Source organism: Triturus cristatus, chromosome 7, assembly GCF_964204655.1.
Source record: "Triturus cristatus chromosome 7, aTriCri1.1, whole genome shotgun sequence".
Classification (NCBI taxonomy): Eukaryota; Metazoa; Chordata; class Amphibia; order Caudata; family Salamandridae; genus Triturus; species Triturus cristatus.
Genome location: NC_140590.1, coordinates 803,753,591 through 804,041,948, shown reverse-complemented (window position 1 = coordinate 804,041,948; position 288,358 = coordinate 803,753,591).

The window sequence follows — 288,358 nt, the reverse complement described above, 5'->3', positions numbered from 1 at the left end:
GTGGGGTGGTTGCATAACACAAGATTACTCTAAGGCACTGCACAATCACAAGTCCAAATACTCACTGCTGAACACCAGTGAAATTAGGTTACTAGATGAGGGGGGTGAAACCCTTCTCAAGCAACAACCACAATTCTTCACAGGGTGAAGTCATAAGCAAACCCTAAATTAAGTTGTTCTCAACCCTCAGGTAGCTTGGCACAGAGCATTCAGGCTTAGCTCTGAGGTATCATGTAAAGTATTTGTGCAACACTTTAAACAGTAACACAGTGAAAACACCACACAATGAGAAGTCCAGGTTCAAGGATGCATCGCTCATTCGGTACAATTAGTCAGTTTCCAGAGCTTGGAGGCTGTGATGCGAAGTCCGGAGTCATCGAAGAACAGTCACTCAAAGGTTCTGATGCGGCAGCAGGCTGTGATGCAATGTGTGTCTTTACAGCAGGTGTGATCCACGCAGCAGCAGCGGTGCATCGGTTCTGTTCAGGGTTGCACCACGCAGCAGAGGAGATGTGTTAGTTCCACTGGATCCACAGAGGCTGGCAGAGCAACGTAGGCTCACTTTCAAGGGTCCAGGATGGGGTGGAACCACATGGCAGGGTAGACTCACATATGTTGAAGTCCACGGTGCAGGAGAAAGGTCGTGGGAGCCTTCTGTGCCTGGGACTCCAGAAAGAAGGCCAGCCAACTAGTCCTTGGAGTCACTCTGAAGTTCTAGGTTCAAGATATGCAGGTCTAGTTCTTTTCACCCAGGCAAAGGGGCAGCTGGTCAGCACAGCAAGGCAGCAGCACATCAAAGCAGTAGTTCAGCAGACCGACAGTCTGGCAGAGGGGTAGTCCTTCAGCAGCTCAGCAGTCCTTCGCCCTGACAGAGTATCCACTGCTACAGAAGTATACTTAAGTATACTGAAGTAGTGGTTTCTGAGGCCAGCTGTGCCTTTGAAGTGTAATAGAAGCTTCTAGAGGTTTCTCTTTGAAGTCCCCAGGCATCCTGCCTTTCCTGCCCTGGCTTCAGACTGACTACAGAGGGTATGCAGTCCTTTGTGTGAAGGCAGGACGCAGTCTATTCAAGTGTAAGTAGGACTGGGTCCAGCTATGCCCTTCCATCCTGCCAATGATGGCCCATCCAGGAACACCTAAGCTCTCTACTGTGTGTGGTTGTCTAGGAGGAATACACAAAGCCCAACTGTCAGCTATACCCAGTCATGTGACCAGAGAGGTTTTTCGCCACGTCCTAGTCATCCACCACTGCTATGGCGGATGACTAGGACGTGGCAAGAAACCTTGAACATACGATCTGGCAAGTCGTTTCCCCTGATGAAGGGCTACATCAGCCCGAAATGCATTGGGATTATTCTAAACATGAGAAATGTTTAAGGAATGAAGTCATGGACTAATTTGAATATGGATTGTTAGAATTTCAGTATGGATCAGTCAAACAAGAAGAAATTCATGAATCAATAATAGTTAATCATATCATAATCAACTGAAGTTGGATTAATTTTTTTTTAATTTGGGATTCAACAGACCAACTATTCTGGAGGAAACTTTGCAGTGCACTCGGGGAACGCTTCACTGTTCAAGGCAAGGAAATACCATCTTTCGAAAAATGGCATTTTAAGAATTGTTTTTTGAACTCCAACTTCAACATAAGTTAGGATTTTAAATTAGGATTCCATAGACATTAAACATGAACTGGTTACCCTTTTACACACTGACCTTTGGGTTGTCCAGCGTCTACCCTAGCACTTACTTATATTTATTAAACAGGAAGGATTGGCCTTGGCAAAGAGTTTACTTTGACAGGTCGATATGGCAGTTTAAAACTGTACACATAGAGGCTGCAATGTCAGCCGTGAGACATGTTTAAAGTGCTACTTAAGTGGGTGGCAAAATGAGTGCTGCAGGCCCACTAGTAGCATTCACTTTACAGTCCCTGGGTACATGTAGTACCACTTTAATAGGGACTTACACGTAACTAAATATGCCAATTGATATAAGTCAATTCTCCCATGTTTAGAAAAGAGAGCACATGCACCTTAGCACTAGTTAGCAGTGGTTAAGTGCATATAGTCCTAAGGCCAGCAAAAACAAATTCAGCAAAAAGTGGAGGGTAAAGGCAAAAGGTTTGAGGGTACCCCTGTAGAGAGGGCCAAGTCCAACAGAAGGGTAAGTGAGAACAGTATAATATTAATTCAGATTTTTTGAAGATTGGACCCAGACAAGCATTACTTACTTTTAACAATCTCATTTAACAGTATTGAATGTAAACCATCAAACATTATAGCACAGTATTTCTTGTTCAGGTCAACTGTTTTATTTTACATAAGGGTGCTCACCATATTGCAGTTTGAAGACCACTGATACAAGAGGCACCAGCAATGACAGGGGCTTCACTGCTGTGCCTCTGGCAGTCTCTAGATGCGGCCCCTAGCAATCACTAGACCATGGCCCCCGGAAGGTGCCAGACTGCGGTCCTTAACAGCCACTAAACTGCAATCTTTGGCAGGCCCTAGACTGCCAGCAGCAGATGAACACTGCAGGAGATTACATGCTTCATTCCCTGGCATCACTGCTGGTTAGCGTCTCTTCTTCTGCTGATAATGAGTGGTGTCTGCGTCTGGCAGACTGTTGTGTCTGAAATCAAAAGGCTTTTCATAAGACACAAATGAATGTGTAAGTGACGATTAATGAGCATCGCCCCGGACACCAGCCACCTGAAATCTGTGGTAATTTGAGCATAAGCTGTTTTCCGTTCTCGCCTTATTAGACCTGCCTCCTCCCTTAAATTAACGCAGGTCCTGATTGTTCAGAAACGATGAGATGGAAAAATTGGCACGTTCTGTTGCTGTTCTACCCAGCCCCCTCTTGGGAGAGTCAGTTGTTGGGCAATTTTAGCTGTACAGCCTAGAATTATGTACAACCTGTATAAAAGCACGAGAGAGCGGGCACATAACATACACAGACAAAGGTGCACCGAGAGCACAAGTAACCATATGTATCAAGGTGTGGATAGGAATGCACATGTGCAGGGACGTATCTTCAGGTGGAGTGTGTGGGGTGTGACACGCCCAAAATAAGTGCATTGTTGTCTTGATAGTTGGGTGTGTGGACCCTGAGTCTGTTCTGCTATCTCAGAGTCAGTTTTTCTCCTTCTGAGCCAAGAATGGAAGATAAAACGGTGACCTTTGATGTAAATGGGGGAGAGAAAGAGGGCGTGAGAGATTGGGAGACAGATACCTATCTGGTGACTGAATTTGAAAAGGTAAAACCAGACAACCTGGAATAAATACCAGATTCTCTACTTTTCCAAATTGTGTGATTCTAGCCACATATTTTATTTCACAGAGCCTTCTTTTTCTTTATTATCACACATGAGCACACTTTTGAATATTTGACTTCAGAATGTGCGCTACACAAGCACCTCTTATATTTGTTTTAGCAGACTGAAATGTTGAGCCATCTAAAAGAATCCAGGTCATGTTTCGGGTTTACATGACTACTGTTTTGCCTCTTAGTTCACTAACGGTATTGTCGATGGAAGTCAAAACATGAATCTTTCTTAGTCACTTTTAATAAATGTCTATCTATACCATGACATAATCTGATGTACTAATGTGAAATGTTCATGCATGTTAAAGAAGCACAATTTTTTTCACTTTGAGGCAATTGCAGCATATTTTTTATGTTTGTTTCATGGTATACATGGCAATCTTTTTTTATGGCTTGGCTCATACACAGACTCTTGGAGACAAGCCAGACCCCTGGGCCCGTTCACTTTATAATTTGCTTGTGTTCCCCCCTCTATTTGCAACTCAGGCTTAGTACATGGGTTCGTCAGTGACTTGAAAAATGATTTCTAAATGGCAAGGACTAGAAACATGGATTCCTGCCCACAAGAACTGATTTGACAATTTTACCATCAAGGTTTCTTTTTTCAGAGATGAAAAAGGGTACATGCAGTAAAAATATTTTTTAAAATAAGTGGTCACAGGGCATGGACCCCAGGCCGTTGTGTTGTTCTTGGCCAGTCATGAGTTCCAAGGGAGAACTACCTGGCCCAGAAGGAAAGGGACAAGGCCATGTATTCAGTGGGAGAGTTTGGGGTTGGACAGCCCGCAATGTATTCTTTGTTTGCTATTTGGTAGTTCGGTCTGGAATCCCTGAGTCTGGTATACTCTGTGCTAGTTTTTTTTGTCATTCTCATTTCACTACGAGGTTTTAACTTGTTCATTTTTGAATTGGGATCTTAAATATATGTAGTGATCGGTTTACCCAAAATACAGTAACCCAACCCCCATAAAAGTACTCCTTGAATGGGTGCAAATTTACTACTTTTGGAATTCTATGTCAGGACCCGGAGGTGAGGATTATGCTATCTTTTCTTCATTTTATTGCTCAGCAGCCATGTCAGATTTAACATTCACACCAGAACAAACTTAATTTCCCATACACTCTTGGGAAACAATTAAGTCACTACAGTTAACAGTCCACATCCAACCAGGTATCAGCATAGGGTACAATATTCCCAGTCCTCTGTCAATAGCTCTCTTTCTTCGCTTCTCGCAGCTGTGCAAGTTGACTACAGGGATTTGTTCCTTTTTCTTTCCTCTCAGGTTTACTAGTGTGTGTGGTTGGTCGTGTTGTGAAAAACTCTTGTTTTTTCTCCAAAGTGAGGTGCACACACCTCCTTTTCAATGGCAGCGGGAACGCTTCAATGCTCCTTTCGGGGCTGCTCCTGTGTGCGAGTGTCAGTCCTCTTCGGAGGGTCCAGGGCCTTCAGGTCCAGGGCCTCAGCACGTGGCGGTCCTCCGACCATGGGGGGACGTGCGTTTTATATGCATCTCTAGCATAGATGCTCTATCTGATTCTGTTGCATGCGGTCGGAAAGTGCACCAGTGTGAGAAGGGAATACACAACCATGGAGCACCTCTTCCCGTAACGTGTGAATCAATTTCAGCCCACCGGCCTGGAGCCATAACACTCCATCGTAAGACCTTGGCAGGAGCAAAGGCTCTGCTTACCTGGCTGCATCTTGAGAGCCCAATCAGTGCATTAAGGGCGATTTAATGTGCCAACTCCCTCCCCGCTATGGTGAGCTTGGGGAAGCATAAAGTGAGCCCATTAATTTGTTCTGGGAGGCTGAAGCCTCACCTTGACAGTTCACTCCCCAGGGGAACTTACAGTGCTGTGGGGAGTATTACATGGAGGAGGAGGGTGTAGAGTACTTCCCGGTCACTGTTGAATTCTGTGATATGGTGGACGCCTCTATTGTTAAAGCAGTGTCTGATGCAGTGGCTCCTCTAGAGAAGAGACTAATGGAACTAATGATGCCTACAACCCCTTGCACCGAGGGAGGGCTCCCCCTGGCTGCTGGCCACAGGACCTCTAGAGATGACCCCTCTCCTGCCACTGACATCACTCGCAAGAGTCCCCACGATGCAGGGGTGGGTTTGGATGCTTTTGCCAGATTGAAGAAGGCCTTTCTGGAAGCGAACGTCCCTGTCCTACAGAATTCCCCAGCCCATTGAGCCTTCGCAACCTAGTGGGTCCGGTCCCAGGCCATCCACTCCCCCGCCTCAGGATGAGTCCCCTACGACTTCGGAGGGCAATTCGGACCACAACCGGTCTTGGAGGCCTTCCAACCCCCCTCCTGAACCGTTGCCTCCTATTGGGGTACCTTCAGATTCCCAGTTGGACCTTTTAGACACCAAAGATCTTATGAACCCCTGCTCCTCGGAGTGGACTCCCTGTGGGAAAGTGACCAAGTACGTTGCCAGTAGGCTGAGGAAACCACTGGACCAAAGGTGCGAAACTGCCTTTGGGCAGAATGCCCCCGCCCAGTGTTGGAGGGAAGGTGGCCTTCATGCCAGATATTGACACGCGGACATTCCTAGCCAAATAAATGAAGTGCTGAAAAAAAGGCATAAAAGACTCATGGCGGTCAAGTCAGGATAAACTCCTAGATGTCACTGGCCCGCTGGTATAAATCTTTGATATGTTTGAGGACGCTTAGACCTCCGGAGCCCTACTTCCCCCAGATGTGCTCTCTATCAGGGCCCAGTGGGCCATCATATTCCTGGGTAATGCTAACTGCGCCATTTCGACTGAGAGGCGCAGGTCCCTTCTAATCAAGATGAATATGTGATGTTACAAAGTCACATATTACATAGCGGTAGGTAACAACGCGGTCATTAAAACGACCGCATTGTTACCACACGTGCCTTTTAAATGCAAGTTATTTCTACGACTTGCACTAGATGGCTCAGTGGACTGAGGAATAGTATAAATTACTATTCCTACTCCAGTTAGCGCAACAGCAGGGAATGTGTTGGATTTTAAATCCAACACATTCCCTGTTGTTGCACGCCACCTAGCACAAGTCGTAGAAACAACTTGCGTTGTAAAGGCACCCGTGGTAACAACGTGGTCGTTGTAGCGACCACATTGTTACCGACCTGCAGGGTAAGAACAGCGCTTTAAACGCTGTGTCCCCATCAAGATAGATCCCTAGCTGGGGGTGCCGGCCACTTCATAAGCGAGACAGGTAGCGCAGGAAGGTCTCTTTGGGAAACCGTTTGTTAAAGAACTTAGTACATTTGTTTCTACCTTTAAGTCGTTGAACAAAGCCCAGTCAGTGGTTCCGCACATTTACAATCTGTGCCTTTTCTCTGGAGCTGGCCATGGTAGGGGCGCTTGGCTGGTCGTTCCCAGTAGTCGTCTGGAAGAGGACTGCCTTCCCAGCGTGGACAGTGGAAAGATGCCTCCTGCTTCGGTGGGTTTTACCCCACCAAAGGACATTCCTGTTTCAGAGGCCAGCGTAATGGACCCCGCGGTGGGGGCGTTGCATCCAATTCTCACTGTGAGTCTTTCTTTCACTTCTTGTTCCCGGTTGGGGTGTCATCTGGCACTTTTTGGCAGAAAACTGGTGCGCACTCACATCGGATGCCTGTGTACTCCAAACCATTCAGGGGTTCCACATAGAGTTCCATGGCTCCCCCTTCCAACCGACCCCTCCCCACCCCATTCCCTTCTCTGGGCAGGAGGCATTCTTGATCCAGCGGGAGATTCAGGAGTTTTTGGAAAAAGAGGCTGTGTATCCTACTCAACCCCACCCCCCCGCAGGGTTTCTGAGCAATCTAGTCCTGGTCCAGAAATAGGATGGTGGTCAGTGACCGTTGATCAATCTCTAGGAGTTCAACAAGTGGTTGGTTTACCGCCACTTCAAGATGGAGGGTATTCACCTCCTTCACGACCTCTTCTGTCCCGACGATTGGATGGTCCAGCTGGACCTAAAAGATGTGTATCTCACTGTACCAATTTCATCCAATTCCAATGGCAGGGCCACACTTTTGAGTTCACCTCTACCATTTGGCCTGTCGTGAGCTCCTTGGTGTTTCACCAAGGTTCTGAAACCGGTGATAGAACGTCTCAGAGCATCAAGGATTCGTATTATAGTCTACCTATACAACATGTTTTTGATGGACCAGTGCCCAGGAGCACTATCGCACCATCGCACCACCTTCAGCTGGCGGTCCATCTCTAGGAGCCCCTGGGTTTTGTAATCAACCAGGCGAAGTCCAGTTTAAGCCCTGCACACACAACGACCTTCTTGGGGTTTGTGATCGATTCGAAAACAGCCACAATGAGCCTTCCATTGAGGAAGACAGCCAAGATCCAACATGAGGTGCAGAAAACGCTGGCAAGGGGAAGGAACTCTCACCATCAGATTGCGAGAGTGGTAGGCCTGCTGTCCTCTTCAATCCAGGCCAATTTTCCAGGTCCTCTTCACATCCGAGCTGTACAACGTCTGAAGGCATCGCATCTTTGGCACGGCCTCACATACTCACAATGTGTCCCCCTCTTGGACGAGGCCAGGGAGGAGCTCCAGTGTTGGCTCTCTCACATGGAGGTATGAAACGTGCATGCCATTTGGATCCCTTTCCAGATTTGGTGATCGAATCCAATGCCAGTGGCTCGGGCTGGGGGTCTCATTGTGGTCAGTTCACCACAGGCAGTGTGTGGTCACCACTAGGCCTGGGCTAAAAATCCGTTCCGCTCGCGGAAATTGCGATAATTTGACATTTTTGCGTTCCACGTAGAGCGCGAAAATGTCAAAATTTCCGCAATCTGCATTTTACCGGAAATGTTTTGCTTGCTCGAGCTGTAAAATAATACATTCTTGTGCGATCGCCTTACCTGAATCCCCGCGTTCGCCGACAAGTTTTCCCGATCCGGTCGCGTTCTCCACGAGATGTTGGATTGTTGGTAGCCATTTGCGCTATCTCGTGACAGTTCGCGCCCGCAGTAACGTCATTCGTCGCGCGATCACGTCTTTCTTCTCGCGATCATGCACTGCGAGACAAGTGAAAACAAGATGGCCGCGCCCGCGAGCAACCGCATGAGTAAGTTGGCAAGCCGCGACCACGCATAAAATACCGCGAACGGGAGGGAAAAAAACTTCCGCATCTTCGCAATATTTTCGCGTTGGCGGAGATTTTTTAAATTTTCGCGATAATTTGCGAAAGTGAATTTCGGAAATTTCGCCCACCCCTAGTTACCACCAAGCAGTCCCTACACATCAACGGCCTGGAATTGATGGCAGAATCCTTTGTGGTCAAGTGCTGAAACATGGACAGCGTCTAGTCCTACGTACTGCTGAAGATGGACAACATGGTGGCGGTCCCCTATATCAACCACTTGGGGGTACTAGCACCAAAGCCCTCTCAGACCTGGCCAAGAACTTTTGGGAGTACTGTCTCCACCACAATGTTTTGGGAATGGCAGGGCATCTTCACGGATTGGTCAATCAAGGGGCATATTTGCAATCCTGCCACCTATGAGATGCAAGCCTCTGGGAGTAATGCCCAGTGATCTTTCAGAGCCTATCCTCCCTTTGGGGACCTTTCACGGTTGACCTCTTTGCATCCCGCCTGGACCATCAGCTTCCCCATACTTCAGTTGGAGGGCAGTTGCGACCGATGTGTTTTTGCAGGAATGGGCCCGGGAACAGTGTTATGCCTTTCGTCCATTTGTGATGATCATGCGCCTCATTGTTCAAGTGAGCAGGCAGAAGGCGGCTGTGTTTTTGATCACCCCGATATGGAAGTCGCAGGCATGGTTTCCAGTTCTGATGGAACTTTCTTGGACTTCTCCAGCCCGTCTACCCCAGTTTCCACATCTTCTGAGTGATCTAGCAGGGAACCTTCATCACCTGGTGACGAACAGCCATCTCCAGTTAATGGCTTGGAGGATTACAGGACATGATGGCAAGTGCCGGGCCTATCAAGACATGCTGCAGCCCTCCTCTCCTGAGCCTGGGCTGATAGCACCTTCAGAGATATCGCTCAGCCTGGTCTCTGTGGGTTGGTTGGTGTCTACAACGGAGTCTGGATCCTATGGGGACGATGTTGTGCACATCTTGAACTTCCTAGCTGCCCTAGTGGCTGAAAGATTGGTGTGCAGATTGGTCAATACTTTTAGATCCGCTGTCTCTGCGGGCCATGGGACGATAGGGGGTTCCCTAATCGGGGAACATCCTCTGGTCAGAAAGTTGCTACGGGGTGCCAGGTTGTCCTTACCCCCGGAACCCAAGAACTCTGCCAAGAGGGACATGAACAAGGTTCTCTGCCTCTTATCGGCATGGCCGAGCAACCGATACCTGTCCCGGAAACAGTTATCAGCTAAACTGGCTCTTCTGTTGCGCTTGATCTCATGCAGGAGGGTAACGGATGTCAGAGCCCTGGATATAACGGGGAGGTCTTTTACTCCAGAGTGGATCACCTTCCATGTTTTCAGACAAACTAAAACTCAGTCCCGAGTGATTTCGTATCCGCCCTTTCCAGAGGCCCCCAAGCTTTGCTTGGTGTGGTGTATCAAGACATTTGAATCGATGACGGCAGAGTTACGCCCTCATGGGGAGAATCAACTTTTGATTGCATTGAAGAAACCCTTTCGAGCAGTCTCCTCGTCAACCATAGCGAGATGAGTGAAATGAATTATGCAGGAGGCAGTAGTCGACACCTAAGTTTTCGGTGCACACTCTAAGCGGGATGCTATGGCCTCCAAAGCTTTTTCATTAGGAGCCCGTTTGGAGGACATCATGAATGCAGCAGACTGGTCCTCACATTCGACCTTTAAGAGGTTTTATTTCAAACCAGTCTCCTCCACTGCGGCTCTGCTGGTGGATAAGCTTTGAACTAGCATAATCCTCGCCTCCAGGTCCCGACATAAAATGAAAAATGTCCTAGCTAACGTTCAGGAAAGTTTCTATTCTATTAAGGACTCGGAAGCGAGGATTAACCCACACTCTCAAGAGTGATAACCCACCCGGTTTGTGGCACAGGCGTATGTGAGTAAGTAAAGCGTTTCCTGTGTTGTTTGCATTAGGGGTTATTTTCATGCATGACCATGACTTGTGCTGCGCATCTTTCCTCCCGTCACGAAAAGGAAGGTTTTTAACGTCTTGCTTTGCACTCTCTCTTTATATTATAGGATCAGACTCTTTGAAACAGGAGTGAACAACTTCCACAGGCAGCATGATCGCAGGAAGAAAGAGGGCTATTGACAGAGGACTGGGAGGATTGTACCCTGCTGATACCTGATTGGATGTGGACTGTTAACCGTTGAGACTTCATTTTTTCCCAAGAGTTTATGGGAAATGATGTTTGCTCTGGTGTTAATATTGAATCTGACATGGCTGCTGAGCAATAAAATGAAGAAAAGGTAGCATAATCCTCACCTCTAAGTCCTTAACAGAATTGAAACTTTCCTTCACGTTAGCTAGGAAATCTTTCATTCACTAACATTGTCAAGTGGTAGGCTTTGAATACTGACCCCGTCTCAAGTTTCCAGGCGTAATAATGGCAATCAAATACCTAATAGGTGATGGGATGAATGTTGGCAAACAGTACAATCAGTTTAATTGATCATGCTAGCATTCCAACTCATCTGATTTTTCCCACTGTACCACTCTAGACAGAGGTCCACCTAATACAAATAAGTACTGTCTCTGCTACTCATGGAAACAGACCACCCTAAAAGAAGGAGTAGCCAGACAAACAAAATACCCCCCGCCCCCCATTTAAGCAATATGGCACTAAATGACCAAGCAAAATTTGCATCCGAACCATTCCTGTCAGGTCAAATAAAGTATTTTTACAGCATGATTTTAATGGAATTTAACCAAAATGTACACATTTATCAGTAGTCACTTCTTTCTTTCATCTAGTCTTCAATAACTCTTTATGCCTTTCCATTCTCATTTCATTGTTTATTTCTATTTTTCTTTCCTTCTCTGCATTATTATTTTATTGCATCCTCATGTCCTTCATCCTCCCCTTATTTTCACCCTTGTTTCTTTTATATTACTGTCTCAAATTTCTTCTTTCCATTATTTCATTGTATTTACTTTCTTTGATTGCCTCCTTCCATTTTTCTTTTCTTGTTCCTTCCTTCTCTTCTTCTTGCTGTCTATCTTTCCATAATTCATTTATTTATTCATTTACTTTCTTTACTTATTTTTCTTCCTTTCCATCTTTCTTTCCTCATTTCCATTTTCTGCACCTTCTTTCCATCCTACTTCTTTTTTTCTTTTCTTCTTTCTTTCATTATTTGCATTCTACTTTCCTTACTTCGAGATACATCACTCCATTTGCCTGTAACTTATTTTTCATTTGCCACTTTAATAATTTCTCTTTCTGTCTGTTGCCATTTATGCCTTCTTTGTCACCCTTTGACTTCCAACCCATATCTATGTTATAGTAATTTATTCTTGCAGTGCTTATTTGTTTTTACTTTGATTATTTTTTTTTACTTTTGTCATCCAATGACCTGTGAGCCACAGAGCAAAGTTAGGAAGACCATAAAACAAGATAATCTGTTCCATTAGCATCCATACCCAAGCTGGTATAACCTGTGCTTCACTACCCCTTGATCTCAAACCTTAGTAATCTCACCCCTCCACCCTGCGGCCCACTGCTGCTTTAGTTAGGAAATTTGACATTCACACCCCATGTATGTATAAAGGTATGCATACTTTTTTGTGTCTACTTCTATCAAACTAATTAGGATCTGTCACACATGAAAAGGACTTTCCCTCTTTCGAAAGACCAGCTTCTATGCACAGGTAGCAGTGTGGAAATTTAGATTGCAAACTGAACATTATCTGCGCCATCTTGCCTCTCCCCAGCGCCACGCACAGCGAATGCACGGCCGCCATTTTAGGCACCCCACTCTCTCCCCGCTCATTCTCGATCACCAGCGCTTCCCCCTGGCGCTGCGAACATCCCCCCGCGTGCCGGCCACCCCCGCTCTCTCATACACGGGTCATAAACCCTCTCCTTCAGCGCGACCCTGCTACGGAACCACATCCGACCGACATCCCATACATGGTCATGCCGCACCTTTGATAACCCCCTTCCTCTGCGCCCCATTGTCCGAACTGGTCCCAGGCCATCACCTAGCCCTGCGGATGCAGTTTATTGCCCCTACTGTAAGGGAAACACCCCACATCAAAGGGATTACAGTGGATCAAAGCCCCTACCCCCTGAGACCCGGCCGGCCGCACACACCCCCGGGAATTGGCGGAATTCCCTGCTGCGCGATAGCCATCTCCCACTGCGGGTAGGGTGGGAACCTCTACTGTAACTATGTGTGGGATCGGATCTGAGCCGGGGCTTCAGGGGATGTTCTTTCATGCATCAAGAGAATCTCAAGAATGTACTATGTGTAATAAAGCAATAAACCGGTGTATAAGAGACCAGGTCTCAGAGATGCGGTTAGAGCACCTCGTGACGATACCTTGCTGTCTGATCTGATGTGTTCTGCTCCGACGGAATAAAACTTTGTTTCCTGCCTTCCAGTCTCCGGCGCCTGCCTCTTTCATTGGTAAAATTATCGAGTGGTATGAGAGGCGATTACCGCCGGGCAAATACTTGAAAGGTTATCGACTGAAACTGCCGCTACCATTTAACAATTGGCGTCCCAAACGTGGGGCCCATCAGTGACACGTGGATCCAGTGGGAGAGGTCCCGACGACAGAGTGAACGAATGCAACGATCGGGAGAGCTCCTGCCCAATAGACCCTCGTCTGGCAGCCGATCATCCGAACTTCACTAGTTCCGAGCAGACCTCTCTCGAGTGATCTACGGTCCTGACTGGGAACCATCAGGAGTGCCGCGGCAATAACGGAGAGTAGAGGACGATCGGGCGCTGGAGGCGGAAGACGAGAAACTGTCCACGCGGTCCGGGTAAGGTCGTGATACACGACAAATGGCGAAATAATTGATTGATTGTCCGAAACTTTTTGAATACTAGTATTGCTCATTGATTGTGCTCATTGATTGTTCTCTTTGAGATATTCGCTGTCTACAAACGGGGAGGAGTAGAAATACTCTCTCTCTCTCCCTTTGCAGATAGTGAAGGGTAGGTAACGCAGACTTTTGTCCCCGTTGAAACCCGTCATGCCTATCTTTATCTCCCATTGATTGATTGATTGATTGATTGTCCGAACACTAGTTGTTCGATATTGGTTCTTTGGAGGTATTCTCTGCTTACAAATAACGAAGAATAGAGATATTCTGTCTAGTCTTTGCAAGCAGTGAAAAGATAGGTAGTGCTGACTTTTGTCCCCGTTGAAACCCGTCATGCCTATCTTCTCCCCACTGATTGGTAGTTGGTTCTGCCCGGACCGCTTATTAGAGGTGAACCATCCGGCTCCACTGGAGGGCACCCCTAATAAGGACATGTTCACTAAATATGGACTAGTCGCCGTAGCTTATACCAAGCTATGGCATAAATATACAAAGAAGGACCCCGAGAGTCAGTGGCCACTGATGGGATCCTTCGACGACCATAAGATAGAAGTGCTAGAAATAGCCCTGCGTAGCAATATGACCACGCCTACTATGCTTGACAGTATTGGCATGTGGCGCAAAGAAGCAACGCAACGGAAAAAGAGGGAAGAAGTAAAATCAGAAAAGGAATTACGAAAGGCAGCTCACCTTGCCGCTAGAAAGTTAGAAGAAGAAATAAAGGAGAGAAGGGAAACTAAACTAAGACAGGAGCCCGAAACATCAGGACAGTACGCTGTTAGGACCCCTTCTTTGCTCTACCCTGAGTTGTCCTCCAAGCAGCGAACGAATGACGAATTACTGTTAGGTCCCCCGATCATTTACATGCCCCCTCCATATGCACCCTCCCAGTCAGTAGTGCAACACCCACAACCCCCGAACACGAGCGAAAGCAGTACAGGGGCCTCGGTCCTCACGGCCTCCGCGCCGGCCGAGCCTCCTGCGCTGAACACAACGTCGGCTATAACGTTAGACGACCTAGAGATGAGAAAGAAAGAGTCCACCAGAATGAATCGATTAACGAAGGATGAACGAGCAGGAATTGATAAGATAGTAGGGACACTGGTGGAGCGAAAGGAAAGTGAGGAGTATATAACAGACGTGTACAACTCGTATGCCGACAGCCGCAGACGACACTTTGTCGTACGGCTCTGTTATCACGCCCTGAATGCATATGAGGATAGATACCACGATAAAGGTCCCGAAGGCTTAGCGGCCCTATATAGGAAGGTAGACATCGGAGAAGAAAGAGAGGGCGACGTGACGAACCTCTTTACTCGTACACTCGAGGTCTACCGACACCTTAGAGAACATAGGCAGACCACCAAAGCAGAAACCCCCATAGCGACTAAGCCCCAGGAAGGAAGGGCTGAGGCCATGATGCCCATCAAAGAAGCTGCCCCCTACTGGGTCCCCCCACGAGGTCAGGGAACGCATGACGACATCAACCACCAAGATGCGAAGGGGAGGGTTGTATATAACTGGGTCTACCAGCCGTGGGACCGGCAAGATATTTTGACCTTTAGAAAAACTCTACCCGACTTGAGAAAGAACCCGACTGCCTTCTACACTGAACTGGGTACAGCCTTAGTTTCTACGATTATGACTTTAGCAGATATCGACTTGTTCTTTGGGCTATGTCTGCCGGCTGATGTGTGGAAACAAATCCGGAAAGTTGACCACGCTGAGCCGTTCGGATATACCTGGGTACAACTCGATACCATAGATAAGCAGCGAGAACCAGGACAGAAACCCCCAAAAGCCATATTAGAGCTCCCAGACAAGATTGTACTAAAACTGAAGACTCTAATCCCAGAAAGAAAGGTAGACTGGTCGATAGTAACGGCTTGCCGCCAGAAACCCCAGGAGGATGTGTCTGAATACTTCTCCCGATTCGAGACTGTGTTTTCCGATTACAGTGGCCAAGACATGACCACCGCAACCGGACATCACCTCTTTGTCCAGAATTATGTGAAGGGTCTGTCACAAGAAATTTCCCAGAAACTACAGACCAGCGAGAGTAGTTGGGCAGCCTCCAAACCCGCAGCAATTCTCCAGATGGCCCAATACTACGAAAATCAGAAAAACGAGAACGATAGGGCATCAGAGAAGAAGAAAAAGGAACTGAAGGAGAGGGTAATGATAGCACAGTTGCAAGGGGTGACCATAGGAAGGGAACCCCCGAAAGAGAATTACCACCCAACCGCCCCTAGAAAGCTACCCCCTAGAGACCATACACCTGCACCCTACAACGGACGGAGAGACTTAGATGGGAACCAATGTGCGTTCTGTAGAGGGTTCGGACACTGGAAATCCCAGTGCCCGGCCCTTCTGGAACTAAACAAAAATAGGGATCCCAGAGACACAGCATATGACCCCAGAAACAGAGGACAGGGACGAGGGCACACGAACGACGCAACCAACGTCAGGCCAGGCAAACCAAACACCTTTGACCGCCCCCGACAAAACCAGTGTCAGCAGTCCGACTATGAAAGCACCCATGACTTCGCATAGGACCGCCAGGGGCAAGGGAGGGATCCAGTCGAACTCCGTGTTGACCAGCAAGGCCCTTACGTCACTGCTAAGGTCTTGGGCACAAAATCTCCATTCCTGGTAGACACTGGGGCGACACGTAGTACGTTATCCAAACGACTGATCCCTAGGGCACCCTTGTCTGGCTCACATGTAACCTCAATAGGCTTCGATGGAACGCCCTCCACTAACCCCTTATCAGCACCAATCTCCTTTGACTTAGAAGATAACACCACTGACACGACCTTTCTGCTCTCCTCCAACACCCCCGATGCTATTATGGGACTTGATTTGCTAAAACATTTTCGAGCTACCATCAGATGCTCCCCAGACGGAGTTCGAGTCATCCTACACGATAACCCAGATCTGTCCAGACCCTGTCACACACGGCGTATGCTCTCTATAACCGATGCTGACATGTCCCTACTCGACACATTACCTTCACATCTATGGGCTAAAACCGACTCAGATGTAGGGCGCATGGTGATTGACCCAGTACATATAACCGTCCGACCAGACGCAGTACTCCCAAAGCTTCCACAGTATCGGATATCACCCGAAGGCGAGAAGGCATTGGTGGAAATCATCGAGTCCCTAGTCGAGGCAGGAGTGGTAGAAGAAGTAGTCAGTAATGTTTGCAACAGCCCTATCCTACCCATTGTAAAGAAGCAAGGCGAGGGAGATGAGAAAGCCTACCGTTTCATTGTTGATTTACGAGAGGTTAACAAAGTAGTCGTACCCCAGTACCCCGTGGTCTCAGACATCACCACCATCCTCACCCTGATTCCATCCACTGCCACCAGCTTTACTGTTATTGATCTCAAAAACGCCTTCTTCTCCATCCCCATCCACCCAGACAGCCGTTACCTCTTCGGCTTCACCCTAAAAGCTCGTTCATACAGATTCTGTAGGGCACCCCAAGGCTACACTGAGAGTCCCAGCATTTATAGCCAAGCCCTCAAGAGACAGCTAGATGCAGTCCAACTACCCGATGGAGTGGTGTTGATACAGTACGTCGATGACATTCTTTTGGCGGCCGACACCACTTCACTTGCCATCACAGCCACCATTCACCTCCTCCGCTTCCTTGCGGAGAATGGTCACAAGGTCTCCAGAAAGAAATTGCAATTCTGCCAGCCCCAAGTAACGTATCTAGGCCACCTACTATCCAGGGACGGGAGGAAACTTACCCCTGACCGAATTCAGACCATTCTAGAAACCCCTGTTCCCAAAACTCAGAAGCAAGTGCGGTCCCTAGTGGGCCTCACCTCCTTTTGTCGACAGTGGTTGCCAAATTTCAGTCTTATCGTAAAACCTCTGCTTTCCCTGCTGGCTAAAGATACCCCCTTCCCCCTCCCCTGGACATCCGAATGTCAATCCTCCTTCAAAGAATTACGAGACGCCCTCTGCTCGGCCCCAGTCCTAGGAACCCCAGACTACACTAAACCTTTCTCCCTCTACACCCACGAAAGGGAGGGATGTGCGTTGTCTGTCCTAACCCAGTCCATAGGCCCTAAGCAACGCCCTTGTGCCTACTTCTCTGCCACTCTTGACCCCGTAGCCAGAGCTTTGCCCGCCTGCCTTCGAGCAGTAGCCGCTGCTGCTGTCTCTATCCGGCAAAGTGAGGGGATCGTGCTCTCGAACCCCCTCACAGTATTGGTACCCCATGCTGTTGATACCCTCCTGAACCAAACCAAGACTCAACACCTGACTAGCGCACGACTGACTAGTTATGAACTGACTCTGCTTGCACCCCACATCACATTGAAACGATGCACCACTCTGAATCCAGCTACTCTACTACCTCTCCCTGACGCTGACCCCAATGCATCCCCTATACATGATTGCGTGACCCTCACCGACGAACAAACCAAGAGTAGGGTTGACCTCCGGGATACAGCCTTCCCGGACCCTGACGGAGAACTGTGGGTGGATGGCTCATGCATCAAGCTCCCCGATGGCACCACCTCAGCTGCCTATGCAGTCACCACAGCTCCAAAAAGTTGTTGAAATAGCCCGCATCACACAGCGATCCGCACAGGCGGCGGAACTAATTGCCCTCACACGAGCCTGCATCCTGGCAGCAGGGACAACCGCAAACATTTACACAGACAGTCAGTACGCCTTTGGGGTAGTTCACCACTTTGGGCTCTTATGGAAAGAGAGGGGATTCTTGACTTCTCATGGCACACCCATCCTGCATGGAGATCTAGTCTCTGCCCTGACCGAAGCAGTCCTCCTCCCCACACAGTTAGCTGTGATCAAATGCCAGGCACACAAGAAGGTGACAGACATTATAGGACAGGGAAATGCACTAGCTGACATTACTGCCCGAACCACAGCCGAGAATAGGTCCACGACCCGCATGTACGTGACCAGGTCACAAACTGAGAAATGGAAGGATGCTAGGGAAACGATTAGGGATATCCAACTAGCCAGCACACCACACAAATTAATTGAATGGGCCCGGGTGGGATTGAAGGACGATGACGGTTGTTGGCGAACTAAAGACTCGAACAAATGGTTGCTACCCGACTCATACTTGATCCCCATGCTGACCATGGCACACTCCCCCGCACACATAGGGTCTGCCCCCATGATCAAACTCATCTCCAAAGTCTGGCACAACGACAGAATACCAGACTCAGCCAAACGTCTGGTCCAACAATGCCTAGTATGCCTCCAACACAACCCTGGGAAAGGAACTGCTGTACCCCGGGGACAAATCCATTCCGCAACGGAGTACCGACGGAGAGAGCGGGGCTCCCCTTCCTGAGTTTGTGACCAGGTTGAGGTGGGCTCACTTGTCCAACTACACGGACAAGTTCCAGTGATACCGATGCTGATCACTGTTCTTTACTAAGTATACACTTTATATTATTTCTCACTCATTGCAGCAGCGTTGTTATTGGTCCTGAAGAAAGCCAATACCTACTTATCAGAGGTTCAATGGCTGAAACATGTCGACCCTTCCATTCTAGCAGTTTAATTCTATACTGCTGAAACACTGCGTTTTAGACCTGTCAGGACAGATGAGCCAATAAAGTTTTCTTTTCATCTGCACTAGGCAGTTTTAGATTCACTTTTTCTCCACTTTTGATTTTTCGCGCTGCACCCCCACATCACCATTCTTTACATTTGGGATTTTAGCATCCTTTGTGAGGCTTATAAATCAAAACATCCCAGAGCTCCTTCCTCTTAGAGAGGAGGTTGTAGCCCTCAGTGGGACTAGGATTTCCCGCTGGGAGGAGAAAGCCCAAATGATGAAGCATGTCACCTTTGGTGAGTGAGGGCATTCGTCCTAAAAGGGATTCCTTCCCCTATTAGACCTTTATCGAAGAGACACTTCTTTTGCTCTTCATCTTCCTTCTTGCATCTTTTCTTTTCCTGGACTGCCATTTTTTTAGAAAAAATGCATTAGACCCAAGAAATTTATTGTGTTGAACAGGGTTTGGGGTCCCCAATCACCCCTTTGAAGTCCTACAAATGGACTATGTCCAGCTAGAAAGGTGCCAAGGTTTAAAGTATGTACTTGTCGTTGTGTGTGCCTTCAGCAAGTGGGTGGAAGCCTACCCAACCCATGACAACACCGCTATGACTACCGCAAAAGTACTACTGAAGGAATTCTTCCCCCGATACGGCCTTTGTCGAATTTTGTGGAGCGACAACGGCCCCCACTTCGTAGCCGAAGTTATCCAACTCATCTTAAAGGGGTTGGGTGTAAAACAGAAATTCCATGCGGTCTTCCATTCCCAATCTGCAGGCCTGGTTGAGCGACACAATGCCACATTGAAGCTTAAGATAGCAAAAATAGTCGCCACCACAGGACTAAGATGGCCAGACGCTCTCCCACTAGCATTGCTATCAATGCGTTCCACCCCCACCAAACACCACTTAACCCCCTACGAGGTCGTCTTTGGGCGGCCCATGAACCTTTGGACTGCACCAAAACCAACATCCATCCACGACGTCCCGGACGTCCTCATGTCTGACTATTTGTATAACCTAACTAAGACGTTGTCTGTTATCCATCAGCAGGTGCTGCACGCCATTCCCGATGTTTCCAGGGGCCCGGGACACGACATCCAACCCGGTGACTTCGTCTTAGTGCGTAACTTCCAGCGCACCAAGAGTCTGGAGCCCTGGTGGACGGGCCCCCTGCAAGTCCTGATCACCACCCGAACAGCTCTTCGAGTGGAGGGGAAACGCAATTGGCTGCATGCACACCACTGCAAGAAGGTATCACCGACCCTGACAACCACGGACAACATCACCGCCCAAGAGGAACTTCTGGACAAAGACCGACCATCCCTGAGCCGCTGCCCGGATACAGAGACACTTGAATTGATTGAATATCCCGATCCCACTGTGCCATCCAAAGAAGGGTATAACTTGCGACGAAAGGAGAGAACTTCGGCTAAGCAGACCACAGGCTGAGTGGAAATCTCAGAGCGGTAGCCTAGTCACCTCAAAGGCCACCAGGAGAGAAACTAAAACAAAGTCTGTGGTTCTGCCCGCTACCGAGTCTCTTGAAGGTGATGGAAGCGCCCGACATGAAGATGATGGAAGCAACCGGACGTCCGAAGATCCACTACAAAAACCCAAAGACTGACCGAATGCACAGCTTTAAGACAATAGCACTTTTCATTACCCTTCTCTTTTGCCTTCTCCTCGTGGTCACCTTCTGGATCATGGAGGAGAGCACACCCGCTCATAAGACATTGCTGACCACCGTTCAACCTACCACCACGAAAGAACACCATCTGATCTCACTTTCACCCCAACTCCGAGAAAGGCGTAAGGAGTTCTGGAATAACTCTTTTGTGCAGTTGCTCCACCAACACAATCTTGCCACCAACGCCACTAACTGCTGGAACTGTGGATTGCTACCACATGCCACTGGGCACTCAATCCCTTTCATCCCTTCACCTTTTTCTGTCCATGGTTCCTGCCTCGCCTGGCTGATCCTCCTGCAGGAGAGCTACAAGGACAATGCCACTTCCGGCAGAACCATGTCACACTTCTACCATGGGTTCTGGCTGAACAAAACTGGTAGAACTTCCGCCCTCTTCTGCCCTCTGAGATCGAACACTTCCTTTCACATGGACATCCCCGCCAAAGAACGAGTTGAAATGCAAGTGTTCAACAATCCAGCCAGACCCACCTTCTCTTACCTCCGAAAGCGGACGGCCGCCACCCTAACAGTGGCCCTGTCCGTCATCAACATCACTGGATCTGTATGCCTCGAAGGCCTGGGGGCACAGCTGGTGGGCCACAGCTCCTGCCTCATCACCCGAACATTGGACTCAGTTGACCCACCCTCCTTTGTTGCCTCCCCGAATATGTACTTCGTCTGTGGTACTAAGGCCTACACCTGGCTCCCGAAAGGTTGGGGAGGCACCTGCTACATCGCCTTCGTCCTTCCCCCGACATATGTGGCTCCAGCAAACCATCACCGACAGAAACGTGCCAAAGACATTGTACAAGCCGACTCCGCCGGAGCACAGTTCATGGACGCAGTAAAAGGTCTTGTTCCGCTCTGGGGTCCGATGGCAAACAGCCGTGCCATCCGCCACTTAACCCAGGCAGTCGAAACAGCAATGAACATTACAGCTGGCGCCCTCGCCAACAACACCGCTGAGCTTCAGGCCGTCCGCCTGGTGGCTCTTCAGAACCGCCTTGTTCTAGATGTGGTTCTGGCTGATCGTGGAGGAGCATGCCGCATCATTGGGTCCAGCTGTTGTACCTACGTACCGGATAACTCACCCTCAGTCTACAAAGCAATTGAACACCTCCACAGACTGTCCACAGAGGTCCATCAAGAGCAAGAAGAATGGTCACTGGGGAGTTGGTTTTGGGACACTATTAAAGGTTGGGGATGGAGGCTGTTTTCATTTATCCTCATACCAATCGTGATACTATGTGGATGTTGCTTGGGGATTCAGTGTCTGCCACCTTTATGTTCGCTTTTTATGAACTGCATCTGCCCTAAGACTTTGGACTTTGAAACAGAGCGAATGAAAGCTCTGAATGAGGTGGAGGTACGGGGTATTATGGGGATAGATCCAAACTAGGCAAGCTGTCGAGATATGTTAAAAGGGAGGACTGTGGAAATTTAGCTTGCAAACTGAACATTATCTGCGCCATCTTGCCTCTCCCCAGCGCCACGCACAGCGAATGCACGGCCGCCATTTTAGGCACCCCATTCTCTCCCCGCTCATTCTCGATCACCAGCGCTTCCCCCTGGCGCTGCGAACATCCCCCCGCGCGCCGGCCACCCCCGCTCTCTCATACACGGGTCATAAACCCTCTCCTTCAGCGCGACCCTGCTACGGAACCACATCCGACCGACATCCCATACATGGTCATGCCGCACCTTTGATAACCCCCTTCCTCTGCGCCCCATTGTCCGAACTGGTCCCAGGCCATCACCTAGCCCTGCGGATGCAGTTTATTGCCCCTACTGTAAGGGAAACACCCCACATCAAAGGGATTACAGTGGATCAAAGCCCCTACCCCCTGAGACCCGGCCGGCCGCGCACACCCCCGGGAATTGGCGGAATTCCCTGCTGCGCGATAGCCATCTCCCACTGCGGGTAGGGTGGGAACCTCTACTGTAACTATGTGTGGGATCGGATCTGAGCCGGGGCTTCAGGGGATGTTCTTTCATGGATCAAGAGAATCTCAAGAATGTACTATGTGTAATAAAGCAATAAACCGGTGTATAAGAGACCAGGTCTCAGAGATGCGGTTAGAGCACCTCGTGACGATACCTTGCTGTCTGATCTGATGTGTTCTGCTCCGACGGAATAAAACTTTGTTTCCTGCCTTCCAGTCTCCGGCGCCTGCCTCTTTCATTGGTAAAATTATCGAGTGGTATGAGAGGCGATTACCGCCGGGCAAATACTTGAAAGGTTATCGACTGAAACTGCCGCTACCATTTAACAGCAGACCTTGTCCACCAATACCTACACGAGACATTGGCGCAAGGCTCACTCTTTTGCTCACAGTGTCCATTGTCATGTGAGACAGTCCCTCGACCCTCGGACATGATGGCTAACATTAAAGACACATTCTTAAGTTGCCCATATTGTCAATTACATCTACTTTTAAGTTGTAATTGTACAGCTCTAAAACGTGGTTGCTACGAAGTTAGATGCACCAAACAGGAAGACGTCTAGCGAGGTCACACTAGGGACAGTAGGGTGAGGACACTGTGGAGAATAAAGCCTATTATGTTGTTATGGAATGTCATGTGTATTTGCAGAGTGCACTATCACCATGGAGGCATCCTGGCGCTGAGAAGGTGTGTTTACCCAATAAAACCTGCTGAGACAATTCCATCAGTTAAGACAGGTTTGTGCTTTGAACTTCAAGGCTGGGCTGGAGAGTTTACGGAAAGACGGGAATAGTATGTTTTATACTATCAAAGTTACATTATTTAGGGCCTCATTTATGGGTTGGTGGAGCGAGAAGCCGGCACCCTGAATGACCTTGAATCCCACTCGGGCCAAATCTATCATTCCATCACGTTATAGAGGCGAGGAACAACCTGGTTTCTATGGACGAGCCCGAGCTACCTTTGCTAATAAAACTTTAGCTTGTTAGTCATCAGCTGGATAATGAACTCTGGAAGACTCTAATAAGATGGCCCTTCACTATATAATGTTAACTTTGTGTGCTAATATAAGCAATAATTAATCCTGTATTAGCAGGTGCTTGCTCTGACTGCTCTGCAGAAAGGAGCAAATGAATTAATCAGCAAACCTATGCTAACCCACCCAAATATACATCTTCACATTTCAAATTTCACTTTACTTACTAACAGTGTGTGGGCCAGAATACAAAAATATCAAGGGACTAGGCTGCTAAATACTGGAGTACTTTAGAAGAGCTTTGGTGTGCCCTAGAGCTGAAACAGAAAGGAAGCTTGAAGGTCAGAATTGAGGTTTTCTGGCTGGTCGTAGCAGATTACTGGAAGATGAAGGATGTGAGAGTTTAGGGCGTTGGAAGAACAGAGAATGTGTTTGATTGGGACACAGATGGGATTGGGGTTCGAGGTATAAGTCTGTTTAAGAAAATGTCTCTAATGTTTTTACTGATCTCTCATATTTTCTAGACAGCTGACAGAAATTGATGTTCACAGGTACTTCTAGAAGTGAAATCCAGTTTCATTCTATCAGTGTGCATGTTGAAGTAAGTTGGATTTATTACTTATTTCAATATTTCTTTTGTCTTTAACTTATACCAATTATTCTGTTATCTAAAACAATTTCATTGACTGCAAAGTTTTATTCATTAATTATCTCCATTTCAAGCTATTTGATAATTATGTAACCAATTTTCCTATGTCAAGTCATTGGGTGATTGCATAACGTATTGGTTCCGTATATCTGGTGGGGATTGAGGGGCATAAAGATGTTTGCAGCTTTCATTTGGAATAGGTCAGAGAACAACTCTTCTTAGTCTTCTTTGAGATATTGTCTCAAGACCACGTATCTTGAAGTAATAATATCCTCACCAATTGAAGATAAGTTACTATTGGGAATGCGTAAACAGACCATCTTACTGAAACATGACACTGAGATGATAATACCGAATGACACATCTAGAAGAAATCTGAATATTATAGTGTGTTAGTTTTCAAGAAAATGTGATAGAGATGAGAAGAAGATTATAAAAATCTCCTTGAATGGACTTGGCCATTATCACTTATTTTATTAACTGAAAAGCGATATCATTGACTGTGAATTTTTATTCATAGATTGTCTGCATTTCAAGCCAATTGATAATTATGTATCAGATTATTTCAATTCCATTCACTGATTACATAACCTACTGAGTCGTGGTGGTTAAATGGGCAGCCCCTGTGCCTTATAAAGTTTAATCCCCACCAGGCACAGAAATGGGCATATTAGGCCTGTCAAGAGATCTACTTACACATTAAGCCCTTTCACTTAAAAATATGTGTTTAGAAAGCAAGAGTTGAGAAAGGATTGCAAAAATGATATTATGGTGAGTCGCTGACAATGGAAATCTCTCTGGTAGCTGTATGAGTTTTTCATAACTCCAAGCATAACTCCAAGGGGTTTTTTACCTTGGAAAGTACTGTATGGAAGGGGGGTCATTTTATGTATTAGGATGTCCTCTGTCCTATAACTCATGCACTCACAAATGCAGTTTAGTCCATACCTTTACATTAACATTCTTTGTTGATTCAGCAACATTTTATACAGACTTTGTTTTCAGATTCACCATCAAAGGAATTAACAGAGGTGGAGCAGAGGGTGCATGAGTTTGGAGTCACAATCTTCAACGGTGAAACATTAAAATTGAATGCACTCACCTAGAAATTGGAAGATGTGAGCAAGTAGCCAGTGTAATGATAATTACTAAAATAGAAAATGGGGCATCAAAATGTAGGATCATTGTTTTTAAGACACATGGAAAGAAGAATGCTAATTAGCTGGTGTCAATCATATTAAGCAAACTTTCCAAGTCACATACAGCTCGCTGTCATTGCAAGTAAAATATTTGAGGATATGAATCCTGCCCCACAGATTTCCAATATGTTCTCACTGAAGCTAAATCAATCTATCAGATGGTGTAAATTGCTCATAAAATCTTACACTGGAGTATCCCTTTCTACCTGACCAAAAAGTGGAACATTTCTTAAGGGCAATCTCTGTGTAGCCCTGAATCCCATTTCTAGGAACCCTCCACAATACAAGAGATTTCACAATGTTTCAAAAAGTATTTAGCTAAAATATGATAACTAGCCATAGAGTATATGAAGAAAGCAAATTATTTTAAAGAACATTCAATAGCAAATAGAAAGGCAATGCAGTGATCTAAGTAAATTCTACATATTGATTTTAGAAGGGGCTCCAATGTTAGGTGGGCTTCTTGGTTCTGGGTTAATTCCAGTTTGTAAAAGAGAGACTTTTTTATGCCTAGATATACTGAATTACAGTAATCAATTCGTAATCCAACCATGGCCATGACAACCTGCTTCCAATAGCTGACTGGTAAAAGATTTTGTACTATACCTAATAATGAAGTGGATAGGTGCTTGAAGAGACCACAGATAACACTTGAGATGACATTTGAAAGTTTTCATCGGTTTCCACTGCTAGGCTTTGAACCACTTTCTGTGGATTGGCACAGCTGTCTAAAATAGATTTCCAAGGTTAATCATTCCATAGGCGGTGGGAAGTGTTTTATCTTGATTTAGATAAGAGCATCACTCTTCAAAGACTCAAGCTGAAATAGTATATGTGAATCTTCATAGAATGTGCATAGACTGATTGAAAGAGTCTGAGTTTTACCAGTGACCGAATGCAGACTTTAAAGAAATAAGGCAACACAGCGGATTCTTGTGGAACTTCACATTGAAGGGATAAGGAATTTGACCAATATTTGCCAAGTTTAACCTTCTGAGGATGGTTCTGAAGAAAAGAGGAAAAATAATTATGAGCAGTATTTTTTTATGGCCTTTGAAGATAATCGATTTATCATAAGTTTGTGGACAACAGTGTCAGATGCAGCTAATATCTCTAACATAATCAAGCAAAAAACTCGAGCTCTATCAATTGCTGGACAAAGATCGTCATGGGTGCTAAAATGGCTAACTTACTTCCTTTTCCTGGCCTGAATCACGTTTGAGCATCATTAAGGATCTGTTTTTCTTTTATCGAAGTACACAGTGCCCAAATGTCCTGAAAACTAGTCAAAACAAACTGGCTGCACTATGCGTCCAGAGCTTTTGTGACCAGTATAGAATTTTCTAAACTGACATATGTACTGATATGTCAATTTGTAAAATTCCAGTTTGGAGTTGGTCATGGTCCGGCTTACCTCATGAACTGTAATGAACTAGGTTGCAAATTGCAACTCACTTTGATGGTGGTCTACTAGGATCAACAGGCCACCATGTCTGTGATTGCCTTTAAATAGAGTAAACTTTTTTAATGCAACCTGTTGGCTGCGTTTAAAAAGAAGAAGTTTTATTTTTTGGACAAGTTTGTTTGAGATTTGACTGATGTCCTCTTGACCATTTCTTAATGTCCAACAAACCTTTTTTTAAGTTCATAAAGTGAAAGGGCTTCATAGGCGACTTCCTGCTTCTAGTAAATGGGTTACCACCCAGCTCGGGAATCAATAATATTTCAATATTTTGCAACCTGATTTCAGTTGCAAAACATTAATACATCTCATACAAATTGGTATTTGGAAGGCATGCCTACAAAATATCTCTTCTAAATGCTGAATTGTTATTGGATTACAATCTCATTTTAGAAGTCATCAAAAGTATAGCAACTCCTAGAATGGGTAGATAAATTAGATAAAGCATTTTGTGGTTGCAAACTCCGAATTGTTTACAACCACAAAAATGATTTGGACATCTGGTTCATAGTGATGTAGAATTCCAGAATCTTTGCAACTGCAGGAAGTAGAGTAATGGGGTGATGGTTGGCTGTATTCCCATTGCCGAGTCAACTTTTTTAAAATAGAGGTTGTTTTATCAACCGAATAAAGATATTCTGACTGACTGATTGAAATAGAGAAATAATAGTCCTAGTTTTTAATTCGGCATCAATCATGAAATAATTAAATGTCCTGGTTTTTATTTTCAGGATCAATCATGCAAGAATTGGCAAATTTACTATTTGTTGTACATCTGGTGCCAATCTATGCTCCCTCTAATTATTTTTCCATGTGTGCATCAAAAATATGCTTGTGACTGCACTTTCTTGGACTGTGTGAATGGAGAAGTAAGGGAGGATTGGCTAATTAAGGCAAGAGGCTTTAATGGTTGAACCATGATTATTCTGAAAAACAGCAAGGGCCATATTATCAAGAACGGCGATAACATTATCGCTGCTTTAGCGGCAGGAAACTGCCGCTAAAGCGGCGATAAGGGGCTTGATAATATGCCCTAGAGAATTGCAATAGAAGCCCAGGTTCTGGTGTGAAGGACATCAAACCTGGGCTTCAACTGGAATTCTCTAAGGCATATTATCAAGCCCCTTATTGCCGATTTAACGGCAGTTCCCTGCTGCTAAATCGGCTATAATGTTATCGCCGTTCTTGATAATATGGCCCCTAGTGAGAAAAAGTATATCTTCTGCTGCTTGTAATATGGATCTACTTCAACAATTGGGTCTCCAAATTTGCACCACTGGTGTCCCAGCACATGCGACAAAGAACTGTTTTGTCAATTGGAAAAACAAAAACCTTTCATTTGAAGGAAAGCAGGAACTACCAGAGAAGCATAATTGCTTGCACTTGGTTTAAAATGTTGTGACGTATTTGTGGAGTCCAGGTCCCGCTCACAATTTGAAGTTACTTTAAGGTTAAAACAGCAGGACAGGCAATTCTATCCACTTGGGACAATGGTATAAAGGATTTCTTTGGCCGCCGCACTTCTGGGATGTTCACCTGAGTTTTAGAGTCTGATCTAAAATGTTGCAGCAACTTTTTAGCACACCTGGCTTTAGACAGAGTGAAAAATTCCTGGATAGCCAGTTAAAAATGTATGATACCATCACCTAAGAACGTCAGGATCCTTTTCCAGACTCTACATATCTCAGAGCTAGAAAAAGAGAGGCCTGAGATGAAAGTTGTTCTGCTTCATTCATCAATTCTGCGCACCTCCGCACCAAAGACTGGTTTCCAGTTGTCCAGACTTGGCCTTAGAATCTCACCATAACAGCAAACAAAGATGTTACAAGTAATTTGTTATAAAAATGCATCCACAACTGGCAGTCCTGCCTCCCTCCTAGAACTCTTAAATGCTTCTGTGAGATGAGAAAAGGTTCTCTACCTATATGTATATTAGAAGCAAGAGGACTCATGTCCATCATCCATCTACACAAAAAAGTGACATCACTGTATTTCCCATTACTGGTTTCCTGCCAAAATTATCTTTAAAAGAAGAAGCTAAGCAAGAAGACGCTTTTCTATTATTCATCTACACAGGAAGTGACATCACTGGATTTCACATTATCCATCTGCCCAGGAAATGGCATCACTCCTGCCCAGGACTTACTTAAAGGGGCTGCAGCATGGACAGTGTGCCCCTGGAGTGCAGCTAGTGTGCCAAAGGAAAGCCCATTTGCACCTAGACCATGTCCAGTGCCAGGAACCCTAGTCCTCCCACCTCCTGCCACTACCCTCCTATTTCCCTCCGTGCCCTCAACCACGCATCACACACTGCTGCCATGCCACACTACACAACACTAACAGAGCATTCTCCCATGCTTCCTGCAAGTTTTCATAAACTTACACACACTGTAGCAGCATAGTCACCACCTAAAACCTCCCTCTTTCACACTCACATAGTTCAGCAACCACCCACACAAACCTCCACATTTGTATGCCTGCTCCTCAGTCTGCTAGATGACAATGCCCCAGACCCACTTTTCCTCATGGAAACCTGGCTGTATTGACACCTGACATCACCATATCCATCCCCCCGGCTACAAGATCTCCAGGCAAGACAGACTTCACAAGGTATCATCCGCAAGAATTCAATCAGCTGCAGCACAGACCCATTATCCTCCAACATGGAACACCTATTGGTCAAGTATCACATCACAGCCATCTTCACCCTAAGCAGGAGTCTCATCTACAGATCACTGGAACTGCACATCGACTTCACCAGCAACATCACAGAATTTGTTGTCCCACTCACATGCAACACTATCAATTACATCCTTCTTGGAGACCTGAACTTCCATCTGTAAGACCACACTGACTCCAACTCAAAAGCATTGGTTGAGGACATTGGAAGCCTGGGCCTCCCCTAAAGTGTAAAGGGACCCACCCATATCACCACACACCTCCTGGACCCTAATTTTATCACCTTTGACAACATCATAGTCTACAAGCTCACACCAGTGTCCTTGACTTACTACAACCTAGTCAAGTTCAGCATCCCTGTTCAGGTCCAAAGCTAAACACGGCAACTGCCTCCCCAAAGCTGTCAAGAATTTCAACATTTGGATCACCTCCTGCACCAATTCCCTGGTCGCCCTCAAACACAGTAGTACAACAAGATCTAGACCCCAGGCCAGTTAGTACACGGAGAAACTCAGACTGATGAAATGTCACTACAACCAAATGGAGGGCAAATGGAGAAGGAGTCATGACAATACAGAAGGAAGAGCAAGTTTAAATCCATCCTGAGGCGCAGCCACCACATACCCAGACCAGCAAAAAAGCCACTCTGTCAGACTACAACGATACTAGCCCTAACCAGCAAAGAAATCTTCGCCATTGTGCAGGATTTTACCTTACCAGTGGCTATCTTCAACTTGATCACCCTCTTGCAGGACCACTGGAACAATATCTTTAAATTCTTCAGCAACAAAATCACTGCAATTTACAGCAACTTCAACCTGCAACTGGGCCCCACAGACCTCACCAAATACTTCCTGATCTTAGCCATAGAAACAATGCTAACCACATGGCCCATGATCAGCCCCAGACGAAACCACCACCACCCCACCTACTACAGAAGACTGAAACCCATCAGCGCCATGCTCACACCCATTCTGAATGCTTCCATTTCTTCAACAGCCTTCCCATATGCTTGAAATGTGCAACTGTCTATCCTTCTATTGCTGAAGAAACGTTGCCAACTTCAGGCCGATTTCACTGCAAACACTCACAGACAAGGTCTTAGACAAAATCATCAACAGAGACCTCACCAAATACCTCAATGCCACCAACTACTCAACACCACTCAGTCTGGTTACAGATCCAACTACAGCACGGAAACTACCCTCATTGCTACCATGTATGACATCCACATGACTCTGGACAGAAAAAACACAGCGGCACTCATCCTCCTGGACCTCTCTGCAGCATTTGACATAGGCTTCCACCCCACCCTTATCCAATGCCTGAATGACATTGGAATCCAAGGACATGCACTCTGATGGATCGGCTCCTTCCACAATGGAAGGACTCATTTAGCCGGCTTGGCACTGTACAACTTGGATGCACATGACTTCATCTGCAACGTTTCACAAGGATCCTCTTTGAGCCCAACCCTCCTCAACACATACATGATCCCTTTAGCCTGTATCATCCACTCTCATGACATCAACGTCCTCTCCTTCTCAGCTTATGACACTCAACTCATTCTCTCCCTCACGGACAAGGGGCCCAGAACCCGGATCCAGTTCAATACCGGTAGAACTGAAATCACCCACTGTACGAAGAACAACTGCCTAAAGTTGAACACATACACAGCCAAAATTATGATCTTTGGGAAGAACAGCTCCCAGTGGGACTCCACCTAGTGGCTAATAGAGCTACAACCAACTCCCACCCCCAAAACTGACAGCAAACATTTCTGGGTCATCATTGACAGCAAAGCAAACTCGACATGACTGCCCAAGTCAATGTTGTCACCTCCTCAAGATTCTTTACTTTGAAGATGCTGGGGGAGAATTCCAAATGGCTAAAATCAGCACCAAGAAAAACGCACACCCTTGTCACAGGTTAACTGGACTACGTGAACACCCTCTATTCCGTATCAATATGACATTGATCAGAGGCTGCAGACCACTCATGACTGTACAGCCAAAACCACTCTCTCCTCCCCATACACAAAGGAGCACAATTCAAACTCCTCACCCACACTTTCAAGGAACTACATGCCTCTGGCCAAGCACACCTCAACATTCACATCTGCTTTCCCAAACATTCCAGACACTTGCGCTCATTCAGACTTCTACTTGCACACATTCTATACATGCAGTCAAGCCTTCTCCTAAATCACTCTTAAAGCATGGGATGGCCTGTCACTACACTGAGGAGCCTCCTCCTCACTTCTTCAATTCTGCAAGAAGATGAAGAACTTCATTTTTGAGGAGCCCCATAATACCTTAAGCTTGGCTAGAAACTCACCTGCTCAGCACCAGGATACCATCCAAGGTGATAGTGTGCTTTACAAATCTGCATAACATAACAACAACAATATATAATGTGTTTATATGGATATGTCTATACCTATATATGTATAGATGGATAGATAATGATATTTAAAAAAACATAGAGACAAAAGAGGTGGGGCCTTTCACAGGTACAGGTTAGCACTCTGTTACACTAACATATTCATTTCTCAGCTACATTGTGTTCCTATTCTCTTATTTCCAGGATGGTGGGGAATGGAAATAAAAGCATTAACAAAAGGTCAAATTGTCCTTGCTACTTAACCGGTGAGTTCCACCCACGAAAGCAGTCCCAACTTTGAACCAAATCCTGATCCAGCCCATGATCCACGTGATTGAAGGTGAACGCTCAACAGTGCTGATGGCCCCCCACAGCCTGGACTGTTCAGACGGCCTGGAAGATAGCCAATCGCCAAACTCACCAAGTCACCCTCCCTTGGACTATCAGTCAGCCCAAAAGGTCCAGGCCCTTTCCCGAGTTTACATTACTAGAGATATTATTCCACCAGTTGTACAGCCACTTCAGTCCTCATGCCAGTTTTCCCCTCCAGCACTTAAACTGGCAACAGTCACACCTCCACATGTGTCCACTGGACAGGGATACACCATTTGGCTTGTGCATACTCACACTGGGCAGTGCCTGTGTGGCTATTCACAGCAATCTGTTGATGGCTGTTTGTCACAAATATGTCTTGCCAGCCCCACGAGGTGATGTTGTGTCAATGTAGCAATTGTTGCTGCACAGTTTTTGAAAACCCTGATTAAGAGGTGTCACTTCTTGGTCTGTATCAATCACATTGACTCAGGTATGGGGGGGTTGTGCGGGAGAGGCCTACATGGGCACCCCTGATTTCTCCCTGCCAGGTCTGACCTGTGTGTGAGAATTGGCTGTACAAAGAATCACCGTGCAGTGCCCCTGTGATGGTGGCCAGTGCTTAATGTTCGTGCTTTGCAGCCTGTGTCATTTTAAAAAAAACATGATTACTGCTCATACATTTTTGGCACATGTGTGTGGTTCAGATGCAACGCAGTTTGGTCTTTGTGTGCTGACATCTGTGTGGACATTCTGGCTTGCCATGAGGGTGTCTCCACAGTACAGTTATGTTTTTTTACAACACAATTGCAGGCCCATTAGCTTATGCATTGTCCTGGGTTTGGACATGTGTGCCACTCTACATGATAGGCAGTGGGTCATATGTGTAGCCAACTGTGTCATCAGGTAACGGATGGCCATGTGACAACTGACATAATTCAAGTTGTTAGTCAAAAATGTTTGTACCTTGGCACTCACAGCACTTGTTGACGGTTCTTCATGTTTTAAATGTGGTAATTTGATGATTTGTGTTAAGAACACTAATGTGCCTGCATGAAAGATGTCTCCCAAGGAAGTGCACACCAAACGACATTTCCACTTTCATGGAACACGTTGGCACCTTTTCAAAGAAGCCACTGTTAGAATTAAATGGTGTTGCAGATTCTCCGTATACATGTTCCCACAGTGGTCTTGATTTTGTGAAACTCCTTTGTTGTTGGTGATACAAACTAACGTGTGTCAAGACATCAAGACCTCCGTGGGCCCATGTATATGTACTTTCTGCAACACCATTTATTTCTAACAGTGTCTTCTTTGAAAAAGGTGCCAGCTTCTTCAATGACAGTGTAAATGTAGTTTTGTGTGCACTTCCTTGGGAGACATCTTTCATGCAGGCACATGAGTGTTCTTTTAACGAAATGGCGAATTGCCAACATTCAATACATGTCGATTGTGTAAAGTATTGTGAGTCCCAAGGTAACAACATTTTTTCATTTTGTGTTCCAAAGTACTTACAGGTCTCTGAGTGTGGTGACACCTTGAGTAGTGAGGTGTGTTAGTTTACCTTGGGTGCACCGCTACTGTTTCTTTCAGGGTAAACAAGAGGTGGCATGACTTCATTGTATTGCTGTGCTCACCTCTTCACAGACACTAGCTTCTCAGTGTATTTCTCATTCAGGTTGAGGCCTGGTGTGTTCTTTTTTTCCTTGTGTCCAAGTGGCATAGTGGGTCTACCAACTGGGTAGTACAGGGCTTACATATGTGCGGAGTAATCTAGCTGTTACTCATGATGCATTGCCTGATATTCACTGTGATCTATTGTTTTTGTGCTCATGTGTCAGATGTATACAGGTGAATGAAGCATTTCTGTTTCTTCTCCTTGCCCACAGCATCATCATCCGAAACAGAAGGAGACATCTGCACGGACCTGGAGGAGGGACCCAGCGACAGTGCCACCATTGCTGGTGAGTCCGAGGGAGCCAGTGGCACGGAGGGCGAGGGGAGTCAGTCCGAGGACCTGTCTGGAGGCGATACCACCTACGACGCCGACAGGTCCGACGTGGACTTCCTCGAGGAGCCGGAGGCTGCTACACCACATGTCAGCATCCCCACATCTGTCCCCACCTCCTCCGTTACCATCTCCACCCTCCCAGCTGCTCCTGTCCCTTCTGTCTGTGCAGAGGCCCACCATGTCTCCTTCGGCCCAGGCACCGCACCCCCTGCCCCTGTCACCCCTGCTGCCCTCAGTGAAGAGTCTGTGTACATACTGCGGCAGTTGCAGGTTGGGCAGGCATCGGTGCTGAATGTCCTCCATGGCCACACTAAACTTCTCACACAGATGGTGTCGTTCATGGAGGGCATATCAGCAACGATGTGTTACTAACGCAAGATTTTGCGGTCCATGGACTCTTCCCTGACGGCAGCAGTTACTCTCCTGCAGTGCTCTGTCCCAACCCTACACCGGACCCATCCACACTTCCCTCTCCCATACCTGTCCAACGCACACCCAGATAGTCACGATCAGGCACCCCACCAGACACAGGCAGCACACCCCCAAGTAAGGCAAAGCGCACACCTCCTGGCACATACACTCAAGGGGATGTAGGCACACCCACAGGGTCTGGGGACAGACAACATACACACAGCCACAGTCGCAGTCCGCAGTCCTGACAACCCTGTCCCTCCAAAACCACTCCCCTTGGCTCCCCTGCCAAACGCTCACCCAAGCAGCTCTTTCTGGGTGGGCTGGACCTCGCCCCGCTGAGCCACCACCCCACAAGCGGGTGAGGAAGTCCCCGGCCATGGGAGTTGAGTCCCCCACCACGTCAACCCCCTCCCCAGGAGTGCTGCACCCCATCCCTCGCCCACCACACCCTCCCTTGACCCTAGGAAATCCTCAGGTGCAGGGGTTCGGATGGACGTACTAGCAGCGGTGTGCAGCGCCGAGCTCGCCACCACCTTCGGCGCTGCCCCACCCCCTGTGGTGGAGACGTCCATACCTGCACCCACCACACCTACCCTTCCCCCTCCTGTCCCTGCAGTGCCTGGTACTGCCACAGATGATGCCCCACCCCCGTCCGACGAACCTGGAGGTTCATTTGTGCAGGCAAGCTAGGGGTAGACGTGGGCCCCTACGTCCCCCCGTGGACTTTACGTATGGACTGGCCATTGGCCTCTGTAAATAGTCTATTTTTTTTTATTTTTTTGTGTGCTGAATAAAGCCTTTATTTTTACTTTCAACACTATTGCATTTCAGGTACTTGATGTTGGTGATGAGGCTCCTGGAGTTGGTGTTCTGGTAATGTGTTAGGGTTCTGAGAAATGTTTTTGTATGATGGTCATGAGGTGGACCATGGTATCTGTGTGCCATCACAATGTCTCTGCAAAGAATCATTGGTAGCGTGTGTTCATTTTGTTTTGAGACATTGTCCCAAGGAGTGTTCCTTCCTCTGTGGCACCTGACATCTTCCCTGCAAACAGTTGCACAATTGTTGTGCTGACCTGTGTCAACATTTTCTTTGTTGGTGACGGATCCCTTCAACAATGGCCATCCCTGCTCACCGATGTCTCCTGCTGAATCGTCTGTGCCATCCTTGCTAGTCACTGTACTTGTGTTTTGAGTATGTCGGAATGCCTTCAGGGACAAATTCACCCTTTTCAGCACTAAGCATGTGTGTAATCACAGCCTAACACACAAATGGTACTTGTCATGCAGGGTATTTGGGCACCTGACTCACAATTGTGGGCATTGTATCTAGGGGAATTCCACCCTATTCCTTCCATGAGACACAACATCTTGGTGGCTGGACCAGCACCTGGACATTCCTATCAGTCCTGGGATGTGCGTGACAGTGTGTGTTCCCTTTGGCTATCTTAGTTTTGTAGGCAGTTACATGACTATACAGTCTTGTGGCATGATATCAGGGTGTGTATTGTGCTGCATCCGCCATGGGTGGGTATGCATGTGTTATTTGTCCTCACACCCACATGTGGTGTGTCATGCAGTGGGTGAAAGACATCCATCCTCCTGGGAGTGGGACACTGCTGTCAGTGATGTGTTGTTATAGCACTGTCATCATAGTCCAAAGTTAGGGATGTGTACATACCACCATGTAGGTGTGGTCATCTGATAATGATGTACATCCCCCATATCTCTTTCCACTGCTGGGAGTCCTCTGCACCCACCCCCATGTCTCTGTCCACTGCTGGGAGTCCTCTGCACCCACCCCCATATGTCTGGACACTGCTGGTATTCATCTGCACCCAACCCTATATGTTTGTCCACTGCTGGTATTCATCTACAGCCACCCCTATATGGATGACCACTGCTGGAGGTCCTCTACAGCCACCCCCATATGTCTGGACACTGCTGGTATTCATCTGCACACACCCCTCATATTGAAGGCCACTGCTGGTAGTCCTCTGCACCCACACCCATATCTCTGTCCACTGCTGGGAGTCCTCTGCACCCACCCCCATGTCTCTGTCCACTGCTGGGAGTCCTCTGCACCCACCCCTCATATTGCAGGCCACTGCTGGTTGTCATATGCACCCACCCCCATGTCTCTGTCCACTGCTAGGAGTCCTTTGCACCCACCCCAGGTCTCTGTCTACTGCTGGGAGTCCTCTGCACCCACCCCCATGTCTCTGTCCACTGCCGGTAGTCCTCTGCGCCCACACCCATGTTTCTGTCCACTGCTGGGAGTCCTCTGCACCCACCCCCATGTTTCTGTCCACTGCTGGGAGTCCTCTGCACCCACCCCTCATATTGCAGGCCACTGCTGGTAGTCATATGCACCCACCCCCATGTCTCTGTCCACTGCTGGGAGTCCTCTGCACCCACCCCCATGTCTCTGTCCTCTGATGGTAGTCCTCTGCACCCACCCCCATGTCTCTGTACACTGCTGGGAGTCCTCTGCACCCACCCCCATGTCTCTGTACACTGCTGGGAGTCCTCTGCACCCACCCTTCATATTGCAGGCCACTGCTGGTAGTCATATGCACCCACCCCATGCCTCTGTCCACTGCTGGGAGTCCTCTGCACCCACCCCCATATGTCTGGACACTGCTGGTATTCATCTGCACCCACCCCTATATGTTTGTCCACTGCAGGTATTCATCTGCAACCACCCCCATATGGCTGACCACTGCTGGGAGACATCTACAGCCACCCTTACATGTCTGGACACTGCTGGTATTGATCTGCAGCCACCCACATATGGCTGGCCACTGTTGGGAATCCTCTGCACCCACCCACCCACCCCCTTGGAGAAGTACACTGCTGGCCTGGGACTAGACACACACAAATATGACGGTAACATGCAGGGCCAGTCCGTAACACAACATTCGTGGCGTGTGTACGCCTCGTATCCCAAATGTACTGGTGCCCTACGGGTACGTGTGAAATGCACCATACCCACGCATTCATTGCATGCGTACAGTCCGTATCACTGTTCTACTGGTGCCGTAGGGGTATGTGTGAAACGCACCGTACCGTATCACTGTTCTACTGGTGCCCTATGGGTACGTGTGAAATGCACCGTACCCACGCATTCATTGCGTGCGTACAGTTTGTATCACTGTTCTACTGGTGCCGTAGGGGTACGTGTGAAACGCACCGTACGAAGGCATTCATTGCGTGTGTACGGTCCGTATCACTATTGTACTGGTGCCGTAGGGGTACGTGTGAAATGCACCGTACCCACGCATTCATTGCATGTGTACGGTCCGTATCACTGTTCTACTGGTGCCGTAGGGGTACATGTGAAACGCACCGTACCCACGCATTCATTGCGTGTGTACGGTCCGTATCACCATTCAACTGGTGCCATAGGGGTACGTGTGCAACGCACCGTACACGTCCACTTCCGTAGTTGCGGTACGCAGGGGTTGCTGGACACACCCCCCTAAGTGACCAGACCCTGGTGGTAATGTATGAGCTCCATATTATAGGTTTGGATTTGGGTATGGGGTATGTTCCCTGCCCCTCACCCCCACCCTGGCCCCTGGGTGTTGTTTTCACCTTCTGCGGCGTGTGCGTCGGATCCGGTAAACCAGGTCATAGGCTAGGAGGACCGGAATGACACGTACGATGGGGTTCATGGCGTGTACGTCGCGTACTGGGGCTCTGTTGCGTAGCTGTTCGCCTAGGACTCTGCTTTTCCGGCTGTGTTTGGCTCCCGTAAGAAAAGAGCCGTAAGGAGTGACGTAGGGACGAATCGTACTTGCTGGGCCGGAAACCGCTGCTTGAATACGTCCGGACGTCGCGTACAAGCTGTTCCGGATCAGAATAGTTTTTTTTTTTACCCATACGGTCTTTTGTACGAAACGTACCGAAATAGGCTTTCTGTACCAATCGTACTTCCTAGGTTGTACGGAAAGTTTACCGGGTACGAGTCGTACAGAGAATATGATCCGTACAACAGCCTTTTTGCAGGTTTGGAATCGGCCCCCAAATGTTTTAAAGAGCGTCATTTAGAGTGTGTGCAAGTTAAGAAGAATAGCTGATTGAATTATTTTTTCTGTTCTTTTATATTACAGTGACAACTTTCTCTTACAACAATGCATTTTATATATTTGACACTTACGCAAGGTGCAGAGACACTTGACTTTGTTGAAAATATTTTTGACACAGATTTCTTTTTTTAAACAATCATATTGATTGTTTTTTATTTGCCTGCTGTTATGTGATGTGTAACATTGAAATCACTATCTATAGTGAAATTCAGTATATTCTAAGAACAGCAAAAAAGGCAAATTAAATAATTTATATAATGCTAAAATTATGTTGTGTTCTTAAAATTATAACAATATATATTATAACTGTATTTTTTGTTCTCTTTTAGAGACCCTAATTCTAAAATTCGAACGTTTTTAAAATTTAAAATATAAAAAACAACTGCAAAATTTTACTAAATTTTGATATCTACTACTGTAAAGGTAAGATTAAGTAATCCAAACACTATCCATCCACTACTACATTCACCTGTTCATTATCCATACACACCTTTAACCACATACTCAGTGCTCATGAATGTCTTAAATACCTCAGGTACTAACCATACAGTCCACCAATCACTCTGTTACTCATAATGCAGTTTTTCAGTCATCTATTAGTAGCATGTACTAATTCAATACCTCTGTCAATACCCAAGCAGTTATGAATTTTCTCAGGCAGTCTCTTTGCAATAGTCTAATTATTAAACCAGTGCCATGTCCTTATCTAATAGCTGTGCCAAAACACAAGCACTTATAAACTCACCCTGCTGTCAACTACCAGCACTCTAAGTATTCAGTCACTATCCATGCACTTGTACAATGACTTAGGCATTATGACACGCAGTGCTACACTCAAATGTGCACAATCTATGCAGTCCCCTAACCCCCTGCAGACTACTGATTAATTCCTGCAAAATCCCAGGTAGTTGCTATGCAGTGCCCCAATCACACTGGCACTCTCTGTCCACTCCTGCAATCATCCTGACAGAACCATGTTCTTATCTAATCACTGTGACAAAACACAAGCACTTATGAACTCACCCTGCACTCTGTTTGCAGCACTGTAAGCATTCCAATTACTAGTCTTGTACTTATAGAATTGCCTAGCCACTAACACAAATACACCTACAGTATTCTGTGCACCATGCATGCAGTCCTCTAACCAGCTACATACTATTGGTACACTCCTGTAAATACCCAGGTAGTAATCATGCAGCCTAGGAATCCTTCTGTCAGTACCATGCACTTCTCCAATCACTTATCCACCACTATTTACTTATCCTGTCACTCCACCAATTTCTAAGCATTTATAATTTCACCAGGCATTCTGTTTGCAGCACTGTAATCATTATAGTTACTAGTCATGTACTTATGCAATGGACTAGTCACTAACACAAGTACACCTACAATATTCTGTGCAGTATGCATACAGATCTCTAACCAGAAACATACTATTGGTACACTCCTGTAAATACCCTGTTAGTAAACATGCAACCTAGGAATTCTCCTGTCAGTCCCATGCACTTCTCCAATCACCCATCCAGCACTATCTACTTATCCAATCACTCCGCCAATACCAAAACACTTATAAATTGAACATGCACTCTGTTTGCAGCACTGTAGTTATTGCAGTTACTAGTCATGTTCTTATAGGATGGCCTAGCCACTAACACAAGTACACGTACAATATTCTGTGCAGTCTGCATACAGAGCTCTAACCAGATACATACTATTGGTACACTCCTGAAAATACCCAGGTAGTACCCATGAAGCCTAGAAATCCTCCTGTCAGTCCCATGCACTTCTCCAATCACTAATCCACCACTATCTACGTATTCTATCACTCCGCCAATACCTAAGCACTTATAAATTCAACATGCACTCTGTTTGCAGCACTGTGAGCATTCCAATTACTAGTCATGTACTTATCTAATGGCCTAGCCACTAATACAAGTACACCTACAATATTCTGTGCACAATGCATATAGACCTCTAACCAGGTACATACTATTGATACACTTTTGTAAGTATCCAGTTAGTACTCATGCAGTCTAGAAATCCTCTTGTCTGTCCCATGTACTTCTCCTATCACCAAATCCAGCACTATCTACTTATCCTATTACTCCACCAATACCTTAGCACTCATAGACTCTACCTGCTCTGAACTTGCAGCACTCTAAGTATCCACTCACTATCTATGTACTTGAACAGTGACTCAAGCATTAACACATGCAGTACTACATCCAAAGGTCCACAATCTATGCAGTCGCCTAACCCCCTCCACACTATTGATTTACTTCTGCAATTACCCACATACTAGCCATGCAGTTTAAAAATCGCACTGTCACTCTCCGTCCATTTCTTCAATCATCCTGAAAGAACCATGTCCTTATCTAATTACTGTGCCAAAACAGAAACACTTATAAACTCACCATCCTCTCAACTTGCAGCACTGTAAGTATCCAGTCTCTATCCATGTATTTGTACAATCGCTCAAACACTAAGACATGCAGTGCTACAATCAAATGTGCACCATGTATGCAGTCCCCTAAGCACCTCCAATCTAATATCCTCCTCATACGTTAGAAATACTCTTGGACAATCATGCAGGCGCTAGTGATGCACTCATATAATCACCATTCACTACTAATGCATTCTTTAAGTCAATCATGCTCCACAGATATACTCAAGCAAACTTTCAAACATTTCCATGCAATTATTTTTCTTTTTTTAACCAGATAAGGTAGTTCTGAGAAGAGATTTTTTTTCTTTTTTCTTTTTTGTTGTTGTGTTTTTTGAACAATTTTGAGGGTTTTTTTGGCGTTTTTTAAAAAACTGAACAAAAAAAGGAACGAAGTAAACAGTCAACTTTTGGAATTAATTACCATTCCAACAAAAAAAAAAAAATAATAATGGTGGTTTCTCTGGGCAGCACAAACAGCATCCACCGACTGCTCTCCATAACAGATGATCTTCTTGCACTTAATGCAGTGCTGCTCCAGGAAAGCGAATTCAGGCCTAATGTTCAAAGGAGGCATAGATGACAACGCTCCTGAGGTGCTTGCAACACCTGCTGCTGGATTTATTGCTGCTCATCTTAGTTTTTCCCGAGCAAGATTGCAGGGATGGATAGTGCGCAGATGATTGTACATGCTAGCTGTGCCACATGAATATTTCTTATCGCTGCCTCTTGACAGCACCTCATCACACAGCTTGCACGTCACTTTTCTTGCGTTTACTTACTTCTCCCCAGCAGGAAAAGTAAAAAACTTCCATTCAACTGACTCCGGTCTCTTCTTTGGTGGTGCTTCCTCCAACACTTCTTCATCTGAAGAAAGGTGAACTTCCTGCTGCTGAGATGCCATTGCAACTGTTCAGTTTTTAACCAACACCAAAAAAAATCAAATAAGTTCTGGCAGAAGAAGAGATGTTTCTCTTAAGCTGCTCCAACAAGAATGATTAAAATGGGTGGGGTCCTTCAACTGTTACAGTGGGAAATATTAGGAACCAATCAAATCTCTTTTTTTAAGGTCACATGGGAGTCGCGCACCCTGTGCGCACGGAGAACAAACCCGACGCGACTCAGCGAAAATATATTTAAGAATAATATACGTTTATTACAAGTAGAAATATACTAGTTTTATGAATAATTTAGGTAAACTCTTGCCCTGATATGTACATTAAAATTACAGACATATAGTTTTACAATATAATTTTTTTTACAGGAGTCGCACACCCAGCGCGTCCCAGCACGTATATGATGTCACACTGGTCCCGCATCGCACAGACGTCGCGTACCGTAATGCGCACATTACGCGAATACGCAGGAGTCGCGCACCTATCACATACCTATTGCGCACATCACGTGATGTTATACGTATATAACGTAACACGAAGCTGCGCACCCGCGCAGACAGTACACGGATCCTTCAAAACTTTTCCAATATGGCGGCTGGAATACGCGCATCCGCCGAGTTTGGTGTGCGTTGGGTGCGCGACGCCAAAACAATTTTGAAAAAAAACCCTATATTTTAAAAGACAAAGCACATTACATAATTATATTAAAATAAAAAATAAAACATTTTTTTTATTGCCATTTTCAGAAAAGTATATAATATTGTTTAAGAAATATTAAATTTCAAAATTAGTAATTAAAAAACTCAAGAAATTCAGTAAAAAAAACATACGTATAAGGACCATTATACTTCAAAATTTGCATTTAAAAACCTTTGAAATTCACTGAAAAAACCATAGGTTTCAGAGACGCTATAGTTAGGAATTAGCATTTAAAAAAACCTTTGAAGTTCACTGAAAAAAACATAGGTTTTAGGTCCGTTATAGTTAGAAATTAGCATTTAAAAAACGTTAGAAATTTACTGAAAAAAACATAGGTTTTCAGAGATGTTATAGTTAGGAATTAGCATTTAAAAAACCTTTGAAATTCACTGGAAAAAACCATAGGTTTCAGGCCCGTTATAGTTAGAAATTAGCATTTAAAAAACCTTACAAATTCACAGAAAAAACCATAGGTTTCAGGGACGCTATAGTTAGTTGGACATTTCACTCGTACAAAACCATAGAAATTCCCCCGTTATAGTTAGTTGAACTAACTATGACTCGCGCCCCCGCCATGCACTGCTGATGATGTCACATATTACATAATTCATGACATGGTCAGTAACATCACTGATGACATCTCAAATGACATCACAATTGTGAGCTCAGACATGCAGCAAAGATCTATTGGCAACAGGCCCCTGTAATAATTCTGTGTTTGGAAAACTACTGGAAGATATCTGCTGTCATGATGCTATTTAGACTGCCAAACTGCTGCCATGTGAAGGCTAGTAAGAAATGTTGCCCGTACTGAATTTTTTTGATGAGGAAGCAACTTTCAAAATGCCTTTGCCAAACCTAGCAGTGCTTAAGACCTTGTGTATCCCAAATGGTTTATGCCCTACACTGCAGAAAAGATGCACATCTGCATAATTACAGCAAAATGTGCCTGGTTTTTGGTGAAACTGAATGGCAGAGATGATGCGCAGGAGGAGCTGAGGGTATGGATCTGATTAGGCCGCTGCATGTCAATCACTCCACATCAGTGTGCTACCTGCACTGCGTTAAGTGGTTTGGATTCTGCCAGGTCCAAGGCAATAATTAAAAACTACCTTTGAAAATGATCTTTATTGGTTCATAAAATCATGTCCTTCACAGGCAAAGACAATGCTTGAATTCCTAACCACCATAGAAATGCTTGAGGTAATCCATAACAGAAATGCTCTTTCTGTTTATTTTTGATTTTTACTTCATCTTTCATTCCATGTGTTGTGTTTCAACAGATTTGTATGCAGCATATGACTCTTTTATATGAACTAAGTCACTCTAGACGTCTGGATGAGTTCTGGTAGTGGAAGATGTCCGTGACAGGGCTCGAATGCGAGCTCTGGAGATGAGTCTGAAGGCAGTGAGGATTCCTCATAGTGTTGCTGATCATAAAGGTGTTCAGACTTCATGCACATTAAATCCTTGACCTCTCTCAAGAGCGCACAGAGTGATGGCCATATCTGTGCCAATTCTTATTGTGATTTTATGCCAAAGTGTGAGAAGGAAGTACGCTGCTGTTCAAATAGTGACAGAGTAAAAGGGATGAAAGACAATTAAAATGCAGTGCTAAAAGCTGTGTTCTGGTTTATTTCTCTAGGTTGGTGAAGTGAAGAGATGAATAGAAGTATGTGCTGAAGACGAGAGTGACAAAGCAGGTGTGAAGAGAAAAATTATGATGTGTGGGATATGCAGATGGAGGATTTCAGAAGCATGCAGGAAGAAAAAGCAGTAAGTGTTTAAAATAGTTTGAGACAAAAAAAGAAAATGGCATGACGCAGAACAGGAACAGAACAGAAGTGATTGAGACACCTCCGCTTCCACAGAGCTTAAGAGTGTTTAGTCAGTATCACATTTTCGGGACTGACATTTTTAAAATGTTAATTATTTTTAAATGAATCATCATGCTGATAAGGTCAATTGGCAAAAGCCAAAAGGTCAGGCTTAGCTTTTAGGCATATGTCCATTGTTGTGTCATATCCCTTGATGCAACAACATAAATCTCACCAAGCGATACCAAAATCCAAGTCATGTGGCATGCTTTGTAAAGCACAGGAATTTAGCATTCATGTTTTAAGCTACACCCTTAAATACATAAGCCACGCTTCTTGGAAATAATTCCTAGATATACTTCTTTGCCATTGCCCCTTTTAGAGACCCCTCCACCTTTTTCAATCAGTTTGAAGCAAGAGCTACCTGCGATAATGACCCAAGTGATCTAATCGGTTAAAAGCATTAAAGGTTCATGCCCTTTCTTAGGACTTGGGTGTGATGCTCAGACACTTGGCACACAGTGCTTCAGCAAAGTGAAGCCATCAGCTAAATTATGTGTTCCCCTCTGCAATACCGTGTTTCCTCTACCTGAATCCCTCTGTGCATATGAGAAGTATCAGACAAAGGATCAGCATGCCAAATTAGGACTTCAAAGCCCCCAGTACTGCACCACTTGCTCCCTTTAGGCTCTGCTTGGAATAGCATTCATAAGTCTCTGTAGTGTGACACTGGGTCAAAGGGCCAGTTTTAGTGGTGGTTCCATATTTGCTTTGAGAATCGCAGCACAAACAGGTAATTTTACTAATAGTTTATTAGCATCCCAATGAATTAGCTCTTATGGCACTTTATGTCGCGTCATTCTGAAGCACTGTAAATAATGAATGTTTTGATCAATATGGGCACAAATGTTAACACAATTGCCAGAGCCACAGTTGCATGTGTGACCCTAGAACTGGAGCATACTTGCCAACAACATGGTATTCATCATTTTGAGATGGATCATTGGTATTCTTTCTATTATGAGTTTCTCTTACAGCCAACAGTGGCCAATTCACAGTGTTAAATCAAAGACATCATGGGGCAGATTTATGTTGCACTTGCGCCACTTTTGCGCCGCCGTTGCGTCACTTTTGTGACGCAGCAGCGGCGCAAATCCTGCGCCATGGTGCGGGGTATTTACAACGTGACGCATCTGGGAGATGCGTCACGTTGTAAAGCCCTGCGCCACATGTAGGCGTTCCAGGGTAGGTGGGGGCGTTCCGACGCAGGAACGCCTCCTAAAAGTGGCTGAGTGAAATCTACAAGATTTCACTCAGTCACTTTTAGGCCCATGCTGCGTCAAAACCCTGCGCCTGCTTGAAGCAGGCGTAAGGATTGACACAGCATTGTAAAGATAGGGCCCCCCAGATCATTGCTGGAGCTGCGTCGCGCTTGCGACGCAACTCCAGCAATGAGCCACTTTTCGGCACAGATGCGTCACGCATCTGTGCCGTTTTTGCCCCATGGTGCGCCGCATTATAAATGCGGCGCATCCATGGTGGCGCAGCTGTGGCGCATAATAACTGGCGCATCCCTGCTGATATGCAGGGATGCGCCAGTCGTCATAAATCTGCCCCCATGTGTGTAATTGTTGAAACTTCTGTTACTGGGCTATGATTCCTAAGTGCACATTAGAATCAGTGTGTAGTGTTAGGATTCTCAATAAAATTCAGTAATGGTGCTTCCGCACCCCAGATATTTATTGTGCTTTGTTGCTGAGCAGGTAGGTGTATATTCCCTTTAAAGTCAAGAGACCATTTTGATCGCTTAACATGTGCACAAGTGGAGAAGCTCCAAATGAAGTAAAATCTGTTCATTTTCACACATTCATCCACATATACATCCATATGGGCAGACAGGCACACTCACTTAAAAGACCCATTTATATGCATACACATCCATCTATACACATAATTGCACTTCTGATTGTGTGCAGTACCTATTCTCTGAAGGGATGGAAGCTGGTATTGAAGCTGCCCCACTCATGTTTTGGAAGCATTAATCAAACCCATTGTTATGTACCTGTCTGCTGGAGTGATGATAGTGCATCTAGCTGCAGGTTTTAACTATGACTCAAGGTATGCTATCCCCATCTTCTCTGTAGGCCCACAGGAAGGGCACCCACCTTCCTCAAAGCAAAATACTGGATATTTCTGTGTATTTTGAGGTTGTAGAAGGGCCAGGAGATGGTATTTAATTAGCAGATTGTGTAAAACCCTCTGTACTCTTTTTATTTAGCATTGCAAATCTGCCTCTTTTTTCCTTTAAAAATATTTAGGAATAGTCTGGAAAGCTCTAAAATACTTTTAATGTGTTTTTATGCTTTTGTTGCTGCTTTATGTTTATATTTAGAAGGTGCAATATACTGGATTGTGAACATTTTCATCATTGATTTTCTTCTTTGGAATGAACATACTGGTGAGATCAATGGTCACAGATTCAATCCTCTAAAAGTAGGTTAATGTATAGATCTCAAGATGTCCGACGGGAGAGGAGCTCACTAGGAGAGCTCCCCTAGCTGTGGGATCTATCTGCCAAATATCCCTACTTTTAGCTCTATTAGACCCCCCCATTCGTAACCAAACTAAGAAATGCATCTCAAGAGTAACAGGAACATTATCTTGATCCAAACCCGGACTTACCGAAGCAAACTGGGCAGACTGCGGAGACCTGGGCTCATGAGACGTCCCCTTCTGACGAGACGAAGAGACAACTGTGCCCATGGTCATTGTCGTCGTGGATGATGGACACGGACGGTCCCCACAGGATTGCACTTGCGGGGCATGGCTGGCGGAGAGTGATCCACCATCGGAAGATAACTCCTCAGTTAGGCTGGAGCCTTTTGTTGAACCGGAGCGCTCCTGAGTACTGTCCTTGGAGTACTGGTCACGTCTTCCGACCGAACAAGGGAGCTTTTTGCTGAATCGGAGTGCTCCTGAGTGCGGGACACCTCCCACCTCACTGTCGACCGGTCGACGCTGTCCTTGGACCGCTGGACACGTCTTCCGACCGAACGAGGGAGCTCTTGAACACCCATTGGCCGTGGGACTCTCGAGCTGCTTGAAGACTACAGGCTCTGGAGCTTCCATGAGGAGCTGCCCTGGGAGCACTCGCGAGGTCGAGACACTGCCTGGAGGGAGCAGAGGAGTTCTGAAACAGCGCAGTGATCATCGCTGACTGTGGAGCTGCGTAAGGCGTGCAGGCTCCAGAGCAGACTACTTGGAGACACAGGAGACTTTTGCCAGCAAGAAGGAGCACAGCCAGCGCGATTGACGCTGCGGTCCTATTCTCACCATGGCTGCATTAAGGTAACGGGGCAGCACCCGATCCCCCCCTTCTCCCGCCCCGGTTTCTTTGCAGCGCAGCGGTGCTTTCAGGACGACCCATCCCGCTCTCCCCTCGAGACAGCCTCCGGTCCTCCCCTGGTATCGAAGGTGGATGCTGGTTCAGGGTGGGGGATGAGGTCAGTGGGCCTTCTGTGGGACATGACACATCACCAAATGGCTTTGACTCTGGGGATCACGCCCGGGACATGGGCTTCAAGACAGGAAAATATAAAAGTTTGCCTCTTCAAATATTAGATATTAAAATGGCCGCAACTGGTTTACTGTTCATCTGAAATAGAAAGAAGACTTCATTGCACCCTACACAGAGGTCTCAAAATGGCCGCAGCAAATTAACATAAAAAAAGGACCGTCATTCTGAGACTCTTTAACTAAAATAGAAAAAGGACTACACTCTGAGACTCTTTAACTAAAATAGAAAAAGGACTACATTACTAGCTCTACGCTAGACAGTTAACTATTTAGCCATCCTGGACTTTACAAATTAACATAGAAACAGGACTGCCATTCTGAGACTATTTAACCTGAAATAGAAAAAGGACTACATCACTAGCTCTACGCTAGCCAGTGAACATTATAGCCATCCTGGACTATTTTACATCTATTCTACATCTATGAAAACCCTATTACCTTCTCCTCGCCTAGAGCAGCTTCTCTCTCAACCTCGATACCCTCCCCCATAAGGGCAGCATCCCGCACTACCCTGTCTCCCTTCCCCCTTTAAAGGTCAGCTTTTCGCTTAACCCTGTTTAACTGTCCCCTTAAGGGCAACATCTTGCTTAGACTTCTGCCCATAGTTCTAACCCCGCTAATCTAGTGACACCTACACTATGGAGCTCACAGGGAAATGCACCTACTCCATCACATACCCTCCTAACCTCACTAAAAAAGCAGTCAAAGGCTACAAACACAACTTATTAAAATCTCATCCGGAAACCCCTATCTCTGACCCTTACTTCTCAATGAACAAGGGGCTCATTAAGAACGACATCATATTCTACACTACAAGAAGAGCTCAATGGAGAAAAGCCTTTCTCGGTCTCTTTAAGGTCTCTAACTTGAAGAAAACAGCGCACGGTTTCACCTTATCTATCCTCCCCTCCTTATTCTTCAATGCTGCTGCCACTGTCACTATCTATCATAATGGTATCATCCTAATACAATCCACGAACCACAACCTCAATTTGATCGATCATATTTTTCCGCTCATTAAGGATAGTCACTCTTACACACCCCTCCTCCCCTTCCACTCACTCTGACATCTTCAATTCCCATCCCACTCTCGAAGTAAGTCAGAACTCCCAGATGACCCCATCCACCACAATATTATCTCTAGACCTCAACGACAACCCACCCAACAACACTTTCCACCTTACAACCACCTCACTCCATAACATCGCCAATTTACTCACCATCCCCCCACACCTTGCACTTTCTCCCCCTCCCTCCCCCCTCGCTGTTACTCCCAGCACCTCCCTTCAGCGCAACAGCCCCACCTATACCCCCTCGGATCCTAGCAATGACACCCCACAAACCACTCACCCTGCTCTCCATATCTCACCCTCCCCCCTCACTTCTACTCCCAGCGCCTCCCGTCAGCTTTTCAGCCCCACTTTCACCCCCTCGGATCCCAGCATTGACTCCCCGCACACCCCCCAAACCACTACCCTGCTCTCCATATCTCACCCTCCCCTGCTCCACTTCTTACAGCCCCTCCCACGGACCCATCAACCCCACACTTACCCCCACGGCTCTTGAGACAGCCATATCTAAAGAAACTACTTCACCATCCTCTCCCTCTGTCCACCCATCCAATAACGAAATGATCTCGCCTGACACCAGACTTGACCTGATATTATCAGCCCTTCAACAAGTGAAATCGGACATCCGAACCCTTCAAGACCTTATCTGACAACAAACCAAGTCCACTTGTGCTAAACAAGAATACAGTCCGTCCCTACACCCCAAGATCTATAGTTGCATCCAACATCTTCGTGCAAACTCCCAAGCCCATGGGTCTCCACATTGGAGCACAGTCCCACACCCTAATGCCACATCCCGCCCTGTCAGGGGGTTAAACCTTCTATCTGACTTAGATCTAGGGGCCCTCCTCCGATCTTATGAGCTACCCTACCCTCCACATAACGCAGGACTTCCAGTTAGCCCTCAATCAGACTCCCAAATTCATTCTATTCCGATCAACACACACAGAGCCTCCAGACTCAATTCCAGAGGCATTGTTGAAAATAACTAGGCCTGGGCGAAAATTTCGTTCCGTTCGCGGAAATTGCGATAATTTGACATTTTCGCGTTCCGTGGATGGCGCGAAAATGTCAAAATTTCCGGTTTCCGCAGCTTGGCGATAATTTGTTTCTTGCTCGCGCTGTAAAATAATACATTCTCGCGCGCGCGAGATCGCCTTACCTGAATCCCTGCATTCGCCGACAAGTTTTCTTGATCCGGTCGTGTTCTCCATGAGATGTTGTATTGTTTTTAGCCATTTGCGCTGTCTCGCAACAGGTCGCGCCCGCAGTGACGTCATGCGTCGCGCGATCATGTCTTTCTTCTCGCGATCATACACCGCGAGACAACTCAAAGCAAGATGGCCGCGCCCGCAAGCAACCACATGGGTAAGTTGGCGACCCGCAACCATGCAGAAAATCTCGCGAACATGCCTGAAAAAAACTTCCGCTTTTTCGCGATATTTCCGCTTGTTTGCGATAATTTTAAAAATTTTCACGATAATTTGCGAAAGTTAATTTCGCAAATCCCGCCCACCCCTAAAAATAACCTCACTAGAATCCCCATCACAGCCGAACCCACCACAGTAATCACCCAGCCACGTCTAAGCTGTATCCTCCTAAACTGCAGGTCCGCCTCCAGACATGCAGCTGATATAGCTGACCTACTCATCACGAACGAACCTGACATTATGATCCTGACAGAAACATGGCTAAATGAAACATCTACTCCCATCATGGACATCTTGTTACCCCCTAACTATGACATCACCAGACTTGACAGAACCGACAGGCCAGGCGGTGGGATAGCTTGCATACACAAGATCAGCCTAACAGTGACCAACTCCAATGCCACCGCTATATCATCTTGCGAATACCTATGCTTAAACATCGCCAACAACAACAAACAAATATGCTCTTTACACCCCTTCTACCATCCTCCGGGAGATAACCTCACTTTCATAGAACACTTCATGGACATATTAGCATCAAATGACAACCAACATATTAAGCACATTTTCTTGGGGACTTCAACCTTCAGTGGGACGACCAGAACGACCCTTGGGTTAACAGCCTCAAAGCCTTCCTCACAGACCTCAATCTCAACCAAATAGGCAATAGCCCTACACACGACAAGGGTGCACCTCTCGACCTAATGATCTCCAAAGCGGACTCCATACAGCTTGACACGATACTCCCATGCAACTGGCCTGACCATCACATCATTACTGTCCAAGTCCTGGAAACCATTAAACGACTCCCTACACAACCCCTGAGAACTAAGATCTGGAAGAGAAACCTGTAAAAGGCTGGATCTGACCTTTCATCCTTAGATAACTCAAACCCTCTTCGTGCCCTGGAAGACATGACCGATGTACAGGGGCTGACAAATCACTACTTTCACTCCATGAACAACCTGCTAGACAAAATGGCCCCACTGCAACTGAAAAGAACATCTTCAAAAGATTCTTAACCATGGTATGATGGGAGGCTAAATGATGATAGACGCTCGCTTAGAGTAATTGAACGACGCTGGAGAGACACACACTCAACTTTCCTCCTCAAAATTCTAAGAACATCCAGAAACGCCTATTTTAGAAAGATCAGAAAATCCAAAACAGATTTCTTCAGGTCTCAACTAGACCTAGCCAAGAACCGCCCCAAAAAGCTATTCGACCTTATCAAAGCCTACCTAATGCCCTCAACGCCAGCCCGCTCTCTCTACCCATCTGTGATGAATTTGCTTCCTTCTTCGCCACTAAGACAGAATTCATTAAATCTGATCTACTCAAGGACCTAATGTTCATCTCAGACTTGAAAAAGAGCCAATCACTGCCACTGGCTGGTGCCCTAGCTAATGTCCTCCCCTTATTTAAACTAAAAAACAATGCAACTTGGTCCCACTTTGACACTTACTGTGAAGACTCCATATTAAAAACGCTAAACACGTTGGAGCCCTCCAATAACTTCACTGACCCGCTCCCTGCAAACTACCTAAAAGACTTCATTCCTCTCTTACTACCCAGCTGGACCAAGATCCTTAACACTTCCCTCCTTCAAGGTTCCATTCCAGACATCCTAAAAACTGGGCAGGTCTCACCTATCCGAAAGAAAACCACTGCGGACCCCTCGGCCCCTCGGACCCTAATAACTATCGTCCGATATCTAATATCCCTATGTTAGCCAAACTCCTGGAAAAATGCGTTAACATACAGCTGAACAGTCACATTGATCGATTCAACTTGTCGAACCAATTTCAATCAGGCTTCAGAGCAGGTCACAGCACCGAATCAGCTATGACACATGTATTAGACGACGCTCTCAAAATCCTAGACCAAAATGAAGCCTGTCTACTAATCCCACTCGACCTGTCATCAGCGTTTGATACCGTCAAACACGACAACCTGCTTGATCTCATGAAACACAGAATGGGAATATCTGGAAATGTATTTAACTGGTTCGCCTCTTTCCTCCAAAATAGATCCCAAAGATTCAAGGTCAACCAATCCTGTCCAACCCCATGCCTGTCACATTAGGAGTCCCACAAGGCTCCTCCCTCTCACCCACCTTGTTCAACCTTTTCATGGAACCTCTTACTGATCTTCTCACCCTCACCAAGATACACTTCCACATGTATGCAGACGGCACCCAAATATACATCAAGATACTTTTACTGGAGGACATCAAATCGCTCAACACCACACTACAAAAAACCCAAATGTGGTTGATTGAAAACCATCTGAAACTTAACTCCCTCAAAACGGAATTCCTTTTAATCGCTCCCCCGAACAAACCTCACACTATCCTGGACTGGATGAAGCACCTAACAGCTCTCAATGGACAACCGCTCATATTCGACTCAGTGAAATCTCTAGGTGTAACGCTAGACAGTAACTTAAAGATGCAGAAAGCGCCTCAACTAAAGGAGCCAACTTCCACCTAAAGACCCTGCGAAAACTGAAACCCTTTCTGCCCGCACACAATTTCAAACAAACAGTTCAAGCCCTAGTAATACCCCACGTGGAAAATGGAGCAGTAACCCTATGCGGCCTCCCAAGATCATCAACAGCCCCGCTAAGAGACACGACCAACTCAGCTGCGAGACTCATCACAGGTTCTAAGAGAAATGCTCACATTTCCCCAGACCTGAGAGCCCTCAACTGGCTACCGTTTGAAGCAAGAATTCATCTAAAAATCGCTTGTATGACGCACAAGGCCCTCTACCACAACGCCCCACAATACCTAGCTCAGAAACTGGTGCTCTCTGCGGGCAGCAGAACCTCCAGGAGTGCCAAGACTCTTCTCCTACAACCTCAACGATTTGCCAAGAAAAAAACTTGTAACTGGTCCTTCTCTGGTATGGCTCCGAGGATATGGAACGCTTTGCCCAGTGAAACAAGAATGAACCCTTCCATGCCTCCTTCAAAAGAGAAGTGAAAGCTATCCTAATGGCTACATTCACGTGAACTCTATGTCTATTCACTGTATTTTTTTTATTGGTTGTTTCTTTGTATACTATTTCTTGCCTTCTTATGACCTGTAAAGCACTCTGATACTCGCAAGAGTCTTGTTCGCGCTATATAAAACCTTCAATAGCTCTATCAGAGCATTTTATGTAATGTTAGGTCTCACATTTGAGATTTAATTAAGATCTTTTGTTACAGATATCCTGTGCACCAATTCCCCCCACTTGCTCCTTTCCTTTTTATTCTATCTAAAGACCCCTCATCATCTGCCCCGCATAGGTTGGTGGTGGGGGTATTGGCCTGGATTTGGTGTCTCTTATGCTCTTCCTGCCACAGCCTGGTTCGACCTACAATTTCTATTGTTGTCTCCCTTCAAGTGATTGTATTTGGTGTCCTGTCACATGCCAATGTGTGAGGCGACAACTCTTGGGTAAATCAATGTACCAAAAAGTCATTCAGATAGTTAAGCATTTGCTACATCAGTAGTGAACCTAGCTCAAGCCACAGATATACATCATCTTACAACTACAGTACACATTGGACACAGTTCCTGTCGCCATGATGTACACAATAATGATCAAAGCCAGGTAGTTGTCCAAGTGTTTGCTCCCTCGGTGGCATATCCTTTCAAGTTATACTAACTAATGATATTAGATCATTAAACTACACACTCCTTGTGAAAGAATTAGATTAAACCTACCAAATCCACAAATATAGAGTGGTATCAAAGCCACATAATTATGATGTATTTCAAACCTTAACAATCATTTGAATCTAAAAAATGGACAACTTTATATCACAGTAGAGCAAAATAATTGCAGTGTCCTTCATGACACAATTCCATGCCTATAACCTTCATATCTTTAAATTTGTTTTACCATTTCTATATTTTTTATTAGAAGGAAGAAAGACCTTGGTGTTTAGATCACCATAGTGTAAATGGTCACGTAGTTTCAAACTTTCCTTGCCTGGAGATTTAAGTGCCTTATATTATTAAACATTGCCAGGTATTCAACAGCATTTTTATATTTTGCAGCTTTCATATAGCCTGCTCTCCTGATTCTACTCATCTTCCAAGTGAGATCTGCTGCGGTGCCTGGGCTACTAAAGCCTACGTCTCTCTTCCCACCCTAAACCTGGCCTGTTTATCTTAGGTCAGGGCTTATGCTAGCCTGCTCTCCTTGGCCTCTCTACCTTACATTGCTGTGTGGAGGACTTGGACTAGAGCAACACAGCTGATACTCTCACTGATGTCCTACATGCTGACTGGCCTTACCTTTCCAAATAACTGAAAGCTAATACTTCTAACCCTGTCCAGTACCACCATCCACTGGTCCGAGCCCACCCTATAATTTTTGGCTTGGTACACCTAATTAGTTGTAGGTAGATCTCATACTTCCGTAACATTATTGACCGACCTATGCCCCTGGGCTGCTCTGCAAAAAGTAGCAAATGAGAATATTTTGAACCTCAGGTTTGTAATCAATTTTTTTTTGTCAGTATTTTTTTAATTGATAATCAGGAACACGACCATGATTCAAAATATAGAAAAGAAAATATTTGCAAGGAAGCAAAACGGTCCATTACATTAAATACATTTGCCCCCAGGTATAAGGAAAGATGGTACCTAGACCTACAAAATCAATTCACAAAGAGAGGGAAAAGAAACAAGTATTGCAAAAAAAAAAGAAATATGTATATATATATATATATATATATATATATATATATATATATATATATATATATTACCTACTTGCAGTCGCCAGTAGGTAGTTATAGTTAGGACCCTGTTTCCATAGGAAAACCGCAACATTCTATTTTGAATAACTTTGACGCCGGTCGACGAATCCTCGCCAAATTTTCAAAATAGGTGGGGCGCTGCGCTCCGCTCCTACCCTGAAAGTCTCGGGGGGATTCGTCAAGCGGGGGCTGAGATAAAAGGGGGGTCCCAAAACACGTTTTTCCCATGCATTTTTCCATAGGACCTTTAGACACAGCTACAGCCCGAACGGCTGAACAGAGTTAAATGAAATTTGGCAGAGAGGTAGTCCTCAGGTCAAGGAAGTGCCTTTTGTAGGTTTGGTGTAAATCTGTTCAGTAGATTCTGAGAAAATAGCCTTTAAATCAATATATATATCTGAGCCAGCTTACGGTACGCTTAGGGTGCGCTTACCGTACGCGTACGATGACGTGCGCGAGCGCGTTTCTGATTGGCCGTTAGATCTTAGTAAACATTCGAATCGGTCGAAACCAGGAAGCGGCGGCCGCCATTTTCTCTCTCGCACTCTGACAGGGGATTGAAAAACAAAGGGCAAAAACATGTAAAGGGGCTGTTTAGACAGCTCCCAAGCACCTAGCCATGTTGAGGGAGTCCCCATCGATCCCCCAAGGCAAAAAAGGCAATTTTAATTTTTTCGAAAATTTCGCCGATTACGCTTACCGTACGCGTACGGTAAAAAATATTTAAAAAAATAAAAAAGTATCCACACTCTCCCCACCCCATGTGCAAATGGTGCCCGAAGGGCACCATTTGTGCATGGAATATTACAGCCAAGAAAAACTAATATATTATCTGTCACAACGATGCTCATCATATGTCCTCCATGTGCGCATGGTGCGCCAAGCGCATCGTGCGTTCATGGCCCATCCAGCGTAACGTGGGCACGCGGTGCGCGAAGCGCACCGCGTGCTCACTGTGCGCGCACGGTGCGCGAAGCGCACCGTGCGCGCACGGAACGAACTGCGTTAAGTGGGCGCGCACGCCACGAATGGCGTAAAGTAACTTAGCATTTAAAAAAACGTACAAATTCACTGAAAAAACCATAGGTTTCACACACGTTATAGTTAGGAATTAGCATTTAAAAAACCTTGCAAATTCACTGAAAAAACCATAGGTTTCACACATGTTATAGTTAGCTGGACATTTTACTGATAAAAAACCAATGAAATTCCACGTTATAGTTAGTGCAGGCAACTATAACTCACGCAACCGCAATCCTCTGCTGATGACATATGTGTCTTTATGAAAAAAAAATATTTGTAATATATGTATAGCTAAACTTTAATGGAAGAAGACATGGGCAAATAAGTGTCTAAATACAGTATTAGCATCAGCAGAGGATTGCGGTTGCGTGAGTTATAGTTGCCTGCACTAACTATAACGTGGAATTTCATTGGTCTTTTTATCAGTAAAATGTCCAGCTAACTATAACATGTGTGAAACCTATGGTTTTTTCAGTGAATTTGCAAGGTTTTTTAAATGCTAATTCCTAACTATAACGTGTGTGAAACCTATGGTTTTTTCAGTGAATATATATATATATATATATATGTATATATATACACACACACACACATATATTTATACATTCACACACACACGTGTGTGTGTGTGTATATATATATATATATATATATATATATATATATATATATATATATCTCAAAACAATGATGGCGCGGCACTCCTCTTGGCAACAATGTTGTTTTATTTCAAGTCGTAATCCTTCCTATGCGTTTCGAACCGTAGTTCCTGGTCACGGTAGATTATTATATATATATTCACTGAAAAAAACATAGGTTTCAGGCACATTGTAGTTAGAAATTCGCATTTAAAAAAACCTTAGAAATTCACTGAACAAACCATAGGTTTCAGGGACGTTATAGTTAGTTGGACATTTCTCTCGTACAAAACCATAGAAATGTGCCCCCGTTATAGTTAGATCACCTAACTATAACACGCGCCCCCACAATGCACTGCTGATGATGTCACATATTACATCATTCATGACATGGTCAGTGACATCACTGATGACATCTCAAATGACATCACTGATCACATCATCCAGTGACTGTGTTTTTCTTTAAAGTTTAAATATGTATTATATATATGCCAAGGTGTATTGAAGCATGAGTGGGTGGATAAGTGTCTGAATGGCGAATTTAGTAGGTCCGTGAGTGATTAAACGTGTCTTACTGAATGCATGGGTTAGTGAGTAAACTGTGTGAATGTCTGTATCAGTCAGTCTGTTGTTGTATAAGCTGCTGCATGGGTTGGTCAGTAGCTACATGAGTGTCTACATGGGTGATCGATTGGTTGCCTGAGTATTTGTATGGATGCCTGGGTGGGTGTGTGGGTGGGTGGAAGGTGTGTGACTCCGTGCATAGATGTTTGAGTGTTTGATTCAATGTGTGTATGGGTTCAAGAGTGCATGTGAAAACAGCCCTATGGGTGGGTGAGTGTGTGTATACGTGTGTTGATGATTGAATGGATGTCTCAATGGTACATGTCCAAGTAAATACATATGTAAAAGGCAGTGTATGTGAGAGTTGAAGTATATAAATAACTATAGATGAGAGTCAGTGATTGTGAGAGTGGCTGTATGGATTAGTGTGTACTTGTATCAGTGATTGTAGAGAAGAGAGTAAGTATGCATTAATTTCTGTTTGAATAAGTGATGGGGTGTGTGTATAACTGTATAGCTCAGTAAATGGAAGTGTGATTAATTCTTTGCATGACTGACTAGGTGTGTGAGTACCGCTGGATGAGTGGTGGTGTGTGAGTGTCTGTATAGGTGCATGAGTGCTTATGATAGTGTTGTATTGATGAGTGACTGCATGTATGCGTGATTGTATGGGTGAATGAGTGGATATGTGTGTAGATCTAGAAATCAGTGAGTGCATATGTAGTAATTGGTATTGGTGTGTTGATGGTTTCGAAAATGGTAGTCTGTATTTTACAGTGGGTGTATCAAAGGTTATATTAGAATGTGAGGAGGTGGATCAGATTTTCACATGGATGATGTCATCAGTGATGTCATCAGTGATGTCATTTGAGATGTTATTAGTGATGTCATCAGTGATGTCACTGACCATGTCATGAATGATGTAATATGTGACGTCAGCAGCAGTGCATTGTAGGGGCGCGAGTTATAGTTAGGTGAACTAACTATAACGGGGGAATTTTTATGGTTTTGTACAAGAGAAATGTCCAACTAACTATAACGTCCCTGAAACCTATGATTTTTTCAGTGAATTTCCAAGGTTTTTTATGCTAATTTCAAATTATAATGTTCATTAAACCTATGTTTTTTTCAGTCATTTTAACTCTTTTTTTTGGTGATATTTTGTAACTTTAATATCCTAAAAATAGTTTTTGTAATTTTTTTGTTTGTAATTAAAATAGTATAATGTCTTCTGTTTCCTTAAATATATATTACCTACTGGCAGTCGCCAGTCGGTAGTTTTAGTTAGGACCTATTTTCCATAGGAAATCCGCAACATTCTATTTGGAATAACGTTGGCGCCGATTGACGAATATTCGCGAAATTTTCCAAACTTTTGGCCAGCTCCGGTCCGCTCCTATTCTGAAAATTTCACGATGATTCGTCAAGCGGGGGCTGAGAAATAAGGGGGGTCCCAAAACACGTTTTCCCCATGCATTTTCCCATAGGACCTGTTGACGCAGCTACAGCCCGAACTGCTGAACGGAATTACACCAAATTTGGCAAAGAGGTAGTCCTCAGTTCAGACTTGTGCCTTTTGCTTAAATGGTGTCAATCTGTTCAGTAGTTCCTGAGAAAATTAGAGTTAAAAAGATAGATATATCTGGGCAGAGCCTAACCACACATCTCATCGTGAGATCTGACTGGCTGTCAGTACTTCATCCAAGAAGTGTTGGCAGCCATCTTAGGACCAATATACATGATAACACCTCATTAAAAAGCATTGCAGTTAACAGAAGGTTTTAAGACTTTAGTTACATTATAAATCATTTGTTGATAGTACCATACTCATTTTAGGAATTGTGGTGTGTTCTAAGGGGATTTTACCATGTGAAAAAGCCTTCTGCTGTGATATCATGAATCATGTTTGAGAGAAAACTATTTTCTCATGCTTTTCCCACAGAGGTTTGGAAGGTGATCTATAAGCTAAAATGAGAGCATATTTTTTGTAAATTCACATTATCTTTCTCAGTCATATGAGAATGAAGTTTGACATTCTCAGTAGAACATGTACATCCAACAAGAGCAGAGACTGTCAGTTGATTCGTTTGTGTTCTACTGCAGCTTCCCAGAGTGTTCTAAAGAACAACTAGAGCGCTAACAGTCCTACTTATGACAAACGTATTGCACACCTGAAGCCATCTTGATTGGAATAAAGTGGTAACTCATAAAACATTTAATTAAAAAAGGAACAAAATGAGGGGGTTCATTTTGCCATAGAAAGTATGATTAATGCTGCAGAAAGAAAAATTAGGGCACATTTTGAGTGACTTCTCAAATCCTCTTCTGTTTCATTAAAAAATTCTGACATGCAGACTGAAACATGCACTTTCAATACCAGCAGCAGTCTTCCCTGGTGAGCAGTAGCTTTACTACAGTGATCTAATGAGCAACTAGAGTGCTAACATTCAGAATTTATGGCAAGTGTGTGACACATCTGAATGCCTTCTTGATGGAATCAAAGTAAAAAACTGAAAGTATTTCCAACTGAGGAGACTGTAGTAAATGAGTAAATTAGGAAACTTCATAACAAATAAGTCTCCCAAAATGACCACCAGAGACAAAAGAGCCCAAATGTAGCCCAAATATCACCCAGATGTAGCCCAAGTATAGCCCAATGACAGAATGTCCCAGAGTGTTCTAACGAACAACTAGAGCGCTAACAGTCTCACTTATGACAAAAGTATGGCACACCTGAAGCCATCTTGATTGGAATAAAGTGGTAACACCTAAAAAATTTAATTTACAAAGGAACAAAATGAGGGGGTTCATTTTGCCATAGAAATTATGATTAGTGCTGCAGAAAGAAAAATTAGGGCACATTTTGACTTCTCAAATCCTCTTCTCTTTCATAAACAGATTCTGACATGCAGAGTGAAACATGGACTTTGAATACCAGCTGCAGACTTCCCTGGTGAGCAGTAGCTTTACTACAGTGATCTAATGAGCAACTAGAGTGCTAACATTCAGAATTTATGGCAAGTGTGTGACACATCTGAATGCCTTCTTGATGGAACCAAAGTAAAAAACTGAAAGTATTTCATACTGAGGAGACTGCAGTAAATGAGGAAATTAGGAAACTTCATAACAAATAAATCTCCCAAGATGGCCACCAGAGACAAAAGAGCCCAAATGTAGCCCAAATATCACCAAGATGTAGCCCAAGTATAGCCCAATGACAGAATGTCCCAGAGTGTTCTATCGAACAACTAGAGCGCTAACAGTCTTACTTATGACAAAGGTATTGCACACCTGAAGCCATCTTGATTGGTATAAAGTGGTAACACTTAAACATTTTAATTTACAAAGGAACACAATGAGGGGGTTCATTTTGCCATAGAAATTATGATTAGTGCTGCAGAATGAAAAAATAGGGCACATTTTGACTTCTCAAATCCTCTTCTATTTCATAAAAAAATTCTGACATGCAAACTGAAACATGCACTTTGAATACCAGCAGCAGACTTCCCTGGTGAGCAGTAGCTTTACTACAGTGATCTAATGAGCAACTAGAGTGCTAACATTCAGAATTTATGGCAAATGTGTGACACATCTGAATACCTTCTTGATGGAACCAAAATAAAAAACTGAACGTATTTCCTACTGAGGAGACTGCAGTAAATGAGGAAATTAGGAAACTTCATAACAAATAAGTCTCCCAAAATGGCCACCAGAGACAAAAGAGCCCCAATTTAGCCCAAATATCACCCAGATGTAGCCCAAGTATAGCCGAATGCCAGAATGTCCCAGAGTGTTCTTAAGAACAACTAGAGCGCTTACTGTCTTACTTATGACAAAAGTATGGCACACCTGAAGCCATCTTGATTGGAATAAACTGGTAACACTTAAAACATTTAATTTAAAAAGGAACACAATGAGGGGGTCCTTTTTTCCATAGAAGTTGTGATTAGTGCTGAAGAAAGAAAAATTAGGGCACATTTTGAGTGACTTCTCAAATCCTCTTCTATTTCATTAAAAAATTCTGATATGTAGACTGAAACATGCACTTTTAATACCAGCAGCAGACTTCCACGGTGAGCAGTAGCTTTACTACAGTGATCTAATGAGCAACTAGAGTGCTAACATTCAGAATTTATGGCAAATGTGTGACATATCTGAATACCTTCTTGATGGAATCAAAGTAAAAAACTGAAAGCATTTCCTAATGAGGAGACTGCAGTAAATGAGGAAATTAGGAAACTTCATAACAAATAAATCTCCCAAGATGGGCACCAGAGACAAAAGAGCCCAAATGCAGCACAAATATCACCCAGATGTAGCCCGCATGCAGCCCAATGACAGAAGTGTGCAAAACACTTATTTTTTGTGTATTTGCAGTTTTATATAGTGCAGACTTGTCAGGCTTTACATGAGCATTGGTTACATCACACAAGATCAAATTCATTTTGGTTGTAGACATGGGCAGATTAAGTGATTTGACCAGAATCACAGAATGTTCAGCTGAAGCAGAAACTCCAACCTGTTTCACTAGTTGTAAAGTGTGCAGCTCTGGAAGTAACACCACATCCTCTCCCCTAGGTGCAACATTTAATCAAGTGGTCAACTGGATAAAAAAACATAAAGATTACAAATAATTTAAAAGTTCTTTGTCGCTATTTGAAAACTCAGAAAATATGTCCTCATTTTAGTTTTTTAGAGCACTAACCATAATTTTGATGCAAATAAGTCCCTCTCATATATGTAATTTCTAAAGGAAATGCTCTAGGTATTACAGTTTTGATTACATCAAGATGACGTCAGGCGTTCCACACTTTTGTAATAAATATAGAATGTTAGCAATCTAGTTGTTCATTGGGATACTGTTGAGAGGCAGAGGCCAGGGGCACGGACTCTGAAAATTTAAGGCAGGTAGGAGAGTGCAGAGGCAACAATTTGACCACACTGGGCAGGCAGAAAGGGCAGTGGCAGCACAACAGATTATGGAGGGCAGTGGAAAGGGGGGCAGGGACAACAAACCAACAATACAGGACTGGCAAGAGAGGCTGTGGCAATATAATAGACCATTGTGGGCAGAAGTCAGAGGCAGTGGTAGTACAACCATACATGCCAACAGACCCGTTTCAGCCAGGAAACGTCCAATGTTTTTAAGCTCAAATGGACTTTATTTGATCTGTCTCCTGTCTACAATCCTCTTTTTCAATGTAACTCAAAGGGGAAAATCAATACCCCAGTTTTTTTTCAAAATCTCCCTCTTACCAAGTTCAAAATGTTCGCAAGTATGGCACATTGGATCATGGTAGGCAGGAGGAATTGGGGTAGGGACATGGACTCGGATAACAGAGGACAGGAGGGACATTGAGAGGTGCACCAAACTGACCCTACAGGGCAGGCATCAGGGTTTGCAGCAGCACAATACACCACACAGGGCATGCGGGACGGGAGAGCAGCACAACAATCCATAGAAAGCAATAGGGAGGGGACAGGTCCATGCACATGGACAACAGAGAACAAAGGGGAAAGAGGCAATGGTAGCTAGCTGACCATAATGGACAGACAGGAGAGAAAGCTGCAGCATAACAGACCATAAAGGGCAGGAGGGACAGATCAGGGGCATTACAATGGAACAGACAAGCCAGGAGGGAGGGAATAGGGGTCTGCACATGGAAACAGAGGGCTGGGGGCAAGGGGGCAGGGCAGGAGCAGCAAGATGACCATGGAGGTCAGGCAGGATGGGCACTAGAAACAAGACACACCATTGAGAGCAACAATGAGACTATGATGGCATACACACAGACCATGGAGGGAAGGTTAGAGGGGGTCAGGGGAAGCTAGCTGACCACACAGGGAAGGTGGGAGGGGCCATGGCAGCACAGAAGACCATGCATGGCAAGCGGGAGGGTTAGTGGCAGCACAATGGCTATGATGGGCAAGAAGGAGGGTGCATGGGCATGCACAAAGGACCATGGAGGATAGAAGGGAGGGTCAGGACCTGGGCACATACAAGAGAGTTCAGGGGAAGGGGCCTCACAACAGACCACGCGGGGCAGGCAGGAGGAGCAGTTGCAGCACAACAGACCAGGGAGGGCAGAAGGGTGTGGCAGTAAAATGGACCATGGAGGACAGGAGGAAGGGGATAGGGGCATGGCATGTGGACAGGCAGGGTGGAGGTGGCAGGGACAGGTTACAGTCATCTGACAATGCTAGGCAGGTGGGAGGGGAGTGGCAGCTCAACAGAACACTCAGAGTAGATAGGAGTGGCAGGTCCATGGAACATGGTGGGCAAAAAGGATGGAGCAGGGGTATGCACAAAGACATCGGAGGGCAGGGAGGAGGAGAATAGGGGCAGCAAGCTAAGCACAGAGGCTAAGCAGGAGGTCAATGATGGGCCATAGACTTGGGCAATGGAGGGCAGGAGGAGTGGACTGGTACATCATGCTAAATGGAGGGCAGTGGCAGCACATCAGACCATGCATGGCAGGAGGGAGGAGGCTAGTCCATGGATTCAGACAACAGAGGTTAGGGGGGAGGAGAATAGGGGCAGCAAGCTAAGCACAGAGGCTAAGCAGGAGGTCAATGATGGGCCATAGAATTGGGCAATGGAGGGCAGGAGAAGTGGACTGATACATCATGCTAAATGGAGGGCAGTGGCAGCACATCAGACCATGCATGGCAGGAGGGAGGAGGCTAGTCCATGGATTCAGACAACAGAGGATAGGGAGGAGGTGGATGGGGCAGCAAGCTAACTGTTCAGAGAAGGTGGGTGTTAGGACCTTTATTGTTTTTAAAATCTGTGTCTGTGCGAACTACTTAAAATATGAACAAGTATGCAGCATATTTTCACTTTTATTCAGGAAGAAGAGGACGTTTGTGACTGTGACTCCGGGCTCACTTGGCAGAAACACCCCCTGATGCTCCACCCCCCATCACAAAATGTAATGCCCATGAAAAGGGTAGGTGGACGCAGTGTTATATAGAACATATTCCTGAGAGCACGATTGAAAATGAAATCTAGATATAGTATATGGTATAAACTATGCACCAAAAAGTGTGATATAAGATGAACCGGGGCGTGAAATATAATATGCAATACATTGTGCGCAATGACAGATTCATTGGAGAGCGCGAGATAGCACAGGCACTAGCGCGTGCTATGCGATATGCGCCTTGGAGTGTAATATGCACACGGCAGTGTTGTGTAACCTAACTAGTCTCTAAAGTTGTAATATAAAATATGTGCTGGGGAGTGTAACGTTGCATATGCACTGTGACAAAGATATGGATCCCAGATTGTAATATGTATGGCATAGCGCTGTGCTTTATAACATAGGCATCGAGGAGGGCACGTTAGATGGGGCAATATTACCCGTGTGAAGGCAAGTGTGGCATGACATATTCAAGGGGTGGTGTTACAGTGCACATGGGCTAGAGAGTGTCATAGCATACACACTAGCTGGTGGAATACAACACACAGGTGTGTTGCACTCGGCGGGCACTGGTGGGTGTTACACAGCATTGGGCTCAGCCAGGAGCACGCTGTGACTCTCAAGTGAGGTTCGTCTCCTTTCCAGAGAGTAAAATAAAAAGTATTATACATCCGGCGGTGGATGTGTGTTTTATTAACCGTGAGGGGGGTTTCTCGCATAGTTTGGTCGAATCCCCTTTGAATGGCTTGGTGTGCGTGTGTATTAAATGTGCCCGTCAACAGCTACCCATGTTTGTATAAATTAACGACAAGGGTGTCTACTTGGAGAGTACCCACCGGCGGGGGCGCGGTAGGGCGTCAGACACGTCAGAGCTTCACTAGCAGTGTAAATACATTCCACGTGGATTCATTGTTTGCATAGTCGCCTTTTAATGAATATCACGCACATCGTCATGGTGATAGGTACATACGGTTTGTCCAGCATGTCCTCGTGTTTCTATGAATGTATATATTTTTTAAATAATAAAAAACAAAGACCGGCCCCGGGGCATGGGGTCCCCGGGGCAATAAGTGGCCTGAGGAGGGGGGCAACGCAGCCCCCCTCCTAAAGAATAAAAAACAAAAAAAAAATGCCATGACCCGGGGGTTGGGGTCCCCATGGCCGATTAAGCCCTTGGAAGGGCCAAATTTATTTTTTTCAACAAAAAAATATGAAGGTCCCCCGGGCCAAAAAATTAGAAAAAGAAGGGGTCCACACAGCCCTCCTTCTTAAAAAACATAAAATAAATAAAAGACCGGCATCGCGCCGGAGGCCACGCCCCCTTCTTGCGGCACTCTGCAAACGCGCACCCTGGCCAGCTGTAAGTTGGGGAATTAATTCCCCTTCAATACCGAGGGTCCCTGAGGGCCAACAAGCCCAACAGGTATCTCAAGTATGCGCCAGGGAGCTGCGTTGCAGACAGGTGTTCTGAGGCCACGCCCCTTTTTACACCTCTATGCAACGCAGCTCTGTGGCGCTTACTGGAGGTACCTAGTGGGCTAGTTGGACCCTAGGGACCCTCAGGATTCAAATGAACTTAATCTCCCAACTAAAAACGGCCACAGGGCGTGTTTACACAGTGGTGAAGGGAGGGGACGGGGCCTGAGTTAACGTGTGCAAACAAGCCCTGTGGCGCGTTTTAAGTTGGGGAAATAATTTCCCTTCAATCCTGAGGCACCCTGGGGGCCAACTAGCCCACCAGGTGCTTCCAGTAAGCACCACTGCGCTGCGTTGCAGAGAGGTGGTCTAGGCCGTGCCCCTTTTTACATCTCTCTGCAACGCAGCTCTGTGGCACTTACTGGAGGTACCTAGTGGTCTAGTTGGACCCTAAGGACCCTCATGATTCAAGGGGACTTAATCACCCAACTTAAAACGGCCACAGGGTGTGTTTACACAGTGGGGATGGGAGGGGACGGGGCCTGAGGTGACGTGTGCAAACACGCCCTGTGGCGCATTTTAAGAGGTAGTTTTAATTAGGGGTGGGCGGACTTTGCAAAATCCACTTTCGCAAATTATCGCGAAAATGTTAAAAATTATCGCAAACACGCGGAAATATCGTGAAGATGCGGAAGTTTTTTTCCCGCATGTTCGCGAGATTTTCTGCATGGTTGCGGCTCGCCAACTTACCCATGTGGTTGCTCGCGGGCGCGGCCATCTTGTTTTTAGTTGTCTCGCGGTGCATGATCGCGAGAAGAAAGACGTGATCGCGCGACGCATGACGTCACTGCGGGCGCAAACTGTCGCGAGACAGCGCAAATGGCTAAAAACAATACAACATCTCATGGAGAACGCGACCGGATCTAGAAAACTTGTCGGCGAACGCAGGGATTCAGGCAAGGCGATCGCGCGCGCGCGAGAATGTAATATTTTACAGCACGAGCAAGAAACAAATTATCGCCAAGCTGCGGAATGCGGAAATTTTGACATTTTCGCGCTTTCCGCGGAACGCAAAAATGTCAAATTATCGCAATTTCCGCGAACGGAACAAAATTTTAGCCCAGGCCTAGTTTTAATCCCCTGCCCTATTATAAACTAGGGGCTTACAGAGGAGGTCATGCTAATCATAGGGGAACCCCAACGCATAGTGTTCTCTAGTGTATGTAGGTGTTTTCTCTGTATTCTGAGTGTCTTAACATAGCACTGGCTCTAGGACTGGTTAGTCAGACTCAGTTACCACCTGTGTCCGTCTGAAAAAGTTGAGGGTACAGGATGATTTTGCAACAAGGCTTCTTTCTGCTCTTCTGTTTGTTCTTTCTGCACGTTATCCTTCTTCCTGCACTTTTCTTCGTCTTTGAGAACTTCTGTTGCTTCTTTCTGCATTTCATTTTTTTCTTTCTGTGCGTTTTTTCTTCTTTCTTCACATGTCCTATCTCTGTAGGCATAGCTAGAAATTAGCATTGAAAAAACCATAGAAATTCACTGAAAAAACAATAGGTTTCAGGGGCGTTATAGTTAGCTGGACTTTTCACTCGTACAAAACCATTGAAATTCCCCCGTTATAGTTAGTTCAGCTAACTATAACTCGTGCGCCCGCAATGCACTGCTGATGACGTCACATATTACATCACTCATGACAGGAGATTTATTAAGTAGCACCAGCCAGAAAAATCACCCTAGGGTGATTTTTCTGGCTGGTGCTATTTAATAAATCTCCTGCGATTGATTAACTTTGAAGCGGTTGTTTAATCCTGGAGGGAGTGCATTTGTACTTTAAGTGCATGGTGAAACGTATATAAATGTTGGGCAACCTCGGACCCAAAGCTGCACTGACGCGCAATGTGTCCCGGCAATTTTGAGGAAGTGCAAAGTTTTTATATATATATATATTTTTTCTTATTTATTTTTTGAGAAAAACAGTGGAGTCGTGCACCCATCGTGTACCTATCTCGGTGGGTGTGCGGATTCTAACCGCCATATTGGTAAAGTCATGAAGGATGCACGTTTCCGCCAGCCCACTCCGCTTACGCTTACAGGGAGGGAACTACAACGCTACATGTCCCAGGTCTTCCCTGTAGTGATCTGCTGATCACAGGTCTGGTTGTCAGCATGCCACAGCCACTCCCTCATGGCTGCTTTACACCCACACCTTACCCATGCAGCACAAGCTTCACAGGACATGTGACCCTGCCATTAAAAAGGCCCGGGCGCTCGTGCTCGATGCCATTTCCATCCTCTCTATCTGGGTGTTTCCGTGTGCTTATTATGTTGGTGGCAGCGAGGCACTTAAACCAACACGGGCCTCCCGCAACATCGCAATGAGTTGAGGTGCACAGGGATGGTGGCAGCCGAAGCACTTTGCCGGACACTGGACTCCTGCCACGTGACGATGACTTGAGGTGCACAGAGTAGGTGGCAGCTGAGGCATTTTGGCCGACACGGGCCTCCCGCCACGTGGCGATGACTTGAGCTGCACTGAGTTAGTGCCACCAGAGCTGAGCAGGTGTGCAGCCTGCGATGATGCATGGCCTCGATACGCTATCCTGGCAATCAAGACCCGATTTGAATTGTGAGCTCGGCTGGACCGCGTGAACGCCAAAGGCAGCTGGCTGTACAGACATGACTCCTCGGCGCAGTGCAGCAGGATGCGCTGGGGGCCTGTGCTGTAGAATCCAGCAACAGCTGAGGAGGTTACCAGGGCTGGGATGCTTGCGAAAGATGTAAGAATCATGCACACTGCCTGAGAAGTTTGCAAAGACATTAGTGTACAGGCCCCGGTGGTCTAGTTTTGCCTGCACATTGTTGGAATGAGTGTGGTTTTTGTTGCGGTGATTGGGTGCAGTGTCGGCAGGGGGCACAAATAGTACATGTGTGCAGTCGGTTGCCCCAACACATGCAGGAAGGCTGCTATGGTGTGGTTCCCTTGCTTATGAAATAAATGAAATAAAATTTATATTGCGCAACTAAAACCCGAAGGCATCAAGGCGCCTACAAAACAAATCAAAATCAGAAGGAAGAACACAACTACAGGTATGACCTCGCAAAAAGATGGGTTTTCAAAGCATTTTTAAATAGCTGTAGAGTGGGAAGGGACCTAAGTTCCAGTGGGAGATCATTCCACCACTTAGGTGCCAGAATGGAGAAGGCTTTGCCCCCCCATTTAGTTTTCCGGATACGGGGGACTAATAAGAGAAGTCTGTTGGAGGAGCGCAAGTTCCTGGAGGGGCTATAGAGAGATAAAATAGATCCAACTCCGGAGGAGCTACCATTAGCTAAAGCCCTATAGGTCATGCACATGGTCTTAAACAGTATCCGGTCCTCTATAGGAAGCCAGTGTAACAGTTTTCTGGCAGAGGTAGCCGAGGCACGCCTGTGCAAATCCAGGACAAACCTAGCTGCTGCGTTCTGGGCCATTTGCAGGCGCTGCAGCAGACTTCTATTCAGTCCCGCATATAGCGCATTGCAATAGTCCAGCCGGGAGCCAATGAGAGCAACAGCAACTTGTTTCCTTGCCTGCTGCGAGAGATAGTGCCTAATTTTCCTCAGTATGTGTATAATGCCCCAACAGGTAGAGACAGTTCTAATAACTTGTTGACACATGTTGAGGGTGGAGTCGATCAAAACTCCTAGGTTCTTGGCCGACGAGGCGGGAACAGGACACGCTCCCAATGAGTCCGGCCACCAATCGGATGACCATACCTCTTCCTTTCCTCCAAACACCATCACCTACGTCTTCTCCCCATTCAGTTTCAATGAATTGTGAATCATCCATTGGCCGACTGCCTCCATACAAGATCTAAAATTGGAGGCAGTCGAACTAACTGACTGGGAGAGAGAGACGAGGATCTGTGTGTCATCTGCATAGGAAACTACCTCCATCCCAAAAGATCTAATTAGTCTGGCAAGGGGGGTCACGTATATGTTAAAAAGGGTCGGACTTAATGCCGACCCCTGAGGGACCCCACATTGCACAGACATGGATGGAGATAGGAACTCCCCCAACTTCACTCTTTGCTCTCTTTGGTCGAGGAAAGAGGTCAATTGACACAGGGCTGCTCCCTCAACCCCAATCTCCCTCAGACGAGATGATAAAACTGAGGGAGAGAGGGTATCAAAGGCTGCCGTGAGGTCCAGCAGGATCAGGAGGGCGGTCTGACCCCCGTACACACGTGTGCGGATATTATCCAGCACTATGGTGAGGGCCGACTCGGTGCTATGTTCCCTCCTGAAACCATGCTGGGAATAATCAAGGCAGCCTGAACTTTCTACAAAAGCTGCAAGATGTTTATTCAGATGAGTTTCTAACATCTTCGCAGGGGCAGGGAGCAGTGAAATGGGGCGAAAGTTCTTTGGGACCCCAGGATCAAGAGATGGTTTCTTGAGTAAAGGCTTCACTACCGCCCTTTTCCATTGAGGGGGGAAAATACCATCCCGCATGTCCCTATTCATGATGTCAACGAGAGGGGGCAAGAGGGTTTCCATGCATTGCTTAAGGATCTTAAGAGGACAGGTATCCAGTGGTGAGCCTGACTTGGTATTATTCAGGAGGACCTCTAAATCCTGCAAGGAAAGGGGAGGGAAGGACTCCAAACGTCCCAGAGAGGAATTCTCAGTAAAAGCAATGGGAACAGGAGCCACATCCCCAAGTACAAGGGGCTCAGTTGTTAAAGTCCTCTGCAGCTCTAAAGCGGAATAAATGTCAGAGATCTTCGCTTGGTCTCCAGTTGTTTCTGCGCAGTTTAGATGAAGTGAACATGCATGTATATCAAGCTGAATTGAACCCTGATGCTTACAGGTGTGATAAATCTTGCATAATGAGACCGTAACAGAAGTTTGTGTGGTTGTAACGTTCCTTTTCTTTCCTATGAAGGTTATGACCACACAAACTTCTGTTACAGTCTTTTTGTGCAGGATTGATCATATCTGTAAGCATTCCAGTTTGTCCAAGTGCAATACATTGTACCATATTAAATTTGTGACCATACTAACGCTTGACCACTTCTTCATTTATCCAACAGGTTTCTGAATACAGACTTTTGGGATTTACAGGACGATCTACAGATATTTCGATCCACAAGTTGATGTTCCCCGTTGGCAATATCACTCGTTGTTTGATGTTTTTGTGTTGTTAATTTATGCTTTTCTAATAAAGTACTGTTTTTCCACTACTGTGACTACTAGACTTCATGACCTGGCGCACCCCCATTTCAGTGACTACAATCTTGGATCTGGAGCACAGAGGCGTCAAGCAACGGCTGAGGTTGGGGTTGGTTGTGCAGGAATACTACGAATTGGGACGAGCGGGTGGTGCGGATGCAGGGGCCCTAAGTTGCTTTTGTAGACATGCATCCAAGACGTGTCAGGAAGTTTAATACGGCTGGCTGTGAGACTCCTCCGACTCTCGCAGTTGTTAATTGGAAGATACCAGAGGCCAACAGGTGCAGCACAGCCAGCAGCTTTGTCTGCGTAACGATGTTGATTGTCCGCTGTGTTCGTAATGTCATCCTGTGGGCATTGTGGCAGTGTGCATCAACTTGAGAATGGGGCTATAATTAACCCTGGGCGTAGTTCGCGTAGTCGCGCTTCGCGAAGCTTCGCGAAGATGTCATTGCACTACGCGACCTTCGCGAAGCTTCGCGAGCTTGCGTAGTTGCTTGTGGCAACCTGTTCGCGATGGCTTTTTCTTGTTCGCGAGCGCGGTAAGCATGTTCGGGGAACTGTTTGCATGCTCGGGGGATATATCTCGTGATCTTACCCATGCGGTCGCCAATGGGCGCGGCCATCTTGTTTTTCTATAGTCCCGCCCGCTCGCGATGCCTTATTTCCTGTTCCGGGTCGCGGATAGCGTGTTCGCGATGTGCATTGACGTGTTCGGGAGCGCATTTTACTTGTTCGCGATAAATTGTACATGTTCGCGAGAAATATCGCGCGAACTTACCCACGCGGTCGCGAATGGGCGCGGCCATCTTGTTTTTCACTCTATGCCATGTTTCTGGGCCTACTTTTGTATCCTCCCTTTATCACAGCAATCCTTTGTCTTTAAAGCCTTTTTCCTGACTTTTTTTAGTTATTATCTATCTCTCTGTTTGCCTCAGTTTATATTTTGCATTTTATTTCTACTTTTACTGTGTTTTTGTTACTTTTATAAAGTTCTTTCTATCTTCTTCCCCCTAACTTTTTTTCCCCTTCGGACTTTTCTTTTCCGCCTCCCACCCACCCCAGAACCATGGCCAAGGGCACACCAAGTCCCAAGGGCAAGGGACCTGCAGGCGCAGAGAAGCGCCGCCTGCCTTGCGGCAGAATGCGTTCTGCAGGGGTGCAGGTCCGGCAACTGTTTGGGGAGGAGGAGGTGGCGGCTCTTGTTTTTTTCATCCAGCGCCTCCTCCCCTTGACCTTGGCAGCAGGCGGCAGGCCCGGCTCCGGGTACGCTACCCAGGAGCGGCACCGTCGGTGGGCGAAGGTGCGCCGGGCCGTGTTCCGGTGCACTGGGATCCGGCGCACCCACAACCAGCTAGCTCACCGGTGGTCCGACATCCTGGACCGGGAGCAGGACCTGTTGGACCTGCTAGGTGTCGAGGTCATCGGGCTTGGTGAGTAACTGATTGTGTATATTAAATTAGATGAACAACAAGATTACTGCTGCGTGCCAAGCGTTGCTGGTATTACATTCCAAAAAGCAAAATGTTCTTTGATTTAAGGACCCAGGTGCACGGTGGTACTCTTACTTGTTTGCAACGTAGTTTGCGCTAGCTTGTGCTGATGCTGATTATGTAAGAGTTTACTTTACAGAACTGAAGTTAGGTAATGCGATTTGCTAGAGAGACTCTAGTCCTTCCATTGTCCTACTGTGAAATAGTGGTGGATGGATATTGGATACTAGGTTTAGTTTGTTAGTAGTAGTTACTAATTGTTTTATGCGGTCTGCGTGACGCATCCTCTGACACTGAGTGCTGCTTACCCCAGTCCTCCGTCGAACCTTTTGTACTTTGTTTAGTGAGTGGTAGGCTTAGCATGGTCAGTCAGTAGCAGAACTAGATCAGCATTATGCAACCAACCCACAATTTGTTGTATGTATGCACTAATGTATGCAACTATGCATGTGTCCTCCATCTCATCATCTATGCATTTGATGGCTGAAAAAAATTGAAGTGCAGACTTAGTGAACAATTGGCCCGTCTGGAATAGGTGGTGTAGGTCAGGTGGTACTTACTAGGCTTTGTTAGTATTTGGAATCAGAATGATCAAGGAAGACTGGAGTGTTCATAAATAAGTAGACGATCCGTAAATGCACTAGGAAGCAGCCAGTAGTCGATCCATCTGATTAGATAGGTCAATTTTATTGCACTTGTTGTTTCCTAAAATGTTCTTTGACTTATTGTTTTTCCAAATGATTTATTATTTTTCTCACAGCACTCCTTAATGTTGGTCTCTTTCTTTATTATATTTTACATGATCATCAGCACCACCCAGGGGCAAGAAGAAGGGGTCGGAGTCGGCGGGGGAACCCCAGGACCTCTCCTCTACTGAGGCTCCTGCAGCTGGCCCCAGTAAGTCCTCCATTGGTTAGATTGACATTTATATTTCCCTAAATGTTATGTTACTGCATCTTTTTTTTCCCAAACTCTAAATTATGGTTCCACTTTCTGAATCTCTTTTTTACAAAAGCTTACTTCTTTGACCTTGACTATCTGTTTACTAATTCTGTTTATCCCTGCCTCGAAGTTGCTTCTAACTCCCTCTGCTATGACTCTCTGTGCTACTAATACTACTACTACTATTACTATTATTACTCTGTGTGTAGCGAAGCTTGCACAGTTGCCCACTCTTTAATAGAATGTTTTCTTTGCAACAATAAAACTCTGATTGACCAATAGCTCTAGCCACTGGGTCCTGTCCTTTGGGTTGTCCTCTTCAAGTCTTCTCAATGTTGAGGCTTTGACAATTACCACAAACAAAATGCCCAACCAGATATTTGACTAGTATTTTTGATCAGATAGTACATGATACTACTATTGTCTAGGATTCTGCAGAGCCACATACAGAACTATGCACAACAAAATAGGATGGTGCTGATGGGAGGTTGGATCTTACTGATCACACCTCAGTCCGAAGAACCCAGGATCCCCTAACAGACTAGCTATAGTGTCTCACATTAGGGTCCCACTCCCGACCCCCCCACGAAGACGATACACAATGTTGATGATGACGGAGACAGAGACAATCCAGAACATAATAACAAACACCATTTTGCTCACACACTTGTGTAAGTCCACTCCACCACACCAAATACCACAGAGTCTATGTGTAAGTTCAAAAGGTTTATTTGAAACAAGTATCAAACTCTGTACATCGTTAATATGAAATTTAATTTACGACAGCCATAGTCAATAAGCCAGCAAAAAGCCTAACATTAAAACAGTAAACATTTACAAGTGCATGATTGACAACAAGAACAAGAGCCAAGATCTTTATAATTCTGGAAGATCCCTCACCGTAGAACGTAGAAATACTGGTTACATCATCTTGCATCCACTATGCTCTGTAAATCTCTGGTTTGTAGAAGGGAATCTTCCGCCTATGATATATGAGAAAAACGCTGCGAGTTAGCCGTTAGATAGTATACTGGTGAATGATGCTAGCATTTTGCAGTCATGCCAAAAAGTGTAACATGTATGTGTGATGGCTAAGCAATATAAACTAAACAAAGTCAATATGTTGGTTTTTTTTCGACCTCTTCACTTGTACGCAACAGTCAAGCGGCCTTAAAGGCATCTACTGCACATGTCAATACGCTGGCAGGTATAATATGCACCAAAAGAGTAGTAGTCGACATGATGAATCTAAAAGGGTTACTCATGGCTCAGGCTAACTTTCAAAAGAGTAGAGTAGGACTAGATGACCCTAGGAAGTGGAACCATATCCTACTAGTGTCTGTCTACTGACTGTACTTACTGTCTAGTGCTGATGTATGTTGCATCGCATTAACTTTTTGTTCAATGTTCCAAGTGAACACTTAAAATAGGGGGAGGTTTACAGGCATCTAAAAAATTTGATGCTTTTTTCTAGGCACACTACCATCCACCAGTGCCGTCGGGGCCAGCGATGCGGCCATTCCGGAGGGGGCAGGCGAACTGGCGGCACCTGCAGGAGACACAGGGCCCAGTGGGGATCCAGCAGCAGTGGCCGGCGGCGGTAAGTTATATTCATTACTTCTTGACATTACAGCTAGATGGAACTGTGTTCACTATTTCACTGTACTGTGCGACATTATACAACGGTTGAAGAAGACACCCTTTACGTAGCATTACCAGCGTGAGTAGAGTAACCAATGGCCTCTTCTATTTGACTCCAAAATCAGCTGTGAATGTTTTATGGAGAAGACAAACTCAGATCAGATGACCTTCATGGATGTGTTGAACATAGAGGGAAAGCACTAAGGGTGGAAGGACGGGCGAGATAAACAATATGACTGACCGGCAGAGAAGGAAATGTTGTTGAAAGCATGTATAGGAGTCTGATAGTAATAAGATCAGATGCATGGGTTGTTGAAGGATGGGTGGAAGGTGAAAGAATGCCTGCCTGGGTGGGCGACACAGTATGGGTGGATAGTACTAGATAGCAAGAGTCAGCGGTGTTTTTGGTTCAAACTCAAAGCCAAGGCAAGGAAGGAAGGAGCAGAAGCATGGGTGTTTGTTGGTGAAACCAACTAAGGTTTGTTAAGAGATATATACAAAAGGATAGACGTTTACTTTAATGGATGTATGCCTGGATGTACTATCACCAAGAGACAGTATAGGTGGAAAGTGTCACTGGAGATTCTTACTTTGAAGAAAATGTAACAGAAACTGCGCGACAGTAGCAAAGCCTAGAGGAATCAAGGTAGTATTATGAGCATACAGTACACTTGCAGTAGTTTGCAAGCACGTCATATATTATCAAGCGGAAACCCCTTCCTCCCACTCTGGGGACCACTCCCTACCTATTATTATTAATGTATTTTCGATTGGGGCAGCCAGCCTGCAAAGGGTGGCCTATCTGTTGTTTAATGTTTATGTATATTGGTTACACAAGCAATGAAAGCAAAGTACCCTCTGCAGTAGCGGTTGGTGGTGGGATTGTTGGCGGGCGGCGACATGGGGAGGGGACGGGTGGGTGGCACTGGCGAGTAAACTGTGTATTACTGTTACGGCCAAATACAGGTAATCAACATAAAAATAAATAAAACTATTTTCAAGGTGCGCACTGCACCGCCGAATGCGATGCAGTGTGTGCTACTGTGTGCAGCAATGTTTTTTTTTTAATGTATTCTTTAATTACCTGTGAATGTCCTTAATCCATCGTTTACTATCCCCACCCTGCACCTTCCCACGTCACCGACCGGCAGCACTCCCACCACCGACCGCTACCGACCTGATGTCGTATATCGTATTAGCACTAGCAGCATCTATAATATGAATATAAGCAATGATCGTTGGATCCGATAAATAAATAATCAGCCTTTTTGTAGTACCCATGGCAGGGTGTAAGTGAAATTGTGCATGCCATTTGCCCTCATGTAACAGAGTATGACCAGTGCCAACGGCCGTAAGGCGTCAGACAAAAAGATGAGCTTCCCCACCTGCAGACAGTAGTAGTAAATAAAAGTAACGTGAGTCTGCATCATCATGTGGCTCATATCTGTTTCTCTTGGGTGCAAGCTTAGCTGATGGACCTGGCATGCCGCCTACAACAAGGTTATGTAATTGGGCTAAACTACAGATAAGAACAGCACGACTGGTGTACCGCAGTACATACATAGTACGATTATATTTATAAATAATGTCTGAAACGGTCACAAATGTTAGAGTCCAAGGAAGTAGGATTAGAGATACTTACCCCAGCACCAAATCCCAAATGTTATGAACTGTGCTTGCTAGTGATACTGTGACACTATGTGTTGAATGATTTTAGTGTTCCTGTTTTGCTAAGAGTATTGGCTCCAACATGTTCTTTTTCTTTTTTGATATAGATGATACTCCTTCCAATAAACCATCAAGGAAGGAGTTGGCCGCTAGGGCCCGGCGCCGGAAACTGGAGGCCATCTGCGAGCATTATCGCCGGCTGGTGGCTCAGGAGGAGGAGGAGGAGGAGGCGGCTGAAGCTGCAGCCTCCTCCAATGCCCCGGGCCCCAGTCAGGCCCGGCCTCCACTTTCACGGCGCCGTGGTCCGGCATTCGCCCGCCGCCGCGCCTCGATTTCCAGCACTGCTGCCCCCCACCCTGGAAGCAACTTTAGGGCATTTCGCCGCCAGCTGCTCCGCCGGATGGCCCGCTGGGAGGAGAACATGGAGGAGCGGGTCAAGATCCTGGTGGACAAACACCTTAAGGCCCGCCGACAATAGAGGACCTCGTCGTTTGCCCCTTTTTTAATTCCTTTTGTTGGTGGGTGGGTTTGTGGGCGTTGGGGATTTCAACGGACATTGGGACTTTGGACTTTCGTTTCGTTGGGGTTAGGGAGGGGGGTGGGTTAGGTCAGAGCGGGATAGTTTATTTTTGTTAGGGGATATTAAAAATATACTTACTATTTATTTATATGATGTTAATGTTTTTTGTGGTGGGTTACAGTTTTCCGAATTCAATGTAAGTTACATGGTTGTTTACTTTGTTTCCGTGCTGCTGCATGCCCACAGCCAGTGTTTGATTTAAAAGATCTGCCGATTTTGTAACACACAAACCGATAGATGCAGTACCCCTCACTGAGTTATTTTTAATTGTCATAGTACTGTCAGTCTCTCCTCCTAGTCCATACCTCCCACCAAACTTATCTTACCTGTGATTGATGATGAAGTTCGGCACACTGATGGCTGCATGGTTGGTTTCCCAAATTGACGGAGTAGATGCCATTATAGTGGTGGTAGTAGTAGACACTGGCAATAGCGTTTGAAAAAAGAAAGAGAAAGTCACTTGACTGAGACTCAGGGAGGAGGAGTGGAACAGAACACAAAGTAAACTACAGCATGGGTGGTCAAGCAGAAGAAGATCCTTGCCCTGCCTTAGTTGAAATTCAATTAGTGTTGCTTTCACCACATCTGCCCCAGCAAGCGTGTGATCAATTGGTGTACATAGTCATCACATCACACCTCAATATAAATCACACAGCCCGGGGGAAGAGGGTTAGGGATTGATGATTGGATGGGAAGTGGGGTTTTGGGAAAGGTTTGAGAAAGAAAAACAGACAATATGCATGGACACAACAAAAGTAAAACACAATCTTGTAAGACGACCATGATCCATTATCAAAGAAATCAAAGTATGAAGTGAGAGAAAGCAAATGCATGCATGCTGAGGAGGATAACTTGATGGTTAATGAGATAATGAGTTGTACTATAACTACTATGACCCAATGAGACAGTACAGTCAGGGACGAAATTGAAATTTGCCTTGCCTGTCTGACGCCCTCAGAGCTCAGACCGAACCCAATTACATGCTCTACTGGGCTTACTTTCATTTTTCAAGCTAGCTAAGGAAACTAAAAAAAAGTTGGATCAATTAACAAACAAACCACAACACACAGTCGTAATGATTAAAGAGAAAAAAGCAAGCAAATAAATGTAAAGACGAATGATGATACTAAAGTTACTGTATTATCCTGGTCCAAATGAGGAGTTGCATCATTCTCGTCATTCTTCTTGGTCCTCCCTTCCATGGACACTCCGCACATCAATCTTGGGTATCACTGCCTGCCTGATGCGTATTGGTAAGGTACGTGTGAGTCGTTTCTCCCACTGTAGCACAGGGTAAAGGGCCGGCCGGCCTGTAAGTGTAGATGGAAAAACAAACGGGGTATTGAAAAATTACAGCCTTTACAACAATAAACTCAATTACAGTGGAGTGCAAGACAACACTCTGGAGAGAACACTTTCAGACTGAGGCAGCTTGGATAGGCTACATAGTGTGTCTACTCTACAGCAAGCATTAAGGTACAACAACAACGGGACAGGATTCAGGAGCCAGCACAGCCACAGAACAGGAGAACCGCGGCACAGGCCAGGCACCCTACCCCTTACTTACATTTTGACCGAGCCAGAGAAATGTCAAATGCACTGCAGCAACCTAGAATTTTCCCAATGAAGTGACTAAATCAATGCGCCACTGTCCGTCATACCACTACACTCTACTCCAGTCCACACCACTACACGGACATCTAGCCTAGGTCTGCTGTGGTTCTTGTTCAAACTTTTTACCTTTTATGTCAGCCCATGAAACGCCGTTATTCCATAAATTTTCTCCAATCCAACTGACTGTGTGCAAAGATAGTATGCTCAGCATCCTCAATGATGGTGACCGTGTGGTACGTATTCTCCAACACCAACTCAGTCTGTAGTGACTGATTAAGTTTATAATATATTCCATATTACCAAATTGCAATGGATATTGGCCGGCACCTGCAGTGGTAGGAGTACAATGTGGTCATTATTAAACAACAAGGAAACATTAACTGTCACCACACCTGAGTCACTTGTACTTTGTCGATAAACTAGTATAGTTCTACTTCATGGCATGCACAATTCTTCGTAGTCAGCCAGCATCCAATGCAATGCATGCCACCATCATTCACAATAATCACTCATTACCTGTCTTGGTGTTCTCTTTGGCTGTCTGATCTGATGCCTGCCTAGCCTTCTGCCAGTCAGTGATGAGTTTCTTTCGGATTGGAAACAAAATGGAATATAGGTGGAGTCACGTTTCACTTCTTATGGAGGGACTGTTAGAGGCAACATGTATTGTACTATTCTCCATCTCCATCCAATGTCTGACTTGCTTGAAATGTACTTAGGGAGAGTAAGGAACATGGAGCAGGACCCTGAGAAGTGGAGTGGACAGTTATGCACAGACGTGCAACTCCAATAGGGAAATAAAAAAAGGAGACTGTTGATGGCTTTGTTGTGAATGTAGATTTTGAACCAGAAAAACAGATACACACAGTCACACACAAATAAAGGAAGGGAGAACAATTTGAAAGCCTAGTTGTCAGGGAAGAGGAGCTCGTCCTCAAACTCTGGTGGTTCGGACAGCAGTACGTCTAACAATCCACTACTTATGTCATCAAAGTCACTCTCCTCTTCCTCCTGTGATTCACGTATTTTGTACTCCAGTGGTATAAAGTGTTGATTCATTTTGATCATGGTTAACCTCTCAACACTTTTGGGCGAGAGACTGGTCCTTTTGACAGTAACAATGGCACCAGCAGCACTGAAAACATGCTCTGAAGAGACACTTGCAACAGGGCAAGCCACATACTTTATCGCCAGCCTGCTGAGCACTGGCCATTGGCTTCTTTTCCCATACCAATACACCAATGGGCTTTGCTCCATGTAGACCTCTGTTGTGTCATCTAGATAGGCCTGAACCATCCGCTCAATGTTCAGGGGTGCTCCGATTTCCTGGGCCTCTTTTGCCTTTGCATCAGTCATTGATGTGCAATACCCTTTCCGTAGAAACCAATCACCTGCCGTTTTTGTACATGTGCCTGATGATCCTGTTGGTGCTGTTGATGTTATTGCTGCTGGCAGTGTTGACTGCTGGGAGGCAAACGCACTGCTCTTGGCTTCTGAAGTAGAACTTCGTTCTGGGTGCCCTGCAGTACTTTTTCTGCCCTGGAGGGGCGGGCCTTTAATGAAGATCCTTTCGTTTTCAAACTCAGTGGCTTCCTCAGCTATCAAAGTTTTGTACTGGGCAACATTCACTTCTGAAAAAGGAATGACTTCATTACTGCGCAGCAATAACTTGTAACGTGGATCCAAAATTGAGGCAGTAATGTAATGTGGATCTGACAGAATGTTATTTTGAATCCTTGTATTGTGAGATAAGCGATCGGATAAGGTGTCTGCCAAAGAATGTGCTTCTACTTTGTCATCCACATCTGCGTACATTTCTGCCACCTCCTTCAGCTGTTGCTCTAGCATGTACAACAATGGGATAGCTTGGCCCATAGTACAGTCCTCCCGGCTCACTTCACGGGTGAAGACCTCAAAAGGAAGTAGCATCTCTGTCAGGCTTTTGACAAGGTCCCATTGGGTCATCTCAACTCTCATGCCTTTCACTGTAGGATCCCCTGACCTTTTCATGACATAAGCATTAAGTGGTATGTACTGCTCAAACAGACGCTCAAGCATGTAATACGTTGAGTTCCAACGTGTTGGCACCTCTTTGATGAGTGCTTTGACTGGCATTTTATGCTCACGTTGAATCACCCTCAGCTCCTTCCGGGCTTTAAAAGAATGGTTGAAATGTGTGCATATTCTTCTGCAGGTGGTCAGTAAGCTGCTGACTTTGCTTTCATTTTTCAGAAAGTCTTGCACAACAATGTTAATGCAGTGTGCCAAACATGGCACCCTGAAATACCCACCATCTTTCATGGCCCGAACTACATTACTGCCATTGTCCGTGGCAACAAAACCAATGGTAAGACCTCTTGGTCGCAGCCACTCAAACACCTTGCTGTTAAACTCATCCAAAATGTTAGCAGCAGTATGAGATTTCTCCATTGCAAACATGGCTACAGTTGCATGTTTGCGAGTGTCTTTAAAAATCTCAGCGGTGTCAACAACGCCGTCAGATATCTTATCTTTAACACCCGAAAAAGAGACCCAGTGTGCAGTGATGCACATGTAATCAGTGGCTTGGCAACTGGTCCACATGTCTGTTGTCAGGTGTATACTCTGAACAGCACTCTGTTTTAAGGCTTTTCCAAGCAATTCCAGCACGTCGTGATGTAGTGCTGGAACAGCAACTCTTGCAAAATAGTAGCGGCTGGGAACTTTCCATTTTGGGCAGATGGTGGTCACAAACTCAAGAAAACCCACCCCTTCAACAAAAGAAAAAGGGAGAAGGTCCAGTGCTAACATTTTTGCCAGCTTAGCATTGTACAAACGTGCTATTGGGTGATTGCGTTCGTACTGCCCCTCCGGCCTACTAAACATGCTAAGAATGGTAGGCTGCATGGTATTCCTTCCTGTGGTTGACGTCGCACTTTTTGGCCCAGCAGTACTCCTTGGTGTCTCAGGCTGGCTCTTACTCTTGTGCCAATGAGATGTGGCTGAGGATGTGGGCGTTACCACTGCAGTGCTGGGGACAGGGCTACTTTGTGTACCACTAGCACAGAGAATGTCTCCCTCTTCTTCCTGTTCCACCGTGAGCGGACTTTCTACTCGTTTATGCCCAACAGCAATGGTTCCAGTTTTGATGAGCCTAAGGTGCTCCTCCCACTGGATTGCGTGGTGTTTTTTCAGATGGGTCATTTGGCCTCCGGTACCATAGTTTGTACCAAGCTTTCCACGGCTAACAGAGGAATGACAAACGGAGCATACAGCAATGTTCTCCTCCTTTGGGCTAACCGTAAAGTAGTCCCACACTGGGGAGCTTAACTTTTGTCTCCTGCTGGAGGTGCCACTCCCACTTCCAATGCTGGATGAACTGGAGGGTGTGTGTTGAATTTGACTCTGTGCAGGACCACTACCTACTTCTGCTGAGGTGGTGCTTGTTGTGCTGGTTGTAGGACGCTGCCGGCCCTTTGCTAATGTAAATATGGAAGCTGGAGGTCGTGTTGGTGTTACCTGTGTTGGAGGTATGCGTGCTACATCCCTCGCATCCATTTTGGATAATGTAAAAATGTTGCTCTCCATCTCCTCAGGCCCGGGAGTGATGTTTGTGATGACTGGCTCATCATCATCATCATCATCAACCTGCTCTTCTACATCAACATCCATAAGTGTAAGGCTTTCTGGAACCTTCCTTTTGCCATGCCTGCTCTTGTGATGTGTTTCCCTCTCAGACTCAGTTTGTGGCTTCCAAGTGACATCTAGATCATCAGAAGGGGGGCTTGGTGAAGAACTTGATGTACTAACCCTCCTTTTCCTTGCTGGGGATTTAAAAGCCAATGCAACTTCTAAAGGAGTGGCTTCCTCTTCTTCCTCTGCATGAGGCTCAATTTCCTGAACTGCCCCTACTTCAGGAGGAACAGCTACTATTGCGGGCGGTAGCTGCGGCTGTTGACCACTTATCTGCTGTGTTGATGATGTTCCCTCCTGCGTTGATTGTGTACTACTTTGAGATAGCGATAAGTTTAGTTCAGGCTCAGCATCACTGCTTTCTACCATAAGGCTGGCTACCTCTTCCACACTCATCTGCTTGGGCATGGGTTGGTGGGTTGGGCCCACTGATGTGGAGGTGCTGCCCCCAGCTTGCCCCCCCGACACCGCTGCTGCAGGCCTCATTTTTGGTGAACCAAAAAAGGTTTTGGGAGGCACACCAGACTTAAGTGACACTTCCTTCTTCTTCTGTTCCTTCTTCTCCATGGCAACTTTCTTGGTACCGGAGGACCTGCTACCTGCTTTCTTTGGGGGCATCTTCAACAGATGTCAAAACAGCACTCAGTTGCATAAGTTGCAGAGATGCCTGGTCAGGTCACTGACACGTCACGTTGTGTACACTACAGCAGCAGGACGTCGGTCTGGCACCACAACAGTGGATGATGATGACACACCTCTGTCTTTTGTGCACCTAAAAGCAAAAAAGCCAGAAGAACATCAGTCAAAAGATCCATAATATAATATATAACTTATTAGTGTCTCGTGGGTGGTCATCACAATTATTAAATTTCATGAAGTCAGTGAACAACATCAACAGTATAGCCAGCCATTAAGAGACTGACAAGGCCAGGGATCCTGTTGTATTTGTACTGTGTAGTGTACACTTAGGAAGAAGAATAGCAAGGAAAAAAAAAACGCTGTGATGATTGCTGAGTTGTACCCCTGGGCCTACTGTACGACTAGGCCACAAGTTTGGACGCCTATGGCAAAGGCCCAATGCATGCCTTCCTAAAATAGCCGCCACACACATGCCCAGCCCACCCACCACAATAACACACAAAAAGTGATTGGAAAGGACAGGAAGAGGAAGTTGTAGTGTCTGTGGAACTTAATCCCTCTCATAAAAATGTTTTCCAGACAAATAACAGCTTCTCCCTGCTCCAAACCTACAGCTCAATGACAGCCTGAGGAGTTTTTTGTGCAGAAATGCACAAAAAAGCGTTTTCGAGAAGGGTCTATGTTGCTCGCGAAATATTGTTTGCCAGATTGCAAAAGCTGCGTGTTCGGGATCGCAAACTGTACAAAAAGGCTTTCTCGCGTGCGCGAACACGCATATTGCGAGCGCAAAAAAGACGAAAACTGTAAGTCCGCGTTGTCGCGCTGTGCAGAGTTACCGAAAGTTCGCGAGCTGAATCCCTTGCCTTACATGCAGGCCAAAATAGCCCAATTTGTTTAGAACACACCCAAAAAATGCTATTGCACCCCAAACACACCTTTTGCAATAAAATCCAAAGCCATCCATGGAGTAAAGGAAAATCACCAGACAACACCAACTGTACATGTAAAATTACGCACCACAGCTTGGAGGCTGACTACCTCTGGGCCTAGTGGAAGACTACTAGGCCACAAGCTTGGAACCGGATGGCAAAAGCAAGCACACTGCTTGGATGGCTTCACAAAATGGCCGCCACACACCCACAACAACCACAAGAAATGGGAGACAGTCAATGGACGCCTATGGCAAAGGCACAATGCATGCCTTCCTAAAATGGCCGTTCACGAGCTGAATCCCTTGCCTTACATGCAGGCCAAAATAGCCCAATTTGTTTAGCACACACCCAAAAAATGCTATTGCACCCCAAACACACCTTTTGCAACAAAATCCAAAGCCATCCATGGAGTAAAGGAAAATCACCAGACAACACCACTGTACATTTAAATCACGCACCACAGGTTGGAGGCTGACTACCTCTGGGCCTAGTGGAAGACTACTAGGCCACAAGCTTGGAACCGGATGGCAAAAGCAAGCACACTGCTTGGATGGCTTCACAAAATGGCCGCCACACACCCACAACAACCACAAGAAATGGGAGACAGTCAATGGACGCCTATGGCAAAGGCACAATGCATGCCTTCCTAAAATGGCCGCCACACACATGCTCAGCCCCCCCACCACAATAACACACAAAAAGTGATTGGAAAGGACAGGAAGAGGAAGTTGTAGTGTCTGTGGAACTTAATCCCTCTCATAAAAATGTTTTCCAGACAAATAACAGCTTCTCCCTGCTCCAAACCTACAGCTCAATGACAGCCTGAGGAGTTTTTTGTGCAGAAATGCACAAAAAAGCGTTTTCGAGAAGGGTCTATGTTGCTCGCGAGATATTGTTTGCCAGATTGCAAAAGCTGCGTGTTCGGGATCGCGAACTGTACAAAAAGGCTTTCTCGCGTGCGCGAACACGCATATTGCGAGCGCAAAAATGACGAAAACTGTAAGTCCGCGTTGTCGCGCTGTGCAGAGTTACCGAAAGTTCGCGAGCTGAATCCCTTGCCTTACATGCAGGCCAAAATAGCCCAATTTGTTTAGAACACACCCAAAAAATGCTATTGCACCCCAAACACACCTTTTGCAATAAAATCCAAAGCCATCCATGGAGTAAAGGAAAATCACCAGACAACACCAACTGTACATTTAAAATCACGCACCACAGCTTGGAGGCTGACTACCTCTGGGCCTAGTGGAAGACTACTAGGCCACAAGCACACACATCCAACAAAGGTAAATCACACACACACACCAACAGTGAAATACACCACAGCCACGTTTAGCATTTCAATCCTATGCCATCCATGCCCTACATGATGTAGAAATTCTACAGACACCACAAAACATGGACCCATGGGTACCCTACTGGCTGAAATTGCAGAGAAAAACAACTAGGCCCATATTGAAAGTAGTACAGGCCACCCACCACAACAATAATTTTTAAAAACAATAAAAATCCCAGAAAAATGTAGGTACAAACAAGCCCCAATGAAACAAACACACCAATTCTCCAACTTACTTGTCATAAATTAAATCTCAAATCAAAAATTCCTCAAATAAATCCAAAAAAATGGTATGATGCAGCAGACAGACACAAAAAGTGATCCTTCCAGCTCCAAATCCAAATGAAAGTGAACAACACATGCACAAAGCACGTGGGAGGAGCCTGCTGGACAGGAACAGGAAGTTGTAGTGTCAGGGGCACTTCCTTCCTCTTGAAAAAAAAGAGTTAAAAAAATTAAAGGACTCTTTCTTACACAAAGACTACAGCAAGATCACAATCTGAGGAGTTTTCTGAGCAAAATGATCATTTTAGAGAAGGTTTTATGAAGCTCGCGAGATATTCTTTGCCAGATTGCAGTTTTTCCATGTTCGGGATCGCGATCTTACCAAAACAGCCGCCGGAAGTCAGCTCGCGCGCACCAATGACGTGTTCGGGGTCGCACACTCTCGCGGGCTTGGGCAGCCATAGTACAAATCTCGTGGCGCTCGCAAACAGACAGAAAAGCAAGTTGGCGATCGCAGAATCAAGGTAAGACGTTACCGCGCGCGCGAGAATGAATATTGAGCGCGCGAGGAAGCAAATTTACTACGCTACGCGCTACATTGCAACTTCGCGCTCTACGCGAAGCGCGAAGTTACCAAAACTTCGCAAGCTCCGCGAACGGAGCGTAGTTTAACGCCCAGGCTTAGCTATAATTCTTTCGCCACTTTTGCTGCGCTAAACTGCCAATAACTCGGTGATAAGTCCCAACTGTTGGGTTATAGGGTGACTCTAAAACAAACCCTAGTGTTTTTTAGGATTTTGTTGTAGCTACATGCGAATAACAAGAAAAAAGATGAAAAAACAAGAAAAGTGGGCAGGGGATCCCACAAAAAGCCCCAGGGCAAAAAATTATTACAATTTTTTTTAAAAAAAGCAGCAGGGTGCACAAATCTGGACGAAAAAATAAAAAAAATGATGGGGTGTATTCTCAAGAACTTATCGCTGAGTTATCGGCACTTTACCGCAGCAAAAGAATTATCATCCGATTCTCAACCTGGTGAAAACTGCAGATATCGCCAGTTTTCCAGCAATAGCTTCCTCAAAAAAACATCGCCACCAAAGAGAGCGACAACTTACGCTAATGATATGCAGAATAGGTGTTCCCATGCCAAAAAACCCATGAAAACACCACTTCCTGATATTTTCAACAACTAGCGAAATCTGCGATGCGATCCAAACACAGGCGATAAGCCACGTTAGCAGTAGGAATTTACCATCTGCCTTTTACTGGTGTAAAGCAGGATGACTACCTACAGTATGAAAGGGAGCCCAGCACAGAACCACATCTGAAGACCAACACATGTCATAGAGCAACTGACCATGCAGCTCAAGAAGGCCACAACACCCACCGCCACCACCGCCAGGACCTCCCTTCTCGGACCACCCCCCCTACTATCACCGGGGCAGCGCAGAACAGAACAGCAGACCTTCCCAAAATGGCATGGCCCCTCAGCCACACAATAGCTGAATGTTGGGAGATGTGGGAACCAAGTGTGTGTGAAGGAGGCAAGTAACCCATCATTAACAATGCACACAATGCCAAGTAATGTGCTATACAGACCTCACTATGCAGAGCACAGATCTCTCCATGTGTACATATACTGCTGGTGCTTGTACTGTTGTGGACAGTGGACGCAACCATGTTACCTCAGGCAGTGGGGAAGATCTCGGTCATGTAGCTGTGTCGTCCCCCCCGTAAGCTGAACCAGAACCGGAGTTGGCTGGTCCAACGTACGCCACTCCAGCATACGAGTGTGAATAAATAGGCCGGGGCTCTGGGTGTGGTTCACTTCTGGGAATGCCAACGCGTCTGCCAGAGCGGTGGCCCTCACCCTGCCACGAGGCCACTTCCGTGACTGCTGACCTCCTTGACACAGGCCCCCTGCAAACCCAGCGGCACAGCACCACAGAGTTATGTTTGTACAGACTACTGCCTTCCATGTACAATGCGGACAGCAGGGCTCACAATTCAGATCGAGTCGCGATTGCAGATGGCGCAGTCCAGTAGGCAAGAGACATTGCTCCCAGTGCGACCCGCCTGGACCATGCATCATCGCAGGCTGCGCACAAGCTGAGTGCTTCAGGTACCACTAACTCTGTGTAGCTCAAGTCAACGCCACGTGGTTGTGGGCCCTTGCTGACCACTGCCTCCAGCCTACACTGAGGTCAGCAGGGCTCACAATTTAAATTCAGTCTTCATTCATTAATTTCAGAGTCCAATAGGCAACTAACCATAACATCCCTGAAACCTATCAAGTTTAAATGGCCGCACACTGCTCGTCACACCAGCAAGTTGCCCCAAGGAACTGTGGACGATGTAGTAGCGACGGCGAGTACGCCTATGCTACGAAGTGTATGAATAAGTATGTGTCGCATTAGCCATCCCTGGACACGTGTTTCGAGGTAGTTGCCTCTCGTCAGCAGGGAGCAGGTAAGTGTAGAGGGGTGCCGCGTGGACTGCCAGTAATTAAAAACAGGTAAAGTACCTTTCACGGCGCGCAGGTGCTGGTCAAAGACTCGTCAGTCCGCTGGCTCAGGAGAGCCCTAATGTATCAAGTTTAAATGGCCGCACACTGCTCGTCACACCAGCAAGTTGCCCAAAGGAACTGTGGACGATGTAGTAGCGACGGCGAGTACGCCTATGCTACGAAGTGTATGAATAAGTATGTGTCGCATTAGCCATCCCTGGACACGTGTTTCGAGGTAGTTGCCTCTCGTCAGCAGGGAGCAGGTAAGTGTAGAGGGGTGCCGCGTGGACTGCCAGTAAATAAAAACAGGTAAAGTACCTTTCACGGCATGCAGGTGCTGGTCAAAGACTCGTCAGTCCGCTGGCTCAGGAGAGCCGTAATGTATCAAGTTTAAATGGCCGCACACTGCTCGTCACACCAGCAAGTTGCCCCAAGGAACTGTGGACGATCTAGTAGCGACGGCGAGTACGCCTATGCTACGAAGTGTATGAATAAGTATGTGTCGCATTAGCCATCCCTGGACACGTGTTTCGAGGTAGTTGCCTCTCGTCAGCAGGGAGCAGGTAAGTGTAGAGGGGTGCCGCGAGGACTGCCAGTAATTAAAAACAGGTAAAGTACCTTTCACGGCGCGCAGGTGCTGGTCAAAGACTCGTCAGTCCGCTGGCTCAGGAGAGCCGTAATGTATCAAGTTTAAATGGCCGCACACTGCTCGTCACAACAGCAAGTTGCCCCAAGGAACTGTGGACGATGTAGTAGCGACGGCGAGTACGCCTATGCTACGAAGTGTATGAATAAGTATGTGTCGCATTAGCCATCCCTGGACACGTGTTTCGAGGTAGTGGCCTCTCGTCAGCAGGGAGCAGGTAAGTGTAGAGGGGTGCCGCGTGGACTGCCAGTAATTAAAAACAGGTAAAGTACCTTTCACGGTGCGCAGGTGCTGGTCAAAGACTCGTCAGTCCGCTGGCTCAGGAGAGCCGTAATGTATCAAGTTTAAATGGCCGCACACTGCTCGTCACACCAGCAAGTTGCCCCAAGGAACTGTGGACGATGTAGTAGCGACGGCGAGTACGCCTATGCTACGAAGTGTATGAATAAGTATGTGTCGCAGTAGCCATCCCTGGACACGTGTTTCGAGGTAGTTGCCTCTCGTCAGCAGGGAGCAGGTAAGTGGAGAGGGGTGCCGCGTGGACTGCCAGTAATTAAAAACAGGTAAAGTACCTTTCACGGCGCGCAGGTGCTGGTCAAAGACTCGTCAGTCCGCTGGCTCAGGAGAGCCGTAATGTATCAAGTTTAAATAGCCGCACACTGCTCGTCACACCAGCAAGTTGCCCCAAGGAACTGTGGACGATGTAGTAGCGACGGCGAGTATGCCTATGCTACGAAGTGTATGAATAAGTATGTGTCGCATTAGCCATCCCTGGACGCGTGTTTCGAGGTAGTTGCCTCTCGTCAGCAGGGAGCAGGTAAGTGTAGAGGGGTGCCGCGTGGACTGCCAGTAATTAAAAACAGGTAAAGTACCTTTCACGGCGCGCAGGTGCTGGTCAAAGACTCGTCAGTCCGCTGGCTCAGGAGAGCCGTAATGTATCAAGTTTAAATGGCCGCACACTGCTCGTCACACCAGCAAGTTGCCCCAAGGAACTGTGGACGATGTAGTAGCGACGGCGAGTACGCCTATGCTACGAAGTGTATGAATAAGTATGTGTCGCATTAGCCATCCCTGGACACGTGTTTCGAGGTAGTTGCCTCTCGTCAGCAGGGAGCAGGTAAGTGTAGAGGGGTGCCGTGTGGACTGCCAGTAATTAAAAACAGGTAAAGTACCTTTCACGGCGCGCAGGTGCTGGTCATTTATACCTAATCCCTGAAACCTACATATTTCGACAATGTATTCCATACATATTTAATCTTTTGTTCCATACGCCTACACTGCGGTCAGCAGAGCTCAAAACTCGAATTCAATCTTTATTTATTAATTGCAGAGCCCAGTAGGCAACAGACATTGCATCCACTGCAGCCTGCCCGCACAACGCATAATTGCTGGCTGGGCACACGCTGAGTGCTTCATGTGCCACTAACTCTGTGCAGCTCAAGCCAATGCCACGTGTCTGTAGGCCCTTGCTGACCGCTGCCTCCTGCCTACATTGCAGTTAGCAGAACTCACAATTCAGATCGAGTCGCGATTGCAGATGACGCAGTCCAGTAGGCAACAGACATTGCTTCCAGTACGGCCTGCCCGTACCACGCATCATCGCTGGCTGCGCACACGCTGAATGCTTCTGATGCCACTAACTCAGTGCACCACAAGTCACAACCACGTGGCCTTATTGACACAGAATTCATTAGGCAACAGATATTGCTCCCAGTGCAGCCCCACCGAACTACATATCATCGCTGGTTGCACACACACTGAGCACCACTGTTGCCACTAACTCAGTGAATCACAAGTCAACACCATGTAGTTTTAGGCCCATGCTGACCACTGCCTCCGGCCTACACTGCTGTCAGCAGGTCTCACACATATCCAATCCAATGCTGTCCTGCAAGGACATGCCATAATCGGTGTCTGTGCGCACACTGAGCTCTTCAGGTACCACTAACTCTGTGCATCACAACTCATGGACCCTTTATGATTGACTTTAGTGCTGTAGACACGGACGCAACAATGTCACCTCATGCAGCAGAAATATCCCAAAGGAACATTAACAATTTCTTCACATCAGCATGCTCATCTCTGGTGCCCCTACCTCAGTGCACCACAAGTCATGGACCCTTTACGATATAATCTTTTTGTGTGTGATTTAAGATCTGGTACCCCTACCTTAGTGCACCACAAGTCATGGACCCTTTATGATTGAATCTCTGTGTGTAATCCGATTATCACTGTTGTAGTTGTTGCCAGCACCAACCATTCCCTGAGGGCTGGCTTACATTCACCCCACACGCATCCAACCCAGACGTCACTGGACATGTGACCCTGGTGTGGTAAATAATTTAATTACCGGGACTTAATTTGATACAGAACATAATAAAAATATCTCAATAAATAAGAGGCAGAATCCGTGGTATTAGAGGTTCGGAATGGGCTTTATTCCAATAAAACGATTCGGAATCGTGGCCTCCAGGTTCCATCACCACGGAGGCTCAGGAAGTGAAGTACATACATTATTGATAATTAATAACTTTTATACAATAGGCATTACAGCGAAGCAAATGCAAGAGGCGTAACAATTGATAGCAAAGATAACATTTCACATGCGTAGCTGAAGGAGGCGTAATTGGGAGTAACAAGGAAACGTCATTGGTTGTGATGTTACATATGGGTGGACCTATGAAATAATTTCGCAATGTCAGCAGAAATACTTTGCAGAGATGCGCGCGCAGCAGCATGACGTGTGATTGACGTGCAGCTAGGGGGTGAAGGGGACTTGACATTTAGCTCTACATGTGGCGACAGATGTCTGGAGGGTCAAGTCAACCTAATCCCAAATCATATCTAACATCCTATGTTTAAAGAACTATGTTATCCAAAAGAGAGGCCTTCTTGGAGTAGACTCTTATTCTATACTGACTATACTGACTGTTAGTGCGTGTACAAGCGTCTAAGTGTCTACACTAGATGCGAGGGCAGGAATCTTCCATAGTAACAGGGCTATGAATTACTTGCATAAAGAAGACTTTGCTCGGTAGCTGGCAGAATGTTTACTTAAGCTACTAGACAGGAATGCATTGGGCAGGGAGCGGAGCAGATAATTTCCGAAGGTGAAATACAGTTCTTGGCAGGCAGCAAGCTGATGTCAGGCATCGTGAGCCGCGCAGAGGATGAGACAAAGTTCATGGTCACAGATGCAGGCTCGGACTGGAGCTTTAGAGGTAGAAAGCAGGAAAAGCTTGATGACAGAATCAGGGCCTACTCGTCTGAACTGCAAAATGGCATAAGTGAACCATATAAAGGCGGTGGCCTTTCGTACTTAGGAATGGAATATCCGGCTCATTCATGGCGGATCTAAAAGAGGACATGTTAACGGTGGACGCACATGTATTTGCGTCTTCATAACTGGAACTGGAGGGAACATACATGTACTTGTAACATGCACATAGAACCGTTGGGGTCCAAGATAGGGGACATAATTGACCAGAAAAAATCCATATTTCCACATTCCCTCCTTGTCCCCTACTTGCCCGTCAAGAGATATCAATCTTCATTAATCCATTGATCTGTTCATATAGCATCATTTGTTCTTCTTTCTTCTTCCGGGATCTTGAATGAAAATCTTGATGTGGAATGCACGATGTGGCACACAGACCACAAATCGCTGGTCCACATTGCAGGCATAAGCAGCAACTGAATAGTATGAGAAGGCCAATACCTAGGAAGGATAGAACTCTCCATCCCCAGGCTGATAACACGCTCCAAAACCAACCGGACCAAGTCCAGGTGCCTGGATTCTGGTGTATCTGGCTTACAATCTTATGAAGGTGGGTTATGGCTTTATATACAGATGGCGAATTTTCTGGTATGAATACGCAGCAGCTTGATCCGATGACCCTACAAGCTCCGCCCCTATCGGCCAGGATGAGGTCAAGGACAAGACGATTTTGAAGCACAACAATCCGCATAGCAGACTGCTCTTCTGTTAAATTGCCTAAGGCGGAAATAGTTTCGTTCACTACTGCTTCAAGGGTTCTAGTCAATCTACGTATCAGCTTACTATTAGTAACGGTACCTATATAGGGAAAGAGACCTTTATTGAAATCTGTGTATTTTTCCCATGCTGTTTCAGTGTAGTCGACTATTGGGAGATCTCTCCTTTCTCTATTGTGTACTAAATGAGTATTTCTGTGATAATCAGGAGGAGCTAGAAAAACAGGTGGCAAAAGGAATCCGATGTAGCAGGTACCATCCCAATCTAGAGGCAAACGTACATATGCCGTCTGACCACATATAAAATAGGAATGGCGGGAAGCTCTAAATGTCGACTTGCCTTGATCACTAAATTCTATTACAGTGGTGCATCTACTATTGCCCATATGTATGGAACCATTCTTTCTTACACATAATTCACCTTTTACTGGAAATACTGCCATGGCGGGCAAAATTGGAGTAGCTTCGGATTCGATGTTTAGGATCATAAGATTAAGCGTAAAGTTACCTAATCCATATACTTCATTTTCTAGATCAGTTCCTGTTCTTTTGGGAAGTCCCTCCTTGTTGGGGTGGCAGACTTTAAGTAAAACTAAGTTCAGATTTCCCCATACCCAGTTGTCTTGATAAACTGCAGAATTTGAATCTAAGGAATTAATTAAACTAAACCATGCTCCACAGGAGCCGTTGTGTGTGAACGGGTATGGAAAAAGGGGTAGAATTCCTTTATAGTTCTGATAGGGAGGGAGTCGGCCACATATCCAACAATTTGTAGCATTGCTAACCTGATGGGAATGATGTAACATACTAATAAAAGTGTTATTGCGCAGCGCAAATCTGTATGACAATTCATGCGGAGGTAATTCACTAAAAGAATGTTCACCAGTAATATTATAAACATGTCTAGAAATAGGATAATATATATGCAAAAATATACTTGCAATAATTATTAAAAGACTTAAGAAAAACAAAATTAATAACGTCACTGTGCAATGACTACGCAGTGATTTACAGTATGCATGTTGTTTCAACATTTTTCGGGTTTTTCCTCTATTCAGATCTAAGGGATACATGTCGGAGACAAATTCAACCGCTTCACCTTGGAGAGGACTTAAACAATCAAATTTCCTGACTGATTAGATCTGAGTTTTAGTTTATAATGTTCGTGACTACCTGAGTCAACCAAAGGAAGTTTTGAGTCAATGGGTGAAGACACACGAGGTGTAGTTTTTATATCTGATGGTAGTCCATAAAATTTCTTGATATGACTTGAATGTACCCAGCCTTTTCTGCCTTCGATCTTCACGGCTGTCCTTGTGGTGAGCAAGACCAATTGAGGCGACTTCCACCTAGGATCCAGCTGAGTCTTTCGATCAAAGTTCCTCACTAAAACGAGATCCCCCGGAATTACGTCATGGGGTTTCACCTCAGTGTTGTCAGGAAAAGCTGCAGCTCCCTGTGAACGACAAGATTGTAGTGCAGACATCAAGGAAGCCAAATAATCTGTCAGCATATTACAGTCAATATCAGTTATTTTACGAGGTATAGGCGTCCCCCACATATTAGGTGGTCTGCCAAAGATCACCTCATACGGGGATAGCCCTGTTCGAGAGTGTGCTACCATTCTTATGTAAAAGAGTGCAACTGGTAATGCTACTACCCAGTCGACACCTTTTTCCCTGCATATTTTGGACAATCTGATTTTCAAAGTTTGATTATGTCGTTCCACGAGACCTGCTGCCTCGGGGTGTCGGACACAATGGAACTTCCACTGATAGCCTAACAAAAGTGAAACGTGTTTCATTAGTTCGGATGAGAACGGCTGGCCGTTATCTGAGTAGACAACACGTGGTAAACCGTACCGTGGGAAGAATTCTCGAACTAGCTGCTTGGCAGTGGTCGGGGCAGTGTAATCTGATACTGGGTACGCTTCGGTCCAACGGGAAAGAGCACAGACAACTACGAGAACATATTTGAATCCTCGACATCGTTCCATCTGGATATAATCCATCTGGAGGATTTCAAAAGGGTGATCAGGAGGCTGAAATCCACCCTGCTCTACGGGGATGCTTTTTCCTGGGTTAAACTGACAACAGATCATACAGGTACGAACTTTTTGTTTCGCTGCTGCTCGTAAATGCTTGTTGAACCAAATATGTTGAATGCTGTCTAGCATAGCTTTCTCTCCTAGATGCGCTGGACTATGGACAGTGTTAATAATGACTTGGACCATTGAATCAGGAAGGAACCATACAGATTTTTCCTTCTTCATCCATCCTTGATCCGTTTGGATCCCTCCTAATTCAGTCCATTTCCTTATTTCGTCTGGAGTAGCATGTGTCTGTATGTCAATTACATCAAGAGTGGGATCCTTAACCATCATGCAATGTGTTGGTGTCTGGACTATTGTCTTTGTCATATCGGATGTTTGAGTTTGAGCAGTCTGTTTAGCTGTTCTGTCAGCTAGATCATTGCCTTGAGAAATGATATCAGTAATTTTCGTATGAGCTTTACATTTCATAATCGATATTGCAATGGGTAGATGTATTGCATCTAATAAGGCATGAATGAGGGGTCCGTGCTGAATGTGGGCACCGTGAGAAGTTAAATAACCTCTCTCTCGCCACAGCACGCCGAAGTCATGTACAACTCCGAATGCATAACGTGAATCAGTGTATATGTTGACTTTTTTATTTGTGGCTTGAATACAGGCCTGTGTCAGAGCGACGAGCTCTGCTGCTTGAGCGGACAAGGTATTTATACACTTGGTTTCAATAATTTCAGTGTCTGTTGTGACTGCGTAAGCGGCCACTAACTCTCCTGTACCTGTTCTCATACATGAACCATCTACATACAACGTCAGGTCTGGATCTGACAATGGGACATCTGTCAAGTCTTGTCTGGGTTTCGTCGTTATTGTAATAACATCAATACAATCATGAGCTAGTGGGTCTGTTCCATTTACAGGTAAAAGTGTGGCAGGATTCAATGTGTTACAACGTCTGATTTCTATATGTGGCTGAAACAATGTTAATTCGTAACCTGTAAGTCGCGCTATAGTCAAGTGTTGTGTTTGCGTTCGATTCACAAGAACCTCTACTGCATGTGGTACTTGTACTGTCAATGGATGTCCTAACACTATGGCATCGCTTTGTCTGATTGCTAAAGCTGTCGCTGCCACTGATTTCAGGCACGCAGGCAGAGCCTGAGCTACGGGATCTAATGTACTAGAAAAATAAGCACACGGTTTGTGTGATCCTGCTTGTTCCTGTGTGAGTACTGACAAGGCAGTACCTTCTCGTTCTGTAACAAAGAGTGTAAAATGTTTTCTGTAACATGGTGTTGCTAAAACAGGTGCTTGGCATAGAGCTTTCTTTAAGCTTTCAAAAGCTAGTGTGTGTTCCTGAGTCCAAGGGAGGACAGTCGATGTGGCTGCCTCCTGTGTTGTTAATTGAATGAGTGGTTTTGCTAGAAATGCATACTGAGGGATCCACTGCCTACAATATGAAGTGAGGCCTATGAAAGCCCGCACCTCCTTTTGTGTCTTGGGTATTGGCATATTTGCAATTAGCTGGATACGATCTGGTGTAAGCTGCCTTCCCTCCTTGGACAGCGAGTGACCAAGGTAAATAACTCGCTGGACACAGAATTGCAGCTTAGAAGGGGACACCTTGTGCCCCTTTTCGGCTAGAAATTGTAAAACCGTCAGTGATGCTTTTTCACATTCAGGTTCGCTTCGGGCGGTGATCAGCAGATCATCGACATATTGAAGCAGAGCAGTGTTGACTGGCATGTGTATACTGTCAAGTTCTCGTTTCAGTGCTTGGCTATAGATGCTGGGGCTTTCTGTAAATCCTTGAGGTGCGCGTGTGAATTTAAAGCTACGTCCATTTAAACTAAATCCGAACAAGTATTGGCTTTCCGGATCTATTGGGACGCTGAAAAAGGCATTCTTGAGATCAATTACAGTAAAGAACGTTGCTTCGGAATCAATAGCTGTCAGTAATGAAGAGATGTCTGGAACTACGGGGTATTGTGGTACAATACATTTATTTAATTCGCGCAGATCAATAACCAATCGATATACTGGGGGAGCCTTTGGATCAGTTCGTTTAAGAATCGGAATTATCGGTGAATTACATACATTGGAGTCGGTCTCCACAACCACTCCTTGGCCGATAAGTTCGTCAATGATTTGCAGTAAAGCCATTACAGCATCTGGGGGTAACTTGTATTGTCGCATTCGTGGTAGTACCACTCCTGCCTTTAGTGTGACTCGATATGGTGTAATGTTCATGCAACCAACATCTGTAGGGCCTTGTGCCCATAAATGTGTGGGTAAAGTCTGCAGTCGGGAATCCATGTCTCGAGACACATAATGACCTTTGAAATCACGTAAAAACAATCTTACTCCTTCCGGAGAACAACATATTATAGCTCCTAGAGCTTTCAGTGTTTTTATACCTAACAAGTTTTCTGGACATGATTTAGTAAGCAATAAATCTGTAGTTCTGGTCAAGGGTCCTATCGTAAGTGGAAGAGGCTGTGATACTTCATTAACAATAGGTTTTCCTGAAAAACCAAGGGAAATATTCTGGGAGCCTGAGAGGGGTGCCCCTGGAACTTCACTACGTTTTATAGTTGTTCGACTTGCCCCTGTATCTAGTAAAAATTTTCTATCTTGGCCTAATAATTCACTATGTACATAAGGTCCTTCTTGGTCTACAGGGACCTCGATAAGGGGTAAGTCAACTTCCCTCTCTAGGCTGGTTCATGCATATCGTTGATAATCAGGATAGTCATACTGTGCGGTCTGGTACAGCTGCCGTGTCGTGGTTTGTGTGGCAGCAGCAGGCAACGCTGGTGCGGCTGGCACAAACTGTATAGACTGTTGTGGAGCTGGCATGGCCTGTGCATGCTGCGGTGCTCCTTGTTCATTCTGATCCTGTCTAAGTGGCCGTGGTCTTTCTTTTGTAATACCTGTGGCGATATTACGCTTCAGGACTGGGCAATCGTGTATGTAATGTCCTGGCTGTTTACAATAGTTGCATGTCCCTTTTACAGGTCCTGCTGAATCACCGGACTGTGTCGTACCCTTTTTATGACCTTCAGCTGGAACTGTCTGGGAGACTAGCATTTTCATTTTCGTGTCTTTCATGCGTCTTTGTTCATGTTCTTGTTCTTCTCTAATTCTATTGTAATGGTACTGTAACATTTGTAACATTTGTGATGGGGTATTACCTTGCCAGGTACTCTCGAATTTTAATACTCTATTCTTCACTTGGGGCAAGGAATTTTCAACTAATTTTGTCACAAACAGATGTGGGTATGACTCGCTACTTGCTTTTATACCACTATTTATACCAAAACATTTTTCGAATCGGGCATAGAAATCACTAGTGTCTTCATCTTGCTTTTGTTTACAGGCTGAGATTGCACCCCAGTCTTCCTTTTTCGTGGTTAATAAACGTGGCAGTACCTGTACTAGTAAACCTGGCAGTGCTTTAGTTTTGTCCCCAAGCCCCGAACCTGGACCTCGGGCCCTTTCTTCATTTTCTAATGCTGTCCAATCTATCTTTTGGTCTCCTACCTCCCACTCTTTTTCCTTGAGTTTTTCATAAATGCCAGCAGGCATTAATACCTTTAATATTGTCATAATGTCGGGATAGGTATACTCTCCCATGAGTAACATGTCTTTAATTTCTCGGTGGAAACCCGCTGGGTCTTTGTCATGACTGGGTACCACTTTCTTCATTTCTAACAATTCTATTTTCGATATGGGCGTATATACATATATACGTTTAAACTGATTGTCCTCGCCCTTTATTGGGTGTACTTCTCGTAAGGGATTCTGTCTGTCCATGTAATACATCGGTCTTTCCTTGATGGGCAATGAAACATGTTCTGGACATACAAAAAGAATGTACTGTTTTCTGGATTCTAGTATTTCCTTAATTAACTTAGTACCTGAACCTTTCCATCTATTCGTGAGTAATTCAGTCAATATATCAGGTAAGGGACCAGGATCTAAATGTTGGCCTTTATATAGTATAAGGAGTTGTTGAATCATATAAATCCCAGCTAAACGCTGTTCATCTGGGGTGAGGTTCAAAAATGTGTGTGCTACTGTATCATCATCATATTTTCCGGGACTGTCAATCCAATGAACGGCTGACCTGGCTAATTCTTGTTCATTCATAGAATCAAGAAAATGATAACCCCTTCGTTCTCGCAGTAATTTGTCAGCGGCTTGGAACGAATGCTCGGGGGACCTCATATTTATTATAGGTGCTTGGAAATTCCTGTTATTATCTGGACATATCGGACGTATTGGGTCAGTAAAGTATCTAGTATTATTACAAGATCTTCCTCTACCTACATAGGCTATGGTTTCTGACTGTCCTGTGGACAGTCCTGATCCTTCCTCCTCCTCGTTTTGTTCAAACTGGTCTACCGCTAATCTCTCTTCGTGTAGGCGTTCTATTTCTTTACGGATCTTTCTGCACATGGCTATTATACATTTTTGCCTGTCATGTCTCCCTTCTGATATATTCTGGCTCCATCTGGTAAGAGTTTCCATTGTTTCCGGGTCTACCCCCGGTCGGTCTTGATTTCTGATCACACAATTTATGAGGAAACGTAACAGTTCCCCCTGTATCTCCACTTTCTGGTATTCCATAGCTCTGTTAATACTTTCAGAATCTCGCCCTGTTTGGACAAAATGATATATATTATCTAGATGCACAGTCATTCCTGGTAACTTCCCTAAATACACCGCGGCTCGTCTGATACGTAATGATGCCAGGATCATTTCGTCCTCTTTGCCGGGCACAGGGTCATATCTACAATCTATAAGAAGTTCCTTAAGCGTGCGGGAATTTATGAGTTTGGGGGTACGTGGATGTGCTGACTCTTGAAAGGTAAGTTTATTTATTCTGGGTGGCGTAGAAAAAATATTGGTAGCACCTCCAGTAGCCCCGTCTGGAGTATCGGGCGTGAAAGGATTCGTAGAACGCGATACAGCAACTATAGGTGTGGACACAGCTATAGAAGTAGCTGTAGGAGCAGATGTGGAAACGGACGTGCTTGCCGGAACTTGTGTCAGGATTTGATGCTGTAAGGATATAGATACAGGATCTTGGCGTTGAACCTCCCCGGCCGACGGTCTGTGTGGGGCGGGGTTAGCATACTCGGGAGCTGCGTCATCTAAATATGAGGAAAGAAAAACATCTTCTGCGGTTCTAGGATGCCCCTTAGGACGTACTTTTATTGGAAATAATGGGGGTGGCAAGTCTTTTGGTATCCCCGCAGTAGCCTTAGGTAATCCTTCGGCCAGAAGGGGATACATACCCTTCATAAGGGCATGTCTTTGTCTGTCTACTTGTTCTGATTTCACTCGTGTACCTTCTTCAATTAATAGATTTTCTTGAACTTTATTTGAATTCTCTTTACTCTTCTCTTCCTGTCTACGTGCTTTTTCTGTACGTCTATACGATTCTTTACGCCATAATTCAATGGCGTCTTTCTGTGATTGTCTAGCTTTCTTTTTCCATAATTCTTCCTCTACTTTCACGATGCACTCTGCATCCCAGGTCCCAGCTGCGGGCCACCTCTGACTTTCTGGTAATTCCTTAGTGTAGTCTACCCATAGATCAAGAAATAATATAGCGTCTAGGCCGTGTTTATGATACATGAAGTACCCTGGAGTGTCCCTAGGAGGAATAGGAACAGCTTCTTCGAGTACCCCTTTTCTAGTTGTGATCTGTCTTAGTTTCGAAAAGAGCGGCATATTGAGAACTGGTCTGATACTTGGTCTTGAGCAAACTTAATACAATAAAACACAATAATGAACAGTCATTCATACCGCAATATGCAGGACATATCAATACATTTAACATTTAACATTTAAATGAGCAACGATGATGATGACGATGATCTAAGAAAACTTAATCACTAAACATAATACTCGGCATTTAACTGAATTATTCTGAATTTATATACTTGATATACTAGATATACTGCTAAACAGTACAGATACACTGCTAAAACAGTGCAGACCGGATTTGTGTACCCAAACCCGTCTGGACCGGCACAACTTATGTGCACGCCAGAACGCCTCCCCAGTAATGGTACTCACCGGGTAGCTCGGAACGGAAGGCCTCGGAACGGAACTGAACTGAACTGGACCGGACTGGACTCGACTCGACAACTTCGGACACTTCAGGACATCGGAAACCTGGTGGGCCTCTGTATACCTCGGATCTTGCTCTCTCAGCTAGGCTCTGGTCGGGATACTTCGCACTTCTCACCGCCTCGTCTGGGTGTTGATCGCAGCCTCAGTCGCCCCCGCTTGACCGGAGGGAGATACAGGAAATCCTGCTGGTACGCGTTGTTGTCCGTCCAGCTGTGGCAGGAGACCGGGCCTGCAACGCACCACCGGCGCGTGAGATGAGAAAGTGTCCCTGTTCGGGCGCCATTTATGTGGTAAATAATTTAATTACCGGGACTTAATTTGATACAGAACATAATAAAAATAGCTCAATAAATAAGAGGCAGAATCCGTGGTATTAGAGGTTCGGAATGGGCTTTATTCCAATAAAACGATTCGGAATCGTGGCCTCCAGGTTCCATCACCACGGAGGCTCAGGAAGTGAAGTACATACAATATTGATAATTAATAACTTTTATACAATAGGCATTACAGCGAAGCAAATGCAAGAGGCGTAACAATAGATAGCAAAGATAACATTTCACATGCGTAGCTGAAGGAGGCGTAATTGGGAGTAACAAGGAAACGTCATTGGTTGTGATGTTACATATGGGTGGACCTATGAAATAATTTCGCAATGTCAGCAGAAATACTTTGCAGAGATGCGCGCGCAGCAGCATGACGTGTGATTGACGTGCAGCTAGGGGGTGAAGGGGACTTGACATTTAGCTCTACATGTGGCGACAGATGTCTGGAGGGTCAAGTCAACCTAATCCCAAATCATATCTAACATCCTATGTTTAAAGAACTATGTTATCCAAAAGAGAGGCCTTCTTGGAGTAGAATCTTATTCTATACTGACTATACTGACTGTTAGTGCGTGTACAAGCGTCTAAGTGTCTACACTAGATGCGAGGGCAGGAATCTTCCATAGTAACAGGGCTATGAATTACTTGCATAAAGACAGAGAAGCCGGGCCTTTGCTCGGTAGCTGGCAGAATGTTTACTTAAGCTACTAGACAGGAATGCATTGGGCAGGGAGCGGAGCAGATAATTTCCGAAGGTGAAATACAGTTCTTGGCAGGCAGCAAGCTGATGTCAGGCATCGTGAGCCGCGTAGAGGATGAGACAAAGTTCATGGTCACAGATGCAGGCTCGGACTGGAGCTTTAGAGGTAGAAAGCAGGAAAAGCTTGATGACAGAATCAGGGCCTACTCGTCTGAACTGCAAAATGGCATAAGTGAACCATATAAAGGCGGTGGCCTTTCGTACTTAGGAATGGAATATCCGGCTCATTCATGGCGGATCTAAAAGAGGACATGTTAACGGTGGACGCACATGTATTTGCGTCTTCATAACTGGAACTGGAGGGAACATACATGTACTTGTAACATGCACATAGAACCGTTGGGGTCCAAGATAGGGGACATAATTGACCAGAAAAAATCCATATTTCCACACTGGTAAGAAAAAGGGGCCGAGCGCACGTGCCCGTAGCCAGTTCCACTATCTATCTAACTGTATCCAAATGTTCATTATGTATGCATGGTGGCCTTGGTCCCTACCACATTACATTGTGCTGTTGACTGCGCCCGCAACCATGTTACCTCTGGCAGTGGGGAAGACCTCGGTTATGTAACTTTGTCTGGGTCATTCTATGAGTACATGGGTAGAGACTGAATGATTAGAGTACTTCAAGGAGAGTGTATAGTGAATTTATAAGTGCTTGGGGATTGGTGGAGTGATTAGATGAGTACATATGTTGGTGGAGTCTAACCCCCGAGCACGAGCTTGGCTCTAATTGGCTGCCAACCAGTATCAACCCCGGCGGAGCGTAAGGATTGCAAATCAAGCCTAGGGAAAGGCACAGATATTCCCAGCCCCACAGCTCGATCATTGATATACAGTGGATAGAATCTACGGAATTCTGTAAGCGTAAGCGGAGTGGGCTGCGCCGGCGAACGCCAGTCAGGGGCGCAACTAGAGCCTAATTTCTGGGGAGGCTGATAAAAATTTCGGGGGGAGCGCTAATTCTTCCAGTCATAGGCAGAGTGGAGAGGCAGGGGCTCTAAGAAGACGTGAAATCACAACAAAGCCTCATATACAGGAAAATGGTCTTTTAAAGACCTCAGAATTACTCGGGTGCCGCGCAGAGAGCTGCGCACCCAGCGCGTTCAGACTAGTGGGTCACACTTAGAGCCGCGCACCTAGCGCTTGCACACTAGGAGGCCGTGCTGAGCGCCACCTTAGGATCGCCACTCTTCTAAAAAACAAACAGTCCACTTCCATTAATTTATATTCACCCCGAGGACCCCATCCCCCGCAGCATGGCCAATTATTGAATGTTTTTATTAATCATTAGGAAGGGGGGCCACGTGGTCCCCCTTCCCTTGTCCACTTCAGACCCGGGGACCCCATCCCCCAGAGCCTGGCGTCTTCGTTGGGGATCGTGGTGAGAGCCCCAATGCCCCCACGCTCCCGCCGGCTCCCTACCTCCTGCGGGAACCGGCATTGCTCACGAGCCCCCCGCATATTTAATTAAAGCCCCAGGGGATGGTGATCCCGGGACTTGGGGGGGCCTCGGAGGCCCCACAACAATTATAAAACAAGCCCCAAGGAGGTGGTGTCCCCGGGGCTGCGGAAGGACTGTGTGCCCTCCCACCACCTAATTTACATAGCCCTGGGGAGGTGGCGCTCCCCGGGGCAGCGGAGGCCCCGCAATATAATTTTCGGATTGCCCCCGGAACCTGGCCCACCTGGGGGCTCGCTTAAATGAAGTAGGGGAACCCCCCGCTTCATTTTTGGAAAAATGTTTTGTCCGGATTCAGATTTTTTAAAAGTTTGAGTTCACTACACCTTATAAAGTACACAGTACAAAGAGCTATGTGTGCAATGTCCCGCATAAATCAAATTATTATTGGAAAACAAATTGCACACTGTAGCCATAATACACAGAGACTGTCGAGGTGCATTCTGGGGACTGTAGTAATTAAGAGACTACATGGAGATTGAATAGTCTCAATTAAGCCTAAAAAAGGAAGGAAGTTACACCCCAGTCACATGATTAACTCACGTGTGATTAAGGCTGAAGGGAACCCGAATCGCGTCAGGACTGTTGGTATTTTAAATCAAGCTGACCTCGTTTTTATGCAGGAATAAAGCACATTCATGTTTGAGGTCAGGTGTGCGGCATGCCTTCTTTGACAAGTTTGCAAAGGAGGGTGTGTTGGATATATACGTATACATATATATATTTATATATGTATATATATATATATATATATATATATATCACACACCTTCCTGTACCTCCGAACGGCGAACAAGAAATGCAACGTCCCACACGAAAGCTCGTCAATCACAGGTGATTTATTTTCTCATAACATCGCCTCTCGCTCCTCACGACGCGTTTCGGGCATCCAGTGCCCTTGATCACATAATGAAATGGCGGTACAATTCAGGTATATATACTCTTTCTTTTTTTCTTTCTTAGTGTTTTTTTACGTTTGCACCATGTGATAATAGAAAGTGACAACATACTATACATATAGTCTTTTTTTCTTTTCTCTTTTCTGGCTTTTTTAACTTCTCACTCGTTTTCAAATCACTGGTGTAAATACCAATGCGTTATCTTATTGCATGACAATATTTAGCGTCACAGATATTAAATGTTTCCAAACAAAACTTATTCAACAACAAAAGTAAATAAATATGCAACGAGTAATTTAAATAACTTTGAATGTGCAAAGTATGCATGTGCAATATTGCGCTGTAAACAACTAATAATGATGCATTTACATTTTGATAATTGCCATGATATGTCTAAATACAAATATATATGCAATTTATAAACATTATTAATAATGTATAAAATAATGTCACATTATATGTGTGCAAAATACGCAAGTGCAAACTGAGCTATCATTAGTGCAAGTTCTTTTAGGATGTGCAAATCACCACATGAATGTGGATCCGCTTGTGCAAAATAATGCTGTTGTAAGTGAAGCTAACTGTCAATATTAAAAACATGAGTTAAATATTAAGAAGTGTCCTTAGATGTTTATAAAAGCCTAGATGTATATAAAAAATTGTTGTTCCTAGTGAATTAAAGTGTCAAGTGCAAATGTGGTTAAACCAAGAAAAACTCTATTGTCAATCAGAATTATTGATTGGGAACAAAATCAATATTCAACAAATATTGTTCAGAAGCAAATGGCACAGATTCAGAATGAGGAAATACAAGTAATGACAGCCAATATAAATATAAATATAAATATGAATATAAAAGAACCTTAATAAGTTATGATCATATTTCCAATTGCAGCTACATAAAATATTATGAGATACAACAGGGTTTGCAAGGGTCTAATGATATCATGCATAGTTTAAAACTGAGCCCAGTTAAAAACTATAAAAAGGTATGCATGTCCTCTGTATTATTAAGACCATTCGGAAATTTACTATCAAGTTCTAAAATATATTTTGTTTCTCGCTGCCTTAGTATTTTTTCTCGATTTCCTCCTCTGCGTGAGGCTAACACTGAGTCAATCACAAAGTAAGAAAGGCAATTAATATCTTTATTGTGTACTTCTTTGAAGTGACGAGCGACCGGATATGCCGGATCGCTGTTGATGATAGCACGAAGATGTTGTAGGATTCTCACATGCACCTGGAGCTTGGTACTTCCCACATACCGAAGCCCACAGGTGCATGTGAGTACATAAATCGCGAAATCAGTACGGCAGTTGTAATTGCCGTTGATTTGTGCCTCATTTTCTCTAAATGGAGAATGGTATTTGGTAGTGTTTACACCAAATTTACATGCACGACAACTTGTGCATTTAAAAAAACCTTTTCTGGGTTTTAGCCATGATGTGGACTGTGCAAGTTCGGGACAGTTTTTAGAAAGTCTGCCTGCTGTTGACTGGTTTTTTCTAAAAGTGATGGTCGGTTTATCTGGCAGTGTGTTTTTGAGGACATTATCGGTAAGAACAATGGGCCAATTTTTATTTACAATGGCTCTAATTTTTCTTTCCTGCCTACTGAATGTCGTAATAAGTCTTGGTGATTCTTCCGATAAACTGTTCTGTCCTTCATTATCTGCGGCATTCGGTAAGAGAGATGCCCTAGATTTCTTACTGGCTTTTTCAACTGCTTCCGTTAGTATTTTGCTGGAATAACCCCTTTTCCCCAATCTAATTAGGGCTTCTCTTTGGCATTTTTCAAAGTCCTCTGAACTGCTGCAAATACGTTTGAGTCTTAAAATTTCCCCATAAGGAATGCTAGTGATTAAATGTTTTGGGTGTGCACTGGTCGCGTGTAATGTGGCGTTTCCTGCTGTAGGCTTTCTAAACGCAGTGGTGACTAATTCACTATTCTTAATTTGAATGGAGACATCTAAAAATTCAATTTTGATGGGACTTGTGCATGATGTAAAATGTAAATTAAAACAATTCATATTGATGGCACTAATAAAATCCTCTGCACTCTTGCAATCTCCATTCCAAATCATAAAAATATCATCTATATACCGCAACCAATGCATAATTCTTGTATTGAACAATTCCTTATGTTCTATTCTGAGGACCTGCTCCTCCCAATAGCCCACGTGCAAACACGCGTAGCTAGGGGAGAAGCAGGCCCCCATCGCGACACCTTGTATTTGCCTGTAAATATCTTTTCCAAACATAAAGTAGTTGTTGTTCAAACACCAAGTAATCAAAGAAGACAACATTTTGTTATGCATCACATATTCACACGGCCTAGAGTTTAAAAAATGTTCAATAGCCTTTATCCCACTTGAATGTTGAATACTGGTATAAAGTGATTCTATATCAAGAGTTACTAGAATCCAATCATTGTTCCATGAAACATCCTTTAACTTATTTATGAAGTCTCCTGTGTCTTTGACAAAGGAAGGCAATGTCTTCACTATGTCTTGTAGATAGAAATCGATATATCGTCCCACTTGTTCGGTCATGCTTTTAATTGCTGAAATGATGGGACGACCGGGAACTGGAACCTTGCCCTTATGTATCTTTGGCAATAAGTAAAGAAAAGGAAGAACCGGATGTTCATTGAACATGAATTGGTATTCATCTGGGGAAATGAGTCCCTCATATTTCCATTTTTTCAACTCTTTTTTTAATGATTCTTTGGCTCTGTTATAGGCTAGTGTTGTGGATTTTTCATAGCAACTTGTGTCGTTTAATTGTCGCATAGCTTCCTGTGTGTATTGTGATCTGGGCCATAGGACAATGTTGCCACCTTTATCCGATTTTTTCACAATCACTTCATTGTCATCTCTAAGTTTTTTTATTAAGTTGTGATAATGTCTTTGATTCAAATTCGGTCTGCTTTTTTTATAATTCACTTGGCGCTGAAGTTTCTTTATATCGTCTGTGACTCGTTCATGGAAGATATCCACAGCGTCCTTTGGCATGATTGGCAAAAATGTAGATTTCGCTTTATAGGGGCTTTCCCCTGCACCCTTTTGAAGCAAATTGATAGTGCTTAATTTTTGTTGTGTTGGCAGTGATGGTTCATCGATCTCATTGTTTTCCAACTCATGCATTGTCAATAATGTTTGCACATCTGAGGCTTGTAATCCAGCCTGACTGGTCATGTCATAAGTATTCTTTTTCTTTTCAAGTCCTGTTTTGATCATGAAGAATTTTTTCAATTTTAATTTTCGTATAAAGCAAAAAATATCTACTCTTGTTGTAGCATAATTAAAGTTGCTTTGGGGGCAATAATTGAGTCAAAGGGCTAGAAGTTGTTCCTCCGCCTTAGATAATGTTGTGGACGATAGGTTTATAATGGTTTTTTCGTCAGGTTCTACATTTTGCGCCAATACTTGCGCTGATTTCCTCTCCGCTTCACGTTTCCGCCTGCGGCGCCTCGTTCTTCTGATTGTGTTGCGTCTTTTCTTATGTTGTTCCTTTCGTTTCGCGGTCTCAGAGTTTGTCTCCGTGCATCCGCTAAAAAATCAACCTCCTCGCCCAGGGTGAGAATTGCATCTTTTGTTGTTCTTTCAACATCTCTGCCTTCAATACTCGAATCGCTTGTGAGAGATGCCGTATCAGTTTCAATAGTATTATTCTCAATATTGCCTGTTTGACCAAGACGTATGGCATTGGGTTTATTGGTGTTATTTGCCTTTAATTTTCTTGCATTGTCATATTTACGAGCAAATGTGTAGATTTGACCCAACTCATAGTCCGTTTGATCCCGGGCAAACTTATGGGCTTTTCTTGCTTTAATTTTTTCTTCATGTTTTTTTAAACGTTCATCGATTTCTTTTCGTTTTGTTGCGATGAAATCTTTTTTGTTTTCCATTTTTTCTAGATCTTTATTGATTGTCCCTATTTCCATTATTAATGTTTGGCGGTCGATTTCTGCATATTTAATTAATATGCGTACCAAATTCATGGATGCTGTCAGATTACTTTCACCCCATTCTCTGAGCATCTCTGGGTTAGGGTTGTCAAAACTTGGAGCCAAAAGAATTCTTAAACCACAAGGTATTCTATTTGCTTCCATATACTTTGTTAGGGATTTGTGCTCCCACCACTTCGTAACTTAATTTCTCATCTTTTTCTCCAGATTTTTCAACAAGAAGTTAACGTCATTTTCTGTATTGCCATTTAATTCATTGCTAATCGTAGTGTTTGGATTGACTCTTGGTAGATTAGCAAACAGTATATCTGCCGCTGCTTCGCGTTCTTTTACCGCGTCATCTGACATATTTTAAGGATTCTAATTAGGCGATGTGAAGACAACCAATGGTGTTGTTTTTCAAACGAAAACCGTCCTGTGTGAGCTAACGTAATTCCCCAACCTACACAAATGCCGTATTACTCACCAATGTGCGCAGTCTACCTTCGCGAGTCCTCCGACTGCAAACTCGGGTGTCTGCTGCTTGGTGTACGTATTTCCCGGCTGTAATGGCTGGATTTTCTGTTTAGATGGGATCAGCCCCCAGGGGCCCCTGTGACCCAGCCAAAACGTACTCACCTTCCGTCCTCAGGACTCCTCTATATCCAGGCACCTGGTACCTACCTGAGGATAGGGAACTCGCAATATACAAGCTCATATTATTAAGAACACCACTAAATCTATAGGGATACTAAGAATACTCACTGATTACTAGGGATATCCATACCCTACACCACACTTATTCACATCAGTTGGTCTCGCGGCCACCCTGACCCAGACCGTTCTACCCTAGGGCAGATCTGACACACAATCTGGTGCGTCTACACACGGGCCTGCAGAACCCAATGCTCCCTTTTCCAAACCGTTCGCGATCCTGCGAAACTTACACACTAGTTCCACTACCTAGTGCTCTCATTTACTCAAGCCACAATCTTGTGGGTATCCACACTGGTTCGACCCCCCAGTGCTCTCATTAACGCCGCATATCAACGACGACCACATTCCTATGAACACCTATACATATATATATATATATATTGGGATATTATCTCAGCTGTCTACTCGGGATGAAACTACAATAATAACTTTGAATGTGGGTCCAGATTATTGTGTATTACCTGCTCTTGGCATCAAAGGTCCACTCACTCCCTATTTATGTGATCACCACTTACCTGATTGGGATCACTCATCCATTCACGCGCCTAGTGCTCACCTAGGAGCTTCATTTACCTTCAGTGAACAAGAATAGGGGCTACACACCAGTTTGTTATAAACTGGGGGTCATTTATTACAGTAATATAAACATTAATACAAATCTAACAAAGGCTATAGGTAGAACACACTACTTAAAAAAAAGAAGGATTACACATAACAGGAACACTCCGCTGAAAGGGAAAAGATTAAGTGTAGCTAATGTGATGAAAACAATATCACCTGATTAGTGTGAAGTCTTGTTCTAGCTGTCATCTGGGTTCCTCTCTCGTCTGTGCCTTGGCTCATCTCATGCTCTCTCTCTCTCCTGCACTCTTGGATACACCTCTGCGCTGATCGCTCTGTCTCTGGACTCCTCTCCCCCACACGAACTGTCTCTCCACCTTGCGTCTTCACTCTTAATGGTTCCTGCCGCTCTGATCACCGTTCATTCTACTATCTTATTCGCTTTGTCTCTGCGCCAATGTCCAATTCCATCTGCTCCCATAGGTTAATCCACAAGCTCTCCTCTATCTCTTCTAAAAGGCATTACTTCAGACTCCAGCTATTCACACCTCCTCCTGATAAGCAACTGCTTCTGACTGCTTCCTTCAGTTCCAGCTCACTATTCAACTCAGCTCTTCTCCAGATTGAACCCTCTCTCTCTCTCTCTCTGCCAACTCCACTCCACTGCTCTCCTCTCTGCTGGACTCTCTCCTCGACTGCCCTCTGACTGACTGACTGACTCCGCCTCTGCACTTCACAAATATAGAATGCTGTTTCCTCATGGAAAGTTCCAGCCAGCAGCTTCTTCCCACCAATCCCATGCACCAGGCTCCTTGCGCTAGACGCTCCCACAGTGACCAGTCTGCTTGTTTCGTCTAGAGACCTGAGCCCGGGAACAATTCCTGATTAGATTCAGCTCTGGCCGGTTCTCTCCGGTCCGCTTAGGGCGAACAACAGTTATAACTATAAACATTGCTTTTGCCCTAAAAAGCCTCTCTGCTTCCATCAAGATGGAGTCTCTCTAGCTTTAGGCCTGAAAGGGGTGAAATGCTCCTTAGCTCTGTCAGAATACCTACATGAACCATACCAATATGTCTAATATGTCAAAGCCAAATAGGCAATAGACAGGTTAAAGTCAAGAATAAAGGCATATTAAGCAGCTATCCTCTTCTAGGTCTGGAAAAAGGGCTTAAAAGGGCCAACACAGGCTAAGAATGCCTATACTAGATGCGAGCAAGAATAATGATCTATTATCACTGCTAAATAAAGCCAAAAACCCTGCCATAACACCGGCTTGTAGGGGGTATGCAGCCAAAATTCCTTTTTCGGATCCTTACAACAGTTCGATTGAGGGCTGCCACCAGCTTCTGGAGAGGGGACCGTTGCAGCGGAAGCAACCGGACTTCCGTGAATCAATATCACACACCTTCCTGTACCTCCGAACGGCGAACAAGAAATGCAACGTCCCACACGAAAGCTCGTCAATCACAGGTGATTTATTTTCTCATAACATCGCCTCTCGCTCCTCACGACGCGTTTCGGGCATCCAGTGCCCTTGATCACATAATGAAATGGCGGTACAATTCAGGTATATATACTCTTTCTTTTTTTCTTTCTTAGTGTTTTTTTACGTTTGCACCATGTGTATACACCATGTGTATATATATATATTCACTGAAAAAACCATAGGTTTCACACACGTTATAGTTAGGAATTGGCATTTAAAAAACCTTGCAAATTCACTGAAAAAACCATAGGTTTCACACATGTTATAGTTAGCGCAAATTTTACTGATAAAAAACCAATGAAATTCCCCCGTTATAGTTAGTGCAGGCAACTATAAATCACGCGACCGCAATCCTCTGCTGATGCTAATACTGTATTTAGACACTTATTTGCCCATGTCTTCTTCCATACATTTTTAGCTATACATATATTACAAATATTTTTTTTTCATAAAGACACATATGTCATCAGCAGAAGATTGCGGTCGCGTGAGTTATAGTTGCCTGCACTAACTATAACGGGGGAATTTCATTGGTTTTTTATCAGTAAAATTTCCGCTAACTATAACATGTGTGAAACCTATGGTTTTTTCAGTGAATTTGCAAGGTTTTTTAAATGCTAATTCCTAACTATAACGTGTGTGAAACCTATGGTTTTTTCAGTGAATTTGTACGGCTTTTTAAATGCTAAGTTACTTTACGCCATTCGTGGCGTGCGCGCCCACTTAACGCAGTTCGTTCCGTGCGCGCACGGTGCGCTTCGCGCACCGTGCGCGCACAGTGAGCACGGGGTGCGCTTCGCGCACCGCGCGCCCACTTTACGCAGTTAGTGCCGTGCACGCACGGTGGGCACGCGGTGCGCTACGCGCACCACGTGCCCACGTTACGCTAGATGGGCCATGTACGCACGATGCGCTTCGCGCACCGTGCGCACATGGAGGACACATGATGCACTTCATTTTGAAAGGTAATATTTTAATTTTTCGTATATGTTATAAGCCATGCACAAATGGTGCCCTTCGGGCACCATTTGCACACGGGGTGGAGAGAGTGTGGATAATTTCTTTTTTTATTATTTTTTTAAAAAATATTTTAGTTTAACTCATCTTTAATAAGCCATGCACAATTGGTGCACCTTCAGGCACAATTTGCATACGGGGTGGGGAGAGTGTGCATACTTTTTTTTTTTTATAATTTTTTACCGTACGCGTACGGTAAGCGTAATCGGCGAAATTAGCGAAAAAATAAAAATTCCGTTTTTGGCCTTGGGGGATCTTTGGGGACTCCCTCAACATTGCTATGTGTGTGGGAGCTGTCTAAACAGCCCCTTTACATGTTTTTGTGCTTTATATTTTAAACATCACTCTCAGTGCGAGAGAGAAAATGGCGGCCGCCGCTTCCTGGTTTCGGCCGATTCGAATGTTTACTAAGATCTAAGAGCCAATCAGAATCGCGCTCGCGCACGCCACCGTACGCGTACGGTAAGCGTACCGTAAGCGCACCGTAAGCTGGCTCAGATATATATATTGATTTAAAGGCTATTTTCTCAGAATCTACTGAACAGATTTACACCAAACCTACAAAAGGCACTTCCTTGACCTGAGGACTACCTCTCTGCCAAATTTCTAGTAATTCTGTTCAGCCGTTCGGGCTGTAGCCCTGTCTAAAGGTCCTATGGAAAAATGCATGGGAAAAACGCGTTTTGGGACCCCCTTTTATCTCAGCCCCCACTTGACGAATCCCCCCGAGACTTTCAGGGTAGGAGCGGAGCGTAGCGCCCCACCTATTTTGAAAAAATTCGCGAGGATTCGTCGACCGGCGCCAAAGTTATTCAAAATAGAATGTTGCGGATTTCCTATGGAAACGTGGTCCTAACTATAACTACCTACTGGCGACCGCCAGTAGGTAATATATATATATATATATATATATATATATGAGTAGATCCGAAAGCTTGCTGCGAACGCCACTCCACACCGTCACAGCATAAACGGACACGGACCAAAGTTAAGTGCTGGTTATTTTATTGTGTGCCTTTCTGCCGCCATAACGTTTCGGCTCCTCCGAGCCTTGATCACATGACAACATGAACCAATAACGAGTTGACTTATAAAGTGACTGTGCAAACATTCGATTCATCACGTGACTGTTAACAGATGGATATAGACAACAGACTTGACTGATATAACTGTGCAAAACAACGCAATTTAAAAGTAGTAGACGCACGGTAATTAGAATTATAAATAATTTTAAAAACCTGTAATGGTGAATACATTTGATAAATAAATTATTTAAAATCAATGTAAATACAAATAGCAAACAGTTATACCAAGAATAAAAAAATAAATAAATATTCTTTCATTTGTGCAAAATATCGCTGTTGTATATTCTTGGCGCAACCACCTGAGTATATCTTAAAGGCATAATAGTTTCCACATGCCTCTACCCATCAACGTGTAACAGTTATTCAACAGTTATATTGTAAGGATACATTGCTGAGACAAAAGGACATCTAGAGGCTTATGAGATATGGTATTTCATGAGTCTGCAATAATACAAAGTCTAATGACAGTGTCCAATCGAGAAAATGCATCTGATGTGTGATAAAAAGATATCCCTTCTTATGAGTAAATTATAAGGGAACATATTAGCAGAAAACCACACAATGACCTTACATCATCAAATTCAAATCTAAGTTGACATTCGCGGGATGAATCCCTAATGGTAACGCAATAAGCTGGTCTGCTTACAAAATCATATATATACAGTCACGTTGATAATTAGTGCAAGTGTGCAAAATGTGATGTGCAAATATAAAAACTGCATCTGTGAAATGTAAAACAATAAGAATGTATGGAAATGTGTTAAAATAACGAAGTTAATTCTAATGTCACATATTTGGGGGAATATTCTACTCGAAATACTGATTAGATTGAGTAAAAGGACATTGCCCTGTACATCTGGTGACTAAAGAGAAGTTGAATGTAGACATGATGTAAAAACATGTAAAAAATACGTTAAAAATGCGTGTAAAATACGTAAAAACCATGTGAGGGACATACGGAGATCAATATTTCCACTCAAATAACTCTGCCTAGTTGAGGACAGTAGGCAGATCTCCCTAGAAGTTATTGCTGTGTCCAGTAGTTCTCGAAGTTAGAGAAAACTGAGAGATGTTATCTTAGGGAAAAATACTGTATGGTGAGAGCCCTCACCAATACATAAAGTGATATTGTGGGTGAATACAAGAGAAATTTATGTAAAAGGGTGCCTTATGTTCAACGGGTGCTAGTGTGACTAAGTTTTTACACATAGGTAAGTTCGAATGGCACCCTGTATGAGGACTGGCAGCAATATCAGGGGTACACAAAGCTGTGTAAATCAGAGAGAATCAAGTTATCTTTATCTAGATTTATAGTTGTTAAAAGATGCATATAATAATAAATACATAAATATATATGCGATTTTGAAGGACCGTAAGATAACTATGGGTCCTGTCTAAAGGAGTGTAGACGTGTAGTGAAGGTACAGCTGCCTGCCTAATGTTAGATAGTATTTAAGGCAGGCTAGTGTAAAGATCCTCTGTGATATTTAATCCCCCAGGATGTTTTGAATCAAGTCGTAAAATGTATATATATATATATGTACATATTTATTATCTACTGGCGGTCGCCAGTAGATAGTTATAGTTAGGACCGTGTTTCCATAGGAAATCTGAAAATTCTATTTTGAATAACTTTGGCGCCGGTTGACGAATCCTCTCGAAATTTTCAAAACTAATGGGGCGCTCTGTTCAGCTCCTACCCTAAAAGTCTCGGGGTGATTCATCAAGCGGGGGCCGAGAAAAAAGGGGGGTCCCAAAACACGTTTTCCCCATGCATTTTTCCATAGCACCTTTAGTCGAAGGTACAGCCCGAACGGCTGAACAGAATTACTTGAAATTTGGAAGAGAGGTAGTCCTCAGGGAAGTGCCTTTTGCAGGTCTGGTGTCAATCTGTTCAGTAGTTCCTGAGAAAATAGCATTTAAAAGCATATAAATATCTATAAGCGCGCACAGTGCGCGCACCGTGCGCGCACCCTAACGTGCGCGAGCATAATTCTGATTGGTGGTTACATGTTAGTCAACGTTCAAATCGGTCGAAATCAGGAAGTGACGGCCGCCATTTTGTTTGTTTTCAGTGTGAGAGTGAAAAAGGAAGGTGGCGAACATGAAAAGGGGGCAGGGTAGAGAGTTCCTGACCCCCTAGCCTTTGTCAGGGGGTCCCTGAAGGACCCCGAAGGCAGAATTTTTTAAAAAAAATTTTTATTAAAAAAAATCACGGGGGTGCGCGCACCGTGCGCGCACGTTGAAAAATAAATAAATAAATAAATACATTTTTAATACGTAGTTTATTGTAAAATACATATATAAAAAAAATAATAATACATAAATAAATTAGCATTTAAAAAAACGTACAAATTCACTGAAAAAACCATAGGTTTCACACACGATATAATTAGGAATTAGCATTTAAAAAACCTTGTAAATTCACTTAAGAAACCATAGGTTTCACACATGTTATAGTTAGGTGGATATTTCACTCTTAAAAAAACCAATGAAATTCCCCTGTTATAGTTAGTTCAGATAACTATAACTCGCGCAACCGCCACTCTATCACAAGGATGATGTCATCAGTGATGTCATGAGTGATGCCACTGACCATGTCATGAGTGATGTAATATGTGACGTCATGAGCAGTGGATTGCGGGCGCGCGAGTTATAGTTATCTGAACTAACTATAACGGGGGAATTTCATTGGTTTTTTACGAGTGAAATATCCACCTAACTATAACGTGTGTGAAACCTATGGTTTTTTCAGTGAATATATATATATAACTTCTTGACAAATGTAAGTTTTAATACCCTGAGTAGGGCTCCGGATGTGTCCCTGGCCATGTTAAGCCACAACAGTAGTGCCGCAACGGTGAGGAATCGTTCCCACCTCGGCTTCTCATATGGTTAGAGACGGTGCACTCCAGCGCGGCAGGGCTGCCGCGAAGTAAATTATTCTCCAAAATGCCCAAGCATGCCTGGAAGCACTCAGCTGCTGTTGTGAAAACCGGAGGTTTTATTTTCAGTTCATGGCGGCCAGCAGTTTCATTCCGGCATTATAGTCTCTATGCCGACGCGTTTCGAGAATTTGCATCTCTTCTTCATGGGCAAATGTATTGAAGTTATGACGGAAAGTCCAGCATGCCTTAAATTAGTATCCCGCCCTTAGTGGGTGTGGCTGGTGCCCAGGAGCATGCTGGAACTCGTAGTTCAGACCCTAAGTGGGCTCCGATAACTTCTTGACAAATGTAAGTTTTAATACCCTGAGTAGGGCTCCGGATGTGTCCCTGGCCATGTTAAGCCACAACAGTAGTGCCGCAACGGTGAGGAATCGTTCCCACCTCGGCTTCTCATATGGTTAGAGACGGTGCACTCCAGCGCGGCAGGGCTGCCGCGAAGTAAATTATTCTCCAAAATGCCCAAGCATGCCTGGAAGCACTCAGCTGCTGTTGTGAAAACCGGAGGTTTTATTTTCAGTTCATGGCGGCCAGCAGTTTCATTCCGGCATTATAGTCTCTATGCCGACGCGTTTCGAGAATTTGCATCTCTTCTTCATGGGCAAATGTATTGAAGTTATGACGGAAAGTCCAGCATGCCTTAAATTAGTATCCCGCCCTTAGTGGGTGCGGCTGGTGCCCAGGAGCATGCTGGAACTCGTAGTTCAGACCCTAAGTGGGCTCCGATAACTTCTTGACAAATGTAAGTTTTAATACCCTGAGTAGGGCTCCGGATGTGTCCCTGGCCATGTTAAGCCACAACAGTAGTGCCGCAACGGTGAGGAATCGTTCCCACCTCGGCTTCTCATATGGTTAGAGACGGTGCACTCCAGCGCGGCAGGGCTGCCGCGAAAAAAATTATTCTCCAAAATGCCCAAGCATGCCTGGAAGCACTCAGCTGCTGTTGTGAAAACCGGAGGTTTTATTTTCAGTTCATGGCGGCCAGCAGTTTCATTCCGACATTATAGTCTCTATGCCGACGCGTTTCGAGAATTTGCATCTCTTCTTCATGGGCAAATGTATTGAAGTTATGACGGAAAGTCCAGCATGCCTTAAATTAGTATCCCGCCCTTAGTGGGTGTGGCTGGTGCCCAGGAGCATGCTGGAACTCGTAGTTCAGACCCTAAGTGGGCTCCGATAACTTCTTGACAAATGTAAGTTTTAATACCCTGAGTAGGGCTCCGGATGTGTCCCTGGCCATGTTAAGCCACAACAGTAGTGCCGCAACGGTGAGGAATCGTTCCCACCTCGGCTTCTCATATGGTTAGAGACGGTGCACTCCAGCGCGGCAGGGCTGCCGCGAATTAAGTTATTCTCCAAAATGCCCAAGCATGCCTGGAAGCACTCAGCTGCTGTTGTGAAAACCGGAGGTTTTATTTTCAGTTCATGGCGGCCAGCAGTTTCATTCCGGCATTATAGTCTCTATGCCGACGCGTTTCGAGAATTTGCATCTCTTCTTCATGGGCAAATGTATTGAAGTTATGACGGAAAGTCCAGCATGCCTTAAATTAGTATCCCGCCCTTAGTGGGTGTGGCTGGTGCCCAGGAGCATGCTGGAACTCGTAGTTCAGACCCTAAGTGGGCTCCGATAACTTCTTGACAAATGTAAGTTTTAATACCCTGAGTAGGGCTCCGGATGTGTCCCTGGCCATGTTAAGCCACAACAGTAGTGCCGCAACGGTGAGGAATCGTTCCCACCTCGGCTTCTCATATGGTTAGAGACGGTGCACTCCAGCGCGGCAGGGCTGCCGCGAAGTAAATTATTCTCCAAAATGCCCAAGCATGCCTGGAAGCACTCAGCTGCTGTTGTGAAAACCGGAGGTTTTATTTTCAGTTCATGGCGGCCAGCAGTTTCATTCCGGCATTATAGTCTCTATGCCGACGCGTTTCGAGAATTTGCATCTCTTCTTCATGGGCAAATGTATTGAAGTTATGACGGAAAGTCCATCATGCCTTAAACTAGTATCCCGCCCTTAGTGGGTGTGGCTGGTGCCCAGGAGCATGCTGGAACTCGTAGTTCAGACCCTAAGTGGGCTCCGATAACTTCTTGACAAATGTAAGTTTTAATACCCTGAGTAGGGCTCCGGATGTGTCTCTGGCCATGTTAAGCCACAACAGTAGTGCCGCAACGGTGAGGAATCGTTCCCACCTCGGCTTCTCATATGGTTAGAGACGGTGCACTCCAGCGCGGCAGGGCTGCCGCGAAGTAAATTATTCTCCAAAATGCCCAAGCATGCCTGGAAGCACTCAGCTGCTGTTGTGAAAACCGGAGGTTTTATTTTTAGTTCATGGCGGCCAGCAGTTTAATTCCGGCATTATAGTCTCTATGCCGACGCGTTTCGAGAATTTGCATCTCTTCTTCATGGGCAAATGTATTGAAGTTATGACGGAAAGTCCAGCATGCCTTAAATTAGTATCCCGCCCTTAGTGGGTGTGGCTGGTGCCCAGGAGCATGCTGGAACTCGTAGTTCAGACCCTAAGTGGGCTCCGATAACTTCTTGACAAATGTAAGTTTTAATACCCTGAGTAGGGCTCCGGATGTGTCCCTGGCCATGTTAAGCCACAACAGTAGTGCCGCAACGGTGAGGAATCGTTCCCACCTCAGCTTCTCATATGGTTAGAGACGGTGCACTCCAGCGCGGCAGGGCTGCCGCGAAGTAAATTATTCTCCAAAATGCCCAAGCATGCCTGGAAGCACTCAGCTGCTGTTGTGAAAACCGGAGGTTTTATTTTCAGTTCATGGCGGCCAGCAGTTTCATTCCGGCATTATAGTCTCTATGCCGACGCGTTTCGAGAATTTGCATCTCTTCTTCATGGGCAAATGTATTGAAGTTATGACGGAAAGTCCAGTATGCCTTAAATTAGTATCCCGCCCTTAGTGGGTGTGGCTGGTGCCCAGGAGCATGCTGGAACTCGTAGTGTCTCTATGAGTAACTACATATGTTTTAAACTAGTATATGTGACTATTGGTGTATATAAGTGAGTATATGTGAGAGTGAGAGATTGAAAGAGTTCCTGTATGAATAAGTATGTGTTTCTATAAGTGATTGTTAAAAAGACTAAGTATGTGTAAGTTTCTGTAGAAGTAAGTGTGGTGGTGTGTCTATAACTGTATATGCAGGTAAACAGATGTTTGATTCTTTATTAGCATGAGTGACTATGTGTGTGAGTAACTTTATGGATGAGTGGCGTTGTGTAACAGGATGTATAGGTGTATGAGTACATATGATGAGTGAGTACATGTATGAGTGACTGTATAGGACTGTTGGTGAATGAGTGGATGTGGATGTGGATCTTACAATTACTGAATAGGTTGTTGTAACTGGTATTCGTATTAGGCCTGGGCGAAAATGTCATTCCGTTCGCGGAAATTGCGATAATTTGACATTTTTGCGTTCCGCGGAGAGCGCGAAAATGTCAAAAATTCCGGTTTCCGCAGCTTGGCGATAATTTCCTTCTTGCTCGCGCTGTAAAATAATATATTCTCACGCGTGCGCGATCGACTTACCTGAATCCCTGCGTTCGCCGACAAGTTTTCTTGATCCGGTCGCGTTCTCCATGAGATGTTGTATTGTTTTTAGCCATTTGCACTGTCTCGTGACAGTTCGCGCCCGCAGAAAATTTTAATTTCTATTTTTGAATGTGTGTATCAAAGGTTATATTAGGGGGAGAGGAGGTCTGCCACTCTATCACAAGGATGGTGTCATCAGTGATGTCATGAGTGATGTCATGAGTGATGTCACTGACCATGTCATGAGTGATGTAATATGTGACGTCATCAGCAGTGCATTGTGGGAACGCCAGTTATAGTTAGCTGAACTAACTATAACGGGGGAATTTCTATGGTTTTGTACGAGTGAAAAGTCCAGCTAACTATAACGTCCCTGAAACCTATGGTTTTTTCAGTGAATTTCTAAGGTTTTTTAAATCCTAATTCCTAGCTATAACGTGCCTGAAACCTGTGTTTTTTTCAGTGAATTTCAAAGGTTTTTTAAATGCTAATTTCTAGCTATGCCTACAGAGATAGGACATGTGAAGAAAGAAGGAAAAACGCACAGAAAGAAAAAAAAGAGATGCAGAAAGAAGCAACAGAAGTCCTCAAAGACGAAGAAAAGTGCAGGAAGAAGTATAACGTGCCGAAAGAACAAACAGAAGAGCAGAAACAAGCCTTGTTGCAAAATCAACCTGTACCCTCAACTTTTTCAGACGGATACTGGTGGTAACTGAGTCTGACTAACCAGTCCTAGAGCCGGTGCTATGTTAAAAGACACTCAGAATACAGTGAAAACACCTACATACACTATGGCACACTATGTTTTGGGGTCCCCCTGTGATTAGCATTACCTCCTCTGTAAGCCCCTAGTATATAATATTGCAGGGGAATAAAACAACCTCTTAAAACGCACCACAGGGCGTGTTTGAACACGTCACCTCATGCCCCGTCCCCTCCCTTCCCCACTGTGTAAACACGCCCTGTAGCCGTTTTAAGTTGGGAGATTAAGTCCCCTTGAATCCTGAGGGTCCCTAGGGTCCAACTAGACCACTAGGTACCTCCAGTAAGCGCCACAGAGCTGCGTTGCAGAGAGGTGTAAAAAGTGGCACGGCCTGCACCACCTCTCTGTAACGCAGAGCAGTGGTGCTTACTGGAAGCACCTGGTGGGCTAGTTGGACCCCAGGGTCCCTCAGGATTGAAAGGGAATTATTTCCCCAACTTAAAAACGCGCCACAGGGCCTGTGGGCGTTCTTAGTTGAGAGATTAAGTCCCCTTGAATCCTAAGGGTCCCTAGGGTCAAACTAGCCCACTAGGTACCTCCAGTAAGCGCCACAGAGCTGCGTTGCATGGAGGTGTAAAAAGGGGCCCGCCTTTGTTTTTTATTTTTAAAAAAATATATATATTTATAGAAACACCTAGGACATGCTGGACAAACCGTATGTACCTATCACCATGACGATTTGCGTGATATTCATTAAAAGGTGACTATGCATACACCTCCTGCCTGCCCCGCGCGGTCTGTTGTGAGGCCCCTTCCCCTGAACTCTCTTGTCTGTGCCCAGGTCCTGACCCTCCCTTCTATCCTCCATGGTCCTTTGTGCATGCCCCTGCACCCTCCTTCTTGCCCATCATAGCCATTGTGCTGCCACTAACCCTCCCCCTTGCCATGCATGGTCTTCTGTGCTGCCATGGCCCCTCCCACCTTCCCTGTGTGGTCAGGTAGCTGCTCCTGACCCCCTCCCACCTTCCCTCCATGGTCTGTGTGTATGCCATCATAGTCTCACTGTTGCTCTCCATGGTGTGTCTTGTTTCTAGTGCCCATCCTGCCTGACCTCCATGGTCATCTTGCTGCTCCTGCCCTATCCCCTTGCCCCCAGCCCTCTGTTTCCATGTGCAGACCCCTATTCCCTCCCTCCTGGCTTGTCGGTTCCATTGTAATGCCCCTGATCCGTCCCTCCTGCCCTTTATGGTCTGTTATGCTGCAGCTTTCTCTCCTGTCTGTCCATTATGGTCAGCTAGCTACCATTGCCTCTTTCCCCTCTGTTGTCTGTTGTCCATGTGCATGGTCCTGTCCCCTCCCTATTGCTTTCTATGGATTGTTGTGCTGCACTCCCGTCCCGCACGCCCTGTGTGGTGTATTGTGCTGCTGCAAACCCTGATGCCTGCCCTGTAGGGTCAGTTTGGTGCACCTCTCAATGTCCCTCCTGTCCTCTGTTATCCGAGTCCATGTCCCTACCCCAATTCCTCCTGCCTACCATGATCCAATGTACCATACTTGCGAACATTTTTAACTTGGTGAGAGAGGGAGATTTTGAAATAAAACTGGGGTATTGATTTTCCCCTTTGAGTTACATTGAAAAAGAGAAGATTGTAGACAGGAAACAGATCAAGTAAAGCCCATTTGAGCTTAAAAACATTGGACGTTTCCTGGCTGAAACGGGTCTGTTGGCATGTATGGTTGTATAACCACTGCCTCTTCCTTCTGCCCACAATGGTCTATTATATTGCCACAGCCTCTCTTGCCAGTCCTGTATTGTTGGTTTGTTGCCCCTGCCCCCCTTTCCACTGCCCTCTATAGTCTGTTGTGCTGCCACTGCCCTTCCTGCCTGCCTAGTGTGGTCAAATTGTTGCCTCTGCACTCTCCTACCTGCCTTCAATTTTCAGAGTCCGTGCCCCTGGCCTCTGCCTCTCAACAGTATCCCAATGAACAACTAGATTGCTAACATTCTATATTTATTACAAAAGTGTGGAATGCCTGACGTCATCTTGATGTAATCAAAACTGTAATGCCTAGAGCATTTCCTTTAGAAATTACATATATGAGAGGGTCTTCTTTGCATCAAAATTATGGTTAGTGCTCTAAAAAACTAAAATGAGGACATATTTTCTGAGTTTTCAAATAGCGACAAAGAACTTTTAAATTATTTGTAATCTTAGTTTTTTTATCCAGTTGACCACTTGATTAAATGTTGCATCCAAGGGGAGAGGGTGTGGTGTTACTTCCAGAGCTGCAGACTTTGCAACTGGGGAACCAGGTTGGAGTTTCTGCTTCAGCTCAACATTCTGTGATTCTGGTCAAATCACTTAATCTCCCCATGTCTACAACCAAAATGAATTTGATCTTGTGTGATGTAACCAATGTTCATGTAAAGCACTCCAATACCTGACAAGTCTGCACTATATAAAACTGCAAATACACAAAAAATAAGTGTTTTGCACACTTCTGTCATTGGGCTACATTTGGGCTACATCTGGGTGATATTTGGGCTACGTTTGGGCTCTTTTGTCTCTGGTGGCCATTTTAGGAGATTTATTTGTTATGAAGTTTCCTAATTTCCTCATTTACTGCAGTCTCCTCAGTAGGAAATGCTTTCAGTTTTTTACTTTGATTCCATCAAGAAGGTATTCAGATATGTCACACATTTGCCATAAATTCTGAATGTTAGCACTCTAGTTGCTCATTAGATCACTGTAGTAAAGCTACTGCTCACCACGGAAGTCTGCTGCTAGTATTAGAAGTGCATGTTTCAGTCTGCATATCAGAATTTTTTAATGAAATAGAATAGGATTTGAGAAGTCACTCAAAATGTGCCCTAATTTTTCTTTCTTCAGCACTAATCATAATTAGGCCTGGGCGAAGCACTACGCTACGCTCGCGTAGTTTGCGAAGTTCGCGCTACTTCGCGCTACGCGAACTGCACGTAGCACAGTGCGAACACGCGTAGCGTAGTGTTGCGTAGTGCTGCGGTCATTTTTTGCTTGCTCGCGGTCCTCAACGTCAAGTTGGCGACCGCGAGCAAGCAAAATGACATCCTGGCGAGACTTTTTCCTTGTTCGCGATCGCGAGCATGGAAAATAAACCTCCCGGCGAGATTCCCAACGCGAGAAGGTCAGGTTTCTCATTGCGAGGGGTCGCGTATGCTCGCGACCGCTCGCGATGAGAAACTACCAGTTCGCGTTGAGAAAGCTGCAGCTCGAGTAAAAATCTACTCGAGCAGCAGAAAACTACAGCTCGCACTGTGCAAGATGCCATTTTCAATGATTGCACAGTGCCGGTTGCTTGTCCGCACTGTGCAATCATTGAAAACAACATCTTGCACAGTGCGAACATGTTACTTCGCAGTTCGCGAAGTGCTACGCGTAGCTCGCGTAGTGCGAACTTCACTTTGCGTAGCTTCGCGAAGTGCTACTTCGCGAACTACGCCCACCCTTAATCATAATTTCTATGGCAAAATGAACCCCCTCATTGTGTTCCTTTTTAAATTAAATGTTTTAAGTGTTACCAGTTTATTCCAAACAAGATGGCTTCAGGTGTGCCATACTTTTGTCATAAGTAAGACAGTAAGCGCTCTAGTTGTTCTTAAGAACACTCTGGGACATTCTGTCATTGGGCTATACTTGGGCTACATCTGGGTGATATGTGGGCTACATTTGGGCTCTTTTGTCTCTGGTGGCCATCTTGGGAGATTTATTTGTTATGAAGTTTCCTAATTTCCTCATTTACTGCAGTCTCCTCAGTAGGAAATACTTTCAGTTTTTTACTTTGATTCCATCAAGAAGGCATTCAGATGTGTCACACATTTTCCATAAATTCTGAAAGTTAGCACTCTAGTTGCTCATTAAATCACTGTAGTAAAGCTACTGCTCACCAGGCAAGTCTGCTGCTGGTATTCAAAGTGCATGTTTCAGTCTGCATGTCAGAATGTTTTTATGAAATAAAAGAGGATTTCAGAAGTCAAAATGTGCCCTAGTTTTTCTTTCTGGAGCACTAATCATAATTTATATGGCAAAATGAACCCCCTCATTTTGTTCCTTTGTAAATTAAATGTTTTAAGTGTTACCACTTTATTCCAATCAAGATGGCTTCAAGTGTGCCATACTTTTGTCATAAGTAAGACTGTTAGCGCTCTAGTTGTTCTTTAGAGCACTCTGGGAAGCTGCAGTAGAACACAAAGGAATCAACTGACAGTCTCTGCCCTTGTTGGATGTACATGTTTTACTGAGAATGTCAGACTTCATTCTTACATGACTGAGAAAGATAATGTGAATTTACAGAAAATATGCTCTCAGTTTAGCTTATAGATCACCTTCCAAACCTCTGTGGGAAAAGTATGAGAAAATAGTTTTCTCTCAAACATGGTTTGTGATATCACAGCAGAAGGCTTTTTCACATGGTAAAATCACCTTAGAACACACCACAATTCCTAAAATGAGTATGGTACCATCAACAAATGATTTATAATGTAATTAAAGTCTTAAAACCTTCTATTAACTGCAATGCTTTTTAATGAGGTGCTATCATGTATATTGGTCCCAAGATGGCTGCCAACACTTCTTGGATGAAGTACTGACAGCCAATCAGATCTCACGATGAGATGTGTGGCTAGGCTCCACCCAGATATGTATGTGATTTTACTTTTGATTTTCTCAGGAAATACTGAACAGATTGACACCATATATGCAAAAGGCACATGCCTGACCTGAGGACTACCTCTTTGCCAAATTTCAAGTAATTCTGTTCAGCCGTTCGGGCTGTACCTTGGACTAAAGGTCCCTATGGAAAATTGCATGGGGAAAATGCGTTTTGGGACCCCCCTTTTTTCTCAGCCCCCGCTTGACGAATACCCCCGAGACTTTCAGGGTAGGAGCGGAGCGGAGCGCCCCACCGATTTTGAAAATTTTGCGAGGATTCGTCAACCGGCGCCAAAGTTATTCCAAATAGAATGTTGCGGATTTCCTATGGAAACACGGTCCTAACTATAACTATCTACTGGCGACCGCCAGTAGATAATATATATATATATATATATATATATATATATATATATTTTTTTTTTTTTATCTACTGGTGGCTACCAGTAGATAGTTATAGTTAGAACCTAGTTTCTATAGGAAAAGCATTTTTTGATTTGCTTATAACTTTGAGGTCGTTTGACGAATCTTTACGACATTTTCCAAAAAGTTCCTCTTTTTAGGTCAGCTCCTATCCTGAAAGTTTGGGGGTGATTCGCAAATGAGGGCTGAGAAAAAAGGGGGGTCCCAAAACCTGTTTTCTCCATGCAATATCCATAGGAATCTTTAGACAAGGCTACAGGTCAAACTGCTGAACGGAATTACGCCAAATTTGGTAGGGAGAAAGGTCTTGGTCCAGAAAGCACGCTTTTGTTTAAATGGTTTGAATGTTGCGTAGGCCGTGGAAATTACATCCTCAGAACAACGGTACGCGGTATTGTGGCAAGGTTGCGTAGGCTCTGGAAATCCCATTGGGAAAACAATGCGCTGTATTACGGCAAGCAGTGTGTAGGGTGCACACACAGGTAGTGTGAATGTGCGGTATTGTGGCACTGTTCAGTAGGCTGTGTAACCGTGCACACACAGGTAGTGTGAATGTGTGGTATGTAGGCTGTGTAAATCATATCGGGAAAATAACAATGCGCCGTATTGCAGCTTTCCTTTAATATAATGTGCAGTAATGTTTACTTATAATGCGGTGTTCACTTTTATCATGGACAGTGTCACTTTCTTAGATGAAATTTAATTTTAAGTGGGAGGGCGTTTTGTGTTCCTGTGCCTGGAACAAAATTAATGTTTAATTGGCTGAGGTGTTCCAACAATGAGCTCAACGTTCATTGGCTACGAACCATTGAAAGTAAAAGTGTTGCCAGCCATTTCCTCCCTTTCCGCGGAGTAGCAGGGACATCTGATTGTCTGACGTGTTCCAAGCAGGACCTTCCCAAGCTTAATGTTCATTGGCTGTAAACCATTGAAAGTAGTAGTGGGGAAGAGTAGGAACACTATTAACTCAATATAGCGGAGTGTTTTGCGGTCTTTTTTTATTGAGTTAGCAGTTGGGATACTTCCCAGGAGCACTATTTACTTATAATGTGGTGTTTACTTTTCGGACGGGCAGCTGTGGTAGCGCAGCAAAAATTTCAGTCTAGGTTTGAAACAGTTTTTATTAAGCAATTACAATATACTTTCTTCAGAAACTGAAGCTGTATATATCAAAGGGGTGACAAATAAAAACGCAATTCATAAAATATCCCTTAAGCAAGGCCACACCCTCCCTTTTTTCCTGCTAAACTTTGAAAAAGTGTTGCCCCATATTCTTGATAATATAGGAGGGCATGAGTTACTTTTAGATAAAGTAGAAAAGAAGTGCCACAAGAAACTCTCCCGCACTACTGTTGCACAGCAAAAATTTCAGTCTAGGTTTGAAACAGTTTTTATTAAGCAATTACAAATATACTTCCTTTGGAAACTGAAGCTGTATATATCAAAGGGTTGACAAATATAAACGCAATTCATAAAATATCCCTTAAGCGTGGCCACTCCCTCCCTTTTTTTCTGGTACAGTTTGAAAAAGTGTTGCCCATATTCTTGATAATATAAGAGGGCATGAGTTACTTTCAGATAAAGTAGAAAAGAAGTGCTACAAGAAACACTCCCGCACTACATCATCTGAGGTCAGAAGAACAATAAGAAGTAAAAACATTACTTTATATTACATACAAATGTACGGTTTATAATTTTTTTAAATGTCTATTCTGTAGAATTCGGGAAAGTTCTGTCGTAGTGCTTAGAGGTCGCTCACTGCTCCGCTGACAAATCACATACTCTATTAAGAATATATAGAATAGTATTATAATAATATACACTACTGGTTCTATATATTTTACAGGGAGAAGGAAAATAGGAACCGCAACAGAGAAAAATAGAAATACCCCCAAAAAATGTAGGGTTTATCAAACATATTCACTAAGAAAGTATGCAAACTAATTTTATTTAAACTGTAATTTTGAAAAATAATCTCACTGTGAAAATATCTGATCAAGTAAGTTATAGAGGTTAGTAAGCTGTATTTTAGATGGGTTACTCCTGGCAGCGACAAACCTCCACTTCCTGTTGTGTGGAAATATGACACTCTATTACAATATACAGAGTGTCACTGATGTCACACAAAAAGGAAAAGGAGCATAAACTAATGAATACAAAAGAAGATCAATAACAAAATACTTTTCAGCGGTTAATATGTTCAGAGCTTCTTTTCTGAGGGACTGTTTTATCTTCGCGCCGACGCGTCATAAACTCCTCTGAGATCATAATGTGTGGTTATTATAATATACATACTCACACTATATGATCCCAAGGGGGAAACAGACTAAGACCAAGAGGCTGCTGACGTTACATATAAATTATTAGTCTTCGCGTCGTCGGGTCATAAACTCCTCTGAGATCATAATGACTGTGAATATTATAATATACATATTCTCAGTATATGATCCCAAGGAAGAAACACAGGAAGAAACAGAAGCTGCTGACATTACATATGAATCTTTGTCTTCGCACCGACGGGTCACCAACACCTCTGACGTCAAGTTCAGTGTCAATATTATAATATACAAAGTCACACTATATGAGCTCAAAGGAGGTAGAAAAGGAACAATGTTTGCTGTTTTCTGTCTGTTTCTCAAAACAAGCTGCTGACGTTGCATATAAAATGGCAAAAACAATCAATAACACTATTTTCTAAATACGAGTGTTTAAATATTGACAAATAGCTAGTATTATAAATATCTACTATGCCATAATCAAACAACTTACAACTCTGGATTATGTTTTGTGGCCGGGTATGGTTTCGATTTCGATCCTAACACGTATAAGGTCCTTAATATGTACATACGTTGGAGAGCTTTAAAACTGATACACGGCAAACTGTGCCATTTCCATTCTTATGACTAAATACATCTATTAATTGCCCTGATTTTAAATAGAAGACATAAAAAATATCTTTCAAAATAGAAGGAAAAAAACTTGCTAATATTTCTCATCAGTATGGTTTTAAATTAAAAAAATGCGAGCATTTGTAAAGCGTAGAGCTACCCCTGGAAAGGTGTGTCGGTACTCAGGGGCATCGGAAAGATTAAGCAAGGTGTTGCCCACAGTGACATAGTGGTGGGCTAACGTGCCGCGGGAGCCAGGAATCGAACTGTCATCGCTGTTGTTCGAAGTCAGGTATCATAGCTGCTGTGTCACACTTTTTCCGTACTTATATGTTAATTACTGCTAATTACGTTTCAAACATTTTGGTAAATTATAATTTATAGCAGACTACTGTTACAGTTAGTTTTTCACTACAAAAAGTATGCACGTCTTAAATTTACTTGAATACAATATAGGTTTCAGGGACATTGTAGTTAGAAATTAGCATTTATAAAACCTTTGAAATTCACTGGAAAAACAATAGATTTTACAGATTTTATAGTTAGAAATTAGCATTTTAAAAAACCTTAGAAATTCACTGAAAAAACCATAGGTTTTGTTGCAGGGATTCTGCTCATGCACAGAACTATGCGCAGGAACCAGGACCTCAGTGAATTGCGGTGTACCAAAAACTCACCTCAGTACCCAGAACCTTTATCTGACTAGCATGTGTCTCATTCGTTCTCCGTATCATCTCGAAGCTACCAATGATTAGACAACCCAGAACACGCAACTTAGAGTACTCTCAGGAATGGTGGGAATCAGAAACACCTTTTCGTTATTACTCTCATATCAGACCACAACAAGAGTAATCAGAGACACGGTAAAGTTTAAAATGTTTATTTTTATCTATGGTGCAGTACTTTGGCGAACATAAGCAGGCAAATGATTAAAAACAAAACCATCAGCATTGTTACAATACTATAGAAAATGAAGGGAGAAATCATATTACAAATGATAGTGGAAAACAACCACCCTCCCTTCACAAGTAAGCTAGTATTATGAAACTAATAGAAGGTCTCTAGGCTTGAATGGGGAACCCCATACCGTAAATATCAGCTTAGGTGAATCACATCACAGGATCAGCTCTGCTCTGTGTCTGGAAAAGGTTTTCTCCGAGTATCTAAATCATGCATGCAGAATGCAATATTAAAGGCACCCGAGTTTCAGATATTTGCAGCTGTGTGCGTGATATGGCTAGAGCGTGGGCCGATCAACATGAATTCAAAAGCATACATTGTTATTTGACCTTGACGCTTCTGTACACAGTGTTCAGACTAAGGTCGCGGTGCACGTCTAGGGATGCAAACAACAGACCCTTCTCATGTGAAGAAAAAGCAAGCAAGCATTTTTTCTTGTAATAACATCTACCTGCAGTGTCTACCTGCAGTCTTGTGTGCAAAAGCAGCAAAAGTGGCAAGATGGCATTTTACATCTAAGGCGCTTATGCTAACATAGCAATGTGTGTACATGGAACTCCATCTCAACTACAGTTTCAGGGACGTTATAGTTAGCTGGACATTTCACTTGTACAAAACAATAGAAATTCCTCCTTTATTGTTAGTTCAGCTAATTATAACTCGCGCACCGGCGATGCACTGCTCATGACGTCACATATTACATCATTCATGACATGGTCAGTGACATCACCGATGACATCACTGATGACATCTCAAATTACATCACTGATGACATCACTGATGTCATCATCCTCGTGAAAAACTGATGCATCTCCTCACACTCTAATATAACCTTTAATACACCCACTGTAAAATACAAACAACCATTTTCAAAATGGTTAACACACCAATACCAGTTACTACATATGCACTCACTGATTGCTAGGTCTACACACACATCTACTCATTCATCCATACAATCACTCATACATGCAGTCACTCATAAATACAACACTATCATATGCACTCATACACCTATACAGACAATCACACACCCCCAATCATCCATGCAGTTGCTCACACACCTACTTAATCATGCAAATAGTCTATCACAGTCCCATTTACTCACCTATGCAATTATAGACTACTACCTCACTTATTTATATAAATACTAACGCATACTTACTCTATTATATAATCAGTGATACAAGTACACACTCATCTATACAGCCAGTCTTAAAATCACCAACTATTGTGTGGAGTCCTTTATATACTTCAACTCTCACATACACAACCTTTTACATATGTAGTTACTTGGACATGTACCACTGAGACAACCATTCACTCACCAACACACCAATACACACACTCACGCACCCATACAGGTGTTTCCACATGCACCGTTGAACCCATACACCCACACACACACACACTCAGTCTCCCAGCCAACCAACCGATAACCTATATAGACACTCATATAGCTACTGACCAACCCATGCAGCAGCTTGCACAACAATATACATTCACACAGTTTAGTCACTTACGCATGCATTCAGTAAGACACATTTCATCACTCACTTATACAGTCAGTCACCCACCTACTAAATCGTCCATCCAGACACTTATACACCCACTCATTCTTCAATATACCTAGGAATATATATAAAACATATTTAAAAATTATAGAAACATTTGAGATGTCATCAGTGATGTCACTGACCATGTCATGAATGATGTAATATGTGACATCATGACCAGTGCATTGCGGGTGCGCGAGTTAAAGTTAGCTGAACTAACTATAACAGTGGAATTTCATTGGCTTTGTAAGAGTGAAATGTCCAGCTAACTATTGTTTCTTTCAGTGAATTTCTAATGCGACTTCTGCTGAAAGTATTTTTAGAAAATGCTTTTTTTTGGCCATGGGGTCCTTGTGTGACCCCTTGAGCAGGCCTGGGGGGTCAGGGTGTTTCTACCCTGCCTCATTTTCTTGTTTTTCATTTGAGTCACATGATGGCTGCCAACACTTCCTGGTTTGGAGTGTTGGCAGCCAATTACAGTGAAGCTCGTGGTTGGGAGGGGTCGCGAATCCACCGCGTCCCTAGATATCAAAACATTTATCTTTGAATTTCTTAGCAACTACTGAACTGATTTACACCATTTAAAAACGGAAATTTTTTGAACCAATCACTACCTTTTTGCCAAATTTGGTGTAATTCCGTTCAGCAGTTTGGACTGTAGCCTTGGCTAAAGTTTCCTATGGGAAATTGATTTTCCGACCTCTATTTTTTTAATCTCTCAGGAACTACTGAACGGATTTACACCATTTAACAAAAAGGACTCTTTCTGAACCAAGTGCTACCTTTTTGACAAATTTGGTGTAATTCCATTCTGCAGTTCGGGCTGTGGCTGTGTCTAAAGCTTCCTAAGGAAAATAACATTGAGAAAACACGTTTTGGGACCCCCTTTTTTCTTGGCCCCTGCATGGCGAATCACCCCGAAACTTTCAAGACAGGAACTGACCTGAGCTGATCAAATGTTTTGAAAAGTTTGCGAAGATTCGTCAACCAGCGCCGAACTTATTGAGAAAACAAAAAATGCTTTTCCTATGGAAAGTAGGTCCTAAATAGAACTACCTACTGGCGACCGCCAGTAGCCTATATATATTAATATATATATATATTCACTGAAAAAACCATAGGTTTCACACATGTTATAGTTAGCTGTACATTTTACTGATAAAAAACCAATGAAATTCCCCCGTTATAGTTACTGTAGGCAACTATAACTCACGCGACCGTAATCCTCTGCTGATACTAATACTGTATTTAGACACTTATTTGCCCATGTCTTCTTCCATTAAATTTTAGCTATACATATATTACAAATATTTTTTTTTCTTAAAGACACATATGTCATCAGCAGAGGATTACGGTCGCGTGAGTTATAGTTGCCTACAGTAACTATAACGGGGGAATTTCATTGGTTTTTTATCAGTAAAATGTACAGCTAACTATAACATGTGTGAAACCTATGGTTTTTTCAGTGAATTTGCAAGGTTTTTTAAATGCTAATTCCTAACTATAACGTGTGTGAAACCTATGGTTTTTTCAGTGAATTTGTACGTTTTTTTAAATGCTAAGTTACTTTACGCCATTCGTGGCGTGCGCGCCCAGTTAACGCAGTTCGTTCCGTGCGCGCACGGTGCGCATTGTGCACCGTGCGCGCACAGTGAGCACTCGGTGCCCACTATACGCAGTTAGTGCCATGCACGCACGGTGGTCACGCGACGCACGACGCGCTTCGCGCACCGTGCGCACATGGGGGACATATTATGCGCATCGTTGTGAAATGTTTTGTTTATTATTTTCATTTGTTTGATATGCCATGAACAAATGGTGCCCTTAGGGCACCATTTGCTCTTGGGGTGGGGAGAGTGTGGATAATTTTTTTTTTTTAAACCAATTTTTACCGTACGCGTACGGTAAGCGTAATCGGCGATTTTTCGAAAAAAAAATAAAAAAAATTTTTGGCCTGGGGGTTGTTTGGGGGCCCGTATATCACTGCTGAGTGAATATTATCTCAATAAACTGCCCCTTTACACATTTTTGGGCTTCATTTATGCTGCCCCACTCAGAGTGCGAGAGAAAAAATGGCGGCCGCCGCTTCCTGGTTTCAGCCGAATCGAATGTTTACTAAGATCTAAGAGCCAATCAGAATCGCGCTCGCGCACGTCACCGTACGCGTACGGTAAGCGCACCGTAAGCGCACCGTAAGCTGGCTCAGATATATATATTGATTTAAAGGCTATTTTCTCAGAATCTACTGAACAGATTTACACCAAACCTACAAAAGGCACTTCCTTGACCTGAGGACTACCTCTCTGCCAAATTTCAAGTAATTCTGTTCAGCCGTTCGGGCTGTAGCTGTGTCTAAAGGTCCTATGGAAAAATGCATGGGAAAAACACGTTTTGGGACCCCCCTTTTATCTCAGCCCCCGCTTGACGAATCCCCCCGAGACTTTCAGGGTAGGAGCGGAGCGTAGCGCCCCACCTATTTTGAAAAATTTGCGAGGATTCGTCGACCGGCGCAAAAGTTATTCAAAATAGAATGTTGCGGATTTCCTAACTATAACTACCTACTGGCGACCGCCAGTAGGTAATATATATATTACCTACTGGCAGTCGCCAGTAGGTAGTTATAGTTAGGACCTATTTTCCATAGGAAATCCGCAACATTCTATTTGGAATAACGTTGGCGCCGATTGACGAATCTTCGCAAAATTTTCCAAACTTTTGGCCAGCTGCGGTCCGCTCCTATTCTGATAATCTCACTGTGATTCGTCAAGCGGGCCGAGAAAAAAGGGGGGTCCCAAAACGCGTTTTCCCCATGCATTTTCCCATAGAACCTGTTGACGCAGCTACAGCCCGAACTGCTGAACGGAATTACACCAAATTCGGCAAAGAGGTAGTCCTCAGTTCAGACTCGTGCCTTTTGCTTAAATGGTGTAAATCCGTTCAGTAGTTCCCGAGAAAATTAGAGTTCAAAATATAGATATATCGGGGCAGAGCTTAACCACACATCTCATCATGAGATCTGATTGGCTGTCAGTACTTCATCCAAGAAGTGTTGTCAGCCATCTTGGGACCAATATACATGATAGCACCTCATTAAAAAGCAGTGCAGTTAATAGAAGGTTTTAAGACTTTAGTTACATTATAAATCATTTGTTGATGGTACCATACTCATTTTAGGAATTGTGGTGTGTTCTAAGGTGATTTTACCATGTGAAAAAGCCTTCTGCTGTGATATCATGAATCATGTTTGAGAGAAAATAGTTTCATAGAAATTATGATTAGTGCAGCAGAAAGAAAAATTAGGGCACATTTTGACTTCTCAAATCCTCTTCTATTTCATAAAAAGATTCTGACATGCAGACTGAAACATGCACTTTGAATACCAGCAGCAGACTTCCCTGGTGAGCAGTAGCTTTACTACAGTGATCTAATGAGCAACTAGAGTGCTAACATTCAGAATCTATGGCAAATGTGTGACACATCTGAATACCTTCTTGATGGAGCGAAAATAAAAAGCTGAAAGTATTTCCTACTGACGAGACTGCAGTAAATGAGGAAATTAGGAAACTTCATAACAAATAAATCTCCCAAGATGGCCACCAGAGACAAAAGAGCCCAAATGTAGCCCAAATATCACCCAGATGTAGCCCAAGTATAGCCCAAGGACAGAATGTCCCAGAGTGTTCTTAAGAACAACTAGAGCGCTTACTGTCTTACTTATGACAAAAGTATGGCACACCTGAAGCCATCTTGATTGGAATAAACTGGTAACACTTAAAACATTTAATTTAAAAAGGAACACAATGAGGGGGTCCCTTTTTCCATAGAAATTATGATTAGTGCTGAAGAAAGAAGAATTAGGGCACATTTTGAGTGACTTCTCAATTCCTCTTCTATTTCATTAAAAAATTCTGATATGCAGATCTGATTGGCTGTCAGTACTTCATCCAAGAAGTGTTGGCAGCCATCTTGGGACCAATATACATGATAGCACCTCATTAAAAAGCAGTGCAGTTAATAGAAGGTTTTAAGACTTTAGTTACATTATAAATCATTTGTTGATGGTACCATACTCATTTTAGGAATTGTGGTGTGTTCTAAGGTGATTTTACCATGTGAAAAAGCCTTCTGCTGTGATATCATGAATCATGTTTGAGAGAAAACTGTTTTCTCATGCTTTTCCCACAGAGGTTTGGAAGGTGATCTATAAGCTAAACTGAGAGCATATTTTCTGTAAATTCACATTATCTTTCTCAGTCATGTGAGAATGAAGTCTGACATTCTCAGTAAAACATGTACATCCAACAAGGGCAGAGACTGTCAGTTGATTCCTTTGTGTTCTACTGCAGCTTCCCAGAGTGTTCTAAAGAACAACTAGAGCGCTAACAGACCTACTTATGACAAACGTTTTGCACACCTGAAGCCATCTTGATTGGAATAAAAAGGAACAAAATGAGGGGGTTCATTTTGCCATAGAAAGTATGATTAGTGCTGCAGAAAGAAAAATGAGGGCACATTTTGAGTGACTTCTCAAATCCTCTTCTATTTCATTAAAAAATTCTGACATGCAGACTGAAACATGGACTTTGAATACCAGCAGCAGACTTCCCTGGTGAGCAGTAGCTTTACTACAGTGATCTAATAAGCAACTAGAGTGCTAACATTCTGAATTTATGGCAAATGTGTGACACATCTGAATGCCTTCTTGATGGAATCAAAGTAAAAAACTGAAAGCATTTCCTACTGAGGAAACTGTAGTAAATGAGGAAATAAGGAAACTTCATAACAAATAAGTCTCCCAAAATGGCCACCAGAGACAAAGGAGCCCAAATGTAGCCCAAATATCACCCAGATGTAGCCCAAGTACAGCCCAATGACAGAATGTCCCAGAGTGTTCTAACGAACAACTAGAGCGCTAACAGTCTTACTAATGACAAAAGTATGGCACACCTGAAGCCATCTTGATTGGAATAAAGTGTTAACACTTAAAACATTTAATTTACAAAGGAACAAAATGAGGGGGTTCATTTTGCCATAGAAATTATGATTAGTGCAGCAGAAAGAAAAATTAGGGCACATTTTGACTTCTCAAATCCTCTTCTATTTCATAAAAAGATTCTGACATGCAGACTGAAACATGCACTTTGAATACCAGCAGCAGACTTCCCTGGTGAGCAGTAGCTTTACTACAGTGATCTAATGAGCAACTAGAGTGCTAACATTCAGAATCTATGGCAAATGTGTGACACATCTGAATACCTTCTTGATGGAGCGAAAATAAAAAGCTGAAAGTATTTCCTACTGACGAGACTGCAGTAAATGAGGAAATTAGGAAACTTCATAACAAATAAAAATCCCAAGATGGCCACCAGAGACAAAAGAGCCCAAATGTAGCCCAAATATCACCCAGATGTAGCCCAAGTATAGCCCAAGGACAGAATGTCCCAGAGTGTTCTTAAGAACAACTAGAGCGCTTACTGTCTTACTTATGACAAAAGTATGGCACACCTGAAGCCATCTTGATTAGAATAAACTGGTAACACTTAAAACATTTATTTTAAAAAGGAACACAATGAGGGGGTCCCTTTTTCCATAGAAATTATGATTAGTGCTGAAGAAAGAAGAATTAGGGCACATTTTGAGTGACTTCTCAAATCCTCTTCTATTTCATTACAAAATTCTGATATGCAGACTGAAACATGCACTTTTAATACCAGCAGCAGACTTCCATGATGAGCAGTAGCTTTACTACAGTGATCTAATGAGCAACTAGAGTGCTAACATTCAGAATTTATGGCAAATGTGTGACATATCTGAATACCTTCTTGATGGAATCAAAGTAAAAAACTGAAAGCATTTCCTACTGAGTAGACTGCAGTAAATGAGGAAATTAGGAAACTTCATAACAAATAAATCTCCCAAGATGGCCACCAGAGACAAAAGAGCCCAAATGCAGCACAAATATCACCCAGATGTAGCCCGCATGCAGCCCAATGACAGAAGTGTGCAAAACACTTATTTTTTGTGTATTTGTAGTTTTATATAGTGCAGACTTGTCAGGTATTGGAGTGCTTTACATGAGCATTGGTTACATCACACAAGATCAAATTCATTTTGGTTGTAGATATGGGGAGATTAAGAGATTTGACCAGAATCACAGAATGTTGAGCTGAAGCAGAAACTCCAACCTGGTTCCCCAGTTGAAAAGTCTGCAGCTCTGGAAGTAACACCACAGCCTCTTCCCTAAGTGCAAAATGTAATCAAGTGGTCAACTGGATAAAAAAACATAAAGATTACAAATAATTTAAAAGTTCTTTGTCGCTATTTGAAAACTCAGAAAATATGTCCTCATTTTAGTATTTTAGAGCACTAACCATAATTTTGATGCAAATAAGACCCTCTCATATATGTAATTTCTAAAGGAAATGCTCTAGGTATTACAGTTTTGATTACATCAAGATGACGTCAGGCGTTCCACACTTTTGCAATAAATATAGAATGTTAGCAATCTAGTTTTTCAGTGGGATACTGTTGAGAGGCAGAGGCCAGGGGCACGGACTCTGAAAATTGAAGGCAGGTAGGAGAGTGCAGAGGCAACAATTTGACCACACTGGGCAGGCAGGAAGGGCAGTGGCAGCACAACAGACTATGGAGGGCAGTGGAAAGGGGGGCAGGGGCAACATACCATCAATACAGGACTGGCAAGAGAGGCTGTCGCAATATAATAGACCATTGTGGGCAGAAGGAAGAGGCAGTGGTAGTACAACCATACATGCCAACAGACCCGTTTCAGCCAGGAAACGTCCAATGTTTTTAAGCTCAAATGGGCTTTATTTGATCTGTCTCCTGTCTACAATCTCCTCTTTTTCAATGTAACTCAAAGGGGAAAATCAATACCCCAGTTTTTTTCAAAATATCCCTCTTACCAAGTTCAAAATGTTCGCAAGTATGGTACATTGGATCATGGTGGGCAGGAGGAATTGGGGTAGGGACATGGACTCGGATAACAGAGGACAGGAGGGACATGGAGAGGTGCACCAAACTGACCCTACAGGGCAGGCATCAGGGTTTGCAGCAGCACAATACACCACACAGGGCATGCGGGACGGGAGTGCAGCACAACAATCCATAGAAAGCAATAGGAAGGGGACAGGACCATGCACATGGACAACAGAGAACAGAGGGGAAAGAGGAAATGGTAGCTAGCTGACCATAATGGACAGACAGGAGAGAAAGCTGCAGCATAACAGACCATAAAGGGCAGGAGGGACGGATCAGGGGCATTACAATGGAACAGACAAGCCAGGAGGGAGGGAATAGGGGTCTGCACATGGAAACAGAGAGCTGGGGGCAAGGGGGCAGGGCAGGAGCAGCAAGATGACCATGGAGGTCAGGCAGGATGGGCACTAGAAACAAGACACACCATGGAGAGCAACAATGAGACTATGATGGCATACACACAGACCATGGAGGGAAGGTGGGAGGGGGTCAGGGGCAGCTAGCTGACCACACAGGGAAGATGGGAGGGGCCATGGCAGCACAGAAGACCATGCATGGCAAGCGGGAGGGTTAGTGGCAGCACAATGGCTATGATGGGCAAGAAGGAGGGTGCAGGGGCATGCACAAAGGACCATGGAGGATAGAAGGGGGGGTCAGGACCAGGGCACAGACAAGAGAGTTCAGGGGAAGGGGCATCACAACAGACCGCGCAGGGCAGGCAGGAGGAGCAGTTGCAGCACAACAGACCAGGGAGGGCAGAAGGGTGTGGCAGTAAAATGGACCATGGAGGACAGGAGGATGGGGATAGGGGCATGGCATGTGGACAGGCAGGGTGGAGGTGGCAGGGACAGGTTACAGTCATCTGACAATGCTAGGCAGGTGGGAGGGGAGTCGCAGCTCAACACAACACTCAGAGTAGATAGGAGTGGCAGGTCCATGGAACAAGGTGGGCAAAAAGGATGGAGCAGGGGCATGCACAAAGACATCGGAGGGCAGAGGGAAGGAGAATAGGGGCAGCAAGCTAAGCACAGAGACTAAGCAGGAGGTCAATGATGGGCCATAGAATTGGGCAATGGAGGGCAGGAGGAGTGTACTGGTACATCATGCTAAATCGAGGGCAGTGGCAGCACATCAGACCATGCATGGCAGGAGGGAAGAGGCTAGTCCATGGATTCAGACAACAGAGGATAGGGAGGAGGTGGATGGGGCAGCAAGCAACTGATCAGAGAAGGTAGGTATTAGGAACTTTATTGTTTTTAAAATGTGTGTCTGTGCGAACTACTTAAAATATGAACAAGTATGCATCACTTTTATTCAGGAAGAAGAGGACGTTTGTGACTGTGACTCCGGGCTCACTTGGCAGAAACACCCCCTGACCCTTCACCCCCCATTGCAAAATGTAATGCTCGTGAAAAGGATAGGTGGACGCAGTGTTATATAGAACATAGTCCTGAGAGCATGATTGAAAATGAAAACTAGATATAGTATATGGTATAAACTATGCACCAAAAAGTGTGATATAAGATGAACCGGGGCATGAAATATAATATGCAATACATTGTGCGCAATGACAGATTCATTGGAGAGCGCGAGATAGCACAGGCACTAGCGCGTGCTATGCGATATGCACCTTGGAGTGTAATATGCACAGGGCAATGTTGTGTAACCTAACTAGTCTCTAAAGTTGTAATATAAAATATGTGCTGGGGAGTGTAGCGTTGCATATGCACTGTGACAAAGATATGGATCCCAGATTGTAATATGTATGGCATAGCGATGTGCGTTATAACATAGACATCGAGGAAGGCACGTTAGATGGGGCAATATAACCCGTGCGAAGGCAAGTGTGGCATGACATATTCACGGGGTGGTGTTACAGTGCACATGGGCTAGAGAGTGTCATAGCATACGCACTAGCTGGTGGAATACAACACAGAGGTGTGTGGCACTCGGCGGGCACTGGTGGGTGTAACACAGCATTGGGCTCAGCCAGGAGCATGCTGTGACTCTCAAGTGAGGTTTGTCTCCTTTCCAGAGAGTAAAATAAAAAGTATTATACATCCGGCGGTGGATGTGTGTTTTATTAACCGTGAGGGGGGTTTCTTGCATAGTTTGGTCGAATTTTTGTCGAATCCCCTTTGAATGGCTTGGTGTGCGTGTGCATTAAATGTGCCCGTCAATAGCTACCCATGTTTGTATAAATAAACAACAAGGGTGTCTACTTGGAGAGTACCCTCCGGCGGGGGCGCCGGGATTAGGCACGGTAGGGCGTCAGACACATCAGAGCTTCACTAGCGGTGTAAATACATTCCACGTGGATTCATTGTATGCATAGTCGCCTTTTAATGAATATCACGCAAATCGTCATGGTGATAGGTACATACGGTTTGTCCAGCATGTCCTAGGTGTTTCTATAAATATATATATATTTTTTTTTAAAACAAAGGCAGGACCCTGGGGATGGGGTGCCTGGGTCCATAAGTGGCCTGAGGAGGGGGGCAACGCAGCCCCCCTCCTAAAGAATAAAAAAATTAAAAAAGGCCATGACCCGGGGGTTGGGGTCCCCGGGGCCAATTAAGGCCTTGGGAGGGCCAAATTAATTTTTTTCAACAAAAAAAATTAGGGTGTAGGCCCTGCGGGATGGGGTCCCCAGGACCAATATATTAGAAAAAGAAGGGGGGCCACACTGCCCTCCTTCTTAAAAAAATAAAATTAAAGACCGGCATCGCGCCGGAGGCCACGTTGTAAGTTGTGGAATTAATTCCCCTTCAATACTGAGGGTCCCTGAGGGCCAACTAGCCCAACAGGTATCTCCAGTATGCGCCAGGGAGCTGCGTTGCAGACAGGTGTTCTGAGGCCACGCCCCTTTTTACACCTCTATGCAACGCAGCTGTGTGGCACTTACTGGAGGTACCTAGTGAGCTAGTTTGACCCTAGGGACCCTTAGGATTCAAGGGGACTTAATCTCTCAACTTAGAACAGCCACAGGGCGCGTTTATACAGTGGTGAAGGGAGGGGACGGGGCCTGAGTTAACGTGTGCAAACAAGCCCTGTGACACGTTTTAAGTTGGGGAAATAATTCCCCTTCAGTCCTGAGGGTCCCTGGGGGCCAACTAGCCCACCAGGTGCTTCCAGTAAGCGCCACTGTGCTGCGTTGCAGAGAGGTAGTCTCAGCCGTGCCCCTTTTTAGGTCTCGCCTGACCCAGCACATGCGCTGGTCTGGCGAGACTTATTGAGAGGGCTCCAAAAAGTGCTACCAGGCCAGCCTAGAGCTGCAGTGCATGTGCGCGGGCGGGCGCGCCGCACTTTACCGCGATTACTTTCACTTTCGCGGCCGTTTTGATGTTTGATCGCTATCAATTTCACTTTTGCATAGCCAATAGGTCACGCTTTTGGGACCTTATAAGTATTTAGTTATGCAACTGTTGCATGGCTAAACACTTATAAGGTCCCAAAGGCGAGACCTATTGGCTATGCCAATGCTTGTTACATCTCTCTGCAACGCAGCTCTGTGGCGCTTACTGGAGGTACCTAGTGGTCTAGTTGGACCCTAGAGACCCTCAGGATTCAAGGGGACTTAATCTCCCATCTTAAAACAGCCACAGTGCATGTTTACACAGTGGGGAAGCGAGGGGACGGTGCCTGAGGTGACGTGTGCAAACACGCTCTGTGGCGCGTTTTAAGAGGTAGTTTTAATCCCCTGCCCTATAATATACTAGGGGCTTTACAGAGGAGGTCATGCTAATCACAGGGGAACCCCAAAGCATAGTGTTCCCTAGTTTATGTAGGTGTTTTCACTGTATTCTGAGTGTCTTTTAACCTAGCACTGGCTCTAGGACTGGTTAGTCAGACTCAGTTACCACCAGTATCCGTCTGAAAAAGTTGAGGGTACAGGATGATTTTGCAACAAGGCTTCTTTCTGCTCTTCTGTTTGTTCTTTCTGCACGTTATCCTTCTTCCTGCACTTTTCTTCGTCTTTGAGGACTTTACTTTACTGAAAAAAACCATAGGTTTCAGGGGCGTTATAGTTAGCTGGACTTTTCAGTCGTACAAAACCATTGAAATTCCCCTGTTATAGTTAGTTCAGCTAACTATAACTTGCGTGCCCGCAATGCACTGCTGATGACATCACATATTACATCACTCATGACATGGTCAGTGACATCACTCATGACATCACTGATGACATCTCAAATGACATCACTGATGACATCACTGATGACATCATCCTTGTGATAGAGTGGCAGACCTCCTCTCCCCCTAATATAACCTTTGATACACACATTCAAAAATAGAAACTAAAATTTTCAAAACAATGGACATACCAATACCAGTTACAACAACATATTCTGTAATTCTAAGATCCACATACACATCCACTCATTCACCAACAGTCCTATACAGTCACTCATACATGTACTCATTCATCATATGTACTCATACACTGAGGTATTCAGGTCATTATGGTATGATTAGCGCAGTATATCTAATGGCGGTATGCTTAGCCACGGTGCATTGGAAGGATCGAAATCCCCGTTACTTTTAGCATGACAAAAGGACCGAGAACCAAACTGCCTCCATCTTGGATTGCGGCTCTTGCTCTTAGGAGTCACGTGGTCCTCTTACACACCATCTGCCTTCCCTTTTCACTGTAATAATTAGGAGACAGACAGAGTTGCTGAGAAGCAAGGTCACATCTGCTAAAAGGGAGTATCAAGCGAATTCCTCCAGACCTGGGACGAGAAGGGAGTCACCCTTCCGACCTTCTCTGTAAAGATAGTAACCCTTTGTATGTGTAACCGAAACTAGAAATAGGCATGAGCTCATTAGGGGCGCCAGGACTAACTGGTACTTTTCCACATATAAGGTTTTGTATGCTGTGCTGATAAATGTATAAAAGTGTGTTACTGTCAAGGAGCCAGCAGTCTTCCTCGGCGCACCTGATGGGTGAGGATCGACGAGGCTCCTCTATATAGAGATCTATGATGACAATAAACGTTTGAACCTTCCACGTTGCCAACTGCTCCTTATTTAATGGATATTGCGGGTCAATGGTAAGTGTGGCCCTTGGAATAATTATTTGAACACAACAGTTGGTGACCACGAAGGGACCCCGTGACAGGGTCAACCCCCCCCGTATTCGGGTGGTGGGATTGGGGGCGTCCTGACCGGTCGACGGGAGAAGGAGCCTGAGGATTTCTCCCACCCTGCGCGACTTTTCGGTACGTCCCCTGCTGCTAGTCACCCTTCACCGGGGTCCTACGGGCTTAACCCAGAAAATGGACTAAGTTGGTCAGGAGGAGTTGGCAGCGGAGAATGAACATTCGTATCTGGGTGCACCCGGTGAGTATAGATTGATTTGATTTGATTTGACGCACGCGTTGTAACGGTGCATTATGATTTTGTTGAAGCACGCGTCGAGGACGGTGTGCTGTTTGATCGATTTTAAGAGCATTCGTTGAGAACGATGCATTTGTCTTGACTTGAGCACTGGTTGCATTTGTTTGAAGCTCGCGCTGGACAGCGGTTCGTTGATTCGAAGACACGCACCGGAGAGTGGTGTCTTGTTTGATTAGGTTCGCATTACAGTGATCTGATTCGAAGTACGTACAGATGATATTGGATTGATTAGAAATAGCGCGCCGGAGGAATATAGACGGATTGCACGTGGAAGGACCTGTGACCTGGACTGGGTAGCCACAGGCCATACTCCCGACGAGGCAAGTCCTTGTTGGAGAGGGGTCGGTCTTAGTGGTGAGCCAGGAGGGTGACCGTAATCCCCGCGTGCAGTTTGAAACCTGGATCGTGAACCAGAGTCGACGGGCTTGGTTCTCGGATATTGATTTATGTTGTGTCTGATTGTTGTTTTATGTGTACATGTCTAAAAACTAACCAAAATGTCCTGTTTCAGTAAATTGAATTGTTTTGGCTGCTGCTGCCGCACAAGTGACTCCAGGTTAGCTGAGAGCCAACCCACCCCACCGGAAGGCAGTCCGAGCCATTTTATGTATGTCAAACATGGAATCTCTCCTTTATTGTTTTGCACTCTGTGGCATAAGTATACTAAGGGTAATGAAGAATTACGGTGGCCCAAGACTGGTTCGTTTGATGAAAAGAAAATTGCGTTCCTACAGGAACAATTGTTTTCTAGGCGGAGCAGGCAAGCCATGTTCGATGCTTTAATTGCATGGCAGAAGGAGGCTAAACAGCGGCGAATAAGGGAAGAGAAAGTAGCTAGAGCCAAGGCAGGACAGAGTGTTACTCAGAAGGCTATGGCCTATGACCGAGAAAGAGTAGAGAAAGGATTGTATTGCATGAATCGCGAATTCAGACTAAAAGTTGATAAAAGTTATGTGACCCGCCCGAATGCGGAAGATGAAATAGAGGATCTGTTGGACACCAGGCCACCGCCCCCTTATGTGCCCCAGAGACTATACCCCGAGGTGTCAAGAGCCTCGGCCCGATGCCAGATACGTCCCTGGGGGCCTCGGCTTCGGCTCCCCCGGCCAATACTACCTCTCCCTCCCTGCCAAACCTCTCCCAGTTGTCGGCATCTGTGTCCGACGTTATAGCCCTGTTACCTAATTTATTCTCGACAGCTGCAGCCGGGACCCCTCAGCTGCCGACGGAGTCAATGTCTTCCCCTTCTGTTCTACCCTCCTCCTCCGCTAGCACAACACCAATAGCAGCTGTGACTACTCCGGTACATCCGACCAGTCTGGCGGAGGGGAGGAGGTTGTTCACTCGTTCTGCTTTGGGAACAGAAGAAAGGGCAGCTATTGCCACACAAGCATCCCAGTGGATGCGACATTCTATTTATACCCTTGCTGATATCTGGAGTACCATGAGAGACTACGAACCGGTAATGCAACAGCATGCCCTGGAACATATGGCTAACCGTCTCATCTCTGTATGGGAACAGGTACACCAGGAAGGGAAAGCTCCGGCCATATTGTATGATATCCTTGACCAGATTCACAAATCCCGACTGACACCTGAAGACGTGTATGGGAAGGTGCAGACTTTGGTTTCTTATAGAACTCGTCTGCAGTCCGCCCTTCCCGCCGGATCCTCGCAATTCCCTATGCGGGAGGTACACCCTATCTTCCATCCAGAGGTGGCCGCAGTGGTGGATGACCACGGTGTCATTACCCGTCCGGGAGTAGATGCCCGGTTCCAGGAACAATGGGTCTATACCCCTTGGAAGCGGAGTGAGGTATTATCCTTGAAAAGCCAGTTGCCTGATCCTAGAAAAAACCCCACTGCCTATTATAAAGAACTGACCGAAGCCGCCTCGTCAGCAGTGATGACGTTGGCGGATATTGAATTATTCTTCGCCCTACTAGTACCGGTGGATATTTGGCGCCAGGTACATGACCAGGACCATGTCACGGAGTTTGGTGGGACATGGGACCAACTGAGAAACTGGGATAGAGATCGCAAGCCGGGGAATAAGCCCCGACCTGAAATATTGGCTCTACCTGAAAAAATAATAACATATATGCATTCCTTGATCCCGCCCAGAAAGGTAGATTGGGACAAGCTGACGGCCTGTAAACAAAAGAAGGATGAGAGTGTATCTGATTTTTTCACAAGGTTTGAGGGAGTATTCATTGATTTCAGCTGGCAGGACCTGGCTACGGAGGGGGGTGTACGTTTATTTGTTAATAGATTTGTAACAAATTTGCTACCCGAGGTATCGGCTAGACTACAGGCAGCCGAGAGTACCTGGACGACCACCACGCCTTCCACGATATTAAGCATTGCTCAGTATTATGAACATCGGGAAAATGAGAGCAAGGATAAGACAGAAAGAAAGTCAAAGGATCTGAAAACACGAGTATTGTTACAGCAGGTGGAGAGGGGTAGAGGAAGGGGGAGAGGGGTACAGAATTTCGTTCCGAGAGGGGCGGGGCCCGTGCACCCGACTGGGCGAACGGATCTCGGCATAAATCAATGTGCTTTCTGCAAGGAGGAGGGGCATTGGAGAGTTCAATGCCCGTTATTGCATGAACAGAACGCTGCTTCTAGGGGACGTGGAAGGGGTAGAGTAAGTGGACATCGAGGTGAATACACGAGACAAGAACAGGCAGTACGAGGTGAGAACAGTCAGAATTATTTCGATCAGAGTCAGGGTAAACAATACTACCATGACGGACGTGTGACGGAGGGAGACATTGGGTACACTCAAGCATAGGATAGCCAAGGGCAGAGTAAGGGGCATGTGTCAATCCCGATAGATCAGGCTGGACCTTATGTCCATGCACAATTGCTGGAGGCATCAGGTAAGTTTTTGGTTGACACAGGGGCTATGAACAGTTCTGTTTCACGTGCCTTGGTCCCGGGGGCTGCTCTGTCTGGCCAGACTAATGTGTCCTTGGGGTTCTCTGGAACTCCTGTGGTAAGCCCCATTTCAAAACCACTTTCCCTTACTGTGGGACCAGTAACGATTGAATCACCTTTCCTCCTCACCTCCCAGTGTGGGGAAAATCTCCTGGGTATGGATATACTAAAAAGATTACATGCACAAATATTTTGCTCCCCCGATGGAGTTTACCTAACCATTAGGAATCCCTCTGTCCCCTCCATTCAATGTTTTGCAAAAACTGACTCCTTACCCCCTGAGCTTGCGACACTCCCGAGGGACCTTTGGGCCCTGGGGGACACTGATGTGGGGTACTTACCAATTCCACCGGTGTCCATCACTTTAAAACAGAATGCTCAATTGCCAAGGATTCCGCAATACAAAATAGCCCCAGAAGGTGAACGTGCCTTACTGGCCATTATTTACGACCTGATTAAAACAGGGGTGGTGGAAGAAACGGCGTCCAATACCTGCAACAGTCCGATTCTCCCGATTCTTAAACGAGCCCCTGTGCCCCAGTCCCCTGATTATGCTAATACCTATCGATTTGTGATTGACCTACGAGAAATCAATAAAATTGTCGTACCCCAGTATCCTGTGGTGCCGGACATTAATTCCATCTTAACGATGATTCCTCCCACTGCCACATTTTTCTCGGTGATTGATTTAAAGAATGCGTTCTTTAGTATTCCCATTCATCCAGATAGTAGACATTTGTTCGGTTTCTCATTAGGAGGCCGCAGCTTTAGATTCTGTCGCGCCCCCCAGGGGTACACCGAAAGTCCTAGCATATATAGCCAAGCCCTGAAAAAGGTATTGGACTCTTTGCAATTGCCGCCAGGTAATGTCTTATTGCAGTATGTTGACGACCTCCTTGTGGCTTCTGATACAGAACAGGGTTGTCGCGACGCCACGGTAACCCTGCTGCGACATCTGGCCACCCACGGTAACAAGGTGTCACTTTCTAAATTTCAATATTGTCGACCGGAGGTGACCTATCTCGGTCATCTCCTGTCGAAGGAGGGAAGACGGTTGACTTCTGAGCGTATCGCAACCATAACTAACATGCCTGTCCCTCGCACGCAATGTGATGTCCGCGCTTTGCTTGGCATAACCTCCTACTGTCGCCAATGGATTGCTAATTATTCTCTCTTGACTAAACCTTTCCTGTATCTAACTACGAAGGATGTGCATGAACCTTTACCGTGGACTGACGAATGCCAGAATGCTTTTTCCGCTCTGAAAACTGCTCTTTGCTCTGCTCCTGTGCTTGGCACCCCTGACTACCGGAAGCCTTTTGTGCTCTACGTGCATGAGGTGGACGGTTGTTCTCTTTCAGTGTTGACACAAGACTTTGGTGGTAAGCAAAGGCCTTGTGCATATTTCTCGGCGGTTTTGGACAATGTCGCCAGAGCACTTCCCAGTTGTCTGAGGGCTGTAGCGGCAGTTGCCATAGCAATCAGACAATCGGAAGGGCTAGTCCTGAATACGGACCTGACAGTGATGGTGCCTCATGCTGTGGACGTATTATTAAACAGGACGCAGACGCAGCACTTAACTAGTGCACGTCTTACAGGGTACGAATTGACCCTGTTTGCACCTCACATAACGATCAAACGATGTGTTAATTTGAATCCTGCCACGTTGTTACCCCTCCCTTCGGAAGGCGGTGGACAAGACACACATGATTGTATCTTTCGAACTGAAGAAGAAACCAAGGGTCGGATAGACCTGACTGACACCCCACTATCTGATGCCCAAGGGGAGTTGTATGTAGATGGGTCATGCTGCAGATTACCGGATGGTAAGACAGCTGCGGCTTATGCGATCACTACTCTACAAACGGTAGTTGAGGCGGCGAAGATACCATACCGGTCGGCCCAGGCAGCCGAATTGGTTGCATTGTTCAGGGCTTGCGAACTAGGAAAAGGCATCAGGCTGAACGTCTACACCGACAGTCAGTACGCGTTCGGTGTAGCGCACAGCTTTGGGAGGTTGTGGGCGGAAAGAGGATTCCTGACATCCCATGGTGAGAGAATAAAGAATGGACCACTAGTTGAACAGTTACTAGCCGCATTAACATTGCCCAAGACCCTGGCTATAGTCAAATGCAGTGCACACAAAGTTATCACTGATGACGTGGGGAGGGGAAATTTCTTTGCAGACCAGATCGCGAAGGAAACGGCCCGGTCTGACACCACTTCCATGCTTGTAGTGACAAGAATGATAGAAGCAGAGGTTTTTAATAACACCATAGATAGCGTGAAAGAACTGCAGAAAGAGGTGACCCCGGAAGAACTGACATACTGGCAGGAACAAGTGGGGAGGCTTGATGAGAATGGGTGTTGGACCGATCTGTCAGAGAGGTGTAGATGGTTGCTGCCGAAATGCGGTGGTAACTATGGCACACGGACCTTCGCATGTAGGAGTTCAGGCCATCTGTGCCATATTGGATTCTGTTTGGTATAATGTCAATATCCCCAAGACAGCTAGGAACTTGGTCCAGCATTGTATAATCTGTCTCCAACATAATCCTGGGGTTAGTATCCCCGTCCTAGCAGGTAGTTTTGCACCGCCCACCTTGCCTTTCGAAGTACTCCAAATGGATTACATACAGCTAGAGCGAGTTAACAATCTGAAATACGTGCTGGTGGTGATTTGTACCTTTAGCAAATGGGTAGAGGCGTACCCCACGAAGGAGAACACTGCCTTGGCAACTGCAAAAGCTCTGGTAAAAGAGTTCTTTCCTCGATATGGGTTGCCACGGGTAATTTGGAGTGACAATGGGACCCATTTTAATGCTAACTTAGTTAAGTATGTATGCAAGGGCCTGTCCATCCGGCAGAAGTTTCACGCCGCTCGACATCCCCAGTCAGCGGGTCTAGTTGAAAAATATAATGGAATTTTAAAACTGCGATTGGCTAAGCTTCAGGACACGACGGGATTAAAATGGCCCGATCTCCTCCCCCTGGCCCTGTTGTCTGTAAGAACTACTCCCCATCTCCCCTTACGAAGTCATTTTCGGCAGACCTGCCAACGTATGGGGAGTACCCCGGCCCAAATCTTTCAGGGACATTGAATATCCTATGTTGACTGATTATTTGTATGCTCTGACTAAAGATCTTCGTTCCATTCATCAACAGATATCTGCCACACTGCAGCCCCTGCCGGAGGGTCCTGGACACGGCGTAGAACCAGGACAGTGGGTCCTGGTCCGAAACTACCAATGGAAATCGAGTTTGGATCCGCGCTGGTCCCGGCCTTACCAGGTGCTCCTGGCCACGCGAACAGCGGTGAAAGTCGAAGGGAAGCAGCACTGGATCCATATCTCCCATCTTAAGCGAGTTCCTCTCCCATTGCCAAGGGAGCAACTGGACCAGGAGGAAGGTCAGCCGACTCAAGGTGAGCCCAGCACAGGAGAGCCACTTTCCCCGGACACCCGCAGAGAGGTTGACGGGCGAGGGGAGAGTGCTGTGGGCGGTGAAACCCCTTTCTGTCGCCACCCAATCGTCCAAAGTGAAGCATCTGTTTGGGAGCCCAGCTCCTCATCTGACCCCACTGTGCCCATCTTGTTCACGAATCCTGAAACCCCTGGTCGGGATCGATATTACCTACGGCCCCGGAAATAGACGAATCCCAGGTCTAGCCCCGGCAAGTGCAGCTGGAGGCCGCCGCAGAGACCTGAGGATTGTCGGAACACTGGACTGAACTCGTTGAGAGCATGGAACTTTAAGTAAAGCTCTGTTCAGAACGAAGATAGAGACATTGATTAGACGAACAGGGGCCCAGGTGGAGGTCTCTTTTCAACACGAGTTGCGTCAAGTGTGACTCCAACGCGAGAAGTTTTTACCCTTTTTTCCTCTTTGTTTTTTTCTGAACAATAGGAGTCTGCCTGTGAGGCTCTAAACGGACACAGGAAAGAAGCACCCTCCGGCAGGACGGACTGCTTGTAGACCCCTTTTTTGCCCGAGATTATATTGGACTTTTAGTGAGGAAAATGTACCCTTTTGCTCGTTTTGTCCCTGAAGACGGGCGTCCCATAGTACCCCGTGCTGTTCCCCCGCATTTGCCAATGTTCTCTTCATGGAGATTGCGTGTTAAAATTGTTTTCATTTTTATACTGATGGTATCATTTGTACTATGCTTAGGTTTGTTCATATATTTAGAGTTTCGTCATCCTGTGCACACCCTGATAATGTCTACTCCTGCCCCCAAGGAACATCATTTCCAGACTTTTGCTCCTCATAAAGAAAGACACCGACAGACATATGTACATAATGCTTTTATCGAAATGCTGCACCAGACTCATAGCTCCACAAACGTTACTGATTGTTGGGTCTGTGGGCTTCTCCCGTCAGTGATGCATAAGCAAGATTTATTTATATCAGTGCCTCTGTCTTACTTAGGTAGTTGCGAAGCTTGTTTTAAAATGTTATCCATGTTGTACGAACACTATACTATAGATGAACGTCGATTCTCAGAGAAGGATTACGCCTTGATTTTAGCATATATAGAGACACACCAAGGTTTTACCCCTAATGCTGAGGGAACGGATGGTACCCTTGACCCCACCGCCTGCATGAATGTATATACCGATCATGAAAATGATACCTGGCTGAGGGATGAAGTACTGGATTTCATGACCTTCAACTTTACTGAATATTTCAAATACTTCCAAGAGCGAAATGTCTCAAATGAGAAAATCATTCCGGTCCCGGTATTGAATACATCCTCCTCTTTCTGTGTGCAGGGGATGGGACATTTGTTCGTAGGATATAGCAGATGTAATTACACTTATAGGTTGCAGACATACAGTAGCCCCCCTACACTCACCCCTCCCAATGTCTACTTTGTGTGCGGTGAAAACGCCTACACTTGGTTACCCAGGGGGTGGATGGGTGGGTGTTACTTGTCTTTCCTTTACCCACCGGTGTACATAGCTCCTTCTGATTATCATAAGTCTCATTCCTTAAATCGGCGGAGCCTAACAGCTGAAGTCGCCCGTAATGATGCCACTGACCAAACTGACACTCCAGCACAACATTTTGTTGATATTATAAAAGGGGCGTTGCCCATATGGGGACCCATCCTCAATAGTAAGGAAGTTAGGAGGTTATCCAGAGTGGTGGAAGGGGTGGTTAACACTACTGCAGGGATATTAACTAATATCACAGTAGAGCTCCAGGCGACCCGGCTCGTGACCCTTCAAAATCGTCTTGTTTTAGACGTTATCCTAGCAGATCGTGGTGGAGCCTGTAGGGTCATCGGCAGTTCCTGTTGTGTATATATACCTGACTCCGCCCCTTCCGTCCATCTAGCTATCCAGAAACTGCATCGACTAGCATCTGAAATTCACACTGACACTGGTACTTGGTCCTTGTCCGGGTGGTTCTGGGATTTGGTGACCGCCTGGGGATGGAAGTTATTTATGATTCTCTTGGGGGTGGTAGGATTCCTTTTCACCTGTTGCATTTGTCTACAATGCGGGCCGGCCTGTTGTGCATATTGTGCTACTCAGGTTCGCCGATCCATCCCTAAGCCCCCGTCCAACCAAACCAGGATCGATGCTCAGCGGACTCAGAAGGAGACGCATGATTTAATGCAGATTGATGAGGGTATTTTTGAAGACTGACTTCGTTATTAGTTATACTGCACTAAAAGGGCCGTTCTGAGGTATTCAGGTCATTATGGTATGATTAGCGCAGTATATCTAATGGCGGTATGCTTAGCCACGGTGCATTGGAAGGATCGAAATCCCCGTTACGTTTAGCATGACAAAAGGGCCGAGAACCAAACTGCCTCCATCTTGGATTGCGGCTCTTGCTCTTAGGAGTCACGTGGTCCTCTTACACACCATCTGCCTTTCCTTTTCACGGTAATAATTAGGAGACAGACAGAGTTGCTGAGAAGCAAGGTCACATCTGCTAAAAGGGAGTATCAAGCGAATTCCTCCAGACCTGGGACGAGAAGGGAGTCACCCTTCCGACCTTCTCTGTAAAGATAGTAACCCTTTGTATGTGTAACCGAAACTAGAAATAGGCATGAGCTCATTAGGGGCGCCAGGACTAACTGGTACTTTTCCACATATAAGGTTTTGTATGCTGTGCTGATAAATGTATAAAAGTGTGTTACTGTCAAGGAGCCAGCAGTCTTCCTCGGCGCACCTGATGGGTGAGGATCGACGAGGCTCCTCTATATAGAGATCTATGATGACAATAAACGTTTGAACCTTCCACGTTGCCAACTGCTCCTTATTTAATGGATATTGCGGGTCAATGGTAAGTGTGGCCCTTGGAATAATTATTTGAACACAACAACACCTATACATCCTGTTACACAACGCCACTCATCCATAGAGTTACTCACACACATAGTCACTCATGCTAATAAAGAATCTAACGTCCATTTACTTGCATATAAAGTTATACACACATCACCACACTTACTTCTACAGAAACTTACATTTACATTTACATTTCAATATCTCACTCTCACATATACTCACTTATATACACCAATAGTCACATATACTAGTTTAAAACATATGTAGTTACTCAAAAAGACACTATTGAGACAGTCATTCACTCACTAACACACCCATGCACACACTCATCCACCCATACAGTCCTGCACACATGCTGTCTTTAACACATACAAACAGTGATTCACTCATTCATGCACCTATGCACTACGTAATACCCCCCACCGAACCATACAGACACTCAGACACTCATACTGATACTCAAAAAACCAACTAATAACCTATATAGACACTCATATAGCTACTCACCAACACATTCAGCCACTTATACACAAAGTGAGAGACTGATACAGATATTTACATATTTAAACATTACTCACCAAGCCATGTATTCACTAAGATACACTTAATCAGTCAGTTATACAATCAATTTTTCAAAAACAAATCATCCATTTAGACACTTATATACCCATTTATTCTTCCATCGACCTTGAGATATACATATATAAAACATATGTAATTTTCAGAAAAACACACATTCACTGGATGATGTCATCAGTGATGTCATCAGTGATGTAGTTTGTCATCAGTGATGTCATCAGTGATGTCACTAACCATGTCATGAGTGATGTAATATGTGACGTCATCAGCAGTGTATTGCGGGCGCACGAGTTATAGTTAGCTGAACTAGCTATAACGGGGAAATTTCAATGGTTTTGTACGACTGAAAAGTCCAGCTAACTATAACGCCCCTGAAACCTATGGTTTTTTCAGTGAATCTCTACGGTTTTTTAAATGCTAATTCCTAACTATAACGTGCCTGAAAGGAATATGCTACTTACCAGTATGCATCTGTTCTTGGCATGTAGAGCTGCAGAGTTGTACACTGTGCATAGATTGCCATCTGGTGTTGGACCCGGATGTTTGCAGTTTGTTTTTGTTCTTTGGACAGTCTTTGGAAGTCACGAGTTCGGTGACTCCTCCTTCGGTCCGTACTGCGCATGGGCTTCGGCTCCATCCTCAGATTGTTTTTCGCCAGCAGGGAAATGATGGAGCGTAGTAATAACAGTGAGAAACCCATGTGTGTTGTATCTAAATAAGATAGACTGGAACGGATACAGGTAGCTGGGGAGGCGGGCGGGCGTGCACAACTCTGCAGCTCTACATGCCAAGAACAGATGCATACTGGTAAGTAGCATATTCCGTTTGAGGCATATGAGCTGCAGATTGTACACTGTGCATAGATTACATAGCAGTACCCAACCTTAGCGGCGACCACCAGTATCCGTTGCAGCGGTTTGAAATAGTGTCTTTAGTACAGCCTGGCCCACACTAGCTTGTTGCTTGGAGTGCACGTCTACACAGTAATGTTTTGTGAAGGTGTGCGGTGTCGACCATGTGGCTGCTTTGCAGATGTCATCTAAGGGTATGTTCCCTAAAAAAGCCATAGAAGCCCCTAACTTTCTTGTAGAGTGGGCTTTAGGTGGAACAGATAATGTTCTTTTTGCCTTGTGATAGCAAATTTGTATGCACTTTACAATCCACCTAGCTATCCCTGATTTAGAGATGGGGTTGCCTTTATGCGGTGGAGAGAAGGAGACAAACAATTGTTTAGTCTTCCTGAAAGGTTGCGTTCTTTGTATGTAGTACAGTAAAGCCCTCTTAACATCAAGTGTATGTAGAGCCATTTCCGCAACAGATTGAGGTTGCGAGAAAAAAACAGGTAATTCCACCGATTGATTGAGATGGAAGGGGGAAATGACCTTGGGCAGAAATTTTGGATTCGTACGAAGTATCACTTTGCTGTGATGTATTTGTAAGAAGGGTTCCTGTATAGTGAACGCTTGTATTTCACTAACCCTTCTAAAGGAAGTGATAGCTACGAGAAAAGCTGTTTTCCAGGTGAGGAACTGTAGCTCGCATTTATGCAGTGGTTCGAAGGGCGGACCCATTAGCCTTGTAAGAACTACATTTACATTCCATACAGGAGAAGGTGGTGCCCTGGGTGGAATTATGCGTTTAAGGCCTTCCATAAAGGCTTTAATAGGGGGCACTCTGAACAGTGATAAATGCTGTCTATTTTGCAGGTAAGCAGCAATCGCTGCTAGGTGTAGGCGTATGGAAGAATATGCCAGGTTACACCTTTGAAGATGGAGTAGATAGCATATAATGTGTTGTATGGATGCATCTAAAGGGTTGATTGTATTGTTACGGCAGTAAACAACAAATCTCTTCCACTTTGCAGCATGGCATGATCGCGTGGTATGACGTCTGGCTTCCTTGATAATATTCATGCAGTCAGGAGGAAGGTTAAGGTACCCAAATTCTAAGATTTCAGGAGCCAGATCGCAAGGTTGAGCTGAGCTGGGTCCGGGTGTCTGATTTCTCATTGGTTCTGAGTTAGGAGGCATAGGGACCAGTTTTTGATGTGGTACCACTGACAGCTGTAATAGTATGGTGTACCACGGCTGCCTGGCCCATGTTGGGGCTACTAGAATGAGCGTGAGGGAGTGCTGTTGCAGTTTCCTGACCACTAATGGAATTAGTGGGAGAGGTGGAAAGGCGTATGCAAATCTGCCTGACCAGTTCATCCATATCGCATTGCCTTTGGACAATGGGTGTGGGTATCTGGCGGCGAAGCTTGGGCATTTTTTGTTTTCGTGGGTGGCGAAGAGGTCTATCTGAGGATGCCCCCACTTGAGGAAGAATGGGCGAAGGACTTGTGGGTGCAGTTCCCATTCGTGTATTTGTTCCGTTTGTCTGCTGAGCAGATCTGCCATGGTGTTTTGTATGCCTGGGACGTGCTGTGCCAGGAGAAAGATGTTTTGTGGAATTGCCTATCTCCATATGCTCTGTGCTAAGCGGGAGAGCTGGGGAGAGTGTGCCCCCCCCTGTTTTTGAATATAATACATTGCAGTCATATTGTCTGTGCGAATGAGGACTGCTTTGGCTGAAATCTGTTTCTGAAAGGATTTTAGGGCTAGAAAGATCGCCAATAGCTCCAGATGGTTGATGTGGAGCGATTTTTGCTGTGGCGTCCATAGACCTTGCATTGTGAGGTGTAGGAGGTGTGCTCCCCAGCCGGAGAGCGATGCGTCCGCTGTTAGAATTACCTGAGGAACCGGGTCCAGGAACGGCCGGCCGCCCTTTGGAAAGGTTTGTGGTGTTCCACCACTGCAGAGAGTGATGGGTGCGGCCGTCCACCAACACCAGATCCGTCAGCTGTCCCTGGGCCTGGTTCCACTGTCGTGCTAGGCACTCTTGGAGTGGACGCATGTGGAGTCTTGCATGGGGCACTATGAAAATGCAAGATGCCATCATCCCTATTAGCTTCATGAACACTCTTGCTGGGAGAGAGTGCTGAGCAATTAACGTTTGCCGCAAGGCTTGTATGCTTGCGATCCTGGCTGAATTGGGATAGGCTATACCTTTGGAGGTGTCTATAGTGGCCCCGAGATATTGCTTTGTGTGAGATGGTCTGAGGTGGGACTTTTGGTAGTTCACCGTGAAGCCTAGCTGGTGGAGCAGTTGGATGGTGCTGTTTGTATGTTGCACACATTGGTTGTAGGACGCGGCTTTTATCAGCCAGTCGTCTAAGTAAGGGAAGACGTGAATATGTTGGCGTCTGAGGTGTGCTGCTACTACCGCTAGGCATTTGGTAAACACCCGTGGTGCGGTGGTGACCCCGAAGGGGAGAACCGTGAATTGGTAATACTGACCGTCCACCACAAACCTGAGGTACTTCCTGTGAGAAGGGTGTATTGGAATATGAAAGTATGCGTCTTTCAGATCCAAGGTAGTGAGAAAGTCTCCGTGACAGAGGAGTGGGAGGACTTGTTGTAGGGTGACCATGTGGAAATGGTCTGAATGTATGTATGCATTTAGCGGCCGGAGGTCCAGAATGGGCCGCAGGGTCCCGTCTTTTTTCGGTATTAGAAAATACAGAGAGTAGACCCCTAAATTTTGCTGATTGACGGGGACCTGCTCTATAGCGTGTTTTTGGAGGAGGGAGATCACCTCCTGTTTGAGCAGTGTGGAATGTTCCTGTGACATTGGACGGTGCCTTGGAGGGATATTGGGTGGGGTAGATGTTAGCTCGAGACAGTACCCTGACCGAATAATTTGGGTCACCCATCTGTCCGATGTTATGGACTCCCAGGAGTGAATAAAGTGTCGTAGTCTGCCCCCGACCGGAGTGGGATGGTCTGGGGGGAGCGAGGGGAAGTCATTGTGCGGGCGGTGTGGCAGAACGGGTGGTGTTGGTTTTGCCCCTGCCCTTATTGTTGTTGCCCCTGTATCCACCTCTTTGGTAGCCCTTTGAGAAGGTATTTTGAGGAAGGGACTTGTAGGAGGTAGAGGCGCTATCAGTGGAGTACCCTCTGCCTGTGCTACGAAAGGACGAACGTCGAAAGGAGCGTCTAGGGGTTTGGGATTGTAATGCCCCCATAGACTTTGCTGTGTCTGTGTCCTTTTTCATTTTTTCTAATGCTTCGTCCACCTTTGGCCCAAATAGGTGTTGTTGGTCAAAGGGGTGATTTAGTATGGACGCCTGGACTTCTGGCTTAAACCCTGAGATCCTGAGCCAGGCATGACGGCGAAGCAGGACACTAGTATTTATAGCTCTAGAAGCAGTGTCCGCTGCATCGAGGGCACATTTAATGGAGGTGTTAGTAATGAGCTTTCCCTCCTGTATTAGGTCATGAGCTTTACGTTTGTGTTTCTCAGGGAGGTGTTGCATAAGAGCATCAAGCTCATCGTAGTGTGCTCTGTCATAACGCGCAAGTAGCGCCTGTGTATTCGCAATGCGCCAGATGTTTGCGGCTTGCGAAGCAGTGCGTTTACCAGACGCATCTAAGAGTTTTGATTCCTTATCTGGCGGCGGAGCCTCACCTGAGGACTGGGAGTTGGACCGCTTTCTAGCAGTGGACACAACCAGGGAATCTAAAGGAGCAGGGCCTTTAATGTATGTAGGATCTGTGGGTGCTGCTTTGTACTTTTTTTCTATTCTGGGGTTTAAGACCCTGGCCCTGACAGGGTCGTTAAACACCTCTGCAGCATCTTTGGTAACACCCTTAAGCATGGGCAAGATGGCTGTGGATTTATCCTGAATATCAAATGTATCCAGTAAGAAGTCGTCTTCCACTGGTTCGCTATGTAGTTCCACCCCATGATAGTGTGCTGCTCTCTGCACTAAGTGGTGAAACCCTAGTGAGTCCTCCGGGGGAGATGGCCTGGATGGGTAGAGGTCATCTTGAGGCACATCTGGTATGTCAGGGTTTTGGTAATCCTCCCATGGGTCTGGGGTCCCTGGGGGTGTGGGGTCCATCGGGGCGTCCGCTGGATCATAATCTGGATCCCCGTAATCCGGTTCTGGGGATGGGGTTGGGGAGTGATGAGGCAAGGGTGGCGGAGACCTGGGAGGGAGAGGAGGTGGAAGAGGTGGAGGAGGTGGAGGAGGTGTAGGAGGTGGTGGGGAGGGCACTCTGAGAGGAGATGTGGCAGAGTCCTTCCGTTTCGGCGGTGGAGGAGGAGCTGGTGTGTCAAGACGTCTTTTCTTGAGAGACAAAATCAAGAGCCCAGTCTTTGGATCCTTTGATAAGGTTTTTTGAGAAGGATCAGGTGTAAATAGTTCTGTTGGCGCCGAATCGTCCGCTGGCGCCGATGTTTTTGGAGCCGAGGACTTGGGTGGTTTCTCTGCGCCATGCCTTTTTGGAACCTCCGGTTTTTTCGGCGTCGAGGTAGGCTTCGACGCGGGAGCGTTGGGGCCGAGGGATTTATGCTTGTGCTTGGTCGGCACCGAGAGTCCAGGTTTCGGCACCGATGGCTTCGGAGTCGAGCTGGGTGTCACTTTCTTCGGTGCCGAACGGTGTTTATCGGCACCGGGAATAGGCTGGCTCGAGCCCGAGCTGCCGTGAGACTTGTGATGCTTCGACACCGGGCCCGAAGGTGGGGTGATAGAAGCTGCATGTTTGGTTTTCCCTAGGCCCGGAGGCGAAGGTGTAACCTGAGTCTCTTTTGATATGGGCGCGGGGGTGGGAGGGGGTAGAGTACTCACGACCCTCTGCGCCGGTGTGATGTCCTCCAGGTCGGAGTCGTCGGCCTCGGAAGCGCTGACGATGTCTTCCTCCTGCTCGGTGTGTTGTTGCCCCGAAGCTCCGGTGTCGTCTCCGAAGATGTCCGGTGGAGCCGAGGTCGATGAGTGCGCCATGGTGCGTCGAGCTCTTCGATCCCGGATGGTCTTTTTTGATCGAAAAGACTTGCAGGCGGGGCAGTCTCTGGCCTCGTGTTCTGGAGAGAGGCAAAGGTTACACACCTGATGGAGGTTGGTGTTGGGAAATTTAGACCCACATTTTGGGCACTTTTTGAACGGAGTCCTTTCCATCGGCCGGGACCGGAGTCGAGAAGGGCCCGAAGGCCGGTGCCGATGTGTGGAATCGAGAAAGTGCCTCTACGAGAGATGAAGAAGATGAAGGATCTCGATGAATGAGGATTTTCCGTCGAGGCTGGAACCGGAAAAGTTCGAAGCCGGAGCACGAAGTATCACATCCGAGCCCGATGGCGGAAAAAAACAATCTGAGGATGGAGCCGAAGCCCATGCGCAGTACGGACCGAAGGAGGAGTCACCGAACTCGTGACTTCCAAAGACTGTCCAAAGAACAAAAACAAACTGCAAACATCCGGGCCCAACACCAGATGGCGATCTATGCACAGTGTACAATCTGCAGCTCATATGCCTCGAACCCTATGGTTTTTTCAGTGAATATATATATACTTTTCAGCATGTGAGTAAGCTTGGCTGTCCGAGGTATGAACATGCAAATTCTGTGTAGCATTATAGAAGCTCCCAAGTAAATTGCTAAGGGCCAGATGTAGGTAAGTTCGAAATACCGAGTCCTTAATAGCGATTTTTACCGAATCGCTATTAAGGACTCGGTATTTCCGATGTAGGTAAAAAATACCGAATCGGTAATAATCGCGAAAAATTTGCGATTGCCTACAAATCGGTAAAAAATTTACTGATTCCATATTACCGATTCGGTAATACCTATTCGGTAATATCGATGCGGTAATACCGATTCGGTAATTCAAAAAATCTGTAATTGTCGAATCTGCCAATCCTGTGCATCCACATGACCTCCCAACCAGGAAGTAGCCACACCCATGCAGGTGCACTGAATCTGTAGCTGTTGGAGAGACAGGGTGCAGGAGCAAGAGCAGAGGAGCTGCACAGCCACCACCCAGATACCACAGAGCAACTGCACCATGGCCTCACAGGAGAAGGGGAAAGATGCTGCCGGAAGGAAAAGGAAGCACAAGTTCAGTGAGGGGGAGTTGGAGGTCCTCATAGAGGAAGTAGTCAAAGACCACGACCAGCTCTTTGGCAAGAGATCACTGAACATCCCTGAGTCCCAGAAAAGGAGCATCTGGCTGCAATCCAGGAGAAGATCAACGCTATTGGCGTCACACATCGCACAATTGAGGACTTGAAAAAGCCATGGTACGACCAGAGGGCACGAGTGAAGGAGAGGGTGGCTGACCGGCAAAAACAAGAAGGGAAGACGGGTGGGGGAAGCTCCACTGCGCCTTCACCAACTGACCTAGACCAACTGGTAGAGTCCACCCTCCTGCCAGAGAGCGTCAGTGGCGTCAGGGACGTGGATAGCTCAGCAACAGCATCCAAGAGAAAAGGTAAGATGCATGCACTGCATGCTGTCTCCCCTCCCTAACCCCAATCCTCCTGCAAAAATCACACTCCAGAACATGTTTTGTGTAGGATCAGCAATGCATCATGGGAAATGTAGTCCCTAACAACTGGTAGCAAATCAACCAGCCCCCAATAAGCCTAGGCATGTCACACACAGCACTAGATGAGTTAGCGGAGGACAGACAGCTAGAATGTCAGTTGGGAAATTTATTTGCAGACAGATGCTGGCAGAAAAGTGAGTAATAGGACATTCTGTATTCACAGGTGGAAGAGCGCCCTGGGCTGCAGAAGGGGAGACTGGCGAGGCCTCCAGGGAGGAACACACAATTGCGGGGGAAGCCATGTCACCTGCAGACAGTACACCAACATCCCCACCACCACCACCACCACCACAACCATAAAAGAGGTACACAGTGGCCACACTCCAGGAGATGGATGCCACAGAGGAGGCTAGGCAGGAAGCACAAGAGCCCACACCGGGCGATGACACACAGAAGTCCCCCATGGAGGCAACCACCACAGGCGCACGTAGACGGCGACAGAGGGAACAGAGTCCTGACGCTGATGGATCCAGTGTCTTCTCTGCACTGGAGGGGCAGATGCTCAATGTGCAGCACCTGCAGGGGAAGAGAATGAGGGCCATTCAGCAACAGATGGTGGCTAACAACAGGAGGGTCGACGCCATGAAGGACGCCATCTACTGCCTCAACAATACTGTGGCAGAGGGATTGAAGGAGGTGTCGGAGGCTGTGAGGCAGTTATGTGGCAGGATGGATGGTGAGCGCGCTGCAAGACGGAGAGACAGGCAGGTACATGCAGGCTTCACCAAGTCTGTGAACAGGCTGTGCAATGCAACGCATGTGCTCAGTCGCAGATCTGTGGCCATGCAGCTTGAAATGGCTAAGTGCAGCCGTGAGTTTACTCAGGGCCTGGTGACAGTCACCAGTGCCGTAGGGGTGATGAAGACTCAACAAATTGCTGCCACTGCTACAGGGAATGTGGACGACAGTGAAGAGGCAAGCAGTCGCAGCACTGTAACTCCCCCCTTGCCAGAGAGCAGGAGGCGCTCTGTGAGGCATGGGTCTGATGCAGGACACCGCGCTGGTGAGGACAGTGAGCATGCTGAATGCAGCACTGGTGTGCGGGGGCGCAGTTAGGCACGGCCCTCTACTTTCATTCGGTTGTGGGTGACTTAACCCATTGGACACATAGCTGGTGTTAGGGTGTGCTGGACAATTGCCTGCTGTGAGATCTATTAAACACCCTGACACAAATGCATTAACAGGCTTTGTCTCATTACTTAATCAGAAATAATTTTGTGTGATCTCTGACCGTCTGTCTCCCATCTGCTGCAGCTGCGCTGCCTGCTGCGCTGTGCTGTGGCTGTGTACCTTCCTTATCCTCATCCTCCTCTTCAGAATCACACATTTCCACAGGTGTCCCCCTCTTAGTGGCAAGGTTATGCAGCATGGCACATACAGCTATGATTTTGCAGCAGACCATGGGCTGGTACTGCCGTGCACCTCCACTTTTGTGCAGGCAGCGGAACGGGCTTTTGATGAGTCCAAATGTTCGCTCAACCACATTGCATGTCGATCTATGTGCGACATTGTATTGCCTTTCATTTGGGGTGGATGGGTACAGGTATGGAGTCAGGATGAAAGAGCGCACCACATAGGCACTGTCACCTGTGTGTCAGAAGTAAGTAAGTAATTAATTCACAGTCTACAATCGCAGCAACAGGTGATTACTTGAGGGGGTGTCACATGTACTTACCTAGCAGGTAGCATTCTCCAAATTCCCCTGCAAGGAGACTGGTATAGAGCCCACTGTTCCTGAATATGTATGACTCATGGGTGCTCCCTGGGAATTTTGCAGCTATATCAGTGATAATGTATGACGCATCGCATATGACCTGGACATTAATTGAATGTGCGGATTTGTGATTGCGGTAAATGTACTCAGTCGCAGCAGGGGGGCAGAGTGGTATATGTGTCCCGTAAATGCAACCAATGACATGTGGGAACTGGGCCTTCTGATAAAAGTCCAACTTGGTCTTCAGCAGTTCTGCCTGTGTGCTGGGGAATCTGATGTAGTGTGGCATCCTTTGCAACATGGCGTCCAGGCATTTCTTGAGAAAACGTGACAGGCAACTCTGTGGGACCCCACCTGCCACAGCTATTACCCCTTGGTAACTGCCAGATGCCAGGAGGTGCAGGCAACAGAGTACCTGTACATGAGTGGGTATTGCGTGCGCCTGTACCTCTCATGGATCTCAGCCTCAGTCAGTTGGAACAGTGTAACGCGCACTCTGTACATGCGCTCCTCCCGTCTCCAGGTCCTCAGTCCTGCTGCTCGCAAACGTAGATGCCTTGCTATCACGTAGAGGTCCGCCATTGTGTTCACACTGCTGCATTATTTGCAGTGCACCTGATTACCACCTACTTTGAGTCAGTGCAATTACCAATTCTTAAATACCGATTTTCAGCAAATTCGGTATTACCGATTTTTGGTACATGTCATTTGCGATTTTGTACTGATTCCTTATTTTCCGAATCGGTATTTTTGTCTGCAAATCGGTAAATAAGGAATCGGTAACTGGTTTCCCTTTTTTTTACTGATTCCTTATTACCGATGGCGTTCGGTAATTCCTACATCGCACATGGCTAAATACTGGCCGGTAACGCTGAGATTTACCAAATTACAGCGTTACCGACCGGCATTAAGCCACCTACATCGGGCCCTAAATCTTGTAAAGTCTGGTTCATCGAAGGGATAGATCTGTTTTTCGCCCCCAAAAAAACCACATCTGTTAAATCGTTGTATCCTGAGAGATAGTTCTGCTGCCTAAAGTCCATACCTACAAATTGTTCCATTTCAAGGATAGCTCTGCTCTTTGAAGTCTAAGCCTGTATTGTAGAACATGAAATCCAGCTATGCTGTATAAAGTCACATTATTTTTAAATGTGTCTATCCCAAGTGGTAAATCTGCTATATGTAGCGCTGGAATGCAAGTTATTAGTATCTTCAAGATGGCTCTGATGTGTGATGACAGAGTCTGTATATTTTTTGCCTCATGAGTAATAGTTGTGATGCCTGAAGCCCGAGGCTCTAGGCATTAAGGGAGTTTTCTCCTGTATGCGTTAGGAGCCTTTAAATTGTATGTCACCATAGCCAATCAATTATTTGATATTTTTTTTAGATGTTTCAAGATTCTCTTAAAGTTTGTCCTCTGAACAATACTATTACTTGGATGCCATTAACATCCCATTATGTTGGATTTGCCTGCGGCGTCTTGTTACTATCCTACTGTAACATTTTCTTTTTCTATCAAATCTCTCAATCAATCTTCATTTCTCCATTTCCCTATATTTTCTTCATTTGCTCCTTGTCAGTTTTAGCCTTTCATTCTTTTGATCTACAATACTTTCCTGTTCCTTTCTCTTCTACTCTGTTCCAGTCTGCTACTCTCATTCAGTTTACCTTTTTCCTATGTCTTTCGTCCTGTCACTGTTGTTCATGTCTGTCATTCCCTTCCAGTCACTTATTTGCTTTTTCTGGCACTATTCTTTTCTGACTCTCTAAACTTTTCTGATTATCAATCTCTAGGTCCATTTTATGTCCGTGTCCTCCAGCCCACTCACTTTACCTTTCTCTATCATCATCAAATTTTCGGACTCCACCTCTTGTTCATCTTCTCTGGTGTACATTATTACTTCCTTGTCCGTCTTTCTCATCCTAGTCCTTACCTCTTGAGAATTGTCTTGATATAGTGACAGATCTCATTTTTCATATCCCAAAAATAGAAAAAACATAAAACAACTATGACTTGCTAGACCTTACTGGGATTCCACCCTAACCAGTGCAACATAAAGAGGGATCCACCCTAAACTTCCTCAATTCCGTCTCATAAACAGGACAACTGTTGTTTCCTCCATACAGGTCAGTGATAAATATATTCTGTTGATAGTAAATATATCAACTGTGGAAGTCTCTCTCTCTAGCACAGGGGTTAAAAATATCTGAGTTTTTTCATTTACATATATCTGTACAACAAGGTTGGACCAGCTCTTGTGGCCCTCCTCTATTATCCCGGCTCTAGTTTTCCAGTACTTACTGTTTTTTAGGTTCATATGATTTGAATCAGCTTAGTGATTTTTGAGGAGCAAGGAGTTATGGGTATGAGGCATTGAATTTCTACTATTTTCAAGCTGGAAAGTAGGAGCTTAAATTCCACCTAATTCAACGTTGGGTGGTGTAGAGATGCAGACTTGTGGTGGGCCTCTCTGAGACCGCAGCCATGGCCTGATTTTGTCATGGCGGTGGACCCGCAAGGTTTCAAAGAGGCCTCATGTCCTTGTTTCCAGTTAACTAGGTATACAGGAAGCAATCTCAAGTACACATATGAAACTCCTGCTCTTCATGGGTGCATAATGCAGTACTAAGAGTGAAACAGCAGGCGGCACCATATAGATACCAATGCTATAGGTGATCATGTCAGTCTCAATCTCTTGAGCAAGGTCTTCTCTCATCTGGTGTCTTGTAATCTTTTATTAATCAAGTTGTATAGTTTACTTTAAAGGCTGAAGAGGGGCCTCTTCTATCTGGGAAACATTAATTGGAGGCTACCCTTAATCTGAATACAGATGTCGCTGAAGAAGAAGTTAATAAATGTGGCATACAGGTATAGGGTGTGGACTTTCCTGAGTTTTATTCACCACCTCTGCAGCAATCTGGTCTTCTCATCTTGTACCTTTCTGATGAAGAGGAATTTTTTTTACAACATCGAAAAAAGAGCTTGAGTCTCTTTCGTTGCATTTTCTCTGTCTCTGTCTCTGTCATTAACATTTTAGCCAGATAATGGAAGGTTGTAGAATAGCCTGTATTTTCAACATTCCTGTCTCATAGATATCCTCTGACCAAATTCTAGGAATTTTTTTAATTTAAGGTGGATTTAATAATGGTAGGTGCCCTCAATGTACTATTATCTTAGGATATGCATCACCTGCTGATGCGGTGAAGAAGAAAGTAAAAGGGACCATTATGAGAGCATAGTCATCATCCAATTTTGTAGTCATAGCTAATAACTGCATGACCTGTACAATGCAATACCTCCTGTGCAATTTTCAAGATCTGGCTGAGAAAAAGGAATCTGCACATGGATTGCTCTTCCCGTCTTTCTAAGATAGTGCAGCATTTTTTTCATACATTTACTTGACTCTCTTTGTGCAGCAGCTACTGCTTATGGATCCTTGGTGGCAGCCTGACAATATGTTTAGAGGAGGGATGGAGAAGAAGACGGTTGACATCTGCTTTTCACTTGGGCAAAATTGTTTAGTTCTTTAATGATGGGCTTGGTAAAAAAAAAATCTGTTGAAGACTGCAAACTGTTGACTCCTGTTCCCCCTCCAGACAGAGACAGGGATACAGACTCTGAAGTTTCTCTAGCTCATTTAAGTGAAGAGCCCAGTCATGCCTTTCATAGCTGCATTCATGGTTGGATGCCCAAAAAGCTCAGCAAATCCTTGTACTAGCCTGTCAGCGTCTGAGCTCTCCTTTTCCTCCCAAGTCCTGATTCTGCAGAGAGTCCACAATTGTACCAGCACCCAAGCAACTCGGCAGACCATCCAACTATAAATCCATACAGGACATTTCCTTCTCAAATATTTCGACAATTATGTTTCCTAGAAATGCACTCTTTTTTGGTCTAGCCTCATCTCATTGTGGTGTTTTCTCCATGCTAGAGGCTTATTGTTTTCCCATACTTGCATAACTGGTTAATTTGTGACTCTTTTTTTTTTTAAACTAAATCTGTCCAGGGTATTTGATCCTTGGAAGAGCCAAGCGGTTTATCCAACTGTACAGTTATGTGGCTCTTCTTCAGGCTTCCTCTTCTTTGCCCCTCAGCTTCAAGAACAGGTGCTACTAACCAGCACCAACAATCACAGGCATGTATCAATCACTTAAGATGGACTAGAGATCCCAGTCCATCTTTCCTTGAGAGAGCCATAGGGACCAGACATCAACCTTCTTTTCTGTCAGTGATTTACTTATCAAAGAGCGAAAATGGGTGGATCGATCAGTTGAACTGGGTCTTTCAATCTTTACTGCCCATTTGTCAGGGTCTTCTTTTCTTTTGCAACATTTCGTTATTGGTGTTTTCAAAACACAAACGTTAGACAGGGTGCAACAACAATAGAACTAACAATGGGAGGAAGCCGCTGGGCGCATATATAACCAAGAGGTTATGAAATGCTCCACACAGGACACCCAGAGAAGGAAGAGTGAAGGCCGAAGCCCAGGGCCAGGGTATGATGACCAGTTCCACCATGGCATAGTAGGCAGCAACACGGAGCACCAAGTGGCAGGGGGCTAAGGAGGGAGACAACATCGGGCCACCAACATGGGAGAAGGGGAGGGCACAAGGATATCACATGCATGTATAGGAAAATCATGAAGCGCTCAAGGGCAGTGTCCAGGGGGAGGAGGGGCACAAGACCAAAGAAGCCATCTCCTACAAACTGCAGAAGCGTAGCAGGGCACAGTTCGGATGTATAGGACTCCTAGGAAGGGCAGGCTCGGAAGCTGTGTGAGGGCAGAGCCAAACCACCACAGCAAAGGAGCACCAGATCGCCTTGTAGATGTCCAGGTTGTCATTGAGTTTATAGGTCGTACGTTCATGGGCAACTATTCTGTGTAGTTCAATGCTCCATATGTTGGAGGTGGGTGTAGCCAGCTGCTGCCAATGCCAAAATATACAAAGGTTCACAATGGCAAGGACAGCAGCAACCCACCAGTGGTCGTGGGAAGGTAGGCCCGGGAGGTCTGAGGTTTTATGAAGGAGGGCAAGATGAGATGAGGAGGGAAACTGAAGGGGACAGTGATGGCAAAGCTGAGACCATATGCTCGCCCAGTAGGCTGCAAGAAATGGCCAAACCAGAGGATGTGGAACAGATCACTGCGGTTGGCATCACACCACCAGCATCGTTCATGGGGAATCAACTTAGATACCTCAAGTTTTTACAGCGACCACTACCACTCATGGAACACATATGAGGTCATTGTAAACCCCCGGCCTCCATGTCCACCCTGAGATGCACCGCCCAGAGCATGGGCCTACAGCCAAACCAAATGTAAGCGCAGGTATCAACACCTATGGTGGGCAGGCGGGACTGCAGTATGCACAGAGGCAACATCCTGAACAGATAGTTAAAGAGAGGAGCAACAGTTATCTTAAATGTATACACCCTGCCCCACAGGGAGGGATAAAGGAGGGACTAATTCTGGAAATCCCTCTTTGTATGGTCCAGCAATGGGAGCAGATTAGCCTCCACCATATGGGAGAGACCTCTGTTGATCCTAAGTAAGTTAGTAAGTAGGGCCTGCCAAGACACAGCGGATAGGATAGTTCCTGACATAAGCCACGGTGGTCCACCAGGACATATGGAGGACGAGGACCTTGCTCTTAGACCAGTTGATTTTGTACCCTGCGAGCTGGGAAAAGGCACCAATGAGTGACATTGCAGCTGCTATTAATGTCTGGGGGCGGAACAGGAGCAGCAGCATATCATCTGCATATAAAAGTGCCTTGATATCTCCACAGCGGTGGGGATGCCAGTCACTCCCGGCGAACTCCGAATGGCACCCACCAGTGGCCCCAGGGCAGGGAAGAACAGTATTGGGAAAATAGGGCACACCGTGCGGGTCCTACGAGCTACAGGGAAGGAATCCGACAGAAGCCCGCAGCAAGAAACCAAAGCCTTCACGGTGTCAAAGAGGAGAAGCACCTTCCAAAAGAAATCTGACTCCAGGCTTACATAGGACATGATGTAGAAAAGGCAAGCTCCTCCTCAGAAATGGCCCGACAGAAATTCTTGATCCTCAATAGACAGCACCGGCAGATGTAAGGAGGCCAGAAAGGCCTCCATCTGCTTCAATGCAGCCTCTTGGTCCGCAGAGTAAAGAGAGGCATAGACAGAAAAGAACAGGGATGATATGTTACAAGAGTGGCTAAGGAAGGCACCCGCTGGATCACAGATCGCTGGTATGGCAAGTTGCAAGTCCTTCTGGTTTTGCACGGTGGTAGTGAGAGAATATGGGGCGGTGGTCATGGTGTGTAGGGGCACGAAAAATTATTGTTGCACTTGGCGCCACCAGCACTAAAGCCGGCCCAGCCTACACTATCCAACACTTACCCTACTGTTGCACTCACTGAAGTGGGAATAGTAGTTTTTACCCCTACACTATCCAACACTTACCCTAATGTTGCCCTAAAAGTATTGTGCATTGTAATGGTATGCATTGTAATGGTATGCATTGTTTGGAATGCGTTGTAATGGTAGTTTTTAAAAATGCGTTGTAATGGCATGCGTTGTAAAATCATGCAATGTAATGGTAGTTGCGACGCAAAGACTGCGTTGTAACTAATTGCATGAGTTGTAACATCATATATTCAGTTTCACCAGTGCTTTCTTGGCAGCCAACGTAGAGTAGGAATTCAGCTGGATTTTAGCAACTTCCACCAGCTTAAAAAGAGCCAGTGTGGGTGAGGGCATGTACTGGGTCATAAGAATGCGTATTTCCCATTCCAGCAGATCCCTGGTGTTTCCCGTGGTTGGCAGCTGCTGTGTCCGCCATCAAAGAGCCCCTGAGTGTCATCTTACCGGCAGGCCACAGCATCATGAGAGAGGGTTTGGAGCCCTGATTATCAGAGAAGTATTATGTGGTAATGCAGGTAGGCCTTCCCCCCAGGTTGATGTAGGCAAAAGCCTTTATTCACCACCAGTGAGGAGGGAGCATATCGGGTCCAATGTCCAGCCCGAGCACCCCTGGGCTATGATCCGTAAGGCCTGCCTCTAGAATGGCACAGGAGGTGACCCAAGGTAGAAACAGACCATGAGGCAGGAAGTAATCAATTTAGGACTGAGTACCATGCGGGCATGAACAGCCACTAGGTCCCAAAGAAGGCCCGGCCCCATCTATTGTGTGTATCCTCCAGGCCTGTCCTTTCTAAAATATGATCCCGTGCCAGCTTCCAATTCCCACCCAACAACACAGGCATTGTGCCCAAGGAGGTCAAGAGGCAGGATATCTGTGCAAATAAATCAGACTTACTGGCAGTGGGGGGATAGTTTGCCCCAACTACCACAAGCATATCCAGTATCCTCATCTTCTCCAGCACCCAACGGTCCCCCTCATCTTACTAAGTCTTGAGGACCGTGCAGGGTAAGCATTTTTGTACAATGATGGCCACCCCAAATTAATTTCCTGGAGCTGACATGCTCAGGAAAGGCAGCACCGGGGTCTGCAACCGATCTGTTGCAGCTAAGGACTGTGCCCACCCATTCATGTTTGAGTTTGGTAAATTCTGTGTGGGACAGGTGGGTCTCTTGTAGTAGGGCTATATCTGCCCACTTAAATCAGCCCCTGAGGGAAGGAGAGAGCCACTGGGCATGCAAATGTGTGTCGGACAGAGGCACAGAGAGACCCCCCCGGGCAGGAACTGAGAGGGGCTTCAGGTTGTGTGACCCCCTGTAAATGCTGGAGCAGGAATAGAAATGGGGGCAGGAGAGGGGTAAAAATAGGGCAGAAACAGACCAAACAGGTAATGGTTGAGGGGGATCACTAGTTTCGAACTAGGATTGGGACTGCGCCGGGGGCATACACGGAGCACCTCTGCCTGAAATGCCATGGAAGTGATGGAGAAGAGTCCACAAAGAAGGTTTGTCTTGCTCCACAAGAAGTCGGTGGGCATCCCCAAGAGGGGGGAGGGGCAGCCATGGCAAGGACTGTAAAGGAGGAGCTGCCCATTGGAGTAGGGCAGTGGGCCAGGAAGCTCAGGCCAAAGAGGCAGCTCTAATAGGGCAAACAGGGAAGTAGAAGTACAGCCACCCATGAGAGAGAGAGCGTGGAGTCACCAGTGGAGCATCAGAGGAAGGACGGGGAAGAGGGTGTAGCACCCCAACCAGGGGAGTGTCAAAGTGAAAAGTTAGGTAGCCGCAATGAAGGTGACAGTGGTCAACAGGATCGCAGTAGGGTTTAAGCAACCACACTGCACGAGAGAGAAGCTGAGGACACAGAGAGAAGGGACACCATCATGGGGCAGAAAAAGTAACTGACAGTACAAGACAAATTATCTGTTTAATTCTCACTGGTGGCATTGGCGGCAGCATCCCCTCGCTTCAGCGGTGACCTGAACTTATCTGTACCTCCATCCTTGTGGAGCTCCTCCACCATGTGATACAGACCCTTGCAGTCAGACTCCTTCTGCTGTGAGTCCCCAGTGCGGACATGATGGGCTGGTATTTCTGCTTCCATGGGGGGGGGCTGTCTACACTACGGGGGCAGGCTACTCTTTCATCCGCAGCTGTATCCATGGCAGGGTCACACAAGGAGTCCCAAAAAAGTTAGAGCTCATCAGGGTATGTAAAGGTTCTCATGGGTCTATCAACCATAAGCAACATCCATGCAGGTTCCATAAGGCTGTGTTTTATGCTGTGTCATTCCAGATGGGGGCAGAATGCCAGGAAGTGTCAGCCTTTGGAGTTGGTAATGGCAGAGAAGTCCACCGAAAATGAAATGCGGTGGTCATCTATAAGCAAGGGCACAGTTCTGTCGCGGGTAGTGGAGATCATAGCCCCCGTGGAAGTGGACCTGGTGCACCCTCTGGAGGTCCAAAGGGCCCTGCAGCTGGAGGTGTAGTAGAGTCGGCAACATTGACTGGAGGTAACCAAGCACATCATCCTTCTTCAAGTCCTCAGGCACAATACGAAAGTTATCCCTCTAGGTCCGGCCGTCCAAGTCCATCATCTTGTGAAGCAGGAAGTCAATGTCCCGGCCCCAGTCTGGTAAGTGATCATAGTGACCCTCCACATCATCCAGCCGGCAATTGACCGTATCCTGGAAGTTACGACACCTCCTGGCAGACCCAGTGTGCTTCAGCCTTGAGAATCGACATCTTAGCATCGATAGTAGTAATGGTGGACCCAATGGCCGAGATTTCCTTGAAGAGATCCTCCTTGTTAGAATCAGATGCCGCCAGCAAAGGTTGCACTGGTGGCGGAGCATGGCGCTTCACCTCAGAGAACAGGAGTTGTCGAGCCCCCTTCCTCCACATTGGCAAGCAGTACGGCTGAAGGGCTGGGGTTGCCAGGTCAACCCCGCAGGCAATGATCAGGTTCCTGAGCGACAGGTGAAGGTAGGTACAAAGGTCCAACCAGTGGCCACAGGAATGAAAGAAGACGTCAAAGGGCACCCATGCCACTATAGCGGGCGCAGGCTCCCTAGTTCAGTGGGGGTCAAAGTGCATGTCCTGGTAGTTTGATTGAGGGCCGAATGGTGGTAGTTGTACTGGAGCTGGGGCAACCAAGTCCAGCTAGTAGATAGTGCACAGTACCCAAGGGCAACCTTCACCCTTGCATTGGGAGGTGAAGGCCACCTTGATTTTGGGCCTGGAAGTAGCAAAAAAAGGGTAGCAACCCTTGTCAGGAAGCTGACTGGAAATTCCATCCTCCACGGTACCTCACCTCTTCAGTCTGGGTGACCGGTCATGCTGGAAGTAAATCCAGGGTCCCAGGCCTGACAGCCCAAACACATGGCAAAGTCCCAGTAGGCAAACAAACAGGTAGTCAAAAGTGCCTTGTGCCTGAAGAAGTGCACAGCTGACTAGCACTATCTAGCAAGGCCTGTAACTGAAGAGGCAGCTGAGGTAGGGAGGGCACACCCATCACAGACCCACTAGGCCCCCAACGATGATGGCAGCCACATCCACGCTGTCGAGCACAAAAGGAAAGAAGGGCTCGGCAAGCCCACGTCCCTGGCCCTGCGGCCGGTGAGACAGTGAGGAAGGCCACTTCAGGTCACAGCAAGCTAGGAAACGACCATGAGGGCCGTGCTACAGGTGCACAGGGGCCCACCACCTCCAGGGCTCCATGGTGTTGGGACACAGTGTAGGCGAAGCGGGCCCCTTCTGCACGGGCCAAGAATGGCGATGCTGCACCCGCTCCCAGAGTCTACCAGGAGCCACTATGGTCTGTGGCTGGATGCATGGCAAAGGCAGCTCATCAGCCCTGAATCCCCAGGGCACCCTACTCAATACCCGTGCCGCCCCAGGTGGGTGAGAGCTTTCAGCAGTTGGGGCAATTAGCTCTGAAGCTTGGGGGGGGTAACCAGGCAGGCAATAATTGGCTCCCTGAGCAACATACAAAGGATGGGAGAGCAGGCATAACCCCCCCCCCCATGTCTAATCTGGGCAAAGTGCATGTTCTGGTGGTCCAGTTGAGGGCCAAATGGTGGAAGAAATACCAGAGCTGGGGCAACCCAGTCCAGCTAGCAGATAGGGCACAGTCCCAGAGGGCAGCCCTCACCCCTGCAGCGGGAGGGAAAGGCCACCTTGATGTCGGGCACTAGAAGGTGGAGGGGCTCCGCAAGCCCATAGTCTTGCATTTGGATTTTTACCTGAACAGCATCTCATCTACGCCATGTGGCATTATGTGGTAATCCTGGCATTTCCTTTAACACGTGTAATGCAAAATGACACAAATTACGTGAGATTAAGCTTGTGTACTTTTTTTTTGCCTGGTGTTAATAATCCTTTCACAGTTCTATTGATACATATATACGTCATAAAAGGGTGTCCAGATGATGCTGGTGGGGAGAAGGAGTTGGCTAGTGCCCCATCCCTTCTGGGCACCAGCAAACTCCCTCATGAGGTGGCCCGGGCTGCCTCGTTACTGTGTGCGTGGCTTCACTAGTGATGGTCTTGGAAGAAATTCTCTAGCCGCTCCCAGGTACATCCAAGGGTTGAGCTGGTGGGAGCTGTATGAGGAGCTATGGGCAGATACCAGTCTCCTGTCAGGGATAAAGGGTATGTGGTAAGGCAATATGTAGGAAAGGAACAATATGTGCTGCGAGTTATTACTTTAAGTTGAAATGTCATGTTAACGGTGACAAATCAAGAAGGAAACGGAACTGTGGATAACTCTGGGGTATTTCTTCCTTCTGCTGGATAAAACAGAAAAGGAAATACAATGTATCTGGAGAAACGGTTTTAAGGAGAACTGTGGGGCATATTTACAAGCTGGCGATGAAAAATTATCGCCGCTTTTGCGGCCGTTTTCGGCCGAAAAGCGGCGATAATTTTATCGCCTAATTAGCAAGGCCACGCTAACGCGTGAAACCTTGCTTTATCGTGGGGATTCCTAACGCCCAGCTTTGCATCTCTAATGAGATGCAAAGTGGGCGTTCCTGACCTACCATGACAGGAGAAATGTCGCTAAGCGACATTTCTCCTATCATCAAGCCCCACGCTATGAAGCATAGCGGCAGGAAAAATAGCGATAACCCCTGTTATCGCTACTTTCCTTACGCCTGCTTCAGGACTGACGTAGCCATGATATCCTATGGAAGGTGGATATCATGGCTAAGTTTGTGAGTCCCTATCATCAAGCTAACGCCACACTACTTAAGATTATCGCTGGGTTTCCAGCGATAATCTCACGTTAGGATTTTTATCGCTGAGGAGATAAGCGTTGCTAATAGCACGCTATCTCAGTGATAAAAATCCACGTTACCCGGCGATAATTATCCTCACGCTAAGAGCGCTGAGCGATAATTATCGGCGGGTGTTGCTGATATGCCCCTGTGTGTGTTCCGAAGAAGCAGTTTAGGTGTTTACATTGCATCACGATAAAAAAAATGCTCTGACTTGAGCTTCCCAACATTTTGTGGTCGATTCCGATCCTAGAAAAACCGGGTACGAACCGTCGGTCGGAGCGTTTTCTCCGTCCGACTTGTACCCAGGAAAAAAACCCTACAAACTTGCAAGTACGATTCGTACGGAAACACCATTTCCGTACGAGTTGGAAAAAACACCGATCGACAGCAAAATACATACGAATGTGATCCGGGACACCGCCGATGTGACGTCTGGACGGAGTTAGGCATGTTTTTACGTACCAGCAAGTCCGATTCGTACCGACAGCAGTCCGGACGGCAATATTTTTACGGCACCCAAAAAGTGCCGGAACAGTAAGCCGCGATGCGAGCGGAATAGGGGGCCCGGTACGCGCCGCCCCCCCCAGCCCCCCGTATGTACGTGCCGTCCCCCCCTAGCCCCCCGTATGTACGCGCCGTACCCCCCCCAGCCCCCGTGTATGTACGGCGCGTACCCCCACCTGTGTATGTACAGAGTGTACCCCCACCCGTGTATGTACGGAGCATACCCCCACCCATGTATGTACGGCACGTACCCCCACCCCCGTATGTACGGCGCATACCCCCACCCGTGTATGTACGGTGCATACCCCCACCCGTGTATGTATGGCGCGTACCCCCACCCCCATATGTACGCCGCATACCCCCACCCCCGTATGTACGGAGCGGACCCCCAGCGGCTACGCGCTGGGTGTCCGCACCGTACCTACGGGGGTGGGGGTACGCGCCGTACATACACGGGTGGGGGTACCCGCCGTACATACGGGGGTGGGGGTACGCGCTGTACATACGGGGGTGGGGGTACGCGCTGTACATACACAGGTGGGGGTACACTCCGTACAAACACTGGTGGGGGTTCGGCGCGTACATCCACGGCCGGGGGGGCGTTTGGCGCGTACATACGGGGGCTAGGGGGGGTGTTCGGCGCGTACATACGAGGGCTGGGGGGGTGTTCTGCGCGTACATACGGGGTCTGGGGTGGGGTGGTCGGCGCGTATGCGGGCACATGTCTCCATGGTTGCTATAGGAGTTCGGTCCGTACGGTGTTTTTTCCATACGGTTGTAAAATCGGAAGGACGGGACGGATCGTACTTGCGCGGTCGGACTTCATTTTTTCGATTCGTACGTTAAATCGTCCGGGGATGTGTCGGACACATTTTCCGACCCGAGGACGTGTGGGGAAATTTTCCCAATGCGATTCGTATGGACTTTTTCCCATACGAATTGTACTTGGCAGTTTGTACGCTACTTGTACGATTCGTACAGAAAAAAATCCGGATACGATTCATACGGGGAACATTTTTACAGGATCGGAATCGGCACCGTTGTGTTGTTTGGCATAAGCCTGAAATGCTGTTTGTTTAGTCTATTATGTGCTTTTAGCAGTTTGGTGCAGCCTTCTGTTAGAGATGTCAGTGTTTATAATTCAGTTTACACTTCATTGCGTTATTTAATCTTCATAGGAGATTGTAGCAGAAGATTTGGGCTGCTTTGTTCAGGAATTAAATCGGTTTAATATTTCGACAATTATGTTTCCTAGAAATGCACTCTTTTTTGGTCTAGCCTCATCTCATTGTGGTGTTTTCTCCATGCTAGAGGCTTATTGTTTTCCCATACTTGCATAACTGGTTAATTTGTGACTCTTTTTTTTTTTAAACTAAATCTGTCCAGGGTATTTGATCCTTGGAAGAGCCAAGCGGTTTATCCAACTGTACAGTTATGTGGCTCTTCTTCAGGCTTCCTCTTCTTTGCCCCTCAGCTTCAAGAACAGGTGCTACTAACCAGCACCAACAATCACAGGCATGTATCAATCACTTAAGATGGACTAGAGATCCCAGTCCATCTTTCCTTGAGAGAGCCATAGGGACCAGACATCAACCTTCTTTTCTGTCAGTGATTTACTTATCAAAGAGCGAAAATGGGTGGATCGATCAGTTGAACTGGGTCTTTCAATCTTTACTGCCCATTTGTCAGGGTCTTCTTTTCTTTTGCAACATTTCGTTATTGGTGTTTTCAAAACACAAACGTTAGACAGGGTGCAACAACAATAGAACTAACAATGGGAGGAAGCCGCTGGGCGCATATATAACCAAGAGGTTATGAAATGCTCCACACAGGACACCCAGAGAAGGAAGAGTGAAGGCCGAAGCCCAGGGCCAGGGTATGATGACCAGTTCCACCATGGCATAGTAGGCAGCAACACGGAGCACCAAGTGGCAGGGGGCTAAGGAGGGAGACAACATCGGGCCACCAACATGGGAGAAGGGGAGGGCACAAGGATATCACATGCATGTATAGGAAAATCATGAAGCGCTCAAGGGCAGTGTCCAGGGGGAGGAGGGGCACAAGACCAAAGAAGCCATCTCCTACAAACTGCAGAAGCGTAGCAGGGCACAGTTCGGATGTATAGGACTCCTAGGAAGGGCAGGCTCGGAAGCTGTGTGAGGGCAGAGCCAAACCACCACAGCAAAGGAGCACCAGATCGCCTTGTAGATGTCCAGGTTGTCATTGAGTTTATAGGTCGTACGTTCATGGGCAACTATTCTGTGTAGTTCAATGCTCCATATGTTGGAGGTGGGTGTAGCCAGCTGCTGCCAATGCCAAAATATACAAAGGTTCACAATGGCAAGGACAGCAGCAACCCACCAGTGGTCGTGGGAAGGTAGGCCCGGGAGGTCTGAGGTTTTATGAAGGAGGGCAAGATGAGATGAGGAGGGAAACTGAAGGGGACAGTGATGGCAAAGCTGAGACCATATGCTCGCCCAGTAGGCTGCAAGAAATGGCCAAACCAGAGGATGTGGAACAGATCACTGCGGTTGGCATCACACCTCCAGCATCGTTCATGGGGAATCAACTTAGATACCTCAAGTTTTTACAGCGACCACTACCACTCATGGAACACATATGAGGTCATTGTAAACCCCCGGCCTCCATGTCCACCCTGAGATGCACCGCCCAGAGCATGGGCCTACAGCCAAACCAAATGTAAGCGCAGGTATCAACACCTATGGTGGGCAGGCGGGACTGCAGTATGCACAGAGGCAACATCCTGAACAGATAGTTAAAGAGAGGAGCAACAGTTATCTTAAATGTATACACCCTGCCCCACAGGGAGGGATAAAGGAGGGACTAATTCTGGAAATCCCTCTTTGTATGGTCCAGCAATGGGAGCAGATTAGCCTCCACCATATGGGAGAGACCTCTGTTGATCCTAAGTAAGTTAGTAAGTAGGGCCTGCCAAGACACAGCGGATAGGATAGTTCCTGACATAAGCCACGGTGGTCCACCAGGACATATGGAGGACGAGGACCTTGCTCTTAGACCAGTTGATTTTGTACCCTGCGAGCTGGGAAAAGGCACCAATGAGTGACATTGCAGCTGCTATTAATGTCTGGGGGCGGAACAGGAGCAGCAGCATATCATCTGCATATAAAAGTGCCTTGATATCTCCACAGCGGTGGGGATGCCAGTCACTCCCGGCGAACTCCGAATGGCACCCACCAGTGGCCCCAGGGCAGGGAAGAACAGTATTGGGAAAATAGGGCACACCGTGCGGGTCCTACGAGCTACAGGGAAGGAATCCAACAGAAGCCCGCAGCAAGAAACCAAAGCCTTCACGGTGTCAAAGAGGAGAAGCACCTTCCAAAAGAAATCTGACTCCAGGCTTACATAGGACATGATGTAGAAAAGGCAAGCTCCTCCTCAGAAATGGCCCGACAGAAATTCTTGATCCTCAATGGACAGCACCGGCAGATGTAAGGAGGCCAGAAAGGCCTCCATCTGCTTCAATGCAGCCTCTTGGTCCGCAGAGTAAAGAGAGGCATAGACAGAAAAGAACAGGGATGATATGTTACAAGAGTGGCTAAGGAAGGCACCCGCTGGATCACAGATCGCTGGTATGGCAAGTTGCAAGTCCTTCTGGTTTTGCACGGTGGTAGTGAGAGAATATGGGGCGGTGGTCATGGTGTGTAGGGGCACGAAAAATTATTGTTGCACTTGGCGCCACCAGCACTAAAGCCGGCCCAGCCTACACTATCCAACACTTACCCTACTGTTGCACTCACTGAAGTGGGAATAGTAGTTTTTACCCCTACACTATCCAACACTTACCCTAATGTTGCCCTAAAAGTATTGTGCATTGTAATGGTATGCATTGTAATGGTATGCATTGTTTGGAATGCGTTGTAATGGTAGTTTTTAAAAATGCGTTGTAATGGCATGCGTTGTAAAATCATGCAATGTAATGGTAGTTGCGACGCAAAGACTGCGTTGTAACTAATTGCATGAGTTGTAACATCATATATTCAGTTTCACCAGTGCTTTCTTGGCAGCCAACGTAGAGTAGGAATTCAGCTGGATTTTAGCAACTTCCACCAGCTTAAAAAGAGCCAGTGTGGGTGAGGGCATGTACTGGGTCATAAGAATGCGTATTTCCCATTCCAGCAGATCCCTGGTGTTTCCCGTGGTTGGCAGCTGCTGTGTCCGCCATCAAAGAGCCCCTGAGTGTCATCTTACCGGCAGGCCACAGCATCATGAGAGAGGGTTTGGAGCCCTGATTATCAGAGAAGTATTATGTGGTAATGCAGGTAGGCCTTCCCCCCAGGTTGATGTAGGCAAAAGCCTTTATTCACCACCAGTGAGGAGGGAGCATATCGGGTCCAATGTCCAGCCCGAGCACCCCTGGGCTATGATCCGTAAGGCCTGCCTCTAGAATGGCACAGGAGGTGACCCAAGGTAGAAACAGACCATGAGGCAGGAAGTAATCAATTTAGGACTGAGTACCATGCGGGCATGAACAGCCACTAGGTCCCAAAGAAGGCCCGGCCCCATCTATTGTGTGTATCCTCCAGGCCTGTCCTTTCTAAAATATGATCCCGTGCCAGCTTCCAATTCCCACCCAACAACACAGGCATTGTGCCCAAGGAGGTCAAGAGGCAGGATATCTGTGCAAATAAATCAGACTTACTGGCAGTGGGGGTATAGTTTGCCCCAACTACCACAAGCATATCCAGTATCCTCATCTTCTCCAGCACCCAACGGTCCCCCTCATCTTACTAAGTCTTGAGGACCGTGCAGGGTAAGCATTTTTGTACAATGATGGCCACCCCAAATTAATTTCCTGGAGCTGACATGCTCAGGAAAGGCAGCACCGGGGTCTGCAACCGATCTGTTGCAGCTAAGGACTGTGCCCACCCATTCATGTTTGAGTTTGGTAAATTCTGTGTGGGACAGGTGGGTCTCTTGTAGTAGGGCTATATCTGCCCACTTAAATCAGCCCCTGAGGGAAGGAGAGAGCCACTGGGCATGCAAATGTGTGTCGGACAGAGGCACAGAGAGACCCCCCCGGGCAGGAACTGAGAGGGGCTTCAGGTTGTGTGACCCCCTGTAAATGCTGGAGCAGGAATAGAAATGGGGGCAGGAGAGGGGTAAAAATAGGGCAGAAACAGACCAAACAGGTAATGGTTGAGGGGGATCACTAGTTTCGAACTAGGATTGGGACTGCGCCGGGGGCATACACGGAGCACCTCTGCCTGAAATGCCATGGAAGTGATGGAGAAGAGTCCACAAAGAAGGTTTGTCTTGCTCCACAAGAAGTCGGTGGGCATCCCCAAGAGGGGGGAGGGGCAGCCATGGCAAGGACTGTAAAGGAGGAGCTGCCCATTGGAGTAGGGCAGTGGGCCAGGAAGCTCAGGCCAAAGAGGCAGCTCTAATACAGGGAAGTAGAAGTACAGCCACCCATGAGAGAGAGAGCGTGGAGTCACCAGTGGAGCATCAGAGGAAGGACGGGGAAGAGGGTGTAGCACCCCAACCAGGGGAGTGTCAAAGTGAAAAGTTAGGTAGCCGCAATGAAGGTGACAGTGGTCAACAGGATCGCAGTAGGGTTTAAGCAACCACACTGCACGAGAGAGAAGCTGAGGACACAGAGAGAAGGGACACCATCATGGGGCAGAAAAAGTAACTGACAGTACAAGACAAATTATCTGTTTAATTCTCACTGGTGGCATTGGCGGCAGCATCCCCTCGCTTCAGCGGTGACCTGAACTTATCTGTACCTCCATCCTTGTGGAGCTCCTCCACCATGTGATACAGACCCTTGCAGTCAGACTCCTTCTGCTGTGAGTCCCCAGTGCGGACATGATGGGCTGGTATTTCTGCTTCCATGGGGGGGGGCTGTCTACACTACGGGGGCAGGCTACTCTTTCATCCGCAGCTGTATCCATGGCAGGGTCACACAAGGAGTCCCAAAAAAGTTAGAGCTCATCAGGGTATGTAAAGGTTCTCATGGGTCTATCAACCATAAGCAACATCCATGCAGGTTCCATAAGGCTGTGTTTTATGCTGTGTCATTCCAGATGGGGGCAGAATGCCAGGAAGTGTCAGCCTTTGGAGTTGGTAATGGCAGAGAAGTCCACCGAAAATGAAATGCGGTGGTCATCTATAAGCAAGGGCACAGTTCTGTCGCGGGTAGTGGAGATCATAGCCCCCGTGGAAGTGGACCTGGTGCACCCTCTGGAGGTCCAAGGGCCCTGCAGCTGGAGGTGTAGTAGAGTCGGCAACATTGACTGGAGGTAACCAAGCACATCATCCTTCTTCAAGTCCTCAGGCACAATACGAAAGTTATCCCTCTAGGTCCGGCCGTCCAAGTCCATCATCTTGTGAAGCAGGAAGTCAATGTCCCGGCCCCAGTCTGGTAAGTGATCATAGTGACCCTCCACATCATCCAGCCGGCAATTGACCGTATCCTGGAAGTTACGACACCTCCTGGCAGACCCAGTGTGCTTCAGCCTTGAGAATCGACATCTTAGCATCGATAGTAGTAATGGTGGACCCAATGGCCGAGATTTCCTTGAAGAGATCCTCCTTGTTAGAATCAGATGCCGCCAGCAAAGGTTGCACTGGTGGCGGAGCATGGCGCTTCACCTCAGAGAACAGGAGTTGTCGAGCCCCCTTCCTCCACATTGGCAAGCAGTACGGCTGAAGGGCTGGGGTTGCCAGGTCAACCCCGCAGGCAATGATCAGGTTCCTGAGCGACAGGTGAAGGTAGGTACAAAGGTCCAACCAGTGGCCACAGGAATGAAAGAAGACGTCAAAGGGCACCCATGCCACTATAGCGGGCGCAGGCTCCCTAGTTCAGTGGGGGTCAAAGTGCATGTCCTGGTAGTTTGATTGAGGGCCGAATGGTGGTAGTTGTACTGGAGCTGGGGCAACCAAGTCCAGCTAGTAGATAGTGCACAGTACCCAAGGGCAACCTTCACCCTTGCATTGGGAGGTGAAGGCCACCTTGATTTTGGGCCTGGAAGTAGCAAAAAAAGGGTAGCAACCCTTGTCAGGAAGCTGACTGGAAATTCCATCCTCCACGGTACCTCACCTCTTCAGTCTGGGTGACCGGTCATGCTGGAAGTAAATCCAGGGTCCCAGGCCTGACAGCCCAAACACATGGCAAAGTCCCAGTAGGCAAACAAACAGGTAGTCAAAAGTGCCTTGTGCCTGAAGAAGTGCACAGCTGACTAGCACTATCTAGCAAGGCCTGTAACTGAAGAGGCAGCTGAGGTAGGGAGGGCACACCCATCACAGACCCACTAGGCCCCCAACGATGATGGCAGCCACATCCACGCTGTCGAGCACAAAAGGAAAGAAGGGCTCGGCAAGCCCACGTCCCTGGCCCTGCGGCCGGTGAGACAGTGAGGAAGGCCACTTCAGGTCACAGCAAGCTAGGAAACGACCATGAGGGCCGTGCTACAGGTGCACAGGGGCCCACCACCTCCAGGGCTCCATGGTGTTGGGACACAGTGTAGGCGAAGCGGGCCCCTTCTGCACGGGCCAAGAATGGCGATGCTGCACCCGCTCCCAGAGTCTACCAGGAGCCACTATGGTCTGTGGCTGGATGCATGGCAAAGGCAGCTCATCAGCCCTGAATCCCCAGGGCACCCTACTCAATACCCGTGCTGCCCCAGGTGGGTGAGAGCTTTCAGCAGTTGGGGCAATTAGCTCTGAAGCTTGGGGGGGGTAACCAGGCAGGCAATAATTGGCTCCCTGAGCAACATACAAAGGATGGGAGAGCAGGCATAACCCCCCCCCCCCCATGTCTAATCTGGGCAAAGTGCATGTTCTGGTGGTCCAGTTGAGGGCCAAATGGTGGAAGAAATACCAGAGCTGGGGCAACCCAGTCCAGCTAGCAGATAGGGCACAGTCCCAGAGGGCAGCCCTCACCCCTGCAGCGGGAGGGAAAGGCCACCTTGATGTCGGGCACTAGAAGGTGGAGGGGCTCCGCAAGCCCATAGTCTTGCATTTGGATTTTTACCTGAACAGCATCTCATCTACGCCATGTGGCATTATGTGGTAATCCTGGCATTTCCTTTAACACGTGTAATGCAAAATGACACAAATTACGTGAGATTAAGCTTGTGTACTTTTTTTTTGCCTGGTGTTAATAATCCTTTCACAGTTCTATTGATACATATATACGTCATAAAAGGGTGTCCAGATGATGCTGGTGGGGAGAAGGAGTTGGCTAGTGCCCCATCCCTTCTGGGCACCAGCAAACTCCCTCATGAGGTGGCCCGGGCTGCCTCGTTACTGTGTGCGTGGCTTCACTAGTGATGGTCTTGGAAGAAATTCTCTAGCCGCTCCCAGGTACATCCAAGGGTTGAGCTGGTGGGAGCTGTATGAGGAGCTATGGGCAGATACCAGTCTCCTGTCAGGGATAAAGGGTATGTGGTAAGGCAATATGTAGGAAAGGAACAATATGTGCTGCGAGTTATTACTTTAAGTTGAAATGTCATGTTAACGGTGACAAATCAAGAAGGAAACGGAACTGTGGATAACTCTGGGGTATTTCTTCCTTCTGCTGGATAAAACAGAAAAGGAAATACAATGTATCTGGAGAAACGGTTTTAAGGAGAACTGTGGGGCATATTTACAAGCTGGCGATGAAAAATTATCGCCGCTTTTGCGGCCGTTTTCGGCCGAAAAGCGGCGATAATTTTATCGCCTAATTAGCAAGGCCACGCTAACGCGTGAAACCTTGCTTTATCGTGGGGATTCCTAACGCCCAGCTTTGCATCTCTAATGAGATGCAAAGTGGGCGTTCCTGACCTACCATGACAGGAGAAATGTCGCTAAGCGACATTTCTCCTATCATCAAGCCCCACGCTATGAAGCATAGCGGCAGGAAAAATAGCGATAACCCCTGTTATCGCTACTTTCCTTACGCCTGCTTCAGGACTGACGTAGCCATGATATCCTATGGAAGGTGGATATCATGGCTAAGTTTGTGAGTCCCTATCATCAAGCTAACGCCACACTACTTAAGATTATCGCTGGGTTTCCAGCGATAATCTCACGTTAGGATTTTTATCGCTGAGGAGATAAGCGTTGCTAATAGCACGCTATCTCAGTGATAAAAATCCACGTTACCCGGCGATAATTATCCTCACGCTAAGAGCGCTGAGCGATAATTATCGGCGGGTGTTGCTGATATGCCCCTGTGTGTGTTCCGAAGAAGCAGTTTAGGTGTTTACATTGCATCACGATAAAAAAAATGCTCTGACTTGAGCTTCCCAACATTTTGTGGTCGATTCCGATCCTAGAAAAACCGGGTACGAACCGTCGGTCGGAGCGTTTTCTCCGTCCGACTTGTACCCAGGAAAAAAACCCTACAAACTTGCAAGTACGATTCGTACGGAAACACCATTTCCGTACGAGTTGGAAAAAACACCGATCGACAGCAAAATACATACGAATGTGATCCGGGACACCGCCGATGTGACGTCTGGACGGAGTTAGGCATGTTTTTACGTACCAGCAAGTCCGATTCGTACCGACAGCAGTCCGGACGGCAATATTTTTACGGCACCCAAAAAGTGCCGGAACAGTAAGCCGCGATGCGAGCGGAATAGGGGGCCCGGTACGCGCCGCCCCCCCCAGCCCCCGTATGTACGTGCCGTCCCCCCCTAGCCCCCCGTATGTACGCGCCGTACCCCCCCCAGCCCCCGTGTATGTACGGCGCGTACCCCCACCTGTGTATGTACAGAGCGTACCCCCACCCGTGTATGTACGGAGCATACCCCCACCCATGTATGTACGGCACGTACCCCCACCCCCGTATGTACGGCGCATACCCCCACCCGTGTATGTACGGTGCATACCCCCACCCGTGTATGTATGGCGCGTACCCCCACCCCCATATGTACGCCGCATACCCCCACCCCCGTATGTACGGAGCGGACCCCCAGCGGCTACGCGCTGGGTGTCCGCACCGTACCTACGGGGGTGGGGGTACGCACCGTACATACACGGGTGGGGGTACCCGCCGTACATACGGGGGTGGGGGTACGCGCTGTACATACGGGGGTGGGGGTACGCGCTGTACATACACAGGTGGGGGTACGCTCCGTACAAACACTGGTGGGGGTTCGGCGCGTACATCCACGGCCGGGGGGGCGTTTGGCACGTACATACGGGGGCTAGGGGGGGTGTTCGGCGCGTACATACGAGGGCTGGGGGGGTGTTCTGCGCGTACATACGGGGTCTGGGGTGGGGTGGTCGGCGCGTATGCGGGCACATGTCTCCATGGTTGCTATAGGAGTTCGGTCCGTACGGTGTTTTTTCCATACGGTTGTAAAATCGGAAGGACGGGACGGATCGTACTTGCGCGGTCGGACTTCATTTTTTCGATTCGTACGTTAAATCGTCCGGGGATGTGTCGGACACATTTTCCGACCCGAGGACGTGTGGGGAAATTTTCCCAATGCGATTCGTATGGACTTTTTCCCATACGAATTGTACTTGGCAGTTTGTACGCTACTTGTACGATTCGTACAGAAAAAAATCCGGATACGATTCATACGGGGAACATTTTTACAGGATCGGAATCGGCACCGTTGTGTTGTTTGGCATAAGCCTGAAATGCTGTTTGTTTAGTCTATTATGTGCTTTTAGCAGTTTGGTGCAGCCTTCTGTTAGAGATGTCAGTGTTTATAATTCAGTTTACACTTCATTGCGTTATTTAATCTTCATAGGAGATTGTAGCAGAAGATTTGGGCTGCTTTGTTCAGGAATTAAATCGGTTGCCATCATTTGTGAAATCTATGAGTGCACATAAATTGTTATTTGTTCAATACAGTTTGTTAAAGTGCGTGCACAGTGAAGTAACCTTTTACTGAGAGTATTGCCAGCAGCAACCCAAATCGACATTTGGCTAAGGTGTGATATGCTTATGAAATGTGGTATGCCTACTATAAACTTAATGTTAAAAACACAATGGCATCATATTTTTAACCCAGCCATTTATTTATAGATATAGCAGGACAATTGAAGAGAATAATAGTCGAGAATGATGTGCAAATATTGAAGGTGTGCGAACATTATGAACAGAAAACTTTCACTCTAAACCATTTGTCAGTAACTAATTGTTATTCTCCTGTTCTCTTTTATAGGCGCAGTGTAACAGGCACTCTTTCTACTACCGGTTGTTGTCATCTTTCCCATGCCCCCTTTCCCCTTGAGCTCCCTTAGGTATGCTACAATAGGCCTGGGATGAATTTCTTCCATCTTCCAACAGTACAATGTTCCCACTTACCCTACTCACTTGCTTGGGGATTCACCATTTAGAGGAACCTTTCCTGCCACTCACCTTGATGCATACTCTCACAAAATCCCCTTTCTCAAACTTCCACTGACCTTTTTCTAACTTGTCATTATGCCTTTTCACCTAGTAATACTGATAACTCTTGACTAACCCTGGGCGTAGGATTACGCTACGCTTGCGTAGTTTGCGTAGTTTGTGCAACACCGCGGCATGCAAATGCCACGTAGCACAGTGCAAAACTTCAAATTGGCAACCGCGAGCGAGCAAAATGATATCCCGGCGAGACTTTTTCCTCATTCGCAATCAGCAACATCAAGTTGCTGATCGCGAGCGTGGAAAATAAACCTCCCGGCGAGATTCTCAACGCAGGGAGGTCAGGCTTCTCATTGCGTGTGGTCGCGTATGCTTGCGACCGCTCGCGATGAGAAACTACCAGTCCACGTTGAGAAAACTGCCGCTCGAGTACAAATCTACTCGAGCTGCAGAAAACGAACACTTGCACTGTGCAAGATGCCGTTTGCAATGATAGCACAGTGCGGACAAGCATCTGGCACTGTGTAATCAGTGCGAACAGCATTTTCCCTACCGCACTACGCAGCTCGTGTAGCTACACGTAGCGCAAAGTGCACTTCACGTAGCTACGCGTATCGCTACTACGTAAACTACGCCCAGGGTTACTCTTGACCTTCTCATTCATAGCCCCTTTCTATCCGTTCCAGAATATCCAATCCTCTCCATTGACCCAGTAGGGACTGTTGTGCATACCATTCTTCCTTTCGAGATGAAACTGAGCTTCCCTAGTGACAGAGTGAGACACGGTTCTCTCACTCCATAGCATATTTTTTACCACATTTTTCCAACTGAGACCGCTACATACTGCCAACTGGATACACTCCCAAAGAACCCGGTAGAAACGTTCAATGAGACTGCTTTCTGGAGGATGATAAACAACAGTCCTGTGGTGTTTGATCCCTTCTTTTTTGAGAAACAATTGAAATTTCTCTGTATCAAATAGTTGTCCATTGTTAGATATCACGATTTCTGGGCAGACTTACCTTCTAAAAGCTTTCTAAAAAAAACAGCCACATTGTAGGCTTTTACTTCCTACTTCTGGACACTTGGAGAAGAGTCCCCCTGCACTATGGCATGCTTGCCTTCCAGACCTATATACTCAAAGGACCACTTATGTCCAGTTTTTCCAGCTGCCTGACAGGAGCCTTCACCACAATGTGGGACATATCATTATATGCGCATACAGCACAATCCTGAACAAATCTCTACATTTCCCTTTCCATTGTAGGCCACCAGAAATCAACCTGGGTCCTTCTCTTTATGGCTGACATTCCACCATATCATTCACGCATTAACTCCAACAACCTTTAATGTAGCAGTGTAGGAACTACCACCTGTTTACATCTTCTAACTATTCCATTCACAACTGGCAACTCTGTCCATACCTTCTAAACTTATTCCATTTTAACATGCCACTTCCACACTGACTCCCTCCATGTGGCAACATTGTCACTATCAACTGTAATAGCTTGTCCTTCACCAGTTCCTATTTTTATTCATCTTCCAAAAAGGACCTCTTAAATGGCCCCCATAACAAATATTACGGATCTGTTAATGTTCCAGGAGAAACCCTAGCTGGGTGAAGAGGGTTTTTTGCCCAGTATACAGTCCCACAAGCTGATGCTCTACCTTTCCATGCTGGGAGTTGCTTCAAGGGGGCGTTTGGAGTGTTACACCCCCTGAATAAATGTATTTTGTGATAAATAGTTGGGTACAGGTGCTTTCAGTCGGGTATGGTGCGGTGTATTTCGGATTTGACTATGAACTTTTACACACAGACAAAAACGCACATACACTCTCTCCCTCTCTCTGTTTGGAAAGACAACAAATGCTGGTTATATCACACAATAATGTGCTTTCTCTCACTTAGTACCCCTAACAATCCATATTACACTTCCTTTTCACTGCACCTTAAGCTTCTCTCGAGGAGCTTGCTTGTCGTTTAATGCATTTTAACATTTTGCACCAGCGTTACTGTTGGGAAATGTGAAGCCCACACCCCCCCCAATCTTACTGACCAAGCTACAACCCCTGTTTCCACAAGGTGGTAAAATCCATACTTCTGGAAGAGTGGAATAATTTGGAGAAATCCTCTTTTTCCAGATTTCCATTGAAGAGGTGTCTGTTGAATCAGTTCGATATGAACTTTCCCTCAGGATCTGAATATGAATGCCATTTTGACCAGTATGGCATCCAATTCATATTTGTCGTCGAGGAGTTGGCTCTTTTGGAAGCGATGTATAGAAAGGTGGAGAGTGCCTTCAGAAGGAGCTATTTGTATTGCATTTTGCATTGAGGGTAAAATGAAATTAAATGAAATGAAGGGGTTTTGTAAAGCGCGGCTGCTGCCCGAGGGCGTCCAAGCGCTAAGTAGAGGGAATAGAAGTCTGAGGGACGGGGGGAGAGATCCAGGGGGGGAACTAATTTCTGAAGAGGAATGTTTTTAACTCTTTACGGGAGGACGAGAGAATAGGGTTGGACCTTAGTGAGAAGGGAAGGGAGTTCCATAATTTAGCAGCGTTGAGCGTGAAGGACCTGCCTCCTGCTCTGGACCTTTTGACTCTGGGAACTGCAGCAAGGAATGCGTTCGTAGATCGAAGTGGTTTACCGGGACAATAGGGGGTGAGAAGTGTGCGGTTAATCTCAGGACTAGCTCTATGGAAGGCTTGATGCGATATGCACAGGGTTTTGAATATGTCACTTATGTGACATATGCCTCAGAGGTGATGATGAAATACTTTTTGATTGTTTACAATAGTGTAGGGACCCTACGGATGATCTGGGAAAAATTTAACTTCTGGGTCAATCCTTGGTGTACATTCTTTGGCCTTCTTCTGGGCAGTGGAAATGTCGTGGGGGCATCAATTGCCGGTAGAAAGCTACAGTGGCTCAAACTTTGGACCGGGGAACACTCAAAAAGGTGCTTGAATATATTTCTGGAGGATATATATTTTTTGATACGCAACTGGATGAAATGCTGAACAAGTCGGCTAAGGAAATAAAGATGCCTTTTCCGTTTCAAGACCCCTTTGCACGTCATTTTTACAGAAAAGGTCTGGGCAGGCGCTTCAGGATAAGAAACATCCCTTTTAGGTCCGGGAGTTGGGCTCTTTTGAAAATTCCAGCCATAGTCAGACACCCAGCCAAAGTAAAAAATCTTGACTTTTTGTCAGGGGCAGTGGAAGCCTGAATGAAAGGTAGTACAAGATCAGTGGGTCTTGGAAGTACCACGAAATGTCTATGCCATAGAGTTTTCAAGTCTTACAGCCAAGCAATACTTTTGAACCACTCCAATACCAAAAGACCCAGTCTAGAAACAAGCATTGCTGAGGAGTGTGCAGAGCTTGTACTAGAAAGGGGCCATATTTCAGGTGCCATACTCACTGAGAGGTTGTGGTGTGTTTTCGATTATATTTTTGGTACCAAAGCCAGGTGGCAGTTTAAGACCTGTGCTGGACTTGAAGAAACTCAGAAGGTTTGTTTGTTTTACACACCCTTCAGGATGCTAACCTTGCAAATGGTAATCACTATGTTGCTCAAGCAAGACTTTCTAGTGACCTTGGATTCGCAAGATGCATATTTCCATGTCCAGATAAAGGAGGACAGCCAGAAGTACAACACAGGATCAGCATTTTCAGTTCTAGTCACATCCCTTCGGTCTGTCCTCATCTCCAAGTGTGTTTATAAAGGATTGGCAGGTAAGCACTTAGTCCCGGTCTGATCTCCCGCGGCCGGCGGATCAGTTAAGTCGTCTTCCTCCGGGACTGACTGCCTCTCCCTCCTCACCTTGGGCTGGCGCAGATCGGTGGCCACTCCAAGTTTGCGCCTTCAGGGCACACACCAACCAGATTCACCACACTAGTGCTTCTTTGGTCACCTCTAGGTTTCGCACGACCGCCCGCCGGCCAGAGTCACCCAGATACGCCTAGGATGGGGGATCAATACCGTCGTTGGGCCTGGCAGCCGGCAGTGGACGAAGCTATTTTCTAAATTATCGCAGATGATGCTGCTCGCTTCGATCATATCAGGTGTAACGGTCTGGTTCAGAGGCCAGCTCCCGCTGCCTCTATAGCTTTCCTCTGCAATCCTGAGGGGAAGGGGTGCAAATGAAGACGGATGATGCCAGATGTTACAGGGCTACAGGATGGCTGTCACAGGAGCCGACTCAGTGTGTGGCCATTCCTCTTGGCAGACGGCCACGCCCCCAATTATTACATAAATTGAGTTTTTTTATTTTCTAACCTGTAACACCACACAATTCACAATCCAAATCTACATTTTTTTTAAAAGTACTTCCATAATTAACAAAATTAATTACCAATTAAACAAATATTAATTAGAAAGAAAATTAAAATTCATGGAAATGAATTAACTTTACTCCTATAATCCCCACAACCCACACCTAAAATTAAAAAAAATAATTACACAATTAAAACTTATTTTCAATTAAAAAACGAATAGTATTTAGCAACTAATTATAAAGAGAATACAAATAATGTACTCCCCACCCTTTACCCCTATTAAATTAAAACCCACACACAAAAAATAAACAATTACCCTAATTAAATATCAATTAATTAATTAATAGTAATGATCAACGAATTATTAATTAATTAAACATAAATTACTTCCCACCCTTTACCCCTATAAACCCCACAAACCACACCTAAAATTAATTACACAATTTCTATATTTAATATTCAATGAATTAATTAATATTAATTAACAACTAATTATTATTTATTTAAACAGAAATTATTACCCACCCTTTACTACTATAATCCCCACAACCTGCACCTAAAAAAAATTACAAAATGTCCATGTTTAATTTTCAATTAATTAATTAATATTAATTAACTTATTTTTTTAATTAATTGCAAATAAATTACTTCCCACCCTTTACCCCTATAAACCCCACAACCCTCACCTTAAAAAAGAACACAATTACCATAATTAATTAGCAATTAATTAAATATTAATTAACAACCAATTCATAATTAGTTAATCATAAATTATTTTCCACAAATAACAATATAAAATCTCATTAAATAAATAAAAAATAATCATTAACTTATTACAATTAGATTACTTCCCACCCTATTCCCCTATAAACCCACAACCCACTACAGAACTAAAACATGCAAAATGTAATTAAAATAAAATAGATAACTATAAAAAAATGTAACACATATGTTAAAAAACATAAACAATACTTATACAAAAATCACATCACATACATTTAAAATATATACTAAAATATATAACACTAACTTCAAAAAATCGATATTTTGGACAACTATATTTTTGTAATTGATATTAATGACTTCTATATCTTTAAAAACAATATTTCTTACCTTAAAATCGATATTCTTGACCACGATATTCTTGCTGTCGATATTTCTGACTCACAATATTTAGGACTCGATACTTCTGTAGTTCGACATTTCCAACTCGATATTCTTTCTGCAGTCTGTCTAAGGGGAGTTGAAAGTCCATTTACAGTCGTGGCTGAACAAGGAGTTTCTGAGGAAGGGGGTATGCTTCCAATACCTTAACCTGCATGTGAAAACATCAGATGTAAGTGTTTAGACGTAGGGTACCACTCTCCATGGGCTGGAAAACAATGAATTCGGTCAGTGTGAAAGAAGTGGCGTTCCTTGAATTGGAAGGCTTTGATGGTGGTAAAGTATGCCTTTCAGAGGTTTGCTCCCCACCTAGAGAATACCTTGTTACTCCGACAATGAATGGGCAGACTGTCCCCTGTAAGCACCGAGGGCATTGTATATTCACGAGTTGGAAAACATTGAAGTGGCCAGATTGAGCTACAGTGTTCTGACCTTACTCTCATATTTTCCGAGCAGGTAGGCATTCCAACTGATAGTTGACATGATCAGGAGTCGATTGTTGGACTTGTTGTCTCCCCGATCAGTGCCCTTCTACAACATTCTTGTTCAGAAATAGGGCACCCCAATGTGTGGGCATTGAAGGCAATGTTATTTCCGTGGCGGTCAGGCATTCTGCTTTCATTTCCTCTGACACCTCACCTTCCCAGGATCTTGCAAAAGATTTGGAGTAAGCAAGTACAACTGATCTTGATAGCTCTATATTTGCCCCAGTGACCATGGTTTCCACTGCTGAGCATGTATGTGAAGGAACAGTATCTTCAGCTTCCTCTTCAATCTCCGCCTCTACAATCTCCAGACCTGAAAATAGCACAGGTGAACACATTGGGGCATATTCTCCAGAACGTATGATAACTACCGCAAAAGCAGCTTAACGCAACTCTTCACATTGCAGTCTATTGTGGGAAAATAACTCTGTGTTAACGTAGTATTCTCAACCCGGCGGCACTATGCGATAGGCTCACGATAACACGTCAAATGTCCATGATAAAGTCAACGCAAATGCGAAACACGAATGCAAAAAATGTTGCGATGAGGCCAATCGCGATACAAAAATCAGCAAAAACCAGTGACAGTCCTGCAATTCCCACGGGGAACAACCTTTACAACGCAACTGTTACAACGCACTACACTTACAACGCATTTTTTACAACGCATAATCCATTACAACGCACTACACTTACAACGCATGACACTACAACGCATTTTTAAAAACTACCTTTACAACACATTCCATTACAACGCCTACCATTACAACACATAATATTACACTACACTATCCAACACTTACTCTACTGTTGCACCCCCTGGAGTTAGAATAGTAATTTTTACCCCTACACTATCCAACACTTACTCTACTGTTGCACCCCCTGGAGTTAGAATAGTAATTTTTACCCCTATACTATCCAACACTTACCCTACTGTTGCACCCCCTGGAGTTAGAATAGTAATTTTTACCCCTATACTATCCAACACTTACCCTACTGTTGCACCCCCTGGAGTTAGAATAGTAATTTTTACCCCTATACTATCCAACACTTACCCTACTGTTGCACCCCCTGGAGTTAGAATAGTAATTTTTACCCCTATACTATCCAACACTTACCCTACTGTTGCACCCCCTGGAGTTAGAATAGTAATTTTTACCCCTATACTATCCAACACTTACCCTACTGTTGCACCCCCTGGAGTTAGAATAGCAATTTTTACCCCTATACTATCCAACACTTACCCTACTGTTGCACCCCCTGGAGTTAGAATAGCAATTTTTACCCCTATACTATCCAACACTTACCCTACTGTTGCACCCCCTGGAGTTAGAATAGTAATTTTTACCCCTATACTATCCAACACTTACCCTACTGTTGCACCCCCTGGAGTTAGAATAGTAATTTTTACCCCTATACTATCCAACACTTACCCTACTGTTGCACCCCCTGGAGTTAGAATAGCAATTTTTACCCCTATACTATCCAACACTTACCCTACTGTTGCACCCCCTGGAGTTAGAATAGCAATTTTTACCCCTATACTATCCAACACTTACCCTACTGTTGCACCCCCTGGAGTTAGAAAAGTAGTTTTTACCCCTATACTATCTAATACTTACCTTAAATGCAATTTAATATTATGCGTTGTAATGGTATGCGTTGTAAAGGTAGTTTTTAAAAATGCGTTGTAGTGTCATGCGTCGTAAGTGTAGTGCGTTGTAATGGATTATGTGTTGTAAAAAATGCGTTGTAAGTGCATGCGTTGTAAAAGTGTGCGTTGTAACGTCATACATCCATTCCCACGCGTCAAGAAGGAAAAGGCACCATAAAAGCAGAACTAAAACAAAGGGAAACAAAAATAAACCGCGTAACCCCATGGATGCACCCGGACCTAGTGCAGCAGAGGCCAACGCAAACCCTACACGCCCCACAGACCACCATCAAGGAACCTCGGGGTCGGGGAAGGCCAAGGAGAAGAGTAAGAGGAACACGGGGTAGATGGGTGCAGTCCGCAGGAAAACCAGATCAGCGTCATGGAGGTGACAGAACACTGCTGTTAACTGAACTACAATTTTATAAATGTGAATTTTATAAATGTGAATGCAATCAGAGTGTCGAGGAGGTCAATGGAGGAGGCCAAAAGGCGCTGGCATGCTGTGAAAAGCAAAACCAACCACAAACCTGCTGCCAACAGGAAGGCAGCAACGGCGACAGAAAGGTGAGAGTCCTGCGCCAGTAGGAGCTGAAGGAAATGGAGGCCACAGTGATCAGCTTGGAGATGGTGCAAGGAGTTGGGAGTCCGGACACAGCTCGATGGGACCTAACACAACATCAACAGGGTGAGTAATGACCAGGGACTGGGGGGACAGGGGAGATGGGCATAATGGCTTACATGCACAATGATGTGTAGCACACTGCACACCCACAATGACCCTAAAACATGTCCCTGATCCCCGTGGCACACTGCAGCACACACAAACACCAAGTAAACCCCCGTCCACTGTGTGCCCAAAGGGGTCCCACCCCACATGTCAACAATCCCACAACCAACACATGCACACGTGTGAAACCCTGCACAGAAGCGTATTTGTGAGCCACACTGACAATGCAAGTGACACTACATGACGATCAGCATGGCTGCACTACAATCATCATGACATTGTGCACGCAACGACAATGAGGTGGCTGAGTGTGGACCACATCTGGAAAGGAGCAGATCACACATCCACTTGCACAAACAAGCCCTGACGTCAACAACACATCTGCAGACAAACAATGCACAAGAGTACAATAACCGTCCAAGAGCATAAATGACCCAAGTCGCCAACATCCCAGCACCGTAAAAGCACAAAAGTCGAAGGCACACCGCCTCAGAGGGATAAGGGGCAGCAAAATCACATATTCAGGGGTGACCTTCCCACAATGCTGCACACACACATAGCAATGACTGCACATCCACATTGACGGCAATGTGGTACAAAGTGCAACACCTACACCGCAGAACAGAGAACAAAACTGGGTCTGCTCATGCGTAGAAACAGGCCAATACAACTAACATAGCAGGAAACTGTGAGATGGAAATATACGTGTACAACCTCACATCCGTCATGTAGTCCAAATGTCCACTCTCCCGCATCAAATATTCAGCACCTCCCAAACAGTCACAATGTACATTGTCATACAGTCTGCCTGTAAACGTACATGTCAACACAATGTCAAAATGCATCTCCCCTTCATATTGCAGAGACAAACAACACCTTCAGCAGAGCAGACCAGACAACTCATCAGTGATGCTGGAGAGGATCACCACACCTTCAACCCCAACACCCTACAACAGCTCATGGACATCTTAGGCAACCCACCTCCAGGAGCGGGGCAGCTAAGCTACATAGAGGAGTCCCCAGCCCCTGCACAGACCACACAGCAAAAAGCAACCACCACCACGGCTGGCTCCCAACACTTCACTGAGGCACACATCGCATTCCAATGCCAGGTGTTAGAGTGCCAAAAGGAGGTGGCCGAACAGGTGCGGGTGGGTTCTTACCTCATGGAAGCTGAACTAGATTATATACATGGGTGTCTAAGTCCCATCAGGGACCACCTACACCCCACAAAGAAGACCCACAATGCGAGAGAGACACATGCGTTCACACATTTCCTGTACTGAACCACACCCAGAGCCCCGGAATTATCATTCACACACCCACGCTAGACCTGCGCATGATGGCCCAGTCCACTCCTCTTACGTATTGAGTGGGTGACAATAAAGCTATATGTCCAAGGTCTTACCCACTGCCTGCGTTGACATGTTTGCGTCCGCTGTACACAGCACAATGTAATGTGTTAGGGCCCAGGGCCCTCATGCACACATCATGTCCACATGGACACACACAGATAGTTTGTGGAACTGGCTACGGGCATGTGCGCCCAGCACCTTTATTGGCAGTGCCACATGTACAGTGACGCCTGTGCTGAATGTGTGTGGGGTGAGTGTGAGCCAGCCCTCACGGAGTGGTAGGGGCTGGCAACAACTTCAACAGTGAGCACTATTACTGCGAAGCATCATGGAGGTAGCCGGAGCAAGTACAGAGGTCACCCAATATGCAAACAGAAGTGTCCGTGAGTTGTACTGCATTGAGGTTGGGGCACTAGAGCTGAGCGTGCTCATTTGAATAAATTGTCTAGGATTGTGTCCCTTTGGGATATTCCTGATGCAGCTGCAGTGGGGGATGTTACACCTGCATCATCGTCCCAGGTCTTCCACACAGCCTGAGGTGACATTGCTGCCTGAGCTCTCCACAGCACACAACTCAATCAGACATGGACCATGAGTTGTGGTGCACTGAGCTAGTGGCACCTGAAGAGCTGAGCAGGGTATCAGGCAGATGATGGCATCCACGACAGGTGTGAGCAGCTCTGTTAGTCTGCCAGTACGACTGTTTCGACTCTTGGCACTTGTCGTTTGGAGTTGGTCCTGGTGGTGGTGGGGTATGCCTCCTGCGGTGATGCGACGTCTGGGCTGGTTCGGATTCGATTTGATGTGTGAGCCCTGGTGCACCACATTTGAGGCCAGAGGCAGCAGACAGCACAGGGCCGCATACACATAGCGTTGATGACCCCAAGACCATCCAATATCCTATCAGTCAGGGTCCCTGACTTGAGCTACACAGAGCTAGTGGCCCCGGATGCACTGCGGCCGGCACAGGCACACCACCACAGGACGGTGACTTGCGCTGAACTGAGGTAGGGCCACGCGGACTGAGCGGATCCTCGTCGATGTCGAAGGTGAATGTAGGGGAGGGTTGCGGTGGACAGTGGAAGGTGGAAGGTGTCCTCCAGGGCATGATGCAGAGGGCAGAAGCCATCCGGAAGCGGCAAATTGAGGAGTGGAAAGCTACAGCCTCATTTTTACCACCAAGTCGGTATCAGCTACATGAGGATGAAGACAACCCCCAGTCCAATGACTCAGACACGACCAAAGTTCAATCAGAGAGTGTCCATGAATGTTGGGAAACAGACTTTGTGGCACCGGGGCTGAGAGGGGATGCAGTCTGCGATGTTGCCGAAACAATGATATAAACTCTGCCATGAATAAATTAAGACTCAGTCCCAAATAGGTGACCTATTTGACCGCAGTGTAGGCTGGAGACAGCGGTCAGCAGGGGCCCACAACCACGTGTCATCGGCTTGCGATGCACAGAGTTAGTGACACCGGGGCAGATGTTGGTAGGGTTCGATCACCTCCGTAACAATTATCCTTTTTTCTTCCTGACTGAAACGCGTCTTCCTCTTACACCTCTCCTTGCGTGCAATGATATGAACTTGGCCATGAAGAAATCAAGACTCAGTTCCAAATTTGTGACCTACTCACGCGCAGTATGGGCGTAGGGCTGTAGTCCGCGAGGGCCCACAGACACTTGTGGTTGGAATGCTATACACAGACTTGGTAGCACCACATCGAAGGGAGTATAGTGACATAAAATCAGCCATGAATATGTACTCTGCCATTGTGTAATCAAGACTCAGTTCCAAATGTGTGACCTACTTGTCCGCTGTGTATGCCGGTAGAGTACGTCAATGAGAAAGGAGTACAGCGGGCCTTAATCGCGGAGGCCGTGATGGTCTGAGGAGCCTAACAAGGTTGCGGGCCTCGGGCTTGGAGTTTGTGCCGGCACGTGGTGGGCCCTATTTGACACACGCCAGTGTCGTCAGGTGAGCAGCGAGGCCTGGGTGCGCAGGGGCGGGCAAGCCGGGTTCGGGGACCAGCGGCCCAGGGCGCAGCAGGCGCACATGATCGCAGGCAACAGCGCTCACGGCGACGGCCTCATGTTGGGCGCTGCCCTGGCAGACACATTGAGCATTCCGGAAGAGAACCATGCCCAGAGCTACATGCTTTTTATTCACACCCCTACGCTGGCCTGGCATACGCCGGGCCAGCCCAATCCACACACGCTTACAGGGGGGACGTCACAAGTTAAATTTTTGCGATCTTCCCCACTGGCTGGGGTGACATGGTTGCGTCCACTGTCCACCACACTCCAAACACTAGCAGTGCATGTAGACATTGATATGTCTGTGGTATGCATACCGCAGTCTGTCCAGCACATCCACGCCACACCTGGCATTGTGGACATTCTCATTCATGGTTCACTTGCCTCCTTCGCACATTCCTGGTTCCCAACTCTCCACACATTCCACTATTGTGTGGCTGAGGTGCCATGCCGTTGATGGCTCATGTACATGGCTAGCCCAGGTTGCCACAGTAAGTTGTGCTGTTGTGTCTGGTGGGTGGGCATGTTGTTTGGCATGTTGTATGTGAGTCTGTGACGGGTGAATTGCCAGAGTTGTGAGTTGCATGATTGTGGTGTTGGGGGGTGTGGTGTGTTCAGTTGGTACTCGCCAATGAGCAGAGCATTTTGTAGGTGCCATCCTGGAAGCGCAGGTTGATGAAGGACTGTCGGAAGATGGAGGAATCATGTACACTTCCTGAGTTGCTGGCGATGACATTGGTGAAGAGTCCCCGGTGGTCCACTATTGCCTTCACATTGATGGAATGTGTGTGCTTTCTGTTGCGGTAATTGTGTACAGTGTCGGCAGGGGGCACAAATAGGACATGTGTGCAGTTGATTGCCCCCAACACGTTTGTGAATCCAGCTATGGCATATAGGCCTTGCTTTGTCTCCAGCTGTTCCTGCGTATTGTGTGGGACATCTAGGTACTGGGGTACCACGCTGTTGATGGCATCCAGGACAGGTGTGAGGAACTTGGATAGGGCTGGCTGTGGGACTCTTCCGACTCTGGTGGTTATTGGTTGGGAGGCCAACAGGTGCAGCACAGCCTGCAGATTTGTCTGAGGTGGGATGTTGGCTGTCTGCTGTGTTGGTACCGTCAGCCTGTGGGCAATGATGGTCAGGATGCAGAGGATGGTTGTCCTTTTGAGCCTGTAGTGGGCAATGACATTCTCTGGTGTTCATCTGTGAGGCTGATGCGTTTCCTGAAGGTCCGCTGTCTTGTTCTGCCCTGCCTCTGTTGTGGTCCGGGAGGGTGGCGGGGGAGTCCATGGGGGTGGCGAGCCTGGGAGTGGTGGTGGTGGGTGTTATGGCCCTCATGGGTGTCCAAGCTGCATGATCAGTAGCTCCATGGCATCTGTTGATCTTTAGGTGTGGCTCTGTGCTGAGCTCCCTTTTCTGGTGCAGGTTGTCGTCCGACTTTACACCAGCTCAGAGCAGGTGTTAATTTCCTGCTGCTAACGTGCCTTATTGCCTGTTTTGTGGTCTTATCGCCAATCTGGCTGGTCGTTGAGAATGTTGAGGTGTGGTGTTGTTGTGGCTTTTTGCTCGGAAACGCCTACTCTCCATCTCATTAGCGATAGTTGCCAGGGTCATCTGTGGCGATGTTTTTTGCGATGCTATCACGGGTAAACTGGTGATATGGGCTGTTAGAACCAGCTTGTGAATGGGGCGATAAATTTATCACGACTTTGTCTGCGATAAAGTGCCGATAACTCGGCGATAGATCCTTGAGAATATGCCCCATTGCATCTTACGCAAAAACTACAGTTGATGGACAGAATGCAGAACAATGTCATACATTCACCCCAGTACAGAGATCTGGGCCTAAATCCATCGTTTTTTTTTGCTCACCATGCCATTCCAGTTTGAACCAAGCCATATGCAAATCAGTCTTGACCCTGTGCCTCATGGGAACAGTCCAGCCTGAAATGCCAAGCCAGGTCCTCCCTGGACTGGAAACAAGCATCCTAGGACCGGTTTCGGGGTTTCACCCCTCTTCAGCCAGGATAGCTTGATTCCAGTGGCATGGAGAGCACGGGACCTACGTCTAGGCATACCCGTCCCACTCGGGGTGACAAATGCAAAAACTACAGTTGATGGACAGAATGCAGAACAATGTCATACATTCACCCCAGTACAGAGATCTGGGCCTAAATCCATCGTTTTTTTTGCTCACCATGCCATTCCAGTTTGAACCAAGCCATATGCAAATCAGTCTTGACCCTGTGCCTCATGGGAACAGTCCTGCCTGAAATGCCAAGCCAGGTCCTCCCTGGACTGGAAACAAGCATCCTAGGACCGGTTTCGGGGTATCACCCCTCTTCAGCCAGGATAGCTTGATTCCAGTGGCATGGAGAGCACGGGACCTACGTCTAGGCATACCCGTCCCACTCGGGGTGACAAATGCAAAAACTACAGTTGATGGACAGAATGCAGAACAATGTCATACATTCACCCCAGTACAGAGATCTGGGCCTAAATCCATCGTTTTTTTTGCTCACCATGCCATTCCAGTTTGAACCAAGCCATATGCAAATCAGTCTTGACCCTGTGCCTCATGGGAACAGTCCAGCCTGAAATGCCAAGCCAGGTCCTCCCTGGACTGGAAACAAGCATCCTAGGACCGGTTTCGGGGTTTCACCCCTCTTCAGCCAGGATAGCTTGATTCCAGTGGCATGGAGAGCACGGGACCTACGTCTAGGCATACCCGTCCCACTCGGGGTGACAAATGCAAAAACTACAGTTGATGGACAGAATGCAGAACAATGTCATACATTCACCCCAGTACAGAGATCTGGGCCTAAATCCATCGTTTTTTTTGCTCACCATGCCATTCCAGTTTGAACCAAGCCATATGCAAATCAGTCTTGACCCTGTGCCTCATGGGAACAGTCCAGCCTGAAATGCCAAGCCAGGTCCTCCCTGGACTGGAAACAAGCATCCTAGGACCGGTTTCGGGGTTTCACCCCTCTTCAGCCAGGATAGCTTGATTCCAGTGGCATGGAGAGCACGGGACCTACGTCTAGGCATACCCGTCACACTCGGGGTGACAAATGCAAAAACTACAGTTGATGGACAGAATGCAGAACAATGTCATACATTCACCCCAGTACAGAGATCTGGGCCTAAATCCATCGTTTTTTTTGCTCACCATGCCATTCCAGTTTGAACCAAGCCATATGCAAATCAGTCTTGAACCTGTGCCTCATGGGAACAGTCCAGCCTGAAATGCCAAGCCAGGTCCTCCCTGGACTGGAAACAAGCATCCTAGGACCGGTTTCGGGGTTTCACCCCTCTTCAGCCAGGATAGCTTGATTCCAGTGGCATGGAGAGCACGGGACCTACGTCTAGGCATACCCGTCCCACTCGGGGTGACAAATGCAAAAACTACAGTTGATGGACAGAATGCAGAACAATTTCATACATTCACCCCAGTACAGAGATCTGGGCCTAAATCCATAGTTTTTTTTGCTCACCATGCCATTCCAGTTTGAACCAAGCCATATGCAAATCAGTCTTGACCTGTGCCTCATGGGAACAGTCCAGCCTGAAATGCGTACATCACCACCCCCTTTTGTACTGCTTTGTTCGCCATAAGTTGGCAGGGTATGCTCAGACGTGAGTCCCTTGCTCACTTTGCCACTGGATTCAAGCAAGCCTGGCTGAAGACGGCTGAAATGCCAGAAACCGGTCCTAGGAAGCTTGTTTCCGGTCCAGGGAAGGCATGGCTTGGCAGTTCGGGCTGGACTGTTCCCATGAGGCACAGGGTCAGACTGATTTGCATATGGCCATGTCTGAACTGGGGTGGCAGAGTGGGCTAAAGAACGGTGATGGATCAAACCCAGATCTGTTGACTGGTTGTGAGTGTTTGATTGGTTCTGATGCTCCGTCCATCACCACCCCCTTTTGTACCGCTTTGTTCGCCATAAGTTGGCAGGGTATGCTCAGACGTGAGTCCCTTGCTCACTTTGCCACTGGATTCAAGCAAGCCTGGCTGAAGACGGCTGAAATGCCAGAAACCGGTCCTAGGAAGCTTGTTTCCGGTCCAGGGAAGGCATGGCTTGGCAGTTCGGGCTGGACTGTTCCCATGAGGCACAGGGTCAGACTGATTTGCATATGGCCATGTCTGAACTGGGGTGGCAGAGTGGGCTAAAGAACGGTGATGGATCAAACCCAGATCTGTTGACTGGTTGTGAGTGTTTGATTGGTTCTGATGCTCCGTCCATCACCACCCCCTTTTGTACCGCTTTGTTCGCCATAAGTTGGCAGGGTATGCTCAGACGTGAGTCCCTTGCTCACTTTGCCACTGGATTCAAGCAAGCCTGGCTGAAGACGGCTGAAATGCCAGAAACCGGTCCTAGGAAGCTTGTTTCCGGTCCAGGGAAGGCATGGCTTGGCAGTTCGGGCTGGACTGTTCCCATGAGGCACAGGGTCAGACTGATTTGCATATGGCCATGTCTGAACTGGGGTGGCAGAGTGGGCTAAAGAACGGTGATGGATCAAACCCAGATCTGTTGACTGGTTGTGAGTGTTTGATTGGTTCTGATGCTCCTTCCATCACCACCCCCTTTTGTACCGCTTTGTTCGCCATAAGTTGGCAGGGTATGCTCAGACGTGAGTCCCTTGCTCACTTTGCCACTGGATTCAAGCAAGCCTGGCTGAAGACGGCTGAAATGCCAGAAACCGGTCCTAGGAAGCTTGTTTCCGGTCCAGGGAAGGCATGGCTTGGCAGTTCGGGCTGGACTGTTCCCATGAGGCACAGGGTCAGACTGATTTGCATATGGCCATGTCTGAACTGGGGTGGCAGAGTGGGCTAAAGAACGGTGATGGATCAAACCCAGATCTGTTGACTGGTTGTGAGTGTTTGATTGGTTCTGATGCTCCTTCCATCACCACCCCCTTTTGTACCGCTTTGTTCGCCATAAGTTGGCAGGGTATGCTCAGACGTGAGTCCCTTGCTCACTTTGCCACTGGATTCAAGCAAGCCTGGCTGAAGACGGCTGAAATGCCAGAAACCGGTCCTAGGAAGCTTGTTTCCGGTCCAGGGAAGGCATGGCTTGGCAGTTCGGGCTGGACTGTTCCCATGAGGCACAGGGTCAGACTGATTTGCATATGGCCATGTCTGAACTGGGGTGGCAGAGTGGGCTAAAGAACGGTGATGGATCAAACCCAGATCTGTTGACTGGTTGTGAGTGTTTGATTGGTTCTGATGCTCCGTCCATCACCACCCCCTTTTGTACCGCTTTGTTCGCCATAAGTTGGCAGGGTATGCTCAGACGTGAGTCCCTTGCTCACTTTGCCACTGGATTCAAGCAAGCCTGGCTGAAGACGGCTGAAATGCCAGAAACCGGTCCTAGGAAGCTTGTTTCCGGTCCAGGGAAGGCATGGCTTGGCAGTTCGGGCTGGACTGTTCCCATGAGGCACAGGGTCAGACTGATTTGCATATGGCCATGTCTGAACTGGGGTGGCAGAGTGGGCTAAAGAACGGTGATGGATCAAACCCAGATCTGTTGACTGGTTGTGAGTGTTTGATTGGTTCTGATGCTCCGTCCATCACCACCCCCTTTTGTACTGCTTTGTTCGCCATAAGTTGGCAGGGTATGCTCAGACGTGAGTCCCTTGCTCACTTTGCCACTGGATTCAAGCAAGCCTGGCTGAAGACGGCTGAAATGCCAGAAACCGGTCCTAGGAAGCTTGTTTCCGGTCCAGGGAAGGCATGGCTTGGCAGTTCGGGCTGGACTGTTCCCATGAGGCACAGGGTCAGACTGATTTGCATATGGCCATGTCTGAACTGGGGTGGCAGAGTGGGCTAAAGAACGGTGATGGATCAAACCCAGATCTGTTGACTGGTTGTGAGTGTTTGATTGGTTCTGATGCTCCGTCCATCACCACCCCCTTTTGTACCGCTTTGTTCGCCATAAGTTGGCAGGGTATGCTCAGACGTGAGTCCCTTGCTCACTTTGCCACTGGATTCAAGCAAGCCTGGCTGAAGACGGCTGAAATGCCAGAAACCGGTCCTAGGAAGCTTGTTTCCGGTCCAGGGAAGGCATGGCTTGGCAGTTCGGGCTGGACTGTTCCCATGAGGCACAGGGTCAGACTGATTTGCATATGGCCATGTCTGAACTGGGGTGGCAGAGTGGGCTAAAGAACGGTGATGGATCAAACCCAGATCTGTTGACTGGTTGTGAGTGTTTGATTGGTTCTGATGCTCCGTCCATCACCACCCCCTTTTGTACCGCTTTGTTCGCCATAAGTTGGCAGGGTATGCTCAGACGTGAGTCCCTTGCTCACTTTGCCACTGGATTCAAGCAAGCCTGGCTGAAGACGGCTGAAATGCCAGAAACCGGTCCTAGGAAGCTTGTTTCCGGTCCAGGGAAGGCATGGCTTGGCAGTTCGGGCTGGACTGTTCCCATGAGGCACAGGATCAGACTGATTTGCATATGGCCATGTCTGAACTGGGGTGGCAGAGTGGGCTAAAGAACGGTGATGGATCAAACCCAGATCTGTTGACTGGTTGTGAGTGTTTGATTGGTTCTGATGCTCCGTCCATCACCACCCCCTTTTGTACCCCATTGCATCTTACAGCGTGGAGATGGAATGGCAGGCCCTGCAGTGTTTAGGTTGTTCAAATGGATTTGTTATTGACATTCAGGATTGCAGAAACCTTCAACTCATGCAGTATTTTCAAGGCATTCGAAGCAATTAGAGAGCTGGTGCCAAGATAAAGGTCTGGATTGATAAATTCCTTATATTAGATTTCCTAATAGATGGTATTTTGTTAGGGCTAATCCCCTCTATGGGGAATGGGTAGACATTTCCGAGAATCAGCTGAGAACACATTTCCAAGACTATTTATCTCACTTTCATGGTATTGCTGGAGCCCAAAAGGACTCTCCTCGATAGTTCAGACTTTAAAATACACCCACTTACAAATAGCACCATGGGGAATCCTTCCGGCTCCTGAGAGGTCAATGGACCTTTTCCACCGTGCTCAGAATTGGAGCCACCTACAAAATAAAGTCATCAAATAGCATGGGCATTTAGGATTACATTGAGTCAATGATGACAGTTTAAGTTAACTTTTAAATCTTTTAATACATGTATCAATTCATAATGACACCTTCCCTCAAATGTCCAATCAGAACAGTTTGTTAAGGTGGTGTTGTCAGTCATGCGATACATCTTCTTTAGATTCTCGCAGTCTGCACTCTCATCATTTGGATTGTTACAGTCCTTTGGTATAATTGTTAAATGAAGGAAGGTTACCATAAAAACCCTCTTATCTCAGCTAAAGACGCATTGTGAGTTTCAGCACAGAAACAAAGACTAGTCAGCAAATTTGAAAACATATATTGAGTTAATATGAAAGCAACATTACAAGTCTACATCACCATTTATTCTATTCAGTTTCAATAAGTATTTTATTCTTAATGGAAATGATCTAACATGGGGTGAGAGGAACTAAATGAACATAATATTACATACTTCTAAGATGACATCAGTGTTAGGATGTTGCACAGAACACTTTACTATGAGCAAAGGTTGAAAAGGAAAGTCTCAGTCCTAGACGCTGTACAGGCTAAAGTATAGTTGCTTGGTGCCAAATTGTAAAATACATGCAATTCTAATGAAGCTTTTCTAATAGTATCTTTCATGTCTATGTTTGCCATTATACAATATGTTTTGGTTCTGTTTACTAATTCTAATAAGAGGAATTCACACGTTTTGTAAGTCGATTCTAAAATATGCATTTTACTTGTCTTATTATATGTTCTAAATTGCATTTCTAATGTGCTAAGATATGTTGATTTCTAATTATGCAGTAATTTCTCTCATTATTGAAGACCTTTAGGTCAAAGAGACCAACAGTCCATTTTCCAGCAGCTACCTGGGACTTGTCTGTCATTCTTAAAAGTTTGTAAGAGAAAATATTTGAACATTTGGATATGACAGACATGGCATGGGTTCATCAAAATATTTTTTTTAAATGTGCAGTAACATCAGCTAAGAAATTGGGGGAGCTAGCGGATTTGTTTATTGAATTGCCCATATTTAAAGCTTCTTCCCAATAGGACATTTCCCAGGCTTAATCCTAAATTCAGACCTAAAGCTAAACAGTTTCATTGTTCACAGGAAATTGTTCTGCCTAATCCAACTGATATTTTGTGTTTAGGAATTACAGAAACATTAGATGTGAAGAGCTTTATTTGATTTATTTGATTTATTGGATGAGAACCAAGCAGAGTAGAGTAAAGCAGGCCAGAAGGTTCGCAGACTCGTAGGTGATGATTGGGACAAGGAGCTCCTGATTCGAAGTGACAAAGATTACCGGTAAGCAATAGGTTCATTTCAAAGTGTACCACTGCACACATTTTTCAGTCAAACAAAATAAATGGCTACTGCAAAAATGCAGAGGTCAAAGAATGTATTCTTAGTTAAAACTATAAACTTTTTACAATAAAACAATTATTAAAAAGATAAGAGCATGTGCAAAGATGATATTGTACAATCATCAAAGAAGCCATAGTTGTAGTCTGTATTTTAGTGTTAAAAACCCAGTGACCTGACTGGTCTGCTGGACGCAGTGGGTAAAACAATTAAAGTACAAAGTACAACTATTGATGCCCGGAAGGGTCCTGGGGTTTAACAATACATTGGGCTGGGCCTATGCAAGATGTATATTGGGGATAAGAGTGGTGAGGCGTCGGCAAGGGGGATCACTTTCCCTCACAGTGTGTTGAACTTAGCCAGGGAGACCACTGCGCCATTTCCTAATTCTGGGTCTCACTGTGAAGTAGTCCATTATTGTTTTTTGAGAGAAGGATTTGCGGGACGGGTCGGAGTAGGTCCTCAAGCTTCTTGATGTATATACCGCACCTCAATAGGGATCATGAATCAGTGTGGGAGAAGCACTCCAGCCAAGAACAAATGTTCTTATTTAGGTAAATTGGGTTCAGAAGAGATCTCCTGGGGGCGTTGAGCATAGAACAACAGCACAGAACGTATAGCCATGATTCTTTCCTATATCTGCAAAGTCTGCAGGCAGCCTCCTTGCCCGGTTGGGCCCATGGGTTACAATCAGCCCCTGTTAGACCTAACAAGCGCATTAAAAAAATGTCCCTGCGGACCCGTCTGTTTATGCCTTCTGAGCGGTATGGCTGTGGCTTCCCCGTTAGTTAGAAATTATTCAAGGGACATAAGATTTTTGAGGACTTGGTGTCCAGCAAGTGTGAAGTCGATTTCAGTTGCCTGTTGATAACCCTTTTCCAGGCTGTGTTAGGGAAAGCGTCTGAGTTTACCACTGGACCTTCGATTTGTAGAGAGGCCATTTCTTTTTGAACTTATTAGTGCCAAGGAATCTCAGGGCTCTCAAATGTCTTTTTTAAATGAGCTTTAAGTGTGTTTGCAGGTGCTTTTAGGACCCTTATATAATATTTCAAGGTGTTTGTCTCACAGCTAAGGGATTGCCTTGGAAGGCCCAGGTCCAAGTATAGTCTGGTCCTCCGTATGTATCTGGGCAGTTGAAATACTCTCTTGTAGGCCGTTCATTGGGCTTGTTCTAGGCTAGAGGCTCAGGCCTCAGGAAAAGCCCGTTGCCCATAGTGTAGTGCTGGAAGATGAGAGGTCCTCATTACCTTCAGTATGGGTAGATCTCAGGTACTGTTTAAGATCTTCTTGAGACAGGTCAGGCTGTATATGATGGCTACCGCTTACTTTTTCAGGGCAGCAAGGTGGGCCGTTGGTCTGAAGGTCTCATTGAACCATACCCCCAGATAGTTGTATCTTATGGTTGTTTTAATGGTCTCTGCCCCCATGCATCATGTTAGAAGTTTCTCCTTTTTGTAGTGACCAAAAATCATTATTTCTTGGGTTGACACTCATGACAAAAAATGCAGCTGTTCCTGTGTGAATACTTTTTGATCCCACATTTAGGGGAGTTCATTCACAAATGCTAAATTTGCATGTAATACACATATTACAATCGAGGACTCTTCTGTGCTCAGGGGGTGCCTCTGCTGTCACCACCCGCAGGAAGGCACTCATTATGAGTGACCTGTTAAGCAGTGTGATATTCATGGCACTTGATCAAATCCGACACCGCAATGTGTTGGAATTTATAGGGTGCAATAAGTGCCACCCAGTTATAGGTTTTGGGGAAATAACATGTAGAATATGGTGCTCACTGCACCAAAATCTGCATATTCTCACAGGGATTCACTTGCCAACATTTATCACAGTAGTGATTATTGCGATATGTGTGGTAACAGCTGTTATCACATGCATCGTAATTAACTGGGACTCTCATAATGGGGGCAGGCCTCCCTTGTCTCTCCCCAACCCCTAGATTGTCAAACATTGAACGTGAGAACATGGAAATAAGTGCAGACTTGTCAGAGCATGAATTTATGGCAGTGAATTAAGGACAAGATGTAAAAAAAGGTCAGTTTGCGATTTCCTGATTGCTAATTTTTACGATTCACAATTAGGAAATCACAAACACCCATGTACAAATGTGTCTTAGACACATTTTGCTATTCCCAGTGGGTCGAAAATAGACCTACTGCATCAATATTCATGAGGTAGGTCTTGCTTTGTAACCCATTGTGACTGGCTTGCAGTCACAGGGATGGTGGCCTGCTGGGGTCAGCAGACCACCATGTCTGTGATTGCTTTTTAAATAAAGCTTTTTTTAATGCATCCCGTTTTCCTTAAAGAAAAATGGAATGTATTTCAAAATAAAAATGAAAAACTACCTTTTCATTTTCTAAGAGTAGACAGTGGTCTGTGACACCGCTGCCAGCTTTTAAAAGATGTTGGTACCCACGTTCACAAAGGAGAAGGGGTCCCTTTGGGACCCCTTCCTGTTTGCGAATGTGTTACTACTAACTTGAAGTTGATGGTAACTGTGAATGTTTGGCAACCACATTCCTGGTGGCAAAACAATCCTACTTATCAATGGGACTCACTATTAGGAAGGGACGCCCTTAATATGCCCCTTTATAATAGCGGCTTGCAAACCCTATTTGTGAGTGGTTACTGGTTACTGATTCACAAAATAGGGTTGGTCCATGGCAAAACACATTTTACCTGTCACAAACAGCCCAATGGGTCACTTGTGAGTAGTAAAATGATTTGTACATCTGGCCCTAAGTAACTAATCCTGGCTGATGATGGTTTTGAAACACCGAAATTGGCCCTAGGATGCTTGTTTCTAGTCCAGGGAGGACATGGCCTGGCAGTTCGGGTTGGACTGTTCTCGTTGGGTGCAGGGTCATGACTGATTTGCATATGTCTGGATTCAAACTGGAATGGCACAGGGAGCAAAAAATGATAGATTTAGGCCCAGATATCTGTACTGGGGTGAATGTATGACATTGTTCTGCATTCTGTCCACCAATTATTCTTTTTGCATTTGTTACCCCGAGTGGGACGGGTATGCCCAGACGTGGGTCCCCTGCTCTCCCTGCCACTGGAGTCAAGCTATCCTCGCTGATGAGGAGTGACACCCCGAAACCGGTCCTAGGATTCTTGTTTCCAGTCCATTAAGGACATGGCCTGGCAGTTCGGGCTGGACTGATCCCGATGGGTGCAGGGTCAAGACTGATTTGCATATGGCTGGGTTCAAACTGAAATGGCATGAGGAGCAAAAAAACAATGGATTTAGGCCCAGATCTCTGTATGGGGGTGAATGTATGATATTGATCTGCATTCTCTCCATCAAAGGTTCTTTTTGCATTTGTCACCCTGAGTGGGATGTGTATGCCCAGATGTGGGTCCCCTGCTCTCCATGCCACTGGAGTCAAGCTATCCTGGCTGATGAGGGGTGAAACCCCAAAACTGGTCCCAGGATTCTTGTATCCAGTCCAGGGAGGACATGGCCTGGCAGTTCGGGCTGGACTTTTCCTGTTAGGCACAGGGTTAAGACTGATTTGCATGTCTGGGTTCAAACTGGAATGGCATGGGGAGCAAAAAAACGATGGATTTAGGCCCGGATCTCTGTACTGGGGTGAATGTATGACATTGTTCTGCATTCTGTCCATCGATTGTTCTTTTTGCATTTGTCACCCAGAGTGGGACAGGTATGCCCATACATGGGTCCTGTCCTCTCCATGCCACTGGAGTCAAGCTATCCTGGCTTATGAGGGGTGACACCCCGAAACCAGTCCTAGGATTCTTGTTTCCAGTCCAGGGAGGACATGGCCTGTGAATGTATGACATTGCTCTGCATTCTGTCCATCAATTGCCCTATTACATTTGTCACCCCGAGTGGGACGGGTATGCCTAGACGTGGGTCCCGTGCTCTCCATTCCACTGGGGTCAAGCTATCTTGGCTGATGAGGGGTGAAACCCTGAAACTGGTCCCAGGATTCTTGTATCCAGTCCAGGGAGGACATGGCCTGGCAGTTCGGGCTGGACTTTTCCTGTTAGGCACAGGGTTAAGACTGATTTGCATATGTCTGGGTTCAAACTGGAATGGCATGGGGAGCAAAAAAACGATGGATTTAGGCCCGGATCTCTGTACTGGGGTGAATGTATGACATTGTTCTGCATTCTGTCCATCGATTGTTCTTTTTGCATTTGTCACCCAGAGTGGGACAGGTATGCCCATACATGGGTCCTGTCCTCTCCATGCCACTGGAGTCAAGCTATCCTGGCTTATGAGGGGTGACACCCCGAAACCAGTCCTAGGATTCTTGTTTCCAGTCCAGGGAGGACATGGCCTGGCAGTTCGGGCTAGACTTTTTCTGTTAGGCTCAGGGTCAAGACTGATTTGCATTTGGCTGGGTATAAACTGATATGGCATGGGGAGCAAAAAACAATGGATTTAGGCCCAGATCTCTGTACAGGGGTGAATGTATGACATTATTCTGCAGTCTGTCCATCAATTGTTCTTTTTTCTCCTAAAGTGTTTAAAGCATGAAGTGGAAGACAAGCATTTTCTCACCTGTCCCCCAAGCACTGGTACTCTTGATTTGAGAACCATCAAATATCCTTTAGCTCTCAAGAGAGAGTAAAAGTGCAATTTCTTACAGTTAGAAAGTAGGGGGCAAATTTATGTTTCCTGGCGCAAGTTTTCCCTTGCGCCACCACAGATGTGCCGCATTTACAATGCAGCGCATCGTGGCGCAAGGATAAACAGATGCGTGACGCATCTGATGGCATAAGGGCGGCGCATTGCTGGAGTCGTGTCGCAAGCACGACGCAACTCCAACAATGCTCAGGGGCTGCCCATACCTAACATGCTCCGTCATACCTTACGCCTGCTTCAAGCAGGCGCAGGGTTTTGACGCAGAAGCGTCGGAAAAGTGACTCAGTGAAATCTTGTAGATTTCACTGCGTCACTTTTCCGAGGCTTTTTCCGACGGAACGCCCACCCTGCATACATTAAACCTGACGCAGGTTTAATGCAGCGCAGGGCTTTACAACGTGACGCATCTCCCTAGATGCGTCACGTTGTAAATAAGGCTCAACATGGCGCATGGTTTACGCCGCTGCTGCGTCACAGAAGGGACGCACCGGCGGTGTAAATGTCTCGCAAGGGGCTTGTAAATCTGCCCCTAGGTTATTAGTCGTGGTACATATACATATACCACTGACAATAAGGCCACTAACACAGTCTATGACTTAGAATATGTTTTAGAAACGTATTCCCATGCTGAACTCTTGGTAGCTTGGCTGCGAACAGGCAGGTTTAACTTCAATGTAAGGTATGTAAGGCATTTAAAAATACAGATTCAGTAAATAATTGAAACACTACACACTATAAAATTCCAACACCAAATTATACAAATAGGAGATATTTAAAACAACACCAAAACAAAAACAATACAATGTAGGGAACCAGAGATATGATTTTTTAAAGATTTAGCACTATATAGCACATAGAAACCTGTAGCACCTATTGGGACATCTGGTCACACTGCACCAGGAAATAGTCAAAGTTTCAGGCCGAATGCAATGGAGCCCTGCATGGCTACCCCTCTCTGTAGGTCTCGGTCAAAGATTTTACCTTCTGACCTAAATACTTTTCTGGAGCTTTACTTCCCGGGGTCCCTCGAAGATCTCAGCCAGTCTGGATTCGGTGAGGGTTCTCCGACTTGCCTTGTGACAAGCTCCTGGTCAAACTTGTGGGAGTAAGACCTCCGGAGCTTTCCAGCGGGAAGAACCAGGGATCTAGGCCATCTCGTGGCTACAGGTAGTCAGCTTGACTCTCAAGGTTGGTTCCGGTCACCTCTCCTACGTTTCGGACTTGGAAACTTTTATGGAGCTTTTTCTTCAGGGGTCCCTCGCTGCTCTTCACCAGGCCGGCATCGATGAGGGTTTATCAGCCTGGGTTTCAGCCAATTCCCGTCAAACTCAGGAACTAAGACCTCCGGAGCTTTTCAGCAGGACGAACCTAGGCAGGTCGGTCCATTTAAGGAGCTTTTTATAAAGTTGCTCCAAAGTTATCCAAACTTCTGGAAGTTCTTCCTGAAGTTCCTCAGAGGGGCCCAACGTGTCTAAAACCTACCCAAGGGTCTGGAAGCTCTGAGTTGGTCCTTGAAAGTTTGGAACTTCAGTTCCTGCAATCCACTTGGACAAAACCCTTATAAATCCACTGGTAGAACTCCAGGCTGGGGATTCTTGATGGTGATGGTCCAGGTGAGTTCTGTTAACCTGTAGCTTGCAGGGAATCCATTTTTTAGTCCTCTTGAGCAAGGTAGTCCACAGGACTGTAGTTCCAGATTGTGCAGCAGGCGCACTCTTCAGAGTCCAGGGCCTGGTTGTGACAATTCAAATTTCTCCAAATGGATCCTTCGTATTCCTTTAGTTTCAAGCATCAGATCTGAGAGGCTCTGCCCCTCTCAGATATGTATTCCAAGTTCTCTGGGTCAAGCAAGAGGGCACTCTTGTCCAATGAGTTGCAGGGCAACACCCCAGAGAATGATCATATCCTCCAAAGTGTGGCACTATAATTTTTGTAGAGAGCACCATTTCTCCACAATTCAACATGGCTGGTTTTCCAGCAGAAAATAAGAGCTGGCCAAGCAAACCCTTTGGGATGATTCATCTCCATGTTGTCCCTCCCCCTTGCATCTGCTCATTTATTCCTTAATCCTGCCATCTGTCTGGGTTCAAAGAGTAGCTGTGTAAATGCCTGTCTCCTCCTTCTATTGAATATTTTTGTTTACAACCCCTCCCCCGCTCTGGCATTCCTATGTAGCAAAACCCTGCCCTCCAAGAATGGATCTCTAACTCCAGGGGCTACTTATCACATCATCAAAGTAGCCTGGCTAATCAACTCAGCTCTGACCAATCAGGACGGACCACTGGAAGGCTAGATTTTGGCTTACAGACAAGAAAGTCTTATAACTTCTTGTCTGTACATTTTAGGATACCTTTCAACAATATCATAATGTTCCATTTATCAATACCATTCTAGGAAGTCCTTGAATTATACTTTTTTGACATCCTTGATGTTAGTTATTATTTAATAACTTATTGCCAATTTAACGTATGTGATAGAGGATCTGGAATGGGGAAAATGAACTGGGCAATTTATCCAACATAAGGGCTTATAAAACATCTGTTATATGTTATGTTATGTTATGTTATGTTATGTTATTAAATCATTTATTGAGCGCACTAACACTGATTAGTTTCTTGGCGCTAAAATTGACAGTAACACAATCGAAGGTAGAAAAATTGGATTAAAAAGCTTGTCTAAAAAGCCAGGTCTTCAGTGCTTTCCGGAAAGGTAAGAGATCTTGGCAGGACCGGATTTCCAGGGAAAAGGTGTTCCATAGGCAGGGGGCCAATATGGCAAATCTACGTCCACCAGAACGTTTAAGTTTAAAGGGAGGGGTCTGGAGAAGGCCTAGGTGGAGTGAACGAAGGTTTCGGGAGGGAACGTATCTGGTGATTAATTGATTAATGAATTTAGGGCTTTTGCCATGTAGTGACTTAAAGATCATACAACCTGCCTTGAAGGAACAACGTTGTATGACCGGAAGCCAATGCAGCTTGATGAGGAGAGGAGTCGTTGCCTGCCACCTTGGTTGCTTCAGGATCAACCTAGCAGCATAGTTCTGCACCATCTGGAGACGCTTGAGTAAATAGTTTGGGAGACCCAGGTAGATGGCATTCGCGTAATCCAGATGGGACAGAACAGTGGCGATCACAACCTGGGTAATAGCTTCTGGCGTTAATAGTCTCCTGACCTTCCTGATTTTTTTTAGCTGGTAAAAGCATTTGGAGAACACTTGTCCCACTTGTGCTTTTAGTGAAAGGTCACTGTCCACAATGACTCCAAGCGTTTTAGCCGATGGTGATGGTTGCGGAGCTTGACCCAGATCTGAAGGCCAATAGTGAGGACCCCAATACTTAGCACTGTCCCCAGTCAGTACCAGTTCGGTTTTACCTGGATTTAGTTTCCGCTGATTTTGATCCATCCAGGATTTAATAAACCTCATGGTTGACTGGAAATGACTCATAGATTTTTCGGAATTATCAATGGTGAAGAGTAGCTGCAGGTCATCTGCATAATTAAAAACTCTCACCTGTTTGTCCCTCAAGGTTTGTATAAGGGGGAGTATGTATATGTTAAAAAGATGGGGTGACAGGGAGGAACCCTGTGGCACTCCACATGGGATGGACTGTTTAACACCGATCAAGTCCCCTAGACGCACCGCTTGGGAGCGATCCTCCAAGAAGGACCTCAACCAGCAGGCCGCCACACCCTGTATGCCGTTATAAGGACCCTCTTTCTCAATGGCACTCCACCTCTGCTCTCTGGGAAGAAGTCACCTGCCAATAAAGGCAACTGACTGATCAAGGCCCTCTTCATTTAATTGTGACAACACTGCCCCAATCCCTTGTTTTGAAGCATCTGTCTGAACCACAAATTCCTTTGTGTAGTCAGTGGCCAGCAGCACTGGTGCTGAACATGTATCAACATCCTTATGAAGTGCAGAATGGCTGCTGGCCTCCAAACTGCCATGCTCTATTATTTATTAGGGACTTAAAGGTATTTTCAACCCTCCTGCCCTACTATGTACTAGGGCCTTATAGGGGCGGTCATGCCAATCATAGGGGTACCCTAGCCTATAGTGTACCCTAGTATATGTAGGTGTTTTCACTGTACTATAAGTTCCTTTTTAGGCATAGCCCTGCCCCTGGGCCTGGTTAAGCAGAGCCCAGGGTCAGTCATGAGGGGTGGCCAGGGCACAGGATGACTTTGCAACATACCCCCGCCCCTAAACGAAAGGTGATGGGTTACTAACTAACATCCTGGTTGTTCTCGTCATCTAAGTGGAAAAACCTGGAATGTCCATCAGCCTTTGCATGTGCAACCTCAGGTCTGTGCTCCACTGTAAAGTCCATTCCCTGTGGGAAAATGGACCACCTTAGCAGCTTGGGATTCTCCCCTCTCATCTGCATGAGCCATCTAGGAGGCCTCTGTTCATTTTGAACAAGAAGGTGTGATTCAAGCAAATATGGTCTCAGCTTTTTCAGGGACCAAACCACAGCAGAAGCCTTTTTCTCAATGGCACTCCACCTCTGCTCTCTGGAACAAAGTCACATGCTAATAAAGGCAACTGGCTATTCAAGGCCCTCTTCATTTAACTGTGGCAATACTGCCCCAATCCATTGTTTTGAAGCATCTGTCTGAGCCACAAATTCCTTCGTGTAGTCAGGGGCCAACAGCATTGGTGCTGAGCACATAGCCGCTTTTAACGAATCAACAGCCTTCTGAAGTGCAGAAAGGCTGCTGGCCTCCAAATTGTCATGCCCTATTATATACTAGGAACTTAAAGGTAGTTTCAATGCCCCTGCTCTATTTTGTACTAGGGGCTTATACGGGAGGTCATGCCAATTATAGGGGTAACCTAACCCATAGTGTACCCTAGTGTATGTAGGTGTTTTCACTGTATTCTACGTATCTTTTTCAGCATAGCACTGGCCCTAGGAAGAGCCCAGGGTCAGTCAGAGTCAGTTACCACCAGTACCAGTCAGCAAAAAACTGGGGGTAGCCAGGGCACAGGATGACTTTGCAACACTCACCATTTACATGTAGCTTTTTGGATCTGTCTTAGTAACAGGGACACTATTCAAGTTTCTATCACGGACTAATGATCCATTCATTCACTCTGGAAACTCAGCACATCTCAGGAGCCTCCCAGAGTGGAAACAGGGGCAGACAAATCAGGAAGCTATGTCAGCAGTCTGAGTGAAGGCTTGGATTGCTTACCCGCAGTTCTTCAAATTCATAGTCATTACTAATTGAGGTAATGCCTCACCTTGTAGACAGGCATCTCAGCCACTCACCCTAATAACCTGATCTCTCTTCAAACAGATCTACACAAAAACTATTTTTGGGATATCGCCTCCTCTATAATCTATGAAATCTCCCCACCTCCAGAAGTCCTGTAAATAACAAGCTAACCCCGAAAGTATTATATATTGACACGCGGAAGAGCAGGAGTTAAAAGGCTGGTATGACGAAGACCTGGTCTTGGAGGAATGAAGATTACTGGAAAAAAATATGTAAATTACCACTTTCTCAATCATGATCACCCACAGAGCCACAGAGTGTAAACGAGTCTAAACTGACCAAAACTGACTCTAGTGTATCACAAACCCCTTGGATTAATTGGAGAGCCTTATATCATGACAAACTGATCAGAAGAATCCTACCAGTGCCTTACCTAGCTATTTCTATCTTTGGAACCACTAAATTCTGGATAGTCCTGGGCGGAGAAGAGATGATGAGAGTTTTAGGGGCCCTCGTCCTCTATTTGAGCGGGTTTGACTCAAGGTGCAGATTCATAGAGCCATTGAGATTAAGACATAACAAGCATTTGCAGTGAAATAGATCTCGCATTTGCAAGAGTTAGAGCATTGTAAATGACAATGGGGCATATCAACAACAACCGGCGATAATTATCGCTGAGCGCACTTAGCGCCCGGATAATTATCGCCGGCTAGCGACGATTTTTATCGCTGAGATAGCGTGCTATTAGCAACGCTTATCTCATCAGCGATAAAAATCCTAGCGCTAACTGGCTAACGTGAGATCATCGCTGGGTTTCCAGCGATAATCTCACATTAGCTAGTTGATGGGGACTCACAAACTTAGCCATGATATCCACCTTCCATAGGATATCATGGCTAAGTCAGTCCTGAAGCAGGCGTAAGGAAAGTAGCGATAACAGGAGTTATCGCTACTTTTCCTGACGCTATGCTTCATAGCGTTAGGCTTGCTGATAGGAGAAATGTCGCTTAGCGACATTTCTCCTGTCATGCCAGGTCAGGAACGCCCACTTTGCATCTCATTAGAGATGCAAAGCTGGGCGTTAGGAATCCTGACGCTAAAGCAAGGTTTCACGCGTTAGCGTGGCCTTGCTAATTAGGCGATAAAATTATCGCCGCTTTTCGGCCCAAAACGGCCGCAAAAGCGGCGATAATTTTGTATCGCCTGCTTGTTGATATGCCCCAATGTCTTTTATCTATGTGTTTTGAAAACTTGCAAGCGGTGCATAAACACACACATTGTACACATAGTGATTGCTTACAGCAAGCCAGGCTGGCAGTAAGAGAGTCACAGTAACCACAATGCAGATGTTAGTATATGATACTCTCATGCTCGTTTGAAAAACTTTATTCGATTCTTGTGAATCATAAAAGTATATAGTTACTATAATAAAACGGTACTTAAATTTAATCCATATTACATTTTACACATACTACATATGTCCTAAACAACATACAAAATGTCATCACAGGGTTTTCCATAAGTTACTCTCATGCACTGTTGCTTTAAGCCACAAGTCGCCAGAAGATGCTCTGCTGTGAGGAATAAAATACACAGGGGCATATGTACAAGCCCCTATCGCCACTACAATGTCACCTATAGTGGCGTTGTAGTGGCGATAGAGGCTGCGACTTATATACAAGGCTACGTTAGGCTGCTTAACGTGGCTTAATGCATAAGGCCCCCTTTCAAGCTATAGTTAGCGTAAAAGGGGTGGGCAGTGGGTGTTGCGGTAGGCGTTCCACCGCAACACCCATTCATTTTGACGCTGCCCCCTATTTACAAGGGTGGCATGCATAGGAGGCAGCACCAAAATTAAGACTAGGTAAAAACTGGTCTTAAGATGGTGAAACGAGGAGAAATGCAAAATGCCACTGTTCGATTATGTACGGGAAGAAGCTTCCTGTACATACACAAACTTTTTACAAAAAAATCTATTTTGTCACTTTCATGTGTGCTTCATGGAGCAGCAGACATGAAAGTGACAGAATGGCATTTCTAGGATTGTTTATGTGCAGGAAGGGACACCTTCCTATACATAAACAATCCTCCCCTGCATGCGGATACCCTTGCACTCTGGTGCAAAGGTGCTTGCGTTGGCGCTAAGTTGCTAAACTTAGCGCCATCGCAGGGGGAAATGCACGGCTGCAACAAATTCTTGTAAATATGGTGCAGCCTTGCGTTTCAAAAGTGGAGGAGAGAGGCATTAAGCCAGGAAGGCTAGCGCCTCTCTCCTCCACTTCCTAGTACATTTCCCTCACAGTATCCTGTCACCATCTGCAGACACCAGAAGCATGTCAGGCTCTGGAAGTAAACACTGATAAGTCACCCTGTCTAAGCTCGATCCTTCTGCTGGTTGCGGTGCACATGGGGTGATATCCGGAGCTGGTGTCCCCTGAAGGAAGGATTTTATCTTAAGTGCTGCAATGAACATCTAGCGACCCTCTCCGATCCCCTCTCCTCTTTGACAATAGTTAAACACTTCGGTAGCACAACAGGTAGGTGCAACACTAGATCACTGTAATACTAGGAGGGTGGGGAAAAATGTTCAGTGGCTGGTAATCGTTGGCTTTTTTTCAACACACTAACACTTCTCTGATATTTCCAAACATGTCTGTGGAGCACAACTAGCGCCCTAGCGCCCTAGCTCCACACAGCACAGAGTCCTGGTTTATGGTTTTGCATATGCCCAATGCCATCCAGTCCCTGAATGATGGCTGCATGGCATTCAAACTTCAGTGCATTGATCCACACGGCGTCCAGAACACACTCATACAGGCATTATAAATATAAAAGCGGGCGCCGTGCTGCAACAAAGTGCAGAGCTCATTTACATAAAACTTGTGCACGTGGCGGCCTATTAAGTGGGCACCATGGCAATAAAAAAAAAACACTAAAGTAGGCGCCATGCTAAAACATGAAACAAGGTTACCCTGGTACTCACACCAGACAGTAATACTAGCAGGAAATGAAACAAGTAGCCCCCAAAGGTACGCATAAACACTCACAAGAGTAAGGAAACTGAAGTTGGCCAGTGATCCCAAGCTAAACATGGAAGGGATGTATGAGGAGCGCTATACAATAAGGACACAGGAAATAAAAGCGAATCAGAAGTGTACCAATTGCAAGCAGCAGGGGGGATTACACTCCATAAAGCGATTACACCAGGATTTACAGACAGCGCATTCATGCTGCATAGGCTTGACCTAAAAATAGCATGGGCCGGGATCACAGGAACTAAGGGGATAGCTTAGGAAAAACTGAAATCATAGGTAGCCAAGATCATGGACTTTTATTAGAATTAGCCAGGCATATCAGCTGTTACGTTGGCTTGCTGTTATGTACCCATGACACTGCCTTTACTACCCTTTTGTTAGACCTGACTGCCTTAGGGTGGTTTTATCCCAACCTTTTGCCTGCTTACCTCCTCTTTTTGCTGATTCTTTTTGTTGGCCTTAGAACTCGGAGCACTTTACCACTGCTGACCATTGCTAAAGCGCATGTGCTTCTCCCTGAAACATGATAACATTGGTGTATACACAATTGGCATATTTATTTTACTCATAAGTCCCTGGTAAAGGCATATACCATATACCAAGCGCCTGTAAATTAAATGCTACTAGTGGGCCTGCAGCACTGATTGTGCCATCAACACCTCTAGCCTTGTAAACATGTCTCAGGCCTATCACTGCTGAGCCGGTGTGTGTAGTTTTACTGCCACCTCGACTTGCCATTTAAAACCCTTTGCCAAACCTTACACTCCCCTTTTTTACACATGTCCCCTCTAAGGTAGGCCCTAGGTAGCCCATAGGGAGGGGTTCTGTGTAAGTAAATGTACTTTTAACTTTTGCATGTTGTGGTAGTGAGAAAAAACCATTTCTTTTTTTCACTACTGTGAGGCCCACCCCTCAAAGGTTAACATTGGGAATTCCTTAATGCACTTTTAAGCTGTAATTCCTGATGGAAAAGGAGTGGCTGTGTTAATAGCTCTAGAATGTTAATAATGAATCCTCTTTACTGGTAACGTTAGATTTAACATTACTATTTTAGAAATGCCACTTTTAGAAAGTGCACATTTCTCTGCTCCTACTGCTCTGTGTGCCTGCAGCCTGTCTCAAATACACATCTGGGATGGGTGACAGCTTCACTTTATGCATTTCCTGTACACATCCACAAACACAGGAAGGTTAGGTATGTCTGAGCACTCATCTGTATTCCAATGACCCTTCATGGCAGGCAAGGATGGAGGAGCTGACACTTGTATCAGAATACACAGTGTCCTTTCCCCACACAACAGGCTGATTATCCCTTACTGATAGTCTGGAGAAGGAATGGGACTAAATGACCTCTGTGTACTTCAAACAGGGTATAAGGGTATAAGTACCGGATCTCTGACCCCACCAAATCAGACACTTCTGGACCTACAGCTGCATCAAGGACTGACACTCTGCTGAACTGCTGAGCTGGATGGCTTGCTTTTCTGCTTTGCTTCCCTTCTGCCCTCTGATACTGTTGAGGCAGAGCTGGACTCTGCATAGCAACCAAAGTGATCGCATGGGTTTGTAGGCTTGCCTCCTGTTATTTGAGAATCAGGGCTATCTAAGTCTCTACCCCTGCTCCTGTGCCTGGTTCACTGGAATTGGGCCTAGATACTTGCACCAGAGAAATTGATGCATATCCAGCCTGCGTGTAGCAGAACCAGCGCATTGACCCTATTGCGGTAGGAGAATCGACGCCTCACGCTCGAAACTGCCACATTGCATTCGGAACCAACGCTTCGCTGTCACTGTGTAGAAAAGATACATCCATTGCTCTTCCAGTTTGGATTAACCTGGATCATCGTCTTTGGAACCACCGCTCTCTGGCTGGCACTTCACTCAAAGGACGCTATGCATCGCTGTCGCTGCATGAAGAAAATCGATGCATCACTTTGACTGTGGACTCAACATCAACACATCACGCTTCTGCACCCCGTATCTCACTGTTGCAACCCAGGATCAAGGTACTCTGTTCATCAGGCCTGCATTGCTCTTGTCCCCTCCCAGCACTCCATCGTGATTGACTTAAACTGTTGACTTGGTCTCATCCAGCGTGACCATCTAACCCCAATGAATATATACCTTTACAACGTGGATTTTACTCCACAATACAATCACAACGCGGTCATTACAACGACCGTGTTGTAACCACGCAATGCCATTACTACGCAAGTCGTTACATTGACTTGCAGTAGATGGCGCCGTAACTTTCAAAATGTATCATTTACTATTCCAACTCCAGCCAACGTAACAGTAGGGAAAGTGTTGGAATAGTAAACTATACTATTTCTTATGTTACAGCACCATCTACTGCAAGTCGATGTAATGACTTGCGTAGTAATGGCACTGCGGGGGTTACAATGCGGTCGTTGTAACGACCGCATTGTGATTGTATTGCGGAGTAAAATCCGCAATGTAAAGATTGTTTCCCAACCCCATTAGTCGCTTATTGTTTTTAAGCACTAAAAACACCTTTGCTCTTTAAAAATTAATATCTCAACTTCTCCGTATTTAATATTTTTTGTTTTGGTCTTGATTTATTCAAAAGAATTATTGTCTATTTTTCTAAACCAGTGTGGAGTCTTTTTGCGATGTTTTCATTGTGTTAATGTGTGTGTGTATGTTGCATAAATACTTTACACTTTTCTTCTTTAGATAAGCCTGACTGCTATTTGCCAAGCTACCAGAGGATGAACACAGGTTATATTTTAGTGTGCTTCCGACTTTCCCTGAGCAGAGTGGTGGTCCATAGTGGACAGGGTACATACCTCTGCCAACTAGAGACCCCATTTCTTACATTGGTGATCAGTGGTAAGGACAGGACTTGCGTTTGGGCAATACCATATAGTAATTCATTCTTAGCTACAACTTATACTAAGACCAATTCAAAACCTTTTCAATTTTCTCTAATTGACTTTTTGATTTTTGTGCTAAACCATGTTTTCTCTGGGGAAGAAGCACCTGTACCTGCAGTCATTAATTTTAACTGGCCAAATTAGAGTCATACATTGTGGCCCAGCTTAAGGATTTTTCCAAGGGGTTTCAAGTGTCCGCTAAAGGCTTCACTTAAAAGGTGGAGCTGCAGAAGGCTTTGAGAGCCTGGGCAGTGGCCAGTAATAAAGGGGCTGAGGTCCCAGAAGAGAAGGAGCAAGAAATTAAGGAGGAGGATGAGGAGCTGATAATACAGTCTGATGTGGATCTGGGACTGCCTGTGGAGGGGGCCAACAACTTGCTGGAAGCAGTGGTGTTTCTCAGAGCAGAAAGCAGCATTTCATCAAAGAACCTGTCCACAGAAGAGCTGGCGGTCAGGAAGGAGGAGAGGAAACATATGTTTGAGCTTGTTAAGGTGGAGAAGGAGCAGGCTCTGACTGAGAGAAGGTTAGCTCTTGAGGGGAAGAAACTAGTCCATGAGCCGAGCCTCAAAGAGTTAGACTTGAGAGCCCTATAAGTGGGGTCCAACAGTAATGGTGGCAGCATAACTGCAGTGTCTACTACTGAAGGAAGAGTCCGGATACCCAAGGATTTGGTGCCCAGTTATGTGGTTGAGGATGCCATAGTCAAGTGGTTTGCAGCTTATAAAGTGGATCTAAGAGTACACAAAATCCCAGAGGAGTCCTGGCGTGATAGTTCATGGAGATATGTGCCCACAGAGGGGAGGGACACACTTCTCACACTATAGGTGGGGGACCAGATATGCCACACTGCAACGAAGGCCGTCTTGGTCAGTAAGTTTGGGCTAACCTCTGAAAAATATAGGCAACAGTTCAGCCACAAGATCTCATCACAGACATCGGTGGATTTCCTAGATTATACTAGCAAGGCACTGAAGGGCTGGGTGACTGGCAGCAAGGTTGATAATTATTCAGGGTTTTACAGCTAATTTTGAAGGAGCACATGCTTGATATTTGTTTTCCAGAGCTGCGACAACACCTTGTTGATAGCAAGCTCTCTGACCTCAGGAGGATTGCTGAGGAGGTGGACATCAGGGTCAGCACAAGAGGTTTCTAGGGGGGACTCACAAAAGGGTGATCAGGGTTCCCATCAGAAGAAAGAGGGGAGAGATAAAAAGAAGGGGTTCTCTCAAGGCCCCCAAAACAACTCACAGGGGAAAATGTCTCATTCCCAATTTGGCAACCAGAAGATAAACTACCCTGACAAATGTCAACAACCCAAAACTCCCAAGTGCTATGAGTGTTTTGAGTATGGACACTACAAGGGGAATCCCACATGTTAAAAAACAGCACAGCCTCCCACTGGAGGAAAGGTTGAAAGGGTGACGAGTATACTGCTGGGAGAGGAGTTTGTCCCACTCAAATGGGGAGTTTAATGTGGGTTGCCCCAATGTCCCTGGGTGGCAGTGAGATTGTTACTAAGATCCATGTGCCCTCGAATACTAAAAAGTATAGGGAACGGGTCACCATCAATGAGCAAGGTGCTGAGGCTTTGAGGGATACAGGTGCCAGCATGACTATGGCAAGGAGTCAGCTGTTGTCCCCAGAGCAGCAAATACCCAATTCATTCCACCAGGTTCTGGTGGCTACAACAGAGAGGGTCGTTATCTAGTGGCCCTTGTTCCGTCTGAGGGAGGGCGTTCAGGTCTTTTGAAAGTTGCTGTGAGCCCTGCCATGCCTGTGGACTGTGTGCTAGGCAATGACCTTGGGCACACTACCTGTAAATAAGTGGACCTCAAGGCTCATGTTGTTAGAGGGTGTTTTTAGGGTGCACTACACCACTTTCATTTAAGCAGGGGTGCTCTATCTAAAATAAGTAAATACACATGAGAGATGCAGGAACTGAGTCGGAGTGGCGCTGTTTATTCCAAGAAACAAATTCGAACAACAAATGTCAAGAAACACATCATTATTCAATAATAAAGCTATTCGGTCTTAGCAAAGACCATGTGTCAGGAACATATTAGAAACGAAGAGCAAAACTATGTAATCTAGTAAGTTCTGAAATCATGGCAACGCAAAAGAAAGTAAGAGAGAAAAAAAAAACAAATTCTAAATATAATAAGCATTATAGCCTCAGTCAAAGATGCTAGATAAGATGGCTAAGATAGACCACACATGCGTCATCACCCATGGGATCAATTGTGTGAGGTAGTCCGTTGAATGGACTGTGGGAAGCTCTTTTATACTCTTTTAATGAAGAACTATTGACCGCAGACCTTTGGCCACTTCTTGGAAATATTATGAACCCAGAAGTGACACTACATTACAAAAGTTTACCAAAAGGTCACTTGATGTTTCACTGTAAATTATAATGAAATTGAACATTTATCGAAAATGAGTTGCGTCACTTCTCAGAAACTTTTTATAAGAAAGCAGAAGAATACAAATGGTTGAAGGTCACTTGTAATTTCTAAAGCTGTGGGAAGTCCCAGTTGGCCCCCACTTCTTACTCTTAGCCAATTTTGTTCTCCTAAATGATAGACACATCCTGTTATCGCTACATCTTGATGTTCAGAAAGATGTACAGGAAGAGGTCATAAGAGAAATATATCTGAGTATACAGGAGGGCATGGGGCCTACTGCCTCTGTAGATGCTCAATGCAGTGTGGACAATTTTAACACAACCCTGTCTGTGGGCTGGCAGGGACAATTGAGATTCTTATGCTTCAGATGTGGACAGAATGGGATTGGGGCATTATATGGTAAAAATTAGACCCTGCTTCGATGCAAAGATGTTGTGGTTACCTGTCCTTGGCTGTCCAGAATGGGAGTCATAAGGGCTGGAGCCTGAAAATATAGTGCAGCCAGCTGCTAAGGATTGGACAAGCAGAGGGTGTGGAAAAAACAGCCCTTGAATATCTTTCCAGTGAGGTGAATGTGGCACCTTTGATGGCCATCCCAGATCCCACTGTTAGAGGGTGGTTTTTAGGGTGCACTACACCATCTTAATTAAAGCAGGGTTGCTCTATCTAAAATAAGGAAACACACGTGTGACATGCAGGAGCTGAGTCAGAGTGGCACCGTTTATTCCAAGAAACAAATTCAAACAATAAATGTCAAGAAACACATCATTATTCAATAATAAAGCTATTCAGTCTTAGCAAAGACCAAGTGTCAGGGACATATTTGAAACGAAGAGAAAAACCATGCAATCTAGGAAGTTCTGAAATCATGGCAATGCAAAGGAAAGTAAGAGAGAGAGAAAACATTTATTTCAAAATACAATAAGCAATATAGCCTCAGCCAAATATGCTAGATAAGATGGCTAAGGGAGACCACACATGCGTCATGACCCATGGGATCACTTGTGCGAGGTAGTATGTCGAATGGACTGTGGGCAGCTCTTTCATACTCTTTTAATGAAGAACTATGGACTGCAGACCTTTGGCCACTTCTTGAAAATATTAGAAACAAAGAAGTGACACTACATTACAAAAGTTTACCAAAAGGTCACTTGATGTTTGACCGTAAATCATAATGCAATTGAACATTTATTGAAAACGATTTGCGTCACTTCTCGGAAACTTTTTATAAGAAGCCAGAAGAATACAAAAGGTTAGAGGGCACTTGTAATTTCTAAAGCTGTGGAAATTCCCAGTTGGCCCCCACTTCGTATTCTGAGCCAATTTTGCTCTCCTCAATGACAGACACATCCTGTTATTGCTACATCTTGATGTTCAGAAAGATGTACACGAAGAGGTAATAGGAGAGATACATCTGAGAACACAGGAGGGCATGGGGCCTACTGCCTCTGTAGACGCTCAATACAGTGTGGACAATTTTAACACAACCCTGTCTGTGGCCTGGCAGGGACAATTGAGACTCTTATGCTTCAGATGTGGACATAATGGGCATGGGGCACTATATGGTAATAAATAGACCCTGCTTCAACACTGAGGAGGGCATTGCTCCCCTTGGTGACCTGCCAGAGCTTGCTGGATGGTGTGTTGAAAGATGATCCAACAAGAAGCAGTTATGCGGAGCACATAGGGAGTGCCCAACCCTTTCAGGCATGAGGCAACAGGCCGAAGACCAAGCTACAGGTGATGCCTCAGGAAGTTACCACTTTTACTGGGAGGGCAACCTCTTTTACAGTGAGCCTAAGACTCCTGTGCATGGGACATAAAGGGCCCTGGTGGTGCCCCAATGCTACAAGAACTAATTCACGAAATTCACAGACAGGACACCCGAGCCAAGACAAGACCTTTGCAAGGCTTGTGCCCTACTTCTATTGGCCTAGGACCAAGACTTCTTTGGATGCATTCTGTAGGACTTGTGTGACCTACCAGGCCAGCAGTAAGACATTGTTTAAAAAAACAAGGTAAATCCAGAGGTATTTGTGAGACCATGGGTATAAGCATTTTAAGGAACAGGGGTTCCTTACAGTGAGATATCATAAACCGTATTACATAGATATACAATGAAACCAATGCCAAGAGTCCAAATGGAAATTCAAATACATTTATGAAAACATATAACGCATTAATGAATTGGAAAACACAAACAGAAGGAAGTAAAAAAATCCCCAAAAGCTTCAAGGTTCAGACATTTTTCATATGACTGCAATGATGTCAAAACAATCATGTCACATACAGTGTAAAGTCCAATGCTCACATATCTATTTACATAACAGTAGTAGAAGTCATGGTACTGCTTGTCGACGATGTTTCGATCCCTCTATAGATTGTGGGAACCATCATCAGTGCATAAGGAATTATGCCTGAGAGGAAAGTTTTGTGAAGTTCTAAGCAGGGGGAAATGTTATGGGGTGGGGGTGGGAGCGTCAAAAAAAGATTCTTGCCCATTTTTAGCTCCCTTAGATTCCGGCTAATTAATAGAGTTTTATTGAAAAGTGTGGAGCCATAACTACACAGTGACACGTGTATGTGTGTGTGTGCTCACGCATTAAGAGTATTACACGTAGGCAGTCATTTATAGAGTGGTGGGCAGTCCAAACAGCTGAGGCACCTGTGCTGCGCCATCTGCAACCCACCTGACAAATGTAGTGTTCGCTGCTGGAGAATATTCATTGAAATTGTTCTGTTGACACGACGGGAGCATTTTCAGTGAAAATGTACAATGTGGGGTGATCTGTTTTATGGCATGGCAGGGATGTCCAAACTTTTTTCCCCAGGGAAATAAATAAATGTGTGACATTCTATTCTTGCGGTGAAATAAAGTTGTACATCAGTTAATATTTCACAGCAAAAATGTCATGCCAGGAACGAAATATGAAATGCCTTAATTTCTATGACATATGGATTACATCCAAATAACTTACTATCAGCTACTTAGTCTCTAAGCAACACACTGCATTTATTAACTATTAGCTCCAATCCTGTTATCAGATATTTACCAAAGTCCATTGTTTGAGGAATATTCCCTTCGTGAAAGGTAAGCAGTACATAAGCATTCTAATTTCAATATATGGCCATTTTTAGCAGCATCATCCAGAGAACACCTTCAGCCATCTCTCCAGTCTCCGGCCATAATATGTTTAAAAGAACGTTTTTCTAAAACAGTAGTATTATCTACTATTTTTTTTTTAATACAATTAAACATTAAAGCCCAGTATTTCACTTATTTTCAGTTAAAATTCCCTTTTTAAAAAAAAATAAAAAAAGCCTTTTTCATAACTTCCCGGTTATGGTTCTGATGCCTGTCACACTCCCAACCCCTGGCGCGCCCCCTGTCCTTATCTCGATCGCATGCTTTGTCACACTCCAAACCCTGTGACATGCAAACACTGCTTTTCTCCCAACTCACAACACTTTAGATCTGAGTCTGACCTGCAGCACCCCTGATGTTTCAACACTGTGGGTTAACACAGTTTTGAAAAAGCGCCTCAGCCATGACTTTGAGTTACACACAACTTTGCATCTGCTCTGGAGTCCTGACCTGCAGAACTACTTTATCTCATAGCCACCTGCAAGGTATGAGGAAGCAGCTAGGATTCAGAAAGTGGCAGGGTTTGCAAGTGCGACAATGATGGAAGGTATGGCAGGGGAGGGGGCTGTGACAGGGAATGGGAGCCTGGGAGGGATGGGGAGTCTGGCCGTGACGGTGACTGATAGTGCAACAGGCGCTGGGTTTGGCGATGAAGCACAGGTTTGCTGTTCACAGGTTTTGGGAGTGTGACACGGATTGGAATCGAGGTGAGCATCGGGCGTGAGACAGGCACAGGGAGTGTGACATGGATTGGAATTGTGCAGGGAATGGGAAAATGTCAGGGGCTGGGAGTTAGACAGGGACTGCAGGGTGACAGGGATTTGGAGAATGACATAGATGAGAGTGTTGCAGGGATGGGTAGTGGGAAAATATTCATTAAGTTGGACAGGGATGTGATAGGGTGTGAAAGGGTTTGGGAAATGTATTAGGAATGGGGAATGTGACAATGAACTGGAGTGTGACAAGCATGGGAAGTGTGACAGGGACCAGTACTGTGGCATTGTATTGTGTGTTGAATGGTGACAGGATTTTTAGAGTGCGACTGGGGTTGGGATATAAAGAAGGACTGGGGGTGGGAGAGTGATATAGAATGGGATAGAGCCCAGGACTGGGAGTGTGATATACAATGGGACTGAGCCAAGGATTGGGAGTGTGATATAGAATGAGACTGAGCCCAGAATTGGGAGTGTGATGTATAATGAGATTGAGCCCGGGATTGGGAGTGTGATATAGAATGGGATTGAGCCCAGGATTGGGAGTGTGATATAGAATGGGATTGAGCCAAGGATTGGGAGTGTGATGTAGAATGAGATTGAGCCTAGGATTAGGAGTCTGATATAGAATGAGATTGAGCCCAGGATTGGGAGTGTGCTATAGATTGGGATTGAGTCAAGGATTGGGAGTGTGGTATAGAATGGGATTGCACTAAGAATTGAGAGTATGATATAGAATGGGATTGAACCAAGCATTGGGAATATGATATAGAATGGGATTGAGCTAAGGATTGGGAGTGTGATGTAGAATGGGAATGAGCCCAGGATTGGGAATGTGGCAAGGGCTGGGCCATGACAGGGAACAGGAGTTTTACAGGAATGGGAAGGATGATGTGTACTGAGAGTGTGATAGAGATGTGAGGGTAACAGGCACTGAGACTGTGAAAGGACACTGTAGTGTGAAAGGCATGCTGCAGGTGTTGGCACCATACTAGGGACAGAGTCCAATGCAGAGAGCGGAAATACTACAAGTCCGGGGAAGGTGATTGGAAATGGGAGTCTAACAGGTATTGGGATAGTGACATGTTATAAGAGTGCGACAGAAATGGAGTTGGTGATAGAGACTACTAAAGAAAGATGGATCAAGACAGCATACTCACACTCTGCCCCATGCCGGATTCTGACACTTGCTGAATGTCACAAGGAGCTAGTGATCAAAGTCAGTCATATGTTGCCCTCATTTTATATAAAGTCACAAAATTTGTAAGAAGGAGAACCATGTAAAATATTGGGTAAAATATTCTTACTTTTTTTCTTTACCGTTCTCCAATGAGACCCCACTGTCATCCTCCGTATTTCTACCCTTGTCACCATCGTCCTTCTTCCCCCCTCTACCTGCACTGCTCATTTGTCTTATTGTCCTTGCTTTCCTTGTCTCCCGCCTCCTTTTCTTCTTTTTTAGGCCCTCCATCACTTTTCGTCTATTCGCAGCTCCTCCTCAAGTTCACCTCACCTTGCACTTTTCTACTTCAAATCTTCCAACATTCTCTCCCCTAGTGATTGGACACTTATCCCTCTTAATAAGGTTTAAAAGTGTTTAGATCCCAGGAGGATTGGAGGCGAAGTAGGCTCTGTTGAGAATGATTTGAGTTGGTGAAATACTTGGTGCACAGATATCTCAGCAGCCATGCACTCATCCCTGCATCATCCCCTCTTCCCCTTGACACTAATGCATAATCTTATTTCCAGATGAAACATTAAAATGAGGAAATCCTGTTGTTAACAGACCTATCAGAAGTACTATTGTCACTTTTCTATGAGAAATGATGGCTATTCATGTTTTATGAATGAGCCAGGATCTGCTATTTGAGTACAAATGTCTGTAAAATCCCTTATATTTCTTTTTCATATGTCAATTCTGTCTGTATGTATTTTATCGTAATTCAAGATTAGTTTACACAACTTGTAAATACTATGAACGTTTTTGATTTGTAGTTGCTATTTTGTTTAATATTGATAAGGCAGTGAGTGGGGTGGAGCTGATCCTGGCTTTTATAGCTTTCTCAAGTGTTTTTAAATGGTCTTGACATAAAAAAAATACCGCCATGCCAGTAAAGTCCTAGCCAGGTCGCAAGGCAAACCAAAGGGTACATGCTGGATTTGTTCCAACCAAATGAAAATTATTAGGTCTGTACTGGGCCCCCACAGTCAACACCTTCCAATTAGTTGTTATGAAATCAACAGAGTACACACTGCCTCTGACCTGAACCCACAGCCCCACACATATCTCATGACACTTCCCAGGCCCACTCCACATTTATCTAGCCCCAACACTGTAACTTTGCATATTATTGCTTGAATTAATGCTACTTGCCTGACATCTGACCTAAAGATTTTGCTTAACTTCACCTCCCAGCAGTGAATCTGGTACATCAAGGTGCCGATTCCGATCCCTTAAAAATAATTTGCGTACGACCCGTATCTGTATTTTTTTACGTACGAGTCGTACAAGTACCGTACAAATGGCCAAGTACGATTCGTACGTGAAAAATATCTACGAATAGCGTCGGGAAAAGTCTACGAGAGTGCGGCGGAAAGTTTTTACGTCCGAATATCGTCGGGAAAAGTCTACGACACGTTCCCTGACAGTTTTACGTACGATTCGTAAAACTAAAGTCCGAGCGCACAAGTATGATCCGTACCGTCCGTCCGAATATACAAACGCATGTAAAACGCTCCGTCCGAATACACACCCGCATGAAAAACATCCCGTACGGAGCGAACTGTGTGCCACCCCACCCCTACCCTACGGGCACACCTGGGCGAAGGGTACGAGTCTTACGGCCCCCCCAGCTCCCCACCCCTCACGCGTACATCTGCACCATACCCCCAGCCCCCCCCATGTATGCAATGTACCCCAGCACCCATACGTGTACGTGCCGTACCCCACCTCCGTACCACAGCCCCGTACCTGTACGCACCGTACCCCCACCCCCCCGCATGTACGGTGCATACCCCCACCCCCGTATGTACGGTGCGTAACCCCCGTATGTATGGTGCGTACCCCCACCCCCGTATGTACGGTGCGTACCCCCCGTATGTACGGTGTGTACCCCCACCCTGTATGTATGGTGTGTACCCCCCGTATGTACGGTGCGTACCCCCACCCCTGTATGTACAGTGCGTACCCCCACCCCCGTACGGTGCGTACCCCCACCCCCGTATGTACGGTGCGTACCCCCGTATGTACGGTGCGTACCCCCACCCCCATATGTACGGTGCGTACCCCATACGGGGGTGGGGGTACGCACCATACATACGGGGGTATGCACCTTACATGCGGGGGGGCTGTGGTACGGAGGTGGGGTACGGCGCATACACGTATGGGTGCTGGGGTATGGTGCGTACATGGGGGGGCTGGGGGTACGGTGCGGACGTGTAGGGATGGGGGTACGGTGCGTACCGGGCCCCCTTTTCGTTGTGCATCGCGGCGTACTTAGATTTTCTGGCACTTTTTGGGTCCCGTAAAAATATTGCCGTGCGAAGTGCTGTGGGTACGATTCGTACTTGCTGATCCGTAAAACGCTGCCTGACTCCGTGCGAATGTCACGTACGCGGTGTCCTGGATCGGAATTGTGGGTATATTTTAGCCTGTCGGTGTTTTATACGATTCGTACGGAAATGGTGTTTCTGTACGAATCGTACTTGCGGGTTTGTAAGGTGGTTTTCCCGGGTACGAGTCAGACGGAGAAAAACGCTCCGTCCGACGGTTCGTACCCGGGTTTTACAGGATCGGAATCGGCACCCAAGTGTAGAGGATGAGCACCCAGAACACTGTACCTGCTGCATCCTTCACCTTGACTGTGTTGCTCCTACTCTACTCTTTAACTTGAACGTTTCGGGCCCACATATGCCAGAGCAGTGCTGAGATGATGCCACTGCCACGCCAAGACTAAAGTCACAGGTGGGGGAAATAAACAGTGTGAATCGAAATAGATTTATATTTTGAAATACAATAATTTTCATTTTTAGAATAGAAGGGACTTGGCCTGTTTTTATACATAAACTGTTTACATCTCAATCTTTCATGCATACATTTTCCAATGTAAACATCTTTACAGGCCCACAAACCCAGGCACCTGGGGTGTGGGTGGATCTTCGGGAACAAACAAGCAAGAGGTGGACATGGCACACCTGTTACCTTCGCCTCTGGGAGGATCGTACCTCTTGCACCCTTTCTAACAGAGTGCATGAAAAGGTGTCTTCATAGGAGTGAAAACAACATCATGAGGCTTTGTAGCAAGAGTGTGCTCACATGATGTTTAGGACTCTAATGCATTTGTTTTATATGCCTTGTGGGTGTAAAGGCACAACTGTGTCTCGCTAGGATCACTAAAAGAATATCGGAAACAAAAATATTGTGCACATAGAATATATAGTCAAAAATATCGAGGACCAAAATATTGGAGAGGTAAGTGCAAACAGGTAGTACGTACCTTGAAGGCATATATTGTATAGGGACATATATGTGGAGTTCTATATAGTAAAACTTTGCATACCTATAGAAACTTACCTTCATAATATTTTTGTCCTCAGTAATATTTTGTTGAGACAGTATTTTTTCTCAGTTTTTTCTAAACATCATCTTACTGATAATTAATAATACCAAAGCTATATTGTGTATACATAAAACCTAGTTACACTACCTTAAGTAGCAATTACTAATAGTGATGATAATAACCATGGCAGTGCAACACAGTATAGGATTTAAGCATGGCTTTAAACAGGAAAGAAGGTCACCTGATAGAGATAGGGTTATACACCACAGGTAAGAGGTCAAATAGGCTGCATAGGCAGACAGGCTCAACCCAAAGGCAATGTGTAAAGTATTTACACCCAATATACACAGTAATATAATGAAAAGACCACAAATGGACACCATACCAGTTTAGAAAGACAAAGTATCTTTATCTAAACCAAACAAGATCAAAACAACAAAATTCCAACATTCATGTATTTATATATGACTTTAGAACAGTTCTCTCAAAAACAACACTTGTAGAAAACAAATAGCTCCATCTGAGGCGTTTACAACGTTGTGACAGCAATAAATCCAAAGTACGGCACTGACCGCAAGGTGCGCAGCATCAGGCATGGAATCACACGGACCCCCAAAGAAACAGTACCTTGGAAAACGAAGTCTATGATGATGGACAGCATTGTAGAGGTGAGGCGTTGGTGCTGAGGTCCGGGGCGGCTCCCTGGCTGCCACAGGGGAGGCGAGGCATCGTTTCCGTGAGGAAGCGAAGTGTCGAGTCGTGGTCAGGGGAAGTTGGTTGGGTCGGCAGTGAGGCATCAGTTCTGGTGAGGTGATGAGAAGTCGGTGAGCTCATGCAGTCACCCTCGGTGGTTATCGGTTCAGTGATAACGGGATGCAGGCTTTTCAGCAGGCATCAAGGGGCGTCAGAGCTGCAGTGCAGGCAGGACAATGAGTTATGCACTTCATGAGCGATGCCCTTGGCCTTGGTGCAGGTTGCAGAGTCACCACGGAATCGCTGATGGCGGCGGAGATTGTTTTTCTTGCTTCTCTTAGGTTTCTTCCAACTCCCAACCGCAGGAACAGCCTCCATAGGCCTAAAACTGAAACAGTTACCTCCTGGCAGGTCATAACTCCCAGCAGTAGAGTTCAGGGAAACTGGGGGTAAATTATTTGTGTCCCTGAGACTTCAGAACAGGAGGCCAGAACACACAACAAGCCCTTGGAGATTCTTCTTCAAACAAGTTTCTCAGCAAAGTTTCAGTTTTTGTCCTTTCCTTGGCAGAAGCAGCCACTGCAGGCCAACCCCACACAGCACACAGCAAAGGGATATTACTCCTCACAGCACTCAAGCTGTTCTCCTTGGCAAAGGTTCCTCTTGAGTCCAAAAGTGATTCTCTTGAGCTCAGATGTGATCGAATGTTCTGGGGTTTATATCCCATTTTGTTTTACAAGAAAAGGGAAGGTCAGGACTTGGCAAGTGGTCGCACTTGCCAGGTCGACACGGAAGTTAACAACTGCACATGCAGACACTACAGTGGTAGGTCTGAGGCACATTTACAGGGCTACTTCTGTGGGTGGCACAACCAGTGCTGCAAGCCCACCAGTAGCATTTTATTTATAGGCCCTGGCACACTTAGTGCAATTTACTAGGGGCTTACCAGTCAATCAAAAATACCAATCATGGATAACCAATCATAATCAGAATTCACACAGAGAGCATATGCACTTTAGCACTGATCAGCAGTGGTGAAGTGCCCCAGAGTCCTAAAGCCAACAGCAACAGGTCAGGAAAAATAGGAGGAAGATGCAAAAGGTTTGGGGGTAACCATTCAACAAGGGCCATATTTAACAGTCCAGACAATATTTTTTCTAAACACCATCTTACTAATAATTAACAATACCAAAGCTATATTGTGTATAAATAAAACATAGGTACACTACCTTTTGTAACAATTACTAATGGTGATGATAATAAGCATAGCAGTGCAGCACAGTATTGAATTTATGCATGGCTTTACACAAGAAATTAGGTCATCTGGTAGATATAGGTTTATACACCACAAGTAAGAGGTCAAATAAACTGCATTCTTTAGAAAATAATGGTGCACATATGACAAGCTCACTAAACCACCTCCCAGTGGTTACCACCCTCAAATTGAACTTAAAACCACCTCCCAGTGGTAGCCACCCTCAATTTGAACTTACTTTTCACCATTATTGTTCTGTATGAACTGGTACTACTGCCGTCCAACTCAGGATGCAAACAATGTAGACAGCCACGGAACCTGGGCCACTGGTGGACAGGGAAATAAATTAGAAGGGGGCCAGATCAGATTCTTCTCTTTATGTGTCTAAGAGCAGCACTGCAGTACTGCTCTGGAATGGAAAGCAGTAGCATGACCCAGACACAATCAAAAGGAACACACTCGCAGGCGGCTCCATCTTGTCCAGGAGAGAGGGAACACTGGGTCATTGGAGATGGCGAAATAAAGCCTGGGCTTCTATCAGAAAAGGATACCTTCTAGGTAAGAATCCCCCTGATCTGGCTAGACTGTATCCATGGGGCCTCACTCATTTCTATCAAAGGTGTATGTGAGAACAGCAGAATCATGAAAACCGGAGAAAATACTCACTAGTTCTTATCCAGTCAGTCCTAGAGACATGGGGCAGTGCTCAATGAGAGACAATGAAAAAACAAGACATCTGAGTAGAGAGAGGGACTTATATCACGGAGAGGCAGAGGCACCTTCCAGGAGATGACTTTAAAAGACATCTCTGCTTACTGCTGCTCTTATTAACTCCCTGGTGGGACTCCAAGTCCCATGGAGCATCGCAACGAAAAGGGGGAGGGGACTTACCCCAGCGCATATAGCACAACGTCATGTCCCATGGTGCGGGACATGCACTTTACAAGCCCGGGCAAAGCCTAGGCTAAGGGCGGGCCCGTCCTTGCCCATCATTGCCAGGAAGAGCCATGGCAGGGCCACCCCCGCTTCACTTCCAATCCAAGAAATTCAGAATAAAAAGTACTGTAAGTAACTTTTACTTTACTATTGTTCAATCTGTTAATTTATTAGTTGCACGCACTTAGAACCGTCTAAATTTTCTAAAGGAAACTGTTGGATAAATCACTTAAGGGCAGCTGTAAGAAATTATTAGTATCTGGTAGTTGAGTACAAACATTCTAGCTGAAAATGGGCAAAAGGAAGTTAACTAAAGTATCCCCTGGGAAATTGCATCTTAAAGTGACCAATGCAATTATTAATTACCTAACAAACGCAGTGGGCCTAATTGGAAAGTAAATATGCAATGTGGAAGAAAGGCTTGCGACAACTTAACAGACTATTAGCAAGGTACCCTGTGAAGTAGTTGGGGCACAAGTGGAGGAAACAAACCCCAAAGAGGTTTAAAAAAATGGGAGACCTGGGGAAAACCCACAACACATAAGGAACCTCCTTGCATATTTAACAAATAGTTAGAGTTAGTCGAACTATCCATTTCCTAAGAAACAAAATCACCACCGGCAAAGAAATGTAAACAGCCTGGGGCCCTGAGCACGGTAACTCTCCCAGACCATAAAAAGCCCCTCAGTATTCAAGGTAAAAATAATATCCAAAAAAAGACACTAAATCAAAAGATCTAAATGATGATAGCCTTGAGGGAGTTTAAATAAACTTTATGTCAAATTAGAGAATGTAGAGTGGAGAGTCATGGCTGAGTTTACTAAAATTAAAAATAGACTGACAGCGTTAGAAAATGCTCCCAAGATTCTAACGAGAAGGCCAGAGGAGAAAGCTGAATGGAGTGTCCTCTAAATAGCTCTTCAATCTCTGGAAATTATAAATGACCCTATCATCCATGAACAATCTGAGAAAATAATGGTGGCCAAATCATCCTGCCTTGTGGAAACACAATTTCCTAGAATAAATAGCTTTGGGGCAATACCAGAACTAAGAGCAGAGATGATGCAGGATAGGGATGCATCGTCTCAGCATCAGAGTGCCACTACATCGAGGGTATGGTGCTCCACCCCAGACATACTACATCTATCCCCAGAAGCAACTCCCTATACTATTGCCTTAAAAGGAGCACCTAAACTAACAACCCAAGTCAGAGAATCTTGGGCAGAATTAAGAAACATAGTGACACACTGGATGTCCTCTGTGAAGAAATTATAATGGTTAGACGTGTGAATTATCGGGCACTGGAGATTGCATTGTTATCAATTTCCAACACATGGGGGATGTCAAAACCTTCCTAATTAAGATCCAGTCCAAACAAAAATATATGACCAGTCAAGAGGAATGAGTCGTCACTGTGCCATTAGGTTTCTTTTATGAATCATCTTCTGTATATCTAAAAACACCCAATAATTTGTTGTCTAACTCCGAAAACACGCTTAGTAGGGGCCCAATAGTGGCTTTTACAAATGCCCCAGTTTCTAGCCTGGGTGAACAGGGTTGACTGAATAATGCCTGTGTGGTAGAAACCAAAAATACAGATAGGAGCCGAAAAGGCAAGGAGAACAACAATGCTGGACAAATTAAAAAAGTAAATGGTACAACTGTCCAAATAAAACTCAGATCCTGGAATATAGCTGGGATCAAAAGCAAGCTTAATGATGAGGAGTGGGTAGGTAGTATTAAATTAGTACAATTGTTGTGCCTCCAGGAAACATGGCACACACAAACACCATATATCAATGGCTTTGTCACAATTTCTACTCCAGCTATACCTTCACTGTGTGGACGAGCTAAGGGAGGCCTAGCAATTTTTATCTCTACAACAGCACCGGCTGTATTTAAAAAAGTGTATAGTGATTCCCCTTACTTCTAATTGCCTCTTTTAGTTGTGGGCAATAATCAACCTTTCATACTAGTAAACTATTATAATAACATTTTTAATGCAACCCATTATAACGTTATGGAGGAGCTAGTAAAAGAATTGGCTAACTTCGCAAAGGAGGAGGACCCTGAATGTAATTACATCTGGGTGGGGCCTTTAACACCTGTAAGTGCAGCCTCTCAGGGAGGAGTGCATGTGGCTTTACTGATAACACAGGGAATAATCTACATCACATCCCCCACGACAGCTATGGGGAATGGTTCAATGAGCTCCTGTGTAAATATAATTCAGAAATACTAGTATCTAATGGTAAAGAGGGTGATACATCAAAACCCACTTTCAAGGCAGAGGAAGCTTATCATGTATTGACCATATCATAATGTCAACTAATGGTTTGAAGTATTTTGGGTTACTTTATATTGAATTTACAAGCTATAATGATCATGCTTCCTTAACACTGTCCTTAAATGTTAAAACAAACAGAATTGAGGATAAATTGCTGGCAGGTACTATAGCAGTAGCCGGGAAAAATGGTATCAGTATAAATTGGACAGGGATGGATGACATTTGTTTGTTGGAAACTGTGGTTAAAGACAACAGCGAAAGTTTATTTGTCTGCACTTATATTGATGCTTCTCCCAACATGGTTGTGGCTGCATACGGTAAAATTACAATGGCTATAGCCTCTAATTTAAGAAGGGGTAGTATGGCTAATAAGAGGCAGACCAAGGGATGGTTTGATCACTGTACTCGGGCTAATCAAGAATTTATAAAAGCCTTCCACACGAACCCAATAGATAGGTCAGAAGTTAAGCGACTCAGACTATTATATGACCAAGCATTAAAATGGAGGAAGGAAGAGGCTGCTCGAAATTGAACCAGGCAGCAGATACAAGGGACTCCATATTATTCTGTAAGGTGGTAAATTCACCCGTATGGAAAGAAGAGCAAGACCCTCAGTCGAAACAGTTATCGCCACTTGTGATTGGCTAACACATTTTCATAGAATCTTTAACACACCAAGTAATAATATAGGAGAGTCAGCCCTTAAATGCCCCATCCCTTTACCTCAGATTAGTTTAGAGGAGGTTATATTAGCAATTATTAAAATGAAATGTGCTAAGGCACCAGGACCGGATGGGGTCCCGACAGATGCATAAAAACAACACACAACGTTATGGGCACCAATATTAACACAGGTCTGCAACGTAGCCGCCCAAGGCTGTGTCGCAAAAACACGGATGGATAGTATAATCGTCCCAATTTTTTAAAAAAGGCCATGGGGGGACTTAATATGCTTCCACCCCATATCCCTTTTGGACTCCTCCGTTAAGATAATGGGGTGAATAGTCATTGAGAGGCTGGAGGTATGGGCCACTGACAATAACATCTTGACAGACTCCCAATATGGTATCAGGAGGGAGACGAGGATGGTAGAGCAATGCATTAATTTGAATTTACTTATTGGCAAGTACTCCCTGCTCAAGGAAGAACATATGACCCTCTGTTTTGCTGACCCATGTTGCGCTTTCGGTTGTGTAAATCACGCTAAACTATGGGAGACAATGACCGTAATGGGCACCCCGGATGATATTGTATCTCTCTTGTCACAGTTATACACAACACTGACTGCAAGAGTAAGGTATGGGAGGGAAGGTGAGTGCACCCTAAGCTTTAAGGTGTCTAGGGGCATTAGAAAAGGAAGTGTCCTTGCACCCTTCCTCTTCTCACTGTATATCAATGGATATATAAAACCCTACAAGAGCTGAACACCGATGCCCCGAAAGTAGGCCCCCGCCCAACCCCTTTGCTCCTGTATGCAGACAATGCAGTCTAAATATCTAGTACTGCCAATGGCTTACAACAGCTGATCAATGCTTTTGTCTCATACTGGGAGCAAAGAGATTTTAAATTAAATTTGACCAAGACGTTTGTGATGGTCTGTGGATGAGGGAGGGTCAAGAAAAAGAATAACCTTGTAAGGGAATATAAGTTGGCTAAGTCCAAAGATTCTCCTATGTAGGTATATTGTTTTCTTATATAAGCAATTGGGGCCTGCATATAGACCAAACAAGACTTAAACTAGTTCAAACCATGGAGGCTATTTTTTTAGATTTTCTAACAAGATAGGCAGTTGACCCATTTACAATATGCTCAAATTATATAGCAGTAAATGCATACCAGTAGCAACATATGTTGCCATAGTGTGGGGCAACCCAACGTACTCACATTACAAACCCGTGAAAATGTTTCTTTTAGCCGTTTTCTGGCAGTACCAAGGCCTACTTCTATGTATATATTACATAAGGAACTGGATGAACCATATGTTGCCGATTTAATACAAGTGAGAGCTTTATGTTCCTGGTATTATATTTAGTGTAAGGAGGGAACAAAGTTTACCAATGATATAATTGAGGATTGTCTAGCCTTTGTAATATAATAACATCCCATGGTTAGCATATATGGATAAGCTACTCAAAGATGCTGACGAAGATCTATCAGTGACAAAACCTGCAAGAATATTGCAATATGGCAAAAAAGAAGTTGAAACGATCTATTTGGAGAAACAGTGGCAAGACAGAGATAGCAGAGAAGGGAAAAAAAACAAATGTGTCAAGACATGTGACTAGTATAACCTTCTCAGGGCTACCTGAATACCTAGTCAAAGTTACAAATGTGCAAGATAGATTCTTGTTGACTAGGTTGGGACTGGGCACAATTCACAAACTGGTATCATTTCCAAGGCATGAAAAATGGAAGAAAACAATCCACAGATGTCCATGCAATGGGGAAACTATCCAGTCTCTGATGCACATTCTGCTCTTTTGTAGGTTTTATCAAGATATTTGATGAACATTTCTACGAACAATTTTTGTAACTAAGAAACATTTCTTTTATAAGGATGCCATGAATTTTATATGTACTCTTGAAAATGAAATAGCGTGCAGAGCTGTTGCAGGTTATGTTACGTAGGCTGTAAAAATAAGGAAATCCCTTGTACATTTGGAAAAAAATGGTCTATGAAGGAGATTGAAAGAATTCTCTAGGATGATAAGCCTTTTTAACTTTTAGATAGTAAGAGGATTTTTAACGATGGATTTTTATCAATTATTTTATCGAATGAGCTTTTAAATATTAATGTATGGAACTATGTTTAACATTTTATCATATGATGCTCTTTTACGTATGTTTATGGATCTACAAAAAGATTCAGAATAAAGTTATTTGACATGACTTCAAAATATATTTGCACTAGTCAAGAGATTACTTGAAAACACTTTTTTAGATAACGCAAAGTTAAATGGGTTAAAACGGGTGTGCCCATTTCAGAGGTGAACCTTTACATCAATTAGTAATGACATATGATGAGGAAGACGGAAAAGTAGATAAACATTATTGTAAAAACAATGTCATCCTCACTGAGATTCATCTTGTAATTGTTTGCTATTTTTAATATGTCAATGATGAAATATGCTATAGAGACATCCCTTTGCTTATCCAGTCACTCTTCAAGTGTGATTTAACCTGATTAAAGAACTGGCTACAAAGGCAAAACAAAGTAACTTTTGTTGCTTTTTAAATGATAGACAAACTGGTCCTGTATCAGAATTTTCTTATTGAAAAATAAAATTTCAGGTACATCTCCGCACAGCATTTGAACAATACTAGCAGATTATGAGCATCTGATGTATGTCACGACAGAAAGTGCAACTACATTGAGATAGCCCTCAATCAGAGTCACTACATCAAAATTACAATTGTTGTGAAAGTGGCTCCTGAGGTTACTACAACACCAAATCGCCTAAAATCACCATACTTCCTGTCTGCTCACTTCTGGATTACCCCACCTTAGTTAGAGGTGAAAGAACTACTTTGCTTCCCAAGGTGGAGCGTCAGTCACCTCTGTGATGGCAAATTCTAGTATGGCGTTGACGGATTACTGGTTACATGTCATCACAAGGAGTGCTCTATTTAGGGAAGGGGTTCCAAGACTGTTGTATTCCTGCACAGAACTTCCAGGGACCATCAGTGCAGGAAAAAACTGAACAATGCTCAGGATGAATTGACATTGGTTATTTTTTTTTTCAAAAGCAACTCTCAGCGTAAGTTTTTTTTCCTTTGGAAACAAAAAGTGTGGACAGCCCTTCCACGTTGTTAGAACTGGGGGTCACTAGTTGGCTGAGGTAGGTACCTTAGTCCAAATAGAGACCCTTGCTTCTAAGTCAGGGAAAGGAAGGACACCTTCTCAGATAGCCCCTGCTCACCCCCTCGGTAGCTTGGCACGAGCAGCCAGGCTTATCTCCAAGGCAAATGTGTAAAGTATTTGCAACCACGCTCTCAGCAACCGAATGATGACACCACAAATGGACTCCACACGAGTTTCACCAACACTGGTATGGTGGAAAACAAAGTGCAGCTCCACACTCCGGCCCCGGTACTGCCACTCCTCAGCAAGTACAGGCCACGATACGAGCTTGAGCGGAGGCTCACGCTGCGAGAACAGGAAGGGCCGAGAGCATTTCTCTCGAAGCCCGCACCCTGCCCCAGGCTGTGACACATGCACGCTCGCTGAGCGTTACCTGGGGGTGCGTCCTCACTCTCCTCTCCTCGCAACTTGGGCCTCCGATGCGACTTAGTTGATTTTGGGCTGTGGAACTCAGGCCCCCTCCTACGGGGATGGTTCGAGGTCCCTCCTTGGCAAAGGCAGGCTCGGGCCGGAGGCACAGCTCCTCTGGGGATGTCGGTCCGGGCTGATGACGATGATGAAGGTCTCAGGCTGCAACAGAGCACACACTCACAGCGTAGCTGAGACTCACTTGAGCTCCGGGTGTGCACGGTCACAGGGCAATCCTCAAGAAGGTCTCAGGCTGCATGAAGCACACGCACCCAGATTCGCTGAGACTCACTTGAGTTCCGGTTGCACACGATCACAGGGCTGCTCAAAGCACACGCACACAGCGTCACTGAGATTCACTTGAGTTCCGGGTGCACACGATCACAGGGCAATCCTCACAAAGGTCTCAGGCTGCACAAAGCACACGCACACAGCGTCGCTGAGACTCACTTGAGTTCTGGGTGCACTTATCACAGGACAATCCTCACGAAGGTCTCAGGCTGCACAAAGCACATATACACAGCGTCGCTGAGACTCACTTGAGCAGTTCCATTCCAACGTTTAGGGTTTTCAGTTCTCCTAGTTATACCCCTAAATGTCTTTGAAGTCTTTGTGTTCAGGGGGGCACTGACCCCTGTCCAAACCCCTTCTGCGGGTCTCCCTGCCAGTGACACCTTCTTCCTTTGATAGTGGGGGTATGGATCCTTAATCACTCAGCAGGAGGTGGAGCCATTGTTTTATGGCAGAAACCCAGGCCTCTTCACCTCCAGGGGCTACTCCTCCCCCCTACACTTCAGATGCAGGTCAGCCTGTTGCTGTCTCACCTCCTCCCCCGGGTCAAGACATTCCAAGAGCCTATCACAACCAAATCCAGACAGTCATTCCACAACCAAGCAGAGACACACAGAAATGTTAGAACACAAAAACCCAGCCACTTCTAAAAGAGTGGTTTCTAAACACACAATGCAAAAATCACCTTCCCAAAAATATGTGTTATTAAATTGTGAGTTCAGGCACACTAAACTTCACCTCTTCATCTTTAGCCTATGGTAAGATAGGCTGGAAACATATTACACAGCCTCCCCCATTCTGTTCTATGGGCAAGATGGCCTTTCAACTGTGAAAAACGAAATGGAGAGTATTTCATTGTTAGGACATAGTACACACCTCAGTTCATGTCCTACCTTACACATACACTGTACCCTGCCCAGGGGGGGTACATTGGACCTACCATAGGGGTGTCTGATGTGCAAAAAAGGGAAGGGTAAGGCCTGGCAAGTGGGTGCACTTGTCAGGACAACATGGCAGTTTAACAGACTGCGTGCAGGCACTGCAGTGGCAGGCCTGAGTTCTCTCTTTAGGGCTACTTGTGTGGGTGGCACAATTAGTGCTGCAGGCCCAGTAGTAGCATTTGCATTACTAGCCCTGGTACACATAGTACACTTTACTAGGGACTTTACTAGTAAGGCAAACATACCGATCATGGTCAACCAATTACCATTACACTTTACACAGGGAGCGCTTGCACTTTGACACTGATCAGCAGTGGCAAATTGCCCAAAAGCATCTAAGTTGGCAACACCATGTCAGAAAAAGGTCTAGGGGGAAGGCAAAAAGTTTAGGGAACTTTAGCCAAAAAGGGCCATGTCCAACACACATCATATTTCATATCGGATGTATGACGTTACAACGCACACTTTTACAACGCATGCACTTACAACGCATTTTTTACAACGCATAATCCATTACAACGCATGACATTACAACGCATGACACTACAACGCATTTTTAAAAAATACCTTTACAACGCATTTCCATTACAACGCATACTACCTTTACAACGCATACCATTACAACGCATAATATTAAATTACATTTAAGGTAAGTATTAGATAGTATAGGGGTAAAAGTTACTTTTCTAACTCCAGGGGGTGCAACAGTAGGGTAAGTGTTGGATACTATAGGGGTAAAAATTACTATTCTAACTCCAGGGGGTGCAACAGTGGGGTAAGTGTTGGATAGTATAGGGGTAAAAATTACTATTCTAACTCCAGGTGGTGCAACAGTAGGGTAAGTGTTGGATAGTATAGGGGTAAAAATTACTATTCTAACTCCAGGGGGTGCAACAGTAGGGTAATTGTTGGATAGTATAGGGGTAAAAATTACTATTCTAACTCCAGGGGGTGCAACAGTAGGGTAAGTGTTGGATAGTATAGGGGTAAAAATTACTATTCTAACTCCAGGGGGTGCAACAGTAGGGTAAGTGTTGGATAGAATAGGGGTAAAAATTACTATTCTAACTCCAGGGAGTGCAACAGTAGGGTAAGTGTTGGATAGTATAGGGGTAAAAATTACTATTCTAACTCCAGGGGGTGCAACAGTAGGGTAAGTGTTGGATAGTATAGGGGTAAAAATTACTATTCTAACTCCAGGGGGTGCATCAGTAGGGTAAGTGTTGGATAGTATAGGGGTAACAATTACTATTCTAACTCCAGGGGGTGCATCAGTAGGGTAAGTGTTGGATAGTATAGGGGTAAAAATTACTATTCTAACTCCAGGGGGTGCAACAGTAGGGTAAGTGTTGGATAGTGTAGTGTAATATTATGCGTTGTAATGGTATGCGTTGTAATGGTAGTATGCGTTGTAATGGAATGCGTTGTAAAGGTAGTTTTTAAAAATGCGTTGTAGTGTCATGCGTTGTAATGTCATGCGTTGTAATGGATTATGCGTTGTAAAAAATGCGTTGTAAAGGTAGTGCGTTGTAAAAGTTGCGTTGTAAAGGTTGTTCCCCTTCATATCACCCCACATTGTACATTATTATCAAAAGTGCTCCTGCCCCATCAACAGAACAATTTATATGAATAGTCTCCAGCAGCAGCAAACACCAGATTTGGCTGATGGATTGTGAATGGTGCACCAAGGTGCCCCAGCTGTTGGCAGACTCACCAACACTCTATAAATGACTCCCTAAGTGTGCTAATTGAAATGCTGATTCCAACAGTAAGAACCATGCTACACAAAATAATGTTACAACACCCCAAACTGACTCCTAAATCTAACCCTATCATCACCTTAACCCCAATGCTAAACCAACCCTTAACACTTACCATACCCATACCCTATTCCTATCTTAGGGCCTGATTTAGAACTCGGCAAAACCAGCGGCATTATTCATAAATCCATTACGACCAGCACTCCTGCATATCTTGCAGTCAAGCTCATCATCTCTGATGGTTGTCGGTACACCCGGAGCCGGGACAACATAGGGCTGTAGATTAAGGAGTAAAAAAATGGAAACATAAAGGCAGCAGGCCTTTTCCATATTTGCACCCAGGACCTTGAACAACATCCTTGTATCCATTAGGATCATCCTAATGCTGCTCCAGTTTAGGAAAGAGCTGAAGATGCACCTCTTTCAAGAAACCAGCTACCTTCCTTATCACTTACTGACTTCATGGTGGACTTTGACAACGTACAGCATACTTGCAAAATAGCTTCAAGTGTGAGAAGGATGTGGGGCCTTGGAGTGGGCAGGTCTGGTGCAGAGAGCTATCTAAGAGGTACTCTGCCCCTCACCAAGTCCAGAATCTTTTTCCTGCCACTGTGTGATTTCAGCTCCTCACCGTGTGCCCATGTGAAGAGAGTCTAAATCGTGTGACACAGGGTGGAACCATGTGAGTTGGCAGGTCTGGTAGAGTTCTGTGCTGTATTTGGCTAGGTTAATGCCTTAGAAATACCACATACATACAAACATACATAGATGCCCCAGGCAGGCTCTGTTTTTGAAAATGTCTGAAAAGTCTGCCTCCTCAATAACTAAAATTGGTGCAGGGGAGACTGGTCCCCCATCCACCTTGGGGTCAGGGTGCCAGTGCACCGGCTGCACCACTGGTAACCACACCCTGGCTAGTACTGGCTGCCCTACGCAGTTGTGTGATCACGGACAAACCTCTTCCCTTATCTTAGAAAGAAGGAAATACGCGACCAAATAGAGTTATTAAATGCGATATGAGAAACATGATGAGTTAGAGATTATTGCTTCTTAGCATTCTGGGCCGTCCACGGAACACAGCAGCTCCAGACCTTTTCAGAATACTTTTCCATCACCTTGTTTTTCTGATGTTGCCTGTAGTTTCCTTGTTGAGTGATAACAATACAGCTTTGCAAGACCGTTTTTGATTGAAAACGTAAGAGCAAGATTTAATTTAGATTACCAGCAGACTTGTGTATAATTTGTGGCAATAAAGAGTCATTTTAAGGTTATCCCAATGTCCTCACATACTCTTCAGATGACAGTGTATTCAGCAATCTGTGTAGCTCTTTGTCAAAAGAGAAGCTCCCTTTGATGCTGCAGTGACCTTTCACCTGTCACATCTTAAGCTGCTTGTAAATCAAGGTACGACTGCGAAAATGGTGAACTGATACATTTGTGTAACATTGCCAACGCACATTCATCAGGGGTGACAAAGCTGCGACATATCATCTGATACATAATTGGATTTCTGTGTCAGTGTCCATCCTGCTCGCACGAGGAGGACGTAAACAGTTTTAAAATGGAGGGGCATATTTACAAGAATCTGGCGGAGTGCGGTGTTATGCCAAAATTGGTAACGACGCTCCTGACAGTTTCAAAACGCAGAGCTGCACCGTATTCACAATAATGCGGCGCACCCCTGCATTACTCTTAGCACTGGCGGTAAGAAAGCTGTCTCGCACCAGTGCAGGCACCCTAGCGCCATTTTGCTACAGTACCTGCCCTGCAGGGGCAATTGTTTATGTGCAGGAAGGCACACCTTCCTGCACATAAATATTCTTTACAGCCGATTTGCTCTATCTTTGTGTGCTACAGAATGCAGCTCACGTGAAAATAGCAAAATACGAGGAGAAATAAAACATTTCTCTTCGTATCACCTGCTTAAGACCAGGTACTCCCTGGCAGTATTTTTGACGCTGCCCCATACCTTGTAAATATGGGGCAGCATCAAAAAGCACTGGGTGTTGTGGCAGAACGACCAGTGCCAAATCCCCTTCTTTCACGCTAAGTGCTGCGTGAATAGGGGCATTATTTACATGGGGGCGTTAAGCCACGTTAAGTGGCTTAGGGCCGCCTTATAAATAAGGCAATGAGTTAGCGCCACCAAAATGTCGAAAAAAGTGACATTCTGGTTGTGTTAACTCCTTGTAAATATGCCCTATAGTGTGTACAATTTATATCTTAATCAAATGAGTGTTAGAAAGTTGCTGACGTATTTGTAATGAAGTGTACCATACAGGATTATTGAATATGTGTCTAATAAACGGCATACATTCACTCTCTGAGCTCTCTGAGCTTTTGATATTTACTCAGGTCTATGGTTCACTTTTATTTTTCAAATATGTTAAACGATAGGGGAAACTTAATTATAAAAACACAATCCTAACATCACAGACAGCGGCCCCAAGTTTAAGTTTTTTTTGGACATGTCTAATGTACAACAGTTTAATCTACACAATTTAGAGAAATGCAGAAATTCATAAGTGATTTTTGTTGTTGCAGGATAAATGTGATTGCTCATTGATAATCCCAGCATATGTGTTAGGTGAGCAGAGCATCAAGGTGAGGACAATGACACTACTTCCCAATTTAACAATGGAGGCTCGACCATACATCAACTTTTAGACCGTCACCTCCTAATGTGCAGTACTTTCAGGTTATACATTTCAGACAGACAATTGGAAACAATTATAGTTAAGTGGTTGGCAAGCATGTCCAAGTCTGAGTTTAATGTAAAAATCTGTTCAAATATAGAAACATAACTAATAATTATTATAATTAAGGAGCATTGGGAATATGTAGTCCAGCTCATTGCTGTCTAAATCTGAGGTGGATTCATACAACATTGTTAATTAGTGTATTTGATTTCTTTGTGTTTACCATGGTATTTTTGTTCACATGCTGTTTGTTACTCTGCTACACTATCATTAAAATGTTTTCCAATTATAATTAGGAACTTCTTCTCCAGTGGCCTACTAGGGCCTTTCGTTCTAGAGAAGCATGCGTCTTTTACAGAGTTAATGCCATTTTCCCAGGCTCGTATTCATCTAATAAACATAAAGCCAAGTGAAATCTACACCTGTTCGCTGGTGAATATGCCTACTCTCCCATCTAGTTTGGTATCCGTGAGTAAGTTTGCTACACAAGCAGTTCTAATACTAAACTCTAGTCTGCTGCTTCGGTCGTGCAGGATTCGCAGCAGACACACACAATCATAAAATGGTAAATACATTTTATCATGTGTGGCAGGCTCGCGCTACTACAGCGCGAGGGCAAGGGGCGGGGCTGATTAGGGCAATTGCACTATTACATCAGCACCCTGCCAGTGTGCATGAAAGATTGGCCGGCTGTCTACAGCCGACCAAGCGGACCTGCGCACTTCAGAGCCACAATCCCAAGGCTGAGAAACAGCAGAGGGTTTGCAGTCGTAGGCCCCAGCCTCAAACTGAGCACTGGGTTAGCCTGCTCCAACCAATCCTGGAGCTGGATTGGTTGGATTCTCGTGGCACAAGGGAGCACCAGAAGAAAAGAGAGAAGGCGACCAAACCCTGTGGCCTGTAACAGACTCCTAGTGAGTTTTTTGGGCATCGCGCCTCACCAGATGTTCATGTTGCCGGCCACTACTGCTGATGATCCCAAACTGCGGTGAAACCAGTCCTGGATTGCTAGTGTTCCGGTTCAAGGAGGATCTGGCCCGGCAGTTTGCATTGGACTGTTAACATTAGAGCAGGGTCAAGATTGGTTTGCATAGGAATAGGAATAGGTCAAAGTTGAGGTGGCATGCTGTGCAAAATAATGATGGACTGGGATGTGGCTCTGAGTAATTATCAGCGGCTGAGACTAATTCAAGCATTCCATCTATCAATTTTATGAGTACTTTACTAGATAGACTCTGTAAGCATCTACTTTGTTCAAATGTAAATATGAGAAAGGTATCTTTCTGTAGAATAAACCATGGCTTCTCTGTTATTAGGTGTGCATTTTGGTATGTTGACCAATGCTGCAGCTCGTCCGTATAGAAGCATCCGCCATCTTGCCAGTCTCTCTCCAGGGCTGCAGACATCAGTAGAGGGACCCAGGTGTCACCAAAAACGCTAGGCCAGGACTGCACTGCCACTGAATCTGGGGGGTTCCTGGGTGTTGCATCCTTATAGTCGAGCAGTTGTACCTTAGATGGCCAGGATCACAGCGGCACCTCAATATATCTTCCATGGCGTCATGTAATTTTTCTGTAGACCCCTAACACCAGCACTGTGTGGTGTGGAATTGTGTGGCGTTGAGTGAAATTATGTTGATTGGAATTATGTAGCATGGTGCAGAGTGTATTTGTGTGGTTTGTGCTACCAACTTCAAAAAAATGGTGTCGGAAGCTTGGTCTCTTTCTAGTGTACTAAAATTAAGTGCCATTTTGTGGTAGTGTGGGCAAGCAGTTAGGCTTATCAGAGGGTGGTGCTAAGTATTTGTTGTAGAGGCAATAATGAAGACACACCCTCATGAATAAAACCTATACCAATTTCTTAAAATAGTATCAATTTGTATGTCATTTGTAAGACTATAAACTTCGATCTACAGTAAGTAGATTAGAAGTTCTAGTGGCAAGATACCAGTCGGGTCACAGTGCGCTCTATAAATATACCATACAGAAGTAAAAAAAAATTGAAGTCCAGAAAATATACGACTGTTGTGCGCAATTACGCACCATTGAAGTCAACGGGAAAACGTGTAAAAATACATAGAAAATCAGGAAATGGTTTCTCAAAGTTCACCTTCTCGTTGCATGTTTATAATAGGCCCATGTACAATGTTCCTGCAGTAGAAGTTCAGGAGCCTCCCGGATCGGCTGTGAGTGTAGTCTTGAAGAGGATGGTAGCTGGTGTGCTTTGACAAAGTGGACCACTTGAAAACACATTGCACAGGGGTCTTAAAAGTAGACCAGAGGGGTTTCCTTCGAGAGGAGAGTTTGCAAGGGCCCGGGGACCATGGAGGCACAGCTGGTTTGTTGTTATCAGAGCCAGTGGGGCTGGGTGGAGATCAGATAGGTCAGCCATGCGTCATGAGGTGCTCGCAGTCAGGAGTAGCCAACTTGGAGAGGCGATCTCGGGACAGCTGGGCAACTCAGGAAGTGGGTCTTTGGTGTTTCAACATCTCTTGATGGGTGCTTACCTCTGGTATCATGGGAGTCTAGAGAGGACTCTTCTTCTTGTGATTTGAAGATGGGGGTCCCTGAACCCTGGGTATTGGTACGGTGTGGCTATGGTACGTCCTTGAGCCTCCAAACTTGGTGGAGAGGCAGATCTAACTTTCTGGAGATGGTGTACTGAGTTTCATTTGGGTGGTTCATCGCAATCACCAAGTAGCAGCAGGTCAACAAATCGGACTTCTCGGAATGGGTGGCTGCTGTGTGCAGGTGAGTGATACATTCACTCCAAGGGAGGTTCTTGGTGATTCCTTGAAATCTGGAGTTGCTTCGGAGTTCTTGGAGTCTTCACAGGTTCAGGATGATTCAGTATGCAGCGATTGCCGAGTCCTAGAGGCAGCAGGCAGGGTTTGCCGCCAATTTTCTTCTGCAGTACGGCTTCAGTTCTAGAGCAGTGGGTCTTCCTTGCCCTGATCTTTTTCTTGGACATTGCATCTAAGTTACAGGTCTAGGTATGCCAATTAAATACTAAATTTTGTGGTGTTACTGGGGGAAACAGGTAGTAACCAATGGGCTACCTACCTTAGGGTGCCTACACTCTATAAGTGACCACCTCCTGTGGGAAAGGGCACTACCATAGCCCTGATAGGCTGTTTCTCCACCATCCCATGATGGTGGAGTTTCAGGAGACGGGTTCACATCACCTGCCCCACCCTAGGGGTGGTGCTGGCTGAATGAGGTCCCTCCACCTCATCTAATTAATTTTCATACCTGTCCTCCTGCCAAATGTGGAGCTGCACGGAGTAGTTGGCATCCCCCACTATCCGTACTTCAAAGGCACCCAGAGTAGGATTTGTTTCTAGCCTCTGAGAGCAAAGGCTTTCACCCCATGTGATCAGAAACATGTATGGTGGTGGCAGGCTGGCTATGACTAGTTAGAGACCGCACCAGTACTTGGTAGGTTTTCAGGGGATCCTCTATAGGGTCTCTGTGTGCATTTATCCATAAATCTAACACTGGCATTAGTGAGGATGTACTAAGACAAGATGTTTGGTACCAAACCTCTTAGGGTACAGTGAAGCCATCATGGAGCTAGGAAAATCGTGATGACAAGTTTCCAGCCCATGTACGCTTTAAGGCTTCACTGTGAACTTACAATATCTCAGAATGCACTAGATATTGCAGGGTCATATCTCCTCATGCAGATATGTCCACACATGGGATATAGTGCACCTGCCTCAAGGCTGTAAGGCCGGCAGTAGGGGTGACTTACTTATAAGTCGTGCAGTGTCTGTGACATTACAAGATACAATGGTACCTGTGGAATTGGTGAGAAAATAAACTTGGTATTTTGTAATGATACAGATTCAGCACAATGGCAATAATTTTGAAGAAGAGGCACACATTTTCAAGCAGGCACATATGAAGCCCAGTAGGTAAAATGCATTGTAATTTTATGTTAAGTTAAACAAGTCAAAACCAAGGGGGTTCAAAGAACCGTGTGCAGTGTCCAAAGTGAAAGGTGAAACCTATAAGCTAAAGTGACAAGTAGTAACATATAAAAAAGGTTTCAAAGACTTCAGAAAAACAAAAAGCGACCAAACTAATCAATTTGCATTAAACAATCACAGACCCTGTAACAATGACGGTGGCTGTGTGCAATAGTTCGTTTTGTAGTTATGTCGATGACATTTCGACCTCTTTAGAGATATGAGGTCTCATCTGGACCTATGAATAATGGGACACCTGGGGCCCGATTCACAGAACTAACTTAAGACAAAATCATAAACTTACTACCATTTTGGTATTCACAGAAGGCACTTACTCATTTTGCTATTCACAGAACGCACTTACTCATTTCGGTATTCACAGAAGTTAGGAGCCCTAACTTTAGGACTCCTAAATGCCTTCTGTGAATACCGAAAGTCTTAAAATTAGGATTTTTCTCAGTTTAGTGGTAGTATAGTTGGTACTCCTAACTTTAGAACTCCTAAATGCCTTCTGTGTATACCGAAAGTCTTAAAATAAGTATTTTTCTCAATTTAGTAGTCCTAAAGTTAGGACTCCTAACTTTAGGACTCCTAAATGCCTTCTGTGACTCCCGAAAGCCTTAAAATTAGTATTTTTCTCAGTTTAGTAGTAGTATAGTTAGGTCTCCTAACTTTAGGACTCCTAAATGCCTTCTGTGAATACCGAAAGTCTTAAAATAAGGATTTTTCGCAATTTAGTAGTCCTATAGTTAGGACTCTTAAATTTAGGACTCCTAAATGCCTTCTGTGACTCCCGAAAGCCTTAAAATTAGAATTTTTCTCAGTTTAGTAGTAGTAAAGTTAGGAGTCCTAACTTTAGGACTCCTAAACTGAGAAAAATCCTAATTTTAAGACTTTCGGTATTCACAGAAGGCATTTAGGAGTTCTAAAGTTAGGACTCCTAACTTCTGTGAATACCGAAGTGAGTAAGTGTCTTCTGTGAATACCAAAATGAGTAAGTGCCTTCTGTGAATACGAAAATGGTAGTAAGTTTAGGATTTTGTCTTAAGTTAGTTCTGTGAATCGGGCCCGTTACGGTTGCAGCGAATGGATTGTCAGGGAGTAGTGCATACACCAAAAGGGAAGTGCAAAAATGGGAGGTATTACATACATAGGGCCCAGCCAGGCGCCCTGTGTGGGGAAGTCTGACAATAAGAGGGGCATGTATCCAAGCAACACGTCTGTGTGGAACAAAATAAATATTGGAGTCCTATTCAATAAGAGCATCGCGTGTAAAAAGTGGTACTCAATTCCACGAAGTATCAGCAAGTTTGGGGCACTAAATGTCCAGTTGGTGCAGGAACAGCGTCAGTCAGTTTCTTGCAGTGTAGTATGTACCCTGGATCCATGTTAGTAGGGTGGTCCTTGTCCCCTTTGAACGCAATGCAGTGTCTGTGGGCATGGCACACAGTGCTGTGTGCTATGTCAACTCTTTGGATTTTTCTGCACCAAGACACGCAGCCTGCAATGCCAGTGTGCATAGCCTTGGTGAGGGGTCCCTGGGGTTGCACAACTAGTGCTGCAGCCTCAGAAGACACTCTTCAGAACCTATGCCCTAGGTGCCAAGTGTACCATTTACTAGGAACTTACACAAGTAACTGAAGTTTTGAAAATTGTAGCACAGTTTTGAGAAAGAGATCTGGTACCGGGAACCTGGTTAGCAGGGACTCAGTGCACTTACAGTTCGAAATCACATCAGGCAAAAAGTGGGGGTTAAGCATGTAAAAACAGGCACTTTCCTACAAAAGGCATATGAAAAAGTAGTTGTTGCAGTAAACTGAGCCTGCAAGGTTTGTCCTTGCACGGAAGTGATGGCATCAATGGTTTTTCTATTTTCCATAGCTCTGTTTAAATCCGAAGACAGATCTGTAAAACGTTGTGATATTGTACAGTCGGAGCCTGCAAGCTTTCTCAGTTTTTCACAACAGAACCACCTTGGCCGCGCATTCCCCAAAACATCTATGGGGCATATTCACAAGGATCTATCGCCGAGTTAACGGCACTTTATCGCAGCCAAAGTTGTGATAAACTTATCGCCCCAATCACAAGCTGGTGTTAACAGCCCACAGCACCAGTTTACCCGTGATAACAGCTGCAAAAAACATCACCACAGATGACCCCCGAAACTATCGCTAATGAGATGCAGAGTATGCATTCTTGTGCCAAAAGCTGTGACAACACCACTCCACAACATTCACAACAACCAGCCAGAACTGCGATAAGAAGGGCAACAACACCCGCCGCCACCACCCCCAGGATCCCCCCTCCCCGGCAACCCCCCCGACCAAAGACATGCCACATCAGCGACACCTTAATATGTACAAAATAATCCGCTTGATGTCGTACAGTCACAACTGGTGACATGCATGTGTCGTCACGAAAATTACCATCACACATTCACTTTTGAAGCAACAAATGAAACTATTAAAATAAACACTGAAATGAAATGAAGACACATGGCGTCTCCCCTCGAGACAATACTGTAGGACAAAAATCATGATGAGAAGGTGTGTCCTGCGCACATCAAAGGACAGAGAGAGAGCAAAGGAGAGAGAGAGGGAGAGAGAGAGAAAAGAAGAGAGGGGGAGAGAGAGAAGAAGAAGAGAGGGGAGAGAGAGAGAGAGTGAAGAAGAGAGGGAGAGAGAGAGAGAAGAACAGGGGGGAGAGAGAAAGAGAAGAAGAGGGGGAGAGAGAGAAGAAGAGAGGGGTGTGAGAGAGCGAAGAAGAGAGGGGGAGAGAGAAAGAGAAGAAAAGAGAGGGGGAGAGAGAGAGAGAAGAAGAGAGGGGGAGAGAGAGAGAGAGAGAAGAGAGGGGGAGAGAGAAAGAGAGTGCCGCCCCTACGCACCCAGGCCACACTGCTCACCTGCTGCCACCGGTGTGTCTCCAACCACTTGTCGGCATGTACAGCAGTACACCAGGTCACACATCTGAGACAGTGCCGTCATCTGAAACAGAGTCCAGATACATGATTGGCACAGTACACACACTTGCACAAGACCGCATTGCCTGCCCGCCCATACACACCCAGGCAAAGGCACCCCAGCCCCTCCCGCCACCCATCGGAGCATGCCCGCCCATGCACACCCAGGCCTTACTGCTCACCTTCCGCCACCGGCGTGTAGACAGGTGGTCCCTCCACGTACCGCTGCAAGCCACAAGCCTGGGGCCCACGGACATGGCACCCTCCATACCATGCAGCCCCGCTCCGCAGGCCACCAGGTCTCACGTTTTGTGCTGGGTCTTGATTACTCCATGGCATAGTGCACCCATCATCATCGCAGGTTGCACACCCGCTCAGCCCAATGGGTGCCACTAACTCTGGGATCCCGAAGCGACGCGACGTGGCGGTAGGCCTGCACTGCCCGCTGGCTCTGGCCTACACTGTGGTCCAGCAGGGCACACAAAACCTGAGCTGTCCGAACTGCCGGGACAGGGCATCATCGCAGGCCACTAACTCAGTGCACTCAAAGTCCGTCCCGTGGCGTGGTACCTGTGCCAGCCGCAATGATCCAGGTGGCACTAACCCTGTGCAACCCCAGTCAGCGCCACGTGGTGGTAGGCCCGTGACGGCCGCAAGGCCTCGGGTGCCACTAACCCTGTGCGCAACAACTCATGGGCCCTCTATGATTGAGAACAGTGGAGCGTCCGTCATCCAGTCACCACCGGCAGAGGGGAATGTGACGTCGTCTGCCCCTTATGTTGGTGGAATCACATGGCCTGTGACGTCTGTGCCGGATGGGTGTGGTGTGCGTGCAAACCTGCCCTCAGGGAGTGGCTGTGACATGCTGACAACTAGACCAGTGACCTGCACACCACCAGCGAGTACACCTGCAAGGGGTAGCAATGAGGGCCCCCCCTCGGAGCGTAAGCAGAGTGGTCTGGCCTGCCGTACGCTGGACCAGCGCAGGACTTGCAACAATGACTCGTGGGCTCTGGGTGTGGTTCAGTCCATGTCCGGACATGGAAGTGACTGGTGCGTGTGTCCCTATTGTAGTGTTCATGGGACCCTGTACACATTATGCAATGTAGCACCCTCTGACTGGCATCCCACAGGATGAGCATCATTGATGCAAGGGAAACCACTGTCCCTACATTCATCCACACATTCCTACATGAATGATGAAAGACATGACACAGCAGTGCGTCACTGGATGTTTATTGCACATCCAGTGCAGTTCTGCAGGTGGAGCAGAACAGGGCAATGCAGAGCACACTACACAAGATGAGCCCGATGTAGGGCCAGCCAGAGTCCATCCGGGGATGACAAGTACTGCGGAAGAGGAAGGCTACAGTCTGCGTGTCATTAGTCATCAAACAGGATATGGCAGTCCATGTGGCTGTCCAAGGTGAGTGCATCGGAGTGTATCGGGGGTCAGTGGAAGGTCATGAGGCCATGTGCGACACCAAGCAGAAACAGACAGGTGGCGGAAATGAATGCTAGTGCCTCTTGATCACAAACCCATCCACGTCCTCATCCCCGGATGTGTGCTCTGCACCACCTGTGGGTGTTGCAGAACTGGCTGAGACACTGTGTGCCACTGACACATCAGGTGCCGGAGTAGATACGTCTGCCGCACTGTGAGGCAATGGCACACCAGGGGTGAAGATGTGGATGGTGTGGGGGCAGCAGCATTCATCTGCGTCACGCCTTGTGGCAGCAATGTCATGATGATGATCTGCAGGGCATGGTAGATCCCAGCTACATTTCGCTGATGTGGAGCGGTGGCTGCCATCCTTTCTGCCTCCATCCTCACCATGTCCTCCATGAGCCTCCGCATGTGTGCCAGCTCACGACTGGAATCGCTGGTGCCCCTTTGAGCGGACAGGTGTTCTTCTCTCTGCATCAGGAGTCCAGCGATGTCAGTCAGGGCTTGTTGGAGACCATGGAGCGGGCCTAGACACCCATGGATGGCGTCCAGTTTGGTAGCCATGAGGTCGAACCCCTCTCGAACCAGCTCAGCCGTCTTCCTCAGGGCCTCCAGCACACAGCGTTGTAAGGCCGTGTGTTGTTCCTGGGGGTCTCGGGAGACTGCTGGGGCCGTGGGTGCCTCCTGCTGGGTGTTTTGGGTGGTGGGTGGTCTCTTCGATGCAGCTGGTCAGCCCTGATCCTGGAGGTGAGTTCCGGATGATGTCAGTGATGTCTCGGAGGGCCTGTGCTTCGATGCTTGGCATTGTACATTGTGACAGTCTTTAGATCCAGGCGATAACCCAGAGTCATTGAGGGTGTGCACTGTGCTCTTCTTGATTGTGCATGTATGCCATCATGGCCATCTCCACCCATTCCCCCAGTACCTGGTGGTCACTCACCCTGTTGCGGGTGTGTTTTGTCCTGTCGAGCAGTGTCCGGTCCCCCAACTCCAGCCACAGTATCCACACTGATTACTGTCAACACCAGCTCCTCCATGTCATCCAGCACGAGCTGTGGCGCTGGGTCCCCACCTCCAGTCTGTATTGCTGCCTTCTGGTTGACTGCGAGTTTCTCCTTGGTCTTCCGATTGATGTAATTCCCTTGCCTCTTGACCTCGTCCATTGTTCTGTTGTGCTCTCCGACGGCATTCACCTTGTCCACGATGTCCCGCCATATTCCAGTTTTGGTGCCCAATGACACGTTGGAGGTGACGAACAGCTGTTGGTGGTGTTCCATCACCTCCTTGACTATTATCCTGTTCGCCTGCGGACTGAACTTCATCTTCCTCTTCTTCTTGTCCTTGCCCTTCCCTGTCCCCGAGGTCCCGGGCTGGTCGTCCGGGGTGCTTGTGGGGTTGCACTCGTCCTCTGCGCCTGCTCCGGCTGCCTCCATGGTGCTTGGGTGTTGGTCAGTTTGTGTTTGGGTATTTTTTCTACCTTTATGGTGATTTTTTTGCGCCTGCCAGGTGTGTGTTGCATGCCTGGCGCTGCATATTGCTGATTTTCTCATCGCGCTTTGGCCCATCGCAGGTTTTTTTGTGTTGTGGTTTGTGTTTTTATCTCCATCGAGGTAGTTGTATAGCGGACATGGTCCGCGGTTTAGGCAGACTATCGCATGGTACCGCCTTGTTGTGAATTCCACGTTGACACAGGGTTATTTTTCCGGCAGGGGCTGCGATGTTGAGAGTTGCGTTGAGCTACTCTTGCGGTAGTTATCTCACGTTCTTGTGAATATGGCCCTTTGTGGGCCAGAGTCCATCGATGCCAGGAGCTAACTTCAAGCACAGTGCTCTGCACTGTAAAGAATCGAACTTCTTTATACGTCACGTGGACATGCGACCCTATACATTGTCTCTGCTTGAACATTGTATTAATAAACAAGGGGAAGCAAGCAAAAAGCGCTACGGAGAGAGCAGTGGGAGAGGGAGGGGGAAGGAATAATTATAAAGGACTATCGAGGGAGCATCAAAAGTCTTGGTAGGAATCTTAGAATAGTGTTGGATAGAAGTTCCACAAGCCAGACTAGGGAGTGGTGGTCAGTGGACCCGATCACCGAAGAGCCAGCAATGGCACGGGATGGTAAAAATGTCAGTTAGTCTCTGATGGCACTCCCCCGTGCACATGCTTCACTAGTGTTTGAAACTTCTGGAACTTGAGTGTGTACTCATATGACCTGAATATGACATGCACCAACCAGTTTGTGAACTGCAGCAGCACCATTACATTTTGAACACCACTGCACATCATCAATGAAACAAATCAACAATAAGCCTACACTAAAACAAAAAACAAAAAAATAGTGATTTCCGTTGAGAATTGGCAACATGCGCACACCGCACATCTCTGTCAGCAGGATTAATCGGCACTTGGCAAGTGCGCCACCTTTGCCTGGCACAGCTTTCCTCCCTGCAATCAAACTGATGCCTCTGGTGACAGGCAATGCCAAGGCAGCCAACCGACGCTAACCAGCAGCCATGTAAAGTGACCATGCCACGGAACAATGTGTATATGTGTATCCCACTTCTCTTAATTTTTTTCTTTCAAATGTATGTTTCACGTAACAAGAAAAGCTCACAAGTGGGCCATTGAGAAGAGCAGTAGCAGGGCGTGTTTTTCATTTCCTTTTGAAAGACTCGTCTGTTCCAACAGCTACCATGGTAAGAACGTTTATCGCCCTCTGCCGACAATGTCAGGTATTATCCCATCACTGGGAGGCGCACTCACAAGCATCTTCTTACTTATATCATTGTTCATATTTAGCTAATGCCAGCCACAATGTTGTGAGCAATTTTAGTGTGGTACAATAAAGGTCTTGTTATCCGATTCCACGTTCACACAGGTCGAAATGAAAGAAAAAGCCATGAGAAACACACAGAATAAGGTCTACAATATGAGAGCATAGGTACAAATTGCCACTGTCCTCGTGGAAATTAGACTGGTGCAGCTGCAAACACATTTTTTTGGACCCTACTGCAGATATGCCTTTTTGTACGCTGGACTAAATACATTATTAAAAGATCAGGAGGCGGGGGGGGGGGGGGGAGGGTGTTCGAATAAAACAATATGCACTCAAAATCTATAGACAATACAGGCACTGATAAAATTGTTATTAGAGGACCTCTTGACATCAGGGAGCCACCATGTTCTTGTTTGCGTTGTTCCTTTTACAAATAATTGCTTCCAGGTCTGTTACTGCCATAGCTTCAATGGTAATTAGGCATGACAACTTCCAGAATGCATTAGGTTGTTAAAGAAAAGGCTAGGGTTGAAAACTACTCTGGCTAGTGTCATGGAACCAGCTCACAACATCACCACTTGCCGTCTACAATCTGATCCAACTGGAATTGGCTCCGTAGTAATATTTTAAAAGCCCCAAACCGAAGCAAATTACATTAGTAGCTGCTCAACTTGAATTTCAACCAGAGTGTACAGCAGACCTCTGAATTATTTTGCCAGAAAAAGAGTGCAACCACGCCTTAGTCGAAAAATACAAAAGTTCTAAAAAGTAAGCCGTAGATAAGCAGTCCTCTCTCTAGTTTGGAGCTGTCGCGGATCTGAAAGAACATTTGAACACGACTGAAAATCCCATATGCATTTCCAAAGAACACTGAAAATTGGTATTTTGAAACTCCTACAGGCATTTTTAAAAATGTGCCAATGTGTATGATGAGGTTACTATCGGCTCTATGCGCAACGCTTAAAAGTAAGCAAGAGAGAAGTTTCCTGCTATTTTCTGATGGTTTTTGATATGGGGTGAAAATGGGGAGTCCATCTGTCAGTTTAGAATTGTGCTATAAAGGAGAAATCCAAGCAAAGCTTTCTTAATAATATGAGAACAACTAGATCATAGGATTAGTTACATCTCTCTGATGAATGTGAGGGTCATAATGTGAAGAAAGAGCTGATTCCATTTGTCAGTGATAAAAAAATGCTTCCAATGTTTGGTTCCTGAAGAGGATGTATCTATGCTAGATCTGGATCCCTTGTGCTGTTCTAGAACTGTCCCATCTCTGTACAGTACGGCTGACTTAAGTTCGCCAGGGTAAAGATGACTATCACTCTCTGGTCGAGCTGGCTCCCAGGCTTGCTGGTTGACTTAGCTGAATACCTCCATGGCAGAGCTGCCAACGTTACTGAATTGAACAGTTGACTCGATCTCATCAAGACAGAGCCAGCCCCATCTCTTCATAATAGAGTCTGCCCTGTGGTAGAACTTGTCCGTCATGCCCTTAGTAGAACTGACTGACTCTCTCTCTGGTACAGCTCCCTCTACCAGAGAGAGACGTGCAGGCCTGTGGTGTTCTGCATCACTGAATTCCGGAATGTAATTTACCAAGGTGGAATGTTAGAACGGGGATTGGTGACAGTTGAACTGGTCTTCAGTGCGAATGAGGTTTTCGTTGAAGACTACACTTCTACATTTTAGCAACGATATACTCACGCAGCATCCATAGAGAGACTGAGACCCCAATTATTTCTTACCCGGAATACTAAAAACTGTGTAAGTTGGGGAGGCTTCACGTTTTGTGTGGCAGTGATTTCAGATATCTACTTTCAAGTAGTGACATTGTACTTTCATAATGGTGATTTTGTTTCACCAGTAAAAGACATTATTGCATTACCTCACAAGCTCACCTGAAACATTACAACGTGGCTAACTTAGTGGAGTATAAAAACTTAATATTATAGTACTTTTTAATATACAAGTGTGTGTGCATCATGCAAAATGTCACAACTCCCCCCTTCTTTCTTACCTCTCCTGGAGATCCACTACTTTCTTGGTTGAAATGGAAAAAGTTCTTTGCACATTATGCCAGGGTTTGTGACACGTCTCTTAGTGCCGAGAGAAAGACCTCCTTGCTCATGCACTGCCTAGGTTCAGAAGGTCAGGAAATCTTTGAACATCTTCCTGAGCACCCAGATGATGAATCCTCTAGCTGAAACGAGTATGAAATTGGCATTAGGAAGTTAGACGTACATTACCTTGCTACGATAAATACTCTTCTTGAATGATATCACTTTGGAAGGAGAATGCAAAGGCAATTTGAGTCCATAGAACAATATATTACTGCTTTACGGAAGTTAGCTTCTACTTGTGGCTTTGGGGCTGAATTGGATGAAAGGTTGAGGGACCAATTTATTTTGGGATGTTGTCTTGACAAAGCAAGGAAGAGTCTGTGGCAAAAAGACAATCCGTCCATACATGAAGTTCTTAATATAGGTAAGACAAACAAACATTCTAAAGCATGCGTAGATATTATACGAAAAGATGTATCAGTAGCGAAAAAAGATGGTGAAGTGGTCAGAGTAGTGGATGACAAAACTGTGAAGCCCAAAGCGACCACAAGTATTGCATCAAGGTTTACCTACGTGAGAAATTTCCAAGGCAAGTGTTTCAGGTGTGCCAATCAAGGGCATATGGCAAACCTCAAAGATTGCCCTGGCGGGAAGGCCACATGTAAAGCTTGTGGAAAGGAAGGTAATTTCTCCATATGCTGTAAATCGAGGAAAGCACAATAGAAGGTCAGGGAGGTTACTCTGATGAAGAAAATGAGGTACAATTCAAGAACTGCAAGTTAGGGAACGTAATGGTGATGGGCCTCTTGAAAGTAGTGTTGATTAACGATGCACCAGTGGAAATGCTCTTTGACTCTGGAGCCAAAATAACTCTGCTTCCGTAAGAGTTTTACGAGGGAAATCTTGTGGGCAATGTAACACTGTTGAATCCCGACATAAAAACAAAAGGATATGGATGAGTGGCCATTGACCTGTTGGGCTATTTTTAGAGTACGATTGACTTTAAAGGGAGAATCTTTCCTAGAAAGATTTACATGTCAATGAAAGGAGACTCCCTGATAAGTTGGTTACATCAGCAAGATTTACATGTCTTTCTAGATCCCAATGAAAATCCGTCTGTGTGTCTGAGAATAATGCCACCTGTTAGAGAAGTGTCTAGAGGTAATGCTAAGGGGATTGACAAGTTTCCCAATGTATTTAAAAAATAATTGGGATGTCTCAAAATATATATGCATCAGATTGAGATCAAAACGAATGTTGCTCCAAAGGTGGCAAAAGTAAGAAATGTACCTTTGTTGGTAAAGGAAAGTATAAGAGTGGAACTAGATAAACTTCTGAACAATGGCATCATTCAAGAGGTTAAGGCTACAGAATGGGTCTTCCCTGAGGTTGTGGCTCAGAAGGCCATTGGGCAGGTCAGGCTCTGCGTTGACTTGAGGGAACTCAATAAAGCAGTGGTAGTCGACCACTATCCTCTACCAAATATAAATGAAATGTTGTGTTCCCTTGACTGTGCGATGCATTTTACGTCTCTTGACTCGACTTCTGCTTATCATCAAGTAAAACTTCACCCTTCATCTCGTGATCTCACGTCCTTTGTTACACCGCTTGGCACCTTTAGATTCTTGAGAACGCCTTTTGGACTCATCCCTGCTGCTTCTGTTTTCCAGAGAGCGATGTGGGTGTGTGTGTGGACATTTAGGAGCATGATGATAGGGTGCGCTCTGTGTTGAAGAGACTGCAGGAGGCAGGACTCACTCTCAGAGCAGACAAATGCAAATTCAATGTTGAGGAGATAGAATATTTGGGGCATTTGGTGTCTGCTTCAGGCATTAAACCAAAAGCATCTTTGGTTAGTTCCATCTGTAGTCTCGGGGTTCTCTGAACAAAGAGGAATTAATTAAGTTGGCATGGCAGAATTTTATGACAAATTTGTGCCCAACTTTGCCGGGAAGACATGTTGTATGAAATCTCTGCACAAGAAAGAATGTGAGTTTGTGTGGTCACAAGTGTGTCAAAAATAATTTGAATGTATCAAGGAACATATGAACAAAGCTCCATGTTTAGGGACTTTTGATCCAAAGAAAACATCCTATCTCATGACTGATGCCAGCTCCAAAGGGTTAGGAGCAGCTCTTTTGCAAAAGATTGATGGAAAAGAGAAGACTATTAAGTTTCTTTCCAGGTCTTTGAGAGGGGCTGAATGTAACTACTCTGTTGTGGAGAAGGAGGTACTGGGTATCTACTGGGCAGTACGCAAAGTAAAAACTTTTTTTTGGGGTACGAGGTTTCAGATTCTAACTGATCATAAACCATGGAGGGAAGTGCTTGCCAAGAAAGGGATCAATTTTGGTTCACACAGGATACGGAAATGGAAGGTAGCCTTACAAGAGTGCAATTTTGAGATGTCTTACTTACCAGGGCCCAACAATATTTTGGCTGATTGTCTCTCAAGGCTCAGTGATGATGATGGTGGTGAAGATTCTGAAGAAGATGATTGGTTTGCTGGTAAAGATTTGGAGGAGGAAGTGAATGTATGTGTAATCAGTGAGGGCTTAATTTCAGAAAACATGTGGAGAGAAAGTCTGGCCAGTGATGCAGTTTTACAAAAGGTGGTGATGATGATCTTGAGTGGATGGTGTGATAAAAAGGATTGTGAGCAGGATCTCAAGCGTTATTGGCAGGTCAAAGAGGATTTATCTGTGGTGGATGGTCTGCTAATGAGAGGCATCAAATTAATTCCCCCAAAGGACCTGAGAGACAATTTGATGCATGACACTCATGCGAGTCACATGGGGATTGCTAAGACTAAAGAAAGGATAAGGGAGGCATATTGGTGGCCAGCGATGGACATGCAAGTGGAGAGAGTAGTTTGTGAGTATATTGAATTCATGTACTGTGATAAGATTCCGAAATGTAGGACGCAGTCAATGGTGGTGAGGGAGCAAGCTGCCTGTCCATGGTCTGACATTGCGATTGATATCTTGTGTCCTGTGTAACTTGAGTCCCAAGATCCGTATGTGATCATGTGCATGGATATGTGTTCCCGCTGGCCTGAAAATAAAGTGGTTAATTCTGTAGAGCCTAAGGTAGTTGTTGAGTTTTTGGAACAACTCTTTAAAGGAGTTATCTGTGTCCCACAAGTGTACTGTCAGTTCCAGCTATCAATGGTAGAGCTATTATCATTGTTGAATTAAAAAGCTCACTGAATCTCTCTGTTGTAAAGATTGCTTTACATGAAATGGCTAATTGTAATTTTCCTATAAATGGCAATAGCTTATTTTCCTAATGCTGATGGAGGTCTGATAGATGACTGCCTGTAATGAGAAAAGAGGGAAGTCTGCTCCACAGTTACATTCTTTTCAGAAGCAGGCGTGCTTAAAAGCACCAGCCCAGCAGGCCTGTAATTAGCTCTTCTCACTGACAAGGAAGAGCCTGAGTAGACTGGTAGGACTGGGACACTTGGCAGTGAGGCCATTCAGCGTTTTAAAGCAGAGACCCAGCCCCTGTGCAACCTTTGTTCTTCCAGCGGAGAACCACAGAGATACTAAAGGGGCTGGTGCATCCGCCCACATTTACTGCAGGGCCCCTACACTTCACTCCCACATTTTAGCACCAAACACAGTCGAAGGCACCCATAAGTCCACCTAAGGTGGGATGGTAGAGGTGAGAGGATGAATGTAGACACAAGGAGAGGGAATTGAGTTCTTTGCTTTGTCTGAACCAGCTCTTACTCTGCATGCATAGTTAATAAATACTGGGAAGTAACAGTCTATCTGAAGAAAGCACAACTTCCAGGTTGTACTTTACTTATGTAATCCATAGTGTGAAATGACCCTGCTAGTGTTCCAAGGCCTTACCCATGTTTCTACTGGTGACCTGAGTTCGTAATTTCCTGCTTCGTTCAACCAATGTCCTACAGTCCTGCTTGGTACATCAGGATTTCACGCTGCAGAAAATGTTATATGCGGAGGCTGGACAATAATGTCTCATCTCCCTGACCACCATTTTCTGCTCTGCGATATCTTTGGAGGAACATCAATTAAATGGAGCAGGTACTGCTGAAGTCCCATGAAGCGGGAGATTATAGACTCTTGCTCGGACTTGACCCTCCCCCTTTCCCTTCCATAGGCCACTAACAGTAGTTGTCGGGAAAGAAAGCCATAACAATCCAGGGATATGCAAGCCCTCTATGTGGATTGGCATTAGTGTAACAAGTGATGACCATCCGGGTACCACTCTGTGAGGTTCTGGCATGTAACTGGGATTAGAAGCATAGGCATAAGGAGGAGGAGTCAAACTATGTTACATAGTTGGCGGCTGCCATGTGGCACTGGCCCCCAGTTTACTTTAGAAGGCATGGATAGCAATGCACATTTCATAGTCATTCATATTTCTAACATAGTCCACAGTTTTGAAGCTTCTGAGGCATCGCAACTTTAAACCCCTCTATTTCGGCTCATTTACAACATGTTTTTTAATGCCACCCAGCAGGCCAGGAGCGAAGCACACCACTCTGACACTGGTGTGGAGAGGATTTTCCTGCCTCTCTCTGTGGGATCCTGCGACCACAGAACCACTTGGACCCAGCTAGTTGGAGCATACAAGTGCCCACATACCTTAAGAAATCAAGCTCTTGCAACTGCACATTAGAAAGGATATTGTGCGTCACCGAACTTCTTACCTTCTTAAAGCACTAAGGGCAGATTTACAATAACTGGCGCATCCCTGCATATCAGCAGGGATGCGCCAGTTATTGTGCGTCACGGCTCCGCCACCATGGATGCGCCGCATTTACAATGCGGCGCACCATGGGGCAAAAATGGACAGATGCGTGACGCATCTGCTGACGTAAAGGCGGCGCATTGCTGGAGTTGCGTCGCAAGCACAACGCAGCTCCAGCAAGGCTCCGGGATGCCCTATCTTTAAAATGCTGCGTCAATTCTTATGCCTGCTTCAAGCAGGCGCAGGGTTTTGACGCAGCATGGCCTTAAAATCAGTGAAATCTTGTGGATTTCACTCAGCCACTTTTAGGAGGCGCTCCTGTGCCAGAATGCCCCCCCCCTTCGCCGGACCGCCTACATGTGGTGCAGGGCTCTACAACGTGACGCATCTCCCAGATGCGTCATGTTGTAAGTACCCTGCACCATGGCGCTGGCTTTGCGCCACCGCTGCGTCACAAAAGTGACGCAACGGTGGCGTAAAAGAGGCGCAAGGGGCTTGTAAATCTGCCCCTAAAACTTTCCTTCTTGCTTGATGGTGGACCTACCTCCTATGAAACAATCTTCAAGGGAGGGAGGTGATTTGACAGAGCTGTGTTGGAGGCTCAACACTTGAACAAGAGAGGGCACCGCTGGGTTAGATGGGTGTGCTACTATATTATGTAGGAGAAACATACACGACTCTGTTCCTCTCTCTTCTCCTGGGTTGCTCGTTTTTGCATCATCATTCCAAGCTCGTGGAGTTGAAACACGCACAGCTCTCCGCACATGATTGGAGCTGGAGGAGTGAATTGATTAGATAAAAGCCTGACAATATAAATTCCCCATCACGCGTGAGGAGCCTTTTAAACTCGCAGCTGCGCTTCACTAAAGATTCATTTGTGTTGGCTGAGCACCATGTGGATAATGGCTTCCTGGGTTTGCCAGAGTCTGTCCAATGGCGTGGCACTCTCCCCGAGCACACAGGCAGACTCCCCGTCTTCCTGCTATCTAGCGGGGTGCCATCACTCGGCCCTTCATCGCTGCTCCCACGGTGTGGATATCCTCTCATGGAGAGCATGTGTGGGATGGGAAATCAGCCCCGCCAACCTTTATTGCATCGTTTATGTACTGCCAGTAGTTTTTGTAACTATTTTGACATACCCTTTACTTTTTATTTCATTTAGAACCCACCTCTTTTGTTTCGGTTCTTGGCGCGCTCTTCACAAGAAATTATTTCAATTTTGTCATGATGGACTTGAGGTATCGAAAATCTAGTTTCGGACTGAACGTGACAAAATGATAAACAATCCAGGAAGGCTCACTCATATCACTCACATTTATGCTCTCCGTAAGTATGGCATCCAATCAATCTTGTAACAATCACCGTGCCACCTTTTTTTTTGTAACACTTTGGAAACTGACTGATCATATACTCTTCCTCTCTTTCTTTGGCTCTGCCTGCTTTCGTCTCCTTTTCTTTCCCCCTTTCTCTGACTCTCTTTCTTTATCAATCCTTCCTTAACTTTACCTTTCTATTCCCCATCACTGGCCCTGTTCTTTTCTCTTTCTGTTTTATTTTTCTCTCTGCTTCCTTTTCCATTCACTTTGCCTTTTTTACTCTTTCACTACCTTACTTCCTCCCTGCAGCAAGCTGGAGGGTTTAAAGAAGGCTGAAGGGGTCATAGACCATGGAAAATGTAAACGTAGGAAAAAAACTGTGAAGCATTTAGGGGTAATTTAAAGATCAAACAAGGACCGATTTTGTCTTTTGGGGATCAGAATGTATCCTCTAATTGAATATTGGCTTGAAAAAATATCACACTGGTTCACAAGGGAATTCTAGTTTAAATTCACACATTTCATTCTGCCAGGGGATAGCATATTTGACTTGTGTCGGGTTAGTGTCATGAGTCATGTGTGAATTGTCATTGCTTTTTTGGATGACACAAAGATATTTAAAATCCTTTGGAGCAGTTTCACATTCGTTTTTAGAACCTGGCACTGTTAAATATTTACTAATTTTATGTCGGAAGCCATTTGGGATTTATTTTGGAAAAATTTATGGAGATTTTTTACTGATTTACTGATCCGAGTTAACAACAAGTTTTAAAATTCAACCTTTTTGCTTCTCTCTGTGGATATGTTTGTGAGTAAAACACACACAGACCGTGCTATACATTTGCTTTTCTTCACAGCATATTATTTTGTCATCAAACTCATCAATAATCAATACAGTTAGTCAATAGTGTTGTTACTAATGTGCTTGAACTTAATTCTCTTAGGTGTGATGATGAATCTGATGGCGTCTATTGGGACTATTTTAGTTTGTCAGATGTGTAGTGTTCCATGAGTCCTTGTATTATTTTTTTCAAAATGTAAACAGAAATTCAAAAGCTTATTGTTTTACAATTGCGATCAATATAAATGACCCCAACAATTTCAATGAATTGTTGCTGTCCCTGGTTGATACAGTATTGCAATGTATTCCCAGCAATACAAAATGGCAAGGAATGGCTTGACACTGGAAAATTCCATATTGTGTTCTGAACAATTTTTCATTCATCATCCTCCCTAATTCTGATGGCATGATAGGTATGTCACAGAACTTATTTTCAGTATGTCTATAGCACTTTACCTTGTTTCATAAGAACTGAAAGTAACCACGCAGCTCGAATTGTGCGTTTATAGCTAATTCCATAGTCAATGCAAATGTCCAATACTTTGCTACCAATAGGCACAAAAAAACAAAAAAATATTACAGAGCATTACAAAAGTTACATAAGTCTGTTGGCAGGCTGACATAAAAGTACCTTTCGGTGTGCATTCTCTGCTTTAGTGGTGCATATATTCTCTTGACAGTCAAATGAACAATAAACAGGAAAAGCATTTGCTTACTTTTGGTCAAAATCATCAGGGACTTAGATACTGAGACTGTTAGTATCTCAGCCCAAATGTCATGATTCTCTTCTATGAATCTTGGTATACATACCCATTTTGATTTTGAAATGGGGTGCATCTATTAGATCACAACTGATATTTTCAGAGAACCCATACGCGCAAGGTTACATAACATCTTTTTCTCATATGATTATTAACTCTGAGGTCAATTTGGAATCCAGTTTGTGGATTGATTTTCCGTACACTATTTGTCAAAATGTCTCTGATTCCTCCAAAATCCAAAAGGGCTATGCATTTGTGAGGATTGTGACCTGGAGAATTTATGGGTATAGGCATAACAAACAGCACTGGGAAGGGACAGCTGCAGCATCCCTACATTTATGTCTCTTGACAGGTCCATCTGCTTTGTTTCCCAAATCAACGTACATATTCTTAATTTAAAAAAAACGACACAAAGAAACTAGACTTGCAACAGTACAATGGATGACTAGTAACTGAAGGTGCCTTAGCTTCCACAGCGCAGGCTGAAGCTAGCTACAGTGACCAGCCGCTCATGCCACTTCTATTGCATGGTGATGGCCCTCTGCCTGTGCTTTTGGGAGGCCTGGTGATTACCAGTGCAGTTATACAGTAAAACCTAATTTATACTTCTCAGTCACAGGTGAAATCATTTACCCCAGGTGTAGTTAGGTTCCTTTTCCAATGACCTGACTCATTCTACCTTTACTTTGTTGTTATTGCTGCAGATGAAATGTTATTTTATCAGTTGTGGGTTCTCATTTTCTATGCCCCACTGCCTAACTCTCCATATCTGCTCCTGGTAAATCACAACCTCCTCATAGGTGTTCCTGGCCTTTCAATCCAGCATGGCCACCATGTTGTGACACACTTGCCCACTTTTTCTTTCATTCTCTCAATGCATTCTTAACCATTCTGTTCTCCACTCAATCTATTTATTTCCACACCCAGGTTCTCAGAATCGCTTTAAATATGTTACTTCTGTGTTCCACTACTGCCAATCTCCATTCTCTCCTCCAGTAATCAGTTCATAGGTTTTGTGTTATTTTGTACCTCTTATCACTCCACCTTAGCTCATCAGTTCCCAGTTAAGATGCCTCCTTTGCAACAATAGTCTCGGCCCATTCCTAGATTTGTCAAATGCCATGTTTTATTGAAAGTAGCTGTTGGAAAGTGGGTTAACAGCAGTAGGTACATGTATATCTACCACTGGCAATAAGGCCACTAACACAATATAGGGCTCAGTACAGGTCTTAGAAAATTATTCCCATGCTCAACCCTTGGTAGCATGCAGGCTTAACTTTAAAGACAGGTATGAAAAACATTTAAAAACACAAATTCAGTAAATAATTAAGACACAACAGATACTAAAAGTCCAACAACAATTTATAAAAATAGGAAATATTTCTACAATAATACCAAAACAAAAAGGATTCAATGTAGGGAACCGGAGATATGGATTTGTAAAGATTTAGCACTATATAGCACACAGAAACCTATAGTGCCTATTAGGACATCTGGTCGCGATTGACTGGGTCAGGGTCAAAGTTTCAGGCTGACCGCAATGGAGCCCTGAGCGGCTACCTGTCGTGGTAGGTCGTGGTCAAAGATTTTTCCTTCTAACTTAGAAATTTTTTGGGAGCTTTTCTTCCTGGGGTCCCTCAAAGCTCTCAGCCCTTCCAGATTCGATGAGGGTTCACCGGTGTGCCTTGCGACGAGCTCCCGGTAAAACTTATGTAAGTCAAACCTCTGGAAAATTCCAGCAGGACGAACAAAGAGTCCAGGCCGGCTTGCGATTGAAGGTCGGCAGCTTGACTCTTGCGATTCCTACTGAGCTTTTTCTACAGGGTTCCCTTGCTGCTCTTCACCAGGCCGGCTTTTGGGAGGGTTCACCGCCTTGGGCTTCTATGAGCTCCAGGTCTTATAACTTCTTATATATACATTTTTGAATAAATTCAACAATACCATATTTTTGGGTTTATCATTACCATTCTACTGAGTTCTTTAATCCTAGTTTTATGGATTTCCTTTCTCCAGTTATTAATTAATAACCTCTTGCAATGTTATCCTATGCGCTGGAAATCTGCAATGAAAAAATGAACTGGGAAAGTTTTCCAATACCAGGGCCCATAAAACATGTTTTATAAGGTCCCTGCTTATACATACAGGACCCCATACACATGGAACACCTAGGAAAGACTTTAGAGGTTCTGAATATATCAAAATATTGCATATCATCAATTCACAGGGCCCCTAGCACAAAAGTCGATTTTGGGAAGCACTTTACTACAATGTAGTGAGTAAATGTGCAATTTCACCAACACCATGACGTATAATACATTTTATAAGGATTCTCATGAGAAGTACCTGAACCCCCCCCCCCCACCCCTGGGACAAGTGAGGCTCTGGGGGTACCTAATATGCCCATACATTGTAGTTTATCAATTTTGAAGTGCCCAAACACAAACGTCGAGTTTGGACACAATGTGCATTTTAATTGCAGTCCGGCAACACAGGGCTGCTTTTAAACTGACCTCAGGCTTCAGCAGTGCACACATGCAAGTGCAGAAAGGGTGCTGATCTTTAAACTGACATGCCCTATTATATACTAGGGACTTAAAGGTAGTTCCAATCCCCCTGCCCTATTATGTCCTAGGGTCTTATAGGGGAGGTCATGCCAATCATAGGGATACCCTAACCCATAGTGTACCCTAGTGTATGTAGGTGCTTTCACTGTATTCTATGTGTGTCTTTAGCATTGCACTGGCCCTGGGCCTGGTTAGGCAGCGCCCAGGGTCAGTCAGAGTCAGCTACCACCAGTAGCAGTCAACAACAAAAGTTGGGGGGTGCCCATGGCACAGGATGACTTTGCAACCATCACAGATTGTGTTTTTTGTGGAATTTGCCCACTTTTCACCTCCCCCTTCTCCTCCCATCCACCACTGTAGCCACCTTTTCATTTACTTCCGACTGTCTCTTTGTCTAATTCACTACCAAATTCTAGGTTGTTATTCGGCTTGGTGACATGTGGGCATTTGGGCTCCTTTATTGCTAAATATTTACGGTTTTGTCTGGGTGAATAAACATGATGGTGCAAAATGATGACGATTAATGTTATAAGTTGGGGTGAGGATAGGTTCTACTTTATCTTCTTTGTTGGGCAAAGTCATGAAAATTCACCTTTGGCAAAAATTGACAAAGTTCCCAACTTGCCCAAAACAACAAAGGAGAATCAACACCTTAAGATGACGAATGGAAGGTGGAACATCCAGGAGCTGGAAATCATTATAATGAGGATTCCCTGCTGAGGTGTAGCGACAGCGTCCTTCAGTACAGGGCCACAATGCCGGTAAAAGGTAAAGCAGGCAGCAACAAACATTGATGATAGGTGCAAGGGGGAAAGAAACAGCAACGGGTCACGCTGAAGAGAAGGGGTGAGGCAGGCAAATAGTAGGCTGTACACCAGCAGATGAGACCATGAGGTGACAGTTGGTGCCAGGAAGTTTGTCTGGGTGGAGGGTGGCTTCCAGAGCTGGGGATGATGGTGATGCAAACTCCTAAGGGTACAACCTCCCCCAAAGTCATGTTAAGACCTTTAAGGGATGTTCCCTGCGGCTGCAACAGAACACTGAAACTATTTTACTTTGTGGTTTTACAGCTTTGCAGGTACCCAACTCTTTCCCTCTGAGCTACTTCACTGACTCTTTTCATTCTCCACCCACTGTTTCCCTCACTTTCTCTATGTATTCTTCACAATTCTGTTCTCTACTGTATATTTTTATTCTCCCCATGCACCCTTATTTTATTTATTTATTTATGGAGTTTTTGTATAGCGCAAACTTGACCCGAAGGTATCATAGTGCACTTTATATAATTGGCAAGTAGAGATTATAATAGCTACATTTGGAACAGTTACCATTACATGAGGCAGGCACCGATTCAAAACAGCTGTGTAGACTTACGAAATCAAAGAAGTTGCATGAATTACATATAGGGGTAAATACAAGTATGTGGGTATAAACACAGATACGTTGCAGTGATGTGCACAAGAAATGTTCATTGGAGTAAAGTGAGCAAACGTGTGCCGACTTAAAATACCAGTGTAGTTATAATCTACCAGTGTTGGTGGGGAGTGAGTAAAAAAAGAGTATAGGCATAGTATAACATGATGCATAGATACATGGTGACATTGTATACCGGAAGTATAGAAAATCATAACATATCAGCATAAAATAACAGTGTAGGACCAGTGTTGGCGTAAAATTATCAGAAGAGTATGGAATGGAATGATATGAATTGCCAGTGTAGACTACATAAATTCAAACTATAATATTGACTGGCTGATGAGTTTGAAAATATGTCAAAGTGCCCCAGCCGTTAACCCTGTCCCAGCACCCGACCCACAGTCAGGACTCGTGCTGCGCATTGGGAACAAGCCCGGCTGTCGTCTCTGTGCTCCAAGAGGGACAACCTTCCTGGTTGTCCCAGAAATTGCACAGGCATCAGGAAGTCGTAGCGTTCTGACCTCATCACCAAGGGCTAGTCGATAACTGCGGGCCAGGGGAGTCTGAACAGTAGAGGCATGTAGCAATGTGCTCTCCTCACCTCAGACATGGCCACCCCAATCACTCCAACCCCCACTCCAGCAGGTTGCAGGCGTCTGGGAGACTGGAGAGGTAGCGTCCATGAGCCCCCACAGTTAGTCTCAGCTCGGATTCACTTTTCCTCCAGTAGGGATTGGGGTGAACAGGGGAAACAGTGCTGGTGGTTGGTTGAAAGGCACCCAGTAGACAGCGGAGGGCTTTCCTTACATCCACATGGCTGCCTCGAATTAGCATTGCTACCTCTAGCCCTTTGAGTATGTGAGGACCCTGAGATTACAACAATACTATGCATGCAACATATTAAATAACAGGGACCCTCTTTGTGGATAAACTATGTCACAACTTTATTGATTACACTGGTTGGGTTAGCTTACAGGTGAGCCAGGTGTCGACGATGAGTTCCTTGAACGGCTGACACCCATCCTGAGAAAGCTAGAGCTGTCCTGTTGGTGTTTTCAGCACCAACTCAGTTTACAGCTAGTTCATTACAGTAGGTTGCCACCCTACTCTTTACTTTGCGTCATGCTCCTGACTAGTCAAAGCGAGACCTCGACCAGTCTCCACAGTTGGTCAGGATTTCAACTGTCCCTTAAAAGATTGAGGAGCACCGATGTGTCATTTTAGGCTCCGCCACAATGACGTCCATTGACCTGAGGCTTCAAGATCCACTATCTGGAGGCATTATAGTTGTTTAAAGCTTTACGATCACCCTGTAACTCCGCCTTGCAACAGGAGAGGCAGCAAGCCCCCGAAGTTCAATCAAGCTCAAATTCCTGTTTCTCTGGGAGTAGACAGGGTGTACCAGGATGGCAGCACTGGCGGTCGTCTGCAGTCACCCAGCAGGATTTGTGCCAAGGGGGATCAATGGCCTGGGGAATCTTCCCGGGTTCCTTACTCATTGCTTCAGGTTGCCTCTGGTTATTTCATGGTCTTTGCTGTGATCTTCATGGCATGACAAAGGTCATGTGGGATCGCAAGATCGATTCCTTCAGATCCTGAAGGGCGGAGGCTCAAAGGGGAGCCTTTTTCCCGGGGATTTACACCATATGGCAATCCCTAGCCCGGGGAGCTTCCATCAGGCGCTCCTTAACAGCCAGGCATCTTTTGTTGTCTTTACACTTTTTTCTTCCTTCTGTGTTCATTCCTGGGTTCCTGATTCTCCCCTCTTGTAACCAGTACTCACCACTGAAAGAGAAACCCCAGATGTTTGCTTTGATTGGTCGAAGCAAACGTGCCTTTTGGAATCCTTTGACTGACCCTATAACTGCTTGTATCCTTCCCAACTTACAGATGATCCGATGGCCATCCAAGCCTTATTGAAAGGCATAGCATTGACGATCAAGAGTCCACAAAAATAAGGAAGGAAGGGTTTTGTACCTAGGCACTGGGGGTAATTCTTCTAAAATAAATTAGACCCTTCAGAATGGCCTAGAATGAGATGGTGAGCTAAGATAAGGGGCTCACATTAAGCGAATGACACTGTACTCCAAGAAGTGAGATACAAACCAAATAAGTGCGACTGGCTGAACACCAAGTGGGGGGTTCAACAAATAAGTAAGATCAAGGTGAATGAGACTGTGTTCCAAGATATAAGATTCACACACATTGAGACTGACTGCAGCATGATGTGAAGCTCTTATCCATTGGGTGGGAGGGTGCACCAAGGTGTAGTACTTGCACTAAATGAATGAGACGATCTCCATGAAGTTAGATGTGCAAACAGTTATGGGGATGTGCTCTAAGAAGTTGAGACATGCAACTAGCTAGTGGGAAGTGCTCTGTGAAGTGAGACTATCATTAAAAAGTAATGCTATGCTGAAAGAAAGAAATCTTACAAAAATTGAGTGAGGTTGTAATCCAAAATGTGAGACGCGCACCAAAAGAGTGGGGGTATGTGGAAAGAAATGACACTTAGAAAGATCGGAGGGAGACTGTGTTCCACCATGATTGGCAAATATCTCTAATTAGTGAGAATGTGGTTTCGGTTGTGGGATTTACATCCAATTAGTGAGGTTGCACTTGTTCCCTCTGCTGTCTATCTGCTCCTTGTGCTCCCACCCTCTTGAGTGTTCCCCACTGGTTCAGTTTGTTCTTGCTCAGTGTTCACATGTTGCTATTCTACATGCAGTCTTGTCTGGCTTATGTAGGATCTCCCTCTGGCAGACTTCTGCTTTTGAACCAAGGACAGGAAGAGCACCAGAGAAGCATCAGAGGATGTGAGGAATCTCCCTTGCATGCACAATGGTGTTGCTTCTCTATGGATGGATGATTGGGAATTGAGCTGTTGCGTTGCCGAGCAGAGGGGAAGAGAAGACAGGGTATTGACGAATGGCTTCAGCAAACAATCAGACAGGCAGCTTCCTGAACTCATTCTGTAAATGAAGTGGAAATCACTCTCCTACGTTTTTGTGGACATCATACAGGGAGCCGCTAACTAGCCCTTTTGCGAAGAAACTCTTCACAAAAGGGCTAACAGTCACTACAGATACTAAAGTGATACGGCTGCTGGAAGGACGAGACAGCCATCACGCGTTGTGGTGCACAATTGAAGGAGTCACAGAACATTTGAGAACAATGAGAAGGATGAGATGACATTAAGGCCTTAGTTTCCCATCCGAGTGAATGATACCTTGTTGGAAATTATTTGCCTGTCAGGGCCAATCCATAGTTGTTATTTGAGAATATTGACACGGTTCGAAACAAGGGAGGAAGGCCTGTCTTTTACAGTCTCAACACTGAAGCATTACAAGGTATCCAATGAGAGTGGTACCCATAAGGGAACCAGGGGGCATATCAGCAACAACCGGTGATAATTATCGCTAAGCGCACTTAGCGCTAGGATAATTATCGCTGGATAGCGTGGATTTTTATCGCTGAGATAGCGTGCTATTAGCAACGCTTATCTCAATAGCGATTAAAATCCTCGCGCTAACTGACTAACGTGAGATTATCGCTGGAAACCCAGCGATAATCTCACGCAATGTGGCGTTAGCTTGTTGATAGGGCCCCACAAACTTAGCCATGATATCCACCTTCCATAGGATATCATGGCTAAGTCAGTCTTGAAGCAGGCGTAAGGAAAGTAGCAATAACAGGGGTTATCGCTACTTTTCTTGCCGCTATGCTTCATAGCGTGGGGCTTGATTATAGGAGAAATGTCGCTTAGCGACATTTCTCCTGTCATGTCAGGTCAGGAACGTCCACTTTGCATCTCATTAGAGATGCAAAGCTGGGCATTAGGAATTCCTGCGCTAACGCAAGTTTTCACGTGTCAGCGTGAGCTTGCTAATTAGGCGATAAAATTATCGCTGCTTTTCGGATGAAAACGGCCGCAAAAACAGCAATAATTCTATCGCCTCGCCTTGCTGATATGCCCCCAGGTGCCTTCTGCTTCATTCAATTCTTAAAGTCCTTATCGATGACAAAGGCTTGTTCTGTGTCATGTACCTCTCTGCATGCAGCAGAGTGACCAGCGAGGGAGAGGGGTCCAGGAAGCCTATTGGAAAACCAGATGTCAAAGCACCTCAACAGTTATGCATTACTAGGTGTTGCTGCACGGTATGAATTATTTTATGAGTCTATGAGTTGTGCCTGATAACAGGTTGTGTAATGTTATATACCTTTTATGTGAAATGATAAGCTTGTTTTTGAAGTGGCACTCTAGAAAAGAGTGCAACATTTGCAACATTACACACGCCCTGATGATTTCCTGTATTTGAAAAGACAGAGTTATAAGAATGCATTACATTGAAGGAGATGCAACACAAACAAGCATTTGCAATGCAATTGGTCTCGCCTTTGGGGCCTTATAAGCATTTAGCCATGCAGCACATTTTTTGCAGCTGGTTGGCCAGAAGCGGTTCCACCGGGAAGCAGGGAAGAAGACAAAATAACTGAGTGATCACAATGGGGCAATTCATACATCTACCTTTGAAAAAGACTTGAAATTACCTCACAGCAAAGTCAGTGTACTTTTAATGGGGACACGTTTGCCTTAGAAGGTATCCTCTCATAGTTGCACCTTTTTCATGTAGATATGCATTTTTGCATTGCAATATAATGTAAGTGATCCACTAGATACTCCCTACCATATAAATTGTGTTCCTGACATTCTGCTGCCCCACCTCCCCCCAAACCAAAGAAATTAGCAAACCTACTCCTGTTCTAGGGAGGAATTTAATTTAAAAACAGTTCTGAATAATTACAAACTGAGTGTTTGCCAACATATAGTTAGACCCACCCTGAAACACAAACAACCCTGCCACTGAGAGGAGATTTGCTCATATTACAAACTCACTATACAGGAAGAATTTCTATGTGGGCAAATTCACTTTGTGGAGGTAAAAGCACATCGTTGGTGGCACTTGTAATCAAGATTAAAACTAGCCCTTGGTAATATGCCAGTTGCCATTAAGTGTGCAAACAGCTTGGGTAATTTGGCCCAAATGATGATAGACTTGATTGAGTTGTCCATATTCTTGCAATTACAAAGTATTGCAAGTGTACTTTTGCCAACAACTAATAAAAGCTGTCACTGTTTCAGCGCGGGATAGCGTCATAACTACAAGGCTCCGATGAAGAAGCAGAATAGACGCCACCTGGAATCGTGCAATTTTACTTTTTAAAAAACTGTGCCAGAATGTGGGTCGGATTTTTGGGTGCTTGTGGGTAATAATAATAATAATACTCAAGATACACTAGGCTAGATGCAGCACCTCCCAAAATACAACAGCAACAATGAAAGCACTTTATATACAATGACGTGCCCAGGATGAGATTCCAAATTGGACACGAGCAAGGCCACTGGAAAAATGTGACTGCACACCCTAAACATGAACTACAGATGATTAAAGGATGGGGCGGACAAGTGCTGAGAGAAAGGGGGCAAGAAACACTAAGGGGCATATTATCAAGGTCCGGCGATAAATATCGCAAAGCGCGCTTAGCGCTTGCATATTTGTCGCCGGCTATCTCTGGAATGTATCGCCCGGTTAGTGCGTTATCAACAACGCGCATCGCCGAGGCGATAACAATTCCAGAGATAGCGGGGATATCGCCATTTTCCATGCTGGAAAACGGTGATATCCTAGATGATAGGGCCTGTGGTCTTAGCCACACAATCCACCCCCCATGTTATGTATGCCTTAGTCAGGAATTTAAAAGACGTTAAATTCCTGCGTTTAGGCATATGTAACATGATTTTAAATATCGCTTACCCTCGTTGTCAATATGACGAAGCTGAGTAAGTGATATTTTCCCAAGGGACTCTTGTCAGGCACGCCTCCTTTGCATCTCATTAGCGATGCGATCGGAGGCGTGCTGACAAGGGGCGCTATTCCCAGTAAACTGTCGCTTACAGCTGTTAGCGACAGCTTGCTGATAAGGTGATAAAAATATCGCCGCTTTAGCGGCAAAAAGTGCAGCTAAAGCGGCGATATTGCCCTTGATGATATACCCCTCAATGAGTGAACACCGCAATAGTCCATGCTTTTAACTCGGGGACTTATAACTATTAGGTTTGTGCCAGGAGCATTGCAGCTATGGCCGTTATGTGTTGCCCATTCAGCAGCTTTTCAAATTGACATTTTTTTTTAACGTTACTGCTGGGAACCAAGCTTGACTCAAGAGTGTGAAGATTGCTAGTAATTTTTCAAATGGTGACCATCAATTTAATCTAGAATGATGTGGTCACTGTACGAGCATGGATGATGTTAACAGCTCGGGAGGATTTCTAACCCTGGGCGTTATACTACGCTTCGCCCACGTAGTGTACGTAGCGCTGCCTGCTTCGCAGTTTTCGAAGTAGGCGAAGCAGGCAGCACTACGCACACGTCAGGGCGAAGCGTAGCTGCCTGCCACCCGCCTCCCGCCCACCCTCCTTTTAAAATAATATAATGCATGATAAAATAATTAAATGTAAAGACTTACCTGCAGCGCGGCGTCTCCGGGGCTCCCTCTTCCTCGTTTCCAACTTCTTGTGACAAATGCGCATGCACGGATGCCCACGCATGCGCATTTCTCGCAAGAAATGCGCATGCGCGGGCGTCCGCGCATGCGCATTTGTCACAATAAGTTGGAAACGAGGAAGAGGGAGCCAGGGAGACGCCGCGCAGCAGGTAAGTCTTTACATTTACTTATTTTATCATGCATTATATTATTTTAAAAGGAGGGTGGGCTGGAGGCGGGCGGCGCGTAGTGGGGCTACGCGGAGCGCGCGAGTGTGCGTAGATTTGGGCACACTACGCGCTGCTCCACGTAGCCCCACTACGCCCACTACGCCCACTGCTGATGATTTCCTTAAACATAGCCAGCTATCATCACTAAAGGAATAGAGACCCCTGATTTAAACATAATTGCAAAGCTAAAACACAACATTGAGAAGTGTGATTAAAAACAACAGGCAAGGGAAAGGGAGTTGTAAATAAACTCGGAGTTCTGGAGCAGACACAGCCGATCGACAGGGCTGGGCAGCTGCGGGATAAACTGAAGACCAGGTAAGGTCAGTGTACTGTGCCTGGAGGGGCAGATAGGATGGAGCAGGAAGGGCGCGGAGTGTTTTTAATGAATTTACTTGGCTTTGGCGGAGTGGGGCTCTTACAAGAGAAAGTATAATGAGAGGCACCGACTTATCGTCATAGTGGGGGTACCCCTGTCTGCCCCTTTCCAGGCTCCTCTTCTGTCTGCCAACTTTGCAGGGTGAGAAACAGAATAATAATCTGAGTGGGTGGGGAGAAGGCAACAGGAGTGGCACGCCATGAATGGGAACACAGAGAGAAATATTGCCTTTCAGCAGGAAATGGTATAGTCCAAAGCTCTGTTAGGGGCGTTAATGGATTGGGTGAGAATGCTGACATAGGAGCTCCTACAAGGTTGTATTATTTATTAGGAGTCTTGGGGAAATTGTAGTTTTATCCCATTGTTGCACAGACTACCTTCTACACGAAACTGCTATCAGTGCAGGGACTGAGGGGACTTAATCTCTGTCATCACACATTCTGTTAAAACAGTACTTTCAGTGTAAAAGAGGTCACATGATCTTCCTTAGTGACCTCTGCAGTATCAGCTCTGCCGGTGGGCACGGGTATCCAGATGGTGCCTGTTGTCAAGCTGTCTTGGTGCTTCTCCACAGCTCGACCCTCGCACTCTCTGCCGCTGGAGTCAGATGACAAGGAAGCTACAAGTGGGAGTGAGCACCCGCTCCCGCCCCGTCTCAGTCACTCACGTCACTGGAATGCTTCTCTTCTAAGAACACCGCACTGAGGACAGGAAGAGAACAGCCTCGGCCTCTGAGCGAGAAATATAGTGACAGAAGAAAGGTCGGACTTTAAAGAACAACCCTGAACTGCATTTATGGAAACACTGAAAACAAGTTTACACAAGCATTGGCAAAGAGAATAGATATTGGCAGGCAACTCACCCATGAGCCCACGAAAGCCGCAGCCTGTGCAAAGCCCCTCCTACCAATGACGCTGCCACCGCGAGGACTGGCATGCCATACTGACAGCAGGAAAGCCTAACGCGCCCCGCCTCTCGAACTCTACTGGAGGACAAAAAGGCAGCGCCTACCCTTAGCCCTCCTATGCCCGAATGGGAAGGAGCATGACAAAAGTACTTTAGGGAAGTGCAGTTATCCGTCGAAATATGCAGCCATATTGGAACTGCTAATTTTTCGTGGGAATATATCTAAACACGTGGAATCTTTGCATTTTAAACAATACAGGTTTTAAGTATTATAAAGTTTACATTTCTCTTTAATCTGAAGAAAAAATTGCTTAAGTTAACGTCTAAATTAAGTTTATGTTAAGAATACGAATGTCGCTTGATTTGTGCTATGCGCGTGAATACAAACTCTATTTATGTTGCTCGTTTGTCTCCTACAGTAACGATAACGATCAAGGCTGATCATCCTGGACCTTGTGTATCACGTATATAACAATGCATTGAATAGTTGGAATCCAGTGTGGCGCACGGCTGCGCTTCTCTCTTAAACTCAGCAGCTGTTATATGAGCAGTACGTAAAGCGCAGCACTCTAAAACGGGCACGCACTAGCCATGCAACGGGAGTCGGGGGACGAGAGAGAAGGCAGGGACAGTGGGACTGGAACAAAGTAGTCCTCAGAAAACACACAGTAAAGGGGCCAATAGCCATGGAAGGAGACATGGCTGCCATAAGGCGGGACTAGCAGCCTCTAAACTAATCGGAAGACAGCATTTAGAAAGCACAAAGCCACAAGCCAATGAAAAAGTGAACGAGAGAGTGGGCGGGGCTTCCCTCACCTATAGTGTATACTGCATGCCTCGCAAAGCGATGGCAGCACATTCGTTCCGCAACGCTAGGCGAGACCTAAAAAGCGATGGCAGCACATTAGTGCTGCAACGCTAGGCAAGACCTAAAAATGGTAATCAGTAAGCTTCTCCCCACTCAGGAGATTCGAAGTTCAAAGTATAATTGCTACATCCTACATTGTTTAAGAGGCAAATTAAAAACATAGTCTCAAATGTTAATGAAATTTCATAGTGTTCACAGAATTATCCTTTGCCATTTATTTTCAATTGATTTGTTTTTCAATTAAAGCGGAATGATTTGTGAGTGTGTGTAGTTTCTCTTCATTATTGAGTTCCTTTGGAGTCCTGCATGATAAGGTGTGAATGTGTCTCGACTCCAATTGGTACTATTTTCTCTCTCAACCTTCCCTTCAGGTTTTTCTTCACTTGATCAGTTGCACAGGATGTCATTGCTTTCCAGTCACCATTGTGTGAACTTTCCATGTGTTTGACAGTTGAGTCATTTCCTACACGATTGACAACTGCTTCGATATGTGCATAAATACGCTATTTTAGTTGACACGTGGTGCTTCCAATATACCTTTTGCTACATGGGCTCATGATAATATACTCAACAAGTTTGCTTTGCAAATTTAATTTGGAGTTGATTTTGCTTGTTTGGCCTGTTGATGTTTTAAATTCTCGAGTATTTGCTCATTTTTTGCATGGTTTACCAGCATTGCATTTCCAAAGGCCACGTATTTTACGGAAAAAATGTGTTTCTTCCTTTTTTTCTCAATACTGACTATGCACCTGACCTTCAAACACATCTGAACAGTTATCAGCCATACTTGCATCCAAAGTAACACCTGGAATTCCTTTAAAAACGATCCAATGCAGTAAAAGGTGCAGACGCACCTGTGGTAACAGGCCTCTTCTGTAATTAGGAAGGATAAAGCAGGGGTGTGTGAAATTCAAATAATTACAAGAAATGCAAATCTGTCATTTAGCACTATATTTTAGCCCCACATGCATCCTAGGGTCAATTTGTAAGGGGGAGAGGAGTTGGCCTAAAGGCTATGGCGGTCGACCTCGAATCTGGGGAACTGGGTTCGAGTCATTGTCTCAGCAATGACGCTGAACATCCTGTGATTCTGGGTAAATCACTTAATCTCCCCATGCCTAACAAAAAAATAGGAATGTGTCTTCATGTAATGCGACTGGTGCTATGTAAAGCACTCTGATACCCGATTCGGGCCAAGTTCGCGCCATATAAAACTCTGTAAAATAAAAACTTAAAGTAATGTGAGCATACATTTTGCGCGAATACAAAGTAGGAAAAAAAATCAAAAACACTTAACAACTGCTGCTTGCATTCTGTTGTTCACATAACTTTGTGGTCAATTTTTACTATGAATGGTAAATGCAGTGTAAAGCTTTACCATGAAAGGTGCATAATTACTCTAACTGTCATAATGGTGCAATTTCAGGATTTTCGTGCAACAAAGTAATGAGAAATTCCCCAAATTATGAAAATATACAGCCTGGTGAGGAACATGCACAGACTCCCACTGCCTGTCTGAGTGCAGAACCACAGAGCTTAGACCAATCACAACACTGCATTGCAGCATTGTGATTGATTTAGGGGCGCCTCGATGAGCTTCCTGATTCAAGCAGAAACAGGAGAGGATGACGTGAGGATGACGTGAGGTGGTCCGGCAGCAAGGTAAGTCACTTTTTAATTTCTTTTTGCATTCCCTGCCTCCGCCCCAGTCATGCTACACGGTGGCAGCAGCCACTGAACTGATGCTGAAAGGCCCATTCCAGCCGTTACTGTTCAAGGAGTTTGGTTAAACAGGTGTTCAACATGAAGTTACTGTAATTAGATCCTCATGTCATCGAGTAGTTTATTTAAGGATTTGCTCCCATATAAGAGTGAAGTGGCCAAGAAATTTGTAGCGTTGAATCACAGTGTATCGAGAGGTTTAGCTTGACCTTAGCAGTCAAAACATGAGCTGATTCATTGAAAGATTTGTAAAACATCCATCAACCGTAACTTAAAAAGATCTTGACATATATTTTTTAAAACTTTAGTTTTTATTTAAATAATGAAAAATCCCGCCACAGTATGGGTGCATGTGGCAGCATGCAGCATGTGTGTGAAAAGGCAGCATGTTACAGTACATGCATGTCTTCTCATAGATGCAGAGAAAGGTTTTACAATGCTTTGAGACACCAAGGTCAAATTACAATCGCATTACAATCCCCTGTATCTCCAGATCAATTCCCGCTCCTCTCACTACACCTTCGGGTTTCATTAATTCCAGAGCTCAGACCACTGTTCCTGCTTCTCTCCAACAGTTCTCCCAAGCCCATTCATATCATTATATTAATTAAACATCTTCCTCCAGATTGTCATTTGTTGCATTAATCATAGCTGTTCAGATTTGCATATACTCTTTAGCATTTCATCCACCTAACCTTTTTCATACTTATTTCTTTTGTAATCGTCTATTCCTTCCAGTCTTTTTCCCAGTTGCTTCTCTGTGGCATCATAGAGGACATCCATCCAATGGCTAGAAGCAATCCCAATGTCACAAATTTACACTGCATCTTGAGTTCCTTAGGGTTAGGTATTAGAACTAGTAAACACTGTTTCACTGTCACCTCTAAAGGTATTCTAATAATGCACCTAAGTGAGTGCACCACCTCATCCCTATAGCTTGTTATCGCTCTACAGTTCCATGCAATGTGGGTAAAGTTTGTTGCAATGATTCTACATTTTGAAGATCTAGCAGAGTACATCCTATGTAGTGTAGACGGTGATATAATCCCATAACTTTCTAGCCCTCTGGGGGTTGCAATCAACGTTCAATGCAGTATTCATGTGTCATATTTATCTGCCTCTCTAGCCATTCTCTGTTTCACCTCCAAGTTTTCCAAGGTTAGAAGCACCTCTGGAAACTCAGTCCAGATGTCTCTTGCATTCTTCATGAGATTTGCGGATTGCAGGAATTGGTCTGGAGACATGCGAAAATGCCTCATTGAGCTCTTCGAATCTTCTAAACCTACATCAAGGGTAAAGGTCTCCTAGTATACCACAGCCCCCCTCTTGACATTTTGCGATAGGTATGGTGTGGCTTATGCATTTGAGGGGCTGAAAACCATCAGATTGGTAGGGATCTACTGAACAGAGGCCATCACAGCATCATCTTAATCACTATTTACCCTGCTTCTGCCAACTGACAGGCCATATGTGAAGAGTCTGCTTGTTGACTACCCCCTTTCATCAGACGTATCGTCAGTATGCTGGCCTCGAATGACCCGTTCCTTCCTTTGCGCACCACTGCACCTCATATTGAAGCTGAGCTGCTAGATAGTAGAGTTTTGCATCCGGGAGCACCCAGTCCGCCCCTTTCCTGATTGAGTTTCAATACATTCAGTCACACTCTGCTTCTCTTGCCTGCTCATGCCAGTAATATTAATAGACTATCTGTTTCTTTAAACATTGTGTCAGGGATGAGCACATTGTGATTTATAAAACATATAGGCAGCGGGGCAGGAGCACCATTTTTTACTTTGGCACTCTGTCAATTGTGAAAAGGGGCAGTTTATTCCAGTACTGCACTGATGCATTCAGCACCTGAAGTACTCTGTCCATGTTGCTGTCATTTTGCAGCTGCAGTGTATGGACTATCTGCATGCTTGAGTAGAGAAGGAGTCAACTTTCCATTGTAGACCAAAAACTGGGAGGTCATCCTTGGCCCCACCCCCTAGCTGTGATAGGAGAAGCAGTAATGACTTTGTTCTATTGGTATACAGGCCAGTGTATGCCACATAGTCATCTGGCTCATTCAGGGCTTAGCTAGCCCTGTGGCCACCTGTGGGGGTCTGCATTGAAGAGCAGGGGAGGAGTGTTGGCGAGATTCTGCTGCCCTCGAGATGGCAGGTAAGAGCAGGAGGCGCCAATGGGGTGATGCAGCAAAAGGTGACCAGATGTTTCAGCTGTCTCCAGTTTATTAGAGCATTGCCAGCAAACATTGAGACCACATGAGTGTTCTCTCCTATTTCTATTCCCCAAGGGTGGAGTGTGTCCCTCAGATGTTTTGTCGATGTCTCCATCACCAGGGCAAAGAGCAGGAACAGAAATGTTTCGAGCCCCTTTCCACATTACATTTTTTGGAAGTAATCCTCCCAGACCAAATTTGTGCTGTAGGTTGATTCTATAGGAACCTTACCCCTTATGTGTATTCTGACCCAAAGCCCAGCCTGCTCCACACTTCAAACAAGTATTCCTAGTCTAGCATGTTAAATGATTTCTCAATATTGAGTACTATTAGGACATCTTCTAAATTCCTCCATTTTGTCTCGTGCATTATGCACTTTAGTCTACTGAGATTCATAGAAGTATTCCGGAGCAGGATGAACCCACACTGGTCCTCATGAACCAGTGCTCCTTCCAACCCCCCTTACCCAGTTTGGCAGAATGTTTGCTAGTATCTTTGTATCTACATTCAACATAGATAATGGCCTTTAAGATCTCAGGAGTCTGGGGTCTCTATCTGGCTTCGCTCATAGTCTTTGTCAGAGTAGCCTTGGATTTAGACTCATTATATACTATACTTGACTACTGTAATGCATTAAACCTGAATATTAGCACAGCCTCCCTGAATACGCTTCAGATTGTACAATACGCAGCTGCCAGGCTGATCCTTAATATCCCTAAACGGCACTCAGCAAAGGAAGGGCTTTGCACTCTTCACTGGCTCCCTATTAAGAAATGAATCTTTTTCAGAGCCCTGTGTATGGTTCACAAGGCCCTGCATAATAGAGGTTCGCAGTAGCTTAAATCCATGTTTAAATGGTACATGCCTGGGAGGGCTTTGAGTTTTTCCTCCGAGAGAAAATTGATCATTCCCAGAGTCCAAAAAGCCAGATAGGGTGGCCGTTCCTTTTCGGTGGCGGCCTTACAACTTTGGAATACTCCACCTTCCTCTATTTCCTAGGTAGAATTGCTTCTGGTGTTCAAAAAAGTGCTGAAGACTTGGCTTTTTTTCAGTTTAATCAGCAGCCCGTCTTTCTCCTCTCTTCTTCTTGACCGCCCAGCGCCTTGGCACCTTCGGGTTTTAGTGCACTTTATAAATCCTCATCCTATCCTATCCTATATACCCCCAACAGTTTATTCAGGACGGTGGCTAGAGAGGATTGATAGCATTCCAAAGGAAATCCACCAGTTTCCTGGGATTGTTGGGGGGGAGGTTCCTTAATAACAACTAGGACTTCTTTATGGAGTTCTGCATCAAAATCTGCTCTGGCCTTTGAGAATAATGTCAGTAATTTAACCTTGTCTAGAAAGTGTCTGATTGTATAAGTGCTTGTGTGGGTTGGAGCTGTGTAAATTCCCTTTAGATGGAAGGCAAATGCATCACTTAATACTCTTGTTTAACTGCTAACATCCTGGCCGTATATAGAGTCAAAGCGAAAGGCTAGGGTCTTTATTTCCTAACTAGCCAAACAAGTTGTTGTTCTAATTTGTCTCCTCTATGAAGGGGAGGTCCATAATCCTTAAAGGTATACCTTTTAAGCTTATCCCAAGTTGTTTCCATTGCTCTGTGAGCCTTCAGCATCTTCTTTAGCGATGTGGTGCCCCTGGCTCGGCTCTCTGCAATGTCACTTCCTGCATTTCCTCTTTTTGAGTCTAAACTGGAGGTCCCTTCTCCCTCCAGTTATCTTGCTCAGACATTTTCCTCTTAGGACTGCTTCAATGTCTTAGAGGCTGATGTGTTCCAGTTACATTCTATATAGGATTCCAATGAGTGGCTCAAATCAGTACCTAGGACTGGATCAGTTACGTTTTCTGCGTTGTCACCAAGAACTTTTGACAAACATATAAAATCAATAAAATGTGTAAGTGATTCATTTAGTGCATTATTTTAAATCCCAGCATACCCTGATGATGTTGCCATGAGTGAAATACGAAACAAGTCAGCCATGTGAACTGAATGTTGGTCGCTATTGTTGTTTTCATAAATAAAAACATTATAGCCCATGAAATCACAGCCACATGATTAAGGCGCTTGTGTAGCACAAATCCTGAAATGGCTTACTACATGATGCTGGCAAGGACAATGCGGTATAATGACCTAATTATTTACTTAGGACGGCACAGTTTGATCCTGATCACAAGTTGTGCAGCCACAGAAAGGATTCTTCCCCCTCCCTCCAGGTTTAGCACCAAAAAACAACGCTTGATGGTTGTATCTTTCCACTACACTGTGTTGAATAAAGCCGACTTGTAAGCGTTTCTAGAAAAAACATTTGGTTTATTAGTGGGAAAAAAAAATCACACAACATAATAAATTTTCGAAGCACATACAACAAACTAGCAAACTGCAGGGTTAGAAAGGCATCTGAGCTGTTTTCCAAAGAACAACCAGAAGTGTGCATGCAGCCAGGGAGCTGCATTTTTTATGTTAATGTCACTGGCTTCCCCTTACACAATTTGAGGAGGTGCCAGCAATAAAATAGATGAGCAAAACAACAAACAGCAAAAATGAACAAAACACTGAGATTGCTCTCGGTCTATAACACTCCAGTGAGCCACAGGAGAAGTGAAGCTCAGCTGTAAATTATAGACATGCTTTCACTTGCCTACATTCCACCTCCAGTTTTAGAAGATGGATTTTAAGCAGAAATGATATGTGTGGC